The 288,358-nt window shown below is 38.1% G+C and overlaps 1 protein-coding gene and 1 non-coding gene across 2 annotated transcripts; both read left to right on the plus strand.

The window, feature by feature from the left end:
• The first annotated feature begins 3,996 nt into the window (after positions 1-3,996).
• Positions 3,997-170,318, plus strand: ANTXR2 (ANTXR cell adhesion molecule 2). Its single transcript, XM_043906385.1, has 17 exons — positions 3,997-4,806; positions 5,465-5,536; positions 7,645-7,716; positions 26,450-26,531; positions 27,243-27,350; positions 27,479-27,547; positions 28,916-28,996; positions 46,992-47,052; positions 49,157-49,255; positions 51,540-51,609; positions 66,601-66,679; positions 79,657-79,752; positions 96,005-96,049; positions 96,957-97,049; positions 102,099-102,266; positions 102,555-102,635; positions 168,405-170,318. Exons 1-17 carry the CDS (start codon positions 4,655-4,657, stop codon positions 168,441-168,443), a joined length of 1,467 nt encoding a protein of 488 aa, XP_043762320.1. The 5' UTR covers positions 3,997-4,654; the 3' UTR covers positions 168,444-170,318.
• TRNAG-CCC lies at positions 42,837-42,909 on the plus strand. Its single transcript has one exon. It is a non-coding gene; the product is annotated as a tRNA-Gly (tRNA).
• Positions 170,319-288,358: the final 118,040 nt, after the last annotated feature.

Here is a 288,358-nt window from a genome sequence, read left to right on the forward strand (position 1 = left end):
CTGTGGGTGTAAGAGATGGGACATGACCAAAGGCCTAGTGGATACTTTTAATTAGGTGTCAATGTCAAGCTACTCTAAGTGTCCTAAACTGAGTTTAAAATGTCCTTGGATTTATCAGTATGTTTTATAATAAGGTAATAAATTCTAATGTTGAACTAGAACTTCAGTTTGACACAAAGAATAACTTTCAAAGAGTAGGGGCTTGTATGGTTTATGAAGAAAACTACTTCAGCAGAAATGCAGATAATTTGATCAAAGAGAAATATTTTAGATTTATTTATCTAAATCATTCAGTTGAATTGTCCTCCCTCTGCTAAAAATCTGCATTTCTTATCTCATTTTTGATTTAAAATAGAAAGTTAGGGTCTTCCCTGGTGGTCCAGTGCCTAAGACTCTGTGCTCCCAATGCAAAGGGCCTGGGTTCAGCCTCCAGTTGGTGAACTAGATCCCACATGCTCTAAGACCTGAAGAAGCCAAGTAAAAATAATAAAATAAAAAAAATATAAAAGAAAGTTAAACAGTGTACCAGAATGTTTGCAATGGTAAAGAAGTCAGTCTGAAGCTCTACCTGGCTACTGTCCAGCTGACACAAGGCCTGAGTCCTCTCTCCCCAGAGTGGGGGAAGAGAAAGCTTTAGTGTTGTGACCTCTCCTACTTCATGGCTTGTTGAGATTCCTAAGTCTGCCCTCGCTGTCACCTTCCCTCATTATTTCTTGGAAATAGTGTGAGTAACAGCCCTTTTTAGGGACCATCCCTGTGTCTGCCCCAGTTTCAGCACTGAAAGTTGCATGTCCCTGGACACTCTTCAGTCTGGGACAAATCGGGACAGTTGGTTGCCCCAGTAGATTAATGACCTTCCCACTCATTTATATTGGATGAAAATGATTCAATTAATTATTGGCCTGTGCTAGATGAAGCCACATCCCTGCTGAAATGATAAAAATTTCAGAACTGGGCTGGATTAACTACCCAAAAAATCAGCAAGGATTAATCTTTCCTTCTTTATCAGGAAAGAAGAACCAAATGAGAGACATCTAGGAGGGCCTAGGAATTTGGAGGAAGAACAAGTTTTAGTTCCAAAGTACTTTGCTTTAGTTTGTTACTAGCACAAGATGGGTCCTTAAACTAGTTTGTGGAGTCCCAGAAATTGAACAGAAATGGGTCAAGGAACCTGGGGAAAAGAAGCCAATGCATGTGAATTTAAAATGCTTCATCATGAGGACAGAGTACATGAGACACATATTTCCTTACCTTCTGTCATCTTCTAACTTGAAAGCAATGGTTATTGCTTTTTGGCAATCTCCCCCAACCCTGATTTTATTCAGTCATGTACTAATATGATATTCATTGATAAAGGTATATGGTATCTTGGATTCTATCTTGATTAAAATGAAAGTTGAAAATGGAGATCAGTTTTGACCAACAGTAAATAATAAAAACCTTGAATAAAAAGCTTTAACAAGCTGTTAATGTAAGCTTCCTGAAAGTCAGCCTGTTTCACTTCTGCTATGGGAAGTCTAAGAGATGAATGTATCCATTACAACCCCATGGACTGTAGCCCGCCAGGCTCTTCTGTCCATTGAATTCTCCAGGCAAGAATACTGGCCTGGGTTGCTATTCCCTTCTCCAGGGGATCTTCCTGACCCAGGGATTGAACCCGGGTCTCCTGCATTGCAGGCGGATTCTTTACCGTCTGAGCCATGGGACTTCCAGTGTATCCACAACAGGGCCTAAATCTGAAATGAGAGATGGCAGCATATTCCTGGAGGCCTTATGGCTGCAGAAGAATCAGAATTTCAGAAACTTAAGATGAGACCAGGGAGTACAGAATTAGGATGCTGATAATATAACCATCTCTCTCATTGAATGTTTCTTTCCCCTGGAGCTCACTTACTTGAAAACAGTGGAGGATTTCTGTTTCTTCCTAATGAAAGTGTTAAATTATCTTCCACTCAATCAGCCACTTGGCCCATCAGTACCTGCCTTACCCTATCAGGTAAGAAGTGGTAGGTCCAGTGGATGATAGTGGAATTTCCATCTCTAAGTGGCAGATGTTTCCAAACTGGGGATCTACCTGTATTTACCGAAGTTCTTACCCATTCCTCTCTTTATGTTCAGACACTACAGGGATGCTGGTCCAAGGGACCGTTTCATTGTGCCCTGGTACTGCACTAGTCTCCTAGCTGGTTTTCTTGCTTTCATTCTTGCTGTCTCCAAATTCATTGTATCATATCAGCTATACCGATCTATAAAAAACATAGATCATAACAATTTATCCCCTTCCCCACCCCTAGAACTCCTTTAATGGGCTTCAGTCGCACAATATAAAATACTTGACTTCTTTATCACAGTTTATGAAGCACATATACTAGCTAGACCCTGTCTGGCTCTCTTACTTCCTCCCTCTCATAAAACTCCAGTTACACTGTTTTTCTTTCTGTTTCTTGAATGTGCTAAGCTAATACTTCTGGAAAGTTGCAGTCACTGGAAATGTTTCCTTCTCTAGCTCTTGGAATGGCTACCTTCTTTGTTAGTCATTTAGTTGGTCTTTATCAAATGACCATATTTTAAATCTCTGTGAGCTACCTTCTATATGGACATTTATTTATGTATTTCCGTCTGCTTTTCCTCCTCAACCAGACTGCAAGCTTCATGGAAACTGGGGCTTGTCATCTTATTCTGAGCTTTAACTCTAGGCCCTAGAACAGTGCCAGGCATATTGTTGTTTTAAGCGCTAAGTTGTGTCCCACTCTTTTGCAACCCCATGGACTAGAGCCTGCCAGGCTTCTCTGTCCATGGGATTTCCCAGGCAAGAATACTGAAGTGGGTTGCTATTTCCTTCTCCAGGGGTCTTCCCGACGCAGGGACTGAACTGTGTCTCTTGCATGGGCAGGCAGATTCTTTACCTAAAGTAGATCCTAAGGTGATGGATTTCTATCTTCAAACAGCTTGCAAATCTGGTTGTAGTCAAAGACAACGTAAACGAAAAGTTAAATATGCACCAAAACTATTCAAATTGCTGAGACAACATATAATGTAGTACTATATGAACTTTTTATCATAAAGCCTTGACTTAATTCAAATGAAGAGGAGGTGACGCTGAACGTTACTCTCAATCACTGGTGGGATTCTCTGGTGGCTCAGTGGTAAAGAATCTGCCTGCCAATACAGAAAACTCAGGAGAGGAGGGTTCAATCCAGGGTGGGGACGATCCCCTGGAGGAGGAAATGGCAACCAACTCCCAGTATTCTTGCCTGGGAATTCCCATGGACAGAGGAGCCTGAGGAGGTACAGTCCATGGGGTCACAACGAGTCGGACACGACTGAGCGTCTAACATACCGGTCAGATGGTTAGGTTCTACTAGCCAGTTTCCACTGGGGGAAGGCAGGTTGCGGTGGGGGCAGAGAGGAGAGGTTGAGTGCAGAATGGTAAGCAGAGAATCCAAAATGCCTGCAAACTTTTGCTCCTGTGCAAGTTTGGCAAGAGTGACCCAGCTGGCTCCAAGATGAAATTCTTAATATCTGGAGCTTGAGATGAATGTCAGTGGGATGCAATGTTTTGAGATACAACTGTTCACTCCTGAAGAGTTTCCCACCTTTACTCTCCCCAGCCCCCCACACCGATAAGTTTCTAGCTTTAGTGAGATGAAACAATGAAGCAGTTTTATTTAAAAAAAAAAAGAGGAAGTTGCCTCCTTTAGATACCCGAGCAGCAAGTGTGCTTGTGATAATGGGGGTGGGGCAGAGCGAGGGGGCTTGCCCTTTCTCCAAACCGCTAGACCTCAGTCTCCCAACCCCGCCAAGGGCTGCTCTGCACAGCTGCTGCAACAGGCCGAGCCTGCAGGGTACAGGAAGGGGGGTTGTTTAGTTTCTAGAGGACATCTGTTTTTCTAAACTACTTCTCTCCTTTCCAAAAGCTGGCAAGCCTTAGTCATCTCGGCTCGGCACGAACCCACAAGTGTGCGTGTGTGGCTCGGCTCAGGCCCCGCCCTCGGGCGCACACCGCCACCGCGGGGACCCGGCCGGATTGCGGTTCTGGCCTCGGCTGCGAGTGGCTTCTCCGGAGCCGCCCGGCCTCCTCCCCTACAGAGGACCGCCCGGCCGCCGCGCGGTGCCAGAGCTGAGTACGAGGGAGAAAAGTTTGCAGTGCCGGGCGGAGGCGGGGAACCCCGAGCCGAGGGGTCTTCCGCTTTTTAAGTGTGCGCGGCGGCGGCCGTGTCCCGGGAGGCTCTCCCGGAGGACCCGCGCTCCCGAGCGGAGGCTGGAGGCTCGCCCCGAGGCGGCGGAGGAACTTCTGCTGCGAGCAGTCGCCGCGGGCCCCGGTCGTCTGCAGGAACTCTCCGGAATCGGGAGGGGGAGGGCCGGATCGCTCTTCCACGGGGATTCGTCAAGAGTTCCGGCGGCAGCGGCGGCGGCGGCGGCGGAGTCTCCCTTTGTCCTCCTAGGACCTCCCTCCTTCCCCGTCTCCCTCCCTCTGTCAGCCTGTGGGTCCCGCTGACCCAGGCGCCGGCGCCCTAAGGGACTCGCTGTCCCCCCACCTCAGGGTGCGTCCCTGGTCACTCCCACCAGCCTAGTGGAGCCAGCCCCCGAGTGGAGCCGAGCCGAGCCGAGGGGGGCTGCGAGCAGGAGGGAGCCGCCGACCCCCGGCCGCAGGATGGTGGCGGGGCGCTCCCCGGCCCGCTGTCCCGGGCGCTGGCTGGTCCCCGGGCTGTGGCTGCTCGCTCTCAGCGGTCCCGGGGGGCTGCTGAGCGCCCAGGAGCAGCCCTCCTGCCACGGAGCCTTTGATCTCTACTTCGTCTTGGACAAGTGAGTGCGGGAAAAGGGATCCAGGGTCTCCGGGGGAGCGTGGTCCTGGGTGGTGAGCTGTGGTGGGGGGAGGCTGAGATGTCCGTGCGACCTGGGGAGGGGTGAGGGGTAACTCCGGTGATGGGCGCCCTGTTGCTATCTCTGTCCGAAAGGCGAGCGCTTTGGGATCGGTGCGGGCTGCGGGGTGATAGGAGGAGCCCCGAGCTGCTAGGCTCTCTAGGGAGATGGGCAGTCACTGTTGGCCAGTGGTGGGGTTTCTTGGGAAATGGGGAGTGCCGTCACTTGGGGTAACCTTCTGCGACCCTGGGATCCACGTAAGACTCCTTCTGGGTCCCTCAGCCCTCAACGCCTCACGCTGGCTAAAGTTTGCCGGGTTTTATCCTGAGCACAGCGCTTTCATTGTAGCTTGGCAGTCTGCAGTTAACGTACTCAGTGTGGTTTGCGTTTCCTTCTAAGGAAGGCTGTGTTTATTTGAAGAGCTGGCATCTTAACTCCGGACAATTAGCAGGCAGGTGGTCCCTGAAGATGGGTAGACTTCCTAGGTTCTTGTAGCACCTACCTTTCAGCTGCTGATCCTGTTAACTTGGCTTGAAGAAGAGGTCAGGTGACACCCCTGTAAATGTGTTGTTTTTCTGATTTGTTCAATTTTCTTTTTCAGGTCTGGGAGTGTGGCAAATAACTGGATTCAAATTTACAATTTTGTCCAGCAGCTTACAGAGAGATTTGTAAGGTATCTCTCCTACTTTCCTTTTCTAAGCAGGGGACTTTGAGGTGGAGGCAAGTAGACCAAAGGCTAGATAGGGTATCCTTTTTTGGAAACCATTTGCAGGGAAAGCCTTTCCTGAAGTGTTGATTTTTAAGTGCCTCAAGGTCTTATCACACACATGCTGTTATTAGGACAGCCCTTCAGTTGTTGAGGGCTTATTTCATCTGGATCCCAGAAACTTGGCTCAGGCTCTGGGGAAGTATCTTCAGATATGATTCCAAATGTCTTTTCCTTTCTGAGTTTTCATCTGTTTTGAATTTCATTTATGCTTTCTCATAATTTATCACTTTAAAAGTTTATGCTAATAATACCCATAATATATTTTCCATTCCACACAATTCTTAGCATTATTGAGGTCCTCATTAAGAAAAAAAAGTGTTGGTAAACTTCAAATGAGCATGTGTTAATAACCCACTACCAGAAAAGGCACTTGTGTGTGTGTGTGTGTGTGTGTGTGTTTAAAGAAATGACTTGTGTTTACACAATGTGTGGGTGTGTGGCTGGTTTAAAATTTAACTGTTCTATATATGCAATAAGCCTTACTAGGAAAGATTGGTTTGTCTCCTATAAAAAGCATAACTGCTATGATAGCCAGCTTACTCTCTTATTTAGAGGTAACCAGAAATTAGTGGCTTTCTTATTTAAAAGTAACCCTAGGACACTAGGCTTTTGAGGCTTTTTTCCTCCTCCTCTTTTTTTTTTTTTTTCTTTTTAAAGAAGAAAAAAATGCAATGAGGAAATGCAAGTTTATCAAGATAATGGAAAGGACATGAAAAGGAGCTGTATCATTAAATATTGCTTCTTTCAGTCGTGTTAGCCCAAATGTTTTCTTTAAAACAGGCTTGGATGATCAAAACATTTTGAAAGTCATGTTGCAAGTAACTTCAAACAATCTGTAGAGGCCTAGGAAATCCTTGCTTTCAGTTATTGGCAGCAGTAAGCTTATCCCTATAAAAATGTATGCTTGTCCTTGTTCAGTCATCAGTCTCCTGTTTAAGAAGCCAAGTATAACACTCATTTCTGGACAGGGTCTAAGGTAAACTTGTCTAGGAAAGAAAAATAAACAAGGCCTTATATCCTTAAGTGTCAAAGGCAGGAGAGAGAGTTGTTGATAAATTTTCTGATTTAAGCCAAGAGTGGGTAGAGTGTCTCATAGATTTTGATCAAAAGCAGTGGGTCATTTCAGTACCTTTCCAAGAAGTATGTCTCTTATTTGGTCTGGTTTACAGATTGGAATTCTGTAATACACAGTTCTCTGGCACGAGTTTAGTTGTTCAGTTACTAACCCATAATATATTGTAGGAAATGAGTAAAGGGTGACTACTGAAGAGAATGACTTTTCAAATATGTGTAACCCTTGGGCATCATTCTGCTCTTCAGTTTATAGAGCTGAGTGTTACAGCTTAGGGTTCAGATCTTAATTAACGTTGCGTAGTGTCTTTGAAACAGGAATCATTCTGTGAGATCAAGGCTTAGAGCTTAAAAGGTGTAGCTAACTAGGGCAGTTGTTGCCAGTCAGAAGTATTGGTGCTTAAGACTTAGAGAACCGAACATGTCTAATCAAAATGTGATTTGTTCTTCTCTTTCACATTGACCTTGACACTCTTTAAGTAATCCTACCTCAGGATAACTTGTATGAACTCCTCTCATAGTTGTGGTAATTAAATCAAACCAGCTTGTCTCCAGCCCTAAACTTGCTATGATAATCATTCTGAAGGGATTGGCCTCCTTGAAGGAGATGAGGTAGAAGGCCTAAGAAAGAGCTTTCTACAAAAAAAAAAAAAAAATTCCACTGGCCTGGAATTTATCTTTCTAGGTAATTTCTTCCTAAAATGGCCCTGTGGGTCAGAGAGGAGTGCCTGAGTCTTGAGCAGCACTGACTAAATCCAGAATGACTTATGTGATAATGGTAATGTTGAGCAGAGTTCATGTATCTACTTAGGGGTTCCATTTAAAAGAAGCCTGGACCATTCAGTGAGACTGATTTTAAATGAGACTCCCTAGCTATACATCTGTATTATATCAATATTTCTTTTAAAAATGTTTTAACTGCCTCTTTTCTTATTTTGCAGCCCTCAAATGAGATTATCTTTCATTGTGTTTTCTTCTCAAGCCACCATTATTTTGCCATTAACCGGAGACAGGTTAGTGCATTAACACTTTGCTGCAGGCTTTTAGTAGAGATTGATCTTAAAGGAATGATGGATGTTTCCAAGTGGTGATTCAGGCCTCTCAGTGGACTCAAGCAAGTACACAGACAATTTAGTTCTCTTCACTAATAGAGGGAAAAGGAGGTATGAATAATATAAAAGAGCAGCTAATCTGAAAATCAGTATCATTCATATTGCTGTGGAATGTACAATGAGACCCAGATCTCTGCCTTAGTTGTGTTTACTGCCTCCCACCTTTCCCCCTTTCTATTGCTGTAAGTAGTTCTACATCTTTCTTGTTTAGATGTAATATATTAATCAACTAGGAATTTGAAGAACCTTAAGGAGGAGAAAGATATGGATCTATTTGGATAATTTACTAGGTGGAGCAGACATCCTGCATCTTTAGACTTAGTCTGAGGTCCACTGATGCCGAATATGTTTACCTTTATGAAAGAACTTGCTTTTAACTTCATAAATATATGTATTTATAAATTTGAATTTAATTTCATATATATATATAATTTCCCCCAAATCAATGTCATAATATTTTATATGACCATTTTGATGTCATTTGAACTAATCATTGTGGCAAGTTAGAAGTAGTCATTGATGTTAGGTGGCAGCCTGGATGGGAGGGGAGATTGGGGAAGAATGGATACATGTATATGTATGACTGAGTCTCTTTGTTGTGCATCTGAAGCTATCACAACATGGTTAATCAGCTATACTCCATCATAGAATAGAAAGTTAAAAAATTAAGTAGTCACTGACATTTTAAAGAATGGTTCTTTCCATAGTGGGAAGGGAGAGTTTCTACTTCATTTAACACGAAGTACACAAGGTAGTTTTTGATCAATTCTTGAATAAATGAGTGGGTTAGTTTTATTGTGAAACCCAATTTCTCCAAACTGTAGTTTCAGCAAGGAAGACTGTTGTACCTTGTTCTGTGTGATATGTGGATTTCTGAGAAGTTTTGTGTTTATAGTTCCTTTAAATAAAGTATTTTTTTTTTACTTTAAAAATGTCAAGAACACATAATATTTAAAAGAGCTTACAGAGGTAACTTATTTAAAATTCCCAGAATTGATTTGGAAAATCCATCAAACTTCTAATGTATTTGTGCTTTAAGTTTCACTTTTCCTGGAGAGGAAACCTCTCTGTAGGTGGGGAGTCCAGCTTATGACCTCAGTCTCCTCTCTGATACTTCGTTTTGTACTTTCTCATGTGCATCTGGGTCTCATCAAAGGCTGGAGCAACAGTAGTCCCTAACAACCCACATACAACAGCTGTTTATTCCCATTGATATAACAGTCCTTGCCTTCATGAAAAGAATTTTTTCCGTTGCCCAGCTTAATTTCCAAAGAAACAGTGTTTGATTCACCCCAGGTGGCTCAGTGGTAAAGAATCAACGTGCCAATGCAGTAGCTGCATTGATCCTGGATCGGGAAGATCCCCTGGAGGAGGAAATGGCAATCCACTCCTGTATTCTTGCCTGGGAAGTCCCACGGACAGAGGAGCCTGGCGGGCTACAGTCCATGGGGTCGCAAAGAATTGGACACGACTGAGCGACTGAGCATATACATAGCAAAAAGAGAACCATGCTAACATTTGTGGAGTGCATATGTAGAGAAAAGCGTTTAGAATATTGCCAGCCACACAGTAGACTCTCAGTAATTGTTAACTGCATACTTTGTGCTAGGTTCTCTGTTAGGTGCTTTATATGTGAGTTCTCTAGCACTTTGATGAAGTGTAATCACAGGTCAGCAAGATTGGTATTGCATCAGCAGACGTGGAAAGGGTTTAAATTGTGTTAATCTCACTAACACAATTTTTATTATACACTATAGTAATATTAAATTTATATTACTGTACACAATTTCACTAACACCATTTTAACCCAGGAGTTGGTGATGGACAGGGAAGCCTGGCATGCTGCAGTTCATGGGGTCACAAAGAGTCGGACATGACTGAGAAACTGAACTGAACTGAATCTCAGTAAAGATTTTCTGTTACCATTGGTTGAATCTAATAAGGCAGAGGTTGGGATAAAGGGGCTTCTGTTTCCAGAGGCAGCATAATATTGCAGCTGAAAGTTGCTGAACCAATTTCCTAGCCAAATGGTCACAGACAAATGACAACCTCTTTATGCTTCACTTTTTTCCGTCTGTATAATGATGATGATGATGGTCATAATAATAATACCTACCTCATAAGACTGCTGTAAAAATTGAAGTCAGTGAGCGTGGACAATGTAGGACAGAGTCTGGCATATATGTATCTCGAAGAGAGCGTTGTTGTTGTTGTTATTATCTGCAGTTAGGGAGTGTGCATTATTTTAATGATGGGGAGACATTATCCTTATATAAAGGGATTATTGTACTGCTTGAAAGGATTTATAATAGTCCAGGAGAAATTCTAATATAATGCTACTTGCAACTTTTAAAAAAACATAGTTGGCTCTTCTGTCTCTTTTTAAATAGAAATAAGTTCCGTTTTAACAAATTTCCCTGTTTACCAAATTGCATTAGTTTGGGGTAGCAGAATGTACACTAACAAGGCCTAGGTAAGAGTTCCAGTTTTGCTACCTACTGGTTAGAGACTTGGGATAAATCATCTTCTCATTGTGTCAGTATTTGTGTCTATAAACTGCAGGCATAATCTACTGTGTTTTCTTTCTTTCTTTCTTTCTTTTTAAACTGTGCTTTCTTAAGAGATTTGTGGGGATCAAAAATAAGACAATGCATAGAAAAGTATTTTGTATATTACAGAACAGGTTCCAGTAAAGGATTATTTTCTGAACCTAGTTGTTCTTTTACCAATTTTATTTAATTAAATTAGTGACTTTGTGGTCCTCTATATTTGGATATAAGGTCACTTTTCATTCATTTACCCCCTTTTTCTAAAAAAAAAAAAATTGGGGTATTGTTGCTTTAAAATGTTGTGTGTTTCTGCAGTACAACAAAGTGAGTAAGCTGTATGTGTGCATATAACCCTTCCCTCTTGGACCTTCCTTTCCTTGCAACCCCTTCCCCCTCCTCCCTTCCTTCCACCCTCCTCCGGCCCCAGCATCTCACCCCTCTAGGTCACCACAGAGCGCCGAGCTGGGCTCCATATACTATACAGCAGCTATCTGTTTTACACATGCGTGATGTGTTTATGTCAAGCCTAATCTCTCAATTCAACCCACTCTCTCCATGTCCACATGTCCATTTTCTACATCTGCATCTCTATTCCTGCCTTTTAAGTGTGTAGAAACCATTCGCATATTTAGATGCAAGATCACTGAATGAATGTTGCGACAGCTATTGGGGATCCTTGTTTCAAAGTCTAGAAAGGGGAATTCTATGCATGAACTTTCTTGATGTCACACTTAGACGTCTGAGCACATAGAAAAAGCAAAAGTTAAATACATCAGGTTTCACAATTTTGTTTCTATTTCTCATCATTCTTCCGTACTTTGGTAAATATGAGAAGTACCTCTTTCATGTTTCAGAGTGTTGCTAAATATCTTCAGTAGAGAGGAAGCAAGATTAAAAGGCAGTAAGTCCTTACAGTTGGACTGTGTCTTCTGTTAGGGTTTCATCAGGAAGTCTGGTGCTATGTAAATGCATGAACAGAATAATAAAACATGGCAAGAAATGATCAGTTATCCATTTTATATGCTCATGATTCAAAACCATTATTTTTTAAAAATTTATATTTATTTATTGGCTGCATTGGGTTTTCATTACTACATGTGGCCTTTCTCTAGTTGAGGTGAGTGGGGGCTACTCTCTAGTTGCGGTGTGAGGGCGTCTCATTGTAGTGGCTTCTCTCATTGTGGAGCATGGGCTCTAGAGCACATAGGCTTCAGTAGTTGTGACACATGGGCTTGGTTGCCCTGTGGCATGTGGAATCTGCCTGGATCAGGGATCAAACCTCCGTTCCCTGCATTGGCAGGCAGATTCTTAACCACTGGACCACCAGGAAAGTCCTATAAACATTATTATTTTGGATATTTCAATTTGAAACATTCTCTTCTTTTGCCCTCATGATTTTTATTTTATGTTCATTGTTGTTGTTGTTAATATGCTGAGTCCTGTCTGACTCTTTGCGACCCCATGAACTGTAGCATGCCAGGTTCTTCTGTCCTCCACTGTCTCCTGCTCAGATTTGTGTCCTTTGAGTCGGAGATGCTATCTAACCATCTCATCCTCTGCTGTCTGCTTCTCCTTTTGCCTTCCAGTCTTTTCCAATGAATCGTCTCTTTGCATCGTGTGGCCAAAGTGTTGGAGCTTCAGCTTCAGTATCAGTCCTTCCAATGAATATTCGGGGTTGATTTCCTGTAGAATTGACTGGTTTGGTCTTCTTGGAGTCCAAGGGACTCTCAAGAATCTTCTCTTTTATCCTCCATATATCTGGTAATCCCTCCACTCACCTACCCACCATCCTGCTTTGCCTACCCTGTATACCATGTTTTGAGCATTATGTGCTCTGGAGGTAACACAAGGATGAATAATTGTGTGTGTGATAGTGAGGAGTGTACACAAACACATATAACCCAGGGCCGTATTATAGGATCCAGTAAGAGGAAAGTGCTGAGTGTTGATTCAGTATGGAAATATCCAGCCTCTCAGTATTAGAGAATTTGAATCAAGACTCATTTAAAAGGGTATTTTTGCTTATTGTGTTGAATAATTGGTGATCGTGAATTATGCTTAGTTCTGTTCAGTGTAATCTTAATGAGGTAAAAGTGATTTAGTTGGAGACATTTAGTGAACATTTTTATGTGCTAGATACTGTGCAAAATGCTTTCCATTCATTACTTAACTTAACCCTTATATCAACTCCATGTCATAGATACTATTATCTCAACTTTATAAATGAGGAAACCGAAGCTGAGAAAGGAAATGTAGCTTGTCCAAGGACACACAGTTAATCAGTGATGAGGAGTATATTAGCCAGAACGGTCTCTTGAAATGTAGAGGAGATCATGCCACTCTTGCTCTTAAGACAATCTGATGGCTTAGAGTAGAAAGCACGCATTTCCCAGTGGCCTAAAAGCCCTACCTGACTGCTCACCCACTCCTGTCCTAACTCTGTATTCCCCAGTCTGGCCCACTGGCCGCCTTCCCTTCCCTGAACGGGCCTCGCATGTTTCTGTACTAGCCGTTTTGCTCTTTGTCTTCCCTGGCCTCATCCCACGCGTCACCTCCCCCGAGAGGCCTTGCCTTGGCATCAGGTATGACGCAATCCTACCTCACCTTCCCAATAATGTCCCACAGTTCTCTATTTGGTTGTCAGTTTTTGAAATTGTTCTGTTAATTAATCTATTTATTTTATCTCCATAACCCTAATGTAAACTTCATGGGAGCAGAGGGGTCTTCTTTGTCTTGTTTACCTTCACCTCTATATCTTAACACCTATAACAGAGCTTCAAACATAATAGATGCTCAGTAAATATATGTTGAATGAATGATTGGGTTGGTCTGACTGTACAACCTGAGTTATTAACTGCTGTCAAATGTTTTCTCTCCTTGAGAAATAATAAATGATGATTTATATTTGCTAATCTTCTTATTCCTATTGCTATAGATCAGTTGCAAACATTTTCAACTCTCTTTTTGATATGCTTGTCCCCAACTTGAAAAAGTCGTATACTTGTTTGACCTGAGAATAATAATCACTTAAGAAAAAATATTCCATAGGCAAACTTCTAGGAAATTAAAGATAAGTCATTTGATTAAATTTATATAAGAAGTGTAAGTAATATGTACATTTCTATTATTTGAAAGGATTTCTTCTAATTCCTTTAAATCCAAATTAAAAATTTACTTGTGATAGATAGTTTGTAATTTATAAGTTGGTTCATTCATTTTTCAGGGAAATTTGTCAGTATCTGTAAGCATTTAGAAGTCTCCTATCAGCAATTTTACTTTTTAGGACTATGCCCTGCTGAGATAGTAGCATCAGTGTGCAAAGATAGGTATGTGGGAGATTAAACCCTGAAGAATTGTTCATAATGTGAAAATGGTAGTAAATCTAAATGCTCATCAGTTGATGATACTATAATTAAATTAGAGTATATACATAGAATTGGATACTATGCAGTCATTCAAAGAATTGGAAACTATATATATTGCTATGAAAATATGTCTAAGATATACTAGTTGAGAAAAGCAAGTTGCAGAATACTCTGTTAAAGATGATAAACAAAAACAAAAATTTTAATGGTTTTTATGGTATGTGTATATGATAATGAATGCATGGAAAAAAGTCTGGAAGATGAGCAACAAATTGCTAACAACAGTATTGTCTTAGCAATGAGATTCAGGGTGGGGTTCCTTCAGTGAGATTCAAGGTGGGTGTTCCTTCATGTTTATAATTTCTATACATTTAGGTTATTCAATTTTATTTGAATAATGTACTATTTATAAAAAGCAAATGCTTAGGTTTAAAAGAAATATTACTGACTTATGTAGTCAGAGGCAATTCTCTTGGTATCAGAATGGAATTCAGGAGTTAGAAAGTATCAGTTCAGTTCAGTTCAGTTCAGTCACTCTGTCCTGTCCGACTCTTTGCGACCCCATGAATCGCAGCATGCCAGGCCTCCCTGTCCATCACCAACTCCCGGAGTTTACTCAAACTCATGTCCATCAAGTCGGTGATTCCATCCAGCCATCTCCTCCTCTGTCGTCCTCTTCTCCTCCTGCCCCCAATCCCTCCCAGCATCAGGGTCTTTTCCAATGAGTCAGTTCTTCACATGAGGTGGCCAAAGTATTGGAGTTTCAGCTTCAGCATCAGTCCTTCCAATGAATACCCAGGACTGATCTCCTTCAGGATGGACTGGTTGGATCTCCGTGCAGTCCAAGGAACTCTCAAGAGTCTTCTCCAACACCACAGGTCAAAAGCATCAATTTTTCGGCGCTCAGCTTTCTTCACATTAGGAATAGAGCATTATTGCTGTTCAGTCACTCAGTCCAGTCTGACTGTTTGTGAACCCATGGACTGCAGCATACCAGGCTCTTCTGTCCTCCACCATTTCTTGGAGTTTGCTCAAATTCATGTCCATTGAGTTAGTGCTATGCTGTGCTTGGTTGCTCAGTCATGTCCAACTCTTTTTGACCCCATGGACTGTAGCCTGCCAGGCTTCTCTGTCCATGGGGATTTTCCAGGCAAGAATACTGGAGTGGGTTACCGTGCCCTCCTCCAGGGGATCTTCCTAACCCAGGGATTGAACCCAGGTCTCCTGCATTGCAGGCAGATTCTTTATTGGTCTGAGCCACCAGGGAAGCCCAAGAATAGTGGAGTAGGTAGCCTATCCGTTCTCCAGGGGAACTTCCCAACCCAGGAATCAAACTGGGGTTTCCTGCATTGCAGGCAGATTCTTTACCAGCTGAGCTACCAGGGAAGCCCATTGAGTCAGTGATGCTTTCTAACCATCTCATCCTCTGCTGCTGATTCTCCTTTGGCCTGCAGTTTTCCCCAGTGTCATAGTCTTTTCCAGTGAGTTGGCTCTTTGCATCAGGTGGCCAAAGTATTGGAGCTTCAGTTTCAGCAACAGTCCTTCCAATGACTATTCAGGGTTGATTTCCTGAATAGAAATAGAACATATTCAGCTATTAACTTGGGGAGTCCTGAAGTGAAGTGAAATGAAAGTTGCTTAGTCATGTCCAACTCTTTGTGATCCCATGGACTGTACAATCCATGGAATTCTCCAGGCCAGAATACTGGAGTGGGTAGCCTTTCCCTTCTCTAGGATATCTTCCCAACCCAGGGATCGAACCCAGATCTCCCACATTGCAGGTGGATTCTTTACCAGCTGAGTCAGAGGGGAAGCCTGGCGGGGGTTGCGGATCCTGAAGGTTGCTTGTTAAATGTAAACATCAGGACTGGACTTTGGGTCAGAAAAACATAAGTGCTGTATACGAGCTGTGTAACTTTGGACAAGTTATTTCACCTCTTGCTACCCAATTCCCTTGTCTGTTATAAGGAGCTAATCATTCCTACGGTGTAGAAGTGTTGGGGTGATAAAATGTGGGGATGATTAAGTGCACGTAATGCATGAGAAGGCCTGATTAATGACTAGGTGGTAAGGAGGCTGAGGCTGAGATGGGATCTGGGTCTTATCACTGTACCTCCTCATCACCATTATGTGCCCAGATTCTAGCAGAAGTTTGAAGTCAAGTGACTTTGCTTAAAGTGACACAGCCAAGTCAGGGCCAGAGTTCACCCCTGCGTATGGCTCTTGAGCATGAGCACCTACCCATTCTACTGCCTCAGAATCTTTGTTCGCCTTTCTCCAGCTGGTTTCCAGAATTAGCCAGAATTGTCATGATTCAAAGATATATTCATCCTCTAAATTTCTTCTGTTCTCTTACAAACCAGTGACGTGCTGAGAGGAAGTGACTAGTTGTTTTTGTTTAGATTCTAATAGGGAAGTAATTTTTCCTGTTGAGAAAAGTCAGTGCTGGTCACACATTGTGCTAATTCTGAGAGGTCTGAGCATGGCAGCAACTCAGATTCTAGTCGTGGATATGGGAATAGTTGCTTTCAGTGAAGTCCCATGTTTGCTTTATGGGTATGTTCTAGAAAATTAAATGCATTGTTACTCATGTCTGGAAGACAGGCCTGGCACACTCAGGTGGTAAAATGCAGGGGTCATTTTTTTCATGGCCCAGAAAGGTGTTGAATGAGGAAATGGGGTATAAATATACAAGATACAGCAGATAGAGACTTTAGGTGTCATCTGGGTACATCACTTAGATAAGTGTGAACTAAATTAGAGACGAATTTTCACAAACTCAGATTGTATGGGGCATTTTGTAAGCAGATATTTTTGAATCTAGGACCCTGACCTTGGATTCATTGGTCTGGTGTCTGTACCACAGAGACCTTGACATATATTGGCCTTAGAGTGACATGTTAAATAAAGAGTAAGCAAGTTTTAGGGTATGAGTTCCTAAGATAATGTATTAGCAATGTTTGTGTCTGAAAAATCATCTTTCACTCTTTTGAAACCCTTGAAAATTTTTTAAGTTGAGCTAATAGGGAACAATTTTTTTTTTGCAGTTTATTCTTCACACTGTATGCCATATAACAATATATAATGGCATAATTAAATAGATAGCTAGGATGGTCCCGCATTTGAATGAGTGAGCAGATTTCCCCTCCTGTAATTTTTCTAATTTTGTCAGACTGATTATATAATGTTGTGGTTAATTAATGGAAGGAGACAGAAGTAGTAAAGTTTATTGAGCACTTACTATGTATCAGACATTTTGCTAAATGCTTTATTTGTAATTGCTCAGGTAAAGTACAATGCTAAGTGGATTATAAATCATTAGTAATTTTGTATGGACATGAACAACATCTTGAGAAGATTGTTTTGTCTCATATTCTACTCAATCTACTAAGTTTTATTTTCCAAGAGCAATATTTATTTATGTTATGTAACTATTCTTCGGCCACCTGATTCGAAGAGCTGACTCATTTGAAAAGACCCTGATGCTGGGAAAGATTGAGGGTAGGAGGAGAAGGGGATGACAGAGGATGAGATGGTTGGATGGCACCACTGACTTAATGGACATGAGTTCGGGTAAACTCCAGGAGTTGGTGATGGACAGGGAGGCCTGGCGTGCTGCGCTCCATGGGGTCGCAAAGAGTCAGACACAACTGAGCAACTGAACTGAACTGAAATCTTTATAAAGTTTCTGTGTATTCCTACATTTTGTTTGCAGTTTTGTTCATTTCATATCACTGACTGATATTCTCTTGAGAATAAAGTACAGTTCAGTTCAGTTCAGTCACTCAGTCAAGTCTGACTCTTTGCAACCCCATGGACTGCAGAACACCAGGCTTCCCTGTTCATCATCAACTCCCAGAACTTGCTCAAACTCATGTCCATCGAGTCTGTGATGCCATCCAACCATCTCATCCTTTGTTGTCCCCTTCTCCTCCTGCCTTCAATCTTTCCCAACATCATGGTTTTTTCCAATGAGTCAGTTCTTCCCATCAGGTGGCCTAAGTATTGGAGTTTCAGCTTCAGCGTCTGTCCTTCCAATGAATATTCAGGACTGATTTTCTTTAGGATGGACTGGTTGGATCTTCTTGCAGTCCAAGGGACTTTCAATGGTCTTCTCCAACACCACAGTTCAAAAGCATCAATTCTTTGGTGCTCAGCTTTCTTTATAGTCCAACTCTCACATCCATACATGACTACTGGAAAAACCATAGCTTTGACTAGACAGACCTTTGTCAGCAAAGTAATGTCTCTGCTTTTTAATGTGCTGTCTAGGTTTGTCATAACTTTTCCTCCAAGGAGCAAGCGTCTTTTAATTTCATGGCTGCAGTCACCATCTGCAGTGATTTTTTAGCCCAAGAAAATAAAGTCTGTCACTGTTTCCATTGTTTCTCCATCTATTTGCCATGAAGTGATGGGACCAGATGCCATGATCTTAGTTTTCTCTATGTTGAGTTTTAAGTCAGCTTTTTCACTTTCCTCTTTCACTTTGATCAAGAGGCTGTTTAGTTCTTCTTTGCTTTCTGCCATAAGTGTGGTGTATCTGAGGTTATTGATATTTCTCCTGGCAGTCTTGATTCCAGCTTGTGCTTCATCCAGGCCAGCATTTCACATGATGTACTCTACATACAGGTTAAATAAGCAGGGTGACAATATACAGCTTTGATGTACTCCTTTCCCAGTTTGGAACCAGTCTGTTGTTCCATGTCCAATTCTAACTGTTGCTTCCTGACCTGCATACAGATTTCTCAGGAGGCAGGGCAGGTGGTCTGGTATTCCCATCTCTTTAAGAATTTTCCACAGTTTGTTGTGGTTCACACAGTCAAAGGCTTCGGTGTAGTTAATAAAGCAGAAGTAGATGTTTTTTGGAACTCTCTTGCTTTTTCGATAATCCAGCAGATGTTGGCAGTTTGATCTCTGGTTCCTCTGCCTCCATACCTATAACACTTACGCTTATAGAGTTATCTAAACTGGCATTTGGTAGCATAGATGTATGAGACTTTTAGGTTTTGTGATAAATTTCTCTTTTGTGACCTCCAATAAAACACAGAATACATATAATATATATGCATACATGTGTGTGAGTGCACACACTCAGTTGTGTCTGACTCTTTGTGACCCCATGGACTGTAGCGTGGCAGGCTCCTCTGTCCAAGGATTTTTCCAAGTGAGAATACTGGAGTGGGTTGCTGTGTCCTCCTCCAGGGGATCTTCCCAACCCAGGAATTGAACCCTATTCTCTGGCATCTCTTGCATTGACAGGCAGATTTACCACTGAGACAAATATGATTATATATGTAACAGGTATAATGTATGTGTATAGAAGTGTTTTTATATATTTATATATGTATATAAGTAAACACATGTTTATATATTAACTGTATATATTTATATATACACATGTATTTACATATGTGTATATAAGTACTTTTATTTAAATATATAATTTAAAAAATGTGGGCTGGGCCTATGGCTCACTTTAACCAATGGAATGCAACAGATATGAATGAGCATGAAACAGCCTTCAGTAGCAATTTTCTCGCTGCCTTTCCAGTCTTTACTATCCATCTCTTCAAGGTCATTTAGCTTTTACTTTAGTCACAACTTTTTATTTTGATTATCTATTGGTGCATAATAAACTACTCCAAAATTAATGGTGTAAATACAACTGGTCATTTCTGATGATATTGTGCATTGAATGGGCAGTTCTTAGGCTTTGCCTGTCGTCAGCTAGAAAGCTGGAATGGCTAGAAGAGTTGAAATGCCCCCACCCACATGGTTCGAAAGTTCGTGCTGGTGCTGGCTGTGGTCTAGGGGCTCAGCCAGGACTGTTGACCTGAGTCTTCATTCTGCTACACATGACTTCTACTCATGGCTAGGTTAAGTGTCCTACCATGGTGATTTCAGGGTAGTGAAAGTTTTTGTATGGCAGCTAGCTACCAAGGGTACATAAAGGGAAAAGTCCTGTGCCTTATTTAGACTTAGTCCTGGAGCAGGCATGGTGATCATGAAAAACCACCCCAACATTTAGTGGCTTAAGCAGTGATTTTGTTAGCTCTCTCAATTCTGTGACACGTGGCTCAAAAGGAAGCTTTCTCTGCCCCACACTATATTATCTGGTGCTATAATCATAGAGGGTGGTTACTGTTGTGGAGCACAGCTAGTGCTGTTTACTGGAATAATATATTCTCCTCCGTGGGACCTCTGTTTGTGGCCTGGGCTTCTCACAGCATGATCACTGGGTCCAAGAGCAAGTACCATGAGATGAAGGAAGCAGCGTCTCCAGTTCTCTTAAGGGTTGGACGTCTAAGAATATCACTTCTGCCTTGTTCTAGTGCCAGGTAGTAACAGGGCTGGGCCAGATTCAAGGGGATGGGGGATAAATTTCAACTTTTGATGGGCGAATGGGTGGATATAGAGTGGGAAGAAATTGATAGAAGTCATATTTAGAGATTCTGTACCATAGTTTATATGGAAAGTAATAATGAAACTCCAAAGATGCATCTCTTTCAGAAATAAACATGCCAGCTAAGAGAGAAAAACAAAAACCCTTGTGTGTAACCAAAATAGCAAATTAGATTGGTAATTTTGGCATGAATCTTTAGATTCTGCTGTAACCCATAACCCATGTCAGCAAATTTTGAATGATGTGTTATTTACTTTTATTTTTTATTATTAGCCTCTCACTCTCATTCCTCTTATTCTTTTGTATGAATTAAAACTGTTTATTAACCACATTAATACTTTCTTTTTGTATTATCTTAATATTGTCATTATTTCCTTCTTAAGTTAGGTTGGAATAGATGGGCACATTTCCTTTTACTTTCATGACTTTGAATAGTATTTCTCAATTCAAACTCTCAAAGTTTTAAGAATTAATATGTAAGGTAGAAATGTGAGAATTGAAGTTTTATTTGTTAGAAATGATAATTTTCCTAAAATAGTTTAAAATTGTGCTGTGATAGAAGTACATTTTGGGATTGTTGGTATTCACCTATTCAAGAGCAATACTGGACACATGCATATGAGTTGGAGTTTGTATAACTTAATATAAAGTTTAAAAAGTCTATGTGTTTTAGGAGCACTAGTGAAGAGAAGTTCTCAAATAAGGCTCCCAAACTGTGAAAAACAAAGGAGATAATTCCTATTTCCATTACCTTCAATGGTTAAGAGGCAGTACAGTGAATTGATGGGCTTCTTTGGCGGCTCAGACATAAAGCATCTCCCTGCAGTGTGACCTTCCTGAGCAACCAACACTTGGGCTTCCCTCGTGGCTCAGCAGTAAGGAATCCACTGCTGGAGCCATAGGAGACGCAGGTTCGATCCCTAGAAGATCCCCTAGAGGAGGACATGGCAACCCACTCCAGTATGCTTGCCTGGAGAATCCCATGGATAGAGGAGCCTGGTGGGCTGCAGTCCATGGGGTTGCAAAGAGTCGGACACAGCTGAAGTAACTTAGCACGCATGCACAGAAAATTGATATAAACAGTTGGTATTGATTATGGAACACTTAGGTGCCATGCAGTGTACTCACTGTTTACAGGTAATAAGTGAAAGTTGCTCAGTTGTGTCCGTGGAACTCTCCAGGGCAGAATACTGGAGTGGGTAACCTTTCCCTTCCCCAGGGGATCTTCCCAACCCCTGAATCGAACCCAGGTCTCCCGCATTGCAGGTAGATTCTTTACCAGCTGAACCACAGGAGAAGCCCAAGAATACTGGAGTGGGTCGCCTATTCCTACTCCAGTGGATCTTCCCGAACCAGGAGTTGAACCAGGGTGTCTTGCATTGCAGGTGGATTCTTTGCCAACTGAGCTATCAGGGAAGCCCTGAAAATACAAGTAATAGTCCCTTTAATTTTTATAACAACTCTGCTGTATAAGTACTGCCAATGTTCCCATTTTCAGAGGGTAGAAATGCAAGCTCAGAGAGGACACAACTTAGCAAAGTCACAAAATTACTAAGGCTGGTGAGTCTAAGAGCTGGGGATTAAGGTGGCCAGCGCACCATGTTTGACCTCTGGGTCGCGCTCATGGTATGATGCAGGGTGGCATGATGCAAGAACGAGGGCTGGCTGGCGGATGACCCCGCTCAGTTCCTGGCACATGTGATAAAAGAATAATAACTAATGTCTATGTGACACTGACTTTGTACTGAATTCTTTATGTGCATCGACTCCTTTGATTTTTCACAGCCACCCTGTGGAGTTAGTGTTGATGTTACTTTTGCTTAACATGAAACAACGGAAGGATGCGGTGATAGATAACTGGCTGGAGCAGTCTGGACTCCTGTCCGTTGTGCCACCTGTCACCTCACATTCAGCTTGCCACAAATTGTAGGTTTTCTAGAAGAGCAACATGGCAATGTAGGGGAGAAGCTGTAGTGAAGAGGGTTTGTTTTGGGCACTAGCCACTTCCTTTCTCTGATCTTATCTCCTCTAATAGCTCTTCTGTCCAGACCCCACAGCTTTCTGAATGTTCAAAGCTGCCAAATATAATAACATTATATGATAAAGATGATGGGCTTCCCGGTGCCTCAGATGGTAAAGAATCTGCCTGCAGTGCGGGAGACCCAGGTTCGATCCCTGGGTCAGGAAGATCCCCTGGAGAAGGGAATGGCTACCTACCCACTGCAGTGTTCTTGCTTGGAGAATTCCATGGACAGAGGAACCTGGTGGGCTTCAGTCCATGGGGTCACTGAGCGACTAACACTTTCATAAAAGTGATAGTAGTCACCTAATAAATGTCTGTGGAATGAGTGAGTGAAGACTTCATTGGGGCAGCCATTCTTATTTACATTTTATGGATATGGAAGCTGAGCTGCAGGAAATTAAACAATTGCCAGTGCTTACACTAGTTGCAGAACGAAGTTTTAGTTTGTTTCTGATTTACTCCAAACCTGAGCCTTCCCACCTCATTCTATAGCTTTCCATATCATTCGTTCTCACTAAAGCTTCAGCATAAAACTTTCTTTCCTCTACTCCTTTTCCTCCTCCTTTTGGGTCTTTATCAAATTTTTTCAACCCTCAGTTTGCTGAGTGAGCTCTCCTTAGAATCAAGAAGAAAGTAAACTGGGTGAACAAAATCCTACGAACAGAGGAATGACCAGTGTCAATAACCATAGTAGCTACAACTAACTCTACTTTTTTTTTTTTCTTGGCCATGCTGCATGGCCTGTGTGATCTTAGTTTCCTGACCAGGGATTGAACCCATACCCCCTGCATTGGAAGTGTGGAGTCTTAGCCCCTGGACAGCCAGAGAAGTCCCCTAACCCAGTACTTATTATGCGCCATTTAATCCTCACAATGGCCCTGTGGTACAGGTATTTTCCTCTTTGTTTTATAGTTGAGAAAATGAGATTGGGCTTGGAATTAATCCATGGTCTCTCTGGTTATAAGTCATACATCCCAGAAACTGCTTTCTACGTTTTAAAAGATTATTCTAGTTACTTTCAAAACCCCTTCAGTAGAAGAACTGACTAGCAAAATAGGTAAGGAAAAGAGCATTCCAACAACATTCCATGGAATTCTCCAGGCAAGATTACTAGAGTGGGTTGCCATTTCCTTCTCCAGGGTATTTTCCCAACCCAGGGATTGAACCCGGGTCTCCTGCATTGCAGGCAGATTCTTTACCAACTGAGCCACCAGGTAAGCCCTTTCCAACGACATGGAAAGGTTTTTAAATTAGATTGGATCAGAGTTTCATAATTCTTGGCCACACTATAGAACACTCTGGAGAATTTCCAAGAAATACCTTGACCCCAGCACACATCAAGTAAATTATAATTTTTTCCATTAGTGTCCAGAAGATATATATATTTTTAAGCCTTTTAGGTGATCCCAGTGTCCAGCCAGGGTGGAGAATGACATTGCCCCTGTAGATAGGTGAGAGGGTAGACTAGGTAGACTAGGCGTAAATTGTTCTCATATCACCATGTAAGATCACAGCGTTCGCATGTGTGGGTGCTCAGCCAATGTGTGTAGACTGACTGACTGAAACCTGGAAAGAGCTTTGAAATCTGGAAAGTTAAGGCAATGCACAAAGTTCAGGTTAAGTATAGAGATACATTTATAAATGTGTATCTTTAGTCACAAGTAGAAAGGACTTAAAATTATGCCTGAATTGTGTTAGTTGGGCAAGTCAGAATTTTCTGCCAACTATTTAATTATGCCACTATTTATAAAATATATCTTCACCTTAGTTGTGACATCATGCACGCCTTCCACAGTTCCAAATGTTTTGTGGCTGGAGAAAGGCCACTGATGTGGCACAGTGCCTCGCAGTTGTTGCTGTTTCCTTCCCGTCCCTTCTCTTGTCTGCTTATCTTTCCTCTTCCCTTCTTATCTCTTCTTTTCTGTACTCAGCAGAGAAATTTGAAGGATACTAACAGAGCTGAGAGTGTTAATTTTTTAGATTAAAAAATGAGTCAATATGTTTTTGCCTCTGCCACCCCCCACCTCTCTGCCTCACCCCCTCTTTTCAATCAACATAATTATAAAGTCAAGAAGAAAGAGTTGATTATAGATTTTGGTTCCCTGATGCCCAACAACAACAACAAAAAAAACAATAGCAACAGCAATCAAACAGAGGTTTCATATCCCATTTTATTTGTTTAAATTCTGCCTCTTTCCAAAAAGTATTTGAAGTCACACAGAATACAGTAACATTGCAGAAAATTAGTAACATCTGAAAAGAGAAGTTAAGATCTTAGAAAAGAGGAGATAGCAATATGATAACCATATGCGCTTAGCAGAATTTTCTGAATGAGGAAGAGTTTTACCCTGCAGTTCCTGATAGTCAGGGCCAGAAGTAGCTGTAGTTAGCAGAAAAGAGGAAGTGTGTATCGATTACTCAGGGATGGTAAAGAAATTTCTGCCCTGTGAGCTCATAGGGGACTTTGAGTGTCTTGATAGCTGCCGCCTTGGCTACAGAGTCACAACAAACTCCAAAGTAGTTTCGGTATTACTGTTTGTTGTAGCTGAAGACAACGTTAAAGCCAAGCTCAGTGAATCTGATATTGATTTGAGCTGATCTTCATAACATACACATTTTGTCTTCTTTTATTATTAAACATTTTCTCCATTGCTTTCCTTTAGAACACTAAGTCACAGTATAAATGGATGAGTTGTGTTTTGGACCTACTACATGATTTTTTCTCAGTTCACCATTTACTAATAGAGAAAATTTAACTTATTTTTAGTTACTTGGGATCCCTCAAAGGCCCTATCTTGTTTTGATTTCCATTTCCCATTTGGTGACACATTTTTTTTTTTTTCAATTTAAAAACCTTTTTATTTATTTGGTTGTATCAGGTCTTAGTTGTGGTGCATGGGCCTGGTTGCCCCATGGCATGTGGGATCTTAGTTCCCCAGGGATCAGACCAGCATCCCCTGCATTGAAGGTGAACTCTTTATCACTGGGCCACCTGGGAAGTCCCAGTGATACTTGTTAGAGGAGAGGCTGACGGAGTATGTAGTTACTCTGGAAAGTGACAGGCCAGGGCTCATGTATGTTGATGTTGTTGGGTGTGGCCAAGGAACACTTTTGCTCTTATGACTCTGTAGCTGCAAAAGTAATGAGCAGTTCAGAGCAACTTAGAATGTCACAGTGGCTGGTATGGATACAGGCAAGAGTGCTCTGCTTCTTTCAGCGAAATAAGCAAGGCAGAGACCTACCTTCCCACTCTGAATCCCACATTGGGCAAGTTCTTTCTGCTTAGAGTCTTCTGCTAGTGTTGTCTAGTCCTCAGAAGTAATGATTAGAATCTGAACTAAATGGAGAAGGCGATTTTTACCAGGCAAAAGCTGTTTGTGTAAACTTGGATTTCAGTTGTCTTTTTTCATTTCTCTGTTGGCAGCAAACATTAATGCTTGAGGACACGCTGCCACTCATTTCTGGGAAGCACCAAATATTTGGTTTTTATCTGCATTCAGACTGAGTCAGTTTCAAGTTGTTTCTGTAGATATTAAAACATAAATATTTAGATAAAACAAGTTTATAAATTATGTAATTTACTCCATCATCTGTGGAACTATGAATTTTTTTCCTAGGGTAGATTGAAAAATTTATTGAACACTTACTTTGTAAAAGGCATTATAATAAGTAATTAGTGCAAAGTTGGGGGATACATTATAAATAATAGACATGGAGATAGCCCAGTGTAGGCTTCCCGTCTAGTTAAGTGAAAATGTTAAATCAGTGAAATTATTTTAAAGTAGAATATTTTTGAGATACAGAATTGTTCATTGCAGTAAAAGTTGAACATGAATATATTTGGGGCACCTTAGGAAAAAAAGTGTACTGAAGTTAGTTAGGTTCAGAATAGGTAGATTTTAAAACAAGTATTAAAAGAGACAATCAACATGGGTTGGTGGAGGTGACTGAGTTACAAAGAAGTAAGATTAGGATTATACTTTGAAAGTTGTGTTTTCTGGAAACTTCCTGAGATGAACTTGTCTGATAATAATTTTTACTACAATATTAAAATAGAATCCTTAAAATTTAAATAAATTATTTTTATATGTGGGCAAGGCTCTGGTGAATGATTTTATGCTTAAAATACAGACATTATGAAATAGTCCTTAAAATGACAGTATGAGGAGTTATCTGCCTTCAAAACCCAGGGCAAAACTGCCTTAATTGCAAAACTGCCACATTTTTTGAAAAGTGCTTATTGTGATCTTTCCCCATTTTAATTTTGTTTAATTTTATACTGTATTATTTTCAGAGGCAAAATCAGTGAAGGCTTGGACAATTTGAAACGTGTTAGTCCCGTAGGAGAGACATACATCCATGAAGGACTAAAGCTAGTAAGTTCTTTTATACTTATAAGTATGGGAAAGAAGGTTTCCTTACTCTGTAATAAAATAAATTATAACTCCCTAGTAAAACTGGAAGATGCCATTACATATTTACCTTAAAATTTAAAAAAAAATTCTTTTAGTTGTTCTAGGGATAAGACTGATAGAATTTACCATGGTGATAAAAGAAGTTTGGATGACAGTTTGCCTTTTAAGGAATTTTCCATTTTCTCTGTGACTATATTCAGAGAACCACATTTTCTCTGTGGTTATAGTCAGTCAAGGCTAAAAACCTTTATCATTTACACCCAACAGTAATTACTCTATAATGTGAATATATGTATATTTCAAATTAAAGTAGTTAATATAAAATACCCTGTTTTAAAGAAAGAAGAAAGAAAGTGAAGTCGTTCAGTCATGTCTGACTCTTTGCGACCCCATGGTCTGTAGCATACCAGGCTCCTCTGTCCATGGGATTTTCCAGGCAAGAGTACTGGAGTGGGTTGCTATTTCCTTCTCCAAGGGATCCTCCCAACCCAGGGATCCAGCCCAGGTCTCCCACATTGCAGGCAGACGCTTTACTGCCTGAGCCGTCAGGGAAGCCCTACCCTGTTTTAAAAGCCAGTTTGATTTTGCCAGACTTAAAATTCAGCTTGATGGAACATGCTGGTTAAAAGTTAAGATTATCTTGTGAGTTGGACAATTTTTCTTCATTTTCAGGCAAATGAGCAAATTGAGAAAGAAAGAGGCTTAAAAACCTCCAGTATCATAATTGCTCTGACAGATGGTAAGTTGGACGGTCTGGTGCCATCATATGCAGAGAAAGAGGTGAGTATTGAACGGAAACTGCTCTTTACACCCCAGTGTATTTTGCTGTATGTCTCTGTATGTGTAGCCTGATGTGTGAATCATTCACCTGTCTCCCTCTCTCTGTCCCTCTCTCTTTCTCTCAATAGGCAAAGATATCCAGGTCACTTGGGGCTAGAGTTTACTGTGTTGGTGTCCTTGACTTTGAACAAGCTCAAGTAAGTACAGCAGATCTGCAGCCTTGAATCTAAATCACGTAATAGTCTTAAGCAGAGTTGATCAGATTTTTAAATAACGACTTGCATGCATGCTTCCTTGGTGGCTCCATGGTAAAGAATCTGCCAGGAATGTGGGAGACCCAGGTTTGATTCCTGGGTTGGGAAGATCCCCTGAAGAAGAAAATGGCTACCCACTCCAGTATTCTTGCCTGGAGAATCCCATGGACAGAAGAGCCTGGCAAGCCACAGCCCACAGGGTCACAAAGAGTCAGACATGACTGAATGACCAACACTTTCATGCATGCTAAGTTGTTTCAGTTGGGTCTGATTCTTTGTAGCCCTGTGGACTAAAGCCTGCCAGGCTCCTCTGTCCATGGGATTCTCCAGGCAAGAATACTGGAGTGGGTTGCCATGCCCTCCTCCAGGGGATCTTCCTGACCCAAACCTGTGTCTCTTATTATGTCTTCTGCATTGACAGGTGGGTTCTTTACCACTAGTGCCCCCTGAGAAGCAGAGTGTTAGTTACTCGTGGGGTCTGACTCTTTGCAAACCTGTGGACCGTAGCCTGCCAGATTCCTCTATCCATGGAATTCTTCAGGCAAGAATATTGAATTGGGTTGCCATTCTGTTCTCTAGGGGGATCTTCCCAAATCCAGGGATCAAACCTGGGTCCCCTGAATTGCAGCAGAATTCTTTATCATCTGAGCAACCACGGAAACCCAATTAATTGTTGAAGATTTTCTGTAAAAATGGCCCCCTGTCTCGAACTCTGTGTTAGTAATGTCTGATTTTGATAGGTTTCATTACCTAACTAAACTGAAGACAAAACTCTGTTTTTCTTGAACATTAATAAAATAATATGCATGCTCCTCTTTAATCAGCTGACAAGGTTATCATGACAAGTCTTGTTTAGATGTTTTGGTTTGATTGAAAACTTGACTTGTAGGAGCTTAGGATTTGGGAAGTCTGTTGGAAAAATCTTTAAAGAATTTCCTTAAAAAATGTTTTTTTCATGAAGTTTACAGGGTTTATGTATTAAATTTTTTTTTCCCACTCAAAAAATGTTTTTACATTTAAATGTCTGGTTGAGTGTGAGTGAAGTTTCTGTGTCTCATAACATTTACAGCTAGTAGAGCTCTGCGCTGTTTTGAAATTGCAACTTAAGGCCAGTTGTAAAGGGGCTGTGCCTGATCTTAGTTCATTTTGTTGTGATGCGTTTAGAGTACACCAGTTACTCCAGTCAGTTCCTGACAAGGAATTAATCCTCTGGTGTAAGTTTTCAGATGAATGTAACTAACAAGTAAGGAAGAGTATAAAAGGTTGTATGTTTCAGTCACCTCTCAGTGAACTTTTTCTCCTTTTTTAAAGCTCGAAAGAATCGCTGATTCCAAGGAGCAAGTTTTCCCTGTCAAAGGTGGATTTCAAGCTCTTAAAGGAATAATTAATTCTGTGAGTATTTCTTTGGGGGTAGGAAAGGCTCATCATTTTAGACATATTTTAAATTAAAAGACTTTTTAAAATTTATTTTGTTTGGGGATGTAGCTGATTCACAGTATTATGATAGTTTCAGGTGAACACTGAAGGGACTCAGCCATATATATACATGTATCCATTCTCCCTCAATCTCCCCTCTCATCCAGGCTGCCACATAACACTGAGCTGTGTTATACATACAGTAGGTCCTCACTGGTTATCCATTTTAAATATAGCAGTGTATAGATATCAATCCCAACCTTCTTTACCATCCCTTCTCATTCTTTTCTCTGGCAAAAAGTTGTCCCCATAAGTTTCTCTAAATCACAGATCCTCTGAATCTATGAGTCTCTTTCTGTTTTATAAGTTCATTTGTGTGATTTCTTTTTAGATTCCACATATAAGGGACACCTCTTAGATATATTTTAAACTATAGGAAGTAATCTTGTTATCTTGAAGAGAGAATTTAAGAAGGAAATTTGTTGAGTATTTTACCTGCAGGGAAATTCTAGAGATCTGGATTTTGTTTGTAAGTGAGATTTGGAATTAACTCTTACAAATTGAGCACTGTGAGCCTGGGTTTGTGATTTCAAGTTTAAGATTGTCATCACCAGTCTCAGAGCGACCTTTGAGCATGGAGTTCCTCACCGAGTCGCTATCTTGAAAGTTTTATAGGCTTTATAGAAGTACAAAATAAAAATTTGAATTGGAATGTGTGATTGCTTCCTGTTCCAAATATGGGTATTTCTTAGCTTTCAGTCAGGCAACTCGAACCGGTGGCAGAGTATTTGACTGCGGTTGTTGTTCTTTCCATTTTAATGATTAATAGTTTCACTGGAGCTCATAATATTTCTGTTTGGAATTCAGTTGAGCTGTCTCTGGTGATTGTTAGAATCCGGGCCATCCTAAACAGGGGAAGGGGAAGTGGAGTGATGAAATGCAAAGCAAAACTCCTGGGCTTTCACAGCTGAGGTTTATGTTTCGTTTTACTGCCTTTTGCTAGAAGCACTAGGAACAGTTGCTATTAAGTATTTATGATATTTTGGTAAACAACATCCTAAAATGGAAGTGAATAATATATATATTCTCTAAGCCAAAGCTTTTCCTTTAATCTTTGGATATTTATTGAAGGGAAAAAAAAATCTGTTTTTTTTCTGACATTTGGTTTTGGCATTTAAAATTTCTTTTTAAAGATCATGTTTTTTTCAGAAACATAGGGTGAGATTTTTTTTTTTTTAATTTGTTTTTGGTAGCATGTAGGCTTTTTTCCCTCATGATAAATGGGGCTTTTCAGGGAAAACATGCAATTTATTTCTATCACATATACGAATGGCCAGTGGACAGGCCAAACCTAAGTGCAGAATGGAACAGAGTTCCATTTAGGAACTCCATTTAGGAGTTTTACATATGTATTTCGTTTCAGGAAAAAATTTCAATGTAAAATTAGTAAATATTTTTAGAGATGGATTCAAGGTACATATTGCACAACTGTGATTTGTTTTAAAATACAGGATAATGTATTGACAATGCAAAAGGGAGGATAGTTTGACCCTGTAAAAAAAGTGTGCTGTGCTGTGGTTAGTCGCTCAGTCGTGTCTGATTCTTTGTGACCCCATGGACTGTAGCCTGCCAGGCTCCTCTGCCATGGGAATTCTCCAGGCAAGAATACTGGAGTGGGTTGCCATAACCTTCTCCAGGGGATCTTCCCAACTCAGGGATGGAACCCTCATCTCCTGCATTGCAGGCAGATTCTTTACCGTCTGATCCACGAGGGGAGCCCAAGAATATTGGAGTGTGTACCTCCACTCCCTTCTGCAGGGGAACTTCCTGACCCAGGATCGAACTGGTGTCTCCTGCATTGCAGGCGGATTCTTTACCAACTTAGCTACCAGGGAAGCAAGTGAAAAAAAGTGTATTGTATTTTAAATAGAATTTTATTATACTTGGGAATTTTCAGTTATTTTTATAATTATACTGTGAAGGAGAGAAGACCTCTGTGGGTTTAGCCCCTTTGGAATTATTTTCTATCATCAGAGGATTAATTCAAAATTCTCCTGGTGATTAATTGGCATCTGAAAACTCTCTTTTTGTGGGTTATGACTACAGATTTCTCCTTCAGGAAATTTAGTTGTTGATTATTGGGGGAGATAAAGTTGTTGTTATGTAATTATTCAGTTTCATTTTTAAAATTTGTATTAAGGAAACTTTAGAATGGGGTTCTCCAGCCAGGAATACTGGAGTCAGTTGCCATGATTATGTTCTTTGCAGTCAAAGATGAGAAGTTTTATATAGTCAGCAAAAACAAACCTGGATCTGACTGTGGCTCAGATCCTGAGCTCCTTATTGAAAAATTCAGGCTTAAATCAAAGAAGGTAGGGAAAACCTTTAGGCCATTCAGATATGACCTAAATCAAATCCCTATGATTATCTAGTGCAAGTGACAGATAGATTCAAAGGATTACATCTGGTAGATAGAGTGCCTGAAAAGCTATGGACGGAGGTTCATAGCATTGTACAGGAGACTGAGCCAAATCCAAGAGAAAACAAAACAAAGAAATGTAAGAAGGCATTGTGGTTGTCTGGGGAGACTTTACAAATTGCTGAAGAAAGAAGAGAAGTGAAAGGCAAAGGAGAAAGGGAAAGGTATACCTAACTGAATACAGAGTTCCAGAGAATAGAAAGGAGAGATAAGAAGGCCTTCTTGAATGAAAAATGCAAAGAAATAGAGGAAAACAATAGAATGGGAAAGACTAGAGATCTCTTCAAGAGAATTGGAGATATCAAGGGAATATTTCATATAAGGATGGACATGATAAAGGACAGAAATGGTAAGGACCTAACAGAAGCAGAAGAGATTAAGAAGAGATGGCAAGAATACACAGAACTATGTACAAGAAAGGTCTTCAGGACCCAGAAGGTCTCACTCACCTAGAGCCAGACATCCTGGAGTGTGAAGTCAGGTGGGCTTTAGGAAACATTACTATGAACAAAGCTAGTGGAGGTGATGGAATTCTGACTGAGCTATTTCACGTTCTAAAAGATGATGCTGTTAAAATGTGGCACTCAATAGGTCAGCAAATTAGGAAAACTCAGCAGTGGCCACAAGACTGGAAAAGATCAGTTTTTCTTCCAATCCCAAAGAAGGACAATGCCAAAGAATGATCAGATTACCATCCAGTTGTGCTCATTTCACATGTCATCAAGGTGATGCTCAAAATCCCTCAAGCTAGGCTTCAACAGTTTGTGAACCAAGAACTTTCTGATATAAAAGCTGAGTTTAGTAAAGGCAGAGGAACCAGAGATCAAATTGCCAACATTTGTTGGATCATGGAGAAAGCAAGGGAATTCCAGAAAAACATCTGCTTCTGCTTCATTGAGTACACTGAAGCCTTTGACTGTGTGGATTGCAACAAACTGTGGAAAATTCTTAAAGAGATGGGAGTACCAGACAACCTTACCTGTCTTCTGAGAAACCTGTATGCGACTCAAGAAGCAACAGTTAGGAACAGAAATGGAACAAAGGACCGGTTCCAAATTGGGAAAAGAGTATGTCAAGGCTGTATATTGTCACCCTGCTTATTTAACTTATATGCAGAGTCCATTTTGCTTAATGTTGGGCTGGATGAATCACAAGCTGGAATCCAGATTGCTGAGAGAAATATTAACAACCTCAGATATGCAGATGATACCACTCTAGTGGCAGAAAGTAAAGAGCAATTAAAGAGGCTCCTGATGAGGTTGAAAGAGAAGAGTGAAAAAGTTGGCTTGAAACTCAGCGAAGAGTTTCAGAATACTAAGATTGTGACATCTGGTCCCACCGTGTGTGCAGGTGCGTGCGTGCTAAGTTGCTTTAGTCTTGTCTGACTCTTTGTGACCCTGTGGAGTGTAGCCTGCCAGGCTCCTCTGTCCATGGGATTTTCCAGGCAACAATACTGGAGTGGGCTGCCATTTCCTTCTCCAAGAGATCTTCCTGACCCAGGGATCGAACCTGTGCCTCTTAGGTCTTCTGCATTGACAGTTGGGTTCTTTTACAACTAGTACCACCTGGAAAACCCCCTGGTCCCATTGCTTCATGGCAAATAGAAGGGGAAAAAGTGGAAGCAATGACAGGTTTTATTTTCTTGGGTTCTAGAATCACAATGGACAATGACTGCAGCCATGAAATTAGAAGATGCTTGCTCCTTGCATGGAAAGATTTGACAAACCTAGACAGCATATTAAAAAGCAGACATCAATTTGCTGACAAAGGTGCATATGGTTAAAGCTATGGTTTTTCCAGTAATCATGTATGGATGTGAGAGTTGGACCATAAAGAAGGCTGAGCACTGAAGAATTGATGCTTTCAAATAGTGGTGCTAGAGAAGACTCTTGAGAGTCCCTTGGACTGCAAGAAGATCAAACCACTCAGTTCTAAAGGATATCAACCCTGAATATTCATTGGAAAGACTGATGCTGAAGCTGAAGCTCCAGTACTTTGGCCACCTGATGGGAAGAGCCAACTCATTGGAAAATACCGAAAATACTGAGAAAGATCAAAGGCAAAAGGAGAAGAGGATGGCAGAAGATGAGATGGTTAGATAACATCACCAACTCAGTGGACATGAATTTGAGCAAACTCTGGGAGACAGTGGAAGACAGAGGAGCCTGGTGTGTTACAGTCCATCGGGTTGCAAAGAGTCGGACATGACTTAGTAACTGAACAACAACAAAGTTAAAAGACTTAGCTTGAAGTTAGAAAAATTTGGGTTATTTTAGCCACCAATCATGAATGAAGCCTTTTATGTTTCATCTGGAGGGAGCTGATGGGTATAGTTATTATTTCATTATAGTTAAACTTCAGCTATTTAGTCACAAAAGGAGGAGTAAGTGATCCTCAGGGAAGTCAACCTCTGGGGAAACCTTGGTGGTGACTTGGCAGAGGAGGCACGTGGACACAGAGCATTGCAATCAAAATTGCTCACACTAATAGTTGAGATTTTTATCATCATGATGGTAACTTAGGATTTATGCCCATTTTGTAGAAATTTAAAGCAATTCAAGTACTTTTTCTCTCTTCAAGGCAGAGACTGCACCACCTCTGGTGATACACAAAAGCTGTATATCGGCCTCAAATTTGAATTACCCTTTATATTTAGAATATCATCTTATCTTTAAAAATTGTATATGGTATTTAAAACAAATATAGTGTATCTATTTCAGGGGATAGAGCAGAGAGAAGAGAATTTCTGTCTGTTCTTTATGGTTTACCAAACTAATGGATTACACTCTACTGTGGAATGTTTTACACAAAGCTAAGCAGGAGGCATGAGAGATGTGGGTTCAATCCCTGGGTAGGGAAGATCCCTTGGAGGAGGAAATGGCAACCCACTCCAGTATTCTTACCTGAAGAATCCCATGGTCAGAGGAGCCTGGTGGGCTACAGTCCATGGGGTGGCAAGGAGTCAGACATGACTGAGTCACTAACACTAAGCAAATGGAAGAAATCATAAAATTTAAATTTTTTAAATGTTTGGTACACTGAAGGCAGAATATTTGTGAAATGGATTGATAATTTGTTTTTCCTGTAGAATTTATTTAAGTCCATCTGGCCTTATTAATTGTCAGTATATTAATTTCCATGACGTTCATCTTTAAGTGAGAAAAATTGATAACATGAATTTCTTGTGTATTTTGTCCTCCTTCCCCTGCCCACCAAAATTCAGTGACCTAATTGGTCTGGTCCCCTCATTGTGTAAGATATCACCTTTTGTTAACACATAGTTTGTCTGTAATCAACTTCTTAATCAGCAAGGATAGGAGTTTAATTTTGGAGTCTTTCTTCATTATAGTTTTTTTTATTTGTCTATAATTTTTAATGTGAAATTTATATACAGTGTAACAAAACAGTTGCATGAAATGAACTACACAGATCTTTATTATGCATTCAGTGAGTTCTGACAAAGGCATGTACTTATGTTCAAAAACCCAATCAAGATATAGAACATTTCTTTCACCCTAGAAAGTTCCTTCATGGTTTCTCTTAGTCCATCTTTGCCCTCTCCCTCTCCACCCCAGAGGCAGCTGCTGTTCTGATTTTTTTGCAGCAGAGTTTAATTAAACCTGTTGTAGAACTTCATATAAATGAAATCATATAGTGTATATTCTTCTATATAAGGCTCCTTTCACTTAGCAGAGTATTTCTGAGATTCATCTGCCCGTTATTTGTACTTGCAGGTTGTTACTTTTTATTCCATTGTATGACTATAGCACAGTTCTCCTATTGATAGACACCTATTTGGGGGTATTGTGAATAAAGCTGCTGATAACATTCATGTAGAATTCTTCTTGCTTCTGCTTTTATTTTTCTCAGGTAAATACCTAGGAGTGAAGTTTCTGGCCTGCCTATAGGGTAGGCATATGTTTAGTTGTGTAATGTGCACATAAAAAGAATTTTTTTTTTAACATCATTAGTCATCAAGGAAATGTAGTTAAAAGTCATAAGAAGATACCACTACATTCCCACCAAAATGGATAAAATTTAAAAGACTGACAACACAAATGTTGGTGAGGATGTAGAACAACAGGAAGTTTCATGTATTATTGGAGCGACTCCAACAATTTAATCACTCTGGAAAAAGTTCTAATGGTTTCATTATAGTTTTTCTAAAAAGAAGAAACACAGTAGTAGTTATAACTTTTATAACCTCAAAAACAAGGAACTTAAAAGGCCTTTGTTATGAACATATTAACAAATAACAAATTTTCTAAAATTTATTTGATTCAGAAAATCATTTTAATGTTCTATTTTAATTTGGAGGGAAATGTATCATCAAAATTTTTAGATTTCTATCCAGGGAAATGATGTATAACATTTTTTTTTTTTTTGCATAGCATTTTTAATACCATTGGTTTAACCTCCACTCTTAATTAGCATATATGAAGGTTTAGAATTCATTATCTCAAGGTGGTACTAGTGAAAAACTTTTTCTCTTTTTCACCCTTCTTCTCCTAAAACCTAATGTATTCTTTTATTTATTTACTTAGTGATCTCTTTATATTAGGGCATTGTGTTAAGCTTGGAAGAGAGGACACAGACTTAAATAAGACAAATTCTCTGTTCTAAAGGGGCTGGAGAGTGACAATTCAGGTTTTGGATTATGGTGGTGCCCTCCAAGAATTACAAAGTATGAGAATTTGGAAAAGGAAAATTTCAGTGAGTCATCCTGTGTGATAAAAGTAATTCTGTAATGCAGTTTGTGGTAAAATGCCAATATGATTAAAGTTGACAGGAGGGTGGAATAAGTTGGGTTATATAAAGTCATGGGAGGCTTATTATGGTGGGATCTGAACTGCACTCTGACAATTAGAATAGATTAATTAGAAATAAAGAACACAGAACCTCAGAAATAGCTTAGGCTGAGTGGCTGAAGCACGGGAGAGTTTGGCCTGGATTGTGAAGTGATGTGAGGGATAAACATTGATAGGTAGGCTGGGCCCAGATTATGGAGACTGTCCAATGCTTGGATGGTGAATTGGCACTTTTTGTGTGAATAATTGAGGAACCATGGAAAATTCATTTAGAGCCTGAAATTTATAAGAAAGCAGTAGAAATTCAGGTAGGATATTCCTGTGCTAATATATGGGATGATTCGGAAGATGAACAGCTGTATTATAAGTCTCTTGCAGTAGTGCTTGTGAGACGTGGTGTCAGGAAACCCAATATAGTGAAGACAAAATGAGACTAGAAATAGGAAGACCTGAGAACGAGTTCTAGTTCGGCCGGTGTCTACCCATGTGACCTTGTGTGTGCTATAATGTAATCTTTCTCAGTTTTAAAATTCTCATTAGTCAAATGAGGATAATGATATCTATGTCATTGGGTCGTTTTGTGAATTACACGAGATAATGATTAAGAATATCTAACTCAGAAGCGCTTGATTTTAAAACGTGATAGGAAGCTAGGAATGGCAAGAAGCTAGGACCATGTAGGATGGGGTTATTGATCCTTCTCTAGGGCAGATTGTCAGTATTCTAAGTGATCAATGACTTTAGATCTAAAGAGGGGTGATATTAGATGTGCAAGGATCAAATCTAGCAAGGGATCAAAACATCAAGGACTTCTAGATTGTGTAGCTACCCAAAGTCAAGATCTAACTGTGCCTTAGTTCTAAGTTCTCAGGATTCAGGTCTCGGGTTTCCCGGGTGGCGCTATGGGCAAAGAACCTGCCTGCCAGTGCAGGAATTGCAAGAAACATGGGTTTGATCCCTGGGTTGGGAAGATTCCCTGGCGTAGGAGATGGCACCCCATTCCAGGCTTCCCAGGTGGTGCTTCCCAGTGGTAAGGAACTCACCTGTCAGTGCAGGAGAGACAGGAGACTCGGGTTTGATCCCTGGGTTGGGAAGATCTGCTGGAGGAGGGCATGGCAACTCACTCCAGTATTCATGCCTGGAGAATCCCTTGGACTGAGGAGCCTGGTGGGCTATAAGTCCATAGGGTCGCAAAGGGTCAGACATGACTGAAGCAGCTCAGCATAGCCACTGTTCTTGCCTGGGAAATCCCATGGACAGAGGAGCCTAGCAGGCTAAACAGTCCATGGGGTTGCAAAGAATCAGACATGACTCCAGGGAACAGCTGAAAAAGTAGATTCAGAATTCCCGTGGCAAAAGCTATGTAGAACTTCAAGATTCTCCATCCTTGTCGGGGAACTCGGTACTAATTAGTGATTCAGAGTAGAAACCTTACTTTGTCAGGGGGAAACCACACCCCAGTGTATCATAGGTCTTTAGGGCTTATTTTAGGCACTGGGATTCTAGGTCTTTCCCAATCAAACTAGGTCAAGGATGTCAACGGAAGTGCTAATAGATTCACTGTCCTGGTCAGAACTACGTCAGGAACAAGGTGGGGCTGGACCACTAGGTGTAAAACTGTTGGCTCTTTCTGAGCCAGGCTCTGAAGACTCCAGTGAATGTTACCTGGCAATTAGTTGCTGCTGTTAAAATTGTGATGGCAGTGAAACTGGAAATAAAATGGTAAATGTGGGAAGCTTTAAAAAATTAATAGAACCTAGGAGCTCAGTGGATATAGGATGAAAAGGACAGAGGGGGGAGTCAAATACAACTTCCACTCCTGATAATGTGGCTGAGTATCTAGAAGCATTGAAAGTGAAAATTGTTTTCACAGAAGGGCCAGAGTGTTAGAGGACAGAGTGAAATTGGGCCTGGGAGGAAATCCCAGTGGGGAATGTCACTGAGGAAAGTGGAAATCCAGAGAAATGTTCAGGCCAGGAAACTGTAGACTTGAGTCATTCTCCATCCTCTTGATCTTTCTCCTCTCCCACTGCCCGCAGACACAAGGCTTTTATTCTGTTTTCCACTTTAGATTAACTTTAAAATCTTAGAGTGTTACATACTTATTTTTGGTTTCTTGGAAAGGCAATTATAGGACTTTTATTTGAAGATGAAATTCTATTCAAGCCAGGATGGGTCAGACTAGCCTGTGGGTACCACATGCTTTCCAATGCAGTGTTTCGTTATGCAGTGCTGGGGAAGAGAACACTGAACATAGAACAAAACCGTGATTAGTGAGTAATAGGGGAGGAATAAAAAGCAAAATAATCTGGGCAAAACCTCCCTCCCTTTTTTTTTAACCCTCTAAAAACAAGGCCCTGAGATGTTAGTTTGCAGTTGGTTCCACAAATTTTTTTGATACAGTACCTCAGAAAGTATTAAGCAAAAGAGATGAATTAGTTGTGGAGCTGGCTTTATAAATAACACCTGATCCAGAAGAATTAAGAACACTACGTCCTAGGTGATGGCAGCAAATGCTAAAAGTCCCTAAGTACGTAATGGGAAAATAAGAGAGCCTAAACAGGAAGAGCATGGTCACTCAGACATGTAGAAAATTTAAATGAAACTGTAATAGACTGTTTATAAAGGGAAAAAAGTGCAATATACATTTCAAAAGGTAACTTCATTCATAGTGCTGGGAGTGTAAGCTTCATTTGACCTTTGGAGCTAAGTTGTTTTTCTCAGCCATATCTGTTGTTGTTATTATTTTTAAAAAGTATCTAAGAAAGATGTCTAAACTATGTTTGAATGGAATGAGAAAACATTGCAAAGTCATTTTCTCTACAGGAAAATCATTTTCATAGAAGAGGATACCTAATAAATTACTGGAAAAGACTTTAGCTTAAATACTTTTGGCAGGTTCTGCTACAGATGTTGACTGCTTAGTTGTGGGGATCTCTACTTATAAAATCATGGCTGGATGAAAAACCTAAAGTCTGAGCTAACTATGAGGATATCTTCATAGGAAAACAACCTGAACTGGTGCAACTTACTCAAAATTGGAAGTCAGTTTCTAGGACTCCCTTTAAAAAGGGACAGGCTGTAATGTAGGCCCACTGTATGTCAGATTCTCCTGGGCTTCGGTTTATCCAAGAATCATTAGTATTAAATGTAGATGAGGTGTCTCTTTTCATAACATCCTTCACATTAATGATAGAAAGGTTTGGACTGTATTTCCCTCTGCCTCCTTTTTTTTTTTTTACCCAACTCTAATACAGTGTTAGGTAAGTAGACACTGCTCAATTCCCATTTATCAGTGAATGAATAAATAAAATCTATGCTCCTTGAAAATATTTTTATAATATAGTTATGGTGTATTTAAGCATCAGAAAAATCAACTCATCTTTTTTTTTAACCAGAAAATACTTTATTTTGAATTGACTTTTGATTCTACATTACTTTATTTCATCCTTTTGTTTACATTCCACTGTATTAAGACTTTTGGTTACAACTGACAAAAACCAAGTGTATACTAGCTTAAGGGAAAGGAAAAGAAAGTTATTGGCTTATCTAACTCACTGGTAGTCCAGAGGAGGAAATTACCCCAGGTGCAGTTGGATCCAGGGTACCAACCCACTCTTAAGGTCTTCTCCCTTTCTAAGTTTTGCCTATGATTCTGTTTGCCTCTGGAGAAGGCAATGACACCCCACTCCATTACTCTTGCCTGGAAAATCCCATGGACGAAGGAGCCTGGTGGGCTGCAGTCTGTGGGGTCGCTCAGGGTCGGACAAGACTGAGTGACTTCGCTTTCACTTTTCCCTTTCATGCATTGGAGAAGGCAATGGCAACCCACTCCAGTGCTCTTGCCTGGAGAATCCCAGGGACGGGGGAGCCTGGTGGGCTGCGGTCTATGGGGTCACACAGAGTCGGACACGACTGAAGTGAGGCAGCAGCAGCAGCTGTTTGCCTCATTCCATGCTTGCTCTGTTGATCATCAGAGGCAAGTTAATTGCCAAAGGTTTCAGCTTACATGGGCGTCAAGTAGCAAGCCCATTGTCTCAGCATTAGTATATTCTATCCCAGTTAAGGACTCTGGTTGACTCAGCTGGGTCAAGTGCTCATTCTTATAACAAATACATAGTCAACAGACATATTTGGACCAGCCTGAGTAACATGCTCACTGATATGGTGGAAGGTTGGGAACAAGGTGGAGAAAGAGAAGGTACCATGATTGATAGCCTCACCAGAACCACGTGGAGTAAACAATTTTCCCAGGAGGAAGGCAACACTGTTTATAGACATGTAAAGATGAAAAAATGTTAAGGATAGGGAAGAAAAATCAATAGCTACGAGAGTCTACTATATTAAAATATATTCAAAATATTTTAAACATATTCTAATAAGGTACTTCATTTCTTCCTAATTCCAATTAACTAAAAATTACAAATAGAAAGTTCACTTTAAAATATTCATTTAATTTACTGAAATTTTATAATCTTGACATCTTTTGTTCAATGGTCTATTTGTATTTGCATGATACTTTTGCTTAATATTATTCTTTCCTTTTTCATTATTTGGTGGGGATTGTAGTATAAAGAAATCAAATCCACTTTTGATAAATAATTACAACTTTGTGATATTTTGTGAGAAAACGCCAGTGGTGGTATTAGGTTGCATCGCCAAAGTTAAGTGTCAAATGTTTATTTTTTAACGTTAATCTTTTGGGCTACAAAAGAAGATAAACTTTTAGAGGCTCACTTGTTTGTGAAAGTAAATTCGGTTAAGTAGGACATTGAAAAGGGGGATAAAATGGTAAGATTTATGATTAAATGTACCATCAGTGTAAATCCCGTAATTTTAATGCACTTTTAATGTAAAGTCTATTGTTCATCCATTAAGAAAGCACTAAATGATTTTCTGAGTTTGTGCTGTGAACAAAAGAAAAAAAAGGAGAGGCATATAAATTTTTGTTTTGTATCACAATCCAGTTTGGGGCATATTTTTATGTTATAGTGAGAAAGGAAGACCTGCTAATATGATTTGTTATGAAAATTGCAATTATAACAGGAGGAAGAACTTTAAAATGTCATTTCAGTATTTTGTTTCACAATTTGTGATATGGGCATAATTTTACTAACATTATACTCAGAACTGCTCATCTGTTATGTTTGGAGCAGACAAGAGTAGAAGGCAATGATTGTAACTTACATTCTTCCCTAGATTTATTAGAGTAGAAGTTTGTTTAGAATTTATCACTTGTGCTTATATTACTCAAAGGGAGAAAGAATCCATATTTAGAAATGGGTCATGCTGTATTGAGCAACTGGCGTTTTGAAGCTCCAAGCATTAAAAAAAAACAAACACAACCAAACATGTGACTACAAGTTATAATTGTTTTCATTGAATCATTACCTCTTAAAGAAAAATATATTTGGTAGGATGTTTTAAAGCTAGAGAGAAAAAAAAAAATTGCATCTAAATATTAAAAGGTAAAAAGCAAACAAAAAAAGATTGTGAGAAACATCTTTCCATTTGTTTTAGTTGCTTATTTTGTGTACATGTGTAGTTAATTACTAAAGCTTTATTTTTGGGGGAACTTTTTTTGGGAACTAATGTTCTTCAGTTATTTTTCCTTATGAGATTTAAACTTGGAATCCTTCATATTTGGGATGAACGCCTGTTGTGCTTAAAGACTCTCAGTGAGTCAGAAAAAAATAGATTATATATTTCAGACCTTTTTATTATCCTTACTGATACTTTCTGGCATGCTGTATGTCATGCAAATTAACAGTTTCTATTTGTTAAGGATACACTGAGGGTACTCGTAAATTATCTATAATGTTCTGTTGTATGTGATGTTATTTACTCAAAGTCAGTATTAGAAAGTTATTGATAGAATGAATATTTTGAATTTTGAATAACATTGAAAATGTTGGAGATGTTTGGGTAGCATATAGAATTTAAGAGTTTGAAGAAATAATCCAGTTTGGGGGAAAAATCTTTTTATTTAGAACTGACCTTTAAAAAGGATGTCACAGAGGAAACCATTCAATGGGATTTAATGTCATTTTTCTCTTCCACATATCCTATCTAAAATTAACCCTCTTTTTAAAAGAAGGTGCATATCTTAAATTTGTTTCTTTTTTGTATTTGGCTCAGTGCCTTATTAGTGCCATTGGTTACCACAATTTGAACTATACAAATACGTTTTCCTTTCCTTGTGTGTGACCAAAGATGTGATTTGAAAAGCTCTTTAATTTTAAATATGTTTAACTGTCCATTGTTACACACCCTGTTTATTTATCTTATAGTCAAGATGCTTGTTTTTTTACTAGAAAATTTTGCATTTACTCAGTTAATTCAATAAATATTAACTGAGCAGCTGCTGTTTATAACTTTGTGCTATATACTTTTTATATTAGATTGGTTTTAAATCTGAGGTATTATCATTCATTAAAAAAAGTGTTTACCTAGTTTTATGTGCACTGGGCTCTATTCTGTTTTCCAAATATAGTATCCTTACCATCACCATTTAGAAATTGGAGGGACTTCCCTGGTGGTCCAGTGGCTAAGACTCTGAACTCCCAGTCCAGGGGGCCCAGGTTCGATCCCTGGTCAGGGAGCTAGATCCCGCATGCTACAACTGAGACCCAGAGCAGCCAAATAAATAAATAAATAAAATAAAAAAGAAATTGGGAAAAATATAGATTTAAAAAATATGTCTTGATGTACATTAGTTGTAGGAAGTGGGCTTTTGCTTATTTATTTAAACTGGGTGTTTGGTCTTCATCATAAGACAGATGTTGCTCCCAAATTCAGTATAAACTTCCAAGACACTGTAGGTGCTAAGTAATATTTTGACTTTGTCACCTCATCTTAACTAATTCCTTGCTAAATTTTACCTTGGATGCAGCCCAACAACAATTCTCCATTAAATTAATCTCATTTTATCTTCAGTGCCAGAAGAAAAAGGCCAAAGGTCTATTCATTGTATGCATTTTTGGGGGCTATAATATGATTTACACTACTTCCTACATATTCGATATTTGTTATTATAGCCTGTGTTCATTATGTAAACATATTCAGAAACTTACAGATCTCAATCAAAATGTGGTTTCATATGTATCTTGAAATAGCTAAGAAAGAAGAAATCAAGTCTGATGCTTTCTGGTTATTTCTGCTGTAAATATTTCCTAGATTAATACTGTTAATTTATGTAGTTATTATTCAATAATTTTAAAGATCTGACCCTGACACTATAGATAAGCAAGATAAGAAATTGCTTTGTAGCCACTGGGATTCTTGGAAGAGTTGTGTCTCTGAGTTAGCGGTGGTGCTTACATAGCCATAAGTCTTGCCAGTTCTAGCTCCAGTGTACATGTCTGCCCCCTTGTTGCTCTGTATGCAAATCTGGCCTCTAGTGAAATCCTGCAGCCTAAGTACATTGATGCTAGATGCAGAGTCAATTGAAATTAATTTGGAACATGCCTGGAATACCCAGGGTGAAACACCATTCTGGTACTTCATTCAAGTTGAACTTCAGGCAAGGGACAGCACAATGGAATCTACTTTCATCCCCTGCCAAACATCTGTAAGAGGCCAGCTGGCAGTACGGTCAGAGCTGACCCCTAAGGCTACATCCGGTCTTTTGGTTAACCAAAACTAACCCAGAGGGGGGTGTAAATAACCTTATCCTACCCCGCTCCCTTGCGAAATAGAGAAATTCCGTGATACCCATGTTTACAGAGTTCACCGAACTATTGAGAGTATTCTGATGGTCTAAATTGTGCAAATAGCGTATCAAAATTGTATGCAACCAGTTAGAAACAACTGGTTTCTAAATAATTATAGAAAAAATTATAGAAAATAAATAATTATAATTTGTAAGGCTGAATGCTCTTGTTCCCCCTGCAGTTTTATTCCAAACAACTCAGAAGAGGGGGATTACTTGGATTTTCACTTTCTTGTGATCATGTGTTTCTGGCTTTTGACCATACATTTTTACAGTAACTTTACTTATGATTGTGCTGGGTCTTTGTTTCCGCACGAGTGCTTTCGCTAGTTGCAGTGAACAGAGGCACTCTGTTGCAGTGTGTGGGCTTCTCATCGTAGTGGCGTCTCTTGTTGGGGAGCATGATCTCTAGGCGCATGGGCTTCAGTAGTCGCAGAGCTCGGGCTGAGTGGTTGCAGCCTGCAGACTCTAGAGCACAGACTCAGTAGCTGTAGCGTACCGGCTTAGTTGCTCCGCGGCATGTGGACTCTTCCCGGACTAGGGTTCAAACCCCTGTCCCCTGCCTTGAAAAGTCCTATCATACCTTCTAAAGGAGGCGTTCAAAACAAATACATTTTAAATAGGACAGAAAGTTTTGATAATAAGAAAGGACTATGACTATTATTATAGAGATTAAATATATAAAACCATCTTTAGGCATTTCACAGTTTGGGACAATGAACTGAAACATAGACCTTTTACACAAAGTAACAGAATTTAGAATTCTGTATCTTTTGGCCTTTTTTTTTTATTATAGATTTTTTACTGGTTTATAAACACAGGTCTTGCAGACAGTCTTGGGTATACCATCAACTGCTCTGCCCAGACTTCTCCCCACTGGAAGGTCACACTTTTACCTCCAACCCAATCTGTGCCCTGTGGGCTCAACTGTCGGTTAAAAACCTTTAACAACCCTGTGGTTCACACATACAGGAGGGAAAGAAACTGAGAAAAACAGTAACAGAGGAACAGATCTCCCTCAGGAAGACATGTAGGCAGAGACATTATTTTCCACCATTGGCATCTCATTTATGTAAAAACATAAATTCACTTTATTCTGCTTTATCTTAGTCCTTTTATGATTATTGATTTGTGTACTAGACATTTTTAATATTCTTATTAATTAGTATGTTTGGTCTTTATTCTCTAAGCAGTTTTTTTTTGGTTGTACTGTGAATACAAAACAATGTGGTACTCCTGGAAGACTTGCTCAGTATGATATCCCATTTCTATGCTCTAAGAATTTGTGTTCTAGTAGAGGGGGTGATTCAACACTCAAAACATTTTTCTGTAATGCTGATAAAGGTGTGCCTAAAATAACTAGAGTAGTAAAAAGATTGTCAGCTCTAAGATCAGTCACTCTTCTTAATAGGATTTATTTTCAAATAAATTCTTTCAAGAATTGTTGCCAGCTAAAATAGATTTAGGGGGTTTATGCTTTCCTTTGACCTTCCATTTTCGTGGCTCAGTTCTCACTGTTATTTCAGACTGGTCAAACCTGGAGCAATAATGCACCTATTTTGTTAACTGGAAACTTTTTAGCTTCTTACTCTTTTGGCAAAACTTTTGTATTCTGTTCCCTTCAGAGTCTTGTTATCTGAATTATGTCAAACAGTTTAAAGATGTTAGTGATTTGAGATTCTTTCTTTCTAAGAGGGCACATTAACTTTTGACAGTGATCCTCAATTCTTAAATGAACAAAAGTGCTTGCTCTTCAAAGGAATGAGTGTTGATTATTGGAGATAGAATAGCAGACCAAGAGTTGCTGAGGCCCTGACAGTCTTCAGGTGACGCTGGACTCTCTTTGGTCATTTCTGAGTTTAAATGGCTCTCACTCAGAATTTCTCAGTTACAGTATTTTACTCCTCAATCACTATGTGAAAAGTGGATTCACTGGGAAATGACCCTAAAAAGTACAAATGTGCCCTCTTTCAGAGAGGCATATTCAGCAACAAAAATTCCATGATTTGACCAGCTGACTTTTAGATTCTGACAATTTATATTTCTACTGTTATTAAAGAAAGCACGGAAAGCATTTCTATATCCTGCCACAGTCCTTCCTTCCTGTCTTAGTTATGAGTAGGAGACGCTAGAAACTATTGTACATCGTCTGTCCTCAACTTCCAGCAAGAAAGACATGCCTTTCAAAGATCATCTGGAACTTGTCTGCCTTTGCTAATGTAGTGCAGAGCAGTTCTAAAAATAAAGACAGGATTGTTGAGTCCATGAGGAGCAGCTTATTTCATCATTGTTGTTTTTCACTTGGAGCCTGGTGCCTTCTATGGTGGTTTCTGTCTTGCAGAACACGCTAAGAAGAGCTGTTCTGTTCCTGTGCTCTGGGAATGCTGGAGTAGAGAGTCTGTGCTTTTGAGAATAATATTTGGCTCATACAAGGGGCCTGTGTTCTGCAAGTGTAATGTTTGATGCGTGTAAGGAGGATTAGCATCCATGGGAATTGAGGCAGAGAAATTGAATAGAAATGCCAGAGTCAAATAAAGAAGTGTTTATTTATTGATATTATGTTGAATCTTTTAATAGAAAATGTTAAATTAGCATAATTAAATAGGAGGTCTGATTTTGCTATCTTGTTTTTGCTTGATGGGAAAGTCAGCATTGATTTTATGGCTATTGAGAAATTTTAGTTATCTTTTCATACCCAAGGCTCCCAGACTTTGAAGCAACAACTCCTTTTATCTGTGCTTGTCTGTATTTATTCTAATCAAATAAGCATTCCTACAGAATACAGTCTTGAAATATACACTACAAGGTGACACAGAAACTTCATAAGAGCTTGGTAGCTGTATATGTGGCTAACAAATTTTCTCTGCCATTTATTGTAAATGGAGGACCGCAGATTATTAGTAATCTTATGATTCATTTTACATATTATGATTTAGTTACATATCTTGGTCTTCTTTTTTATTTCCTTTTTAGATACTAGCTCAGTCATGCACTGAAATCCTGGAATTGCGGCCCTCAAGTGTCTGTGTGGGGCGTAAGTACTTAGAATTTAAAAATACCTTGTAAGAAATTGTACTTTTTTTCCCAGTTAAAATATATGGTTTGAAACTCATGTTGGAAAGAGAATAGCAAAATTAATTTTTTGGCATCTTTTTCTGCAAGAATTTTTAAATAATTCCTTGAAATATTTCTATTTTAAATTCAAATTTTTAAGATTGGAGTGTTATTTTAAATAATGAACATATTGTGTGACAGGCTTTTAAAATCTTCTGTATATTTAGTTCATGTTTGAGACCTTTCTTATGACAAGTAAAATAAAATAGGAAATTTTCTCTTTTATCTGATTATACAAACAGGCATGTATCTGTAGACTTTGAGCTCCATGTTTTGATGACCTGGCCAAAGTACGTCCCTGCCAGCTCAGGGTGGATGGCAGGAAAGAAGCAGGTGGCTTGATCAGCTGGTGCTAAAAAACAGACTCAGGTTTTAGCACTTTCAAGCCATCCAACCCAAAGAGAGTGGGATTCTCTGTGGCCTATATACTTTCTTGAGGTTTTAACCTGGAGTTCATTTTAACCCAACTTTTCTTTCGAAAGTTAAATATTGGGCCTGGTGGCCTCCCACCTGCTGGACATGGGATGAAGTTCCACATCTTTTAGTGTTCTGTGTTCTTACTTGCTCAGTCATGTCCGACTCTTTGTGAGCCCATGGACTGTAGCCTACCAAGCTCCTCTGTCCATGGGAATTCTCCAGGCAAGAATACTTGAGTGGATAGCCATGCCCTCCTCTAGGGTATCTTCCCAACCCAGGGTTTGAACCCAGGTCTCTTGCATTTCAGGCTGATTCTTTACCAGCTGAGCCACCAGGAAAGCCTAAGAATACTGGAATGGGTAGCCTATCCCTTCTCCAGGGGATCTTCTTGACGTATGAATCAAACCAGGGACGCCTGCATTGCAGGCATCTTTTAGACCCACCCTTCATTAATGGTTATTGAGATGTTTAAGAGGAATAGTGCATTTGAACATTCTAGAGTGGGATGGTGTTCTTTGCATTTGTAATTTGGCCTAATCCTTACAACAACACTATTCAGCAGTTTTATAATCCTGGATTCACAGATGGGGGAACTGAGACAGAAATATATTTAGTGGTTGCTATTAGTAAATGTCCTGTTAGATTCTTGTCTGTCTGACTCCAAAAGCTCATGTTCTTTTTCTGAGTCACATTTTACATTTCACTTGCACTTTATTGTGACTTATAAGAACATTCTTTACATTCAGTAACGCACTGAATGGAGAGTGGCCTGGCAGCATTTTCTTCCACAGTTAATTGTTAGATATGTGTTAGATTATCTTGGGTAGGGGGGTCTCTGAAGAGGATTGACAGTTAATTACTATTAAAAGAGTTGACCTATCTTCTTGCAGCTAAGCAGCAAAGATATAAACATTTAAACTTTTCTTCTAGCATGTTATTTCACTCTCTAACATTTAGTGACTGCTCCTCTTACAGAGTATGAGTCTAATCAAGTTCTTTTACTAATTGGCCACAGATTATTATTAGTCCAAAGTGCCTGACTTTTGGTGAGTTACAAGTCTGTATGCAACAGAAGTTAAAAGTAGGATTAGATATGTGAAGAAGCTATTAAAGAAGAGCTCTGTATGGGGTGTCATAGGTTAAAGAAAATACAACACACGATTGTTCTAAGAACCAGGTGAAATGAGGCATTAACTTCTTCACATTCTCATACCTCAGTGCCTAAGACAAGAGGAAGACAAAGGGTTTTTCTTTCCTACAGATATTTTCCTCAGGATAGAATTTGGGCAAGTTTGTACAGTATCTGTCTGGGATGACTGTTGTGCTTCAATTCTATTAGTCAATTACACTTCAATTCTTTTTGGTTACTATTGGAAAACACTTTGTTCATAAAGTAAAATAATGCATCTCTACCTGGCAGTGAAATACCTCCACTGTATTTCCTTGGAAGATCTAAGAAAACTAGTAAGACCATGTCTTTTGTTATTAGTTGGCTGAATAGTATTAAAAAATTCCTTGTGCCTTGATGCTTTTGACTCAAGTGATGCTTTTTGTTGTGGTTTTTGTAAAGTAGCATTTACATTTTTTATTCTTCCTTTTACTTCTAGAGGAATTTCAAGTTGTTTTGAATGGAAGAGGATTCAACCTGGGGAGTCGGAATGGCAGTGTTCTCTGTACTTACACTGTAAATGAAACATACACAATGAGTATGTCTCCATAATTTCAAAAAATTGCTTTAATATCTGTGCAGTATTTCAGCATGAAGTATTTTTCTCAGCTGAAACCAACAGTGCTATATTTTTTTAATCAGTAAAGAAAGGAAGTGCAATAATAATGCAAGTAGTAATAGTAGTTACTTAATAGTTATTTAATAATGGCAACAGTTGTTCATAACTTGTTAAATGCTGGACCGTATCTGAAGTATCCTCATTATAGAAATTATGGCCTTGTGGCTGAAAGAGTTGTATAACTTGTCTGTGATTACACAACTAATAATGGGCAGAGCTGAGAGTTGAACCCAGTTTTCTTGACTGCACTCTGTATGGACTATACCCACCCGCTGATTTAATTGTCTCTTTCTCCACCTTTGTTTCCTGTCACTCTTGCTTGAAAGTCTACCGATCTTGGACTACTCTACTACTTATTACCTCATTTTATTGTCACTTGCTGTCTTTGTCTAATTTGCAAATAAGTTGTCAGCCAGTTTCCTGAGGACAGACTTCTTGCCTTAAAGATATGTCTCCAGTGTCTCCCTGGTACAGTATTTGTTTATAATTATCATATTTAAGGAATTAAATTTCACTTTCCCTAGCTTGACTTTCAAAAAAGCAGATGAGTGTAACATTTTAATCTTTATTCTGAGAAAAACTTCTCCTCTTTCGATAAATAGATCTTAATATTCTGGGCATTTTGGGTCTCTTTTAAGACTTTTCTCCTTGTTGGTGATTATATTGTCTTCTAAAATTTTATACTGTAAGGCAGATGCTGCAACTCTGTGAACTCTGGTAGAAATATTTTTTGAAAGGATCATGTACAATTTTGTTGTTTATCTGATTGTTATAAACTCTCTGCTTAGCACAGTTTTGTCTGCATGCAAAGTAACTGCTCAATATGTTTGTTGAATTAAAGTATTAAGGGTCTCAGCATGGTAAATGGCATCATTAATTCCTGTCTTTTCTATTAAAATCATCATTTTGGTAAGGAAAGGCAATAATATTTGTAACAAACTCTCTTGTTAGTAGGTTCTACAACTGAAGAGGAAAAATTATTTCCATATTTTTATTTAGTAGTCATCTGTATCTAAGCATTAACTTTACCTAACTTCTTTTGATTATAGGTTGGAGTTTATTATAATAGAAACATACTTTATGTTTAGCTATATAGGATTAAATTTATTAAAATAAGTCTCAAATAAATTGAGTCAGATTGTATTTTCATCATTTGCGTTCTAAGATTATCCAACTGATTATGTAGCTTTTCTGAATATTTATAGTCTAGATCATTTTTCTCATATCTATTAAAATTTCAAGGCAACTTAAGTATTCTATAAAATGTATTTATATGTTATTTGTTGTTGTTTAGTTGCTAAGTCGTGTCTGACTATTTTGACTATAGCCACCAGGCTCCTCTGTCTATGGAATTTTCCAGGCAGAGTACCAAAGTGGGTTCCCATTGCCTTATCCAGAAGATCTTCCGGAGGATCCAGGGGTCAAACCCTCATCCCTCATCTCCTGCATTGGCAGTATTCTTTACTACTGAGCCACCTAGGAAGCCTGTTTATATGTAATAGACCCAATTATTTTATTAAGCTCTATTAAATAAAGAAATTTATTATCCTTTGGATATTTATCTTCTTTATCATTTTAAAATTCTGCTTTTTAAAATATATATCATTTTTTCTTGAATAGTATATTGACAAAGTTGAGGGAGAAATGGTGATAATTTTATAGTATCTACAAACTATATGTGAATGTTATATAAAAAATCATAATTTATGATTTACCAGTACTGTATATCAGAGAAGGCAATGGCAACCCACTCCAGTACTCTTGCCTGGAAAATCCCGTGGACGGGGGAGCCTGGTGGGCTGCAGTCCATGGGGTCGCGAAGAGTCAGTCACAACTGAGCGGCTTCACTTTCACTTTTCACTTTCATGCATTGGAAAAGGAAATGGCAACCCACTCCAGTGTTCTTGCCTGGAGAATCCCAGGGATGGGGGAGCCTGGTGGGCTGCCGTCTGTGGGGTCACACAGAATCGGACACAACTGAAGCGACTTAGCAGCAGCAGTACTGTATGTCAATGAGGCATCTCTATTTTTCATTCTGTGTTTCTTCTCTTCTTTCTTTAGATGAGTATCTTTTTGTTTTTTCATGCTGATGTATCTAATGCCCCACACTTGAACACTGATTGCTGTATCTCTTCATATCATTAATAAAACTGCATGAGATACATGAAGCCCTTTATTAATTCAGTGGCATCTTATTTTCTAGATGTAAAGCCAGTAAGTGTGGAACGGAATTCTATGCTTTGTCCCGCGCCTACCCTGCATGAAGTTGGAGAGTAAGTGCTTCATTAAAACATTTTAAAACTTTTTAGCTACAAATTATAAGGAAATTGTGACACAGTAGGCAGTAGTTGCTTTATCTATTGTTGATACACAGATTGAACATGGGATAGTAAAGCCCAGGCAAATCACTCTGGTCAGTACTTTATACATTTCTTAGTAGATTTGAAATTGGTAAAGTCTGTTTTATCTTGTTTCTTAAATATTGATGAAAAGACTCTATACATATTTATCTGGGTAGATTGGAGAACTGTTGTTAGAGTCTTCAAATAGTAAAGCCATGGCCAGTGTTTTGAATTTTAGTGTATTGAATTTACACACACACACAAATTTCAAAAGTGGGATTTTGACTAATTACTATAGTATTGGAATATTAAGATTGAAGAGCAAAAGGAATGTGGCTCAGTAAGGCACAACTTAGACTCGGAAATATGTGTCCCAGTCCTGTTAAGGTCTATATTCTTATGTTCTTTGGTGTGGCAATAAACCATGATACCTGGATAAACAAAAAGCTATTTAGTTTATAGGAAGGGCTATGATTTTAGTCACCTAAAATACACAGATAGTTTTATCAGTAACTTAATATTTCCATCTGTGACTTTTCCCTCTGCTCTCTTTATTGTGCAGAAAATGACTGTGAATAGTTCACATGTTCTCTTGTTCAACAGTGGTGGATGCAATATATTTAGGATAATGAATAGGATACAGTTCAGAGAGGGAGGATTATATTTTCCTTTGTGGAACCTAAGAAAATTATTTTACCAGTTTGAAGTTGACTTGAGCACTTGAATTATGTGGATGCTTAAATACATAAGATATCTATTGGACATTGGTTCTGGTCAACTGAGTAAACTGGAGTGGTATCAGCTTTCTATTTTAAATTGATTATAGAAGGCTGTATAACTTATAAAAGCAAGACTATCAGAATCTTTTTCTTTCTATCAAAAAGTATTTGTTTTCTTTGTCGAATAATAATTTAGCTTCATTGATAACGTGCTTATACCAAATTAGACTGCTTTGGGATTTAAGGTCAGTCCATTTTACATTGAGCCATCTTTACCCTAAGGGCACAGTGGGGCTCAAAGTCTTTCTGAACAATACTGTCTTGTATCAGTAGTGGTAAATCTATTGACTTAAAGTTTGGTCTTATTTTATTGAATCTATGACTCCATATTGATTCCCCTGATTGTTCCCCCAATCTGCTTTCAGAGCTGTCTTCTCTTTCTTAGTCATTGGCAGCTCCATCCTTTTTGTTGTTCAGGTAAAAAAACAAAACAAAACAAAACAAAACTTTGAGTCATTATTGATCTCTTTCATGTAGGCCGTCAGCAAATCTCAGCTCTGATTTCAAAATATATTCGGAATCCAGTCCTTCCCCACCACCTCTACTGATACATCCTAAACCAAGCCACTGTCAGTTCTTGCTTAGGTTATGAGCCTCTCAGATACTCTTTCTGCTTCTGTCTTTGGCAAAAGTGGTTTTGTTAAAACAGATGAATTTATATCACCCCTTCACTTATCCCTGATAATGAGTTCTGCATTACACTGAAAGTCTGATCACTGCAGTCAGTGTTCTACAAGGTTCTCCAGGATCTGGCCCGTGCTGCATCTCTGACTTTATCCTCTTTTGCCCCTTCTGTTAAGGGCACACTGGCCTCTTTGCTCTTCATTAACCACGTGAGCTTACTCCCACTCCAGCATCTTTTACAGTTGCTATTCTCTCTGCTTAAGAGGCTCCTCCCCTTTTGTCTCACTGTTCAACTTCACGTTTTGTTTATATATCATCTTCTCGGTAAGCCCTTCCCAGTTACCCGATTTAATCACAGAGTCTACTCCCTCCTTTGAGTCTACCACTCTCTATTTCCTTTTCTTGGTTTACTTTTTCTCCAAAGCATTTGTTTGTTTGTTATTGTGTCTACTTCCTGCTAGAATGAATTTGTTTCGTTTCTTGCTGGACTCGATGCTGGACACATAATAGATTCATGAAATATTTGTTACATGTCTCTCAAACATTTTGATTCATTATTTATATATGGACTGAATTAGTGCATTTGGTTACTGGGTATTTCAGGTAGGAGAAGGATGATCAGAATTCTGTTTTGGGGGTCATACCATTTAAGAGAGCAGAAAACTAACTTGGATTTTTCATAGTAATGACTAGAAAGGGAAGACAGCTTACTTTCTTTTCCAAAGGACTTATACAATGCAATATGCCTGTTCTGTCCAACACTGAATTTGTTTTCTGTATAACTTGCCTTGGGGCACAGTCCCCTTTTGAAGAGGCTATACATACTGCCTGAATTTTTTTAGTGATTTGTAGACAGATCCTCTTCTCAGCTTGCTTGTAGGTGAAATATTAACATCAAAAGCCAGACAAGTGATTGCTTCTCATGCCTGATATTTATTACATCTTATATGGTATTTTTAAAAATATATTTTTAAAAAGCACAAGAAATCATCATTTGTTTGGATTTGGATGTTAATATTTCACTTACAAGCTAGCTGAGAATGTTTTGAAAGGAGATCTGTCTAAAATAATTTTCCTCTTTTTTTTAATCAAGTACATGATACCACTGAGGCAAAATTGGAGAAGATTTTGTTTGTTACTGTGTTGGACATTTGGCGACATCATCATGTGTTCCACTAAGTACTTTGCAAGTCATTTGGACCTTTCCTTTGCCTTGCATTTCCTTCAGATACTTTTGTAGGTGATGAGCCCTCTTATGAGATTGGATTAAAATCAACACCACTGAAACAGTTTAGCCTTGTAAGGTGACTGATGCTTACTATGTCTGTCTAATTAGCTTTTGGCTAAGGATTCAAACCCATTAAGTCGCTAGTTAGTCTGTGTTTCAAATAAACACATCTGGCCCAACAATGAATGGAGGTTTTTCCTGTGTGAGGGTGACAGATGTGGTGATGGTTCCCCCTGTTCTCTCACTTAAATAATTAACAACATGCTGGTGAAGTAACCCTAGACAGACAGCCTCAAAGCCAGATGCACAGTCTCAGAGCTGGAGCCACGGACATGTGCCTCATCTCATTAGAGTGCTTGCTCGGTCCCTTTCTTATCTTTATGTTGCCTCCCGAATTACATTTTCTTTGAGGATGATCCCTTTAAAAATCCAGGGCTCATGAATTTTGGTTTGAAAGAGGCTTCATATGAAGATGTTTTCTTGAAGATGGGAATTAAGAATGCAGCAGGGTAGCTAGGACAGAAGTTTGCATTTGGAAATTGATGTCATAGAGAATCCCAGGCACTGTAGCCTGGAGGGCTTACAGTCCATGGGTTCGCAACTGATGTGGCTTAGCACGCATGTACAGCATGTCATGGCGTAACCAAAAGTTAAAGCTGTCTGGGCAGATCTTATCCTGGTATATCATTGCTTAGTATTGCTGGAATGGGTCTTTGGAGTCCTTTCTTTGAGGGGATATCTATGTATTACATTTCTTTATCTGGTGTAGAATTTTACACCAAAATGCACAGATTCTCAGTCATTAAACAGAAAGAATGTACAGGAGGTAGTTCTTTTCTATTTTTTTTTCCATTGGACACAATTTAATTTTTAAAAATGTCCTATGGTTAAACATGTTGTCTTACCTAGAAAGATGTATAGATTGGAAGGTAGTTTCTGTCAGTGGTTTATTTGTACCAAAATGTCTTAAGTAGGAGAGACTCTGTGAAGCCCTGCGGATCCCACCCTTTCGAGGGCAGTTGCCTTTCGAGTGGAATGTGCAGGTGTCACCATTTTCGCGAAATGGGCTTATTTGCTGACCCTTGTTTGGTGAGACATCAACAATAGCACAGCTGCTCTGCACTAGTTGAGATCTCAAACCTGTAATTTGGCAAGAAGAACAGAGCAAATTGGGTAAATATACATAAACACATTGTGAAGAAAGAAAAACAGAACAGAATGAACCAGAGCCTTATCCTACAGCTTGTTTGATAGAGATGATTTAAGGAGGCATATGGTATAGTTAAATGTGCTTTCAAAAACATTGGCCAGAATCTTCTGGCAAATATGAAATAAATATCTCAATCAGATGAAACTGATAGTATTAGTTCTCTTAAAAGGCTGTGTGGAAAGACAGTTGACAGTGTTTTGAGTAAGAGGAGGTGGGACATCAGTGTATCTGGAAAATTTGAAGCAGCTGATACTGAAGGATCATGGAGATGCATGTGTGGCAGACGGGGTTAGAGCCTGACTCAGTGATAGAATCTTCTTTTCCTCAGTGCTGTTATTTTTTCAGTATAATTAATTTTGCCTGGAATAAAATTAATTGCATTTCCCTTCCCTGGTTTGACAAATTCTGCCTTTAGCCTAGCTTCTCACATGAACAGTTTTAGTATATTTGTATGATTAGGTGAATTTCATCTTGTCAGTTTTTTGTTTTTTGAGAGGGAGATTTGACACAATTTTTTTATCAGAAAAATTCTTTAGAAAGCACTCCAAAACTGAGGTGATGAATCGGTCCTCGACAGGTGACATGGCAGATGAGGCTGTCTGGCTGCACTGGATTCCTGCTTCCTCCCTTGCTCAGCGTCCCATCAGAGCAGTGCCATAGCTCCTGGGCCCCTCCTGAGCTCATGGTTGGACCGGGGACCTGAACTGTGTGACCTGTGAGCCTAGGCACCTTGGCCATGGTTGTTCTCAGTATGTGTGCTGAGTCACTTCAGTCGTGTTCAACTCTTTGTGACCCCATGGACTGTAGTCCTCCAGGCTGCTCTGTCCATGGGATTCTCCAGGCAAGAATTCTGAAGGGGGTTGCCATTCCCTTCTCCAGGGGATCTTCCTGACCCAGGGATCAAACCCATATCTCCTGCACTGCAGGAGGAATCTTTACTGGCTGAGCCACCAAGGAAGCCCATGGTTGAGTGCTTCCAAATAACAAGCTGGTTCTGAGCAAAACCATGGCCTGAGATGAACTCCTTATAGTAGGGGACCAGAGGATGGAGCGTGCCCAGAAGCATCCACAGCACTCAGGCCCCATAGCAGACATTCTAGATGTGAATGTGTCCATCAGTGGGTTTCCCTCCAGTTGCCAGGACATTGGACTGCCAGAGACACCATGCTACAGCCTTGATAGCCTCTTGCGCTGGGGTGAATGTCTGTATGGGAACTCAGCTACTCATTCCAGGAGCACTAGGCCACACGGTGGCCAAACGTACATTTTTATACATATACTATTATTGTTTTTTAGTCACTAAGTCATGTCTGACTCTTTTGTGACCCCGTGAACTGTAACCAGCCAGTCTCCTCTGCCCAGGGGATTTCTAAGGCAAGAATACTGGAGTGAGTTCCCATTTCTTTCTCCAAGGGATCTTCCCAACCCAGGGATCGGCCCATGTCTCGTGCATTGGCAGGCAGAGCCACAGGGAAGCCCTGTAAATGTGATAAATTCACCTAATCTGCATTGAATCTTGGTCCTAAATATGATTTTCAGTTCTGGAAATTACCTTTTAAGAGAAACGATAATTAATTCAAATACATCCAGGGGTGGCTAACAGAATGTGGTCAAGTATTAAAATGTTAAATAGGATGCAGTTAAAATACTGAAAAAGACATAATCTAGATGTGGACACCTCAACTTCCTTCAAACTTCAGGCCTGTTGTGTGAAAGATAGATTTGAGTTATTCTGTATTGCTCCAAGAACAAGAGAAAAATGAAAGGTAAAGGGAGGTACATTTCAGCTCAGTATAAGGAAGAGTTCTGTAAAAATTAGAATCATTTAGTGAGTGTTTTGGTAACTAAAAGTGTTCCAGGAGGGACCGCCATGCGATGATACGGAAGATGTGGTAGTTCAGTTGCCAAGTCGTGTCCAACTCTTGCGACCCCATGGACTATAGCCTGCCAGACTCCTCTGCCATGGGATTCTCCAGGCAAGAATGTTGGAGTAAGTTGCCGTTTCCTTCTCCAGGGGATCTTCCTGACCCAGGGATCGAACCCAGGTCTCCTGAATTGCAGGCAGATTCTTTACCAACTAAGCCTCTGGGGAAGTAAATATGTATTTAAATCCTCTTATGTATCTGCTTCTAAATTTTATATTATTAAAATTTTTGCTATTATTAAGACATTTGACATTTTTGGATGAAATACACTAAAAATCGAGCGATCTTTTCTAAGCATCTTTTGAGTACTTTTAAAAAATACACAGTGCAGTTAAAAAGGGGTTATTTTCAGTGTAATACTGAAAACATTTCCAATACAACTTTAGATGTAATATCCAGTACTTCTCTGATATAGCATTTTTTTCTTCTAAAATCTAGCGATCTTCGTGACTGCAGTGTATTTGTTTCAGTTTTATATAAATATATTGAGTATCTCAAAAAGAAATTATTTCATTTAATTATTTTATCCTTTTACCCTTTGAAGAAAATATTCTTAGATGAAACATTAATTTACATCTATATTCATAACTAGAAATTGAATCTTTATTCACAAATATGAAATTTGATTTTCAACTCATTATTTATTGTGCATAAAGCTAACTTTTAAAAAGCTCTACAGAGTATTAAATAGTAGCACTTGGTTTCAAAATATCTTCAGTTGACATAATTTTAATAACTTTTTGAGTAGTTACCAGTTTAATTTTTAGTATGTACAAATTGGAGGTAAATTATTTATTACTTTAAGCAAATGTCTCACAATTTTATTTAATTTTTTCATCTTTTTTAATGGATCATAAAATGGCAGTCTTTTATTGGTTATGCATAAAGTAAGCAGCAAATGAATAGTTTGCAAATAGGTTACTGTGGATTGAAATGTCAACCATATTTCATGGAGTATGAAATTTCTCAGATCAGAGTAACCATAACACGTGGCATTGAGCTGTTCTCCTGTTTTGGAATTTTCATACATCTTTAAACATTGAATAAAAGCACTGTGACCATTAAGACCTTGAATTTTATTTACTTCATTAAATATCCCAATACTATTGAATAATTTCTCATGTGGAAAGAATTTAGTACATTTGAATTTAGTTTTATCGCTATTAACTTGAGAAGCAATTGACATTAAAATGCACTTCCAACCTCTTTCTGTTAAGATGTTTAGGTTTCTTCTATCCTTCTACTTAAAAAAATATTCTGAGGATGGAGCAAAGAGAAAACTAACATTTGTACACAATTCTAAACGATGTAGCACCAATTTGTAGAAAACAAAGTTGAAAGAGTCTTCGGTTCTGAGCCTCACCTTCCCTAAACACCCAGAACTGTCTGTACTGTGGGCCAGTCCTGTCTCAGAAGGTTCTCCCTTATCTTTCCCTACTTCATAGTCCCAACTCCCTGGCTGTTTCTTCTCTGATGTCACCTGTGCTTCCTCTTCTTGTGGTTCCTTGTCAGTTTTCACCATGACTGGATTCCTAGCCCATAAACTCGCCTTCTCTAAGGCTTCCTTTTCTTGATGATGAGCTCCCAATCTCCAAACAAGATCTTTCCCTTAGCTTTAAGCCAATATTCAGATGTCTACTACCCAGATGTCAACTAACTCACTTGTATTTCCCCTAGGCACCTTAAACCTGAAGTTCCCAAATTAAACCCCTGTACTTCCATTTAAACCTATTCCTTTCATGATTCCTATTCAGGATTACCCGCCTTCCTGTGCAAGACAGAAACTCCGAAGTCATCTTTAACTCCTCCTTCTTCCTCACTTCCTGCATCCTATAAATGGCCAAATCCTTTCCATTTTTAATTCCTTAATATCTCTCAGTTTTCATTTTTGCACTACCCCCATGGACACTATTTGACTCAATTCTATTTGGGTTTTTATTTGAAATGCACTAAGAAATTCTTAAAATTTTTTTTTTAAATGAAGATAACATTGGTTTATAATATTATATATGCTTCATGTGCACAATGGTCGGTTTTGACTTCTGTATACACTACAACATGTTTACCACCAGAAGTCTAGTTTCCATTCATTAGCATACAGTTAACCCCATTTACCCATTTCACCTTCCCCCTCTTCTCTGGGAGTCATCAGTCTGTTCTGTCTATCTGTGTGCTTCTTTTTGTTTTGTTTTGTTTGCTTGCTTTTATATTCCACATATGAGTGAAATCATACACACTTGTTTTTCTCCATCTGATGTATTTTCTTAGTACTCTCAAGATCCATCCATGTTGTCATGATAGCAAGATTCTATCTCCTTTAGGCTGAATACCCTTCCATTGTACATGTACGTTGTACATCTTCTTTAGCCATTCATCTCTCAGTGGACACTTAGGTTGCTTCCATATATTGGCGATTCTAAATAATGCTGCAGTAAGCATCCAGGTGCATAAATCTTTTGAGTTAGTGTTTTTGTATTCTTTAGATAAATACCCAGAAGTGGAATAACTGGATTTTATGGTAGTTCCATTCTTAACTTTTTCAAAAACCTCCATACTGTTTTTCAAAGTAGCTACACCAATTTACATTCCTAATAAGAGTGGAATACACCATGACTTTCTTAACTGGTCTTCTACTGTAGAAATTATTACTCTTCCAACTGTTACTCTACAATGTAACACATGTGATATTTGTAAAACACCATTATGACTGGATTATGACAACTTCTACTTTTCTTAGAAGTTAATAAGACTATTCCCAAACATCTACATATAGCATTCTGGGTTCTTCATGAGCCTTCTCCTATTCTCCTTTTCAGCTTCAAACCATATATTCTCACTCTCATATTCTGTGTTGCTGCCATATTGAATGACTTTTTAGTTCCTTGACTATTCTGTGCCTTTCTTACCTTCTAGCTTTTCAAATAGTGCTCCATCTTCTTAGATTCCTTTCTAATCTTCTTTCCTAACTAATTCTTGATCATTCTTTAGGATTCATCATAGAGATGACTTCCTGCAGGAAACCTTTGTTGATGCCCTAATGCAAGGCTGAGTTGGTTGTATTTCCTACACTGTGCTCTAGTGCCTTTCTGCTGGTACCTATTTTAGTTAATATCACATTCTACTGTAATTGTTTTATGTAACTTCCTTTCAGTTACATTGTAATTCTGTGTTTTCTTTGTTTTTGCAGCCCTATTACCAAGCATACCCTTGTTTGACCTATTGTAGGTAATTTATAAATATTAGAGCAATAGACTGATTGAGTGAGTGATTGAATTTATTGGCAGACATTTAGAAACCAATTTGGAGTGTAGTTTTAAGTGTTAAGTTCAAGCACACAGTCAACACAGTGGTAATGTTGGGTTTTGTCAAGATAGCATTTTGTAACAGGAAGGAAATAGCTCTGAAAAATTTCTTTAAATAAACTTGCATGATATTATATTCTAGGCATTTTTTGAACAATTTAGCTTTCTCTATTTTTATATGAAAGTAAGGGGAAGAGAAATTCTTTAAACAAAAAAGTATTGGGCAATTATCTCATTGCTGCAACACATTCTTCAGTATTATCTGTGTTGCTTTTTAACTTGGTATAAAAGTATCTTGATATTCTGAATAATTTTTTTGACAAGTAGTCTGATGTTACAGTAGTTTATAGAGTATCTTCTGTGTTCTAAGCACTGTGTTGGACATTTTGTGGACATTATTTTGTCAAGCTTTTTCCCCCCAAACTCTGAAGTCAGTACAAGTATCCCCATTTTACAGACTGAGGAATGCAAGATTGAGAGTATATTGACTAGGGTTCAAACCTAGAACTCCTGATTCCCCAACATGTGGGCAGACTCTATCCTCTTTTTCAATTTTATTTTATTCTTGGGACAAATAAAGATGAATTCTTGACTCAACTCACTGATATATGGAATTACATAAAAACAATGACTTTAATACATTTCTGTCCATAATAAAGTTTCTGTAACTGAGAAGATGAGTTCTGCTGTTCTAAACATTACTAACCAGCAACAGAGGTTATATAGCAATCAGGATGAGAAATCCATAAATTCTAGCAGAATTACATAAAATGAGACAAAACATGATATGCTTATATTGGAGTCTTGGGGCAAAGAAAGGTCAAGGTATTGAGTCTGGGTTAGAGGATGAGGTGGCTTTATCAATCTGTGTGCCATCAATGAAGGAGCAGAGCTTTGGACAAAGGTATCAACTCATTACGGTGCCATTCAGTTCCGTCTCTCAGTCACATCTGACTCTTTGAGACCTCATGGACTGCAGCACTCCAGGCTTCCCTATCCATCATCAGCTCCTGAAGCTTGCTCAAACTCATGTCCATCGAGTCAATGATGCCATCCAACCATCTCATCCTCTGTTGTCCCCTTCTCCTTCTGCCTTCAATCTTTCCCTGCATCAGGGTCTTTTCCAATGAGTCAGTTCTTCGTATCAGTTCAGTTCAGTTCACGCTCAGTTGTGTCCGACTCTTTGCGACCCCATGAACCACAGCACTCCAGGCCTCCTTGTCTATCACCAACTCCCGGAGTCTACCCAAACCCATGTCCATTGAGTCGGTGATGCCATCCTGCCGTCTCATCCTCTGTCATCCCCTTCTCATCCTGCCCCCAATCCTTCCCAGCATCAGGGTCTTTTCAAATGAGTTCACTCTTCGCATGAGGTGGCCGAAGTATTGGAATTTCAGCCTCAACATCAGTCCTTCCAATGAACACCCAGGACTGATCTCCTTGGGATGGACTGGTTGGATCTCCTTGCAGTCCAAGGGACTCTCAAGAGTCTTCTCCAACACCACAGTTCAAAAGCATCAATTTTTCGGCACTCAGCTTTCTTCACTGTCCAGCTCTCACATCCATATATGACTACTGAAAAAACCATAGCCTTGACTAGATGGACCTTTGTTGGCAAAGTAATGTCTCTGCTTTTAAATATGCTATCTAGGTTGGTCATAACTTTTCTGTGAAGGAGCAAGCGTCTTTTAATTTCATGGCTGCAATCACCATCTGCAGTGATTTTGGAGCCCAAAAAAATAAAGTTTGACACTGTTTCCATTGTTTCCCCATCTATTTGCCATGAAGTGATAGGACTGGATGCCATGATCTTAGGTTTCTCTATGTTGAGCTTTAAGCCAACTTTTTCACTCTCCTCCTTCACTTTCATCAAGAGGCTTTTTAGTTCCTCTTCCCTTTCTGCCATAAGGGTGGTGTCGTCTGCATATCTGAGGTTATTGATATTTCTCCCGGCAATCTTGATTCCAGCTTGTGCTTCTTCCAGCCCAGCGTTTCTCATGATGTACTCTGCATATAAGTTAAATAAGCAGGGTGACAATATACAGCCTTGACGCACTCCTTTTCCTGTTTGGAACCAGTCTGTTGTTCCATGTCCAGTTCTAACTGTTGCTTCCTGACCTGCATACAGTTTTCTCTGTTCGCATCAGGTGGCCAAAATATTGGAGTTTCAGCTTCAGCATCAGTCCTTCCAATGAATATTCAGGACCGATTTCCTTTAGGTTTGACTGGTTTGATCAAACACTGCCATTATCATACCAATAATCTCAAAATATTTTTCTAAAGAAACAACAAAATCTAAAAGCAGAAATAACTTTTAGAGTATGCTTTTCATGCTTGCAACATTTCTGGAAAAACTACCAACAAATATATATCCATATAAAAATATACAGATATATTCACAAATAAGTATTTTATATAGTAACTGTTAGTTGCTCAGTCATGTCTGACTCTGCGACCATATGTACTATAGCCCTGCCAGGCTCCTCTGTCCATGGGATTCTTTAGGTAACAATACTGGAGTGGGTTGCCATTTCCCTCTTCATTATATAGTAAATGCCAATGTAATTAGCCATGAGAAATAACATGAATATTGTAAAAAGTTGGAGGAGTGACACAAAATTTTGCCAGTGAGCAAAAATTAAACATCAGACCCTAAAGCATTTATTGAGGTAATGTGCAATAGAAGTGAAAGCATTTGACTACAGAGTCAAGAGAAGTCCAGTTTGGGGCAGGCTACCTTTTTAACCTTTAAGTTCCTTATTTGGAAAATACAGATAATGGTACAGCCTCCCTCAGAGGATTGTTTTGAGAATTAATTGAGAAGATGAGTTAGTGTGTTGGGTTTGACAGCTTATGGTGAACAATGTCAGATTCATGATCTCCGAGGAAGATTTAGCTTTGGAGCCAGGGACGAGGCTTGATCACTCAGAAGCTTTTGTATAGCAGAGTTTTATTAAAGTATAAAAAGGGACAGAGAAAGCTTCTGACAGAGACGTCAGAAGGGGGATGGGGAGTACCCCCCCTTGCTAGTCTAATGGAGGTCTTACATACTTTTACCAGACCCGCTCCCACATCATACATTTTAAGATAACCAGATTAGTCAGAAGGTCCTTGTAAAAAAGGAGCATGTCCTTGAGCAAGATACATCATTGTTATATAATCCTTAGTACAGAGCTTAAGGAAAAACAACCCTTGAGCCATTAACTCTGGGCTTAAAGAAAAAAACATTTTATGTGACTAAGATGAAAGAATGTAGAAAAAACCCATTTGTCCTTTTCTCTTCCTTGAGAACTCCAGACCCCTTTCTCCTCTCCAAGGGCTTTGGACCCCTTTCTCCTCTTTGAGGGCCCCAGACTCCTTACCAACCTACCTAAGAATTAACTCTCTCAGGTTCATAGTAAGGAATAGGCAAATGCCATCATTATTAATATTGTTGCTAATGGTAATAGTTTGATAGTGCTACTACTTCTTTCAGGAAGTGGAAGGTTATATTGTTTCAACTGAGTCCATGTGTCCAAGGAATCATCAGGTGGATTTCCATGTCTTTGGAGACTTAAGTCAGTTTTATTTCACCAACCACATTATACTAGACTGAGATTTTAGAAATAATGTGCAGTTGTTTTGATTGCCTACAAGAGCTCATCAGCATGCTATGGGAAACTATAGAAAAGAGTGAACTTTGTTGTAAAAAATATCTTCTGTTTTTATTCCATTTGGATAAGCATTAAATGTTTTGAATGTTTCCTTTGTTAATTAGAGAACTGGTTCATGTCTGGTGAGTTCTACCTGCCAGATTATAAACAGTTTATGTCAGTGTCTCCTGATCCCTTCAAAGTTGAATCAATAAGATTGCCTGCAACAGTCATACAGTGTTATGACTCCAATAAATCTTCCCCAAAACCAAAACCATGCCTTCTGTCTCATGTGCTTTCTGGTGCATGCTTTAGAGTGGAGGAATTAAGATCTAGGAAACATTATTTTTGGATTCTACTATGCTTAGTCTTCAAAAAAGCAAAACAAAACAAGGCACTCAATTCTGCAGAATAAGCAAGTAATTTTACTTTCTTAAATAAGCTGCTTCTCGTTCTGTGTTGGAAGTTCATAGAAGTTCAGTCAAGTTGACATAAACACCCTAAGTTGTTGCTTGTTTCTGGATTTAGTTAAACATATTTTTAAAAACAAAATGTTTTGAAGGGAATAATTTACAGGGAATATTTTTAATAGGAGTAATGCTGAATTTTGAAGACAAGTTTATCTAGAAGTTTACTAGTTTTATCTTTCCTGGAGACTCTAGTGCTGTAAAAACTCAAGCTACATATCACATTGAGAGAATAATAAAAAAGAAAAACACAGTAAGAACTTTCATTTCTTCAAGCCTCAGTGATATAATGGAAAGAACTCGAAATTTGTAAGAATCCTGTCTTACCACTTTGGACAAGGTAATTAGCATTTTGGGGCCTAATGTACCTCAGCTATAAAACTGTGAAACTCCTTATTTTAAGAGTTATAAGAATTAAATGAGATAATATCATAAAATGCCCAGGATAGCATCTGGCAGGAACTGAATAATATTTGTCATCGCTGGCATCATTATTGAAAATCTTACCAGTGGCTTGAGATTGCTTCTGCTTTATTCTGTCTGTAACTAATAGTGTTTGACACAAAATTCAAGGCCTAAAGTAGAACTCTAATAAATTTAACAAGATTCTACTAATCCAGAGTAATTAAGGCAAAGTTTCTGGCTATTAATTCTTGGAATTTAGAATATTTTATGAACACTGGGGCATGGTGTGGTATAGAAGCTAGATTAACAAAATGTTGCCTGAACTTTAATGAATGGATAGCTTTGTTTTCTTGGTATATTGATTATTATAGGTAATATACTTTGTAAACTCTTTTGGAAAAGAGCTGTTTCCTTTAAAATCTCCTTGTCACTATTCCCCATTTGATATCTTCTTATGGTGGTTTATTTGCTAAGTCCTGTCTGGCTCTTGCGACCCCATGGACTTTAACCCACCAGGCTTCTTTGTCCGTGGGATTTCTCAGACAGGAATACTGGAGTGGGTTGCCATCTTCCTAAAGCTATGAAAAAAAAAATTACCAACTGATCCCAATTAATGAATTAGTATAATAAAACCTGAATTAATGAAATTTTAATTATTTTTAATTATAATTTGAAATCATATTTTCAAAATGAGAGCTGTATTTTAATTACAGTAGTTCTCAGCAATGGACAGAAATTATTCTCTCTTTTCTCTGCCTTTTTCAGGATATGTTAAAATCTTGGGTATTTGCAACAAATGCCTACAGATATTTAAGTGTATTCTTTTTTTCCATTCAGCTTATCTCTGTCTTTCATTATCACTTTCTCTGTATTTTATCTTTGAACGGTTGGTTATTTTTGTATTCTTAAACAATAATCTTGTAATAATTGTAATATCTACAGACAGGGAAAAGCGAAATGGGATGGAACGATTTTTCTCCTTTTTAAAAAGATTTTTGTGAACCTGAAAAATCTCAGCATTTTTCTGCGTTAATGAATTCTTTTAAATCAACTTTGTATCCAAAAAACAGCATTTTTAAACTATAAGGACAACCATAGGAATTTTTCATGTTTCTATTTACATTAGTGCCTCTTTTAGGAACAATTGAATCACTTAAGGAATTTGCCTCTAGCTACCGAGTAAGGACTGGAACTAAGAAAGAAAAAAGCTAAGATAAACCAACTGATCAGGCACTTGACTTTTAAAGTAGACTTTCTGGTTACTTTTGAATGATTTAAAGAAAGAAAAATCTCCCACAAAGCTCTACTTTTTAATTCATTGTTAATTATTGTTTCTTCATTTTCTTTCAGAACTCTTCATGTTTCAGTGAGTTTTAATGAAGGAAAGTCTGTCATCTCGAGTTCACTAATAGTCACAGCCACAGAATGTGTAAGTCACAGTTTGCATAAAGTTGCCTTTTAAAGATAACTCTATCCGGAAATAATTTATGGTCTTTCAGTGTTGCTGCATACTACAATAAAGTACAAACAGTAACTCTGAAGACCATTGCAAGAAAACACTTGCACTCGTAGATTGTTTTGCATTTTCCTTTAGTTTCATTTTAAAAGGGATTTTAAGAGAGTATACGTTGTGTTTTGATATTTATAAATTTGGAAAGTCATATCAGAATAAGGTAGGAGAATGATTTCCAAATGAAGCTATTTTTTAATTAAAACAAAAACTATAAAGAAAGTAATGTCTTTCTCTTAATGAAGGTTGCATTGTAGAATCTAAGACATTTATCATGTTTTTGAAATTATTAGTGCATCTTAATGAGTGAGCTTATTATTTTGTCCATTTTAATGTTGGTATTTTCTCATGAGTAAGGAATTTGATTTTGAAAGCTTGAAAATATCTTGGCTTGAAACTATATTGAAGCTATAATTTAATTGAGGTGATAGTTTTGTATCATAGATCATAGTGGACCTAAAATGCAATATTTTGATATGTAAAGTCCATTGATAAGACAATGTTTTCCTTAATTTTTTTGGTTTAAGTCTTGATATTAGAGTGTTGAACATGAAAACACAAAGCATTAAAAGGAACTGATCACATAAGACTGTTCGTCTTATGATTGCATTTTCTTTGTAAAAAATAAATAAATCAGAGCAAAAAAAAAAAAAAATTCCTGCCCTTCAAAAGACCAAAATCCCAAACCTAAACATTGTCCCACATCTCATGATTTCATGAGATGGTTTTACATTTTGATCTTTTATTTTGAGAGACGTCCTTCCTCCAGAAAAAAAAAAAAGGCGACTCAATATTATCTGTATAGAGATAGTTTATTTCTTCTTGTAAAAAAACATTGCAGGGAAAACAGCATCCATATGGACTCTTGGATCATTATTGAATTCCCTGGATAACTCTTTTTCAACACTCGTTTTCATTTTTTTTATTTTAAAAATAGCTAGGCCCTCCCCCCCTCAATCCGTGCCTTTTCATCTTCAATTCATGTTGCAATTTGTAGATTTTGTGGATGTTGCAGTTTGTATATTTTCTGGTCCCTCAGGATGTGGTTGAGATTACAAACATTTGTGGTTTATGGTTTCTCAGTGTTCCCTCACTGAAATGGCTTTCTTTCTCCATCCGTCCTATTCTGCACCTCCAGCTGTTTTCTTTTTTTTTTAACCTCTCTTCCACTCAAGTGTGGTTATAGGATCTTTATCTGGATCCTATAACCATACACAGTTTACATGTTCAGGGATGCTGAAGTTATATGACCCATTTGGAATTTATAGGTTGTATGCTTCCTAGAAAGAGGAAGTCTTTCTAGGTCTTGCTTGTTTTCAGGGGAGTCTAAGATCATGGCATCTGGTCCCATCACTTCATGGCAAATAGATGGGGAAACAGTGGAAACAGTGACAGACTTTATTTTTTTGGACTCCCAAATCACTGCAGATGGTGACTGCAGCCATGAAATTAAAAGACACTTGCTCCTTCGAAGAAAAGTTATGAATAACCTAGACAGCATATTAAAAAGCAGAGACATTACTTTGCCAACAAAGGTTCGTCTAGTCAAGGCTATGGTTTTCTAGTAGTCATGTATGGATGTGAGAGTTGGACTCTAAAGAAAGCTGAGCACCAAAGAATTGATGCTTTTGAACTGTGGTGTTGGAGAAGACTCTTGAGAGTCCCTTGGACTGCAAGGAGATCCAACCAGTCCATCCTAAAGGAGATCAGTCCTGAATATTCATTGGAAGGACTGATGCTGAAGGTGAAACTCCAATACTTTGGTGACCTGATGCGAAGAACTGACTCATTGGAAAAGACCCTGATACTGGGAAAGATTGAAGGCTGGAGGAGAAGGGGACGGCAGAAGATGAATGGTTGGATGGCATCACCGACTCAATGGACATGAATTTGAGTAAACTCTGGGAGTTGGTGATGGCCAGGGAGGCCTGGCGTGCTGCAGTCCATGGGATCACAAAGATTCAGACACGACTGAATGACTGAACTGAGCTGAATGTGACTCGAGGTGGTTTAAGAGTAAGGTGATTTCAGGAAATTGGGACATTAGTTGTATCAGAGATGGAGAGAGAGTGTGGGGGCATGTTGTAATATTAAACAAAGGATCTCAGTCATTTCCATGGAGAAGAGATTTGAGCAAAGACTTAAGGAAGGTGAGGGAGTAAGCCTTGAAGACCATGTAAGGGAAGAGTGTTTATACGGAGGGAACAGCCTGAACAGCCTGAACCTGGCTGGCTTAAAGAGGCTTAAAAAGGCAGCCGATGTGCAGGGAAAGGCAGCTAGGGGAGGAGGAGGCTTGAGATGGGTGGAGGAGAGGAGAAGGAGGGGAAAGATCATAGTGGGTTGTATAAGTCATTTAAGGACTTGAGGTTTTCTTCTGAATGAAACAGGGAGCCATTGGAAGGTGACATGGCTGTTGTTGTTCAGTTGTCAAATCTTTCCGACTCTTTTGTGACCCCATGGACTGCAACGTGGCAGGCTGCCCATCCCTCAGCATCTCCTGGAGTTTGTCCAAGTTTATGTCCATTGAATCAGTGATACCGTCCAACCATCTCATCCTCTGTCACCGTCTTCTTCTGTCTTCCATCTTTCCCAGCTCCAGTGAGTCGGCTGTTTGCATCAGGTGGCCAGAGTATTGGAGCTTCAGCTTCAATGTCAGTCCTTCCAAAGAATATTCAGGATTGATTTCCTTTAGGATTGACTGGTTTGGTCTTGCTGTCCAAGGGACTCTCAAGAGTCTTCTCCAGCAGCACAGTTCAAAAACATCAATTCTTCGGCGCTCTGCCTTCTTTATGGTCCAAGTCTCACATCCATACATGCCTACTGGAAAGACCATAGCTTTGTTATATGGACCTTTGTTGTCAAAGTGATGTCTTTGCTTTTTAATACACATAGTTTGTCATAGCTTTCCTTCCAAGAAGTAATCGTCTTCTAATTTCATGGCTGCAGTCACCATCCACAGTAATGACATGGTATGACAGTGTTTTAAAAGGATTATTACCCACCAGGGTTCTTGGCCTCCTTCATCAATAGAAATTGATCAGAGGCCAGACAAGAAATTCATGCAAGGTTTTTTTTGGGGCCCCTGTTGCAGCAGGGGGGAACGAGAACAAACAACAAGTTCCTCTGTTTTTCTGCTTGCTGGGCAGGGAGTTTGTCCCTCTTTTGGGGTGAGGGTAGTGGTGTGTCCAGGGATTGGGCCAATGGGGTGGCTTAGGTGGTGCCCACCCTTAGGTGGTGTTGTATGCAGGGGGCAAGGGCAGTACCCTGCTTTTGTTCTGACTCTTCAGAAGTGGTAGTTTGGTTTTTTTGGTATCTTTGTATCTTTTGTCCAAAATTTGCCCTAACTGTGCATGCACACAGTTTCTCTGTATTTTGTTGTTGGAGGAGAGGCTTAGGTACAAGCATGGCAGCAATGTGCCGCAAATGGCCTTGGGTTCCATGTCTGTCGCAGGGTCATTCTGGTTGCTGTACAAAAACAGACTTGGCAAGATAGGGGCCAAAGTGGAGACCTAGAGACCAATTCTGTGGCTAGTTCAGTAATCTAGAAGTGGAGGGGCGGGGTGGTGTGTGTGGCTTCATTATCTGCTAGGGAGATAGCAGTGGAGATGGTGAGAAGTGGTTAGATTGAACATATTTTAAAGGTGAAGTCTGTGGGATACCTAGACAGATTAGGTGTGGTTGTGAAAGGCAATAAGGACAGTTCCAAGCTTTTTCACTTGAGTAGTTAGAAAGATAAGTTGTCATTGGTAGGGTTGTTTTTGGGAAAAAATGAGGGGATCTCTTTTGGAAATGCTGAGTGAAAGATGTCCATTTATTTTCATCTCAGGGGAAGTATCAGAAAGGCTACCGAACACACAAGTCTGAAGTTCTAGAAAGAGGTCTGGATTGGAGGTGCATGTTTGGGAGCTGTTGTATGGAATGAAAGAGTTAACCAAATTCTACATGATTTTTAATGGAAAAAAAAAAAGAAGCTTTAAGAGGTAGAGCATGAAGGGGGAAGAAAATGAGACAAAAGTTTTTATTTATGGAGAAATCTAGATAAGCTGGGTCTTGAAAGGAGAGCAGATCTTCAGCAAGGAGAGAGAAGTGGGGGAGCATTTTACAGATAAATAGTGAACAAATTGAAGCGGGTAAAGACAAATCAGGGGTATGGAACTAACAGATATAAATCATTATATATTGAATAGATAAGCAACAAGGATTTATTGTACAGCCCAGGGAACTATACCTGTTATCTTATAAAGCCTTTAAAGAAATATTATCTGCAAAAATACTGAATCACTATTGTAAAGCAACTATACTTTAATAAAAAATTAATTAATTAAAGAAATTGAAAGTAGATACATTTGGTTAGAGTAAAAATAGTGGAAGGAAAGCTTGGAAATAGAACATTTAGATCAGATTATCAACAACCTGAAAAAAAAAAAGAACTTAGAGTTCATCCTACAAGTCTGTGGTTCTTCAGCTTTAGTACGCAGAGATGTCACTATTAAAAATGAATGAAGGAAAGAAAATCTGTGTTCATGAGAGCTTGCGCTTAACTCTGTAGAGACAAAGGTTTAGAGAGTTTTTTCTTTTCAGTTGTATTAATATAATTGACATATAGCACTGTATAAGTTTAAGATGTAAAGCATACCTATTTACTTACATAAGTTAAAAAGTTAGTTAAGTCGCTCAGTTGTGTCCGACTCTTTGCGACCCCGTGGACTGTAGCCCACCAGGCTCCTCCCTCCATGGGATTCTCCAGGCAAGAGTACTGGAGTGGGTTGCCATTTCCTTCTCCAATTTACTTACATAATCATGGGATGATTCTTTTTTTCTCATTAGATCTAATCATTATTTTTATTCAAGCTCAAATATGTCTGGTTTTATTGTTGCTAAGTCATGTCTGACTGTAACCCCACAGGCTGCAGCACGCCAGGCTCCCCTGTCCTTCACTCTGTCCCGGAGTTTGCTCATATTCATGTCCATTGAGTCAGTAATGCTGTCTAACCGTCTCATCCTCTGCCGCCCTCTTCTCCTTGTGGATGGTAGTAATATCACCATTTTATCGATATGGAAAGTGAGACTGGGGCTGATGAGAAAGGACCAGTGGACGTGTGCATTACATCTCTATTCCGAATAGAAGAGGACAGTGGGTAATACTATGATATAATAAATACTGAGCATTGTATTTATGTGATACCTAGCATGTTTCAGGCATATTTGGATATGATAATTAGGGAATGTTTTGAAATATTCAGATATTGATAATTAGGTTAGTAATCTTATTCATTCTAGGATGATGTTTTTGGCTCTTCATAGGCATTTGAAAGTCACACCAAATAAAATACCATCGCCTTAGCAGTTGATTAATCCTTGTGGAAATCCCACAAATAAAGAATCCCCTCTGTTCTCCAAGAGCATCTGGGCTCGGTCCTACTAAGGCACTTAAGTCACTGGTCTGTAATTTCCTGTTTACTTCTCTGCCTCTCTCTGCAGGCTGTGGCTTGCTCACCACCTCCCTTTTGGTGTCTGGTGCTTACACAAGGCAGGTGTTCCAAAATTATTTGTTAAAGGAATGAATGACAGTACCTATATATTCGAAGTGGGGATCCTAAGGTTTAGACTTAAGAGATTTAAGCTTAGGGTCTGAGGAGGGCTTAGACTTAGGCTATCTGTTCTCTCTCTCTCTCTCTTTTTAAAATTTTGGCCATGAACATGTAGCATGTGGGATTTTAGTTCTCTGACTAGGGATCAAACCCATGTCCCCTACTTTGGAAGCACAGAGTCTTAACTACGGGACGGCCAGGGAAGCTCTCAGGGAGTCATTCTCTTCATTTGTCTCAGAAGGTCTCCTAAATGTGTCTCTGTTTTTAAAAATGCAGGGAGAGATATTTGTTCTCCCCTCTGGAACCACTGCTCTTCTGATTCAGAATAATATACTAAGAATGTATTTTCTGAACAAGAGTTACGTGTCACTGTGCTAAGCCCTGCACGTGTGCTCAGCACTTTATGATTTAATTCTCACCACTGAAGAGAAGGCTGTTATTATGATGTTAATATTACAGATGAGAAAACTTAGGAACACAGAGAGCCACCTCCAATCTTTACTGCCCATATATGCACAGTAGAAGGTGCTTCCTCTTGTTAAGTGGATCTAACTCTCAGTAGGGTACACACAGCTTGATGCGCAGAATATTAAATGATTTCAGCCTTCACTACCCCCAAGAAAGGGGAGACTGGGAGCCTGGAGACTCTGGAGGTTAAATTATTTGCTCAGTTTCATACTCAAGTAAATGCTAGAATTGAGAATTGAACCCGTCTGTCTGCCCCTGTTGCACAATCTTCCATTCATTAGCAGGTCCTGATCTGATTTATGTAAGATAAACGTTGGCAATTTTTTTTTGTTTGTTTGGTAAAAGGTCAGATAGTAATTATTTTCAGCTTTGGTGGCAATTCAGGTGCACTACTCAACTCTTCCATTAGTGCAAAGGCAGCTATAGATGTATAAACAAATGGGCATGACTGTATTCAACCAACTATGTACACTAACCTTTGAATTTCATGTAATATATTTTTCTTTCATTTTTTCCCGGCTATATAGTAATGTAAAAATTTGTTTTAGCTTGCCAGGTTTCTTATGAAATTGTTGAGTTGATTTGGCCTGTGGGTCATAGTTTGCTCATTCCTGATATGGAATATTTCAAAAGAATCCAGTAAATGAAATCATCACCTATTTTATGACCTATTTTTTTCTTTCCCAAGCTCTGAACTCGTGAAATGAAGTTGTAGAGATCTAGTTCCCCTTTTCTGTTTCTGTTTTATTCTAATGTGGTTGCTGTGATTATTTATTTTCTAGATAGATTGCAACATGCTGTTCACAAAGTTTTGAAATTTTTGAGTGATTCCTCTTTTCTTGTAGTTATTTTGCAAGTACAGTAGTAACTCTGATTTGTTTTTATACTTCTTTAATGACTAGAATTTCACATCTGTTTGGCAGAGTAAAGTTTTTCATTGTACCTTAGAGCTTGCTTTGAATGAAGAAAAGGAAATTAGATGCAGGTAAAGTTAAAAGACTAAATGTGTCCAGGACAACTAGAAAATATATTCCTTTTACCCCAAATCAAGCTCAAGGTTCTGTCCCCAGTTGAAACTAAAAAGTTTTGGCTTCACAGCCTTGACCAACACTTGGGTTAGTTAGTTAGTTGCTCAGTTGTGTTCAGCTCTTTGTGACCCTATAGACTGTAGCCAGCAGGCTCCTCTCTCCATGGAGTTCTCCAGGCAAGAATACTAGAGTGGATTACCATTCACTTCTCCAGGGGGTCTTCCTAACCCAGGGATCAAACCTGGGTCTCCTGCACTGCAAACGGATTTCTTACCATCTGAGCCACCAGGGAAGCCCCAAGGTACTAAGTCTTTAATTCGCCTCCTCAGCTAACTTGTCTTTGTAGATACCTGAAAATGCTACTTGTTTAGAACTATAGTTAGGAAGAATTGATCCAACAGATGGCCACTTGGAAGGTCATCCAACAAATTTGTTAGGTATTAACCCAGCAAATGGCCAGTTCTCTCTGTAATAAAGAGGATTCCTGCTTTCCAGAAATTTGTGTTTCATTAGTTTCTTCAGTTGCTTCAGGTTCCCTCAGATCCTGTTTTCCAGCCAAAGTTGTCTTTTCTTGTCCTTGCAAGAAGCCACTCGTTAGACCCCTGCTTCTTCCGCGCTTTCTCATACTTTCCCAGGAGGTCCTCTGAGAACCCCAGTGCAGGCTAGTTCCTTCTTTGCCTGTTTCTATTCTACCGGCTTTCTGTCCTCCTCACATTTATGGTTGTGTGTTCGAGGGTTGTCCCTCTAACTAACCTGTGGGCTTCAGGAAGACTTGCACAACATAGCTTTGGCAGCTTTTTAACTTTCTGCTGTTTAAACAGCCTTACACCTAAACAGAATTGAGAGGCTTTTAGTTTCTCCCTATGATACAGATCTCTGTGTAATCAGATCTGGTTTCATCTGACTTTGAAGTCTGAACTTTGCAGCACAGCGTCTGCTCAGAGCACTGAAGTCTATGTGTGTTTGACCTTTTTTCTTAATTTGTTTATAAAGTTATCTGAACAATGAAATTATTTCCCTTTCATTGCTAAGGTCTTTCATGTTCTGATAATGGCTCTGGCAAATCAAAACAAAGGAACTGTGGAAGCCTGGATTTGTATCCAGTTAACTGAGCTAATGTCTGGGACCGGGGCATCCAGGGAAGTGTTTATGGCAAGTTCCAGTTGCATTCAATTCTTTGCTTACTGCGACCTGTTCTCCATCATGCTTAACTTAAATATTATAAAGATGAAGTCTATAGGTCTGTGGAAAGTGTATATTTTCATAGTTTTCTTGTATACTAATCTTCAGAATCAGTTGAGATGATAATATTATTATATGAAATGATATTTACATCTGGATGTGCACAGTGTTTTGCGAGTGTTCCTCACAGGGACATTTTTGAAAGAAAATGCAAGAATTTTGACTGCCTGTCATGGCTAGCCCATCTACTTTATATTCTGTCAGTATGATTTTCTGAATTTCCTGCTCATGACACATTTGTAGAAAAAAAAAAAAGAAACACTAACCACTAAACTTGTAGCATATTCACACCCTCTAGTTTCATGTCTTTATTTCTGAACATAGGATTTGAATTCTAAGAAAAGGGGAAAACAAATGTTCGTAGTACCCTTTTGGAATTTGTGAGCAGAGCCAAATGGCGAGCCATTTCCATGGACACGCTGTGGCTTGATCCTCATGCCGGAAAGGTCTGGGGGAAAAGTTGTGTTCACTCCATACATGAACAGTCACAGATTGGGGGTATTTTATGGAAGAGCTTAAAGGTGGGATCATGAATTAAACACATTTGACAACATGTCTCCCGTAAGATATCATAGTTTTCTATGTATTCTGTTGACATTCTTTTCCTGTTATATTCTTGTTTGTCTAGATTTCAGAGCTTAGTGTAATCATTGCATGATTTGTTCATGAATGTTTGGAATTCCGTGTACAAAGATGCACTTTAAGTGCTTTCATAAGTATCCTCATGTGTGCTCTGAATTACTTGCTTAGGTTTTGAGGACAGAGAACTTAGATAATAACCTGAACATTTTCTATAATGTATTTATCTTCTCTCTCTCACTGATACATACACACATACACACACAAATTTCTATCTGCAAGACACTGACTTAGATCTTTAGGCTACATCAATAAATATATGTTCAGTTTGCACTTTATTTTTTTTTTCCATTTATTTTTATTAGTTGGAGGCTAATTACTTTACAATATTGTAGTGGTTTTTGTCATACATTGACATGAATCAGCCATGGATTTACATGTATTCCCCATCCTGATCCCCCATCTCACCTCCCTCTCTACCCGATCCCTCGAAACATGTGTATTATCTAGAATGAAACACATCACCAGCCCAGGTTGGATGCATGGGACAAGTGCTCGGGCCTGGTGCATTGAGTTTGCACTTTAATTCTATCAAATTGTACATCAAGAAGTTGCTAGATGACTGCATGTCTTTTCATTTCTTAAAATGAAAATTAATGTTTTATGGTAAATACCATGTAGTAGCATCTTCAAGTGCCTTAAGAGTGGGCTAATAGTAAATAATAGAGCTTTATGAAGATTGTATGTGTGTGTGAAGTTTCTGTACTTATTTTTGTTGTCTTCTGAAAATAGATTACATGACAAGTCAAAGATTCTAGGTGATATTTTGGTGGTGTCTGTTTTGGTTAATTTGCAACCTAACATCAGTTATATAAATAGCTTGTATGGTTATTCCCTCTTATATCCAGGTGCAAAATTAGAAAGCAAAGGATGGCTTTCATTGTTCATGTATATACTTGATTGTTAATCTTCTCCTAAAATTTCTGAAGTCAGTGCATGTTTTATGGTCTATGTTGCCCTGAGAATTATTTTAAAAGGTTTTTTTAGTGGATTTATTAAAATTGAAATGCAGTTAATAATCAGTGTCTTTGAAAACTGATTTGTTTGGAGATAGTTTCCAAGTCACTGTATGGTAATCTCTTTTTTTTTTTTTTACACTGTGATATACAAACAGATGATACAGGGAAACTATGACTCATATTTCAAGATTTTTCTGATAAGCTATACAAAGAATATTTTGCTAATGCTTCTTAAACTATTACTTTTGCAAACTACCTTCTCTTCTCTTCTTCAATTATTTATAAATAACTATCTACATAAAGAGGCTTCCCTGGTGGCTCAGTGGAAAAGAACCCGTCTAGCAATGCAGGAGACGCAAGTTTAATCCCTAGGTCGGGAATATCCACTGGAGTAGGAAATGGCAACCCATTCCAGTATTCTTTTGCCTGGAAACTTCCATGGACAGAGGAGCCTGGAAGGCTACAGTCCATGGGGTGGCAAAGAATCAGGCCTGACTGAGGGAGTGAGCAGTCAAGCATGTCTACATAAAGATCATTATCTCTTTGTGCATAAGTTATTATGCATTACAATTCAAATTCCATCATAAAATGTTCTAATTAAATACCAGCACCATTGTTACTTCAACATCCAAAAGTCTTCTCTTTTTGATCAATCCTAACATTTCCCCAAATGGATACTGGGGGATCCTAGTTCTGTAGGATATTGATAATGTTATGAGAAAAAAATTGATTTGTTCTGATGTAAGTTGGACTTTTTTTTTTCCTACTACAAAACCATTCAGAGCTTTAAAAATATGTTAATGTGCACAGTGCTTTTCTAAGAGAGATATCCTGGTTATCACTTTGCCACAAAGAATTTCATGCTTTGGGAACAACTGACTTTATTATTGTATAGATTAGAAAACAGAGTCCCCTAAAAATTAAACAGCTTGCTTAAAATTAGACCTCCAGACTAACACTTGTAAGGCAAGGCCATTCTAAGATGAGTATTGGTAGGTTCTTTCAGCTCCAGGCTCTCTCTTTATCAGCTTTTGGGATAAATGTGAGTCTTGCCTTGATTTCTGGGCTTGTACTTCTTATTTGTTTTGAATGACAGAGTGTGTATCTCAGAAAACCTACCTTATGGAGACCCACATTCCCACCCAGACAGAATGTATTGATTTATTTACAGGTTTTTTTTTTTCCCCCTTTCTTGAAGTCTTTTCTTTAAAAATTAAAAACACAAACAGACCATGTTTACTGGGGAATCTCAGAGAGTAAGCATTTGAAAGAGACACTTTGTTCTCTTGGAAAATTGATCTCTGTGCTAAAAATTAAGTAAATACTCTTCTTTGTGTCATAGCTCAGTTGGTAAAGAATTTGCCTGCAATACAGGAGACCCTGGTTCGATTCCTTGGTTGGGAAGATTCTCTGGAGAAGGGGAAGGCTATCCATTTCAGTATTCTTGGGCTTCCCTTGTGGCTCAGCTGGTAAAGAATCTGCCTGCAATGCGGGAGCCCTGGGTTCAATTCCTGGGTTGGAAAGATCCCCTGGAGAAGGGAAAGGCTACCCACTCCAGTATTCTGGCCTGGAGAATGCCAAGGACTGTATTCCATGGAATTCCAGGGGGTTGCAAAGAGTCGGACATGACTGAGCGACTTTCACTTTGTGTTTGTGGCTCTTGGCGTCTCATTTATTTGGAGTTCATTCTCTTAGTAAATAGTTCTACATACTAGGCCTGGAGTATACCTGGATAAGTAGATTGGGAATAGGCCCTGCCTTCCTAGAACTCATAGTGAATATAGAAAAGACAAATAATAATTGTAGTTCATCAGAAATAAATAAGCAAATCAAATAAATAAATTGTGCTAAGTGCTGAAGTTTAAGGTTCAGAGAACCATGCCTTGTAAAGTAAGAAGGGGTATTTTCTAGCCAGAAGGTACGAGGAAGGCTTCCTGAGGAAGTGGCTTCAGCTACGCCCTGTAGGATGAATAGGTAGTTGGTAGATGAAGCAGGTAGAGGCTGAGCCCAGGACAGAGGTGTCAGGGCTGGAGGAGCTCGTCATTAGGAAGCGTAACAACACCAGTGTGGTTTGTGGTTGTGAGCGGGTAGCACATGAACTGCCGTGGGTGATCCTCTGACATCCGAACGCATACCGTTGCATCCTTTCGTTGACACGTGTGTACCACTTGCCAACAAGAACGTTGTTGTTGGTTTGTCACCTGTTTGGTGAGCTTTGGTATTCATCCTGTCCTGCCATTTAAGTGTAAGAAGAAATAATGCTCCATCATCAAAAAGTCTGGGGAAATTCTGCATAAATTCTGCCTAGAGGTAATCTTGCTTGTAACCAGAGTAATCTTTTCCCAGAGACATAAGATAGGGGGCATAGGGACTGTTCATGCGGCTTCCCAAGTGGTGCTAGTGGCAGAGAACCTGCCTGCCAAGGCAAGAGAGGAGAGTGACACGGGTTCGATCCCTGGAGGAGGAAATGGCAACCCACTCCAGTATTCTTGCCTGGAGAACCCCATGGACAGAGGAGCCTGGTGGGCTACAGTCCATTGGGTCGCAAAGAGTTAGACCTGACTGAAGCGACTTAGCAGATACAGCACAGGACCATTCGCACAACTCCAAATTGTGATTTTTTTCCTCTTTTTCTTTAAGGTATAATTTCAAACACTTTGGGAGGGTTTTATACTTATCCTTGCCTATCTTAACATAATATATATAAGGTATAATGTGAGGAAATTTAATACAAATAGATTATATTTAGTATATTATGTAAATATAATAAAATGGGATATAATGTAATTAGTATATAAGTAGTAAGATAATTTATACAATTTAAAGAATGTAAAGGAATATATTAGCAGTCTGGTTTAACATTATGATGCTTCCTATCATTTTTTCTGGTGTTTCCTTAAAAAGTACATGTTTGGGATTTGACTGTCAACTTTGCTGACCGCCTTGCTTTTGTTTTTGGCTTCCTCCAGTCTAGTGGGATTGCAGCCCTCATTGCTATTTTGGTGTTACTGCTGCTCTTGGCTATTGGACTGATGTGGTGGTTTTGGCCCCTTTGCTGCAAAGTGGTAAGTAAGAAGGATTTGCAGTCTTCTTTTTTTTTTTTTTAAACATCAAGGTGTAAAGTACGGCTGAAATATGAATCAGTGCCACATTGCTCAACAACAGCAAAGTTTCAATTAGCAAATTGAATTTTAATAGTTATATATTTTAATCATTGTAAGAAATTCTATTCATGCCTGCTAATAAATGTTTACTGTAAAACTTCTAGGAAGCACTTCAAAATCAGGTTTAGGGGAAGAAGAGAAGAAGAAGGTAGGAATGATGATAGGGATAAAGGGTTTCCCACTCAAGTACAAAAGAATTTCACGTAAATTGAATGATATTTTCTACTGGATTCATTGAGAGGGGTTGATAATCTGTCAGGTTTTGGGTTTGTTTTATTTTGTTTTCATTGCTTATTGAATGTTTCATTATCACTTTGAAAGATACACTATTTCAGGACTTTTTCTGTTTGCCTCTTGGAAAAACATTTTAGAAATAAGTCACATGAAAATGTTAGGGTATCTGTGAAACAGTCACTTTGAAGTTAATGACAGTTGGTTTGAGGTTGTGTCATTTTTCATGCTTGAGTAAAACCTCTGAAAGAACATGGATATACACAAGCTTTCTAGTGCTACTGTAGCAAATTGCCACACATTTGCTGGCTTAAAGCAACACAAATTTATTACCTAACAGTTATGTAATCACAGATCCAACATGGGTCTTGCTGGGCTAAACTAAGCTGAAAAGTATCGACAGTGATACATTCGTCTCTTAATGCTCTAGAGGAGGATCTGCTCCCTTGCTTTTTGCAGCTTGCAGGGGCTCCTTCCATTCTTGTCTAGTAAGCCCCTTCCTCCAGCTTCAGAGCCAGGCATGCTGCATCTCTGTCACCATTCTTCTGTAGTCACATGTCTTTCTGACTCCAAACCCAGCTGGGAAAGGACCTCCAATATCAAGGAACCATGTGATGAGGTTGGACCCACCTTGATGCACACATGCATGCATGCATGCATGCATCATCTCCCATCTCAAGATCCTTCACGCTAATCACATCTGCAAGGTCTCTTTGGTCCTGGAAGACAGCTCATTCACAGTTCCAGGGAATTAGAGTGTGGATATCCTTGTATGTGTGTGTGTGCTCAGTTGCTCAGTTGTATCTGACTCTGTGACCCTATGGACTGTAGCCTTCCAGGCACCTCTGTTAATGGGGTTCTCCAGGCAAACATAGTGGAGTGGGTTGCCATTTCCTTCACCAATGGATCATCCTGTCCCAGGGATCGAACCCCCATCTCTTGCATCTCCTGCTTTGGCAGGTGGACATCTTTATGGGGCCGTTATTCTGCCTGTCACAAGGTGGAACTCTGAGTACATTTCAAGCAATATTACTTGGATTGTTCAGGCGTCATAGAAAAGGTTCTTCTGAAGAAGCACTCCTTCAAAGCATGCCTACTGCCTATTTTGGTATCCTCTTCTTATCAGCACATTATATTGAACTTTATGTTTTGTGGATCACAGTAGTGTTTTACGTAATGTTACTAGACCGACTCTTCCCCTGTCACCCTTGCTGACTGATTTCCTCTCCTTGCAACTTCAGGCAGTGCTTTGTATTACTTCTACATTTATTATTCATTGTACGTCAGTCCACTTTCATGAGGCAACTTTACAATCCTTTATCTCAGAGCAGTTGGCCACGGAGGAGGCACAGAGTTAATTTAGACAGCAGCAGAGACAAGAAGCATCCTGTCTCTTTGCTGAACTAATCAGTTTCCTGCCATAGCAATTTATGCTCAGTTTCCTGTTGTAATCTTCATTATCTTAGATATGGTGATTTTGAGACGAGCTAACTTTCTTGCGTCTCAAATTAAAAAGCAAAAAGGTGCCTTAATGTGATTTGTACTCCTTACTTTTTTAATTTAAAATTCACAGGGGTGGTTTTCATTCTTTTGTTACTTTGCATTTTCATTTACTATTGACCAGAGGGCTCAAAAGTGTCAAAGTGTATGGTTTTTTTAAAAGGACACTAGTGAACACTGAACTGGGCTTCTTTGTGAGGTTGCTGCATGCCCGCTCAGTTGCTAAGTTGTGTCTGACTCTTGTGCAACCCCTTGGACTGTAGCCCACCAGGCTCCTCTGTCCATGGAATTTCCCAGGCAAGAACACTGGAGTGGGTTGCCATTTCCTTCTCCAGAGGATTTTCCTAACCCAGGGTTCAAACCCAAGTCTCTTGCTTGGCAGGCAGTTTTTTTTCACAACACTTGATGTAGTCAAATGAAGTCTTCACTGTCACATGGATGTTATAGAGGGGACTCGATCATCAGGTAGTGAGAATAGATCCATTCCATCCCTGAAACTCTGCAGATTGGGAATCAGGAATTATATTTCTTTATGCAGGGTGCAGACTTTATGCAGGACACCATTAAGGTGTGTTTTTAGGATGTCAGGAGGGCTTCCTATATACAGAAACATCATGAATGCTTACTAATTTCTGCAACTTATTTAATAGAGAGAATCATCCTTATTTTACATTTAGAAATAGAGACTACAGAGCAGTTAGCCTTGAGTATGAACTTGCATTTAGATCTAAAAATAAATGAATTGGGCTTTCCAGGTGGTGCTAGGAGTAAAGAACCCGTGTGCCAATGCAGGAGATATAAGAGATGCTGGCTCGATCCCGGGGTCGGGAAGAAAATGTAGGAAATGGCAACCCACTCCAGTACTCTTGCCTGGAAAATCCTATGGACAGAGGAGCCTGGTGGACTACAGTTCACGGGGCCACAAAGAATCAGACATTACCGAGTGACTGAGCACATAAATGAAGCAGAACAAATGTTCCCTAAAAACACAGATTTAAAAGCAGAGAGAAAGTAGAGGCAAAATTCTGCATTCAGCCCTTAGTAATCTGAGCCAGTACTGGGTTTGGAATTAGGGGTTCAGAAATGACTACCATATGATATGGAAACTCATATTTTAATAGTGAGAATGGAGGTTCGTGATTACACCCAGGAGCAACACATGTCAGGAACACAAAGGAAAGAGGGATTTGCCAGAATTGAGGGATTGTTTCAGGGAAACTGGGTGGAGCTGCCGATTCCAAACTGATTTTGAATATTGAACAAGACTTTGGCAGTTGATGAGGGACATTTCCTATGAAGTGTGTGTGGAATTACAAGTTATTCAGGCGTGCTTTGAGATGTCCCAGGCTGAGGTCTAGCATGCCAGGGAAAGGAGTGGTGGAAGATGGTTTAGGATCTAAGCATGAACCTCCTATGTCTTTGAGGAAGTTTGAACTCACCCTAGGGATGAGGAGAAAATACTGGAAATATTTGATCACTGATCTCCTGAAAGAAGCTTCCCTTGCTGTACATGCTGCTGAGATCTGGTCCCGGTGGGGATTAAGTCTTATCCAGTTGAGTTCCATCAGCTATGGCAATACAAGCCAGTATAGATGGTGCGCCTTAGATATGGCGGTGGGCAGGGGAGGGGCAACATAGGGATGGGGGGAGTGGGGAGTACAAACTATTGGGTATAAGTTAGGCTACAAGGATGTATTACACAACACAAGGAATATGGCCATTGTTTTGTAATAACTGTAAATGGAGTGAAACCATTAACATTTGTATTTAAAAAAAAGATACAGCCTGAGCAAAGTATCTCTAACAAAGTATAGAGAGCCGGAATATAACAAGTAAGCTAAATCAATTAGAGAAAGATGAGGAGGTGATGTGAAAAGGAAGGGTCAAAGGAGACTGTAACCTTATGAAAAACAGGATCTTGAGTATAACAGAAGGTGTACTATGATAGTACAACTGCAGGATATTTATTTATTTGATTATGTTTAGAGAATATATTTCCACAATGTTGGCATTTGAATATGATTAGTTAATTGTTAGCAACGTTCAATTATCAGGGATCATTTTGGACTTTGACCATCAGCTGTTACCAGTAATAATACTTTTTAATAGGAAATGAAATGTATTTATTTCAGCTTAGTGTTACTCACTCAGTTGTGCCTATCTCTTTACAACCCCATGGACTGTAGCCTCTGTCCATGGAATTCTCCAAGCAAGATTACTAGAGTGGGTTGCAATTCCCTTCTCCAGAGGATCTTCCCAACCCAGGGATCGAACCTAGGTTTCCCACATTGCTGGTTTATTCTTTACTGTCTGAGCCACCAGAGAAGTCCTTATTTCAGCTTGGTATTGTGTAAATTCCTTTTGTTTGAGTGTCTTTTAAGTACTGGGGCAAACATTTAGTCTTTCAACTGAAATATGATTAAACAGCTTAAAATGTCTGTTTTCAGGCACATTTAGACTATGTCAGCCATCACCTCCTTGGGAATCGTACGCTTAGGAGCTCTTATCGAGATAGAAATCCTGGAAAGGAAAAAAAAAAACCCTGAACAGAGGCACCCGTATCTGTCACACATTCTTCATTGAATCATTTCATATTTTTAAAAAATATCTTGTGAAATAATTTAACCATTCATTTTTCAGAGATTAACATTTCACAGATATCTAATTAATGACTCAGAGATGACAGTGTTACCTATATCTTAGCCCAGATTTTTTTTTTTCTGCTCCTATAATTGAAAGGCTCTCAGAGTAGGTGCTGTCAGATTTCCACCTGTGGTGTCTCTCTCTGAGGGGAAAGGGTGGTTGGGTGATACATTTCCAGGGATCAGTATGGTTTAGGATAGCCCCTATGGTAAGGTCAATAATGATCCCTAAAGATATCCAGGTCTTACTTCCTGGAAACCGTGATTGTTGTCTTCTATGGCAAAAGAGGTGGCTCGGAGGTTAAAGCGTCAGTGAGACTTTGCAGATATGATTAAATTCAGGATCTTGAAATAGGGAGATCATCCAGAATGACCTAGCTGGCTCTAAATACCATCACTGTGCCCATATGAAAGGGTGACAGAGGAGATAAGACCACGGATGGGGAGAAGGCAGTGTGACCATGGAGGCAGAGACCAAAGTGATGCAGCTTCTAGGCAGGAGCTGGAAGGGGGCAAGGAGCGATAAACTCCTGGAGCCTGCAAAATGAGATGGCTCTGATGACACCCGATTTTAGTTGTTAGACTCAGTATGGACTCCTGGCATCTAGAACTGTAGGAATATAAATTTATATTGTGTTAAGCCACTAAGTTTGTGGTGATTTGTTATTGCAGCATTAAAGATCTAACAGATTCCCTACGTGATTCTGATATTCTCCAGAGTTGGGGATCACTGCTCAGGGGTATTGATTTTGGGGAATTCTTACATAATATGTTTTCGAATCAACTCATTACAAAAACTGTCTATGGAGTGCAAGAAGTTGTAAGATGAGAGATAAGGAAATATTCTTAAAATGTTTGCAGTGATTCTGTGGCAGTGAAAACCTGTGGGCATTCTTTAAAATTAGAATTACCATTCTGTTTTGTTTTGGGTCAACTGTCAAGTAAATATGCGTAATGCTTTATATACTGAGTAGAATTTACTCACTGTTTCAGAGTGACAGGGATTTGTCGAAGAAACAGGTTTCTTATTTTAAGAAGTATCCAGGACATATATGTTATTAGAACCCATTGACAGCAAAGATCCGTGGTCAGCTTTCTTAGGGTGCCTCTTGTTTGATGGTAGAAACCAGTACAATCCCGTTCATATTCAGATATGTACCACTATTTCAAAATTGTGAGAGATAAAGACAAATACCATATGTTTCCACTTATTTGTGCAACCTAGAAAACCAAACAAAGGAACGAATATAACCAAACAGAAGACATGGATACAGAGAACAAACAAGTGGTTGCCAGAGGGGAAGGGGTGAGGGACGGGTGAAATGGGTGAAGGGGATTAAGAGGTCCAGAATACAAGTTGTAAGATAAATTAGTCATGAGGATATAATGTATGGAACAGCCAAAATAGTTGTATTGTTATAACTTTCTATGATATAAAAATATTGAACCACTATTCTATACACGCGAAACTATTGTAAGTCAATTAAACTTTAAGAAATCATGATAGTTCCTAGACCTATTATTATATTTCATTATTTGATGAATTAATAAAGAAGCACATAGTATTTCTGTTTCACAGATCTGGTTTCTTGTTTTTAAAAGTAGATTAGACAGTTACATTTCAATACAATTGGATTCCTTTTAATCCTGTGTATTTCAATTTAGCTTGTTTAGTCTAGGAAGGGGTTCGTTGGTCCCCTATAATCAGATTGCCATAGAGGAACATAGAATAAAAAAGGTTAGAAAAAAACTCCCCAGATAGAATATCTGGCTACCAATGATGCTTTTAACATGAGACTATTTTAAAATGTTAAATCTTTCAATTCATTTAATGAGTATATTCAAGGATAAAAGAAACAGGTGATATCATTAAAGACAGATTAAAATGTTGCAGATTTGTGTCCTCTGTGTGCCTAGGTTTTCCATGGCAAATAGGATCTAAATCAATATCTTTGGAGAACTTTATCTCGTAGTAGTAGTAATAGTAGTAATAATAGTAGAACCCTCATGCAAAGCTGGAATTTTTAGGCGTTATCATTAGTGAACTATAGAGTATGTTGAGTTTGCAAACTATTCCATCAGGGGGGAAGTTCTCATTTTTGTATGAAGTTATTTCTCACAACCTGTTTATGATTCTGTTTCCTACTCATTGAATAACCTCACATCCATCTTTTACAACTGCTTTTCTATAACAAAGATGTCAGCAGCATCCTTCCTTTTCCTTAGATTAAAAAAGGGGAGAAGTTAAAAACAATCATGTATTGAATCATGAGGGAGCTATCAGAAAATACGGCTCTTTACATCACTGTTAAACTCGTAAGATGTGTTGAGTTTATGGCAGGTTTGTTTTACTACCAGCATAGCAGAACTGAGCGTCCTGTAGTTGCATCACTTGGAAGAACTGGGCATTCTGCAAAATTACAGATGTAAGGCTAATGAGGTGGCAAACAAAGACTTTCTGGAGTGTTGTCAATTAGAGTGTGTTATCCAGCTGCAAATAAATATCTGAATATGCTGGGAATGATAAATGTTCACTTTGCTCTAGTGTCCTTGGCCAAAGTTCTCCCTCCACAGGGGAAAACTACAAGCTCATTTTTCCTCAGTACATTTAAGACATTGCATAAAGATCTCATAAATCTTTTTAAAACACCATTTTAAAAAGTTATCTTTTTAAAGCCCAATTTACTTATAAGTAAGCTGGGCTTTCGTGATGAGGATATATCTGACTAGAGCTATATAGAATCATTTTCTTAGCCAGCAACAGCTGTGCTGTTCTTTCTAAATAGTAATAATGCTCCTACATTGCACTTGTTTTTCATTGTTGAGGAGGGCTCTTGGTGCCTTTATTGAGTTACTTTGAGAGCAGCCTGATTTTTTTTTTAAGAATGCACAATAAGACAGAAGGAATTTAAATTTTAATATGCGTTCCTTGTACCATTAATTAAAATGATTTATGTTTGGTTGCCTCTTTGAAATAGAGTGTGATGTTAGTGCTTATTGGTTCTATTGTGATGTTTTCCAACAGAGCATCATTACAAAACAGGGTATCACACTCTTCCCGGTCTTAGTTTATTTACCTTGATGGCAGTACCTTTACTTAACTCCAGGAGAATACACTCTCACGGGGCTTCCCAGGTGGCCCAGTAGTAAAGAATATGCTTGCTGATAGAGAAGACGCAGGTTCGATCCCTGGGTGAGGACGATCCCCTGGAAGAGGAAATGGCAACCCACTCCAGTATTCTTGCCTGGAGAATTCCATGGACAGAGGAGCCTGGCGGGCTACAGTCCATGGGGTTGCAAATCAGTTGGACACAACTGAGCATGCATGCTCCCCAACCCTTCAAAGCACACTCTCACATTGTTCTTCCCAGTCCTCATCAGGCATTTAAAATTTTATTTATTGTCCGGACTTCCCACTATTATTTGTTTATTCAAAGCAGTCTCTTTGAACATTAATGAGTCTGTCAAGGAGGAAAGAAAAGGTAGGCAGATAACCCGACCATATCTTGGTCTGATTGTTGAAAGCAACTCACTTTGTGGGATTTGGAAAAGGATTTCCTAAACACTAATGTCAGAGAACTTTGTATTCATGAGAGGAAAGGCATTGCACTTGTTCTATGATCTTATCAAAAAAGAAAGGGAAGAGTGAAAGGAAATCCCACATATATTTCAAACAAGTTTTCGTACACACTAAGAATGAGTTCTTGAAGTCTGTGGACCCTTAGGTGCTTAGATGACATTGCTGAAATATTGGGCATTTGTTTCTGTCACTGGCAAGAGTCACTTCTGAAATACTACTTGATCTACAGTCGTTACACAGTATCTTTTTTTTAAATCCAAGGCAGTTCACTGTTGACAGTTCTTTTCACTCTTTTCTGAATATCGGAACATATGATTGCATCAAGCTGGCTGCAGGCTCCAGTGCTGACATTTTCTAGCGCAAAGAATGCCCACATCACTCGAACATTTGAAAAGTGTTAATGAGCAGATCAAAAGGACTGTTGCCTGAAGCAGCTAACTTTTTTTTTTTTTTTAATCGGCTCTCCTCCAAACTGAAATCTTCATTCTAGCAGCTAAGTAGATGAGATGTAATCCTTTCTGATGATGATAATAACAAATGAAAAAAAAAAATTGGAGAAGAATCAAACTCTGCATATGGTTCATAAAGTGGTGAAAGTGTTTTCCAGAATCTTCAATATCGAGTTGAAGGATGCTAAGTAGAAAAAATCCTGGCAACTAGGCAATATTATGCCTTTTAAAATCTGCAAATTCTCATAAAATATGGTGCATGCGAATACATCCTTTTCTGAGATGAATGTTCTTGCACTATTTAATACAAGAATGGGATTCTCATGACTGTTATTTTTAATGTATTTGGACTAACAATCAGGTTTCCTTTTCTCCTGCAATTTTACTGAAATGTAGGGACATCAGTGGACACAGACTTTTGCCATTTTTGGCTTTTGGACTGAATGACTTCAGGTTATTTTCACTCTTCTTTGTTCCTTATGAGGCTGTGTGGTACAATGGAGAGACGGAGCATTTAGAAACATCAAACACACACAACATTTATTTCCTGTTCCAACATTTCTAGGGCAATGATGTTCGGCATGTGAATGAAAACGTTACGTCCCTATAAAATGAGGATGATGGCATCTGTCTCATACAGTTACTGTAAATATTGATCTGTATCTGTTTGTCTATCTCTATCTTACCTACCTATTCATATATCTATCTCGTCAGCCATCCATCCCACCAAGTAATGTTCTTCTCAACACATCTTAAACCTTTTCTCCTGTACCGTTTCCCTTGACAATCAAACCTTATTTTAAGAGAATGTCATGTGCCAGAGAAAGTTGAACCCAGAGTTTGGAGGTAGGTGGACCAGTGACCTGGGTTTAAATGCTAATTCTAATGTTTTCTTTATATATCCTTGGACAAATTACTGAATTCAGAGCCTCCCTCTCCTTATATTTAAAATAAGCATAGTAACCACATAGCACTATTACAAAAATGAAAAAAATATAGGGTGTGTGGCATATGCCAGCACCAATAAAATGTGGTTATTGTTAATAGTATTGAGAGCGCACAGATGAGCCTTGGGTCTGTTTCAGTTTCTGAAAGTGCTGTTATTTGTTGTGGTGGTGGTTGTGTCTCTTAATCTACAAGATCAAATTTTTATTTATGCAGAGTTTTAAGGGTTTTTTTTTTTCCCCATTGTTAACAATGTATAAAGTATACTTACCAGGATTTCAAAATCAATTTAAATTTATAATAAGTCATGCATTTAGTCATACATACAATTAATTACCCATTATTGGAAAAACAAACCCTAATGTTCTTTTCTAAAATAAGGTGAATACAAATACATGTAGACATATGGCCTACTTAATTATATAAAGGCATAGAAGCAAAAGACCTATTGGGAAGTATTGTGATACATACTTTGTCTTTATCGTTCTCTTAGAATTTTCATTTTGGAAAGGACCTGTAGTGAATCAAATTTATTTCCCAGATGAAGAAACTTATCATGGTCTTATATTTTCCCATCTGTCTTTGAGTTCATTAGCTCTTGGACTTTATTGGTCAAAAGAGAAATTTGATACTTCATTTTCTTTGGAACTAGCAATATTTTATTTTCATGGAAATCTTTTATCAGTTATCATTTGCATCTTTTTTCTCCATTAAAAAAAAATAAATTTAGAGGTTGGCTATGAGCCTTTGCAAACATTCTCAACTAGTTCCTTCAACTCACTTTCAATCATGTTTTTAGTATCTGTTGTTTTCACAGCACTTTATTAGGCACCGTGATATTTTTAAAGAGGGAGAAATGATATTGCCCCTAAGAAATCAACACTTCTGAGGGGTAGTTGAAAAATTCCAAAATAAACATATAAACCCAAATTGATGAAACATGAATGGTTCAACTGTGTGGTAACGTGTATATTGTTAAAAGTTTAAAAGTTTCTAGATAATGGAATGGAAAGTTGGTAGACTGCTCTGTGAAGGATGGAAGGGACTTAACATGGAAGCGGTCATTTTATTGGGGGTAGCAAAGGGGTCTTCAGTCAACCTGGAGTTAAAGGTACACAAACAGAGATTTTGTAGATAGAGTGTTAGGGCTGAATCGAGGGCCATGCTAAGGCATTTGAACAATGAGGGGGCAAGAGGACTCATGCACTCAAAAAGGACTTTTTGTTTTCCGGGTTGCGGCTTATGATAACAGATAAAGAGTCTCTGATAAAGAAGGTAAAAATGCCTCTCATTATCCTGTTGTGAGGATGTCAGCAGTGGTCATATGAGGATTTTAAATTGAAACTTGATTTGCCCATATCCATGCTAAAACTCGATGCTATGCAGGATAATGAGCGTGACAAATATGACATAAAAAAAGAGGTGTTATGGCGGTGGATGTTCAGTAATTCTCAAGGGGATATAGTGTAAAGAACTATAGGGGCACTAGTGTAAAGAACCTGCCTGCCAATGCAGGAGACATAAGAGATGCGGGTTGCATCCCTGGGTTGGGAAAATCCCCTGGAAGAGGGCATGACAACCCACTGCATTATTTTTCCTGGAGAATCCCATGGACAGAGGAGCCTGGTGGGCTACAGTCCATGGGGTCACAGAGAGTCACAACTGAAGCAAGTGAGCAAGCACATGTACATAATGTAATATAGGATTGGGGATACTCTTTCCGTTCTCAGAAATTCATATACCCGTACAAGATGTACATGTAGTAACCAGAGTTAATTTAAAATGCTCACAAGGAAATGAAAATGAGTACCGTATATTAAACTTAGACTTACTGGAATGAAGGAGGTACCTTAGCCTCTGCCTAGTGAAAGAACTCTAGAGCACTTTAGGATAATTTGCGAAACTGAATGGAAGCATCATGTGTAAGGTTCCTCCAGAAATTCAGTCAATCCTTGATTTCAGTTGTGGTCACTGGAACATTTGATCCATTTTGACTAGAGAAATGATCAATTAAGCTCCTATTGCAATCAATTAAGCTTCTTGAGAGTCCCTGGAACTGCAAGAAGATCAAACCAGTCAGTTCTAAAGGAAATCAACCCTGAATACTCATTATAAGGACTGAAGCTCAAATACTTTGGCCACCTGATGTGAAGAACTGACTCGCTGGAAAAGACCCTGATGCTGGGAAAGATTGAAGGCGAGAGGAGAAGAGGGCAGCAGAGGATGAGATGATTGAATAGCAGCACCGACTCGATGGACATGAATCTAAGCAAACTCTGGGAGATGGTGAATGACAGAGGAGCAGCAGTCCATGGGGTTGCAAAGAGTCAGACACAACTTAGAGACTGAACAGTCAACAACAACAAGCTTAGAAAAATATTGACCTGGCTGCATAGATTAGAATGAAGGATGAGTTAGAGACAGAGAAGCAAGCTGCATGTGTAATTTAGCTACAAGTAAAACATGTAGGGGCTTCCCAAGTGGCTCTGGCGGTAATGGACCTGCCTGCGAATGCAGGAGACATAATGAGACACCGGTTCGATCCCTGTATCGGGAAGATCCTCTGGAGGAGGGCATGGCAATCCACTACAGCATGCTTGCTTGGAGAATCCCATGGACAGAGGAGCCTGGCAGGCTGCCATTCATAGGGTTGCAAACAGTCGGACATGACTAAAGCAACTTTGCACACACACACACACGCAAAGCATGTAGACATTAATGCCAAAATAAAGCTATGGTAATTATAGATCAATCCTAGTTTTCAATATGTTATTAATTAAAATGCATGGAATGAAGGTGAGGACTGCCAGGGGTGCATCTGTTTTTTCTGAGTACCATGCCTTTAATTAATGGCTTGGCCAAACTTAAAATGCTATTTATCAGTTCTAGAATCCACGCTTTGAGATGTTGTACAAATGACTACATGCCAAAGAAACTGACCAAGATCACCCAATATCTCAGATCGTTACATGAAAAATGATTGTGAGGTTTAGCTCTCAGATGATATATGGTTAGTATTCAAAAACAGGAAACCCTCTCTTATGGAATTAAAAATAGTTGTCTGTGTGTGTGTATACATTTCACACTGTAGGATCAGGACTAAAAAGTGGAAACTACGAAGAGGGAGGCTTTGGCTTCATTTAGGGGAAAATTTTTCAAATGATGTGGGTTCCTTGCCAGTGGAATGAATTGCTTAGTGAAGTAGTGAATTTCTCTTTATTGCAGGAATTCAGACATAGCTGGATGACAACTAGGTGGGGATTTTTCAGAATAATGAAGTTCTGGTTGGATGCATTGGGGAAGTTGAAAAATATTGTACTAGATATTTTTAAGGTCCAAAGACTCTCGAGTTCATGATTTTAGGTAGTGATAATGGGAATGGATGTGAGAGTTGGATTATAAAGAAAGCTGAGCACCGAAGAATTAATACTTTTGAACTGTGATGCTGGAGAAGACTCTTGAGAGTCCCTTGGACTTCAAGGAGATCCAACCAGTCCATCCTAAAGGAAATCAGTCCTGAATATTCATTGGAAGGACTGATGCTAAAGCTGAAGCTCCAGTACTTTGGCCACTTGATGCAAAGAACTGACTCACTGGAAAAGACCCTGATGCTGGGAAAGATTGAAGGCAGGAGGAGAAGAGGAGGACAGAGGATGAGATGGTTGGATGGCATCACAGACTCAATGGACATGAGTTTGAGTAGGCTGTGAGAGTTGGTGATGGACAGGGAAGCCTGGCGTGCTGCAGTCCATGATGTTGCAGAGTTGGACACGACTGAGCTGAACTGAATGGGAATGGAATGTAAAGGACCCTTCCTTCTTCCTGTCATCTTCCGCTCCTCCTGCCTTTCCCCTCGCTTCCTTCCTTTCCCTCCCTCCTTCCTTCCTCCTCTCCTCTCTCCTTCCCTCCCTCCCTTTCCTCCTTCCTTCCTTCCTTTCTTCCCTTCTTCCTTCCTCCTTCTCTCTTCCATCTTCTTTTCTTTTTCCTGCCTTACTCCTTTTTCTCTTTTTCTAACTTTCTTTCTTCTCTTCTTTTCTGCTAGACACTTTGCTAAGTTCTGGGAATATAATCAGGAACAAAGCAGGCATAAAATTCATCCTCACAGAAGTTACAGTGTTTTGGAGTAGGATAAAATTATCAGTTGTGATCAATGCTAGGGGAGAACAAACAAGCATCCGTGCATATTAAGGAAATCTGAACTACTTTGAGAAGACTGGAGAATTCATGGTGGGGAAAGGAGAGGAAAAGATAGGAATGTGGGGTGAAAGAGACAGATGCATACATTACATACACACTGCAGAGACTGGAATATTACAAAAAGTCTGTTGGCCATGGTAAATGATTTGGTGAAGTCATTCAGAGGTGAGAATAAATTATAGATTATGAGAAAACTTTAAGGATGCAATTCTCAAGAAAATGGTTTACTTGAAAGAAATAGGGAAGGCAGGAAGAAGAATTGGCTTTTAAATGAAGGTAATTAGGTTGGTTTTGACTCTGTTGAGTGTGAAATATTGACTGATCTGCTTTTCACTTATTTTGGACATGCACGTTGATAATGACCTGCATGCTTCTTTTTTTCGATTTGCCATACTTTTATTCATTTATTTTCTAGATTACTGTTATTTTATTTTTTAATTTTATTATTGAAGTATAAGTGCTTGACAGTGTTGTGCTAGTTTCTGCTGTAAAACAAAGTGAATCCGCTGTTTGTACACATACACCCCCTTTCTCGTGAGCTTCCCGTCCACCCTCCACTCCCATCCCACCCCCCTAGGTCATCACAGAGCAATGAGCTTAGCTCCCTGTGTGGTTTCCCACTAGCTATCTGTTCTCCGCATGCTAGTTATATACGCCAGTGCCACTCTCTGTTCATCCCACTCTCCTTTCCCCTCACCTTGTCCACATATCCATTCTCTACATTTGCATCACCATTCCTGCCCTGCAAATAAGTGGAGTGCTTCCTTTTTATAAAGGAAATGCACCTGTAGCATGATAACCTTTGTCTTATTTTATTCCAGTATTATTTTAAATCTTTATCCTCTCTTGGCATTTATTTCTGGGCTAAATCTCAAAATTCACATATTTCTATCCTTCATTATTACCAAAAAGAATTGTAATTTTATGTTTATTGATAAAATGAACTTGGATAATAAAAGGGTTAAGTAAAAACAACAGCATTTCTTGTAGCATTCAAATGCTATGATGAATTAGTTTGAGATTCAATCAGATTAAATTACTGTCCAGTTATATCCATGTGATTGTGGTTACTGCCTGTTTTTTTTTTTTTTCCTGAGATTTAGATCTAAACCAAAATTAGAATGATGAAAGTAATATACATAAAAAAGATTGAGTCAGTTCTCTAAATATTTTTAAAAGACCTTTCTTTATGGAAAATTTCAAACATATGCAAAGAGAAAGAGTAAAATAACGAATCCTCCGTGTCTTCTTCACACACCTTCAATGATTCTCAATTATGGCTAATCTTATTTCATCTGTAACCCTATTCACTTCCCACCTCTAATTATTTTGGTGAAAATACCAGAATTATATCATTAACCTGGAAGTGATTTGGTATATATCTTTAAAATATAAGCAGTCTGTAAAAAACACATTCAGGGATAGTTAGGGAGTTTGAGATGGACCATGTACGCACTGCTATATTTAAATTGGATAACCAACAAGGACTTACTGTAAGCACATGGAACTCTCCTCAATGTTATGTGGCAGCCTGGATGGGAGAAGAGTTTGGGGGAAAATGGATACATGTATATGCATGATTGAGTCCCTTCACTGTTCACCTGAAACTGTTATAACATTGTTTGTTAACTGGCTATACCCCAATACAAAATAAAAAGTTTAAAAAACAATAAAAACATATTCATGATAATAGGAAGATACCGGTACACTAAAAGAATTCTTTGATGATATTCATTTTCAAAGCTACTCTTTTAAAATTTTAAGCATCTCATAACAGAATTGAAACATTTGACCTTAAATGGAGTGAAGCAGTTATAGTTTCAAAGTTTTCCTTCTTAGTATACAGACTTGGATGTGCACCCGAATTATCAGAAGCCATTGGCACTTGGTCAGTCATTTTCTATCAGGATAGTATGAAAGTCCAGATACCCCAATACCAGTGAAGATCATTTAAAATCAGATTTCAGTTTATATTCCTCTCACATAAAGAATTAATCATATCAGACTTGATGAAATAATCTACTGAGTAATGATTCACAGGAAAGGAATCTTAGCTCAAAGGTTGATTTGTTTCTAGAAAAAAAAAGGTGGGGAAAGAGAGTATATTCATTTCCCTTATCTCATCCAAAGCAAGCTGATTTTTATATCGTCAATTTGAAAAGAATCAGTGAGTCACAGCAGGAAGAGTTTGCTAGTAAATACCCTCTCCATTTGAGGGAACAAGCTGTAATCTAGTGAAAAATGTTTGCATTTTAACATTAGAAGAAACACCTAGTACAAGGTATTTGACAGTTTTCTTGTTATTTGACTGAAAAATGTAGCTATAATGTATCTACATCATAAAGATAAAGTGAGTGAATGTGTTGGTTGGTTGGTTAGCTAGTTAGTTAAAAAAAACTACTAGTAGTTGCTGGTTAGTCAAAAGCTAACTAAAAAAACCTAGTTTAAAAGGGCGATAGGGGCATAAGTATTGAGAAGCTAAGTTGATCAGGGACATCTTTGGCACCACCACAGTATTTTACTAATCTAATTATTTTTGTACATTCTTCTTGTCTCCTCTTGATGCCACTGAAGTTCCTACATTTAATTTTTTTTTTTTTTTGGTACAGGTTATCAAGGATCCTCCTCCACCACCACCTTCTGCACCAAAAGAGGTAAATGAGTGCTTAATAAGTGATGTATTTTTTTTTTTGTATTTAGATATTATGCCCAGATCTAATCAACTATGTTGTTGTTAGGTAACTCTGATATACTGACTTTTGAGTTTATGAAAGTTACTTGTTATTTTTCAAACCTTGTGGTTTCTTTTACATGTTAGAAGATGGGACCTTCATACATTGATAAACATAGACTGGCTGTCAGGAGCAATAGTACATAGAGATTTAATTTACTTTTATACCAATATATGAATAATATGCTGTTACTGACCTTATTTACAAAAAGTTGGAAGATCCAAGCTTGCAGTTTAAAGATATTATTACTTTCTTCAAAATTATTATTACTTTTATATTACTGCTATATGCTGTATTACTATACTATTAATATAGTATATATTAAATATTATATTACTAGTATATAGCATATACTAGTAATATTATGTTAGCAAGAAGAAACATGGCATTGTGCATTTTCAAAGCTTCTGAGCTACCTTTTTAGTACCAATTTTGCAGGGTTCAAATTTACACATATGTTGAGACTTTAAATGATCATTCAAATGTGGTCCTAATTATAATGTTTTATCGTTTTACATATGAAATGATGAATAAATCTGGAAAAAACAAATGAGGTTCATAGTTTAGGAGCAACTTCTGGTAGCCTAGCAAAATAAGGTAGATTCCATGAATTGTGGAATGAAAGGAGCCCTTATATTCTGTAGAACTTCACTTGAAATTTATACATGTAAGCAGAAGTACATACACATGTGCTATGTGTAATTTTTACTATATTTCTTCCATACCAGTGGTATTATTCAGAAAAATATCTAAATGTGAGCAAGTTATGACTTAAGTAACATTATAAGAAATTAATTAAACACTTTTTTAAAACCTTGTACCTGCATAGGAGGAAGAAGAACCTCTGCCTACCAAGAAATGGCCAACCGTGGATGCTTCTTATTATGGTGGTCGAGGTGTTGGAGGAATTAAAAGAATGGAGGTTGGTATATCTTAAAAAAAATAGAAGCTGCTAATCTGGAATATATATTTTTAGAACTATTAAGCCATGGAAACTACTTTTCACAGCTCAATTTCCTAATACCATCCAGTATTTCTTAACATGTGGTATTTTTTTGGGCAGTTTTTTTCCATGGAATAATTCTAGCCATTTCAAAACTGTGCAAGAACTGACTTCATTAGCCAATGGACTGCATTGATAAGACGCATGAATTCTAAAGGGCAAAACAAAATTAGGGATTTTCCTCACTGTTTTGGAAAAAATGATGACAGAGAACATCAGCTTTGAAGAAGCCAACTACTTAAAGTTGCAACAATGCTTGTCTTTGAAAAGAGTCAGTAGTTAAGTACTGTTTGGGGAGAAAAAAATGTTAAAATATTCAGGAGAGTGGATATGACCTTATCACAAATGTAGAGGAAGTACCTTTAAGGCTTTTAAAAAATAGGTTTTAGTTGCCTCTTATGAATAATCATAATTAATATTAAATATCATTTATAGAATGTATTAAATTTTTAGACTGGCAAAAAGTGTGGATTAAAATAGAACTTAAATATTATATCTTAACCATCAAATGAGGTCTTCTTATCACCACAGACATATTTTTCAATGTGATGGAATAATTAATAATATGCAAGCCCTGTCAGCACTGACTCCTTAACAGTGGCAGAGATAAGCCAGCCTCCCACCCAAGGGAGCAGTTGGAGGGATTTTGTCATTGATATCATGACTTTTTTATTAAACACAGATCCTGGCAAAGCATGTATATAAGAAGATGTATGCAGGGGGAAAACGGTTAGACAGGAATTGGCACAACGTGTTAGTAGTTTTCTTTGAATGGAGTGATTTTCAGTTTGTGTTATGTATTTCCCTGCTTGTTCATGACCTATTTGTCAGTGAGCATGTACTAATTTATATCAGAATAATAAGCCTAATTCCATTTTGAAATCCACACATATAAAATACCACGTAACAGTGGGGATCAAATACATTGCATGTGTGCCCCGTTGCTCAGTCGTGTCCAGCTCTTTGCGACCCTGTGGACTGTAGCCCGCCGGGCAGCTCTGTCTATGGGATTCTCCAGGCAAGAGTACTGAAGTCGGTAGCCACTCCCTTCTCCAGGGGATCTTCTCAACCCAGTGATGAAATCCAGGTCTCCTGCATTGCAGGTGGTCCTCATCTGAGCCACCTGGTATATTTGTTCTTATTGAAAACACGAGGAATTGTGGCAGATTTTTGTTACTCCAATATTCTAGTATTCCAGAGATTAGGAGTCTCTTTCTACAGAAAAGAAAAGCATATGCATGAGCTCCTGAATGGGTTCCCAGTTAAAAGGCATATTATTGGAATATGGTCAGGAAAGCCACGGGGCCATGAACGACCTTGAGTAACTCACATTTCAAGTTTTAAGAGTTATTGACTCTTTTATTTAAAATTTAGTTGAATTGAAATTTATTTATTTGTGTTTTAGTTTTGACTTAATTGATATGAAATTACATTGCCCTTCCTTTTTAGCTGAAGAAAATTTCTGAGGACTCATTTACTATTAATAAAGCAGAGTCCATTTTAATCACAGATAATTTTTCTAAAGTTTTTTCTTTAATGTGGACCATTTTTAAAGTCTTTATTAAATTTGTTCAATTTGTTTTACATTTGATTTTTCGAAACAATATTGTTTGTTTCTATTTTACATTTTGGTTTTTTTGGCTGTGAGGCATGTGGGATCTTACCTTCCCAGACCAGGGATCAGATCTGCTCCCACTGCATTGGAAGGCAAAGTCTTAACCAGTGGACCACTGGGGAAGTTCCCTAACCATGGATAATTTTGGCTATATTTTATGGACTAGTCCATCAGTGAGGTGGAACTAAGGATGGGATGATGGAAAAAATGAGCAAGTAAATATAGGCATCACAAAGGGGAAGCACAATATGTAAAAATACACAATAAAAATATACTGAGAATTAAGCACCATTAGACTTTTTTAAGCATGAATTTATTTAAACTTGGAGAGGAAAAATAGAAAACATACCTTGTTTTAAAATCATGCCTATTCAAATCTGGAAAGTATTTTCCTTAAAAAATAAATACCTTAAAGGGAAAGTAAATGGAATTATAGAAATCATGGTACATCTGAATTAAAAAATAAGTCTTTGTAACTAAATGTTATTTTAAGCCAGTATAGGAATTTTAGTAGAAAGTCTTTCTTCCTTCTCCTTTACATTAAATATTTAAACACTGTGGTAATGGCAATTTGCAGAAAGCTAGAGCTGAACTGATGTTAATAACAGCTGTTAGCACAACTGATCACAGTATCTGATGACTTCACATGTGTGTTTCTGGCAGTGCAGCTTGAAACTGTTTTTGTTTCTTTTCTCAGTTCTGAAATTGCTCCTTTATGATACAACCTCTGAATATGCTCAGAAATTATGGGATTTCATTGTTTATCATGAAAACCAAATAGAATTGGAAACATTTAGCTATCAAACTTGCACTTTTTTTAAAATAGTCAAGAGTCAGATATATCAATTTTGTCAAGGCTGCCTTTAGCAACCTGTTCTTGTTATTCTTTTATCCATTTTGGCTATCTCAATGTGGTCAAACTAAAATATTAAAATTTATACATATAAGGGTGTATATATATTTAATTGTTTTTAAGAGTTTAAGGAAAACTCTATATAGTGTTTCCTAGCTTTAGAATTTGAAGCTGAATGAGAATTGATTGTGCTGTTGTTTGTGGTGATGGTGATAATGATGAAACAGCTATGATGAACTAAGAATAATGGATTTATGTAACGCATTTATTTGAGACCTCAGCAACTATAATTGGGGCTTCCCTGGTGGCTCAGAGGTAAAGAATCTGCCTGCCAGTGCAGGAGACATGGGTTCAATCCCTGGCTCGGGCAGACTCCATGGAGAAGGAAACAGCAACCCACTCCAGTATTCTTGCCTGGAAAATCCCATGGACAGAGGAACTTGGCAGGCTATAATCCATGGGTTGCAAAAGAATTGGACGCAATTTAGTGACTAAACAGTAGCAACACCAACTATATATTGGGTTGGCCAAAGCATTCGTTCAGTTTTTTCCATAAGATGTTGTAAAATGGACTTTTCCACCAACCTAGTATCATACATTTAGTTGTTTAATAGTTGAGTCCTTAGAAATGCCATGTTGGGTGAGAACTCATGTTCATCTATCTTCGTGTTCTTTATCTGAGAATGGTGCCAGTGTTACTTAGAGGAAGAATACAATTACCATTACCTCTGTGATATCAACTGTGAATGCTGCACTAGTTAAAATCTAAGTTAAAAATCTATAACTTCTGAATGGTCCTAAATTTTACCTACTTATACTTCTACTCCGAATTACTTCTCTATGTTATGATACTATTTGACTATGTATCTTTTTTTTTCCCCCCCTTGGAATAGAGACTTTATAACTGCAGGAGATGGGTCCTGGTTTTAGAATTTTTTAGTTCAATTTAGATATGTCTAAAGATTTTTAAAGTTTTAATTAATCTGGGTGAAGACACTGATTTGAAAGAGAAGGTCATTTCTCTGGAAAGAAAACCAACTATCTAGCTCTAAAGGTTTAATGGTGTTTAAAACAATTTTAACAACCTCATAAAGAACATTCTAGTACCACTGATCACACTGAAAGATACAGATACATTTTAATAACTCAACAGGGTCCACTTGAAATTGAAAACCTATTCTAAAATTGTAGTTAAAAAAAGGTAAAAACATCTAAGTAAGCCTTATCAAAAAGCTATGAATAGATCTTTCTATGAACAGTAATCATCTGTATTCCTGTCCACTAATTCAGGTCATTAACATGCTTTTAAAAAGCTTATTAATCACTTTTTCTTTGTAGAAATTACTTAACACTGGTGACTCACTGAGTGCCCAGGACAGGCCTTCCTGTTTTTTTTTAGAGCTTCACTTATCTTTGTCTTCTTTGGTAACATCCTTGCTTTTTAGACTTCTCTGCTGCTCTTGGAGGAACAAAGCCTTCCTCCAGGGGCTGCATCCTCTTCACATGTCCACACTTGAAAAAAATTTGGCTCAGATTTAGCCAATTTTCATAGAAAAGTAAAGAAAACATCATTTGACCTTGCAGTTTTTTTTCAGTGTCCAGGGTTTTCAGAGAAAGGAATTCCCTCAAATTTGTGGAAATCTCTGATGTCTCTGAATTCTTCTCTTCAGAGTCTTTTCAGATTTGTCTTCCTTAATGAAAAATGTATATATATGTCAAATAACCATATACATGTGAGCAGAGGAACTGAAGACTGAGAGCTGCTTTACAAAGTGAAGATAAAACACATATAATTATTTTTACTTCCAAAGGCAAAAGTTTAATCATACCTTTGTCCTTAGTCAAACTTGATGGAAACTTTGGAAGGAAAAATTAACTCCTTTTATAAAATATATTTGTAAAATTCGAACCTAGTTGAAACATCTTGTCCACTTCAGACTAACATGTTCAAATCCCTGTCTTGCTACTTACTGTGTGGCTTTGGGCTCATCACTTAAGCTTTCTATATCTTTGTTTCCTCCATGGGAAGCAAAAAACACAGTGTCTACCTCATAGCATTTTTTGTATGGATTAAATGCAGCTTGGCACATGACAATTATTCAATAAATGCTAATTATCATCACGATTACCATCTATTTCAACCATTGTCATCAGTATATAGGGGTGTGTGTTTAGCTAGAAGGAGAACATACCTAGAGAATAGAATTACACATTTCCCTTGTAAAATATAAATTAACTCCTTATTTGAAACAATGGAGAAATGGTTGTATCAAATTTAATTGATGCCAAATTTTTATAAAGGGTCTTTATTTCTAGGATCTTGATATTAAATACATAAGGAGTAGTGAAAAACCTGTTAAATCTCAGAAGAAAGGAATTTGGAGTTAGGTTACCTACTCATCTTTTGACTCTGAGGTGTTGAGCCAAGTACCAACTGAACAAGAGTCTGTTCTCCTGAGCCACTGTATGTCTGATAGCAATATTTCCCTTTGTTTTAAAGGTTCGTTGGGGTGATAAAGGATCTACAGAAGAAGGTGCAAGGCTAGAGAAAGCCAAAAATGCTGTGGTAACCCTTCCTGAAGAACCAGAGGAACCCGTCAGACCCAGACCACCTCGATCCAAACCCACACACCAGCCTCCTCAGACCAAGTGGTACACGCCAATTAAGGTGACTGTTCAAACTTTATGGGATTTAACTGCAATTCCTAAAGTGTAATCCTTTTAGTCTCCCTGAAGGAGGACCAAGGTATATCAAACAGCAGATATTCAAGTGACCTTCTAACAACTGAGTCATTTCTCGGTAACAAGAAACTCCGTTTTTGTTATTTATTCTTTTAGTTAATGAAAGAAATGAGAGTAGAGGAAAAGACTTTATCTTCTTCATTTTAGCTCATTTATCTAGCAAGCAGAGGTGGAGTACATTTCCCAGAGGCTGACAGCTCATGTTTCCTTTTAGGGTCGGCTGGATGCGCTCTGGGCTTTGTTGCGGAGGCAGTATGACCGAGTTTCCTTGATGCGACCTCAGGAAGGAGATGAGGTTTGTACCTGGGATCTGTTGGGAAAAAGCTAGATTATTCTTTTAAGGATGAAATAATTGATGAGATTAATATTTTCAGTGCCAAGCTTTATTTAGTGTTATATGATTCTACCGTGGTGTTTAAACTATCAACACATCTAAATCTTAAGATTTTACTTCTATGAGATGGAGATAATTTTAAAAACATCTGAGTTCAACCATTTAGAAAACCAATTTGAGAAAATATTCCTGGAATATTCCCAACAGATCATTTACCCCTTGCTGTGACCATAGGTAGAGAGAATTAGGTGGTTTGTGAAGCAGGCTCTTTCATTACCAAACCACTGTGGTTAATACAAAGTTCTTGTATTTAATGAAGTTTGTGCCTCTGTTTAAATTAATGCATAATCTAGAGTTCTGCTTCTCAAACAACATATAACAACTCTCTTCTTCAATATGCTAGACTTTCACTTTATAGGTTTTAAAATTGTTTTCATGCATCATCTTAGTTTTCTGTCCCCGGACTTAGACATTAATTTTCAACATTTTAAGTGTTGGGTATAGTGGTAGCACTGAAGATGTACTAGCAAAAACAAGAGAGTGGTTCCAACACTCTTGTCAGCAACCTTCTGTATTCCTTTATGATTAAAGGATTCCTTTATGATTCCTCTCATGACTAAAATTTAGTTTTATGGCCTTTTCTCATTTGTACTAATTTTGACTTAATTCACTAATTTATAGATTATAAATATGCACAAGTAATAGCATCTGGTAATACTGAGGGGTACAGATAATGGCCTTTGCCCTTAAGAAATCTAAACTTTGGGATACACACAAAAATAAAATTTATTCCAGAATATGATCTAAGCCATATGTAGATAAACATCAAGGACTCTTGAGTACATGGAGGAAGAGACATTAACTCTTCCTAGAGGAATCTGGGAATGTTTCATCAAAAACAGAGGCCTGCTATCTTTGAAAATGCATAAGGTTTCATCAGGTGGAGCTAGGTGGAATGAGTATTTCCACAGATGAAGCATCATGAGCAAAATCTCCGAGGTAGCCAAGAACAGTGATAGTGGCTTAAAAAATAGTCTGGGGGTTGGGGATTCAAGCCAGAATGATGAATTGGGAATAGAAGAAATCTTTGAGTTTGGATAAATCGATGCGTTTGTGCTTCTGAAAGATGCATTATAATCATTCTTTCATTAATTCAAACAAATACCTATCTAATGTCTAAAATGTACCAAACACTTTGTTAGATACCAAGTAAATCTAACGTTCTTCTTATAGTGCTAGAATAGTTTACATGTTGCCCCAGCAGGTTAAAGCATCATTTATTTTTCCATGATTGCAGAATAATGCTTTCATTATTTTGACCAAAATTTCCTTTGTTTCTTTTGAGAATTTGCTCATTCTTCAGTCTGATATAATCCTGGAACCTTTATCCTAACTCTTGAGGTTAAGTTGTTTCAAAACTCAGAATCTTTCAGATTTTAAGAATCTGATACAATCCATATATCTGTTTATATACTGTGGAAAGCATCATCTCCTGAGCTCAATGTTGAGACATTCTGCTACAGAAATATTGATTACTACAGGTGGATAATAATAGACCATAAATACTCTCCAGTTAGTTCAGGTCAGTTTTTTCTTCCAAATGTATTTTAGTGACACAGTTAACACAAAACTTTCAGTTTTTAAAGATTTTGTATTTAAAAAATATAGACAAAAGATAGTAAACTTTTATTGTTTCCCAGTTTTTTGTTTACCACTTTTTTCACTCTTCACATATATGTGTGATTTATGATTTTTAAATTTGTTTTTGTTTAAATGCAGGACTTTAAACTTAGTAAATATCAATTGTTGATTCAGTTAATTGATTTGCTTTTCCATCAGATATATATTATGATTCTGTGTGTGTCTGAAATAGTCTGATTTAATCTTTATTCATAATACCTATTCTTGATGGGTTTGCTGCTTCCAGAATTTTGTCAACTGCAAATTTTTGTCACTTAGTTCAAGTTCAGACCTCAGTGGGGTACTCCATGAGCACCTTCCACACAGATTGACACTCCACACCGTTAATTAAAATGAATATGGTAAAGGTAGAAGCCCACCAATAGTATTAACTCAATTTATCATCTTATTCACAAGGATATTTAATAAATTTTATTAGTTTTCTGTATTTAAGGTATAATGTATATTTATGTATGCCCCCATTCAACCAAATCAGTGATGCAAAATTATTTGGTTCTGGAAATCAAGTAATTTTGACATGATTTTTTTCTTACTTCTAATTCTTGCTATGATCTTTTATAATATTTATTATTTTTATAGACTAGGGTTTGATGTCAGACGTATAGTTTACAGCATATAACTTTTTCCCTTTAGACAGCCTGGGAATCTTTGCCCTCCCCTCTTTTTATTTCTCATTTCCCCATTTTTCATGTTTCATAAAGATTATTTAAGAATATGAGTTTCTGTCACCTTTGTATCATCTGCCAGGTCCTCTTTATTTGATAGAGTTAATTCCAATATTAACTTCCCATCCTCCATATGCTAATTTCTTATACTAGTTTATGCATTTCTTATACAATATGCTAATTTTTTTTCTGGCTTCTTCTTCTTCTGAAGTCTTTTAATTGCTCTATTCTTTTCCTCATGAGCATAGTAAATACTGTTATTGATAAGGCCAACTCATGGGACTTTGGTACTTGTGCCCCAAAGACTGTGCATCAAACATAGGACACTTAATCTTAGTAAATGTTTAGTGGGTTTTATTCTTAAAAACTTTACAATGACTGGAATATATCAAATATTATTATTCAAAAATAATATTTAATTATTTCTCTAAATAAAATTGCTTGCATGGTACATGGCGTAATCGGTGCTGATACGCCATCATCCCACCAATTTTATTTTTAAAAAAGATCAAATACTATTTTAAAAACTCCAGTACTTTTCTTTTGCTTTAGAATAGCTTTCATTTGAGAAACTTAATTTACCTAGTAAGAAATTGAGGACCCAGAGGTAGGAGGAGAATAAGTGATACAGAACATATTTGGCACAGCTTATTTTTATGTATGATAGTAAGATGGGATGCTTTGCTTTCGTAATTATCTATGCAGGAGAAGAAGACCATGGCTCACTGTAACCTTCTATTTATTGTGGCTAGTTAGGTAAGCTCTCAAAAATTAAACCGTCTGAACTCCAAGGTTTTTATCAACTTCGTTTATATAGATATGGTTTATCTCATAGGATTACATGGAGTAGAAGAAAATTTACATTTAGAAGATGAAGATGTCCAAGTAGCAATGTCCTCTAGTTTTCTGCCTATTCTTTGTTTTGGATTTCCTAGGCAAGCTGGGGCATAATAACTGAATGAGAAAATTAGTCTTGGAGGTTTTTGGGTTTTTTTTTGACACATTTAGATAGCTAGATTTACCTATGACTAGGCTCCGCCAGCATAAGGAAGGATAAAATTCTAACTTAACTCCCCTGAAACCAATCAGTACTTGATAAAATTAAGTTAAAACACAGATCTCTGACTACTCGGACAACTCATGAAATATTTCTTAAATATGTGTGTACTATATATATAGTATATATAGGTATATATATGTATCAATATTGATTCCCACTAAAAAGATTTGTCTCTGCATATCAAATAGTTCATTGGAATATATGTTATTAGCTGTTCAAGGCCAGTTCTTTTTAAGAAAAACTTAATCTTATCAACAAACAAACTGGTAAATAAATTTTGCAAATAATTTTGTGATTTTTCTGTGCTTGTAAAGGCTTGAGTGTGTTTACTTTTGACTATGCTTCTTGTGACATGTGTGCATAATGGTATAAGAGGTGTGTGTGTGTGTGTTTGTGTGTGTTTAAAGCAATTTGTACATTGCAGAGATTAGGAGGACTTTTGGAAACATTTTCATTTCGTTGGGCATGGATGCAGTTTTGCTGTATATTGTCAAGAAACAAACGAGAAGGCTTTCTCATTTCTCAATTTTAAAGAAAGTAATAGTCACGCTCTTTCTTTGGGGGGTGAAAAAAGACACAACAAAAATGCTTGAGAGAGAATAAAACACCATTGTTTTCAGATTGTGGCTGATGGTTCCAAAATAACACCACCTCCCCTTAGTCAACAGCGCGGTTTTCCAGCCTGAAAACCCATCCTGTCATGGATTTATACATTGTTTACTGCAGATTCTGCCTCTTGAGAGTCTAGTTTCATAAACACATCCGCGTCCGTAGAACCAAACCCGGAGTCACGCACATTTCCCCGGCAAGGGCCGTCACGCTGAATTTCCAGCCAAATGGCTCTCCTGTCATGGCTCGGAGGCCGCAGCGGGCTCAGTGGCAGCATCCGCGGCCGCTCTGAAGCCCTGATCAAGTAACTGAAGTTCAGGCCTCGAGTATCAAAGCGGCTCCGGCTCGGCCCCCGCGCTGCGGCTACCTGTGGGCGCCGCCAGCCCCCGCCAGGCGGCGGGACGGCGGGGCTGCGGGCGGCCCGGGGGCCGGGCTTTGATGGCGGCCGGGGGTCCTCGGAGTCATGAATGTTTCAGCGCGCGGGCGCGAGGTGCGGGCGGCGCGTCCAGGTGTGAGCTCGCAGGTTGTCGCCGACATCTGTTGGCCGCGGCGGCGGCGGCGGCCTCCCCCGGCCCGCAGCGAGCGGCCGGATTGTCAGCGGAGGTAGTTGAGAGCGGCAGGACCGTTTTGGTCTCCCTCTCGCTGCCTGCAGGCCTGAAACACCAAAGGTAGGAGCAGGGGGTGGACACAGCTGCGCTCCCGAACTTGCCTTAGGCGCGAATAAAGAGATCTAATGCAGCTTGACTCCGTGGCGGTGGGGAGACGAGGACGGAGAACCACTTCAGAGACAACTTAACGCGGCAACATCTGCCGCCAAGTTTCCAGGGAGTGACGGGGGACAGCAGGTACCGATCGAAGTCTCCACATAAACAGCCTCCGTGAAGCCGGGGACTCTTTTGAAGGGCCTCCATCAAACGGGCTGGGGTCTGCAGCAGGCGTTTGTTTGGTTTTCAAAGCGGTGTTTTGTTTTTGCCATAACAAGGTAATTTATAAATGATGCATTAGCAGGCGTTCTCTCTCTGTCTTTTTTTTTCCTTTTTCTATTTGAAAAGAGAGTTAGAGAAGCAGCAAAGCAAAGAAGAAAGCGCAGCCCTGGTTAGGGAGCTGTTCCACAAGCCCAGTCAATCTCCAAGGAGCTTCTTGTCTGTCGTCGAGGTTATGTTAACCTTCAGACCGCAGCCCCTCGTTCAGTAAGCAGACAGAAATTGAAACAGGGCCAGAAAAGGATGCTGATGATAGTAACACCCGTGAAGTATGCCCACTATGTCTTTGTTTTTTAAACTTAGGGCTTTTTATTACATGGAGATGAAAGAGAATGAGGTTTTCTTGCCAGATGTGTTTAAATTTTTAGTAAGACAAAATTGAGAAAATTGCACTGACTTTAATTTTCTTCTCATTTATAAAGGCTGCATAGCGATAGTTGGGTATTAAAAATCAAAAGTAAGAATAACATGTTAATAGGAGCGTTTTTTTCCCTTTTAAGACAGTTTCCTCCTCTACTATCTAGATTCAGCCAGAAACAAATCTTAAGGATTTGTAAAATTCGCTGAGAATATTGCAAAAACTTATAATTGTGCGCACACAGTATTGGCACAACAGATTTGTAAAAATATTAGTCTGACAAGTAAAGCTCCCGGGTATGGTAAGGTAATAAGGATTCTATGGTAGTATAAACTGTTATGGTTAATAATATTTAGGCAGCCTCACCTGAGGAACTAGTTGGGCCTCCACGAAGATAAAGGAAAGGAGCTGATCCAAAGTGGCCTTTGGAATGAGGGCAGCCAGGGAGCAATGACCTGAGGAGAAATGCTGGCACTTGGCAAAGTTTTCATTAGTCGGTGGTGAAATAAGCAATATAGGTGCATAGCGAGTTGCCAGTTAAGCTAAGTTTATTTACATGGACAAGACTTCCATTAATTGTGCAGATATTTTCCTTTTTTAAAAATGATTGATGGTAGCTGCTTAAAAAAAAATGTTCATTTTAACAGAACTCAGTGCTAGTCCTCTGATTTTTGAAAAGATCTACAGAAAAACTCTCCCACCAAAACCCAGTCTGAGAACATACGTAGCACGGGTTCATTTAGATGGCACCAGAGAAGCCTGAGACCCTCAGTGGCAGATGATTCGGGCTGGACCTCTGGCTTCCATCTCCAGATCTAGATTGAGGTTCAGTCCTTTCTTTGTCAGTCCTGTTTCTGAATTCTCGCTCTCCAAACTCACGGCCTCACCTCTTCAGTGGCGGCTTTTTCAAGGATTCTTACCCTCCCAAGGATCACTCTGAACGCTCATGCTTACAAAACAGCGCTCTGTGCTATCAAACCACTTCATCTTCAGATTGAAGAGGCATCTGGAAGGCAGCGATTTCGTACCAGGATGCCTTTAAATTCCACATCACATTTGCAAGACGGAAACCACTTGTGGGTGTTTCTGAGCAGATTGAAGCCTTCACTCAGACGATTTGATGTGTAAGATGTCTTCAGTGCTTGGAACTGTGCTGCTAATAACTGCATTCTTAAACTTCATTTTTAGATTCCACGTAAACACTTTGTGTCATATAGCCAAACGTAGATTTTAGGGACTACTTTAGCCTTATTGAGTCAGTCCTACTGAACACAAAATGCCTGCAATGATTTCACTTTTCCCTTTTTATACTTCAAGAGTAGAGAAAAATATCATTTGTAAAAACTCTTAAGTGACTGCTTGCCTTTTGTTTCTATAAGATCTGAAATTTTGTATGGTCCTTTAGGCCAAGTATGATGCAAAAGCACTTGAAAAGAGTACCAGTAGATGTTCCTATCCTTTTTGTTACCACTGTATCTTTCCATTCTTACTATCTTTCTCTCCCCTTTTTTCCAGAAAACAGCCTTAGTAGGCAGATTTCTTTATTTAATCTTTTGGCTGTACTGCATGGCATGCTCAAGGATCTTAGTTCCTCGACTAGGGATTGAACTCTTACCCCATGTACTGGCAGCATTGAGTCTTAACCACTGGACCATCAGGAAAGCCCCAGTTCTTATTACCTCTTGTCATTACATGTCAGGGCATCCTTAAAATGCCTTAAATATCCCACTTAAATTAGCAGAAAGAATTAACTTCGGTTTACACTTATTTGAAAAACAAATTTTTACTAGAATAACTCATGTCGTGAACATGCCATTGTTACAATTTCCAGTCTGATTTATGAGTGTGTGCGTGTGTGTGTATATATATGTGTGTGTATAATGTTTAATATAAATGTATGTGTATATATAATCCTACAGAACATATTTTTTCAGTGTATATGTCTTCGACTAATGTCTGTTTCAGTGGAAAATAACAAGTTCAGAAAATAGAGTGCTTTTTTGATACCATTTTGTAGCTTAAATAAAATTGTTGCTTAATTATGCACATAAGCTGGCGAAAGGGTTGACTCAATTTGATTCCCCAAAGTGAAAAACAGAATATGCAAATTTTAATCATTTAAATTACCAAAAAAGTTTTAATTTTTCAACGAAAGTATAAGTAGAACTTAGATATTTAATTGGCTTTTTACCCCTCTGATCCAAAAATGTATTTAGTGGCCTCATATATATGTTATATATTAATTTGTAAGTTTAGGTAGAGATATTTCTTGGTTAGAATTGATCAGCAACCTTTAGAAAATCACGAGACAAAAATTATTAAATTAATATAAATATCCTCTTCTTGAATTAATGCACTTAGTTTAAAAATAAGTCTCCGTGTTTTTTTATTTTTTGTCACCAGTGAGCTTTGACACATGAAAAGAATACTTTAAAAATATCAGCCTTGTTAACATTGGTTCCATGGCCAAATACATTATTGTATTTGTGGGGAGGCTGTCGATCTCTCCGTCTTACTCCTCCACCATCTTCTTCTGCTCCCCCTCTGGCCAAGTACTTTATTTTCTTAGGCTCATATACAGTTTTGTTGTTAAGCATCTGGAGGACATTAATTAAATCATCCAGTTGGGAGTAGAAATGTCAGCAAAGGTAGAATTTTAACCTTTTTCTGTGTTTTAAGTACTTTTTCTGTAGCCCTTATGTAATTTTAATTACAATAGATTAAATTTATATTTATTTAAATGTCACCTTGCAATTTCTGATAATTTACAGAAATTTATATTATTCTGTATATCTTAAATATTGCTTTCAATTTAGAGCTCAAATGATATAGTGCAGTGAAGGAAAAAAGTACATTTTTTGTAGACAGTTTATTACTTTAACAGAGAGCCTAGTGATGATGACTTTATGTCTACCAGGTCCCCATTATAAGTTCAGTTTAAGGAAACCTTTCTAACTCAGTTAAGAAAATTGGCTTGAGTAGGATGCTTTCATTGTCCCCTTCTTTTAAAAATGAATTTATACTAATACATTGTATAAATGTATACTTTTAAGGAGAAATAAATTACATTTTTGGCTAAATAGCTTTCATTTCTTTTTATAAAACACTATAATTTTTATAATATACATTTATAATCTAAGTAAATCATCTTTAAAATTGCTTCACATTATCTTATTCCCTAATTCCACTCTGAATCAAATCACAGTCTCTAATATATGAGGAATTTGAAACTGTTGTAAACTTTGAGGTAAAAAATAAAAATGATTTACTATTCAGACTCTGCAAAAAGTATGTTTAAGAATGCCAATGGCCATTTGCTTGTTTACCATTTTTATTTATCTGACTTTGGATTAAAAATTAACTCCTTTTATTTCAAACACTTATAAGAAATTTTTTTCTCCTAATGCTTTTCTTTTTTCTTAATGGAATTGGAATAGTTTACAAACTCTTTCCCATTTAAAAATAATTTTGTTCACTGATATACTTCATATTTCTCACACTAGAGAACTCTTTTCACTTAGAAAATATGGGGGGAAAAGGTGGTTCTAATTTTCTAAACCTTAGATTCCCATAATGCTTCTTCAAAAGCAGGTTAGTGTATTGAGAATAATATATATTATATATTTTTTTCATAATCCTGACCAGTATTAAGCACATTTTGGTTTGTAATCATACACACATACATCATATCATATCATATGATATCCTATCTTGATTGACAGTAAATCTGTAAAACATACTTCAATAAAATATTCAAATAGCACATCTATATACAGATTAGAGGTCGATAGTAAAGAATGATTACTCTCCAATTATCTTTGCCTAACACTTTCATTTCTTTCCCTTCTCCTATCACCTAACATTGGTTGATTCCTACAGTTTAACCCTTGATCTTAAGTGTTCTCTCCTCCTGCTTTCTCTAGAGACCATGTAGATTTTCACTGCTTTGCCCTCATCATGATACACACCATTTTAGACAGTTCTGGCCTCCTTCCTCAATTCCTCTTCCTTGTCTCTGAAGACGTGTATGAATTTTCCTCTTAAGTGTTGTATTATTACCACATTCTCTGTGTTTAAGTGGATTAGCATATTCCTTATGTGTGTTTTTCATAAATACTAACTTTATTTCTGTTATTCTAGCTACCCTTCCCCTGCTGCATCTAAGCTGAGGCTGAACAGACCTCATGGTTCACACAATTCAGTAAGCAGAGACAAGACCTTAACTTATTCTGAGTATGATGTCTTATGCCAAAAAATCACAATATTACCCTATAACGTATACAAGGTACTGATTCAATGAACAGAATTATGTGATTTAATGTCCCTTTTAGCTTTATTGTAATTGATTAAGATGAATTCTTGATGGATTTATGTAGTAAACTCTACTGGTTTTGAGAGATACATATTTTGATTTTGTGGAACTTAAAAAGTTTCTTGTAAGCAGGACTAATAATTTTACCTTCATTTTTCCACCCTGAAACTAAGCTACTGAGAAAATTATGACATCAGAGCAATTCTTAAATTTGACAAATATGAATTGTCTCATAATAGTATGACTGAGGATGCTGGTACATAAAAATGCTATTTCTCTGGAGCTAAGGTTTATCATTTGGGGACGATGATTAATTTTTAATTCATAATTAAATCTGTTGAACATGTTCTGAGTTATAAGAGCATGACACAATTATTTCTCCTTAGGTTGAATTCTGAATAGATGAAGGCTTATAATTTTTATTAATTCTCTTTATTGGGATATGTTTATTATTTTCTTGCTTGCAGTTGCATTCTTCTTGTTTTTTTTTAAAACAGATTTACTCTTTGTTTCATATTTGATCCAAGAGAAATTTTCAACGACTGGAATTATTGTAAGATGTATGTTTATCCCAGTGAAATTATACATTATGATGTCAGTCTCTTGCATTATCATCTTCTGTGCAAGCAAACATGCGGCTAATGCTAGCTCTGAGTCCCATTAGTCCAGTTTATAGAAACACTGGCTCTTCTCAACAAAATGACCAGAAAGCTGACAACTGAACTCAGTCCCTACTCTCCAGAAGAAGCATGATGGCTTTATCTGTTCTCTGAATCCAGATTTATGAACTAGTCCTATGCTCTTAACTAGATTAGTTCCTTTTCCATTAACTGCTTAAAGTAGGGCAGCTGTCTGAGCTGTTGGTTGTAAATTTGCTAATGTCTACTTCGTTAATCTCAGGTACAAAAGGCAGCACATAACAGGATCAGAGTTTCAGGACTTGGGGTTTTCACAGCCTGAAATGAGCATGGAAGGGTCAGTGGAGTGGGGAATTGAAGAGATGGGAGGAAGTGTTACATTAGGGAGAAAAGGATGACTTCTGTCATTAATCTTAATTAATTGCCAAGAGTTTTAAATCTGAGTTATTAACACTGAAGTTAAGCCCTTAATATACTGTTCATGCTTTGGCATCAGATGCTCTTTTATAAGATAAAAGGTTTAGGAGGGAGAGAAGAGTGTGTGTGTGTGTGTGTGTATCTTATATAAATATTTTCATTTACATCTTTCAAAGATTTCCCTGGGTTAATATTCAGGCCTTCACCTTTTGACAGCTACTGTAGGGCAGTTAGGAATTATAGACAAGTAACAATAAATCCAAATAAAATTTCTAGGTATAGCAACAGCAGTAAATCTGAATAATATTGCTTTCATGTTTACCAGCATACAAAATACTTCACTGAAGAGGAAATGTCAGATTATGGGCTGAAATAGAAGGAGGAAAGATCATGAGCACAAGTGGGAAAAGAAGCAAATGAAAAAGAAATGAATGAGAAAGAGATTATTCTTCTGAAAAACTTGCAGGCAATAGAATTAGTGTTTATTTAAATATTCAACTACATATTATATGTTTGTATAGTTCCATATTCCCCTATTGCAGCCCTAATCATTTAGAATTAAACAAATTGAACCTTGAAATGACTAAGCAGCCTTTCCTTTAAAATTCTTTTTTTTCTCCCCACTTGGCTGTTCTACTCATGTTTGTCAGGTTTACCCTACTTTGCTGTTAAATCTCCCTTATTATTCCATGATACTTTGCAGTGTGAAATTGCAACTAACTGTATTAATTGTGAGTACTTTGGCTAAGGAGGCTATGGAATAAGGCTTGCAGTACTTCCAGGGAAAATCGCCAGAAAGGAGGTATGGCTTAAAGCTTCTGAATTATGATTTCAGAATTATATTTCAAATTCTCCATGTATTTGGACAAATGAAAAGGTCTATAACGAAAGTATATAATGCACTTAAGTTAATTTTTACATGTATATCTTTCTTCTGATGACTCTGAACTGAATTGCAGTTAGCAGGTTATAGCCAGTGACTTGAATATTGTTGTCCACGAATTTAAAATCCCAAATTAGGTTTTGAGATATATAATGTTTATTCTTTACAGAAGTGTTCTCTTCCCTTTATGCTTAGCTTTAAATATAAATAAGATAAAACATGAAATAGTATTTATCTGGCTACCTATTTTGCACACTAATTATTGGAGAGATAGTGCAAAAATCTGAAGATATCAAGAGTTTAGATTTTAATTTATAGGCAGTGGAGAGCCAGTAAAGTTTTGGAGCTGGCTAGTAATGTGACCGAATGAAATTTGGGACAGGAGTGTAGATAATTTTTTGTGTGTGTGATAATCTAGTATCAATGCTTTTATATTTATGTGTAGTCTTTCATCATGAGTTGCAGAAAGAATCACTTGAAAATTATAATATAGGAGGCCTGATGGATTGTCAAATGACTAAGTGGTTTTTGGATAAAATAACACTTTTTTTCTAATAGACATCCCATCCTTTTTTTTTTTTAATATTACTTAGGTTAATTAGCTAAAAATCTGATATTTCATGGCTTCATGTATTTTTCCTGATTTGTCAGAGGTCTAGAGGTCTTTCTTGCTTCTTAATAATATTTAGATAGATAATTAAAGCTCGGACTAGCAGATCAAATGTACATGAATACTTATATTTATTCATACATGCATGTGGGCATGCATTGGAGGGTGGTTATCCATCTGATGGGGGTGACAGCAGGGCATCACGGTTGTTGAGGGCACTCATAGTTTCAGGAAAGAGGGAACACTTTCTCTTGATGGGAAGGATTTAGGACTCAAGTTCAGCTGATCATTGAGCACTTATTATGTCTTCCCCGGTGGCTCAGTGGTTCAGTGGTAAAGAATCTGCCAATTCAGGAGACAAGGGTGTGATCCCTGAGTCAGGAAGATCCCCTGGAGAAGGAAATGGGACTCACTCCAGTATTCTTGCCTGGGAAATCCCATGGACAGAGGAGCATAGTGGGTTATGGTCCCAATGGTTACGAAAGAGTCAGACATGATTTAGCGACTAAACTACGGCAAATGTCTTAGGTATGTTCAGTTAGGTGTGTTCAGCTGTTAGTGCTTAGAATTAGGTGTCATTTCATTCTCATTTTATAGGTGAAGAACATGAGACTCAGAGAAATTTACTGCATCTGCCAAGGTTACATTGCTGAAAAGTAACAGCCTAGATTCAAACCCAGGTTTTATTTATTTCCAGTTCAGTGAGTGCCCCACTATGCCATAATATCATTGTCCAGTGTTGCTCTTTGTTCTTCTTCCTAGTCAGTCAATAACTCAGTGAACTAGGGCTTTTATACTGGTAGAGAAGTGCTTTTTAAAATTTCCAATTTTGAGTCTGATTCTCTTGGGCCAGAATGATCAATTTTGTATCTGTGTCTGTATCCGTAATTTTTTTTAGCATATAGAGTTGAAATTCAGTCCACTATTGATTGAATCTGTGGATGTGGAAACAGTGGGTAGAACCATTTCAGTTGAAGGACTTGAGCGTCAGTGGATTGTAGAATCCTGAGGGGTTTTGGAGTCAATCCACTTTGGATACTCAGGACAGAGACACTGTGTACTCAGAATGCATCAGTTCAGTCAGTTCAGTTCAGTCGCTCAGTCGTGTCTGACTCTTTGCGACCCCATGGACTGCAGCACGCCAGGCCCCCCTGTCCATCACCAGCTCCCGGGTTTACTCAGACTCATGTTCATCGAGTCAGTGATGCCATCCAGCCATCTCATCCTCTGTCGTCCCCTTCTCCTCCTGCCCCCAATCCCTCCCAGCATCAGGGTCTTTTCTAATAAGTCAACTCTTCGCATGAGGTGGCCAAAGCACTGGAGTTTCAACTTCAGCATCAGTCCTTCCAATGAACACCCAGGACTGATCTCCTTTAGGATGGACTGGTTGGATCTCCTTGCAGTCCAAGGGACTCTCAAGAGTCTTCTCCAACACACATATATATAAATAAGTTAACTTTGCATGCATCTATAAATAAAAGCTGATGTAGAAGTGGCAGTAAATTGTACAGAAATTTCATGAGCTGCATGGAATAAGGAACTTTTGCATCATAAAAGACCTCAGAAGTTACGTAATTCAGCACCTTCTTACACTGCAACTTCTACTGCTACCTCAATTCTGGACTCCAAAGGAAGAGAATGTTCAAAGGCACAAGGGATGAAATAACTTTTATATTCCAGGAATTGCAGGTAGTTTCCTTGGCTGGAGCAACAAACTGGGAGATGGAGAGATAGGTTCAGAGAGGAGGGCAGAGTTACAGCAATTCCTAAAGCTCTTGGTGGCATATTGGAAAGATCACTGCGTTAGGAGTCAGAAGACATTGTCTTGAAAACTGCCACAAATTTCCTCATCTCTCTGGTCCTCAGTTTTCTCATTTGTATTAAAAGAAATAAATGATCACAAAGGTAACTATGAATTCTCAAAATCTTGATTTTTATTTAATTCCAACCAAGCCAGCTCCCCATGAACATGGCACTGTCCTGTCATGCTTACTAGTATAACCCCAGGAGTTTGTGCATTGGCTTTCGGACAGTGGGCTTTGATAATCTTTGAGGAATGAAAAAATTTATGTCGATAGAATGTTTGGTTCATTGTTTACAAAGCTGTTAAATTCATACATTTTTAGTAATTAGACCTTTCATGATATCATCAATAATTAATGCATATAACCATATTACAGGTTACTACAAGAATTAAAAGTGGCATATGTATCTCAATATTCTGAAATACACTTGAATAACTATGTCAATGCTATGATTATAGATCCATAATGGATATTTTACTACTATTATGCTTTAAATAAATTGATAATAACTGCACATGGAAGAAAGTAAAGAGGATACAGATTTAAGAGAGCAGTGTATTTAAATTTTATGAGTTTTCTCTTTCTATAAGACATCTATTTTTTGCTGCTTCTTTCAAAACAAAAAGAGAAGATATTAATGTGTGATCTTGGATTATCTCCTTTGTCATTTTGATATGTGGCAGATTTCTGTCTTGTGTCACAACTACAGAATAATTTAAACACAAAAGTTTGTTTTATTTAATACTATTGTAAGCACTGAAGTACTAATGTGTTCTTGTCATTAAATATATATAGCTACATGGGACTGTTCTCCCATTGGGTCATTCTGAAATTGATTTTCTATCTTGGGCTAACAACAGTGGACAAATGTTAAATGAAAATCAATCACTTTGATTTAAATCAGCTAAATACACTCCTTTTATTAAGTGATCTTTTCCCCTACAGCTAACTAGAAGACAACATTTGTTTTGATCTTTAGCCTTTGAACACGTTTAACATAAAACTCTGAGGACAGTGGTTTGATTGCAATTTTATTCTAATATTAAAATTATCTTATTCTTGATTAGTTAGATAAAAGTAGTTTTAGATATTTATAAATAGAAAATTCTTAATATTACTTAACCACAATTTCTTAGACTTTTATTTTTTTTTCCATTTATTTTTATTAGTTGGAGGCTAATTACTTTACAGTATTGTAGTGGTTTTTGCCATACATTGACATGAATCAGCCATGGATTTACATGTATTCCCCATCCTGATCCCCCCTCCCACCTCCCTCTCCACCCGATCCCTCTGGGTCTTCCCAGTGCACCAGCCCTGAGCAGTTGTCTCATGCATCCAACCTGGACTGGTGATCTGTTTCACCCTTGATAATATACATGAGACCTTTAGTATTTCAAATCTATATCAGAAATATCTCATTATGAATACAACATGGATATAAATAGTAACATGTTATTGTGAAATACTAGGATGTAGCAAGACATGATTTCTCCAATAGTCATGTACAGATGTGAGAGCTGGATCATAAAGAAGGTTGAGTGCTGAAGAATTGATGCTTTTGAACTATGGTGTTGAAGAAGACTCGAGAGTCCCTTTGACTGCAAGGAGATCAAACCAGTCCATCCTAAAGGAAATCAGTCCTGAATAGTCATTGGAAGGACTGATGCTGAAGCTTAAGCTCCAATACTTTGGCCACCTGATGTGAAGACTGACCCACTGGAAAAGACCCTGATGCTGGGAAAGATTGAAGGCAGGAGGAGAAGGGGACGAGAGAGGATAAGATGGTTGGATGGCATCACCAACTCGATAGACATGAGTTTGAGCAAGCTCTGGGAGTTGGTGATGGACAAGGAGGCGTGGCATGCTGTGGTCCATGGGGTCACAAAGAGTTGGACACAACTGAGCTACTGAACTGAACTGACTGAGAAAGACTTGGAAACAGTAATTTTTAATTTCTTATTTGCATCTAGAAAAGATAAATCAGGAAAGACCCCAATGTAACATATGCCTTAGATAACCACATTGATGTTGGGACAGTGTCAGGATCCAAAACTGTGATGGCTGGTATAGAAAGTCAAAACTTGAAGAATATACTTAACTAAAAAATTAAGCTAGTTCTATGGAAGTCAGTGTACATGGCTATCATTTCTAATATCATAATCAGTAATGAAAAAACGGCATAATCTATAGAGCAGCAGCTATGTGCCAGGCAATGTGCTAGTGACTTTGTGTGTGTCACCATAATTCTCAAAGCAACTCACTTTCCTTATCCCCATGCTTATGAATAAGGAAACAGGATCAGAAAGGTCAGGTAAGTTGTTAGCATCACACAGAGGAGTAGTGAGTGAGGGGTGTTGACTTTGTTTGAACTTTAGGTTATAGGAAAAATTAGTGTACCATTTAAATTCTACTTTATGTTTTAAAGTTAATTGGCCAGTTATATAGACAGGCATTCAGTGTTTTAGTTAACAATTTATAGACCCTTGCATTGAACTGATGAAATTAAATTGCAAATATAGAAATGGGAATTACAAATCAACTGTTTAAATAACATAGGAATCACTAGTGACTATTTAGATACAGTATACCCAGCATGTATATATAAAGTATTTCAATCACATTTTTAAAATATTGAGGTCAGAAAATTATGTGTGGATTTATTTGGGGGTACTTGCAGGTATTATGGAGAAGCCAAGAATAAGGAATAATCATAAAACATTTTCTTTTCAAAAACAAGTGAGATATAATTAATGGTAGAAAATATATTGACAGGTTAATCTTAATATTAAACTTTTACAAATCAATGGTTATTTCTAATCTATAAAATCAAACTAAAAAGTAAAGTTCCATCCAGAGATTATGACACAATTCCAAGTTATGTTTTCCAAATGTGCTTCATATCAAAACTCATATTCACTAAAGAAAGGCCATAATTTTTAGTTTAGGATACTGTTGGCACAGTCGTGTAATTTATTGTTTAGAATCCCTCTTAAAATCTTGTTTGCAGAATATTTCATCATCATTTTCGACTTCAGTTAAATATTTATTGAGTCTACTGTTTATTTCCTCGATCATTTTGTCTTGCTTGAGCTCTCATTTTGATCTATGAAGCAAATGATTCCACTTGTCAAATTTATCCCTTGATCTAGCTGCAAATAGCATGCCCCAAATCATCCTACAAGAGCCCACTGAAATGGTTTTTAAAGTGTCTTCTAAGGTACATTAGTGAAAATTGAAGCAAACAGACTGTCAACCATTACTTTTAAGACAGATCCCTAGCATGTAAGTAGCAGGAACTGAAGATTGACATTTGTAGGTTGATAGCTACAGTGTGATGGTGTAAGTGGCCCTTATGTTCCTTCCACTTCACACGGGGAGGCCAGGGTTTCCTTGTCATAAAGCTGTCTTTGATGAGGCATCTAGAAAGACTTTTAAGACATGGCTTGCTGATATTATCATTACAACCGTTGTTGTTTTTTTGCTGAGAAAATACCTTTTTAACAAATTATGAGAAATACTGTTTCCCTTATTTCCCAGATCTCATTCTATGTGCTCTGTCTCATATAAACTACTAATATTAAAATTAATAGTAATGATAATTTCTGTAACTGAAGGCATGAGAACAATGTCCTTATAAACTATGGTTTTTTTTAAAAAGTAATTTTATTTATTTAGTTTTGGCCATGCTGGGTCTTCATTGCTGCTCAGGCTTTTCCCTAGTTGCAGAGGGCAGGGACCGCTCTCTTGGGGTGCACGGGCTTCTCATCGCGGTGACTCTTGTAGAACACAGGCCGAGGGCACGTGGACTTCAGTAGTTGCAGCATGTGGCCCTTCGGTTGTGGCTCGTGGGCTCTAGAGCACAGGCTCAGTAGTTGTGGCTCATGGGTATAGTTGCTCTAGGTAATGTGGGATCTTCCCGGATGTGGGATCGAACCCCTGTCTCCTGCCTTAACAGGCAGATTCTTTCCCACTGAGCCACCAGGGAAGCCCTAGACTATGTTTTAAAGCCTAGTTTATTATATTTATAGTAAACAGTTCTTCTGATGCTTTGTAAACATATACTGATTTGTTTATAAAATCTTTTTTTAGGAATAAGAAATAGGGAAAACAATGGAATAGTTAATGGCATTAATGAAACTATATGGTCTATAAGATTGCTGGTGGATATCTTTGAATTTAAAAATTATTAATGCTAGAATTTTTCTATTTTATGTGTTGGAAAACATGCATTTAAACACGTTTCTCACTTTCAGTTAAAACGCTTTTCAGTAAAATTAGGCTGATAGGAAAATGAACTATAATGTTGTCAATAGACTCTTATCTTAATGAAGAGAAACATTAAAAAAAATTAGTGATAACTTAAAAAATTACTTCTTGTCCCTAACCTTCTAGAAATTTATGATCTATTTGGAGTAGAGGATAAAGTAAAGCCTCAAAAATTATTCAAAAAAAAATTCAAGGCAAAGCAAGCAAAATTCAGTTAAAAACAAATCTAAAAAAATAAAGCCCATTGTACATTCTGGATGGATTCTAATTTCTACTCCAGTTTTCTACTCCAATTTTTGTATGGCCTTGAGATATATGATAGTGATGCTTTTGATAACTACTATATTTGGAGAATTAATATTGCTGCTTTGTTAGTAATATATGCACAAAGATATTACAGATAATCTATGCTATATATTAATGCAGCAAATAAAAGTGTAAAATATATATCAGTTCAGTTCCATTGCTCCAGTTGTGTCCGATTCTTCGCAACCCCATGGACTGTAGCATGCCAGGCTTCCCTGTCCATCATCATCTCCCAGAGCTTGCTCAAACTCATGTCCATCAAGTCGGTGATGCCATCGAACCATCTCATCCTCTGTCGTCCCCTTCTCCTCCTGCCTTCAGTCTTTCCCAGCATCAGGGCGTTTATATTTACACAGTTAGAATTTCACATCAAATGGTAGTTTGACAAAATGAGCTAGAATTAGAATGTAAGAGGCATAAAAATAGTAACTTTTTTCCTGAGCACCTTGTGTTTTTAAGCAGTCTTTGAGCTCCCAAAATATTTGGTACATAGTCTTCAGTAAATTTTTGATCTGTTCTAAGGATCAAGAATACATATATAGAAAATAAAATAATGAGGTATTTAAATATCAGTTCAAGGCAGTAACAAGAGATGTAGCTAATGTGTTGCCTAATTAATTTCCAAATGAATGGTCTAGACTTTAATTGCTATCTTGAGTTATCAGGGAAGAGCACTTCAGATGAGGAGATAAGATGACAGTTTATAGAGGAAGAAAGGTTTGAATTAACCTTGAAGGATTTGTACAGGTAGAGAAGACAAAAAAGTTCACATGTGTTCCAGGACAGGGGCTCAACTGTATGCTTTAGTCACTTCCAAGTTACATGTTGGGAAATAATGGGGGATAAATATATGTCATATCCATTTCTGAGGGTTCCAGTATATTAGATTTACATTTAGCACTCAGTATTCAGCAAGTATTTCATTGTGCTGTTTCTCAAGCTTTTTATTTTTAAATCTTTTAGATTTTTTTTTTTAATGTGGAACATATGAAATCCCATAGAGAGAGGAGCCTGGTGGGCTATAGTCCATGGAGTCTCAAAAAGTTGGACAGGACTGAGCACACATGCGCGTGTGCACACACACACACGTACACACGCACACACATTTTAAGTCTGTACTGAATTTGTTTCAATATTGCTTCTCTTTTATTTTTTAGTTTTTCAACCACAAGGCACAGGGGATCTTAGCTCCCCAACCAGGGACTGAACCCATAACTTTGTCTTAGTCACTGGACTGCCAGGGAAATCCCCTCAAGCTTTTTAAAGTTTTACCCCACCAGACAAAAACGTTTTATTGAATATTGCTTTCTAGTTCTATATTAGGACCTCATGGAAACAGTTTTTTAGAGAGGATTAGCTTCACAACCTAAATGTCCATTGACCGATGAATGGATAAAGAAGATGGGCAATGTGATGAAATACTACTGTCATAAAAAGGAACACGATTGGGTCATTTGTAGAGATGTGGATGGACCTAGAGTCTGTCATACCCAGTGAAGTAAGTCAGAAAGAGAAAAACAAATATTGTGTATTAATACATATATATATATAGGAATCTAGAAAAATGGTGCAGATGAACTTATTTGCAGGGAAGAAATAGAGATGTAGACATAGAGAACAGACGTGTGGATACAGGGGAAGGGGAGGGTGGGACGAATTGGGAAAGTAGGATTGACGTATATACACGAGCACATATAAAATAGATAACTAGTGGGAAGCTTCTGGATAGCACAAGGAGCTCAGCTCCATACCCTCTGATGACCTACAGGGGAGGGGTCGGGGGTGGGAGTGAGAGGGAGTGGAGATATATACATATACACACACACGCGCACACACACACACACACATGATTCACTTCATTGTGTAGCAGAAACTAACACAACATTGTAAAGAAATTCTACTTCAATTTTTTTTTTTTTGAATAGTATTAGGTTCATGACAGTATATTCTTGGATAGATTGAGGGAAAGATCAGGAGGCTGGACTAATGCAGGAACCACCAGGTGAGGGCACCAGTCAGGGCAGGGGACAGTGGGATTCCAATGGAATGGGAAATAGAGTGGAAAATGGGCTCCGAACAGGACTTGATCACTAAGGGGAGCTAGATGTGCGACAAGGAGAATAAAGAAAAGAGGAAGGCCCTGAGGATGGTGCCATGCAATTGAGCTTGAAGAAAAAGTTGGAAATGTCAGTGGAAAGTTAAGAAATACTGGTTTGGGGGGAAAAAAAAAACAGACTGGGCATGAAGATTGGAGAGGCTCCTTAAATAGTTGAAACTGTATTTAAGAGACTGAGGATTGGTTTTCTCCTTTAATATTGGGTATTTTCTTTCTTGTGAATCAAAACTGGCATCTGGTTTAATTTTTAAAAATTAGAATTAGCATCCCAACCTCTCCTTGGTATAGGTTTGTATTTTCCAAATCTTCAGCATTTTTGATAACATGAAATATACAGAAACTGAGGTACTATTGGAATAGTTTACAGTGGAGGGTGGGTCAGCAGAGGGAATGAGAAAAAAAGGGAGAAGAAATGTGGGATTTGGTTTGAAAAATTCTGAAGCAATTAACTTGTTCCAGCTATTTTCAGCAGCTTAGTTCATTTTTATTATTAATTTTTATTGGAGTGTAGTTGCTTTACAATGCTGTGTTACTTTCTGGTCTACTGGCAGGATGAATCAGAGGTACATATGCCCTTTTGGACTTCCCTTTCAGGCCACCACAGTGCATTAAGTAGAGTTCCTTGTGCCTCAGAGTGTGTTATCATTAGTTATCAAGAAATATGTCAATAGATTTGTAGCTACTGGAGATGTAACCCTTTTTCTCTTGAAGCAGCGGGAGTTTCATAAATCAATGAGGAAATAACTGAGAGATGAGAGTCTGCGGGTTCTTGTAAACCAATGTATCTGAAAGTAGTGTTAAAGAATGATGTGAATGATGATGTTGGATGTTTTGAAAGGAATAGTGCAGATAGTAACTTCTGATGTCTTAGAGTAGGGGAAGAGTATGAATGAAGATATAATAATGGAGTTTTTTATTATTTTCTACAACTGTTTCTAAGATTGATGATCCAACAGAGAGTTTGGGGATGATCATTTAGCTTAAAAGAATGTGAAGTGATACTGAATAAAGTAATGAATATTGAGTGGGAATTTTTTAAGAATGGAAGTTTTCTAGTAGTTTTGCAGACTTAGTTGTAATCATGCATATTCATGCTGTTCTAGTCCTTTCCTTATCCTAGAATTTTGAATATAATCATCAGTTTTGTGCCTCATTTTTAAATATCAGACCATAATTCATAAATTATAGGGTTTGTAAAATTGATGTCTTTTCATAAAATCTTGGTAGGAATGATACATGTTCACTCACAGAAAGCAGTTTAGATTTGACCAACTTGTTCAGTGGCTTAGGAGGTAACTAACAATTTATACTGTCTATGTGCCCACTATGTAACATTCATTTTTCACTATAGTCCTCATAAAAAGTAAATTCCCCATTATGCACACACACAGGATATTAAAAACAGATTAAACAGCTGACAAGTGGTAAAGTTTAAACTCAGAGTTTGCTGATACCAAAGCTCTCATGTAAATTACACTGGAGTTAGTGACTTGTAGAGGTATAATCTACCAAGAAGTAAGTTCTTGGGGGTACTAAGGCCCTGAGATTTTATGTGCGTGTCACTGTATATATTATTACTTGTATTTTTTAACCTGCGGTATCGGCTTGTACTTTCCCAGGAAGGACCTCTGTAGAGACAGGGATTATGGCAGTATGGTCACCCACCTGCGACGATGACAGCTGCTGCAGCTGAATCCAGCCCCTGTCATCATTAATGACCTGCATTTGACACTTTATCCCAGCCATCCTTGTTTAGTGTACAATGTATTGCATTAGAATAATTACTACCTGTCATCCTCTATTTAACAGACAGCTCTTAGTCATCGCAGATGTGTAAGTGTCTTGTGATAGTACGCCAGACCCGTCTTAGCTCCTGTGTTCTCGTCTTGTTTGTGGATACCTGTGTCCTCTGTGTTTCCTTTTTTCTCATGATATTTAAATACATTTTATACCTCAATTGAAGTATTTTCATTCTTTCACTCACATGGAAAGGATTCATCTCCCTAGTTTTTAAATACTAGCCAGACATTTATGAAGGGATAATATTTCCTGAACATAAAACATGGCCAAGGGATTTAGAGTGGCTAGTTGTCCTACTAAAAATACTGGAGAGCTAGAGTAGAAGTCAGAGAAAGGGAGGATGATGACCAAATTTAAAGGGTATAGATTATGTCAAGAAGGTATTCTAGTGCCTATATTAAAAACTTTGCTTTAATTTAAAGATCTGAGTTACTTGCAAGGACAGTTTCCTCCCTCTCTTCCTCCCTTTTGTCTTTGCATTTAGTTTGAGAACACACAGGAGATTCACTATCTTACTGAAATGGAAAGGTTTTCCATCATGATTTTACGTCATCAAAATATTATTACATATTTATTTGAATGCATTTAGAAATTCCTTTGTCTCAGAGATTGAAGACTGTTACTTTATTTTTTCAACTTGTATTATCTTTGTTTTGCTTTAGACTCATAGGCATCTGTTTTGGCTTATTTTACTTAGGAGAGTTAATCTAAAATGTGCTTCTGAAGTTTTATATATCTTAATTTGACACTTAAAGAAAGCAAAATGTCATGCCTGAAATTTGGAATAACACATGCTTTGTATTCATTATATGATATGCCCCAGCTTATCGTCAAAAGACCAGGTTCAAATATCAGCTTTTGAATTTACCAACTGATTGGCCCTCAGCAAGTTGTATAATCTCTGAACCTTTTTATTAACAGAACTTTTCAACTGAGGCCTTTTATCTGAATCAGGGAACAGAGAAAATAAGGAATTATTTTCTCATTCTTCCAAGGATGCTACACAACTCACATCAGGCTCGGGTGAGAAGTTAGCTTATCATATACAATAGATGCCTCCAAAGGTATTAATGCATTTACAGAACCCTGGTTGAGAAAGGCTAATGAAAATAAAAAATAAATTGCACTCTACATATTTTCGCCACTACTTTTCTCACTAATTGAGAAAAAAGCTTTGGCTTTGTAAGCTAGAGGTGAATGCAGTCAAGTAGCAATTTATTTTCTTTAATTCCCTGATTACCACTCAGTGAAAAGGAGATTTCTCTGAAGCTAAAATTAATTTCTCAAATATGTAGTTTCTGGATAAAGTATAACTGTATAGCAATAATAAACAGAGAGGACAGGACAGAAATCTGTTTTTAGATGGTCTTATATTTTGATATATTAGTGATATTCAGGTTATATATACATTATATTAAGTTTGGAAAGCAACAGTGTTTAGAGCTTTGTAATATTTACTGATAAGATATTTAAATAATTATTGTGCATGCCTATATACATTTTTGCAGTAAGTTGTATCATCACTCAAAAGTGACCTTGTTAGGTGAGGGGGAAGGCAAGAGAGACATCCAGGGCCTCTTGAGAACAAGTGGAGTGATGCGTATCAGGAGCAGACACTAAAGATTTATTGTCTGTGGCAAAGGAAACACAGATCTCTGCTTGTGCAATAAGTGTTTTTGACATCACCCACAGTAAAAGGTGATTGGAAGCTGTAGGTTAGAAAATGTTCTGCTGGAGCACAAAAATAAATATTTTTAGGTCATTGTTTTTATTATGAGTTTGTCTTGCTATTTAGTCTCTGTGGCACTGAAAACGTGAATGATGGTCATGCTAAACCAATCCTTGTTGTAAATAGGACCTTGCTACCTACATAATCAGATTTACCTAATTGAACCAATATGCTGGAGCAGATTTGGTTATGAGAGGAGGTAGCAATGCAGAGCAGTGTAATTATTATTTTTTCTTCCAAATTCATATTTTGCTTATGAGCACTTTCTTCCCTGTTTATGTATGCTAGTTTAAAGTAAGGCAAATGTGGACAGCCGCAAGTAAAAGAATTAAATCAGAGCATTCTCTAATACAGTATACAAAAAAAATAAAGTCAAAATGGATTAAAAACCTAAATGTAAGACTAAAATCCCTAGAGGAAAACATAGAATACCCTTTGACATAAACTGTAGCAATATTTTTTGGCTCTGACTCCTAAAGCAAAGTAAATGAAAGCAAAAATAAGCAAATGAGACTAATTATACTTAAAAACTTTTGCACAGCAAAGGAGAGCATCGAGAAAATGAAAAGACAATCTACTGAATGAGAGAAAATACTTACAAATTATAGGACCAATAAGGGGTTAATATCTAATATCCAACATATATAAACAATAAACAAACAATTAAAAAAACCAAACAACCCAATTAAAAAATGGACTGAAAAACTGAACAAACATTTTTCCAAAGAGGAAATGCAGATAGCCAACAGGCATATGAAAAGATATCAATGTCACTAATCAACAGGGAAATGCAAATCAAAACCACAATGAAATGTCACTTCACACCTGTCAGAATAGCTGTCATCAAAAAGAACACAAATAACAAATGTTGGTGAGGATGTAGAATAAAGAAACTCTTGTACACTGTTGGTGGGAATGTAAATTGGTGCAGCTATTGTGGAAAACAGTATGAAAATTTCTCAAGAAAACTAAAAGTAGAACTACTGTATGAGCCAGCAATGCCACTCCCAGGGATATATCTGGAAAAAAAAACTAATTTGAAAAGATACACGGACCCCAGTGTTCATATAAGCACTGTTTACAATTTCCAAGATGTGGAAGCAACCTAAATGTTCATTGACAGATGAATGGATAAAAATGTGATGTATATATCCAGTGAAATACTACTCAGCCATAAAAAAGAATGGAATTTTGCACATGCAGCAACATGAAGAGACTTGGAGGGGTATTGTACTAAGTGAAATAAGTCAGAGAATGACAAATACTGTATATCACTTAAATGTGGAACCTAAAAGACAATAGCTAGTGAATATAATAAAAAATTAGCTGACTCACAAAAATAGAGAACAAACTAGTGGTTACAGCGGGGAGATGGAAAGAACAATGTTGGGATAGGAAATTAAGAGGTGCTAACTACTATGTATAAAATAAATAAGGTATAAAGACATATTGTACAACATTTTACAATAACTTAAAGGGACTAAATAACCTTAAAAATTGTGAATCACTATATTTTACACACCTGCAGTATATAATACTATACACTGACTGTATTTCAACAGAAAATTTTTAAATAAAAATAGAATAAAACAAACATGAATAATCTACTTGGCCTGAAATTTGGAGAGAGAACAATTCTAATGGGGAGAACCACTTTACCTTAGGGTGGCCATTCTCTTTAGTCTTAAAATAGCCCCATCTAGCTGAGAAGTAGAGATTACAATTCAGTTATTATTGTTGGTTCCTGTTTGCTTCTGGCAGAATAAGTAGGCATCTCACATATAGAAGAGGCTCATAGCAATTTTGAATATTGTCTCACATGGCGATATAAATCCTTACTTTACTGAGAAAAGAGAAAGCACTGTGCCTTTTTTATTTTATATGATATCTAGATCCTAAGGTTTAGGGATAAGGACTTGAGCTGGCAGGACATAAACTGTCTGGTATAGATCTTCAGATAGTATTAATGTTCTAAAAAAGGAATGCCTTCAGTTAAAAAAACAAAAACGGAGGTCGGTGATGCGTATTACCATTTCACAATCTTAGTTTATTTATTTATTTCTGACTGTGTTGGCTCTTTGTTGCTGCTCAGGGCTTTCTCTAGTTGCTGTGTCTGGGCTCCCTCCCCGCCAAGCATATGCTCTAGGCACGCGAGCTTATTAGTTGCTCCATGGCACGTGGAATCTTCCCAGACAAGGGATCGAACCCACGTCCGCTGCATTGGCATGCGGATTCTTAACCACTGGACCACCAGGGAAGTCCCTCATTTTTTTTTTTTTAAATGATGGACAGTTCACGAGGACTGGATTTCCTCTGACATTTCCATAGTAATAGAATAGGACAACCCACATTCAGTGAACAGCGTGTGCAGAGGCTTTTTAACCTGAAGCTCCAGAAATTTCATGGAATTGGTTGAGGCCGCTGTTGAAACTGCAACACAAAACAAATTCTCTCTTTGTCCAGTCCTGTGTTCTTCACAGAAACAAAGGTTGTTTCTGACAGTGCCGCGCAGTAAACCTTTTGCACACAGATGTTCATCTTAGTCTGTTCACAGGGGCGTATGACTTAACTGACTTAGGATACCTGGGTTCCATTCTTGGTTGTATGGTTTCCTCTGTGCCCTTAGGCACATTCTCGGGCTCTCTAAAGCTCATTTTCCTTTTTAAAAAATATTTAAAACAAAAATTATTTCATAGTAGCACTTACAACCCCTGGTTACTGAAGATTAGATGAGATAGTGAAGCACATAGCCCAGTGACTGAAATCCAGGACGTTCTTAATAAATATTTGCTGTTATATACTTATTATATTTCCAGATTTGGCTGCCTCTGCTTCTCAGTTTCATTCTCACTCTGCATTTTTACCACTTTGTATATTCTGCTCTAGAAGAGCTTACTTTTCCTGCTTTTGGCTTTTAAATTTTTTATTTTAAAAAATTTTAGTGGATATATCTGGGTATATATTTATGTGTAAGAACAAATATGTTAAGATAGGGCCTATTTGTGATGATCAAAATAAATTAGGCTCTAGTTGGTATAATTCAGACCTTTCTGACTGCATGGGGCTCCTTCACTCATTTTCCTTCTACCAGAAGTTTGATGGCTGAGGCTCCTGGAAGAGTGCCAAGTGAGCTCCACAAAAGCAAGTCTGAAGTGGCTGTGATTCAAAGGGATCTAGTGAAAACTGAGTATTTTGATTTCAACTTGTATTGAAAATCTCAGATCAATAGATAGTAGGTTTATTAAGATGAAAAACATCAATACTCCAATATAAAATAAAAATTTGAAAGGAAAATAAAAACAAGTCTTCCCCTACAAAATATGTTCTAAACATTAAAGATATATGTATTAAAAAATTTCTATATAGTTATGGAATTCAGATGGTAAATTTTCTTATGGTAAATGCTATCAAATAATCATATTATATTTTGATTTGCTAAATGGATAAGCAGAAGGACCTAAGCACTTCTTTCTTGGCCTTTTAAAAATTTATAATTCAGTGTATAGTATAAGCTTAGGAAATAGCATATTCTTTTCTGGACGAATCCAAAAAATCTGTCTGTATTACAGCGAACTAGTAACAGCAGTAGTGTGTTAGTCGCTCGGTTGTGTCCTTTTTGCAATCCCATGGGCTGTAGCCCACCAGTCTCCTCCATCACTGTGATTCTCCAGGCAAGAATACTGGAGTGAGTTGCCATTTCTTCTCCAGGGGATCGTCCTGACCCAGGGACTGAACCAAGGTCTCCTGCATTACAGATTCTTTACTATTTGAACCACCAGGGAAGCCCATCAAATCAAGTACTTCTCAAATGCTGAATAAAAGGTTTCTGCATTTCCATAAATGCCCCAGGGTTCTAAAATAAGCAGTATCTTTCTTTATAAAAAGGAAAACATAAAATCGCCTCCTTGGCATTAAGTCATATAAATACCCTGCTTAATTTTGTGAAGACCGTACGAGTTATGACATGTAAAACACTTAGAACATTGCCTGGCATGAAGTCAGTGTTCAGTCAGTGTTAACATGTGTTTAAGCCATTAGTAACAGTAACAGTACATAGGAAATCAGTGCACTTCTTCCAATAAAATGATATAAGATGGATGGTGGTTGACTTACAAATCTGGAAGTTGAAACTGTAATGGGAATTTTGAGGAATATGATTATTCCATATTGAGGTTAACAACTACTACATAAAATAATTGGGGAGTATATTCCTAAAGAAGGGATTTTCATATTGGACTTTTGTACATATTTCTTAACATACCGAGTTTTCTCATTGGGCAAGAAATCTCCACCTGTTTGCTTTCTCATCTTTCCTTTCTGTGGGCAATTCTCTGTAGTGTAAATGTGAAGGGGGAAGAGGGAACCCCACACTCATCACCAAGGTAGCTCTATCATGGACGAGTCTGTCTCCAACGAAGCTGCTTGAAACTAAGCCTAGATTTGAGTTAAATCAAGTCATGTTTGTAAAAACCAGCGTTATCTGTTTGAAAAGCACTTAGGCTTCATTTTATGAAGTTTAAGAATAGAAAATTATAGTGTCACTAGGCAATTTCAAAACAACTCTGTGATTTTAAATGAACTTCTCTGCCTTCCTGATTGCAGGAGTCACTCTGCTGAAACCTCCAGCTCTAGGGCAAAAACCCTGAGCTAGAAGGAAGGAGAATCAGAGGGGCAGGAGACCCTGGCAGCAGGGGTGGACATGCTTAATGTATTTAAAAGATTAATAGGCTATTGAAATTAAAATGGCCAACACAAAGCACGCTGTTCCAAACTCACAAATGTGTGTGTAACAACCGTATGGGCTCCAGCATTAGGCCAGTGGCTTGCTTTTCTGTTGTGACAGGCATAGAGTAGGACTTTTTAATTCTGAAGGCTGAAAGAGATACCTTTTATTTGTCTCACAAATTAGAAATATACACGTAAGTACCAAAACTCATGTTCACATTTTTTTTTTATCTCCCAAGTAGTACAGTACATCATTTTTTTGGTGTGGTGCCAGAATTGGGCGCTGTAAAAATCTGAACGTTTTTCTCCTACTGCAGCAGTTTAAAATGGTCTTGTGATTTAGTGGCTTTTAATGAGTATAACAGTAGTAATTATTCCTATATATAATACAATATATTAACCACCATGAATAACAAAGTAGCAGTCCTTAAAGTAATCTCCTTTTTCAGCATCATTCGCATTTTTCTGTAGGGACTGAGTTGCTTATAGAGAGCTTGGCATGAAAAGGCAGAAACATTTTGGATACATTTAATGAGCTTGAATTCTAGACCTCTCTTCTCTTTCTTGCTTTTCTGTTACTGTTCTGTGGCTCACAGAGATATCCTCTGGAGTGAAATATTTTGTAATTTGTATGAGTAGTGCTACCAGTGGTGGTAGGCTTTGCAAAGCCTCTGGCAGGTTTTAATTAACTTGATTCAAACTCAGAAGTGAATGACACTCTGCCTTCATACTTAGCAAGAGAACTTAGCATTTTGTTCAGTGTTCTTTCCTTCTGCCCATCTCTGTCTAAGTGGACAGCAGTAACGTGTGTTACCAACCTCATGCATGGAATTTTTTTGTGAGGAGTTGAAACAACAAATCCCTAAAACTAAGGGATGGATAAGGCATCATTGATTAGTGAAAACTAGAATAAAATAGTAACCAGATGTCAAAATATAATTTCTTGTTTTCACTGAAAAGCAATGAACTATTCAGAAATATTAGGGCATTTTTGAAACACCAACACAAGGCTAGGCAGCATGGTTGATGTTCAGTACAAATATTTGGCTTAATAGATACTTAATTCCTCAAGTTGTACTTTGTCAGTGATTTTGTGATTTCTTTATTTCTGGTTCAGATAATGAAACAGAAATCTGTTGTTTAAGAATGTCACAATCCAGGCAGTATCTATATCAAGGTAAATATGAGTTGCAAATTAGAATTGGAAAAAAGTGACCAAAATGAATGGCAGAAAAGTCACTTGCAGACAGACAGTTTTCTATGAATTTACTAGAGTGAGATTGTCGATAAAGATATGTCTGAACACATATAATCAGAATTTGGCTGCCTTAGCCTAAAGTTTTATGGATATTGCAAATAATCTTCCAGAGAATTTCATCTGCTTTGCTTTGTGCTATTTTAGATGGTTATATGAGATTGGTTTTCAAGGAATTTAATTGAGCCAAATCTGAATCTTTTGAGCTTTTCCTATTACTGGTAATTGCCTCATTAAGGAATTGAAATGGGCACCTTGTTTTCTTAATACTACTGTTGAGACTATAGTGATTGATTCCTGTTCTTTATCACTGAATTAAAAGCTTAATTAAATTTCTGATGTTTTTAAGTTTATAAAATTAAGGCTCCTTCATTTATTAATTTTTTAAAATAAAGAAAAAAGTCACCAACACACTTTTTCTTCTTTGTAACAAAGATTTAAATGAGAAATGCCTCCAAATGATTGAATGAGTGCATAGTGAAGTTATTCATTACTTGCTGACTTTGTGTCTAGAATTGTGCAAGAGACAGAAAAATAGAAAATAGAAAGGTAGCTCTTATTCTTGTATAGTACTGGGTAGGAATGTGTGTAAGTGCAAAAGCCATTACACGTCAGAGTGCAATAAATAACCAGAGCTTAAAGTGAATTATTTTAAATATTGTGCAATAATTTTTAAATTAATTGCTCTCTGATTATTTCACATGTTAGTTTTTTTTCTTCACTATCTTTTAGTTTTAATATGAGATTTTTATTTCTTTTGCATCATTCTCCAATCCCTGAGACCAATTTGAATACTGTTGAAATATTTCACTATTTCTTTCCATCAGCAGTTATGCTTGAACTTTTATGAGAAAATAAATTTTCGTAAAAGGAAAAGAAGCGTTCATTGAATTAGAAAAATGTGAGAACGTTTTGGCTGTTCGTTTAAGTTTTAGATGTGTGATTACGGGGAAAACTTGTGTGGGACTCATCAAAACAGGATTTTAAGTACATTTGTCCCCCAGTATCCAGTATCCAGAGCATTGGTTCCAGAATACAAAATCTGTGGATGCTCAAGTCTTTTATGTAAAATGGTAGTAGTATTTGCATATAGCCTACACACATCCTCCTGTGTATCTTAAATCATCTCCAGATTCCTTATTATACCTAATACAATGTAAATGCTATCTAAATAGCTGCAAGTGCATGGAAAATTTAAATTCCACTTTTTGGAAATTTCTGGATATTTTTTCCAAATATTTTGTCTGAGGCTGGTTGAATTTGGCAATGCGGAACCCATAGATAGAGAAATTGTAGGTAGGGAAGGTTGATTACAATGCTACCAATTATAGTACTACTCTAGGAAAGAGAAAACTACCATGGTAGTGGTTCTGAAAGAGAATAGCCAAGTTTTGATGACAGAAGACCTAAAAATAGCAGTTGAATAGCACTGTATCATTTAAAAATGTATCTGAATGTTGTTCTGTTGCTCAGTCATGTTCAACTCTTTGTGACCCCATGGACTGCAGCATGCCAGGCTTCCTGTCCTTCACTGTCTCCTGTCCTTCATGAGTTTGCTCAGACTCATGTTCACCAAGTCGATGATGCCATCCAACCATCTTGCCCTCTGTCATTCCCTTCTCCTGCCTTCAATCTTTCCCAGCATTAGGGTCTTTTCCAATGAGTCGGCTCTTCGCATCATGTGCCCAAAGTATTGGAGCTTCAGTCTCAGCATTAGTCCCTCCAATATTTATTCAGAATTGATTTCTTTAAGATTAACTTGTTTGATCTCCATGTAGTCCAAGAGACTCTCTAGAGTCTTCTCCAACACCACAGTTCAAAAGCATCAGTGTTCATCTTCGGTGATCAGCTTTCTTTATGGTCCAACTCTCACATCCATACATGACTACTAGAAAAGCCATAGCTTTGACTAGATGGACCTTTGTTAGCAAAATAATGTCTCTGCTTTTTAATATGCTGTCTATGTTAGTCATAGCTTTTCTTCCAAGGAGCAAGCATCTTTCAATTTCATGGCTGCACTCACCATCTGCAGTGATTTTGGAGACCAAGATTTTGGAGCCCAACAGAGCCCAGTGCTACTGTTTCCATTAGTTTCCCATCTGTTTGCCATGACAAGATGGGACTAGAAGCCATGGTCTTCGTTTTTTGAAAGTTGGGTTTTAAGCCAGCTTTTTCACTCTCTTCTTTGACCTTCATCAAGAGGCTCTTTAGTTCCTGTTTGCTTTCCTCTCTAAGGGTGGTGTCATCTGCACGTCTGAGGTTATTGATATTTCTCCTAGCAATCTTGATTCCAGCTTGTGCTTCATCCAGCCCAGCATTTCTCATAATGTACTCTGCATATAAGTTAAATAAGCAGGATAACAATATACAGGCTTGACGTATTCCTTCCCCAATTTGAAACTAGTCTGTTGCTCCATGTCCAGTTCTAACTGTACCTGAAATGTATCTGAATAGAGATCAATTAAAAATCCAGCAAAAGAATGAGCCTCTGACTAAATAATTAGGTCATTTATTGTATACTTGTTTAAGAGCAATGATTGAAACAGCTTTAAATTCCTTTAAAGAGAAGAATTGTAATGGTTCTGACAATGGTATGATTACTCCCTACCTTTAGGACTATGAATAATATTTTAGTTTTAGAATATATGTCCTGTAATTAGGTTGTGCGTGTGTGTGTGTTGTCACTTCAGTCGTGTTGCACTCTTTGAGACCCCATAGACTGTAGCTGCCAGGCTTCTCTGTTCATGGAATTTTCCAGGCAAGAATACTGGAGTGGGTTGCTATGCCCTCTTCCAGGGGATCTTCCCAACCCAGGAATTGAATCTGCATCTCTTACCTCTCCTGCATTGGCAGGTGGATTCTTTCCCACTGGCACCACCTGGGAAGCCTGTAATCAGGTTGTACATATGTCAAATACTGATAAGTCCCATTTTCTTACAACTTTAGAATGGGATCATAGTTCTTGGTGCTTTTGTTTTTTTCAAAGCAGGCATTTATCATTTAAGAAGATAGATTCTACTAGAAGCTAAGTCATCTCCTACGAGTAGTTTAGTTCAAGTGTCACTCTTGAGCGTGGCTCTACCACAGCTAGACAGCTATAGAAACGTACTGCCTATTAACGCAGTGAATGTGAAATAGTAAGTGTTCCTTCCAAAAACAAGTCGCCAACATACTCATGGGTGGACACAGCATCTTCACTCCAAGTCACCTTAGATGCTGGTCTTTTGATTGAATTGCAGACATCTTGAAATTTCTTCATATTACAATTTCCACAGCCAAGAGAAATCAGACTTCCTTCCCACTTTGTGCCACACATCATAGGCATGTAAGCCTAAGTATCGATGTGGTGTCTTGCTCTTTAGTTTCTACTTTGCTTCCTCATATTCGTGTTTGACCTCACCCTCACCCAAATTACTGTTCCTTGTGCCATTTCCTGCAGTTTTAGATCCTCTTTTTTCCAATCCAGCTCACTTTTGAGCTCTTCTTTTTGTGTTCAGTGTTTTCTCCTGAAATAGTGTGCCTCCCGCATTGTCCCTCCTTGTCACTGCTTCATTTTTATATTTGTGGTCCATGTTGTGTTATCATGAGCTATGTATAATTTCAGCAATGCTGTTTCTAGTTGAGTAAATTATGGCCTGGGGATTCCCTGGGGATTCAGTCAGTGAAGAATGCACCTGCAATGCAGGAGATGTGGTTTGATCCCTGGGTTGGGAAGATCCCTGGAGAGGAAAATGGCAACCCACTCCAGTATTCTTGCCTGGGAAATTCCGTGGACAGAGGAACCTGGCGGGCTACTCTCCATAGGGTCACAAAGAGGTGGACACAACTTAGCCACTAAACCACCAACACCAAGTCATATCTTGTGTAAAGGTGAAAACTGAGGGCAGAACGAGGTGTGGTCACTGAAATCCAGCCCATTTGTGCTGAGAGGTTGGGTTAGCCTGGTGGAGAGGGTGCTTGTTTTGACTGGTAGATGCAGTGCCTTTTTTTCAAAAAAAGGAACATAAAAATTTTAAACTCTCCACACTGGTAGAGGGCATGCATTTTCATCTTAGGAGCATATTACAAACCTGTCTGTCCTTAGCTCTGGCTGACACTGTATAGTTGTTTTCTTAATACAATGTCCACAGTCAGTCCTCTGAAAGCACACAGGATCTCACTCTGATGACTGTGTCTCCTTAGTGAAAGAACTGCTGAATAGGTAGTATTTCTTTGGATTGGAACGTGACTAATGAAGACTTTTTTTTTTTTTGCTCCAATATCTGCTTTGAAGTTTTAAAACAATTCTATGCACCATACTATTTGCCAGTTCCTCTCTGTTAGACAGAAACAGTGGTAGGAACACATGGCATTTATTAGTAATCATCATCTGTCAGGCATTGAACTTCACAGGCATGCCCACAGTTCTCCCACTTAGTGCATGAGGCCATGCTATTGTCCAAAATTTATAAATGAGGAAATTATAGTGGAAAAGACATATTACTCAAAAAAAAATATACATTACTCCAAGTCAAGTGACTCTCACTGCAGACTTGGTTTTCAAAGATAGAAAGAGCCCACATACTCCTTTCATCTTACTCAGAAGCATTGATGGTCATTTACTGATACTCTTTGTTCCAAAAATTCTGTTCTATTGTTTTTTGTACACATTTTTCATATGCCACAATTTGTATCTGAGAGAACATTCAAAATATTAACAGCAACTTAGTTTCTTCCAGTAATTTGATTCAAGATGAGAGTACAGTTTACAGTTAACTTCAGTTTGTGTGTGTGTGTGTGTGTGTGTGTGTGTAATAAGGTGGGGTAAAATACATAAATAACTAAAGTGGTAAGTTATCTTTCAACTCTTCATTATTATAAACCAAGCAGTTACTAACAAAAAACTGTAAAAGTTTTAGGACAGAGAAGAAAGTAGTATCTTATAGAAAAAAAAGTGAAAGTGAAATCTGCTCAGTTGTGTCTGACTCTTTGCGACTCCATGGACTGTAGCCCACCAGGCTCCTCTGTCCATGGGGATTGTCCAGGCAAGAATACAGGAGTGGGAAGCTGTTCCCTTCTCCAGGGGATCTTCCCAACCCAGAGATTGAACCCAGGTCTCTGGTATTGCAAGCATATTCTTTGTCTGAGCCACCAGGGAAGCCCAGAAATCTTCTTATAAGTATCACATGAACCAAAACTATTAAAGACAATATTACTTCAAAATTTTTCTGAACTCTTTTTTAAATATAGATGAAATCATACTATATAAATACTAATTTCCATCCTGCTTTAAATTTATATCATTTTTGGTTTTTACATTGTTACACAGTTTTTATGGTAACATTCACATAACATTTTACCAAGCATTTTCCCATGGTAAATGTAGGCACCCCCTAAGTTTGCATCAGTTCAGTTCAGTTCAGTCGCTTAGTCATGTACAACTCTTTGGAATCCCATGGACCACAGCACGCCAGGCCTCCCTGTCCATCACCAACTCCCAGAGCTTGCTCAAATTCATGTCCATGTCAAATTCATGGCATCGGTGATGCCACCCAACCATCTCATCCTCTGCCGTCCTCTTCTCCTGCCTTCAGTCTTTGCCAGCATCAGGGTCTTTTCAAATGAGTCAGTTCTTTGCATCAGGTGGCCAAAGTATTGGAATTTCAGCTTCAGCATCAATCCTTCCAATGAACACCCAGGACTGATCTCCTTTAGGATGGACTGGTTGCATCTCCTTGCTGTCCAAGGGTCTCTTAAGAGTCTTCTCCAACACCACAGTTTAAAAGCATCAATTCTTTGATACTCAGCTTTCTTTATAGTCCAACTCTCACATCCGTACATGACTCCTGGAAAAACCATAGCTTTGACTAGACAGACCTTTTTTGGCAAAATAATGTCTCTGCTTTTTAATATGCTGTCTAGGTTGGTCATAACTTTTCTTCCAAGGAGTAAGCATCTTTTGACTTCATGGCCACAGTCACCATCTGCAGTGATTTTGGAGCCCCCCAAAATAAAGTCTGTCACTATTTCTATTGTTTCCCCATCTATTTGCCATGAAGTGATGGGACCAGATGCCAAGATCTTAGTTTTCTGAATGTTGAGTTTTAAGCCAACTTTTTCACTTTCCACTTTCACTTTGATCAAGAGGCTCTTTAGTTCTCTTTGCTTTCTGCAATAAGGGTGGTGTCATCCACATATCTGAGGTTATTGATATTTCTCCCAGCAATCTTGATTCCATCTTGTGTTTATCCAGCCCAGCAGGGTGGATATATACAGGGTGACAATAAGCAGGGTGACAATATACAGCCTTGATGTACTCCTTTCACTTTCTGGAACCAGTCTGTTGTTCCATGTCCAGTTCTAACTGTTGCTTCCTGACCTGCATACAGATTTCTCAAGGGGAAGGTCAGGTGGTCTGGTATTCCCATCTCTTTAAGGATTTTCCAGTTTGTTGTGATCCACAAAGTCAAAGGCTTTGGCATAGTCAATAAAGCAGAAGTAGATGTTTTTCTGGAACTCTCTGGCATTTTCAGTGATCCAACAGATGTTGGCAATTTGACCTCTGGTTCCTCTGCCTTTTCTACATCCAGCTTGAACATCTGGAATTTCATGGTTCATGTACTGTTGAAGCCTAGCTTGGAGAAGTTTGAGATTTACTTTATTAGTGTGTGAGATGAGTGCAGTTGTGCAGTAGTTTGAGCATTCTTTGGCATTGCCTTTCTTTGGGATTGGAGTGAAAACTGACGTTTTCCAGTCCTGTGGCCACTGCTGAGTTTTCCAAATTTTCTGGCATATTGAGTGCAGCACTTTCACAGCATTAGCTTTTAGGATTTAAAACAGCTCAACTGGAATTCCATCATCTCCACCAGCTTTGTTTGTAATGGTGCTTCCTTTAGGCCCACTTGACTTTGCATTCCAGGATGTCTGGCACCATTGTGATTATCTGGGTAGTGAAGATCTTTTTTGTACAGTTCTTCCATGTATTCTTGCCACCTGTTCGTAATATCTTCTGCTTCTGTTTAGTCCATACTGTTTCTGTGCTTTATTGAGCCCATCTTTGCATGAAATGTTCCCTTGCTATCTCTAATTTTCTTGAAGAGATCTCTAGTCTTTCCCATTCTGTTGTTTTTCTCTATTTCTTTGCACTGATCACTGAGGAGGCTTTCTTATCTCTCCTTGCTATTCTTTGGAACTCTGCATCCAAATGGGAATATGTTTCCTTTTCTCCTTTGCCTTTCACTTGTCTTCTTTTCACAGCTATTTGTAAGACCTCCTCAGACAACCATTTGGCCTTTTTGCATATCTTTTTCTTGAGGATGGTCTTGATCCCTGTCTCCTGTAAATGTCATGAACCTCCTTCCATAGTTTTTCAGGCACTCTATCAGACCTAATCCCTTAAATCTATTTCTCACTTCCACTGTATAATAGTAAGGGATTTGATTTAGGTTGTACCTGAATGGTGTAGTGATTTTCCTGACTTTCTTCAATTTAAGTCTGAATTTGGCAATAAGGAATTCATGATCTGAGCCACAGTCAGCTCCTGGTCTTGTTTTTGCTGACTCTATAGAGTTTCTCCATCTTTGGCTGCAAAGAATATAGTCGATCTGATTTCAGTATTGACCATCTGGTGATGTCCATGTGTAGAGTCTTCTCTTGTGTTGTTGAAAGAGGGTGTTTGCTATGACCAGTGCATTCTCTTGACAAAACTCTATTAGTCTTTGCCCTGCTTCATTCTGTACTCCAAGGCCAAATTTGCCTGTTACTCCAGGTATTTCCTAACTTCCTGCTTTTACATTCCAGTCCCCTGTAATGAAAAGGACATCTTTTTTGGTTGTTAGTTCTGGAAGGTCTTGTAGGTCGTCATAGAACCATTCAATTTCAGCCTCTTTGGCATTACTGGTCGGGACATAGACTTGGATTACTGTGATATTGAGCGGTTAGCCTTGGAAACGAACAGAGATCATTCTGTCGTTTTTGAGATTGCATCCAAGTACTGCATTTTGGACTCTACTGTTGACTATGATGGCTACTCCATTTCTTCTAGGGGATTCTTGCCCACAGTGGTAGATATAATGGTTATCTGAGTTAGATTCACCCATTCCAGTCCATTTAGTTCATTGATTCCTAAAATGTCAGTGTTCACTCTTGGCATCTCCTGTTTGACCACTTCCAATTTGCCTTGATTCATGGACCTAACATTCTAGGTTCCTATGCAATATTGCTCTTTACAACATAGGACTTTACTTTCATCACCAGTCCCCTTCACAGCTGGATGTTGTTTTTGCTTTGGCTCCGTCTCTTCATTCTTTCTGGAGTTATTTCTACACTGATCTCCAGTAGCATATTGGGCACCTACCAGCCTAGGGAGTTCATCTTTCAGTGTCCATCTTTTTGCCTTTTCATACTGTTCGTGAGTTTGAATACATGATAGTTTTTCATGGTGTGAATGGTAGCATTATAACTAATGCAACAATGATTGGTTTTATTCCAAGCTGTGTATTTTTGAGGAGATAATAAATAGGTTTATAATGAAGAACTAGGAAGGAGTATCTTTTGCTAAGGAAATGCATCATTCCTTTATTAAGAGTTACTGTGCACCATTTCAATCACAAAACAAGGAAATCCTTTCTGCCCTGATGTTGCTCTTCTGGAATATCTCCTTCACTCATCTTCCTGCTTTTCCTAGGCTAGACAATCAGGTGGTGTTTTTCATGAAACAAACAGAACTCTAAGTAGGCAGTGGTGGGATTACTAAACACAGTTAATATTATTATATTAATGTTTTGCTCATATTTAAGACTTATCCAAGTATCAATATTAAAGGCCTAAGTTAATTTACCAAATAATAGATATTTTGTGAGCATTCTAAATTTATAGTATGGTGAGATGACTTGGTTTTTAGAAAAAAAAAAAAAGAGAGAAACTCCTCAAAGTAGCATTATATCAGCAGTTTACAGTAAGTTTGAATGGACATCAGAATACTGTTACTTAACATGCAAGCATATGTTACACGTGAGTGCCTTTATTCACCCCTTTTTTCTTTAATATTCAATCAACAATTTATTACTTTGCACTGAGACAGGTAAATAAGATAGATCAAGGCTCTCTTCTGGTGGAGTTGAGTTCAGGGGACAGACAGAAAATAAAGGTAAAATAACCATGAAGTGTGAAATCCTTTGAAGAATGATTGAGTGAAAGTAGCTAGGGGAGGCATATGTTGGTATGTTAATAGGCATAAGATAATTCCAGGTAGCAAGAGCTATAAAGAAAACACAATGAGGTAAGGAAATAGAGAGTGGCTGGAAAGAGTCTACAGATACTCAGATGGACATGAATTTATGAATGTGTTCAGTTGCAGGAATTAGATGGTCCTCATTTAGTGTTATTTCTAAGGCTATATCACTTATCTAAATACCATCTAAATTAATGCTTTGGTGGCAAATAAAACAAATTAAATATGCTCATTTGCTCAAGAGTCTCTATTGTTGATCTGGGAACAAACAGTGCGCTCTCGCGGTGGCAGCTTTAACCTTGCCAATCACAGACTTCCTGCAAGTGCACTCCGGTTCTTTGGAACCTTTTCTGGGTTGGCGTTGGCATCCTTTTGCTAGATTACATTTATGCATTAGTGCCATCTGCGTCTGCTGCACCTTCTGTGAGTGAGCCCTGGCCAAATGACTGGCATTTATCTGAACGTGGAGAGAGGGAGAGAGAGAGAGAGAGAGGGAGAGAGAGGGAGGAGAGAGAGAAAGAGAGATCCTAGAGCATGTATTTCACTCACCGTTGGCACAAATGCAATTTAGAAAAGGACAAAATATTTGCAGCTGGTGTCCCTCCTGCCTGCAACCCTTATAAAATGAACTATTAATTTGCTTTCTCTTTAAAAAAAGTATATATGTATACACATACATATATATGAAATAGTTATTTACATTCAGCCTGTAATATGCAAATGAGATTAAAACCAAGCATTTAAATAAGGAAATATAACAAAGCACATTTGCAAAATTTTCAAGTTGAGAGAAATTATGTTCAATTCGAATATATGGGCACTTCTTCTATGACAGTGAATATACATACAGTAAGTTTGGTTTTGTTGATTAGAGCTGGTAGGCTTCTTGATTTGAACTCTATTTTGGTAAATGTGTTGAAATTGAGACTTAAGAATATTACCGTCATATGTAGGGAAAGTATGGCTCTGTACTGAACATATAATCAACTGAATTTATTTTGTAGAATCTTTGTGAAATTATGTATATTAAAATATATGGTATGGCAAAATAGATCAGCAACTTTCATACCTAGAGCATACTCTAGAGCTGTAAATGGATAAACGATTCTCCAATCAGTAAAAATAGATTTTGAAGAGTCCCAGCTCTTTACATTATTATCTACTTTTATCTTATACCTGCTTTTAGTGGATTTGATTATCTGGTTTCCATACCTGTGCAAGTTAGAAGCAATATAATAAAATCGGAGTGCAAAAGATACGTATATCACAGTAATGAGAGGTAAGATTTGCAAGAAAGAGAACGAGAAAAGGAATGGACACAACATTCAGACAGACGCTGCAGTCTGGAGTTGTTTAATGTAATAAGAAACTTCATATTCCCCAGAATGCCCTAAGGATCTTGCTGGACTACATCCTAGTATAATTATCAATTTCCATCGTTTCAAAGCTTTGTCTTAGATATAAGAACATGTCAGACAACTGAGGCTAGGAAGATAGAGTGTGAGTGTGTTATTGAGAAGAGTTCCATCCTAAATGAAAGTATGTAAAGTTTGGGGACTTAATGTAGTCGATCCACACCTACCCTTACATACTAGTTTGTATTGTGCAAGTGCTAGACGCCTGAGTTCATTTTATTTGGCTGTAAATAGGTAAGGTCTCTCTCGCATAAGTTCCCTTTATACAGTTTATAATTCTTTTCATAACATTCTTCAGATTTAATTTGTAATGTATTTAATAATTTCTGAATTCTCACTGGATGTAAGTTTCATGTGTGCCAAGCCCTTCAGTCAGACTTTTTGGGACCCTATGATCTGTAGCCCACCATGCCCTTCTCTCTATGGGATTTCCCCGGGCAAGAATACTGGAGTGGATCCCCTCCTCCAGGGGGGATCTTCCTGACCCAAGGATTGAACCGGCATCTCTTAGCTCTCCTGCATTGGCAGGCGGGTTCTTTACCACTAACGCCACCCTGATAGGCATTTTCCTATATTCCCATCCAGTAATGTTTTATCATCTTTAATGTAATTTTAAAATATCTATACATATATACAAAATAAAGAATTTTATTCATTCATAATCAACACCCATGATGATTTATGGGTGTTAGAGGTTGACTCTCCTGGGTCCATATCCTGGAGCTGTTGCTTATTTGTAATGAACTTTTTTGAGTAAAGGGTTTGCTTTCTCCAAGCATCAGTTTTCTCATCTGTAAATTCAAGATATTACTACCCACCACATAGAAGTGTTGGGTAAACAACCCCAGTCCTTACATAACCCTTAGAAAAGCACTTGTTATATATGGACTAAATTGTATAATGGTTGGTCATAATTATCTTTGCTGCTGTTGTCAGAAAACTATTGGTTATATTCCTGAGGAAGATAGTGGGTTATGGCTCAAATTATATTATTAAAAGTGATTGTAACTGGTTTCTCTGACGATTTTGCATATGTTTAACCATGTATCAGTTTGGAAGGATCTTCAGAATCACAGTGGTATTGCCAGGTTAGCACTAGGCGAGAGAAATGCTGTAGTGTTTGCTCTTCTCCTAGGCCCTGGGTCCTGTCTCATTTGGAGAAAATAGCGGTGGCAGCAACATGAAGGACAACTCACAAAAAGTTTATTCTTCCATTATTAGTTAGAATCTCTACATTTTCGTTTTTGGTGGCTGAGTCTATGTGCCCAGTGGTTGTCACCTACGTCCACCAGATGATAGGTAAATAGGGGAGAGGACTCCTATTAGGGCCTACTTGAATGACTGAAGGAATGGAACAGAGGCTGGGGGAAAGCCAGCAGCATTTTTGCCTTTCATTTTCAATTATCATGATAGTTTTTCCACTCTGAATTACTTATTCCCAACTACTGCATACAGTCAAGACTTTATTTGACTCTGTTACTATTTTACTGAGATTAAGACAGTAAATTATATCTAAAATAGGATTTTGAGTTGACTTTTGAAATATCAAATATTTTCTTGGCTATGTGTCTTACAAAATACTTATTAAGCAATAATTATTTTTTCATGCTGTCACTGGTTTTATTACATTAAAGTAAATTGACTATCACGACATAATTATGATTTTTATATAGATAGATAGATAACCACACATGAGTAATATATGGTGGTGGTTTACTTGCTAAGTCATGTCCGACTCTTGCAACCACATGGACTGTAGCCTGCCAGGCTCCTCTATCCATGGGATTCTCCAGGCAAGAATACTACTGAAGTGGGTTGCCATTTCCTTTTCCAGGGGATCTTCCTAACCCAGGAATCAAACCTGGGTCTCCTGCATTGCAGGCAGATTCTTTACCCAATGAGCTATGAGGAAGATGAGTAACATATAAAAGTCTGTTATATCTTTTAGAATAAATATTTTTCTTTAATTATAACAAATCTTCCAAAATATTCCTAACTTAATCATATGAGATATGATTATGGTATATGAGAACTTTTGATTTTTTGGATCTCGAGTTCATCTATCATGAATTAAATTCTACAACTTGACTAATCTGTAAATTATGGTAATAATCTCAATTGACTTTTAAATTCTGTAAATAATAATTCTTTATTGTGGTAAAATATAAGATCATATAAGATTTACAGTTTTAGCCATTTTTAAGTGTCCAGTAGCGTGAAGTGCATCAAGAATGTTGTGCAGCCATTATCACTGTTCATCTTTGGAACTTTTTAGCAAAGCAAACTGAAACTGTGTACCTATTAAACAATAACTCTCTCTGTTTCTTCTCCTCTAGCCCCTGAGGACCATTATTTATTTTTCTTTCTTTTTTAATTTGACTATTCTAGGTACCACATAAAAGTGAAATCATACAATGTTGTTGCTGTCGTTCAGTGTCCAACTCTTTGAAACTAATTGCAGCATGTCAGGCTCCTCTGTCCTCTACTGTCTAGCAGAGTTTGCTCAGAATTCATGTCCACTGTGTCAGTTGATGCTATCTAACCATCTCATCTGCTGCCACCCCCTTCTTTTGCCTTCAATGTTTCACAACATCGGAGTCTTTTCCAATGAGTCGCTCTTCGAATCAGGTGTCCTAAGTATTGGAGCTTAGGCTTCAGCAACAGTCCTTCCAGTGAATATTCAGGGTTGATTTCCTTTCAGATTGACTGGTTTCATCTCCTTGCTGTCCAAGGGACTCTGAAGAGTCTTCTCTGGCACCACAATTTGAAAGCATCAATTCTTTGGTGCTCAGTCTTCTTTATGGTCCAGCTCTCACATCCAAACATGAGTACTTTGTAGGCAAAGTGATGTCTCTGCTTTGTACATTATTCTTTGTATATTTTTCTACTGACTTCTTCATGGGCATCACCTCTGTAATAATGCAGTTAAGTGGATAGATTGAAGTTGTTACACTAGAAGTACTCACTGGTTGCTGCTAATTAATTTATTCACTGGCTGATTTCTAAAGGTGTTATTTTTAATATTGCTTAGTAAGAAATGACCCCAAGTCACACGAAGGGAAGAACTCTCTTGGTTTCATCCTTTTAAAATCTGGGATGAATTCTGTAGAATCTGAACAGTGAGATATTAACCATGGAAATTGTAAGTCCTGTAGGTTAGTATGATTATAGCAAAAGAGATTATATTTTTGTTGTTTCTGAGTCTCAATAACCTGCATGATTTGAAATGACTATAAAGTAATATTTGTGCCTGGATTTCAGATTTGCTTTTTCTTATTTCCATATGCTGTGTCTTAAACATATGTTAAGCTGTATATTTAAATCTAGAAGTACTAAAAAACCCACATAAAAATATGTTTTCTTCATTATCAAAGGCTTCAATGCCATCATCATTTGGGGGAAAAAAAGAGAAACAGTGAATATAATTTAAGTCTCTAAAACAGACTTTTAATAGCACTGAGTGGAAGGAACATCTGGCTTTTTTTTTTTTGCAAGGTGCATTGATGTTGTCAGAAGAGACTGAATAAAAATGCTGATACAATTGTCCAGGTTTGGGTTTTGCCAGTACAAGCATATTTTATTCATTCAGTTTTCTCTACGTCCCAAAGATAGATGTTGACTTTGATGAAAAAATACAATGATATATATTTAGTGTGACCCATCTTCCACATTTAAATCTAAAAATGTGCTGCTGCAGTTGGATTTTTCTCAGGGATGCCATTCAAACCACACGTTACATTGTCATCTCACATAGCCTTTCTATCTGCGGTGATGGGACACTGGGTTAGGACATGACAGCTCGGCACGGCTCTCACTGGCGGTGTACTGATGCCCGACTTCCAGCACTTCTCTTCATTTCAGTCAAAGAGACATTTCCCAGTGGCAAGTTTTTGGAATTGAATTTTCATTGTCATATTTTAAAAGTGTGACGAAAGACTGAATTCAAAGAAAGCAAGCTTTATGAACATTATATATATATATATATATTTTTGCAATTGCAAAAGGCAGTTTCTGGCCTTTTACTTTCATGTTTCTGACTCGGAAGAATGTTCTGAGTGCCAGAACTGCCACAGAATTGATACTTTTCTAATAATATCTTATCAAAGAGAGAACAACTCCAATAATGCAATGTAGATTAAATACTCTTTCATTTTAAATAAGGAGTCACCGAAATTGATCTATCAAGTTATATTTTATTCCTTTTAAGCAGGTTTTCATTCTTTTTAAGCTCAAGTCTTTACTTTTTGATAGAGTTAGTATAGCTCAACTGGTAAAGAATCCGCCTGCAATGCAGGAGACCCCGGTTCAATTCCTGGGTTGGGAAGGTGCCCTGAGTCAGTTCAGTTCAGTCACTCAGTTGTGTCTGACTCTTTGTGACCCCATGGACTGCAGCATGCCAGGCTTCCCTGTCCATCATCAACCCTCAGAGCTTGCTCAAGCTCATGTCCATTGAGTCAGTGATGCCATCCAACCATCTCATCCTTTGTTGTCCCCTTCTCATCCTGCCTTCAGTCTTTCCCAGCATCAGGGTCTTTTCAAATGAGTCAGTTCTTCTCATCAGGTGGCCAAAGTATTGGAGTTTCAGCTTCAGCATCAGTCCTTCTAACTCAGGACTTATTTCCTTTAGGATGGACTGGTTGGATCTCCTTGCAGTCCAAGGTATTCAAGTGTCTTCTCCAACACCACAGTTCAAAAGCATCAATTCTTTGCTACTCAGCTTTCTTTATAGTCCAACTCTCACATTCATACATGCTACTGGAAAAACCATAGCTTTGACTAGGGGGACCTTTGTCAGCAAAGTAGTGTCTTTGCTTTTTAATATGCTGTCTAGGTTGGTCATAGCTTTTCTTCCAAGGAACAAGCATCTTTTAATTTCTTGGCTGCAATCACCATCTGCAGTGATTTTGGAGCCCAAGAATATAAAGTCTGTCACTGTTTCCATTGTTTCCCCATCTGTTTGCCATGAAGTGATAGGACTGGATGCCATGATCTTAGTTTTCTGAATGTTGAGTTTTAAGCCAGCTTTTTCACTCTCCTCTTTCACTTTCACCAAGAGACTCTTTAGTTCTTCACTTTCTGCCATAAGGGTGGTGTCATCTGTGTATCTGAGGTTATTGATATTTCTCCTGGCAATCTTGATTCCAGCTTGTGCTTCATTCAGCTGATATTTCACATGATGTATTCTGCATATAAATTAAATAAGCAGGGTGACAATATACAGCCTTGATGTACTCCTTTCGCTTTCTGGAAGAAGTCTGTTGTTCCATGTCCAGTTCTAATTGTTGCTTCCTGACCTGCATACAGATTTCTCAGGAGGCAGGTCAGGTGGTCTGGTATTCCCGTCTCTTTAAAAATTTTCCAGTTTGTTGTGATCTACACAGTCAAAGGCTTTGGTGTAGTCAATAAAGCAGAAGTAGATGTTTTTCTGGAACTCTTGGCTTTTTCGTGAGAGCAAGATCCATCCAATGGATGTTGGTAATTTGATCTCTGGTTCCTCTGCCTTTTCTAAATCCAGCTTGAACATCTGGAAGTTCACAGTTCACATACTGTTGGAGCCTGGCTTGAAGAATTTTGAGCATTACTTTGCTAGCTTGTGAGATGAGTGCAATTGTGTGGTAGTTTGCACATTCTCTGGCATTGCCTTTCTTTGAGATCGGAATGAAAACTGGAAGAACTTTTCCAGTCCTTCGGCCACTGCTGAGTTCTCCAAATTTGCTGGCATATTGAGTGCAGCACTTTCACAGCATCATCTTTTAGGATTTGAAATAGCTGGAGTTCCATCACCTCCACTAGCTTTGTTCATAGTGATGTTTCCTAAGGCCCACTTGACTTCACATTCCATGATGTCTGGCTTTAGTTGAGTAATCACACCACCTATGGATGAAACTATGGATGGAGGTTCGTGACATTGTTCAGGAGGCAGTGATCAAGACCATCCCCAAGAAAAAGAAATCCTAAAGGGCAAAATGGTTGTCTGAGGAGGACTTACAAATAGCTGAGAAAAGACGAGAAGCTAAAGGCAAAGGGGAAAAGGAAAGGTATACCCATCTGAATGCAGAGTTCCAAAGAATAGCAAGGAGAGATAAGAAAGCCTTCCTCAGTGATCAGTGCAAAGAAATAGAGAAAAACAATAGAATGGGAAAGACTAGAGATCTCATCCAGAAAATTAGAGATACCAAGGGAACATTTCATGCAAAAATGGGGACAATAAAGGAAAGAAATTATATGGACCTAACAGAAGCAGAAGATATTAAGGAGATGGCAAGAATACACAGAAGAACTATACAAAAAAAGATCTTCATGACCCAGAAGATCCCCTGGAGAAGGGATAGGCTACCCACTCTAGTATTCTTGGGCTTTCCTGGTGGCTCAGATGGTAAAGAATCCACCTACAATGTGTCAGACCTGGGTTCGACACCTGAGTTGGGAAGATCTCCTAGACAAAGGCTTGGCAACCTGCTCCAGTATTCTTGCCTGGAGTATCCCCATGAACAATGTAGCCTGGTGTGCTACAGTCCATGGGGTTGCCAACAGTTGGACATGACTGGACAACTAACCACAGCACAGTATATATTAAATATTAAACATTCACATTTGTCAGCAAATGTCATTAATTTTAAGAGAGTTTTGAAAAAAATATGTTTTGGGAAGTCTGCATGAATTATGCTATATTGTTTTCAAATCTCATGATGTTAACAATAGAAAATATAGAATAATTTTTCCTGATGCATTACTTGATCTCTGGAATTTTTATTGACACACATTGAGATATACCCCTTATATTAAGAAGTACCGTGTTTCTTCAAATATTGATTTCTTTGACAGGGAATAGCAGAGTCATAAAGGAAAATAAACACCCACAAAATTGATTAATTGGGCACAGATTTAATATTTCAGTACTTCATGTCATGTTTACATGTGGTTAGGTTACTCGTAATGACCACTTCCTGCTTGTCAGACATGTGTTGTATTTAGATCTAAGTATCATAATGGATTTGGAATATGTACCGTTATCTTCTCTGTCTGTTGGTGATTTCAAGCCTGAAGCAGACCTCACTTCCTACCATCTGTTCTCTATTTAAAATTGATGTCAAGTTCAGTTCCTCCCTGATGCCTACTTGTTTTCCAGCTTAGAATACTTCTATCCTCCAGTTCAGCTCTTTCTCTATTATGCCTAGCACTGGGCTGACATATAGGAAAGGAGACCTCTAAGGATTGCTCTGAATATCCACATCACAAAAAAAGCCAGGAAGACTTTGGCCATGGAACGATGCCACTATTGTTTAATTATAAGTCAGCAAAAATTGAAATGTCGTTTCATAGTTTTGTGTTTGTACATATAGGCAAGTGAACCACTGTCTTTTATTCCTAATCATTGTGTGGTTAAATTGAACTACCTCACTATTTACATGAATATCTATATTAATATCGATTATATGTTTGAGAGAGACAGTAGCTGCATAGATCAAATTTAATATTTCATACTCAGTAGTTATCATTAATTCAGCAAGTATGTTTTAAGCACAGACTATAGGGTGAACACCGTTTTACGCATTTACAAAATGGTAGTAAAAAAACGATCATGAAACTCTTGTGTGTTAGTTGCTCAGTTGTGTCCAACTCTTTGCAACCCCATGGACTGTAACCCACCAGGCTCCTCTGTCCATGGAATTCTCCAGGCAAGAATACTGGAGTGGGTTGCCATTCCCTTTTTCAAGGGATCTTCCTGACCCAGGTATTGAACCCAGGTCTTTTGCATTATGGGTAGATGCTTTACCGTCCAAGCCACCAGGGAAGCCCTCATGAAACTTACAGTCTGGGAAAGAAGATAGAGTTCGAACAAATTTTTTTTTGTTAAAAAATTAGAAGAGTTGTTATACTGCTGAACAAACTTTGCTATCATCTGAAATCTAATTATATCTTTTGTAGTAGAATATGAGTGTTAGACACTCAGTCATGTCCAACTCTCTGCAACCCCATGAACTGTAGCCCACCAGGCCCCTCTGTCCTTGAGATTCTGCAGACAAGAATACTGGAGTGGGTTGCCATTTCCTTCTCCAAGTAGAGTATTAAGCCAATTATATTATTTTTGGTTTAGAAAATCATTTTGGCTTAGAATAACAGAATTTGTTTTTCTGAACTAACTGAAAATTGATTTTTATATCCACATCTGTCTACCTGTATATCTTCCTATTTATTTATCAATATGTGTATCAATATCTTTCTATGTATCCATCCATCCATCTATCCATCCATCCATAAATCATCTAACACTAACACTAGACCCAGTATTTGAGTTGTAGATAGACCTAAACTCCAGTTTCTGGTTTTGGGATTTATGTTGAATGATTACATTTAACAATCAAATGGAAATTAAATAATCAAAGTCAATAACTTAATTATTTGACCCAAATGTACATGTCTTCAGCATTTTTGAGTTCTATGGCTGAAGTATAAATGTCCTTTGTATATAGAGGTAAATTATTACACATGAATAGGTCATTAGTATTCTGAAACAGTATCACAATCATGTTTGTCTACTTATTTGAGTGTATGTATATGCTTATCTTTGTATAAATGTTTAAACTTTGAAAGTCTGTCCTTCTGAGGGAGATTATATCTCTTGAGATGGTTTAATATTACCTCAGTTATTTTAAGAGTTATCTTGTTAGTTGATATGTTATTTAAGCAAGGAATGCCTATATTGATCAAGGGACAAAATTCATGTTTAGTTTCTTTTCATAATGTGAAAACCAAGGGATTCCCATTAATTGTCATTGTATACTCATTGATAAGTGAAGTGACATCTGGGTCACAGTGACATCTATCTTTGCAATATGAGTCCTGCTGGCTGTATCTGAAAGGTCTGTTCAGTCTTGCATCTGCACATAAAAGCAAGGATAGTCTTCACACTGTTATCAGCCTAATTTTCATATCAACGATTTAAGGTGCCGCTTGAAGTTTTGTTCTTCCTGGTATAAATTTAGCAGTAAATGTAATCATTTGGCTGCTGCTCTGGCAGTTTAGAATGTTGAAGTGTATTGTGAATAATTTTAATCTACATTACTTATGTGTTATAAAAAAGTATATATCATTTCATGTCTTAATATTAGTTGGTAATAAATGTTCAAAATGAAATCCTGACTTTGGGGATTTGGATACCATTATTAAATATAAAAATGACTTCAACAGTTGTTCAAAATTGTTTTTCCTAAATGTAATAAAAATATCTAAGGCATAAATTTTTTGGTCCAAAAGTTGAAGATATACATATGTCCTGTGTTCAAATTGAAGTCTGGAATCAGTTCATTAAATATTTGCTGCACTGAAGGGAAAGAGCATAAAAGTGACTAATTTTCCAGCTAAAGCTTTAGGAAGATTTTTGTATAAATTTTTTTCCATTTATCATCTAGAAAGTAATTTATAATTTCCCCTCAAAATGAAGCTTTAAAAACTAAATCTTTTAAGGCATTTTTAATTGGTATTATCCATTAAGTATTGATTTTAAAACTTAAAGTGCAGTCTTTAATATTTGTTTTTCTTTGAAAGATCCTGTTAAATGATTGGAGTTTGTCTCAGATTAGCTGGGAATTTACCTCTCTGACAAATGACTCGAAGAGCTGTGAATACTTTAGAGACAGCTAATGAAACCATTTCCTTCTTCAGGGGGTCTTCCTGATAGGCTGAATTCATCAACACATTTTTAGTTATTAATTTTTTTTAACTGGGACAACATACACTGACTGAAAAGTGAGGATGTAATTCTTAGGATCTAAACTTAGCTAGGAAGAAATCATTGTATTACTAGGATTGTATACATTAACAAAATGTCCCGATAAATGTTTTTCAGTGACAATGGTGTATAAGCATTTGGGGTTTCTCTTTTAATGTGCCAAAATCAGTTTGATAAGACAAATGAATTATCTTGATGCCTAATTTTCTAGGAAAAAATACACAAATTGCATGTAAAATTATTGCTCTGTGATATTAACAACTGGAGGTTAAAATTTTAAGTCTATAAATACTCAGGTGAAAATTAATATTTTCATGCATCATTCTTCCATGAGTGATTTAATTTATTCTGTTTTCCACCTGATTGAAGAGTTGTGATATAACATACTTTTTGTTTGGATTTGTCAGCATTTATATAAATACATAATTCAAACGTGGGTTGAGTTTTCAATTAGCTATTATTTGACATAGTGGTTGGAGTTTGGGTTTTTTATCCTGATATTATTTGTTGAGAGTATGTGGGAAAGAGAGAAAGTGTGTGTGTGTGTGTGTGTGTGTGTGTGTGTTGGTCTTAAGAACTTTGAAAAGGAAATCACTTAACATCTTAGCTCAGTCTATTGTAAAAGAAATGAGGAGGAATACAGGTGTTCAGTCAGTTCACTTCAGTTCATTTGCTCAGTCCTGTCCAACTCTTTGTGACCCCGTGGACTGCAGCACGCCAGGCTTCCCTATCCATCACCAACTCCCAGAGCTTTCTCAAACACCGAGTTGGTGATGCCATCCATCCATTTCATCCTCTGCCATCCTCTTCTCCTCCTGCCTTCAATCTTTCCCAGCATCAGGGTCTTTTCAAATGAGTCAGTTCTTCACATGAGTTGGCCAAAGTATTGGAGTTTCAGCTTCAGCATCAGTCCTTCCAGTGAACACCCAGGACTGATCTCCTTTAGGATGGACTGGTTGCATCTCCTTGCAGTCCCAGGACTCTCAAGAGTCTTCTCCAACACCACAGTTCAAAAGCATCAATTCTTCCGTGCTCAGCTTTCTGTTTGGTCCAACTCTCACATTCATACATGACTACTGGAAAAACCATAGCTTAGACTAGACGGATCTTTGTTGGCAAAGTAATGTCTCTGCTTTTTAATAAGCTGTCGAGGCTGGTCATAACTTTTCTTCCAAGAAGCAAGCACCTTTTAATTTCATGGCTGCAGTCACCATCTGCAGTGATTTTTGAGCCCAAGAAAATAAAGTCTGTCACTGTTTCCGTTGTTTCCCCATCTATTTGCCGTGAAGTGATGGGACCAGTTGCTATGATCTTAGTTTTCTGAATGTTGAGCTTTAAGCCAACTTTTTCACTCTCCTCTTTCACTTTCATAGAGGCTCTTTAGTTTTTCTTCGTTTTCTGCCATGAGTAGTGTCATTTGCACATCTGAGGTTATTGATATTTCTCCTGGCAATCTTGATTCCAGCTTGTGCTTCATCCAGTCCAGCATTTCTTATAATGTACTCTGCATATCAGTTAAATAAGCAGGGTGACAATATACAGGCTTGACATACTCCTTTCCCAGTCTGGAACCATGTCCATATTGGGACATGTTGCTGTTCCATGTCCAGTTTTAACTGTTGCTTCTTGACCTGCATACAGATTTCTCAGGAAGCAGGTCAGGTGGTCTGGTATTCCCATCTTTTTAAGATTTTTCCACAGTTTGTTGTGATCCACACAGTCCCGGGCTTTGGGTGTTAACTTTGTGTAATTAGTAACTTGACTTTTAAAAAGAGAATTTATGACAGTTACTGCTACAGGACTTTATATCATAGGGTCTCTGCCTTCCTCTCTGACCTCCACTTCCTCCCTTCATTGCTCAGTCTGCTCTTGCCGTACTGTCTGTATTACTTTTCTGTGGAAATGCCAGTTACACTTTCCACTTGATTTCTCTACCAGAATTATTCTTCCCCAGGTAGTCATAGTTTCATTGACTTCCTTAGAATCTGTGTGCCATCTGGACATTTCTATAAAGTACAGCTCCTCCGGCACTGGTCTGCGGCACACACGCTTATATATACTGGTACTCTGTAACCATTTATTCCGATTCAAATTCACCTTTTTATGGCATGGATTATTAATAAGTGGTGCTATGCACTTGGTAATGTACCATATCAATTGTTCTACTATTTGTGATGATAAGTTCGATCAGAGAAACCATATTGCAAAAACCTAATGGGTGGATGGCATCACCAACCCAATGGACATTGGTTTGGGTGAACTCCAGGAGTTGGTTGATGGACAGGGAGGCCTGGCGTGCTGCGGTTCATGGGGTCGCAAAGAGTAGGACACAACTGAGCGGCTCAACTGAACTGAACTGAGTTCATGTTGGTTATTATATCTTTTTGACACAGCCCACATTAGTCTTTGGTAAATTTTCTTCAGTTTTGTCAAAATATGTCCCATACTCATCTTTTATATTTTTGTTTCAAAACTGGAATAAATCATTCAATTCCAAGGAGATTTAGATGTTTTTAGTAAATAATATTATTTAGATAAAGCATGTTTGTATATGGGGGTGCTAGTTGTTTTGGGTATTCATTGTTTCTAAGCATTTTCAGCAGGTAGAACTAGAAAACCAATAGTTTTGAGAAAATCATGAGTTTATGGTATATTTTCAATTCTAATTTGGAATTAAAGGCTCTTACTAAATATTTTTTAATTCATACTTGTACCTATTTTCTCTTACATTAAAAACCTCAACCTTCCCAATATTTAAATACTTATCTGCCCTGTGCTATAAAATATATTAGCTACAAATTAATAATAAAGTAGCATTACCAAAATTTAGACTAGTGAATGAAATAAAACATTTTTTGTTAGTCTGTTTATTCTTAAATTATTTTCTGTAGTAGATACACAAAGAAAATACTGTGTTAAGTCTCCTGAAATAGTTGTTTTGTAAATGTGATTATGTATCCAGTTCATTGGTTTCCGTTTATTTTCAGTTCTAGCATCTACTGTATTTTATTTGTATTTGTCCTATCCATTCTTTATTCCCCTGTTTCTCTTTTTCTGACCTCTTTTGGATTAATATAGTATTTTATGTAATATATTAAGATATACCTCTGTGCTATTTTTCAGTGTTTTCTCTGGAGATAACTTTTCTTAATCTACAATCTAATAATTGTATACAAATTTAAAGTAATATATAAACATTACCATGCCCTAACTTTCATTTATTAACTTCTATTTCTATGTTTCTTATTATCATATATTGTACTTCTACAGATGTTATGAATTCAGTAATATGTTATTATTATTTTTGCTTTAAGTAATCAGTAGTGTCATATAATTTTTATTTTTTATATATTTATATTTCACATTTATGCACATATTTACTCCTATTTCTCTTTGTTTCTTCCTGCACATCCAGGCTTCCATCTAGTGTCTTTTCTTTCAGTTTCAAGAAATTCATTTAACACTTGTGGTTGTTGCAGTTTATTGTAGATAAATTATGTCAGGTTTTGCTTGTCTTAAAATGTCTTTATTTTGCTTACCTTCCTGAAGTTGACTTTTTTCCTCCCCATTTAGCATTTGAGAGAATTCTGCTGTCTTATATTTTCCATTGTTTCTGATAAAATGTTAGTTGTTGTGCTTACAAATGTTTTCTCTATATAGACTATCTTTGGCTGGAATGATGAGGGGCAGAGAGTTATACTCTTATGATATTCTTTGGTTTTCATAAGTTTTATTATATATTCTCTGGTAAGGTTTCCTATGTATTTATCCTGCTTGAAGATCACTGAGTTTCCTTGATATGTAGGTTTATGCCTTTCATCAAATCTAGGAAATTCTTAGCCATTATTTTTTTTTCAAATTTTTCTGCCCCATTCCTTCTTTTCTTTTCTGAGACACCAATTACTCATGTGACAGACCATTAGATATTGTCCCAGTGGTCTCAGATTATCTTTAGTTATTTTTTTCCCTTTTTTTTTTCCAATATGAACAATTTATATTCTCTTACCTTCAAGTTCAATGCATTTTTCTTCTGTTATTTTAGCCTACTTTTACATGAATCAAAAACACTCTTTATATCTGTTACTACTTTTTTATTTCTAGTTTTTCCATTTTGCTCTTATTGAGAGTTTGCATATTTCTGATGAATTTAATATTTTTATGCATGCTATCCATCTTTCTCATTAGAAATTTTATTAATAATATTTTATCATATATATTTTAAAGTCCTTGTCTCTTAAGTATAGATTTGCTTATATTAACTGTGTTTTCTGTTGCTTTCAGGTCATATCGTCCTACTTCCTTGTGAATACAATAATTTGCAATTTTATGATGGACACTGTCATTAAAAAATAAAAACTAACCTAGATAATATTTACCTCTGGAAACATGTATACAGTTTCTCTGCCATGTTGCTGATTTAGAGTTGAGCTGGTCTCAGTTTGTTGCCATCTTAGATTTAGTGTACTACTGGCTTCCAGACATTTGAAGGCAGGATCAAGGATTTTCCTTTAGTAGAGCTCTCCTTCCACCCCACCCCCACCCCCATCTCATATCTATCTCTGTCTCTCTCCTTTACCACCCATCTGTGAGCTTCCTAGTTGTTGGGGAGTTCTCTTTGCTCTCCAGCATCCAGGACCACACCTCCCCTATTATCATTTTCTGTGCTTTGAAAGACCCATTTCCATATTGATTCCTTGCTGTACATCCTTTGGTTGGCCATGTTCCCTGTACTGTCAGAAGGCCCCATGAATCCTGGAGGGATCTTTCTCAGTTCTCCTCTTCCAGGTTTCAACAGGCTATTGCCATGTGGATCAAGAATGTTCTGAGTCCCTCAGGGCTGTTTTTCTCATTCCTCTTCCCATTCCCCAAACCTTCAAGGGCTGCTTCCTTTTTCTTAGGGAAGGCCCTGTGTGTCTTTGAAAAGGTAATATTTCACTCCCCTCCTGCTTTTCTCCCTAGCTTTCACTTGATTGCTTTGCTTTCAAGGAAAATGTTATGTACTATGTAGGGGTCTCTCTCAGTTTCCCTGCTATGGCCCCAGCTTTTGGTAGGGTTCTGCCTTTCATTTAGTGAAGGCTCCTTTAGCCTTTGTGCCTTACTATTATGAGGTACGAATTAGATGTTTCATTAACTGCCAGCTGTATGCCTGAATCTCAGAAAAATAAAGACACATAGATATTTGCAAAATAAATGTTACCAGTACATGTAGAGTCACTAAAAGTTTGCAGGTGCCATAACAGAATGAAGAGAAAAAAATTGAAAGGTGACTTCATCAGGCAAAGTTAGTACTTCCCTTCATGACATTAACTGAATCTCTCTATGGTGTGTTGTCTCCACGGTAAATGGAACATATGGTATAGGTTGGGCTTCTGTTAGAACAAAAGTATATGGATTATATTATATTTTGGCTCAGTATATTTCAGTTTTTTTTAAAGCAGGATGACACAGATCCTTACCTATATAATATATATCATAATATATAAATAATATATTCACATATATAATTATGTATACATTTTATACATATACATTTGTGTATATATTGGAGAAGGAAATGGCAACCCACTCCAGTATTCTTGCCTGGAGAATCCCTTGGACAGAGGAGCCTGGCAGGCTACACACTCCATGGGGTTGCAAAGAGTCAGACACGACTGAACAATTAACACTTAACTGTGTGTATATATATCTTTCTCATTATGTGTGTGTACAGCGTATATATGTATATGTTTTATATACATATATAGTATGTATATATATATATATCTGATAGTTGAATGTAGTCTTATTATGCTATTAGTATTAGATATGTAAGCTTCACTAACTTGCCCTTTCACTAAAAAAATGAAATAAACCTCTCAGGAAGTTCTGACATTTAGACAGAGAGAGAGAATACCACCCTTCCCTCCCTCTGTACCTCCTGTGGCTACAGGAAATTTTCACTCAAAGAGCCTATTGTGTTCTCAGGTCCACATTCTTTCCTGACATTTGTGATTTCCTAGACCTCTTCAGTTGTCTTGGGTCTGTTTCTGTGTGCATCTCTGCTTTGTACACAATTTTAAATTTGAGTCACTGTTCACTGTTGCACAAAGCATGAAGGTTTAGTAAAGTCTTTTTTGAAGTGCAGATATAAATAAATCAGCTATCTGTGTTTGAAAAGTCTAAACTAAAGTGCAGTTGTATGCTTCAGCTTGTCAGTGGATATTTATGAGGTGAGCATAATACTGTAACGGTTATAGCAGTGAAATATATCCTGTGCAGAACGCTAGTAAAGGAGCTTGCAGGTGTTAATGCCAGCAGAATTTTAATGCTCAAGAGATGGGAAATGTGGCACTTCCTCTGGTTAATGCTACTCTGGTCACACTAACAATGGATTGGCAAAATCAATTTTCAAATATTGCTACAGAGTTGGGGTCTATGCACTTAACCAACAGTAAATATATTGGTTCCTACTGTTGTCTAGTTTTAATCTCCTGGTTTCATTAGCAAAAGAACAGTAACGGCACTGGACATTTTTATTTGGGGTCTCAACTTTCTACTCCTACTTATTATGTGACCCAAGAGAAGGTATTGCCAACGATGAAATGTCAATGAACTTCTTACTCTAATAGATACTTGGTGTTTCCTGAAAATCACCTAAGTGGAGTTAAGTGATGTACCAGTTTGTAATATATCCTTGGTACATTCTGTTCCTTCTTATACTGAGAGAAACTGAGTAAAGCCTTTGCATAGACCTCAGCTCTAAGAGATGAATTGGCATATAAGTACATTTAAAGTTTATAAAGCATCATATTGTGCTTATTTTTTTCTAGCTATCAAAGAAAATGAAGTTAAGCATCTAGTCTTTAGACCTAGGAGATTTATTTTTGTAGAAGAACTTTTGGAATTGTATGAAATAGTGTAGTTTCAACCTGTTTGCATGTTTAAGCTTCAAATTCATATAGGTTAAGATTAAACTGACATCAGCTATCTCTATGGTACTTCAGTAAGTCCTACCAGAATAAGAAAAGGCAACAAAGAAGGGAATTAGACAAGATTTGATCTTTTGTGTAGGACAGAGATTGAGGTGTAATACATTTGTTGGAGGGTTTTAAAGGGTTTTAGATGAGTGTGGAGTCTTCATAATTAAGAAAGTTGAGAATTAAGAGAGAAATATATTCATTTACAATTACTTATACTTAATCCACTTGTAAAGAAATATTGAGGAAAATGTATAATAAAACTTAAGGATAAAAATAGAGAGATAATCATGGGCCAAAGTTTTAGCTATACCAGAAAATGTACACTAAGAATAGCAATGCTTTAGAACATGATATAAGTCTGAGCTTTTGGAAGTCAAGGCGCAAAGAGAAAGGCTGAGTTATACAGTTGGCATTACATAATGCAAGGGAAACACGTGGACTTACCAGAAATGACAAGCTTTTTCCTACCTAGCTCTGAACTCCAAAAATTGATCCTCGATAGCAACTTTCCAAAATGCAAAATTCTCTATTTATGATCAAACTTTCATATGGGTTCTTGATATGAGCAAATGTTGAAGGGATAATGCTTTAATGTTATCATACATTTATTTAGGAAGGCATTATATTTCTTAAGAGAAGTAAAGACACTAAGTCCAGGTATATTGATAGTTTACTGGTGATCTGGTTTTACATAGGTATGAATAGCTTGAATAATAGTTATCAAAATACAATTTTAGTTTAAGTAAAAACAAAATCTTATATGAATTGTGATTTTAAAGCATAGATAAGAGTACAGCTTCTTGATTTGAATTAGGAGAGCTTGTATTTGTCTGTTTCCTCCATTCTTGTGCACTGTTCCAGCTGAAGTGGCTCTTTTAGAACCCACAGGACATCATGGACTACAGCATGAGAAATCAGACTGACCTAGAGAAATCAATGGCTAGCATTTCACTTAGAACCTCACTTTCAAAGATAGTTTCACCCACAGATCTGGGGAGGAAGGATTCCAAAATTATTATTGATGAGTGCCTAAAGTATACATATTCTATGTTGTTGATTGAGTGGATACACACACACACACACACACACCTTGCTTGTTGATTGAGTGGATACACACACACACACACACACACACACACCCCTTGCTTCTTTGTGCCTCAGTGGTAAAGAATCTGCCTGCCAATGCAGGAGACACAGGAGATATAGATTTGATCCCTGGGTCAGGAAGATCCCCTGGTGGAGGAGATGGCAACCCACTCCAGTGTTCTTGCCTGGAGAACCCCTTAGACAGAGGAGCCTGGCAAACTACAGTCCCCAGGATCACAAAAGAGTTGGACACAACTGCATGACAGAGCACACGTGCCTACATATGCCTTAGATTCTGTGCATTTTATTGGAAAGTTTGATGTCGTATGAAAGTTTTATCTTATATTTTCATTTAAAGGTAATCAACTCCCGTATGCACAGGGTTTGAGGTAGGCTATGTGTACACATGTACACACTCATGAGTGTGAACCCGCACACACATACAAACATTTAAAGAAGTTACATTGCTGATTGTGACCTGGACAAATCCTTGAACAGGGCTTTTATGGAAACTCTTAGTATTGTGTACCATAAAAATGAAAATACTGTGTATTATAAAATGTATTAATTATCATCTTCTGCCATACTCATGCCCTCTTGAGTAGAACCACACTCACATAGGTTCATCAGGATATTGACTGTAAAAGACAACCTTGAGGCAAGTAAATGAGGTGACCTGTGGGAACATGAATGCTGAAGAACTTTGGCATAGATGGTAGATGATGGTGATTCCTGAGAGCAGTCAGTGGGTTCCTGGGCTGATTTTTAGAAACATAAATATAGATCGTTAGAAAGGATCACACTTTTGCTGATTGAATTTACTATTTGAAAACTATTTTTTTAAACTATCAAATGTATAAATATACAGAGAAGATATAAAATAGAATGTAAGAAATCATACAGCTCCACTCCTCATGGTATGTTTGTTGCAGTCTGTCAGTCTTGTCTTTTACTCTTTAGACGTACATTGTTAGTTGCTCAGTTGTGTCTGACTCTTTGTGGCCCCATGGACTATATGAGCCCTCCAGACTCCTGTCCATGGAATTCTCCAGGCAAGAATACTGGAGTTGGTAGCTGTTCCCTTCTCCAGGGGATCTTCCTGACCTGGGTCTCCTGCACTGCAGGCAGATTCTTTACCGTCTGAGCCGCCAGGGAAGCCCACCAGACATATACATTGCATAATAATAAATAGAGTAAGTAAGTAAGTAAGTGTTAGTTGCTCAGTCGTGCCTGACTCTTTGCGACCCCATGGACTGCAGCCCACCAGGCTCCTCTGTCCATGAGACTTTCCAGGCAAGGATACTGGAGTAGGTTGCCATTTCCTTCTCCAGGGGATCTTCCCAACCCAGGAATCAAACCCTGGTCTCCTGCACTGCAGGCAGATTCTTTACTGACTGAGCTACAAGGGAAGCCCAATAAAAAGTATATATATATATATTGGAATTTTTTTCACTTATTATTTCCCTACATCTTTAAATATTTTTAAATTTTTCTATTTTAATGGCTACATATATGATAATGAATAATAATTTAATTTTCCTCTGCTAGAAATAAATATCAATTAACTGTTATATTTTTCGTATTATAAAAACCCAATGGTAAACATTTTGAAATCTTTGTCTAGACACTTTACTGGGCTGAGTTCCCAACATGAAATTACTGAGTCAAGGAATATAAGCTTTTAAAGACTTATTACACATGTGACTTACTATATAATTTTTGCTAATTTATGCTTTCACTAGCAATGCATGAGAGTTCTCTTGTCACAGAAGCTCACTAATTAGGTAATGTGCTCAATATAAAGTTGCATAAAACAGTTTTACGTTCAAAGTGAGGCAGTTTTATTCCTTTTAAGTCATAATTTTTATTAGGTAAATAAAATGTCATACCCAGATCATAATACCATGGTTTCAATTATTAATATATAAATGCCTTTCTAATATTCTACAACTTAAGTTGGTAAATATGCCCATAACAATATTGTTTATAGTTTATTTGCCTTATTGATTGTTTAACATATTAAGAAGGTAAATTGTAACCTCGTCAGTCATTATCTGAATTATCATAGTTTTGAAATTAATGTACTTTAAATGTATTTGGCTATAATCTAAAGTCAGTAGTTATTCTGTTTGTTCTACCTAACCTTAATTTTTTAAAATGTTTAAGTAGTTTTGCTCCTAATCTATGTCATACAAAATGAATAAATTTAATAATTATTTCATTGCATCCAAAGAATTCTATACTCCCAAGGCAAAAGAATAGAATATATTCATAGTTCATTTTTAAATGAATGCAGTCCTAAGGATGCTATTTTAATTCAGTTTCATATTGACTATATGTTATTACTGTTGAAACTTATGAACTAGTGATTTACAAGGCATGGTATGAAATTCAGATTGGTTGTAGTGATTGACTAATTGAATAAATAATATGGTGTTACCTAAATCATCACAACAACAGTGTACTTTGATTTTACCCATTATTTAGATGCATGATTAGAGCATGATTTTAAGTCAGGAAAATTATTTTTAAAATATTCAATAAAAATTTGGAAATATAGAGAAAATTAATGTTTTTTTTCTGCCTGCAATGCAGGAGATCCAGGTTCAATCCCTGGGTCTGGACGATCCCCTGGAGAAGGACAGGGCATGGCAACCCACTCCAGTATTCTTGTCTGGAGAGGAGCTTGGTGGGGTCCATAGGGTCTCAAAGAGTCAGGCACGGCTGAAGCAACTTAGCATGCATGCATAATACAATATTACATGTTATTATATATTATTCTGTAAACACTGTGTCACCTGAATTCAAGCTCCTTTTATTATTTTGTAAAATATAGCATAAATGTAATATCGCATGCATGCTCAATTGCTCAGTTGTGTCCGACTCTGCAGCCCTCGGGATTGTAGCTCCTCTGTCCATGAAATTTTCCAGGCAAGAATACTGGAGTGGGTTGCCATTTCCTACTCCAGAGGACCTTCCTGACCCAGGGATTAAACTCGCATCTCTTGCATCTCTTGCATTGGCAAGTGGATTCTTTACCACTGAGCCACATCTATCTATTTTAACTCTTGCTAGCAGAAACCTTGCGTTCATTTGTTTTAACATATTACAATTTTAGTGGTTTATTTTTGAGAGTCTATAGTTCTTTACCTGGTACTAGTATTAACCTCTATTTAGAGAATAAAATATTAAAATTATGTATCTATGTATATTTCTGTATATTTAGGTTAGTTCAACTGACTTTTTAAAAAATTTTCAGAGCTTGATTGTTTATAATTACAGTGAAATAGGGGGGCTTCCCTGGTGGCTTAGCAGTAAAGAATCTGCCCGCAATGCAGGAGATGCAAGTTCAATCCTTGGGTCAGGAAGATCCCTGGAGGTGGACATGGCAACCCACTCCAGTATGCTTGCCTGGAAAATTCCACAAACAGAGGAGCCTGCCAGGATACAGTCTATAGTCACAAACAGTTGGACACAACTGAGAGACTAAGTGCACACATGCATACTAAGTGAAATAGTCTCAGGAAAAGAATCGCTATTTACTACTAATATTTTCCATTCTGAACCATTCAGTGATGAGTCATTTGCTCAAGCTATTTCATATTGCTTTCCTTGTTACCTTGGTAACAAACCTGTATTGTATAGGCATTGTAAGCATGAGGATATAGCAAACCTAGAAGCCCTGTCATAGCCCATTTCCTGTGAACAAAAATTACTCTGCAGTGTTCTGGCCTAGACTGCTTGCCTTGCCATGTGATATCAATGGCAGCCCAAACATTCTTGACCCTAAACATAATTAGCATGATATTGACAGGTTTTGTAAGCTTAGTATTGAGTAGTATTTGAAGGCCCATAGACTCTTAATTATAGCCACTTGCAACCAGGGTAGTTGCCTTGATTTTAGAATATTCTGGTAAGTGAATGGTAGTAGCTAGCATGAAATAATCCCCTGGGAGTAAGATAACTGATGGAATACTAAACAAAAATTTCCTTTGGCCAACAGTTTCTTTTTTTCTTGATTATTCTTTATCTGTCTTTTCTTTTTAGAACTACTCCATTCTATGTTTTTCCATATTATCTTCTCTCCTTTCCACTGTTGTATTTTTCTCCTTTGTAATCCATTTTTCTCTCTCTCTCAAATTCGTACTTTTTCTGTTTTCCCATTTTCAAGGTCTTCTTCTCCCCAAGTAGAGGTATTCTTTTTTTAATACAACATCCAGTTGTTTCTAAGCAAGTATTTATTACATGTCTGTTCTATGTTAAACATTGTGCAATGATGTCATAGACAGGAGATGGATAGTGACTGGTTTTTAATTGAGAGTTTACTATATGCCAGGTACTATTCTAAGTGCTTTATAGATATATATTAACAGACTTAATAGTCTTTATAAACATTCAATTTTTAATCTCCATTTTATTGATGAAGAAACCATAAGTTGCTCATGATCCCACAGTTAATAAATAGCAGAACTGGGATACATATTCAAGCTTTGGAGCACTCAGATTGGAGCAAGCAATTATGATGCAATGTGGTTTGGCCATTGAAAGTGAAAGTGAAGTCGCTCAGTATGACTCTTTGTGACCCCATGGACTGTAGCCTACCAGGCTCCTCCCTCCATGGGATTCTCCAGGCAAGAATATTGGAGTGGGTTGCCATTTCCTTCTCCAGGGGATCTTCCTGACTCAGGGATCGAACCTGGGCCTCCTGCATTGCAGGCAGACACTTTAACCTCTGAAGGCTTAGACAAAGGAAGTAACTTTTGAACAAGACTCTAAGTTACCAACTTCTGAATTCCTATAAATTAAAACATGATCAGATCTTGATAAAAGTGAAAAACCCTGAGTCCATGATTAGAAGAAGAGGAGGTATTTGGTTGTTTTTATCAATGTGTGTGCTAAAATCCAGGGTATATATGCTATTCACCAGGGTTTTGAGGTACTTAAATCAATAGACTGATGATCAGTGCTTAATCCCAAGGTTGGGAAGAGTTGGAGTAAGGACCTCAGGGTGAAAATCAATAGGGCTTTCTTCATTTTAGTTTCTAGTCTTTAATTAAACCACACCAAATGAAATAGAAAATAACTTGGTCTGGAATAGTTTAGATGTTGACATTATTTTGAAAATTCAAGTGGACTATGAATTTCTCTGTTTAAACTCTCCAGTTGCTTAAAATAAATGAATCAGGGTCACTAAGATTAATCTGGTGTGTAGAGTAGAAATGGTCAGAGAAAGAACCTTACACCTAAATCTAGTTAACTAGTGATGAAATCCAAATAAAAGTAGAAATTCATGTAACTTCTTTTTCAAAATGATATAGAAGAGAGAAACTTTTACATTTTTGGTCCATAATAAATACACAAGAAAAGATGTCATTAATTTTTTTTGTATCTTTGCTCTCTGAATGCTATTCCTTATATATTTCCTTTTCTTTGGTTCTGGAAAACTGCCAGAAAATAATATTTTTAATATACATCATTGTTTTAATATGCACAGTTAAAATCTATTTCTCATTGTATGTATTTATACTGTTTATACTATTGTGGCTCAGAAGGACTGATTTACTGCTTTGCCCAAATATTTATTTTTTATGTCGTTTTCCTTCCTACCCCCCTGGAAAAATTTTTTTCAAAAGGCATATATCATGAAAATAACATTTAAAAATATTTTTCTTGGCACTTGATGCTAAATGTAGCTAATCTGGAGAAAAGCATCTTTTCCCTTAATATTCGTAATGAAAATCTTGTTTGAAGGTTCTAGATAATACAAAAATAGAGTCTAAGTACATGACCTGTGACCATTTCATTATCAAGGAATTTTGATCTCATTCTAAAGTAGTCTTCTCCATGATTTTCTCACACTTCCTTTTGCATAGATACTATCTGTAGATATTAGGCACAAAGCAAGGAATAAAATCAACAATCGTAGTAATAACATTACCTCCAAAATTATTTAGAAGGCAGATAATTTGATGAATATTTGCCTCTTAGGCAGGAACAAATGTAAACTACCTTGCTTTAATATTTCTTATTGATTTCTGAAATTTCCAACTTGTTGTACAGTGATTTTTGAGAGGAAAACAGACCAAAATCTTATTTCCTTTTTAATGTACCACGTACATAGGATGTACACTTGAAATAAATGTATTATTCATATTTAGAGGGAAATGAAAAGACAGTCTAAAATATGAAGTTAGAGAGCAGATATTAAGAGAAATAGGAAAATCTCAATAAGATGATGATCTGAACCCTAAAGTTGAAAGCAGTGTGGTAGCTTTGGACTAAGGAATCTGGATATGATTTAGACTGTACAAGACATCCTCACTGTCAAACCAAGGAGGGGGAAATAGGGGATCTTTTATTACTAACTGGAACTTTATTTTCAACTAATTCTTGGATTATTTATAGTTACATATAAAACAATGTTTCTCTATAAGCTCTATTGAAGTGCTAAGGAACTGGATTGGCAGACTGTCTTTGGAAATGTGGAGTGCAAATAGAGTCACTACGTGTAGAGACCATGTAACAGTGGTGTGCAGTTGTGAGACATGGTCGAGAGTAGTGGACAAGAATGCTAATAAGTCTCTTGTGAAAGTCTATTATAAAATAGAATCACAAAGAAATGGCATCTCTCCCTTTCTCCCTGACTTCTTATCCCCAATCTCTTAAATATACTCCTCATGTATACATTTTTGAAGCACCAATTTTATATCAGCTTTAAAAGTACCAGCTTGAATAAAGGGATACTTTTATTTCATTATAGAAAATGTAGCTTTGTGGCTTTGATATTTTTATTGCTAGGATAGTGATACTGTTCTTTAAATAACAATACCAAAGTTGTATTTCCCATAGTTTATGTTTTTTTCCACTCTAATTCTGTCATGCCATTGTGTAGGTGTACTTGCTATGGTAAAGATCTGAAAACACCATCATGCTTTGACACAGAGGAAAAAAAACTTATGACCATGTTTCATCTTAATGTCAACCGTACCTTGGGTAATTGTTTTATCATAGTAGAAAAACTAGGTGTTCTTGGGCTTTTTAAATAATTATTTCAGTATTTCAATAACTATTTGTTTCTTTCCTAGGGCCGGTGCATAAACTTCTCTCGAGTTCCATCTCAGTAAAAGGAAAACAAGAAGGCCAAGAGGTACGAAGGTGGTACATGTTCACAATGCCGATGAAAAAAAAAGTGCATTTCAGAAGTTTTTGGAAGAGCAGCTTTATTCCTCTCAGTCAGGAAATGTTTTCTCTGCCTTCTGCTTTGCTTCACCAAACATTTTCAAACACTTGTTCTGCTGTCTACATGGGAGTTGATGAAACTCAATGGTAACTCATGATTCAGGACGTTGAAAATAAAGAGGAACATTAATGGACATGCTGTGGTTTATACAAGAAGGTCTGCTTGAATGTGTAAAAGAGGAAAAAGTGAAAACAAAAGTGTGAAGATGATGTCAAAATAGGGAGAAAAAAAACAATTGGTCGAGGTGGATCCTGAATGGAGGAAGGAGTGTTTTACATAGAAACATGGCACTTGTGTGTTTACATGGCAAGATTGTTAGCCAAAGGCAGAGTGCGAAATCTCCCACCAGGCTCAGCAGATAATGGAGTCTATTGCCTTATAGCTATGTCAGATCACGAAAGCCTTCCAAGTCCCCCTACCACAATGTGCCTTCCGGGAAGCTTCTGACTGGAAAATCTTGTCATTCTAACACTGAAAAGTGCACACGCATGACAAAATGTAGACAGGATGCCTCAAGGTATTGGTAGCAAGCAAGATTTTGCCCTTTAGTTTTTGAAGACACCTTCCTTTCATTATGCACTTGGGAAAAGAAGAAAATTAATAGTGCATTATTCCACAGGAAGACAGCCTCTAACCAGAGATCTTGAGTGGAGTTTAATGGACTCATGATTTGAGAACTTGTCCCTGTGATGGGTCGATTTACCCCTCTTGCTATGTTTAGGGCTTAGTAGTGCATAAAGCATTAATATCTGTAAACATATCTAGGAGTTTGTTTTGCTTTTAATTTAAAGGAAGCAGTAACCACAAAGCTTCCGCTCAGGGTTTTTTCTTCCTCCAAGTCTCCAAGGGCTCTTCAGCGTCACAAGCCAGCAACTCTCTTTGCATGAAAATTTCAAAGTTTAATTAATATAATTAAAGGCAACAGCAAGCAGCAGCCTGTGAAGATTTTGCTCATCTTTTTTATGCCTTTTGACATTGAATGACCTATTACTGTATGCGTATTTCTTGGATTTTTGAGGGGCACTCTACCTTGGTTGTGATTCAGTAGAGAAAAAACAAAAAGACCTCCTCTCGTCAAATTATAAATGAAAATATCAGGAGGGTCGACCACCCCGAAACATCGAAAATGTCTGTATTATAATTTTTTTCAAGAAAAACCACCATCATGTCACGTCGACGATGCCAAATTATGTTAGCGTGAGCGGAAAGACTGTGGGGGAGGAAGGAGGCAGCAGCTGAAGGAAAAGCTCAAATGATCTAGTCACTTTCGATACTGTACTTCAGATGCGAAATGGATATTCGACTGGAGACCTGACAAAGTGCGCCTGCTTTGATGTGAACTGGTATAGACAATGACCAGTGGCTGGGTCAGTGGGATGTCTCTCTGCGAGCACAAAGGCTTATCAAATGACACTAAAAATAAGTTCAACAACCATCATGTTGGAAGGGAGAAGGCGAACATTTCATGTTTGGCGGGCATGTGAGTGCACAAGATGGAAACAGCGATTTGGAGCATCCCAGTATAATTACCCCCATTGTGCTCTTAATGGAAATTTCAAAGGACGGGAGTGATTCTGATGGTTGGTGTTCAGATCTGTGGCACTGTTCCAAGAAGCCTTACTCAGACACACGGATTTTTATATATAGATATACGTATATATCCTCTAGCTTGAATCTTTTGCTCAAGTTTATTTATGTCACTGGCTGGCTGGATCCAAAGTCATGTGTCTCCATATTCATAAATAAAATTTTACCTGTGCTTTGGCTCCCATTTTCTTTAAGCCCACATACACTCAAGCCTTGTTTGGTTGAATATTGAATTGTCTTGGCTAGTTGCAGGGACAGAATTGTATCCAGTTCCAAAATGTCTGTTATGTTCACAAATGATAGTGTTGGTAGTAATTATCCATGTGTGCAAGTGTAACTTGGAAACCACATACATCCCCATTGAGTTCTTGTAGACCATTGTTCTACGTTTGCATCTGGGGCAGATGCTGTTTTCTTAATTTGGCCTTTCATTTCTGATCAGTTGTTGTTTAGTCACTAAGTCATGTCCAGCTCTTGCAACCTCATGGACTGTAGTCCATTGGGCGCCCCTGTCTATGGGATCTCCCAGGCCAGAATGCTGGAGTGGGTTGTCATTTTCTTCTCCAGGGGATCTTCCAGACCCAGGGATTGAACCCATGCCTCCTGCGCTGGCAGGTGGATTCACCACTGAACTATCAGGGAAGCCCTTCTGATCAGCGCACACCACCCCTAAATGGTATTGAAGAGCATAAAGGGTACATACAGAAGCTAAGTCTGCTTCTTTGGTAGTTCCTTTGAGTTCGTCTAGTATCATATGGCATTTCTATGACACTTTTATTTTTTATATGAGCAATGTAAGTAGACCTTTGCCCTTAAGTGGCAAAGTAGGTTTCTGTAGATTGTAAGGAAAATGGATTTCCGGTTCTAATATCACTATGAAGAGCTCTCAGTGAAGAGGGAGAGGCAGTGGTCTATATACAGACTACAAACGTATCATTCATGAAGTTCAAAGACATGGAATTTTATTGCACTTGAAGATACAAACTAGATCTAGGCTAATGATTTTCTCTGATTTTGCTAACTAGCAAATTGAGAATAATTTGCTTAAAAAGTGTTGTTTTCTCACAAAAGGACAAAATTGAAAACCTCTGTGCCTTTCAGTTAAGAAAATAAAAGGTTAAAATAAAGCCATTTCTTTAAGTTTAATAGTGTTTTCTATTGAGAAACAGTTCCTGTTTAATTTTCTGGACATAATATCAGTCAAGATCTACTTTCTGTGAATAAGCCAGTTTAAGTCTTTATCCACAATCCATTTGTGTTGCATAAGGTTGCAAAAACAATTAAGTGGGAAATGACTCCTAACTTATGTGTCTACTCTGCCTGGAAAGAAAGTTTTGAAGGCATCTATATATATTTCATAACAATGTCTGTTCTTTATGGATTTGATCCATAAATATTTATCTATCTGAAAACTTTGATACTTGGAATGTTTTCCTTAAAGCATTTGGTGCTCCAAGAAGAAACATTTGGTGCTAAGAGTTACAGCACTGATGTCTTTCCCCAAGTTAATTCTATTTTAAATTTTTATATTTCCTTCCCAATGAGATGCAGAGTAAAATTTGAGACCCTCCATTAAGTGGGGAGCAGCATCTGTCATCTATGGATAATTACTATTTTGGCAAAAATATATAAGGTTTAAACGTTCTACATTTTAAATTGTTAGAAAGGAAATGATTTGCTTATATTTTTCCTGAATTTTATTCTAACCACTTTAAATCATAAATTATTCAATATTTGTTTTTCTAATAAATCCTTACTGGATACAAGATCTGAGTGTCTCTGTGAACTTAACTTTATTATCTAGATATCACTGACCATTGTTTACTGCTCAGAGGCATTTTGTTAGATTATTTTAAAAATTAAAACAGCCTGTACTGTGGCCAAGAAGGTGTCTAAAGTGTTTTTTTTTTAATTGAACTGCTTACATATATTATTTTTCAATTTTAAGAGGGTAAAATATAAATGAGTAACATTTACAAATATTGTAAATATTACAACTTCCTCTATCACAAAGCCTTATGGTTAACTTTTACTAGATTTTGTTCAGCATCACATTACTTTAGGAAGTTTATCACTTCTCTATTGCTACTGGAAAAATGTTAGTATTGCACAGTAGAGAAATACATACATTATTTTAATATGAAAGGAAATACCTGTTCTAAAGTCATCCAGTAACTCTGATTCATCTCTTGGATGTTTACGTAAAGAAACAAGCAGGTGAGACTGGAGCGTGTTGTCTGCAGGTGATGAAGTGAGTGTGGCCACATACTCTAGACTCAGTTAGATTAATATTTTACCAAGTGAATTTCTATGGCTTATTTCAGAGAACACTTCAATTTGGGGATGTTTCTACTCTTACCAGGATCTAATCCAGTCAGTTTGACAAAAGATAGAAAAACTTCTTTCTCATAGTGTAGCAAGCCCTGTGCTGGGGTTTTTTTTTTATGCATTTTATTTTGGGGCTCTTCTGCCAAAAGAAAATGCTGATAAGAAAGTACAGAGTATAATATGCAAATTTATATTAAAATGTGCTTGTTCAGATTGCTTTGCAAGAACTATATTAAGGTAAAGTGTGTGTGTGTGTGTGTGTGTGTGTGTGTGTGTGTGTGCATGAAGCAGGCAAGGAAGAGAGAGACATGGAGAGAGATGGAGGTTGACTCAGACTGCATGCATGCTCAGTTGCTCAGTCGTGTCTGACTCCAGCCCGCCAGGTTTCTCTGTCCATTGGATTTTTCAAGGGAAGAATACTGGAGAGGTTTAACATTTCCTCATCCAGGAGATCTTCCTGATCCAGGGATCAAACCCACATTTCCCATCCTTATTCTTTGCAGGTGGATCCTTTACCACTGAGCCATTGGGGAAGCCCAAATGTGCTACGAATTGTTTTGGCTTAAGAATCAGATGATGGAAGTTCTGGACCTAGATCTAGCCACAAGTAGCTTGATGAAATTGAACAAACTAGCTTCTCAAACACAGAGTGAAAATGGATGACCTGGAAATACCTAAATTTCCTTCCAGCTCTGACATTTTGAATATACATCTTATTTGATGTTTTAGTATTTATATATATCATATTTTAGTGACTGGATTCATTTGTAGAATGTGATAATATTAGCTCTGTAAACTGCCATTTCATTATAAAAAAGGCATTGAACTATATAGTACAAGATCTGATAATTAGCCATGATAGAGTAATTTCTCAGTAAATTTCTTTTAACTATACTTTGTCAAAGATGCAACTGATAATAAACTTTATATCTGCTGAAACCTCTCAAAAGTTGTGTAAAATATTGGAAAATATATCCATGTGTTTCACTTAGACTTTATAGTCTTAGCAAGTGTCTCAAAGGCATATGTAAAGATAAACAGAAATTGTTAGGAGATATTTATGCTACAATTTTAATGATTGAGCTACTTCATACCCTGCAGAAAGTTAAACTCTTCTTTCCTTAGTCAAAATTGGGAAAAAAAATATCTTAATTGATGATAACTATGCTTGTGCATCCCACAACAAGTACTCATTGGAAAACATTTTATTGAGTAATGTGAACACAGCTGAGTATATGTACTGTGTTAAAATTGCTAACCTTTCACAAAGTCATCACTGTCTTATAGTAAAAGAAAACTCGTGGTAAAGAACCAGCTTGCCTAATGCAGGAAATATAAGAGATGAGGGTTTGATTCCTGGAGAAAGGCATGACAATCCACTCCAGTGTTCTTGGCTGGAGAACCCCATGGACAGAGGAGCCTGGCAGGCTATGGTCCATAGGGTCTCTAAGCGTCAGACACGACTGAAGTGACGTAGCACGCATGTACAGACCCTTAACATTGTCTCCTAATTACTGTAAAGTTATTTGTATCTTAGGTGAATTGTGTTTTCAAGATCATAAATGTCACTGGGTAATCCAAAATAAATTGAAAACTTACTGAAATGTGCATTGAAGTAGTTTGGTTAGAAACCTTGAGTTAATTTTCAAGAATGTAGACTATTAAAAAGATATGCATTGCCTTTATGTACTAAAAGGAAAGGCAATTTTAAATAATTTAGATGCAAAACAAAGGATCTGGGAGCTTTCAAAGTCATAGATGATAGAAAAAGGAAGTTGTTACATCATGTGCTAAATTAGAAGCAAATCTAAACCTCTCCGCATGATTTTGTACTCCACCATCTGATTTGTGTAAGTAACTAGGGAAAGAAAAGCTCACATTATGAAAGAAGATTGACTAGTTCGAGCAGATGACACCTGTAAATAGAATTTTTACAAGTTGAAATTCTGATGTGAAATGAAATGATTATCATTATCACACTAAGTTTTCTTCTGCATTCTTTTTTTAACATTCTCTAATTCTAAAAGTCTCTTGTTAATTAAACAGAGCAATGACAGACCTTCATCTTCTTTAAATACTTTGTTTGTGTGAGGCTGTCACATGGGAAGAAAGATTATATTTTAAACAATATGTTCAAGTGTAAAAAATCTTCAATAAATTCTTAATGTTTAAAAAAATGGGAGAAAGTTCCAGGGCTTCAGCAATTAAAGTCTTGGGACTCTTCCGAGGGTGCTGGATATTATAGAAAATTTGAAAAGATTTAGAATAATCTTTATAAAGGTTATCAACATTAAGTGATGACCTGGAATAGTCAATGTACTCTTTCTGATATGAAAAATAGTAGGACACAGCACTAAAAACAAAAGAAAATTATGTTGGCATTGAAAATACTCCGTGTCTCTGTGTTCCTGTCATTCCCAGAAAGCACTAAAATGCTGTATTGGTAGCCATGGTTTTTTTAAAGTTCTAATTCAAAATGATAAAGGCCAACTCATGAGTGATTTCAGAACCATTGAATCTGTTGTACTCCTCAAATTATTTCTTCATAATCATGGATAAAATGGAAGGGATGACTGATTTTTGTTTATTTATTTATGGCTGTGCTGGGTCTTTGTTGCTACACGGGCTTTTCTCTAGTTGTGGCGAGAAGGGGCTACTCTCTAGTTGTGGTGTGAGGGCTTCTCATACAGTTTCTTCTCCTATTGTGGAGCGTGGGCTCTAGAGCACGTGGACTTCAGTAGTTGGGGTACGTGGGCTCATTATTGTAGTGCCCAGGCTTTAGAACACAGGCTCAGTTGTGGTGCTTGGCCTTAGTTGCTTCTCGGCATATAGGATCTTTCTGGACCAGGGACAGAACCTGGGTCTCCTGCATTGGCAGGCAGGTTCTTCACCACTGAGGTACCAGGGAAGCCCCTGACTCTACTTTTAAAACTATTTCCCTCAACCTCTTTAAAAATCAGTCTAATAATTCTCAACCCAAGGTGTGCATATGTTTATAACTTCTAACTTTGAAAAAGACACTTTTAGCATCAATTCGATTGAGAAGAGAAGGCTTATATTAGCTTTCTAATGCTGCTGCAACAAATTACCACAAACGTAGTGGCTTAAAAGAACACAGATTTATTCTCTGACAGGTCTGGAGGTCAGATGTCCAAAATCATATTCACTGAACTGAAAAATTAAGGTTTGATCAGGGTTAGTTCCTTTTGGAGGCTGTTTCCTTGCCCTTTTCAGCTTCGAGTGGCTACCTGTATTCCTTGGCTTGTGGTCCCTTTCATTTTCAAAGTGTATCCCTTCAGCCTCTGCTTCAGTTATCACCTTTTAGCTCTAGCCTCCTTCTTCCTTTTTAAAAGGACTACTGTGATTACATGGGACTCACCTGCATATCCAGATAGCTTTCTCATCTCAAAGTCCTTAACCTCGTCACATCTGCGGAGTTCCTTTTGCCATATAAGGTAACAGTCACGGGTTCCGGGATTGGCCATGGATACCTTGTGCTCTGTGCTTAGTTGCTTGGTCCTGTTCCGCTCCTTCCAACCCCTTGGACTGTAGCCCACCAGGCTCCTCTGTCCATGGAATTCTCCAGGCAAGAACACTGCAGTGGGTAGCCATTCCCATGGACACCTTGGGAGGCTGTTATTCAACATACCATAAAGTTTATAATATTTTTCCTTTTGTAAATATTTTCCTTCTATCTGACACCATAAGAAAATATATAAGTTAACTTTAACTTTGTTTTTTTTTTTTACATTTATTTTTTCAGTCCAGTTCAGTTCATTTGCTCAGTCATGTCCAACTCTTTGCAACCCCATGGACTGCAGCACTCCAGGCCTCCCTGTCCATCACCAACTCCCAGAGTTTACCCAAACTCAGGTCCATTGAGTTGGTGATGCCATCTAACCATCTCATCCTCTGTCGTCCACTTCTCCTCCTGCCCCCAATCCCTCCCAGCATCAGGGTCTTTTCCAATGAGTCAGTTCTTAGAATCAGGTGGCCAAAGTATTGGAGTTTCAGCTTCAGCATCAGTCCTTACAATGAACACCCAGGACTGATCTCCTTTAGGATGGACTAGTTGGATCTTCTTGCTGTCCAAGGGACTCTCAAGAGTCTTCTCCAACACCACAGTTCAAAAGCATCAATTCTGTGCTCAGCTTTCTTTAGAGTCCAACTCTCACATCCATACATGACCACTGGAAAAACCATAGCCTTGACTAGACGGACCTTTGTTGGCAAAGTAATGTCTCTGCTTTTTAATATGCTGTCTAGGTTGGTCATAACTTTTCTTCCAAGGAGTAAGTGTCTTTTAATTTCATGGCTGCAGTCACCATCTGCAGTGGTTTTGGAGCCCCCCAAAATAAAAGTCTGCCACTGTTAACACTGTACCCCCATCTATTTGCCATGAAGTGATGGGACCAGATGCCATGATCTTAGTTTTCTGAATGTTGAGTTTTAAGCCAACTTTTTCACTGTCCTCTTTCACTTTCATCAAGAGGCTCTTTAGTTCTTCTTTGCTTTCTGCCATAATGGTGGTGTCATCTGCGTATCTGAGGTTATTGATATTTCTCTCAACAATCTTTATTCCAGCTTGTGCTTTATCCAGACCAGCGTTTCTCATTATGTACTCTGCATATAAGTTAAATAAGCAGGGTGACAATATAGAGTCTTGATGTATTCCTTTCCTGATTTGGACCCAGTCAGTTGTTCCATGTCCAGTTCTAACTGTTGCTTCCTGACCTTCAAACAGATTTCTCAAGAGGCAGGTCAGGTGGTCTGGTATTCCCATCTCTTGAAGAATTTTCCACAATTTGTGGTGATCCACACAGTCAAATGCTTTGGCAGAGTCAATAAAGCAGTATTCAATATTTTTCTGGAACTCTCTTGCTTTTTGATGATCCAACACATGTTGGCAATTTGACCTCTGGTTCCTCTGCCTTTCCTAAATCCAGCTTGAACATCTGGAAGTTCACCATTTCCGTACTATTGAAGCCTGGCTTGGAGAATTTTGAGCATCACTTTACAACTGTGTGAGATGAGTGAAATTGTGTAGTAGTTTGAGCATTCTTTGGCATTGCCTTTCTTTGGGATTGAATGAAAAATGACCTTTTCCAGTCCTGTGGCCACTGCTGAGCTTTCCAAATTTGCTGTCATATTGAATGCAGCACTTTCACAGCATCATCTTTTAGGATTTAAAATAGCTCAACTGGAATTCCATCACATCCACTAGCTTTGTTCGTAGTGATGCTTTCTAAGGCCCACTTGACTTCACATTCTAGGATGTCTGGCTCTAGGTGAGTGATCACACCATTGTGATTATCTGGGTCATGAAGATCTTTTTTGTACAGTTCTTCTCTGTATTCTTGCCACCTCTTCTTAATATCTTCTGCTTCTGTTAGATCCATATCATTTCCATCCTTTATTGTGCCCATCTTTGCATGAAATGTTCCCTTGCTATCTCTAATTTTCTTTAAGAGATCTCTAGTCTTTCCCATTCTATTGTTCTCCTTGATATCTTTGTACTGATCGCTGAGGAAGGCTTTCTTATCTCTCCTTGCTGTTCTTTGGAACCCTGCATTCAAATGGGAATATCTTTCCTTTTCTCCTTTGCTTTTCACTTCTCTTCTTTTCACAGCTATTTGTAAGGCCTCCTCAGACAGCCATTTTGATTTTTTGCATTTCTTTTCCATGGGGATGGTCTTGATCCCTGTCTCCTCTACAATGTCACGAACCTCCGTCCATACTTCTTCAGGCACTCTGTCTATCAGAGTTTATTTTTTTTACTGGAGTGTAATTCGTTCACAGTGTTGTGTTATTTTCTGCTGCACCATGAAGTGAATCAGCTATATGTACACATAGATCCTCTCCCTCTTGAACTTCCCTCTCACCCGGGCATCATACCCCTCTAGGTCATCACAGAGCCCTGAGCTGAGCTCCCTATGCTAGACAGCAGCTTCTCACTAGCTATCTACTTTGTACATGATGGTATATATATGTCAATCCTACAACTTTCTACATTAGATCTTTGCCTGCCCAAATTATTTAGATCTTGTCATCACATGAGTGGTTTTGTTTTTGGAGGAATTCCATTTGTCCTCATTCTGTGGCTTTGTATTTTACTTGAGATTTCTCTCATAAAAGGAAAAATGCCAGGGGATAAATTCTTGGAAGATTCTTGCCAGATGATAAACTTCACATGAGACTGAGAAGTATATGGGCAGGTTTTTCTTGCCTCCGGAGTATTTACCTGATCTATCTGGCATAAGCCCCAAAGTTAACCTAGATTTAGTTCCTGTAATACTTTTTGCTGTCATACTGAAAATCAGTTTAGAAAGTATTGAAAGATCACTAGAGCTAAAGAACAAAAATATGTTGACATTCTAATGCCAACATGAGCAACAAATGAGGGATAAGCAATATGCAGATTAGTAGGGAATAAGTTAAGGAATAAGTTAGTAAGTTAGGAATAATTAGTAAGGAATAAGTTAAGCCCTCATTCTGGTGGAGAAAAAAAAAACAGCTTAAGTAAATGGGTAACAAGTGGGACAGACGTTTTGAATGTGTGTGAGCTTTGGTCTAGGGTTTCAGGGGAAAATTGAAACAAGCAGAAACTTTGAAGGATGAAGACCCAAAGGGAGGAGGAAAGAAGAATCTTATAGACAGTGGACAAGTGCCCCAGAAGTAATCAAAACTAAGGCTACCTTTGAGGATGGAGAGTTTGGAATTACGAATAGAGAGCCAGGAAGAGTGGGAAAAGATGAGGCAGTATGATTTAGAAAGAAATCAGATTTTCATTTCTCTAATGATGAGCAATGTTGAGCATCTTTTCATGTATTTGTTGGCCATCTGTGTGTCTTCTTTGGAGCGATGTCTATTTAGGTCTTTTGCCCAGTTTTTGATTGGGATGTTTGTTTTTTTAATATTGAGCTGCATGAGCTACTTGTATATCTTGGAGATTATTCCTTTGTCAGTTGCTTCATTTAAAATGCCATATTATACTGGGAACTCTAATTAATGCACTCCGGTGACCTGAATAGGAAGAAAGTCCAAAAGGGAGGGGACGTATGTATATGCACGGCTGATTCTCTTTAATGATTATTCATTCGTTCACAGTAGAAACTTACAACATTGTAAAGCAACTATATGCCAATAAAAATGAACTTAAAACCAAACAAAAAGAAAGAAATCAGAGAGCATAGAGCCATGTTCACTATTTTTGACTGTTATCTTCAGGATGAAAAGAAGCCATTCAACCAAGGTTTGAAGGTCTAAAGCAGGAAAGCAGTTTGTATTCTCAGAGTGACATTTTGAAGCAATCACAGATTACAGAGGAGACCATAAAGGAAAGGATGTACTGCAGATGATTCAGTATCTCATCTCAAATATCACATCATTGTGCACTGTCTAGATGTTACATTTCTAAGTTTATCATTATTCAAAACTCCTTTGAAGTATGGGAACATTTATCTTCTACTACTTCAGTTAAGACATATTCCCCCTTAGTTTTAAGCAGATGCCATGTGTTTAAGGTTAGAACTAGCCATACACACTTCTATTTTTTTCTGTTACTTTTAAAATAAGTACTATTTTGAATAATTTTGTTACAGTTCTTTGCCCTTCCCCTGCACCCCCTGTCTTTCCAGGGTATCTCACTCCTATGCCTAGAGCTCTGGGGTCTGGCCTCTACCCAAGTTTCTCATTGCCAATCCGAATGCTTCAGCCTTACCCTCATATTCAGTTCGGTTCAGTTCAGTTCAGTTGCTCAGTCGTGTCCATCTCTTTGCGACCCCATGGACTGCAGCATGCCAGGCCTCCTTGTCCATCACCAACTCCCAGAGTTTACTCAGACTCATGTCCATTAAGCCAATGATGCCATCCAACCATCTCATCCTCTGTCATCCCCTTTTCCTCCTACCTTCAATCTTTCCCAGCATCAGGTATTGGAGGTATCCAATACTCCAAAGTATTGGAGTTTCAGCTTCAGCATCAGTCCTTCCAATGAATATTCAGGACTGATTTCCTTTAGGATGGACTGGTTGGATCTCCTTGCAGTCCAAGGGACTACCAAGAGTCTTCTCCAACACCACAGTTCAAAGCATCAATTCTTTAGCCCTCAGCTTTCTTATAGTCCAACTCTCACATCCGTACATTACTACTGGAAAAAACATAGCTTTGACTAGCTGGACCTTTGTTGGCAAAGTAATGTCTCTGCTTTTTAATATGCTGTCTAGGTATGATTAGCTAATCAGTACAATCGACCCTCCATATCCACAGGTTCTCATTGGTTGAATCTGCAGATGCGGAAGTGCAGAGATGGAGGGTCAATGACAATACTATGTCATTGTATAAGAAGGAGTTTGGTATCCATGGAAGGTGGAGTGTCCTAGTACCAATTCCCCATGCATACCAAAGGACTGGATTTCACAGGTGGTGCTAATGGTAAAGAACCTGCCTGGCAATGCAGGAGACATAAAAGACGCAAGTTTGATCCCTGGGTCAGGAAGATCCCCTGGAGGAGGGCATGGCAACCCACTTCAGTATTCTTGCCTGGAGAATCCCATGGACAGAGAAGTCTGGTGGGCTACAGTTCATAGGGTCGCAAAGAGTCAGACACGACTGAACGACTTAGCATGGCACATTCCAAAGGACTACTGGGCAACCAGTTTCACAATATCAGTGTATCATGTCCAGAAGAGCTACTGTGATGCGCATTAGAATGCCATGCCTAGTGTTATTCAGAAGATCTGAGGCTTCTGCAGCAACTGAAACCAAAAGAGCCCCGTGTAATAAAATTTATTAAAAGCCCATTCTGAGTGTTGGAGGAAACAGAAGAAAAGAGAAAGTTCCCTACTTTATATTCAAATGAGAAAATAGAAAATAAACAAGGGGACGTCTAGAGAGATGCTCTCAGTTATGTATATACATGTGTATATATATATCATGTGCTGGGAAGAAAATAAAACAGAATGACATAAAAACAGTTTAAAAGATTTATAGTTGAGGTGATCGTTGAAAGTCTCTCTGAGGGGTGAAGATTCCAGGCACAAGACAGAGCACATTCCCAGGTCCTGAGACAGAAATGAGCTTGGTAAGAACAAGGACGAGATGGTTGTATGGCATCACCAACTCAGTGGACGTGAGTGTGAGGAAACTCCGGGAGATAGTGAAAGGCAGGGAAGCCTGATTTGCTGCTGTCCATGGGGTCACAAAGAGTTGGACATGACTTAGCGACTGAGCAACAATAAAGAAAACAAGAAGTTGAATGAAGAAAGGCAGAGGGGCTGAGAGAGAGTGTGTGAGAGAAGAAGATGGGATAGTGGGAGACCATGGCATACAGGGCTTGGAAGGCCATGTAAGGATCTAAGATTATACTCTGTGATGGGAAGCCAGCTCTTGGAGGATTTGAGCATTATAGTGATATGTTCTGCTTTATGCTTTAAAACAAAAAGACTCGAGCTTCTTGATGGAGAGTAAGCTGCAAAAATGGAAGGAGGGAGACCAGTGTGTAGTGGAGGGAGACCAGTGTGTAGTGCAGAGAGCCTCTATTCTTTGATCTGTGTAAGTGTAAGATTGTTCACATATTTTTCAAGGAACACTGCTGAGTAATATTGTTCAGTCGCTGAGTCATGTCTGACTCTTCGCAACCCCATGGACGGCAGCCCATCAGGCTTCCCTGTCCTCCACTATCTCCGGGAGGTTGCTCAAACTTAGGTCCATTGAATCGATATATTCCAAGTCAATCATAAGATTCTTAAAAGAAACACCAGGAAATTAAAAATATCTTGTACTCATTTGCTTAGGTACACGTGTAACTGGAAAAATAAACTGCCTTTCCACTCCTCTTTGTAGAGAACTAAAGAGCATTGTCTAAGAATGTAATTCAATCAGGAGGGGCTCTTGCAAGTTATGCATTCATAGCTTCAGCTCAGTTCTGCCATGTGAAGTGAACCTCAGATCTCAGTTTTGCCATAGAGGCTGGACAAAACTGAATTTCTCTGCCTAAATAAAATATTGGAGGGATTCTCTACTCACCCCATCCACTCCAAATTGAAGGGAAATAAAATAGAGAAAAAAGAAGAGAGAGAGGAGGCTGAGCAACTTTACAGGAGGTGAGAGCATCAATTGAGAAAATGACAGAGGAAATTTTTATGTTTTTAAGAATGCTATTTTAAGAATCCTTGCTATTCCATTTTAAATGGCATTCATTCCAGCAGTGTAAACCCTTCTATCTCATAATTTCAGTTGTCTACTAACTCACATTTTCTGCCGCTTGAGGAAGTTGGCCAAACTCAAGAAAAGCAAAATGATCCCTCAAATTAATATAAAAAATAAGCCTCTGGAAATTTTCAGAAATATTGAGGAGTGGCCATTTCAAAGCTGATGAATGGGTTCAAAGTAATAGTATTAGGTTGGTGCAAAAGTTGCAGTTTTTGCATTGTTGAAATTTGCTTTTGATATTGCAATACATTCTTAAATAAAGTGGTTATGTTATACATCATTTTAATGCACAATTCTCGCTTTATGTTTTTTTGCTAATGGCTTATTGCTTGCTGTGTATTTTATATTTATTTTAGACTAGAGAATTAATGTTAGACAAAAGCAAGTTCCAGCAATTTTCTTTTTCAAGTTCAAAATGGGTCATAAAGCACCAGAGACAACTTGCAACATCAACAACACATTTGGCTCTGGAACGGCTAATGAATGTATAGTGCAGTGGTGGTTCAAGAAGTTTTGCAAAGGGGACAAGAGACTTGAAGACGAGGAACATATTGACTGTTCATCAGAGGTTGACAATGTCCAATAGAGAGCAATCATTGAAGCTGATCCTCTTACAACTACATGAGAAGTTGCTGAAGAACTCATCGTTGACCATTTTATGGTCATTCAGCATTTGAAGCAAATTGGAAAGGTGAAAAGGCTTGATAAGTGTGGATTTTATACAAGTGGTGATGACCAGCTCAGTGGCTGGAAACTGAGAAGAAGTTCCAAAGCACTTGCTGAAGCCAAACTTGCACCAAAAAAATGGTCATGGTCACTGTTTGGTTGTCTGCTGCCAGTCTGATCCACTACAGCTTTCTGAATCCCAGTGAAACCATTACATCTGAGAAGTATGCTGAGCAAATCAATGAGATGCACCGAAAACTTCAATGTCTGCAGCTGGCATTGGTCAACAGAAAGGTGTCAATTCTTTTCCACGACAGTGCCCAACCACACATCGCACAATCAGCACTTCAAAAGTTGAACGAATTGGGTTACAAAGTTTTGCCTATTCTGCCATATTCACCTGACCTCTTGACAACCAACTACAACTTCTTCAAGAATCTCAAAAACTTTTTTGCAGGGAAAACACTTCCACAACCAGCAGAATGCAGAAAATACTTTGCAAGAGTTCATCAAACCCTGAAGCAAAGATTTTTATGCTGCAGGAATAAACAAGCTTATTTCTCATTGGCAAAATGTGTTAATTGCAATGGTTCCTATTTTGATTAATAAAGATGTCTTTGAGCCTAGTTATAATGACTTAAAATTCATGGTCTGAAACCAGAAATATGTTTGTACCAACCTAAATATATAGATCTTAAACAGCAAGATCTCCTCACCTGTTAGGTGTTATCTTCACAGAATAAACAAAAAATCTTTTTAAATAAAGGAGAATGATTTTAATGTTATTAAATCTAGCATCTACTTAAAATATTGTTCAAGTAATAATCTTGAACATGCCATCAATAAAACTGATAAACTCTAAAATGTTAGAAATAAAAGGGATCAGATTTTCCAGCTAGATTTCCCCTAAAATACAACATTATATACAATCAATCTTGAGTATTTAGGAAAAATTATGAAATTCTTCACATTAACTAGGAATAGTGTTCATGTTGCTCATAATTTTTGTTACTTTATGTAGCTATGTACATACGCAAAGACACATAATCCTTTCTAGGGAAAGATGCTAAAAATTACTCATAGTATGACCTCTTAAGTGGCCCACACTCCTAAAGATAGCCCTGATTATTCATGTGAAGCAATATGACATCAGACAATGATTTTTCAGCATGTTTAAAGATAACCAGGCAAATCACCTGAAGACATTAATAATGTGCACTTATTACTGTATAATTTTCCAAAGTACTATGACATGTGTTCTTCATTGTTTTTATTTAATAAATAAAGTACTGGCAGCATACAATATTCAGTGCTAATTGGGCCAAAACTTAGCAAATTAAAGTGTGAAATTGCGGTGTAAGCAACTTGAGTGGAGAGAGAGAGAGACGGCCTTCTCAGGATGCTCAGTAAAAAGCAGTCTTACTGCATGAATCCTGAGTAGCCCATTGGAAAATAAACCCTGATCACATAAAATGAGATTTAATGCTAAATGAGGCCTGTTTTATATGGGCAACCCTAGATAAACTCTGTACCACGGAGAGTATCTCATTTTGCTGCCGCACAATTTCCCATGTACATTAACAGCCTTCCTGAGGGAGCAAAATACTTTTAAATCATTCTATTTGTTGCAAAACATGACTTTAGTCTAAGTCACAGATAAGTGAAGCCACATAAAATTGTAATATCCTCTAAGTATAAACAAAACAAAACAAAATGACATAAAAATGATGAGGTTAAGAAGGTTGAGATGTTTCCTAGGGAAAAAAAAAGGAGGTTTTCATAGGAAATTGCTTTCAGGGCCAGCTGAAGGACATTACGATAGAGATCATTGCTTTAACATAATTTCAGAGGCAGTTAATGTTGAACAAGAAAGGAAAGAAAACCCAACACAGTGAAAGGATAATTAATTCAAAGTCTTAGTTTTAATTTCCAAAGATTGTATGGTGAAGTGACCCTTCACAATGGAAAACTGAACAACTAGATTTATATTTTACATTTTAACTCATAATGAAACTGTTCCAGGTGTTTATTCTGTTTTGATATCCGTGTTTTTCTCTTCACTTTACCCCCCGACCTACACAAAGCAGGTAAAGAACAATGCCGTTTAGGGTGAAACCAGATGTCCGTAACATCCTGATTTTCTGATAGCACCTGGAGAATAGCAGAAATGACATCATGGTGGAGTCCCCAGGAGTAGAGGAGGTTAGTTGCCCTGAGTAGTCAGAAATGTAAAGACTTGCCCCTCCCTAACCCTTGCTAGATCAGTGCAAACCATGTCTGAGGTCAGGAAATAGTTCTGTTGCCAAGAGAAAGGAGCCAAAAACTGATCAAGAAAGTCAGAAACCCAAAAGCAACTGTATCAGGGATGAAAAGCAATGATAAGAACAAAGCCAGAGAGAAGGGAAATTGCACACTCATTAGCATAATTAATGAAGACAGGTAGGTGCCTACTTCATGCTGGCCTCTGTGCTGGGCGATGGGATACTGCAGCAGGAAGGACAAATTGGTCTCAGCAATCTCACTGGCAAGAGGAGACAGGTCTGATCAAAATGATGCAAGTCACGAGTCACATAAAGTGCTGGAAGAGTTTGTAATGGGGAGGGGCTAACCTAGGCTGGAAATGGCAGCCCACTCCACTATTCTTGCCTGGGATGTCACAAGGACAGAGGAGCCTGGCAGGGGCTATAGTCCATAAAGTTGCAAAGAGTCAGACACGACTAAACAGCAACAAACCTAGGCTGAGTCGTTAGGGAAAGCTGTGAAGTTCTTGCAGAGACTGGGAAGATGAGCAGTATTTCCTCCCTCCATCCCTACCCTCCTTCCTTCTCTCTCTCCCTCCCTCCCTTTCTCCCTCCTTTCTTCTTCAGTCCTAATTGCTTAGCAACAAAGCACTGAGCATCAGTCCCTCAGTCATGTCCAGCTCTTTGTGACCCCGTGGACTGTAGCCCGCCAGGCTCCTCTGCCCACGGAATTCTCCAGGACGGAATACTGCAGTGGGTTGCCATTCCTTCTCCAGGGGATCTTCCCGACCCAGGGATTGAACCTAGGCCTCCTGCATTGCAGGTGTATTCTTCACTGTCTGAGCCACCATAAGCAGAACATAAAATAACAGTGTCGCAAATAATAGGCTCTCAGTGAATATTTGTTAATAAGTTAAAAAACGATTATTCAGATTTTTAGCTCCTTTAAGACTGACTGGTCCCCTTTCTCCCATGTCCACCTTATTACAACTAAAAACCCCTGGACCTAACAAACAGCAATAAAAGCAACAACAAAGAAAACATTGGAAGCCTCTGAAAGGTGGAAAGGAGAAGGCAGACTGCTTAGAACATGAAGAAAAACTTGCAGGTGAGCCTCCTGGGTTTCTATATTGCCTTATCACAAAGAGGGTACCTCAGGGAGAGACCCACCATCTTGGCAGACTAACACCCCTATTGAGGCTGATCTTGCTCTTTCTCTTCTCTCTGTAAGTAAAGAGTTATTTCATCCAGCACTGGACTGCATTATATTTCCCTTGGCATCCCCAATACCAAAATGCAATGGGCAGACTGTTTAAAAGTCCTCCAGTAGGACTGGTAGCAGGTGCTCTACTCCACATATATTTTCAATTTTTTCTTATTGTGGTAAAATACACAAAAGATAAAGTTTACCATCTTAAGTATTTTAAAGTATGTAATTCACTGGTGTTAAATACATTCATAATGTTGTGCTACCATCACCACCATCCATCTTCCAAATCACACAGTTAAGCATTTTTTGGAATTGCTGCAACATTCAAGTGGCTTGACTACTTTTAGCATTTTTACAAATTGACTGATGTGCCATTTCCTTCTTTTATTCTGATTGTAGCACAAAGGTTAAGCTTTCCTCTGCAAAAGAGTGTAATTAACATACTTATGAGTGTGAGTGTGTGTGTGTGTGTGTGTGCACGTGCATGTGAATGAGCATTCTTTTAAACTACTTTAACTTGTTCATTCAGGTTCAACCTTAAAAGACCTCAAGGCCATAGTTACAATGAGGTTCACAGTTTAGAGGCTACATTTGTATAGTAATGCATTTCATGCTGTTTCATAATTTGCCTAATCAAATGAAATGAGATCAAGCATTACATTGGAAGGGTCCAACCTTCCCATTCATACAGTTATATTTAGCTAATTACATAAGAAATTACTTTTTTCCCAAGGTTTTGTTTGCATTTTTTAAGCTAGTTAGAGTCAGAATTTAATCAGTAAATTCTATTTCTCTCCTAAAATCGAGTGAGACGATTTCCCTTACTGAGTAAAGCCAAAATAAATGAGAATAATGTATGGGGCTTAATTAGTTAAATCTATAGATATTTGCTGACTACTGTCTACATACCAGGCATTTTGTTGGCCTCTTCTTTACTGCACTGAAAAAGACAGAAACATTATCCCCACCTTTCATGAAGCTTATCTCCCTAATTTTCTGATGCTATTGCAACAAATTACAACTCTCTCGTCTTAAAGCAATACAAACATACTAACATTATCTTACTGTTTGGGGGCGTCAGAAGTCTGACTGCATTCCTAAGGAGAGTGTAGGAGAGAATCCATTTCTTTGAAGTTACAGGACTGAGGTCTCTTTGTTCCTGGCCGGTCGGGCTGATGTCATTCCCAGTTACCATGGGCCTCCCACGTTCCCTGGTTCATGGCTCCCTTCTTCCATCTTCAAAGCCAGCAGTGGCAGGTCAGATTTTTCTCACTTTGCATCTCTTGACCTACTTTTTGCCTTTCTCTTCCACTTTTAATGAATGATTAGACCAAGCCACCTAGATAATCCAAAATAATCTCATTTCAAAGATCTAAATCTTAAATGATATTGATAATTTTTTTGACATGTAGGGTACTATATTCATTAGTCCCGGATATCTGTGGGTGAGGAGAGCACTATTTTTCTTCCCTCAATAATATACACAATGAATTTAAGAATTAGGCCTATGAAAATATTTTCTCAAATATATTTCAAGTAACTGCTTAAACTAAAAAGATCCTGATGCTGGGAACAATTGAAGGCAGGAGGAGATGAAGGCAACAGAGGCTAAGATGCTTGGATGGCATCACCAATTCAATGGACATGAGTTTGAACAAACTCTGGGAGATAGTGAAGGACAGGGAAGCCTGGTGTGCTGCAGTCCATGGAGTCACAAAGAGTCAGAAACGACTGAGCAACTGAAGAGCAACATGCTATGAGAATGGAACTAAATTTAAAATTACACTAATTCTCATGATGGCATTTGAAAATTTCTGTTTTAATTTCAGATAAATACAATTTATTGAAACACATGTGAAAAAAATTCTGTTTTCCTCATCTCAATAGAGATTTCTTTTCTAATAATTTTGAATGGCTGAACATTCTCAGATTCTTTGTCTCTAGTCAATTGGCCACACCCACCATAGAAATTCCTAATTCTAAATTATAGCTTTCAATTTTCCCATTGCACGTCTGAAGGACACTGTTGGAGGATTTTGAGTCAATCACCAATTGGCACTACATATATATGTGTGTGTGTGTGTGTTAGTCACTCAGTCGTGCCCAACTCTTTGCAACCCCAAGGACTGCAGCCCACCAGGCTCCTCTGTCCATGAGATTTTCCAGGCAAGGATCCTGTGGTGAATTGCCATTTCCTTCTGCAATACACACACACACACACACACACACACACAAACACACATATATACACATACATATGTACAAGTTTCCAGTATCATATATGGCTCTACTGCAGTTGAGAATAAATAACTCTTCAGGAAGGCAATTTTAATATCTGACATAAAATCCTTACATGTACACTCTCTAGACTCAGATAGGTTTTATGTTTCCTTAAAATAAATCAGAGGTATGAACAAATATATAGCCATGTGATTGAACATTGCAGAACCATTAATAATAATAAAATATTGGAACCTGCCTCAGTTCAATTCAGTCACTCAGTCATGTCCAACTCTTCGCAACCCCATGTACTGCAGAATGCCTGGCTTCCCTGTCTATCACCAACTCCTGGAGTTTGCTCAAACTCATGTCCATCGAGTCGGTGATGCCATCCAACCATCTCATCCTCTGTCCTCCCCTTCTCCTCCTGCCTTCAATCTTTCCCAGCATCAGGGTCTTTTCCAATGGGTCAGTTCTTCATATCAGGTGGCCAAAGTCTTGGAGTTTCAGCTTCAGCATCAGACCTTCCAATGAATATTCAGGACTGATTTCCTTTAGGATTGACTGGTTTGATCTCCTTGCTGTCCAAGGGACTCTCAAGAGTCTTCTCCAACACCACAGTTCAAAAACATCAATTCTTCAGCACTCAGCTTTCTTTATAGACCAAGGAACCTGCCTAAGTAACAATAATAGCATATTGGTAAAATAAATTCTGGTACATATGATATATTGAAGAATACTTGATCAAATGGAAAATGTACATGCCAACAGATACATATATATATATCTATTTGCTGTGAAACATTAGGTTATAAAATGTAGGTACACTATGATTTTCATCCTAGAAATAGTTAAAATCACAAAATAGAAATAAAGGCACAAAAAGATTAAAAAACATACAATTTAGATATCAATATAGATGTACACAAAAAGGTTGAGTTGAACATGCAAATTCTTGGGGCCCCCTTCAGACCTACTGAAAAAGAAATAGAAATTCTGAAAGTGGGCCCAGCAACCTGTGTTTTAATAAGCCCTCCCAGAGATTTTTGATATATGAAAATATTTGAGAATCAGTTCTTTGCTTTCAGTGGTATTCACACAAGTGTAACAAATCATCAATAAACCAAGGTTTAGAAACTTTTGTATTTGATTAAATTATGCTCATTAAAACAATCAAATGGCTCACTGTCTCCCAAAAAACAATGACATAAATTTGGGGATGAAAATAAAAATAACATAAAAGTAAAACCCACCAAACAATATAAATACTACAAGAACATAAAAAATTACCAAAGAATCCAAAAAATGCATAAAGTTTTGTGAGGAAAACACAGGTGATAATAGAGGAGTAGATATCCACCTGAAGTTAAAGAAATCTGATGTTCTATGACTAGTTAAAATTCTCAAACTTGAAGAAAAGTTAAATGGCTAAATATTTCAGAAATATTTGTTGATTAGTGTGTGATATGAGGTTAATATATAAAAGAGAAAAATGCAAGTCAGTTTTAAGTCATTGGAGAGAATTCTGTATACTTAATGTTCTTGGGTGAACATGAGATATCAAAGATCTGCTAAAATAGAGCTTTATTCAATATCCTGCTGAAGGTTTTAGCATTAAAGCCAGGCTTAGTTGTATGGGAGAAGAACATCTTTATATTCACATGACCTAACTAGTCAATTACTGGACAAGTCCTAACAGCTCTACTCAAAGACAAAATATGAGCCCTAACAATCCATCACTCTTAATATATATATTTGTACAAGTCCCTGAATGACCATTTGTAGTGTAAAGTATAGTAGTCTTGCATGTACTGAAGCATTTAAGGAGACATAGAAGGCAGATTCTATACTCTCGGAGCCGCCAGGGAAGCCCAGTTAAGGAGCAGGGTTGTTGAAGTGGGAGTCAGTGTCGTATCATTCTAGGAGGAAATTTAAAATTCCTTGGATGCCCTTATGGGAAACTTTTGAAAAATTCAAATGATCGATAATTTTGTACATCTCCCCATTATCATTATGTTTTTTTTCTTACTGGTAAATTTAATCCACAGGAGGAAAACCCACTTTTAAATGGTATAAAAAAAAAAATCTATGGAAACAATTGATTTTCACAAAATTTGTCTATTCCAATTATAAGGTAACATAAACAAAATAAGAATCCAACATTATATAGAGTGATTCTTTAAATAGTTGCAGAAACAGAAGAATTTATGAAGAAGTATCTCCTGATATTAAATCAAGGTATGGAACAAAGTTTCTGATACTGTGGCAGTGACTTAAGAAATATCCTCTAGGATGTACTACTGTCGTCTCACAGTCAACAGCATCAGCAACAACGGCAATTAATAATCTCTCATCTTGACCTCTGCATAGCCTGGCATTTCCTATAGCCATCAATTTATCAATTAATCATTATATCTAGAAAACATAATGCAACTTCCTCCTCTCTTTATGTTCCTATTTCTTACTAGAACTAGCTTTTCCTTTCTTTTCTTTGCTATTTGTATTCCTGTCAGTTTAATCTTAAATGGTACTGTTTCACAGATCTCGCTGAGATTATGGAAAATGCCTATGAATCTGCACTGTCCAATGGGGTAGCCACCAGCCACATGTGGCTGTTGAACACTTGAAACATAACTAGAAAGTCTGAGAAAATAAATGTTCAGTTTTACTTATTTTAATTCTAATCTAATTTATCCACAGGCTGTGACTAGTGTCTCTTATATTGGATGAAACAAGCTGAAGGCTTCATAAACTCAGCTCATCCATACATGAGTTTAGTCACTTAAAAATACCTTTTACCACTGAAATGTTGTGAAGTAATTAGCCTCCAACTAATAAAAAAAAAAAAAGAAAAATACCTTTTGGAGAAAACCTCCTGTGTATCCAGGCATAGTGAAGATTCAAATTCCCAAAGGTCTAGAAAAGAAAGTCACTTACACTTACATGTAAACTATATAAATGGAGATTTTAAGTAGAGTTTCAGATATATGCTTTATAACTCAGGAGAGAGATTTTTTTGAAGCCATGGAGATGGAAGAAAATAAAGAAAGTTTGGAGAGTGGAAACAGTAGGGGGCAAAGACAGAACCTCTTCTAGGAAATCTTTTGTAGGGAATACTTGCAGTAGGAAAATACTGATGGAAGTGGAGCCCAAAAATGATTCTAAAAACTAATAGTCAAACTGTGTGAGAATGAAGAAAGAGTGATAGTATTTTGAAAAGGAAGGACTGGCTATAATACGTCACTTTAGGTTATATGCTACTCCTGGAGAGGAAGATTAAGGGAAAGGATGATGACTTTTAATTATCTCTTACATTTTATATTTTATTTCTATTTTCACTAAGATAGAGTTCAAGAAAACACAGCAAAATGTCTATATCTATATATGTTTAATTTGAATGGCAAGTAACAAATGTCTTATATCTTTATATGTGCTTTTATATTTGAACACATACATTTGAAATACTTCTATTAATACAATTCAAAGAAAGTGATTAACTTTGCCAAATCCTACAGAAGGTCAAGGGGAGCAAGGACTGAAAAATGTCCATTGGATTTAGTAATAAAGTGGTTAATAGGGTCCTTGATAAAATAATTTCAGTGAACTAGTGATGGTAGAAGCCAGTTTCCACTGGGATAAGAAGTTAATAGAGAGAGGTTGCAGACTTCCCTGGTGGTCCAGTGGTTAAGACTCTGAGATTCCACTGCAGTGGGCATGGGTTCTATCCCTCATCGGGGAATTAAGATTCCACATGCTACACAGTGTAGTCTATATATGTAGATATATATATCTATCTATATAGTAGATATATATATACACACATATATATGTAGTATATATATATACTATATATATTATATATATATATCTACGATATATAGACTATATATATAGACTACATAGTGTCTACATATATAGACTACATAGTCTATATATATAGACTATATATAGTAGATATATATATACACACATATATATGTAGTATATATACTATATATATTATATATATATATCTACTATATATAGACTACATAGTGTCTACATATATAGACTACATAGTCTATATATATAGACTATATATAGTAGATATATATATATAACTATACATATATACATACATATATATATATATAGAGAGAGAGAGAGAGAATGGCTGGAAAGGTCAGAACTTGGTCTTTGTAGGCTCAAAATTATAGAAGTTATTATACTTTTGTTACTGTTTCCTTCCAAAGCAAGGTAACTCAAATTTATTTATAGATTAAGGGGAAAAAGCAAAGAGGCAAGACTTGTAACACCAGAACAACCCCCCCAAAGAGCAGAACAAGATCCAGAAGGCAGATAGAAGCCTTGTCTTAAAAAGACATGCTTTCTCTTTCTGTGTGTGTGTGTGTGTGACGGGGGAACACAAAGCGAGAGGTAAAATTAGTGGTTGCTGCCATAGCAAGAAAGTGAAGGAGACACTGAGAGACAGATGAGAACGGGTAGTCTGATGAGAGTGATGACATCTGGTAACTGTTTCAGGAATCAGAAACCCACTTGTTAACCAAAGTGCTCCTAGTACCTGGGAGTTACGGTCTGAGTTACACAGGCTGGTTTCTCAGAAGCAAGATGGAGCTGGGATATGAATGTTTATTGAGGATCGCTACCTATGAAAGAGTAGAAATTATTGAATGATTTTTTTTTTGTGGGCCACTAGGTGAATAAGCTGTGGATCATTCATATAGTTAAAATAAGTAAATCAATATAGATCAATCTCAAGAATTTAGCATCGAGTGAAAAAAAAGCAACCAGCCAGAAGTTATCTAGCATATGATGAAATTTATGTCAATTATAAAAACAAAACAGTAATATATTTTATGTCATGGATAAATATAGAGAGTAATAGTATGACAAAACTCCTGGAAATGATATTAAAATAAATCAACTTGGTTACCTCTGGTAGCTGATAAAAGGTGAAGAAATAGGAGGTTACATGTGACTGATGAGTCAAGGCTTGTGATCGATACATAGTAAACACTATGGGTGTTAGCTAATATAATAATAAAACTTGTTGTTGTTCACTTACTCAGTTGCGTCCAACTCCTTGCAACCCCATGGCCTGCAGCACGCCAGGCTTCCCTGTCCTTCACTGTCTCCTGGAGTTTGCTCAAACTCATGTCCATTGAGTTGATGATGTCACCCAACCTTCTCATCCTCTGTTAACATATGTTTATTCTTATTTTTGTACATACTGGTGTCTGTTATATCATTTCTTTTTGTTGTTGCTGTTGTATGTTTGAAAACATTCTTACTAAATGTTTTTTTTTTTAAAAAAAAAAAACATATTTGGAGACCCTTTCCTAATTATAACAGGCCAGTATCCAACATAATATGTGACATTTTTTTCACCTTTTTAATTGTTCTTCACTTTATTGCACTTCATGCAATAAGTTACTGTGCATGTGACTTTAATCTTAACTTTCTGAGGGCTAAACCTATTTGAATTGGTGACCAAATGAAAAAGTCGACTCAGACATACTCTTTGGACACACACGGACATGCACAGGCATATTCACACACATGAGCATTCTCTTAGTGTAACAGAAGCACCAATAACCTCATATAACAGCTAAGGCCAAGTACTTTTGTCTTCTCTCTGTACCTGATGAATTCTTCAAGGGCAGAATGGTGTCCCTTTATGCATGGCCAGCCGTCCCTGGCATATTGTGAGCACTCAACAAGTAAAAATTAATTGAGTCCCTTAATAAGTAAGCATGCATTTACTCACTAAATAATAATGAATGGTAAAATAGCTGAAAAGGATGGCAAAATTTGAAAAAAAAATGTTATAAATGAGCTATACCTATTTAAATCTAATTAAATGTCATTTTTGTGGAAGATGTACTCAGAACTTGAGTCTTAGGAGTTTGTTATAGATACTTATGTCTTAGGTTTTAGGACACTCTTGTTCTTTTAGTCCACCTTGCCATCAATGTCTCAACTGTGTTCACATGATTTATTTAAACCTGTGTTTTGTATGCCTGCGTACATGTGTGTATAAGTACATATTCCTATATATGTATACATAGATATATTTGTACATGCATAAACATGTTTTTTACATCTCAGTCTACATGCCACTGACCATTGAACAGTTGTGAAGCATTGCATTTTTCTTTGAGGGTGTGTATGTGGGAGGAAATCACTCCATCTTCTAATACTACTGACCTTGTGGTGGCTTCCTTGTGCATCGGATCTTTTGTGCCCCATTTCTCAACCATCATTTCAGTGTGTGTGTGTGTGTGTGTGTGTGTGTGTGCGCGCGCGCGCTCAGTTGTGTCCAATTCTTTGCAACCCCCTGGACTATGCCTGGCTCCTCTGTTGATTGGATTTCCCAGCAAGAATACTGGGGTGGGTTGCCATTTCCTCCTCCGGGGGATCTTCCCAACCCAGAAATCAAACCTGTGTCTCCTGCATCACTTGCTTTGGCAGGCAGATTCTTTACCACTGAGCCACCTAGGGAGCTACTTTTCAACTATCATATGTGTTAGCTGCTAATATTATTACTGTCAGATTACTATTTAATCTTATAAACTAATTTGTCATGAGGTATTAGTATCTCAGTGAATTACTTTCTTATCTTAATAAGAACTATTGATACTTTCCTCTGAAAAAGTAAATGACTGCATGAATTCCAGAAATATCTGTAACAGAAGTGCAATTAAACAGGGATCCTTTGGATGCTACTTAAATTATGATGTGTTTACACACTTTTGGTACTGAGTTCACTTTGGATGCTACTTAAATTATGATGTGTTTACATACTTTTGGTACTGAGTTCACATGGCACGTGAGAAATAAATTTGCCCTGTCGTTTGTTTCTAGAATCCAACTTTTTCATTTCCAATCAAGTGGAAATATTGATTTTGCATTGTTACTTTACTTTCATACATACATAGTCTTATTAAAATGTAAACCAAATTCAGGAAATTGTTTGGTAAATAGAGCAACACATTAAAAATCATGTGACAAGCTGTAATTCAAGCTAAGCTGACATGACCACCATCATTTACCAAATTTCCAGTTTATTTTTCACTTGCATGTTTAAGACTCATTTATTTACTCCTTTCCTTTCACTAACTGTAATTGAAATTAAATACTGTTCATCTCATTCAGGATCCAGTATGAGCCTCTTAGAAAAACAAATAAATGTCTGCTCTTTCTCAGTTAATTCCATAGAGCTGCTACCAAGAGTAAATACCACATTCAAAGAAACATATAATTCAGACAAGGCTTTTACTGATGAGAACAATTTTGCTAAAGCATGAAAGCTTTTTTTAAAAGAGGATAATGTAAGAAATAGATGTAATAAAAAGAATGAGCCCTTTAGATGACAATGGGGTGATAATAAGAATTTGATGCTATGCTTATGAGTTATTTTGTTATTTTAGTCTAATGATCAAAAAGGTCCTTTAAAAATCATCTAGGTGGATGGATACATATTATCCAGAGACAATAGTATACGTGGCTGTTTCCTTTTGACTTTAAAATAAAGTTCACAAGTCAGAGAATTTTCTGTGTCATGTTGGGGCATCAAATTATATACTTTTGAAAGGCATGATTTTCATACACAAAATATCTTCCCAATGTGTGCCTATTTTAAAAGAGTTCTCTTACTTGAAATGTAAAAATACAAAAATAAATAAATGCTTCTATTTAACCAGGGAAATTGGTTGAGTCCTCTGAATGGATTAAGGAGTCAACTCTGCCCCTTTAAATCTCACCTTTGTCTCCAATGCCTGAGCTATCACTGAAGATTAAAGACAGGATTCAAAGAGGGCTATTCTTCATATTTTACCTGCTCATTAAATGCCAAGATAGTTTTTTATTCAATTATATATCTGCCAATGAAAATAGTGAACAAAGGCAACATCAAGGCCTTGTTTTCATTTCGATCATTGTTCCCTAGTGAATTACAAGGTTGTGAGCTTTCCTACAACAATTTATATTGACCCAAGCTTCATAAATCTGGTATAGTAGACTGAGTTGCTGAGCTATATGTTGTGATCATGTCTTTCTACCAACAACATTAATCACCTGCTCAAGAGGAAGTAGCAATTCAAGAGTGTGCTGTCTCATGCCCACATCACAGAGGACATCTTAGCAGAAGCTTTAATGTTGCCCTTTCTCCCCAGGGATTTTAATACTCACTCCTGCCTATAGGTTTCCAAGCTCTAACCTATCTTGTACTCTTCATCAGGCAATGTCAAAGTGAGCAAAATATATACAAAGACTTATATACCTGTAAGAAAACTATTTGTAAGTTACAATTTCTAAAGTTGAAGATAATATTAAAAGTAAGCTAGATGCACTTGCCTTTGGCAAAAATCTTCCATGTCTAGAGTCAATGTTGGAAATGCATCTTAGATAAAATGATTTTGATTTAATTTTCTCCTTCAGGAAATACTAAACTGGAAAACAGCCAGCACATCTGTCTCTGAAATGCTCCAGGGCAAAGATACCAATAATAGGTCCAATAGGTTATGCATCTGGCCACCAACATTTTAAGTAGAAAAAGGAGGGCTATGACTAATACACAGGAAATTATGTTATTTGACACTGTACTGTATTAGAGAACAAAACAGAACAAAAAATTAGGCTAGTATGAAAGATATGAAAAAAGATTGTTTTAGGTATCACATATTATAATCCTGCCATTTCTTCCCATTAGTTTAACACATAAAAAGAGTCATCATTCTCTATTTTATTTCACCCAAGAATCACTAAAAGTAGAGTATGGAGAAAAGGAAAGTCTCTTATACTGTTGGTGGGAATGTAAGTTGGTGCAGCCATTATGGAAACCAGTGTGGAGGTTCCTCAGAAAAACCAAAAATAGAATTACCATATGATCCAGCAATCTCACTCCTGGGAATATACTCAGGCAAAACTATAATTCAAAGAGATACATGCATCTCTATGTTCATAGCAACACCATTCACAATAGCCAAAATATGGAAAAAACTATGTCCATCAACAGATAAATGAATAGAGAAGATATACATATATAGGAGATGGTACATAGATACAATGGAATACTACTTAGCCATAGAAAGAACAAAAATAATGCCATTTGCAGCAACAAGGATGCAACTAGAGATTATCATACTAAGTGAAGTAAGTCAAAACGAGAAAGACAAATACCGTACAATATCACTTATATGTGGAATCTAAACTATGGTACAAATGAACCTATCTGCAAAACAGAAACAGACTCACAGACACAGAGAACAGACTTGTGGTTGCCAAGGAAGGGGTAGGGAAGGGAGAGGCATATCCTGGGAGTTTGCAGTTGGTAGATGCAAACTATTACATGTAGAATGGATGAACAGCAAGGTCCTAATGTATAGTACAGGGAGCTATATTTAATATCCTGTGATAAGCCATAATGGAAAAGAAGATAAAAAAACAATGTGTATATGTGTATAAATGAGTCACTTTGGTGTACAGCAGAGATTGGCATGATGTTGTAAATAAACTATATTTGAATAAAAAATTAAATTTTAAAAAAAGAATCACTAGAAGTAAATGAATTACACCCCCTTTTACAATCTTGTAGTTGTTATTAGGTAACTCTTATGGGAGATTGCATTTCCTTTATGTGTAACGTAGCTTATATTCAAGTACTCAATAATTTTAAAAAGTAAGGCACATTTTGTCAAACACTGTTCTCCCTGACACTCCTGGCTAGTTCATAGAACATTGCTTTCTCTCTTTCCTTTATTCTCTTAAAAAAGAAAAGAATACTTCCATAAAGTACATAGTATGCAGGGGACACTTAGTTTTAGTTCTTAAAGCAAATTTTATTGAGAAGAAACACAGAGAAGCATTCTCTACATTTTTGTCTTACCCATGGGGAACATGTGTCCCACTTTCAGAAAAACGTTGTTCCTGTCTTTTGTTCCACCATTTGTGATAATTTGAAGAAAACACATTTAAACAAGAGTTTAATTGTATACAATTTATCTGATTTCTTTCATATTGCTGGCAGTTTTAATTACTGTTGATAATATTGATTTACCAATTATATGGAGCCTGGAGATAGGAAGGTCAATTGAGTTGACTTTTTTAAATACCTAAAGTGGTAATGATTTTCCCCAGCTTTTTGTGCAAAGGGCTAAAGTTTTAATCTCATTTCTGTCACTGACTGGCAGCTTGTAAAACCATGGATTCTCTCAGCTTTATCTGTATGATAAAAATCATTTTTAATACTACAATCTCATGAAGGATATAGAACCAGATTGTTGAAAGATTTGTCCACTGCTTATTAAGTCATTTTTAAACCATCTGTACCTGGACTACATTTTGCTTATAATAAAATTAGAATGAGTCTGTAGGGAATAAAGGCATTTAAAAGAATGTTGGATAATCAAATTCAAAACACTAAAAACAATACTAATACTAATATTATTTTGTACAAGTACAATGCAACATGGTAGTAAAATCATTGTAGCAATAGTATTTTTTATACTGTAAAATAAGCTTACACGTTATGAAAGCACAAAAAAATGTAAAGGATAAAATCCTTCACAATCTTAGAGGATTAATATCATTTTAGAACATTTACTCTCACTTTTTTTTCTATTCACAGAATATTTTGAATGGAATGCAGATTTATAAATTAGGATGTCTGTAGAATCCTAATGTATATTGAAGCAAAAACATTTTTCATGATGAAGAAAATCTTCTTGCACACATGAAAATAATTTATATCACGTGAAAGAATGTTTTAAAAGGTTATTTCAAAGACTGGATCTTTGACAATCTCTCCTCAACTGTGCATGTATGCTAAGTCACTTCAATCATGTCCGGCTCTTTGCAACTCTATGGACTGCAGCCCACCAAGGGTTGAACCCGCGTCTCTTATGTCTTCTGCATTAGCAGGCAGGTTCTTTACCACTAGCAACACCGGGGAAGCCCCTTCTTGAACTATAAGCCTGCTTATTTCACAAAAATAAAATCAAGGTCCTTCAATGCTGAAATAATAGCAGTTTCTAGGAATATCCCCAGATTAATTAAGCAGTAAATGGAAGGATTGAGATTGTGATAGCTATTTTGTTTTTCATGTATAAGACGGTTTTAGATATCTTTTTTTTACAGAGGAGTTACATGAAAATAAATGAAAGTTGTCTCAAGCAATGCCATGGCAATTACCACAATGCCAAGACAATTGAGTTGCTCCATTTTCAAAAAGGTAGGCCAGTTAGAAAGTTCAGAAAGAAAAACATGCTAAAAGACTTGCACCACATACTTCCTGGAAGCTTTTCCAATATCATCCATGTGCTACAGAGTTTTACTTTTTCTACACTTTTACTTTTCCTTACATTTTTCCTACAGTGTGGGCTCCCTTCTCACTCCGGACTCGGGTACCAAACTGTCTCCTACCAACCTTTGGGAAGATTTGGAGTCAGCTTCTCCCCATCATGCTCAAAGCTGAACTGACGCAACTTGCCTAAGCCAGCAACAAAGAGGGAAACCTTCCTCCCTTCAAACTCCATATTCAAGCATCAGCCCTGTCATTGTGCTATGTAAGCATCTCTTTGCACTGCTCCACTTGTATTGCATGATGGCCCCTCTCATTGACCACTATTGTCTCTCATCTAAACATGCTACAATAGCCTCCTAGCTGACCTCCTGCTTACCTTGTTCCTCGCCAATCCACACTGCAGTAAGGAGAGAGGGGGGGTGAAAAGAGAGGCGACTAAGTGAAACTCTGATTTAGACTCATCCTTGATAAAAATCTAAATATTTTCTGAGTCTAAACAATGGAAAGTGGACTCCCATGGTTTGCCGACCTGGTTCTTGCTTTCCTTTCTAGCACCATCTCTCCAAACCTCTTGCTTTAAACTCAGAGTTCCAAACTAACTAAAATATTATTCAATACAATATGCCCCTCTGTTCTTGAATCTCTGCATGTTTCTGCCTTTTCTTGAAAATAATATTCTTACCCTTTGCCTGGCTCATCTCTACTCATCTTTTCATATTCTTCCCTAGATCACTTTCTAAATGTAGCCCTCATTGCCCCAAAAACTTGGCTAGATACCCCCTCCAAGGTGCTTCCAAAGCACTTTGCTTTCGTCTCCAGAGGACCTACCATACTCTATTGAGATTCTTGGCTCCTTGGAAGGTATCATTGCTGTTGTTGAATTGCTAAGGCATGTCTGACTCTTTGCCACCACGTAGACCTTAGCTGGTCAGGCTCCTCTGTCCATGGGATTTCCCAGGCAAGAATACTGGAGTGGGTTGCCATTTCTTTCTCCAAGAGATCTTCCCAACCCAGGGTTGAACCCACGTTTCCTGTGTCTGTTGGCTGTTTTCAGGTTATTTCAAGGATATTTTGCCTCCTAAAGCCACTTGTGAGTTCTTGAGAAGTGCTTTCCAATAGGACTCTCTGCTGTAATGAAAGTTTGAAGTCAGGGAGCCAGCATGGTCAAGTTCTGGTGAGAGTGCTCTTCATGTCTTGCCCATGGCCATCTCCTCACTATATCTTCACATCATTTTTCCTTGGCATGTGTGTGTAATGAGGGCAAGAGAATCTTCTTCTCTTCCTCTTCTTTATAAGGGTACCAGTCCTATCAGATTAGGACTCCACCCTATGACTTCATTTAAATTTACCCCCTCAGAGTCCTATTTAGGACTAGGGATAGGGTTTGGGGGCTTGGGCTATTGATATATTGGGCTTCAATATATCAATCATGGAGATATACAGTACAGTCCATAGCAGGGGAATATTATAAAATAAAGGTAGAAAGAAAAGTGGGCTATATCATGCATTACCTGTTAAGGAATTTAAATTTCTTTAGAGATCAAAGGGAAAGCATATAAAAATGGGGAAACCTTAGGTATTAGCTCAGCTTCTTTCAGCTTCTAGAAAATGTATTCATCCAGGGGACATAAGAGAAACACTAGGACAAATTCTAACATTACAAGGATAAATCAATCATAGCTGACCTCTGAGAACCTCAAAATTAAGGAAGCCCACAGGTAAAAGATAAACTCATGAGTAAGGAGAATCTTTTCAACAAAGGGCTTGGGAACAACTTTGACCCCTGTCTCTCAGCATATACCCCGGTGGCTCAGATGGTAAAGAAACCACCTGCAATGCAGGAGGCCTGGGTTCAATCCCTGAGTTGGAAAGATTCCCTGGAGTAGGAAATGGCAACCCACTCAAGTATTCTTGCCTGGAGAATTCTATGAGCAGGGGAGCCTGGTGGGCTACAATCCTTGGGGTCACAAAGAGTGAGACATGACTGAGTGATTAACACTTTCATTTTCTCACCATATACAAAAATTATTTGGAGATAGATCATAGACCTCAATGTAAAGGCTAAAGTTGCAAAAGGCTTATAGAAGTAAACATTGGGCAATATCTTCATAACCTTGGGGTAGGAAAAGTTTTTAGTCAGGAAAAATATGTATAATATAATGCATAGTTAATAAATTATAATACAATATACTACAATGTGTATTACAGTTCAAGACAATGTAGTATAATTAAAATATAATACAATAATTGAAAACTGTGCTTTATTAAAATTAATAAAAATCTTTGCTTGTAAAAAAATACTGTTAGAAAATGAAAAGGTAAATGCAAACTCAGAGAAAATATTCACAATACAGACATTAATCTGGAAAGAGACTTATGTATCCAGCATATACAAAATGCCTTACACTTGAATATTAAAAAGACAGTTCATTCAAATGGGCAAACAGATACTTCATTTAAAAAAAGATATGTGATATATGAATGATCAATAAGCACATGAGAATATGTTCAACATCATTAGTATTCAAGGAAATGCAACTTAAAACCAAAAAGAGATACCACAGTACACTCTAGCATTGCTAAAACAAAACAAAACAAAATACAGGTGATACCAAATGTTGGTATTAATACGGAGAAAGTCAACTTCCACATTACTAGTGAAATTGTAAAGTGGTATAGGGAACATTTCATGCAAAGATGGGCACAATAAAGGACAGAAATGAAATGGACCTAACAGAAGCAGAAGATATTAAGAAGAGGTGGCAAGAATACACAGAAGAACTAAATAAAAAGATCTTCATGACCCAGATAACCACGATGGTGTAATCACTCACCTAGAGCCAGACATCCTAGAGTCCGAAGTCAAGTGGGCCTTAGGAAGTATCACCATGAACAAAGCTAGCGGAGGTGATGGAATCCCAGTTGAGTTGTTTCAAATCCTAAGAGATGATGCTGTGAAAGTGCTGCACTCAATATGCCAGCAAATTTGGAAAACTCAGCAGTGGCCACAGGACTGGAAAAGGTCAGTTTTCATTCCAATCCGAAAGAAAGGCAATGCCAAGGAATGTTCAAACTATTGCACAATTGCACTCATCTCACACACTAGTAAAGTAATACTCAAAATTCTTCAAGTCAGGCTTCAACAGTACATGAACCATGAACTTCTAGATGTTCAAACTGGATTTAGAAAAGGCAGAGGAATCAGAGATCAAATTGCCCACAACTGTAAGATCCTCAAAAAGGCAAGAGAGTTCCAGAAAAACATCTACTTTTGCTTTATTGACTACACAAAAGGCTTTGACAATGTGGATCACAACAAACTGTGGAAAATTCTTAAAGAGATGGGAATACCAGACCACCTTACCTGCCTCCTGAGAGATCTGTATGCAAGTCAAGAAGCAACAGTTAGAACCAGACATGGAACAACAGACTGGTTCCATATAGGGAAAGGAGTATGTCAAGGTTGCTACCCTACTTATTTAACTTCTATGAAGAGCACATCATGCGAAATGCCAGGCTGGATGAAGCACACGCTGGAATGAAGATTGCCAGGAGAAATACCAATAACCTCAGATACGCAGATGACACCACCTTTATGGCAGAAAGTGAAGAAGAACTAAAGAGCCTCTTGATGAAAGTGAAAGAGGAGAGTGAAAAGCTGGCTTAAAACTCAACATTCAGAAAACAAAGATCATGGCATCCAGTCCCATCACTTCATGGGAAATAGATGGGGAAACAATGGAAACAGTGACAGACTTTATATCTTGGGCTCCAAAATCATTGCAGATGGTGATTGCAGCCATGAAATTAAAAGACGCATGCTCCTTGGAAGGAAAACTATGACCAACCTAGACAGCATATTAGAAAGCAGAGATATTGCTTTGCTGACAAAGGTCCAACTAGTCAAAGCTATGGCTTTTCCAGTAGTCACGTATGGATGTGAATTGGACTATAAAGGAAGCTGAGTGCTGAAGAGTTGATGCTTTTGAACTGAGGTGTTCGAGAAGACTCTTGAGAGTCCCTTGAACTGCAAGGAGATCCAACCAGTCAATCCTAAAGGAAATCAGTCCTGAATATTCATTGGAAGGATTGAAAGGACTGATACTGAAGCTGAAGCTCCAATACTTTGGCCACCTGATGGGAAGAACTGACTCATTGGAAAAGACCCTGATGCTGGGAAAGATTGAAGGCAGGAGGAGAATGGGATGACAGAGGATGAGATGGTTGGATGGCATCACCGACTCAATAGACATGAGTTTGAGCAAGCTTCAGGAGTTAGTGATAGACAGGGAAGCCTGGTGTCCTGCAGTCCATGGGTCACAGAGTTGGACACAAATGAGTGACTGAACTGAACTGAAATGAACAGATAACCATTTAGGAAAAATAGTTTAGTATATCCTGAGATGGTAGAATGGTGTCACCAATTCAATGGACATGAACTTGGGCAAGTTCTGGGAGATGGGGAGGGACAGGGCTGCCTGGCATGCTGCAATCCATGGGATTGCAAAGAGTTGCACACGACTTGGTGACAACTTGAACAGCACCAACAATAGAGTTAATCTTATGCTTACTGTATAACCCTGTAATGCCAGTCCTTGTATTTACCCAAGGTATATGATAACATACATCCAATAAACAGTTGTACATGGTGCCCATGGTAACTTTATTTATAACAACCAATCACTGGAAACAAATGTCCATCAACGGCAACTAAAAAATAGATATCAACTTCTGCTCTATTCTTTTGACGGAAAAACAGAAATAAAAATGATGATACATTCAACATCATGAATGAACCACAAATATTTTATACTGAACAATGCAAAAGAATGCACATAATGTGATTGTATTTATAAGAAGTTCAGGTGCAAGCAAAACTAGTCTATACTGATCAAAACCTAAAAATATGTTTCAGGGAGAAGTATGGGTAGGAGGTCAGTATTGACTGGAAAGGGATCTTTCAAGGGGTAAAGAGAAAAAATTCTTATATATCTTAATTGAGTGATGGTTACACAGGTGTCATTTGTCAAAATTCATCCAACTCTGCTCATGTAAGCTCTGCACATTCTACTATGTGTAAAATACAAAATGTAAACCTTAAAATAAATTTATTAGTAAAATGTGATGAGTAATAAGAGTAGTCATGTATGGATGCGAGAGTTGGACAATAAAGAAAGCTGAGCGCCAAAGAATTGATGCTTTTGAACTGTGGTGTTGGAGAAGACTCTTGAGAGTCCCTTGGACTGCAAGGAGATCCAACCAGTCCATCCTAAAGGAGATCAGTCCTGAGTGTTCATTGGAAGAACTGATGCTGAAGCTGAAACTCCAATACTTTGGCCACTTGATGGGAAGAACTAACTTACTGGAAAAGACCCTGATGCTGGGAAAGATTGAAGGCAGGAGGAGAAGGGGACGACAGAGGATGAGATGGCTGGATGGCATCACCAACTCAATGGACATGAGTTTGGGTAAGCTCCGGGAGTTGGTGATGGACATGGAGGCCTGGCGTGCTGTAGTCCATGGGGTCACAAAGAGTCGGACACATTGAGCAACTGAACTGAACTGATGAATCCTCCCATTAGTAGAATCTATTGTTTTGATCAGGTCCTGAGTTTGAACCCTGGAAGGGTGGAGAATCTGCCACTTTGGAGCTTGTTTCTGTTGTTATTCTGTTGCAGCTTGAAGAGTACTAACCTTTAGGGCCTGGGGCAAGCCCCATCTGTTCAGCCTCATTACTAATAGAAGGGCGTTTCAGCTTTAGTCCCTCTGGGACGGGTGGGGATACAAACATTTTATTCTCTTACTCATTAATTTTAAGTGCATGCAGAAGGCCAGTGGTTGAATACTGGCTTTAAAATCAAAATCAAAATGAGACAAATTAAAATTAATAAGTCCAAGACACGGAATTAAAAGATTTACAGCTTTTCTATAGCGATGTGGGAAGATAAAGATAAACTTTGCACAGACTCAGATAAAAATTTGAATAAGCACTTTCTTTTTAATACCATTTAGCATTCCTTTTAAAGGCCCTTTTACCTTTACTTGTTTCACTGACATGCTTCCCGTTCACCTACTATCTACTCAAATATTCACACCTGCTGTATCTCCAGCTCAGAGCCTAATTTATTCAGCCACAATACTAGCAGTATACCTCTATGATATCATTAAATCTATATAATAACCTATGATGTATGTACTATTATTTTCCCTTATTTACATATGAAAGAAAAGGCACAGAGAAGGTAAGTACCTGGCTTCAAACTACACAGCCTCTCAGACGGCATTTTAACTCAGACAACCTGATAGAGATGGGATGCTTAACCATCTAGGTAAGGCTACGGTTAGATCAGTGGTAAAGAATCTGTTTGCAAAGCAGGAGTAAGTGAATTCAATCCCTGGGTTGGGATAGATTCCCCTGGAGAAGGAAACAGCAACCTACTCCAGTATTCTTGCCTGGAAATTCCTATAGACAGAGGAGCCTGGCGAGCTACAGTCCATGGGGTCACAACTAAACAACATACAAGCTATTGTCACCTCCTCCATGCTCCCCCTTCTTCCAGTATAACTTTGTGTTTTACATACAATATCTAATTTAATCTTCACAATGACTTTCAAATGCAGGACTTAACATCTTCACAGTTTTTAGAAAAGAAAACCAAGAAACATTAAGTTCGAAAGGTTGATTAATTTGCTCAAGTTTGTGTAGCTAGAAGGTGTCGATGACACCTGTATTTGAAACTCTCTGTGCCTTCAGGGCTATGAGTCTTTCCACCTGAGACTAAATTTTAACAGTAAAATTTCTTCCCAGGCCTCTTTGTATTTCGAGAAGTTTCTAATTCACAAACTGTGACTATTAGGGCTTCTGAAGAAGTTATTTAGGAAGACAGTGGATGAAGGCCCGTACATGTGGGACAAAGGCCACTTGTTCCCCTTCTTTTTTTTTTTGATATTTATTTATTTGGCTGCATCACATCTTAGTTGTGGCTCATGGGCTTAGTTGCCCTTTGTCTTGTGGGATCTTAGTTCCCTGACCTGGGATCAAACCCACGGCCCCTGTATTGGATGAAGATCCCTAACCACTGAAACATCAGGGAAGTCTCTCTTTCCCCTTCTTGTAAGGCTGGTGCCGAGCTGAGATGTGAAGCAAAAGCAATGGAGACTTGGGGACCACTTCTGTCTTCTGTGCACACTGGCAGATAGTCAGTGTCTGCTTGGTATACAGGGGTTACTATCCACACTTGGCATCTGACATTTGATTGCCTGGTCACTTCATCACATTACCACTCCAACCATTTGGGATTTTCTCAAGTTAACTCTTCCTTCCATCTGACCTTGACAGTTCAAACAAGGTGCCTCGTTGTGATCAGGCTTCAAGCAAGTATTGTAGAGAAGGGATTTTAAATGTGTCTTTGGAATCCATTTTCATGTATGATTTAATTAATTAGGTTTTACTTACGCTAGTATTAAAATAGTATACGTTCTTTGGCAAATATATATGAAAGGAACACAGAAGTGACCTGGAAGTCCAGATAGAACCAGGCAGTGTGGCATCCATACATATTAAATAAGTATTTTTCAAAATCTTAAAACCTCAGTACTCTTCTAGTCAATTAATATGTTAAATTTCCCTAAACCTTATTTTCCTTATCTTTAAAGTCAAGACATTGAACCTGTTGAATTTTAAGAAATTTTCCTGCAGCACATTTATCCTCTCTCTATTATAATAAGCTATGTCTATATATCTTTATTTATTTTTGATTTATGAGGAAATTTTAGTTTTTAAGTATACATTCCACTCTTTTTGTTAGAGTATAATCGCTTTACAATGTTAGTTTCTGCTGTCCAACAAAGTGAATCAACTATATTTATACAGAGATCCCCTCCCTCTTGGAACTTCCTCCCACCCACCCCAATCCCACCCCTCTAGGTCATCACAGAGCACCGAGTTGAGATCCCTGTGCTATATAACAGCTTCCTACTAGCTATCTGTCTTACATATGGTAACATATCTATGTCAGTCCCAATCTCCCAATTTGTCCCACCTTCCCCTCCCCACCCCCAAGTCCACATGTCCGCTCTCTATGTCTGTGTCTGTATTCCTGCTCTGCAAAAAAATTCATCTGTACCATTTTTTTCTGGATTAAACATATATACGTGTAAGTTATCATTTCATGCATCATCATTATTTCATGTATTCATTTTTTTTCATCTCCCCAAATTTATTGAGAACCTATTAAGTGCCAGGAACTTTGTTGACTCAGGTACAATAAAGATAAATAAGACACAGCGCCTGCCTTCAGAGAGATCTGTGCTTAGAATTGGATAAAACTATACAGAAGGCTAATGAAATTCTCATGGGTAACAAACTTCCCAGAGATGACAGATGACAACTGCTTTTCCTTTCATCACAAAAACATACAAAAGGTCCATTTATTTCATAAGCCAGAAGGCACATGTCATTCTAGCAGCATTTCTACCTTTTATGCAACTTCCTCAGGACCAGAAGGTTTTTCGTTTTCTTTTTTTCTTGTGGTACATAAATGAATAATACAGGAGACAATCACTAGCCAGTTTATACTCCCTGCTGTCCTTCCAAAGCTTCATAGCCCAAAATAAAGGTGCTGCGGAGGTGGAGAACCCACTTTCCATTCTAAGTTTCACACAGTGGGTTTCAGTCAATTAAAATTTCTGTTCCTAAGAAACAGTTGCTTATGGAGGCAAGTAGCACCCACAGTTTTTGGAAATGGTGATCTTGGTCTAGAGGAACTATCTTCCTCCCAAACCTGCTGAGACCCCAGTCAAGGGAGTCTATTCAGTTGCTGTAGGGATGTTGTAAATCTCATGTCATCTCCTTTTCCAGGCATCAATGTCTTATTACCTGGGTTTTGACTCCTCTCAGCGACACAATAAACATCTTGGGGGTGGGGGAACACATGTTTGTCGTTCTTTTTATCCTCATGAATGCATTGGAACTAGGCCATCTGGCTGCCTTTTGGGTAAATCCATTTTATAACAAGATTTTTGTGTGTGTGATTCAGTAATTAAACCCCTTTGGAAAGAGTTCAAGATGGACCTGCCTTATGCTGAATTTTGTTCCATAGCAAACTGTTAGTCACAGGTGCCAGTGAATTTATAAATCAGGATGAAAAATCTCTTGTATATTTCAGAAAATTAGTCATCTCCCCAAGTTTCTTTTGACCTTAGATCCACTCTTCTTTAGAGGTGAGCAAAGTGAGAACGTGCTTAAAATTACCTGAGCCTAGCATTGTTAAGATTGTTACCCACCACCTTTATCATGAGAGTCTCTTGGACAGCAAGGAGATCAAACCAGTCAATCCTAAAGGGAATCAGCCTTGAATATTCTTTGGAAGGACTGATGCTGAAGCTTCAATACTTTGGCCACCTGATGCAAAGAGCTGACTCATTGGAAAAGGCCCTGATGCTGGGAAAGATTGAGGGCAGGAGGAGAAGGGGGCAACAGAGAATGAGATGGTTGGATGGCATCATTGACTTAATGGACAGGAGTTTGAGCAAACTCTGGGAGATAGTAAATGACAGGGAAGCCTGGCAAGCTGCAGTCTGTGGGTTCGCAAAGAGTCAGACACAACTAAGCAACCGAACAACTTTTATCATAAATCTAACCAACTAGGGCTAAAATGTTGAGGTTAAGACCGGAGAGCCTTGATGTTGTTACTCATTGCTAAAGTATAAACATCATCATAGTCTTAACTGTTCACTCATTCACTTAAAAAATGTTGAAAGATACTAGGCTGGAGATCCAGAAATAACTAGAGAAACTCATGAGTACAGCTTTATGATTACAACAAGATTCAGTAGACACCCAGTATTCCTTTTTTACTGTCATTGTTACATGGGGGCTTCAAACATCAAAATATGACTTGACATGATATCATCTTTGGAATGCTTTCTGAGAATAATTTATTTTGAGCAAATTTGCCTTGTCTTAAATTCAAAAAGTATAAATCAATACACAAATGTGGTTCAAAGTCAAGCAATCAGTCATGTTCTCCTAACTGTCATGGCTGCTTGAGGTACTATCTGGACAAGATGTTTAGGGCACACTGTCCCCTCCAGTGAGGATTTCTGTGGGCAACCTCAAGCTGGAGACATTGTCTAGCCTCTACTGCCCTCTGGGTAGAGACATCTGGATACATTCCAGCCCTTACCTGGGGCAACCAGTGGGCAGGTAGGTGGGAGCATTTTTTTTTTTCCCTACAGAAGCATCCTTACCTCAGCTCCTAGCACCTCCAGCCCCTCAGCTCCACTATGGTGATGTGTTGAAGAGGGACCAATGCCAGAAGAAAGGGGGCTGTAGACCACCTCCCACCATTTCCCACCCCAAGGCCACAGGGCAGCTGGGAATAAGACCAGTATACATTGACCTCCATTCCCTGCATGAGGGCAGGGATACAACCCCCTGCTCTGCCCCCCATTGCATGGGGGAGACATAAAGAATTATTTATAAGCAAAAAGAAAAAAGTCAAGGAATCAGTCATGATATCCCAGAAGAGGTAAAATTAAGGCATTTGGAGGTATTTAAAACTGTTTTCTGAGAAGAAGCAATGAAATACAGCAAGACCTTTGTGGGTTGTACCTAGCTGGTGCTGGTGGAGGGGCCCAGTAAACACTCTGCCACTGACCTGTGTGGCCAGAATGATGGAAATCTTAAGGTGATCTTTCCTGATATAGAGATGGAATGTCACTGACTCTGGGCTCTGGGTCTTGTGGGGAGAATTTCCACTTCTCAGCTAGTTGTGCTCCCAATTTCTTTGGCCACGAGTCATTGAAAGAGATATTCAGTTTGAGTTTTCTTCTGGTCACTGATTCATAAGAAAATCCCTTCACAAAACATGATTAATTTTATTGGACTTTAGCTCTTTGGTTTTCTTCTTGCTGTCTCCTCTGTACCTACTTTCTGATTGGTGAGATGAACCATATCTCAACAGGTCTGTGTGTTTTCTTAGCTATAATACGGTTGTAATGTCATTCATATCAGCAGCACTGACTGCTTGTTTGACAAGGAAAGCAACTCTGACATGACAGTTAATTAGGTAACAATTCACTTTTATATGAAGCTAAATTGTTTGAATCTTTTAAATAGATAATGAACTTGGAACCTCTTCTCAGGCATAAGAAGAGCTTGCCTTGGGAGGAGTAGGCTATTTGAGTTCTGGCATTTTTCTGGCTTGGACATAGATATGCTTTCCTTTTTGAGACCCTATGAATGGTTACTGTGGTTCAGCCTCCTTGAGTAGGGACAGAATGTTCCTAAAATTTGCTGGAAATTCACCAGATGGTAACAGATTTCAGAAAACAAGGTGACTTTGACCTTGTGGCTTCTGTGTTGGCCAACATAAACTACACCCCCACGAATGGATAGCTGATGTTTGTAATTAGAGAGGAATACGCTATATGGTTTATGTCTTGACTCTGCAAGGACTAATAGGGTTACTTAATGGATTTGGGGCCCTACACCTATTACATTTTGGTCTCACATTTGGGAAAAGTTTTCATCTTGTTCTCACTGAGGTTCTTAAAGGCTGTTTATACAACTGTAATTCGCTTTGAAACTTCCTGAAAACAAACTTCATCGAAAGATTTTTAGGCATTTTTAGTTCTGGTTTTTTCTAAGATAATTTTCTAAGAGAAAATTATCTAAGTAGAAGCTAAAGACATGCTGCCTTCCAGACATGCTCACAAAGAGGTAAATTAATGCAGGTGCAAAATCCTCTCAAGAGCTCACCGAGTTCAGATAAAATTAAAAATTGTTCAGTCACTCAGTCATGTCCAAATCTTTGCGACCCCATGGACTGCAGCACACCAGGCTTCCCTGTCCATCACCAACTCCCAGAACTTGCTCAAACTCATGTCCATCAAGTCAGTGATGCCATCCAACCATCTCATCTTCTGTTGTCCCCCTCTCCTCCTGCCTTCAATCTTTCCCAGCATCAGGGTCTTTTCAAATGAGTCAGTTCTTCACACCAGGTGGCCAAAGTATTGGAGCTTCGGCTTCAGCATCAGTCCTTGCAATGAATATTCAGGACTGATTTCCTTTAGGATGGACTTGTTTGATCTCCTTGCAGTCCAAGGGACTTTCAGGAGTCTTCTCCAACACCGCAGTTCAAAAGCGTCAATTCTTTGGCACTCAGCTTTCTTTATGGTCCAACTCTCACAACTGTACATGACTACTGGAAAAATCATACCTTTGACTAGACAGACTTTTGTTGGCAAAGTAATGTCCTTGCTTTTTAATATGCTGTCTAATTTAAAATAAATTAAAAATAAAATTAAAATAGTTAATTTTATTAAATTAACTATTAATTTAAATTAAAATAGTTAAAAATAGTTCATTGCAATATTGTGAAATGTATTTTTGTCACACATTCTTGTGAGTACTATGACATAATCATTTCAAAGAATTATCAAACTGATCTTATAATCATAGGGTTTTTGTATGATAGTGGTTTTTTGACTTGTAGGTTTTATTCTTCTTGGCCACAGTGGAAGGCTGTAGGCATAATGATAACTGGATGAACATTGGAAGGGATTAAAAAGTATATTGATGAACTTTACAACTTGCTAGTTGGAAGTCCTCCTTATTAGTGGAGGGGGTAAACTTCAAAGATTCTCCTGCCAAGAGTAAAGTCTTAAAAACCTGTACTTCCCCCAGTGTTAAAGACCTGTGTTTGATGCAATGACTCTGAGCTGATGAAGCCTCAAATGTGCTCAGTTAATATTTGGAACTGCAAACAGAAAATGTGCATCAAGAGGATTACCTGTGCTGGTCAAATTACTGAACAAAGCAATGGGACATATCGCTGTGTAAATAAATTACCCATTTTTTAAGGAGTCAAACCTGTGATTATGAACGAGTAAGAGAATGGTGGGTAGGGTTTTGGGTAAAGGGCCAAACAAACTATTTTTCTCTCCAGTAGAGTTGGCAAAAATTATGCCATTGGTGGAAAAGCCACTATTGCATGAAGAAGCTGGAAGTTTTTGAGGGTTAATAGAATTTTTGGTTTAGAATTTTTGGTTTTATATTCCTTCTGATACATTAAACTATTCACCTTAATTTTATTTGATTTCACCCATGTACAGAGATTTTAATTAAAACAAAAGTATTCACCGATCACACTCATCCCCCATTCCTGTGTTCTACTTCCCAACATGAACCCTTTCAGTTGTTTCTTATGAAATTTCTCCACTTTTGTCCAAATAGCCAAATAATATTGTCATTTCCTAATTTAAAAATTTTAGAAATTATTGTTTTATTTCTTGCTGCAAACCATATTTACACCCACTCCCCCTCTCAGGCAGCTCAAACTATAGACATACAAGTTTCCTTCTTCTATCATTCTAATATAATTGTTCTATTAAGTCAATATTCAGTATTTACATTGCTCTTAATACATAGACATGTCTACTGCTGAGCCATTTGATATAATAAAGTATTTTTCATTCTTTTATACTTTTTGTCATTTCTAGATTAATAATTATCTTTTAGAATTTATTTATAAATTATTAATTCATAAAAACTATGAAATAACTGACTAAACACATAAAATAAGCTATCAGTTAAATTATTTTTTTTGTTCTAGCCTTCTATATTTCTCCTGGCATTTTCAATTTTCTTGTTCCCATCTTGACTACTAGCCACTAGATTTACTGCATTTTGTCCTTTTGTATCTTTGTTCCCACATTACTGCTCCTCTCGTGTTCTGTCTCATGACTCACTCACTCCTTCTGTTAGACTACATCCTCCAGTAGCTTTCTGAGAAAGGTTCCCTGAGATATTGATGTTTTGAAGCATTGCATGTCTGAAAATATTTCTATTTCATTTTTTCAATCATTGGTATTTTTGAATGCTATTTTGTAAATTCTATTTTTTTTTTACAATATTCTATTTTATTTCTCAGTGCTGCTGTTGAGAAATCTGATATTTTCCTGATTACTGATCCTTGTTGTATGACTTGTTTTTGTCTCTCTGAAAGCTTTTAAAATCTTTTCTTTATTCCATTTTTTTTCCTGGTATTCTCACTGAGATATTTCACTTTGAATTCACAAACACATGTCCCCAAGTTCTAGAAAATAAGAAATATACTTGTATTGTTCCTTCAATAATTTCCTCTTTGATTTAAAAAAAAAATTTTTTTAGCACTCCTATGACTTGAACGTGAATCTTATGGATTGATTCTTTTTTCTGTTTTTTTTCCCCATTTGTTTGGCTTTTGGTTCTACTGTCTGGGTCAATTTTTTAGCTTTATTTTACAACATTCCTATTGGTTGTGTATATTTAATTTTTCATATTTTTAAATTCCCAAAACACTTTCCCATTATCTGAATGTTTTATATTTATTTTGCTGTTCTTATTGCATAGCTGTATACTCCGTACTTACTTTTGTATGTTAATTATAAAGTTTTCTTTTTATCTATTTTTTGAACCTCTATCTTTTATGTTAGAGTCTTTTCTCAAATTTCAGGTTTCTCTTTATATTAAAGAGATAACACACACACACCTCTTTCTGGAAATACGAAAGATTAGGTATTCTAAATGTTCATCTTAATTAAACAAATTCTGGATAAAATTTTAATTAAATTCATTTTGGACCTTCACAAATGAGTCTACAAGAGACCAAAGACAAAATGAAGAGGAACCCTTGAAACCAAGACTCACCCAAGCATGCCTTTATCTGAGGGATCCTAAAGAGAGGGAAACAGACTTAACAAGACCACTGGATTGGACAGAAGTCTACAGCGGTCATTCCAGGCTTACCACTCTTTGGATGCACATTTAAAAATATATGTCAGATATTAGTGCATATATGTAGAATCTAGAAAAATGATACAGATGAACCTCTTTGCAAGGCAGGAGAGAGACACAGACACAGAGAACAGATGTGTGGACACAGCGGGTGGATGTGAAGGGGGAAGTAGAATGACCTGGGAGATTAGGATTGACAAAGGTTCGCTATCATGTATAAAGAGATAGGTAGTGGGAACCTGCTATAAAGCGCAGGAAGTTCAGCTCAGGTCTCTGTGATGACCTAGAGGGATGTGACTGGGGGTGGGAGGGGAGGGAGACCCAAGAGGGAGGGGATATGTGTATACATATAGCTGATTCATTTCATTGTACAGCAGAAACTAACACAATATTGGAAAGCAACTATACACAAACAAGACAATATCATTTCTCATTGTCTTAAATATGACTTAATTTTATATAAACGATACCCCCCCCCAATTATAGCATTGTGTACGGATGGAGTGGAGGCTATGGAAGAGGGGCAAACATCATAGAAGTTTTGGTGAGTAGAGTTTCAAAAACTCTAAGTCTATTGAGAGCTAGGAAAAATTTCCTACAGCTTACCAATGGAAACTGAGTAGACTAATATACATTTCTTTTACTTTCCTTCTACTCCAAACTCTTCTTAAGGGTAAACTGAGTCAGATTTTCCATAAGTGATAGCTTCTCTCATTTTCTAACTTGAATATGTCATGTTTTTCATGAATTTTTTCGTTGTACAGTAATAATCATGAGACATTTCTTTATCCAATGTTCTACCAAGTCTCTCTGATGCTTATTCAGACCCTTCTTAGTAATTGGCTATTTCATACTTTCTGATTGGGATGACATGACTAAATCTGGAAGCTTTTCTTTTTCCCATTTGTACCATAGATCCCTATTGAGTTTCTTTTTTACTGTTTTGCTTTGAAACAAAATTTAAAATAGTATTTCAAAAATGGGCCAAGAAAAAAGGAAATTATTCCTCATCCTTTGGGTGTAAAAGCAGAGTAATAATCTGATACTAAGAGTCTTTACAATAGTGTCTAGCTTGAAAGTATTTCAGAAACACAAGTGTTAGAAGAGAGAGAAACATATGTCTCAGCAAGCAGGAGGCAGTACAAGAAAAGGATCTCTATAATGACTTGTCTGCATTTCTGGAAGCTTGAAATACTGCCCAAGCACAACCTTAAAATAGCCACAATAGATAGCAGAGTGTGACTTAATGATCAAATAATAAATTGCAAAGAAAAAAATTAAGCTGCAGGTGTTGTATGGTAAAGCATGAAATGGCACCCTGAACTATGGAGCAGAACTCAATAATTGTAGCACTTCTACAAGATATAAAGATCTCTGGATTGAAATAAAATGCTTTTAAGAAGATAAACATTATATCTTTAAAAAAAATGTTCTTTTAATATGTATTCTGTCTATTATTTCTAGTTGGTGGAGGCTTCCCTGATGGCTCAGCAGGTAAAGAATCCACAGGAGACACAGGTTTGATCCCTGGTTTGAGAAAAATCCTCTGGAGGAAGAAAATGATGACCTATTGCAGTATTCTTTCCTGAAAAATCCCATGGACAGAGGACCCTGGTAGGCTACAGTCCAAAGTCTCCCTAAGAGTCAGACATGACAGTGATTATGCATGCATTAAAAATGGATACTCATTAACTCAGTCAGGCTGAAGGCTGAGTGCTAAAGAACTGATACTTTTGATTTGTGGTGCTAGGGAAGACTCCTGAGAGTCCCTTGGACTACAAGGAGATCAAACCAGTCAATCCGAAAGGATATTAATCCTGAATAGTCATTGGAAGACCTGATGCTAAAACTGAAGGTCCAATACTTTGGCCACCTGATGTGAATAGCTGACTTATTGGAAAAGACCTTGATGCTGAGAAGGATTGAGGGCATGAGGAGAAGGGGGCGACAGAGGATGAGATATTTACATATCATCACTGACTCAGTGGACATGAATTTGAGCAAACCCCTAGAGATCGTGGAGGGCAGAGGAGGAGATTGTGGAGGGCTGTGCTGCAGTCTATGTGATCACAGAGTTGGATACAACTTAGTGACTAAACAACAACAACAACAACATTAATTCAGTCATGCGTCAAGCAAGGCACAACAGATGCAAGGACAGCTCAAGGTTCATAGTCCAGAAGTAGAGATAAATAGCAACTGTACAATTACGCTACAGGGTGATGAGTTCTGTGATGAAGGAGGCAAAGGATGCTGTGTAAGGAGGGCTGCCTAACAGCCTAGAAGACTCTAAGAGGGAGCTGATACCAAGGCTGAGTGAGATTAATTTTGAAGAATGATTGGGAGGGCACTTCTAGGGAATGGAAGAAGCATGTATAACAGCATGAGAGACTTGGGTCAAATAGGTCATTTTGAGTTGAGTACACTGGTATGCAACGTACAAGACTGGGTAGGTAAACTTAGATAAGTGCCATTGTGAGATTTAGAAAGATCAAATTGATGACAGTGTGACATGTAGGTTAAAAGGATTGCAAGTGGAGATAGAGAGCCAAAAGACTACTATAATAAGTAGAGTAAGAACAAATAAGGTTTTAAACCAAGGTAATCACAGTTGATATATGCAGATATCAAGATTTAAGAAATATTTTAAAAAGTAGAATCAACTGAAAATCATGACATAAGGAATATGTCAGGGTAAAGGAGTAGGAGAAGATGTGGGTCAAAGACGATGTGCAGGTCTCTGATATGAACCATGGGTTTGGTCCTGCCATCCCCTACTCCAGTATTCTTGCCTACAAAATTCCACATGCAAAGGAGCCTGGCGGGCTACCATCCATGGGGCCACAAAGAGTCAGACACTCCTTAGCAACTGAGTACAACTCACCCAGATAGGGTAGTCTGGGAAGAGAAACAAATATGGAGGGAAACTGATGGGCTCAGTTTGAGAAGGGCTCTGTTTATAGTTTTTCTTTTAGGCATCCAATTGGAAAGTCCCATAGTTGTTGTTTATGAAGCCTAGAGGTCAGGAGGGAAATCTAGGCTTGAAGAAGTATATTTGAGAGTTATTGTATAATAATAAAATAATAATAATAATAATAATAGCTGATGCTATTATTATGAATGTATAATCCAAGAGGATTGGTTTAAGGACCAGATAGAGAAAGAGGAGATTATAAAAGAGATTGAAAAGCAATAACTGGTGAAGTCCAAGTGTAACCATATGAGACTTGTCTCCCAGAGTCAAAGGACTTCAAAGAAAGAGCCTGGGTTACAGAGGCAATTATTGCAGCACTGTCAAGCAACTTAAGGATTGCAGAGTGGAAAGAGTGATGGTATAAATTATTATTCAACATAGAATAAATTTGAGAATTAAAGAGATTGTGATCCTTGGAAGAAAAGTTATAACCAACCTAGACAGCATATTAAAAATCAGAGGCATTGCTTTGGCAGCAAAGGTCCATCTAGTCAAACCTATGGTTTTTCCAGTAGTCATGTATGGATGTGAGAGTTGGACTATAAAGAAAGCTGAGCGCCGAAGAATTGATGCTTTTGAACTGTGGTGTTGGAGAAGACTTCAGAGTCCCTTGGACTGCAAGGAGATCCAACCAGTCCATCCTAAAGGAAATCAGTCCTGAATATTCATTGGAAGGACTGATGCTGAAGCTGAAACTCCAATAATTTGGCTACCTGATGCGAAGAACTGACTCATTTGAAAAGACCCTAATGCTGGGAAAGATTGAGGGCAGGAGGAGAAGGGGATGACAGAGGATAAGATGGTTGGATGGCGTCACTGACTCAATGGACATGAGTTTGAGTGATCTCCAGGAGTTGGTGATGGACAGGGAGGCCTGGCATGCTGCAGTCCGTGGGGTCACAAAGTGTTGGACACTGCTGAGTGACTGAACTGAACTGAACCGATGGTTGAGTGTATGTATCAACTTGACTGATGCCTAGTGTTTTGGATAAACATTCACGATGTGTCTGTGAAGGTATTTCTAGATGAAATTAGCATTTGAATCACTAGAGTGAGTGAGATTGTTCTCAGCAGGGGGCATCATACAATCAACTGAAGGCCTGAATGCAACAAAAAGGCAGAGGAAAGAAGAATTTGCTCTTTCCCAGGTGGTGCTAGTGGTAAAGAACCCACCTGCCAATGCAGGTTCAGTCTCTAAATCAGCAAGATTCCCTGGAGGAGAACATGGCAACCCACTCCAGTATTCTTGCCTGGAGAATCCCATGGACAGAGGAGCCTGGAGGGCTATAGTTCATAGGGTCACAAAGAGTCGACACGATTGAGCAATTTAGCAGGCACACTCCCTGACTACTTGAGCTGCAACATCAGCCTCTCCCAGCTCTCAGACTGGGACTTGCAACATCGGCATTCTTGGTTCACAGTCTTCAGACTTGGATTGTAATTTGCATCATGAGTTCTCCCTGTTCTCAGGACTCTGGATTTGGACTGAAACTATACGACCAGCTTTCTTCAGTCTCCAAATTACAGATTACAGATCTTCTCAGCCTCTATAATCATACGAACTAAGTCCTTGTGATAATACATTTCATTATCTCTGTCAGCTATCTATCCATCTATCTGTCTGTCCATCATATATCTGAGGCTTTCCAGGTGGCACAGTTGGTAAAGAATTCGCCTACCAATTCAGGAGGTCCAAGAGATACAGTTTCAATCCTTGGGTCAGGAAGACCCCCTGGAAAAAGGAATGGCTACCCACTCCAGTATTCTTGTCTCAAAAATTTCATAGACAGAGGAGCCTAATGAGCTATAGTCCATGGGGTCACAAAAAGTTGGACACTATTCAGCATGCATGCACATCTTCTATCAACACAATCTTTTGGTTCTGTTTCTCTGTGAAAAACTAACTGTTACAATAAGAAAAATATTAACTAGAAGGTTTCCAGGCAAACCAGGATGCACAATTACTCTCCACTTGGAAGAATTATTTCAATGAAGTGATGGGAGTAGAGGCCGCAGAAAGTGAGAGTTAAGAAGTGAGGTCAATGACAGGAAATTAAATTACTTGTGTACAGACAAATTTTTCTTTTTGCAGTAGCTTGTATTTAAATTGGAGAGACTGGATGGGAGTTAGTAGTGAGTAGAAGGTTAAAGGAGAGTGTTTTGCATGGTAGAGGCTTGAACAATCTTGTATGCAAGAGAGGAAATGTCAGTGGAGAAAGAGAGAAGTCAGAGGACTTGCCTTAAGAGAGAATAAATGACTGAACAACTTCTGTCTGGAAGCTGGAGGGGATGGCAGGATTAGCTTCAGAAAAGAGGACAGTCTCTTTCCTGGAGAAATAGAAGAAAGAAAAATAAATAGAAAGCAAATATAGCAAAGTGAGTATGCATGTGAAGTTGGACAAGTTTTCACCTGATTGTGTTTTCTCTGTAGAATTTGAGAGGAGGCTTGTCTGAGAGTGAAAGGTGAAATTATGGGAGAGGGGACTTGTGAAAAGCAGGTAAACTTATAATAGTTATGCTGCATCATAAGATACAAGCTGATAAGGAACACACTACAGGGGCTTCCTTGGTGGTCCAGAGGTTAAAAATCCATCTGTCAGTGCAGGGGACACGGGTTAGATTCCTGGTCCAGGAAGATTCCACATGCTGCCGGGCAACTAAGCCCATGAGCTGCAACTACTGAAGCCTGTGCTCTACAACAAGAGAAGCCAATCACAACAGTGAGAAGCTGGCACACCACAATTAAGACTAGCCCTGCTGGCCACACTAGAGAAAATGCTCACAGTCAATAACTATGCTTCAGAGTTTTCAGAAGCACCTGGCACCTAGTTAGCACTCGATAAATGGCAACCATTGCTGCCACTATTACTTTTAATGGCCTCATTTGTTGGGAAAAAAGATAGCATGACAATAGTTTGAAGCTAGAGCTCTGATTAAAAATTAGGCTTCTAAGGGGGAGTTCCCTGGTGGTCTTGTGGTTAAGAATCTGCCTTCTAATTCAGGGAACATGGGTTTGATCCCTTCTAATTCAGGGACATGGGTCGGGGAGTTAAGATCCCACACGCTGTAGGACAACTAAGCCCATGTGCCACAACTAGAGAAGCCAACACTGCAATGAAGACCCAGCACATAAAAATTTAAAAAATTTAAAAAATTAGGTTTCTAAGCAGAATATTGGTAAGAAATCCTGGAACAGATGTGCCAGGTTTAAGATGAATTAAACCATTAGAAGGGCTTCCCAGGTGGCTCAGATGGTAAAGAATCTGCCTGCAATGCAGAAGACCCAGGTTTGATTCCTGGGTTGGGAAGATCCCCTGTAGAAGGGAATGGCAACCCATTATAGTATTCTTGCCTGGACAGAGGCTTCCATGGACAGAGGAGCCTGATGGGCCACAGTCCATGGAAAGAGAGAATGCCTTCCTTGTACTTTAATAACAACTACTAAATTCCTATCCAGTTACTCTGATCAAGCGCTTTTGGGGATACCATCTTCCTGGGTAAAGCATGGATTCTCTGGGCAGAATGACAAGGATGCTTTTTAACTCAGGGATTAGTGTAGTAATGTCTCTTGTTTCAAATCTACTCTTACCATGCAAGATGGTAAAAATTTGAATGAGGGTGTGACTATAGTTTCTAGTTAGTCTGTGCCTTTCCTAGATTTCCTTTGATTTTGCAAACTCTTGAGTTCCAATGATAACCACTGTCTATAGTACTCACTTTTCCCAGAAATCCTGAGTTATGAAAAATAAATCTTCACACAAAATTATTTTAAGTTATTTAATTCATATTATACATTGGCATGTGGAGAACTGGGATGTGATCTCTATCAGCAAACCCAATTATCTAACCCAAAACTGACATTTTATTTCTTTCCTGGATTTGATTGAGACCTTGTATCTTAGTTGCATCTTGGCTTTCTTGCCTCTATACTTTGACTCTTATTCCTTCTCTATCAGTCCTGGAAACATCTTTGCTGGGGATAAGTAGCTCCTTCCTTCTCTAAAACTCACTCTAATACCCTTAGAATGTACATGATCAATTCCAACTCTTTTACACAGATCCTGGCGCAGCCTACAATTTTCTCATGCTGTAATAATCCTTTTGCTTTTGCTTTCTTGCTATAAAAATCCACAGGCTGCAACATAGCTCCTCTCCATCTCAACAACTTTCCATGCAAGTTGTCAATATTCCACCCTGATTTTTCCAAATAGCAGAGGGGAATGTTTCCTTTCAATGTAGGAAACCACTTTGGTGTCACTAGTTCTCTCATTTCTCCTCCAGTTCACAGCGAACTTTGGACCCTTCTCAAGATTTTGCTCCAATGCAAAGAATGGAGTCCAATGTTCCTGTGATGCTTCCTTTGGTTGTGGCATTTTTCAAGTATTCGGCATGAATATTGTAAATTAAAACATGAGACTTTTTGTTCAACAGAGCCAAAACCATGAGATTTTATTTTTTTTCTACAGAGTCAAAGCCATGAATCTCTGCTCTTGGCTCTTCTGCATCAGCGTGTACCACTGGATACGAAGCTCTCCTAAAAGCCCAGAGAGTGCAGGGGTCTTGACATGATGAGGTGACTGTTGCTATGGTGATTCTGTAGCTGACCAAGTGGTCACTGGTTGGTTTACCCAGCAGGAGCTTTTGCAAAAATTACTTTGATGAGTGTCAAACAAAACTCTTATTTTTGTCACCCCTGGAAGCTGTAGGAAAGATGAATCAATAAATACACATTTTCCTTAATCAATGATGAAGAGCATATGGGATAAAATTTTAAGGAAGGGCTTCGGTGAAGGTAATTACTGGAACTCAGCTGAAATAAATGCTGATATTGTTTTAAGGTTAAAGACTAGAAAGACTGAAGTTAAACTTGGCTTGTTTCTGTTATGTGCTAAGAAGAGAGGTTTGGGGAAGTTGAATCCCTTTATACACAGATAGAACTATATGATCATGAATTTCTGTATGACTAATTAGCTTTAATCCAAAAAGAAATCACTTGATAAAGTAAGAATATAATGCCCAAGACAATTGAGAATCTGACAATTTTTTTCCTGCTATGTTATAGATCTGAAGAGTACTACAACATTCAACAGAATGAGATGAGTATTTTATCTGTTTTTATTTCTGCTGCTCAATTTGTTACTTAGCATCCTCACCATCATAAATGCTAAATAATCTGTGAGGGAATCAGAACCTAAATCAGGCTTACACAACTGTTCTTAAAACTGCTAAACTTGTTTGGACATAGATGCAATCTAGCATGATAGAGTCTTAAATTGTTTTTCCTATTGATTGAAATATAAATTCATACAAACACATACAGGCACACATGTATTCCTAAACTGATGATTAAATCAATATTTGGGTGTGTCAGTATATGTGTATCAGTATACACATAATATCTTGTATATATTACCTCTTCAAAAATGGCTGATGAATGAAGAAAAAATGAATAAATAAACATATTGTTAGGATTTCGGGGCACTGTTTTACCTGAAAACCTAATGTGAATTTTGCATTTTATGATGTATTCATGTCTGTCTTAGAATTATAAGTGTTATGTCTTATGATAACTGTTAAAGAGGAATAAAATATAGCAAAAGATTTTCTTCCTCAAATCTTTGAGTAAGATGGATTTTCCAGAAAGTTGCGTTCAGTTTTTAGCCTACACTTTGGGGTACGACTGGGTACACCAGAGTGTTGCTAATTTCAGTAGTCGTAGAAACACTAGAGCACCTTTTTGAAAATGCCATTGGTGGGCCTCCTTGAAGCCCAATTAAATCTGAATCTCTAGGAAAGATTTTTCTAATCTCACCAGATGAACCTAGTGTGCACCCAGGGATGAGAATTCCTGCTATACCTGGAGACTTAGCCCATTTGAGAAACATGGATGAGGTTATATTAGCTACCATCTACCTATCTTCAGGTCACACTTCTCTTTGAAATTTTTTCCTTCATCACTGGAACCTTAGGACAGCTGTAAACACAATGGCGAACTGATTGTAGGGAAGTGGAAACCTAGTCCTCACGGTAACCTAGGCCAGCCCCCTGGAGATTCTGACAACCAGCCTCCAAGCTATTTATTCGAGAGAGAAACAGAACTACTACCTCTTAATAGTTAGGGCTCTGATTTTTCTTTTCTGAAGGAACTTCCTGTATCCAAAGAAAAATTTTAATTTGACCAAATCCAAATTGGTGATTCCTAGAAGTCTTTAATAATGATCATTTTATCAGTTTGACTTTTAAAACCCCACCAAATTCTCTGACAATATTTTCAGTATTTGCTGAAGGATAACATCCCCCTTGCCTTAATCAGGAGCCAGATTACTCGTAAACCTGGACCATATGCCACTGCAATTTGCTGATGGGCCCAAGCTGTTTTGGTAGATAAAAAATCCAAGGGGATTAAATGGCTCAGTCCTCACTATGAACAGAGCAACGGCGGTGGGCAGCTCCATACTCTCCTTCATTTGCTTCTCTGTCCATTACCTGTAGTCGCTGCACTTAGGACATTTGTAACTCAAAACCCAGAGATCACATGAATGTCCACAAAAATGTATTTCACCAAATAAGGTCTTTCTTTAGACACTTAGACAGAAACCAAGTTTCAGAGACACAAAGATCTTGTAGGGGAGGGAATAGAGGTCATTATGTACCAAAGTAGGAAATACTTCCCCTGTTTTGGCTTTAGGATGGCCCTGGGGGGAAAAACACTCCTAAATTGACGAGAGACATGAATTGTGTCTTTCTCCTTCACTTGGCTCCTGTTTGCTGTCCAGCACAGTTAATGGTGTAATTCTCTGTCATCAATGTTTGAATGACTACAATTTTTCTGTTTATAATAAAATGAAACTCCATGACTCTTGACTTGAAATCAGAATCAGATGGTTGATTAAATTATTAAAATTTAAAATGACCTTTGGGAAAACATAATTTTCTGGAAGATACTTTCCAATTTTCCCTTTCTGTTGCAACTGAAATTTTCCCCAAATAAGAAGGTCAAGGTGACTTATATCTTGTGTTGTGAGATCTGTTTTCTTGATAGAAGCCACTTGTTTTAAATATGGTGTCTTTAAAGATAAAGCAATAAAATAGATTGATTTGAAGTATAGTAATTACTCATATACCTAAGAATGCTTTATGCAAATATAAAACAGTAGGAAAATGCTAGTTATTCAGATTTCTGTGTTATTATTAAATAATCTACATACTGAACAGTTAGTTATGTGTGGACTTTGAAGGGTAGGCACTGGAAGTTTAGAGCTGGAGGTGGTGTAGAACTCATTCAAAGCAATGGAGGAATTTTCTGCATTTTCCTCTGTTCAATTCAAGAATCTTCTCTAAATATCCTTGAAAAATCTTATTTGAACACTCCTTATGATGAGGAGGGCTTCCCTGGTGGCTCAGATGGTAAACAATATGCCTGCAATAGAGGAGACCTGGGTTCGATCCCTGGGTTGGGAAGATCCCCTGGAGGAGGGCATGGCAACCCACTCCAGTATTTTTGCCTGGAGAATCCCATGAGCAGAGGAGCCTGGCAGGCTACCGTCCATAGGGCTGCAAAGGGTCAGACCCGACTGAAATGACTAACAGAGCCTTCTTTTTACTTAATTTGAATCTTACACATTATAGCTGTTGTTAATAGTTCTACCTTTGAGAGCTCAGCAGAATAATATTAATTTTGTCTTTCTCCATGACCGCCCTTCAAATACTTGTCTGACAGACACACTCTATCCTCAGGAATGTGACTGTCATGATGGCAAACTTTATACAAACATTTGCCTTTCACTAATGACCCCCCCCTTCCTAAATACAGGGAGCGATATTACAATAGCATTATCCAGTATTACAACCAGCCAATATCAAGAAATGTGTTCAACACGAATCAGCCACATATTGACAGACTGTCTCTTCTTGGAAGTCAGAAAGGGATCATGCTCTCCTTACTTTCTTTTTTTGTCTAACATTAAAGTACAGCTTATTTAAGAGATCTTGCATCACATTATACAAAGTGACGCCGATCCCTTTCATAGTCCTTGTGGTGAGAATTTTTCTTAATCACACACAAATGAAATAAACAATTACTTCACTAACTTCTTCCATTGTCTCAAGCAAGTTTCTTTTAGTTGACAGTGACACAAACCTAACTCCAACTCCCATTAGAAACAAAGGAATTATTTCCATTACTGTTATTACTGCACAAGCAAGATTCAGGTTTCCAGCCATGTAACCGAGACTTCCTTTTTCTTGACATCTTGCCATCTGGGGGAAAATGCATTGGGTTTTTCTCTCCTCTCAGCATCACCGCCACACTTACACTTCTGGCCCCAGATGTGTGGGTTTATTTCCGACCATGACCAATTCTTCAACACCAGTTGGGTGTCCTACAGTTCAGTTCAGTTCTGACATTATCTTCCTGGAGTTACTGTTAGACCACACTTGTCAAGGGTTCAGTCCCACAAGACTGCCCCCATTTCAGATGCCAGTCACAAGTCCCAGGTTTTTCTGGGACCTGTATTTCTGACTGACTTCTTTCTTCAAGTTCCATCCTAAAAATGCCTTTGGCACCCGTCCCCCCATGGCAGCCCCAGTGACACCAGATGCCAAATGTTTCCCGAAGGACACAGCAGCTGCAGAGTCAGACCATGTTGAAGGGGGGAAATTAACAACAATGAAAGAGGTTATCGTTCATGTTTAAAGGATTTGGGTTACAGAATATGTGCATATTGATACTTAAATTGCACCTTGACTAGTGTACTTTTTTAAACTCTTCCCACAGATTTCTCATATTTGAGATTTTAAGGTAGCTTTCTTATCCTTGAATGCTATATATCAGAGGTAATGTTTTATAAATCCAATAGAAAAAAAATGATTTCTACAATCATCTCCTTGGGTTTGATCATTTGCTACAACAACTCACAAAGCTCAAGGGATCATTTACTTCAAGTTGCTGGGCTTTCATATGACAAAGGATATGATCAAAAGGATAAAGATGAACAGCCAGATGAAGAGGTGCACAGAGTGTGGTCCAGAAAGGACACAAGCACAGACTCTTCCATCCTCGTGGAGCCGGAATGCACTAGCCTCCTGGAATGTGGATGTGTTCACCAATTGTACTATAGAAAATTTTATAGTGGCTTTATTATGTAGACACAATTGATTATTAACTCATTTTCTAGTCCCTCTCCCTCTCTGAAGAATGGGGGAATGGAATTGAAAGTTCCAAACATCTTGGTCTTTCTGGTGACCATCCTCCATCCAAGAGCCCGTGAACAGTCCCCTCCTCCCATTAAAATAAGAGATGCTCTTATGACTTGGGAAATTACAAGGGTTTTAGGAGTTCTGTGTGAGGTCTGTGTGCAGGCTCAGTCATTCAGTCATGTCCCACTCTTTGTGACCCTTTGGATTGTAGCTGGCCAGGTTCTTCCATCCATGGGATTTTACAGGCAAGAATACTGGAGCAGGTTGCCATTTCGTCCCCAGGAAAAGTCAAAGACCAAATGTTAGCAAGAACAAGAAGCAGAGACCAAAACATGTATCGTCATACACAGGGAGAGCGTGAAGACAGCAACCACCTTCCAAAGTCTCTGGGAGAGGATTACAGTGGACTTTTAGATGTGTATTTAACTGGAAGCCTCACTCCTCGGGTTGCAGCAGTGAGGATAATCTTGACAGACCTCTTTCTCAGGAATACTGGGTATTTCAGCTAGCTGCTTCTGTACTTGATGCTGGGGTGTAGCTGCAGTGAGTCCTTGTGAGCCGTTTAAGAGCAGGTTCTCAGTTCAGGATAACCTTACGGGTCTTGTAGACACAGCCTCATTGGCTTTCAAAATTAGATGGCTTGGGAGTCCCCTCTCAGGTGCTGATCTTAAAAGCTGAGTTACCATATTTGGGGTGCAAACCCTTAGTTCCTCAGGAGAAGTACCTGAGTAAGTTACCTCTTGACTGTGGGTTGCTGTGCTGGGGGGCTATGATGAGATTATGTCTCAGTCTCTTCTCACATGTGGGTTTTTTTTCATGATCATCCAATGTGTGGGAGCCGCTCAGACAGTCTGGAGGGTTCTCTCATATGTAGCTGCAGATTTGGTATGCCTATGGGAGGAGCTGAGTTCAAGATCCCTCTATGTGATTTTTTGGTATTGTGAAAGGTGGAAAAATGCTCTTTTTGAAATTGCTATGATTTAACTCTACTGAACTTCATCCATGAAATAGCCTCACAAAATGAAGGCAGGACTTCCCTGGTGGTGGTCCAGTGGTTAAGAATCCACCTGCCAATGCAGGGAATATGGGTTTGATCCCTGGTCCAGGAAGCTCGCACATGCTGCAGGGCAACTAAGCTCATGTGCCACAACTACTGAAGCCAATGAGGCCTAGAGCCCATGCTCCACAACAAGAGAAGCCACTGCAATGAGAAGCCCAAGTACAGTAACTAGAGAGTATGCCCACGCACTGTAAACAGAGAAAGCTTGAGTGTGGTAGAGAAGACCCGGCACAACCAAATTAAATACAATAAATAATTTAAGTGAATACACTTCTGAAATTTGTTGTTGTCGTTCTAGGATCTATTACATCATTAAACCCACACAAAAGATCTCTGTCATGTGGAAAAGATGTAAGGTGGATTTATTTACAGTGATTAGAAAACAAAACAGAATTTATGATGAGGGCTCTGAGTTAGGAGAAATGTCTCAAAGGTGTTAGATTTCAAAGTCCTTTTCATCCAAAGAAAGCTTAGCAATACCAAACTCTATAAAGAAGTATTTATTTAGTTTTGATAGTTAAATTACCATTTGAAAATTCTTAAAATCTTCAAACATCTGAAGTAACTCTTATAAACAGAGTACAAGATGTGGGAAGTGTGAAATCAACAATGTTTTCACTCATTAGAGATGACCTTATATAGTTTCACCACTTACGAGTTATCAGGACATCTGTAACTTGTGAAAATGATTCTCCTATCTCATTCCCAAATATTATGTATTTTCTCTTTATTTTTGAAAACATGTAAATATGCAAATGCACATATTGAGGGATACATTTTTCACATTTACTTAGTTATACCAAGGTGTTAAAATAAGAGTTAAAAAATCCATTTGTTAAGACATCCCAGTGAAGGCATGACTAAACATACCACCAAAATTATGTATGTCCTGCCTCCTTCACAGAAAAGATCACTTTTACCTTCCCAGAGGCATAACAAACTGGCTCATTGGGAAATAGAGAAACATCAATAAGGTCAAGTACATTTTTCACTTGTGTACTAAAGGTACGGTAAAAAGTGAGCATAAATGAAACAAAAAATTTAAAAAGGGAAAAATGGGAACTGGAAGATCAAAAGCATTAAGCAGATAAAGAAATGGAAATCTGTTTCCATACAGCCACTTCCAGAAGATGAGAGGCACTGTTTTCAAGAGACGGGCTGGAAAATCCAGATTGACTTATGGTGTGATTATGCCAGCTGACATCTGTATTGGGTGCATCACACTTGCTGCCTCACACCTTCCTGGGCCACTTTTAATTGCATCCTTTGCTGCAGCGACCAGCGGTGAACAGCCCTCACACGGGACAGGACTTGGTCTTAGCTGCACCTCCATATCCATGTCTCCATGGAGCAGGGTGAGGTGGAAATGATGCCAGCTGATGCCACATTCTGTGGGGCAAGACAGAGCAAGAGAGCATGTGCCAGTGTGTGGAGCAGGGTGGTTTGCAATTTTCAGTAAAACAGCCTATGAAGACCTCACTGGGAAGATGACATAACAACAAAGACCCGAAGGGAGTGAGAGAGTGAGTCTCTCTGGGAAAAGGGCTTTGTGGGAAAGGGAAACAGAATTCTGAAGCTCTGAGGCCACAGCATGGCTGGAAGTTTCCTAAAGAACTCAGGAAGCCAGCATTCCTGGAAGACAGTGAGCCAGAGAGGCAGAGAAGCAGGAGCTGAGGTGGGAGATGATGATGTCAGGACACCAAGAGCTTCCTAGGTCTCCCCAAAGATGACGGCTTGTACTCTGATGGGAGAGGAACTCAATGGAAAGTTTTGAGAGAGGAACCTACATGTCATAGCCGATGTTGAGACTAGACTGGAGACTGTGGGGGTGAATGTGGAAGCATAGACTTTTTTTTTTAGGAAACTATTGGAATCACTTATTTGAGAGATCAGAGCAGCTTTGCAAAAGCTGGGAGCAGTAGATGCGGGAAGATGAGGTGAGATTCTGGATATATTTAGAAGGTAAAACCAGTAGAATTTGCTAACAGGGAAGATGTGAGGCGTGAGGAGAAAAGTGAGATAATTTCAAGGTTTAATTGAAATTCAGGAGGAAAAAGTGGCTATTAACTGAAACTGAGAAGACTTAGACTTGGTTAGCGTGTTTGGGATTGGGGGTACACTAAGCTTGAGATAGTGATTAGACATCCAAATGGAAATATAAATTAAGCACAGGCTGCATATCTGTGTCTGGAATTCAGGAGAGTGCCTGGGATGAGCTGTGAATTGGGGAGTTATCATCATCTAGATCAATGAGCCCCAACATTTTCAGCAGCAGTGACTGGTTTCATGGAAGACATTTTTTTTTCACAGACCTGGGGAGGGGGATGGTTTGGGGATGATTCAAGCACATTACATTTATTGTACACTTTTATTTCTATTGTTATTACAACGACTTCACCTCAGATCATTAGGCATTAGATCTCAGAGGTTGGGGATCCTTTGATCTAGATAGTATTTGAAGCCACAAAACTGGATAAGTCCAGGAGGTAGGGTGTGCAGGGAGAAAAGAGAAGAGACCTACGGATTGAGCTGTGGATCACTCCAATGTGTAGAGGTATGGTGAGCTAAGAAGAAGCTTGCCAAGGACCAGAGAAGGTTTGAGGTAGAGGGTAACAACTTCTAAAGAGAGGACTAGAGTGAAGTCATGGCTGCAAGAGTACTGTGAAGTCAAGGGAAGGATTCCTTTGTTACTATTGGAGAGATGATAGCAGGCATATAAATGAGTTAGAAATGATTTGGTAGAGGGGGAAAATTGGTAACACAAGAGAAAGGAAAGAATTGCTGGAGCCATGGCCTCAACCAAGCAAGAGGTCATGTGGTTTTGTGTACAGAGGACCTTAAACAGGAACACAGGTTGTGCAAAATGACAGCATAACAGGAAGCAGGCAAGAAAGGATACATGGGCACAGATGCCAAGAGGTAGTTAGGTGCAATGACTCAAGTTTTCAAGCTTGTGAGAGTTGTTTTTTCATCACTGCTATTTTCCTGTTAAATGGGAAGCAAGGTCGACAGTTGATGATCAGGAAGAGGTACTGGGTGTAGCATGAGAACCCAGGAGGCTTGAAACAGTCCTCTGGAAGTGTGGGAGTGGGAGTGGATTAGGGAAATGTACTTTGTTTCTGAGCTACATTAGGAGCCCATTTGACAGTGGGGCATGTTCACTCACAGTTGTGTGCCTTTTCCGGTCATGTCTAGCTGGGCAGAGGAGCAGAGCCACAGAGCGCTGAATTTAACCAAGATGGGGTTTCACCAGGTTAATCTGATAAAATGAGAGAGAGGAGGGGACTGAGGGTATACACAAGGGAGGAATTTCACTCTAGCAATGACATTTTAAATTAAAAAAAAAAAGTCAATTTGTATATTTATTTTTGGCTGCACTGGGTATTTGTTGCTGCACGCGGACTTTCTCTAGTTGCGGTGTGCAGGCTTCTCATTGCAGTGGCTTCTCTTGTTGTGGAGCACAGGCTCTAGGCACCTGGGCTTCAGTGGTTGCAGTACATGGGTTAGTTGCCTTGCAGCATGTGGGATCTTCCTGGCCCAGGAATCAGACTGGGGTTCCCTGCATTGCAAGGCAGATTCCTAACCACTGGACCACCAAGAAAGGCCTAGCAATGGTTTTATGCTGTAGCTTTTTGTTTTCTTTCTCATCAGCTTTAACCTTTCTACCAAGGGTATCATCCCTCACTCATCCAGCTTTGGAATTTTTGGAGTCATTTTTGTGTCTTCTGTCCTCTCGGCACACTCCCACCCCTACCAGTGTCACTGTCACAGAAGATGTGTTTAGGAGCTGCTGATGCATAGAAGGGAGATAACATAAGGTGGGGGAAGCAATCTAGTGTCAGAAGCTGGAGGGTCTAGAAATCTGAATTAAAGAATACTATTCTTAATTAAATTCTCCATCCCAGGAGAACCAGGAAAAAGCTGTGTTCCTGGTGAATCTGAAGCTTTTGATGTGTAATCACAGAAAACATTCAATGAAAGACAGAATAATAGGTTGTTGCTGTTCAGTCACTAAGTTGTGTCCAACTCTTTGCGACCCCATGGACTGTAGCACGCCAGGCTTCCCTGTCCTTCACTATCTCCGAGTTTGCTCAGACTTATGTCCAGTGACTCAGTGATGCCACCGAAACATCTCTTCCTCTGTCACCCCCTTCTCCTCTTGCCCCCAATCTTTCCCAGCATCAGGGTCTTTTCCAATGAGTTGCCTCTTTGCATTGGGTGGCCACCGTATCGGAGCTTCAACTTCAGCATCAGTACTGCCCATGAATATTCAGGGTTGATTTCCTCTAGGGTTGACTGGTTTCATCTCCTTGCTATCCAAGGGACTCTGAAGAGTCTTCTCCAGCAATAAGAAAATAAAATCTGTCACTGTTTCCACTTTTTCCCCATCTTTTTGCCATGAAGTAATTGGACTGGATGCCATGATATTCTTTTTTTTTTTTTTTTTTAATTCTGAGTTTTAAGCAAGTGATAGGTAAGAAGTGGATTTATTTAGAGAGAAATACACTCCACAGACAGAGTGTGGGCCATCTCAGAAGGTGAGAGACAGAAATATGGCATCGTTGGTTTTTTTGGCCTGGGTAATTTCATAGGCAAATGAGTGGAAGGATTATTCCAGTTATTTTGGGGAAGGGGAAGGGATTTCCAGGAATTGGGGGAAAGGGAAGGGATTTCCAGGAATTGGGGGAAGGAGAAGGGATTTCCAGGAATTGGGGGAAGGGGAAGGGATTTCCAGGAATTGGGTCTCCACTCTTTTTGAGCTGGCCTCAGAATTGTCATGGTGCTGATGAGTGTGTCATTTAACATGCTAACGTATTACAATGAAAATACATTGAGGCTCAAGGCCCACTGGGAGTCAAATATTCTGCCATCTTGAACCTAGTTGATTCTAAGCAGTTTTTGTCATGTCCTATGGACATATCATTCTTTTAAAGGTTGTGCCCTGCCCACCTCCTTACTCTTCTAGTTGCACCGTCCTTTCTGAGCTAACCTCAGATATCTGAGTTAAAAAGTAACCTGCCTTTGTAAATAACTTTTGTTAGAACACAGACGCATCCATTTTTTTTTTACATGCCGTCTATCTGTTTTTACATTTCATCAGCAGTGCTGAATGACTGCAGCAGAAACTGTATGGCCCGTGAAGCCTGAGCTAGTTACTATCTGGCCCTTGGCAAGGAAAAGTTTGCTAACCTCTAATCTGAAACACAAAGGAGTGTCCTAAGTGGGAGCTTTCAAACTGACCAGTCTTGGCCTTTGTTCTATAACTGAACCTCATAACACATGATGAGAACCTATAGTATTTATAGAGTCATATCTACTCAAAAATCAAATTCCTCAGTGAGATTAGGGGGTCATCCCTACCCCTCATTTCCCATCTCCAGAGATGCTCCTAAGACAAGACAAAATACATGAACTGCACCCAGATTTAAACATTAATTTTGGGATGTTTGCCAGACCAGATGGTTAGAAAAGCTAAATACCATTGATTTATTTCTTACCCTTTATGAGGCAACATTAGAGACAATGGGCCTTATCAGAACAAATGAGAATAAACAACAGAATGCAGATCAGAGGAGAATTAAGAACAAATGCTATTGGATTTTATTGTGCTATAATTAATTTGGTATGTAGAAAAGCACTAATAATTAGCAAATTGTAAACCGCACCAACAGAGCTTTACTTCACAGCAGTTGGGCAAGGATGGACTTTTCTGTTTCATGAATATCATTCCTCCTTGTCTAGTATCGTGACCATAATTTCCAGCACCCTGAGAGTGCTCTCCTGCAAAGGCAGTTAATCATCCATCAAATGCCTTTTGAGCACTCAGCACATAGTAGAGGCTGGGGAAACAGATGAATAAGACCTGATTGCCACCAGCAAAATGTTGCAGTACAGTGGTGATTTGCACCCAGAACTGCAACAATTGTTTTGGCATTGTTTTAGGGTTTTTAGATCACAAATCCTTTGAGATTGTGATCAAAACCGCAAATCGTAATTTTAGGGGGGAAAATGTGCCAAGGCACATATAAGCAGAATTTTGCATGTCATTTCAAGAGATATTTTATTTCCTGAAGGTCATTTATGAAAGCTCATACAGGAGTTTATCCCATTTTTAGAATCTTTGAGGTATATATGGTACAACTGAAAGAGTGAGCTGGAGTGTATGTATGTATGTGTGTACACGTGTGTTTGCATGTGCAAATGTCTTAGTTTCTTTAGGACATTAAGATGGAAAAATATTTTCTAGGTGGGAGGAACAGCTTACGCCAAAGTAATGAGACATGATACAGCAGGGGAATCCAGGAAGTCAAGACAGTTTGGCCTGACATGTTCCTAAGGTGGGAGATAAAGCCTTGGGAGAAGAGCTGAAAAAAGACTAGAGACGGGATCACGCCGGGTTTTGTATATTGTATGGGCAGACCTGTCGCTTTTCCTGAAGGATCGTATGTTATTCAGGGGGACACAACTAAGGGACGTGCTGTTTATCACAGAACACATCGAGAACATATTTGTTTGCCTCTAGCTGGTTGTTTATTGCTGATTTTCTCTCTTCTTGATTTTTTTACTGCTTTCTTTCTTAAAAAAAATTTAAAATATATGCTACAAAGGAAGGATCTTGATACATACTGTATCATAGAATTTAAACTTTGTAGCAATCTTGCTAGACAAGTTTATCTATTTTAACCACAAGAAAACTGAGATCAGAGAGGTAACTAATGTGATCAACCCACACAGCTAAACATGGCAGAACTGGTAACAGAACACCCTTTTTTTTTTTTCTGACTTCAAGTTCTATACTTTTTCCTCTAGACTTACGACATTGCAACAGGTAAATTTTGTGTTGTAGGATAATTGATCATTTCTAGGATAATGCAAAATACTCCCTTAGAGTAAGTTCGGTTATTAATTAAACCCATCATTTTTAATTCAGTATTTAACACAGTAATTTTGGGGGGGGTCAATGATTTTTGAGGAAATAGAACTTATTTCTATTTTTCAGTGACCTTTCACTCTTACATACCCTGACTTTGGTTTTTATTTTGGTTAAGAGGAAGTTGGAGGAAGGCTTGAACTGAACAAGTTGGACAGACTGGTAAAGGCTTGGAAGGGCTAAGACATGGATTACAAAGCCCTGGGCATTCCTCCAAACACAAATTCCAAGCAACAGACAAAATGATTGCACATCAGAAAGAGAATTACACATTAAGAAGTTTTTAAAAAATGTTTTTTACCTTCTTCAGGGGTAGCAAAAATATGTAATGACATAACCACAAAGCAGAGAGGGCAGGAGAAGCTCTTGATACTCAAACAGAATCCTCTCCAGCATCAAATGTGAGTTGACTGCTGTTAGCTTTGATTTTGTTTTTTTTTTTTGATGTAATAGATTATTTCTAGAGGTCTTTCCAGAATTTCAGCCCAATTAACACAGGAACTCCTATTGAGATTTACCAGCCAGTTACAGATTACAGGTTGTGATGTGACAGAAAAATAAGGAAATGACAGGACCTGAGTCCATGTTGGTTGTGGGAAGATTCAGGGAGAGCAGACGGGCGTGGCACTCTGACATTAGATGAGGGCAGTTCCAGGGTGTTCAAAATTCAACAGAGAAAGAAAAGTGATTGAAGATGTGAAAGGGAGGAGGCTTCAATAGATTCATCTGGCTCACTCCATAATTGTGCTGAGGGCCTGCTCTGAATACAGTACAATGAGGTTCCTCACTTGGTGAAATAATTTATAATGAGACACTGAATCACAGTCACAAGAAAGGGGGGAGAAACGGTCAAGGGCACCTCCCAGTGTTGCATAAATGGCAGGGAAGCAGACCTGGGGCAGAACGTGGTGAGCGCAGTTTGTGCGTCCTCACCGGAAGAACAACCTTTAACCCCATCAGCCCGGATCTGGTCAGATCACAGCTCTGTTTATGTGAAAGTTTCTGTGGCCTTTCTGGCAGGCTTTCCCCTCAGCTGGATCCCAAGCACAGTCCCATTTCACAGCCTTGCATCATTTTCTCGGAACCGGGCCAGGTAGAGAGGGAACAGCTGGGGAGGGATGATTGTAAAAAGCCCCAAGGATTCTACAGAGGGTCCAAAAATCCCCTTCACTAAGTAAACGTAAGGAGCCCGAGGGCATTTTCATAAAACACAGCGACAGTGTGAGAAGAGAGACACAAAATGCAAGCTGATTGGCGTGACCACATTGCAGGGCAAAAGACATTTGTCAAGAGGCTAAAAGTTTTTTGTATATTTCTTAGCATTTGAACACAGACATGTTCACAAAAGCCCAGGAACAGATGCTCTTGATTCAACCATAGGACATTAAGTCCCACAGCAAATACATAAACTCCTACTATATTTCATAATTGAAATACATATTTTAAAGACCCTTTCAATTGTTCAATGCCACTGCACACACAATGACTCATTTAAAAAAAGAATGTCACTTTCTAAAATGACTCTTTAGTAGATTGCTAGTGGATCTATAACATGAAATGAAATTATTTTAAGAGGATATCTGTTGTTATCATTTATCCTATCGCTCTCAATAGAAAGCCATTATTACTAAAGCATATCTTGAAGAGATATGATGCCATTTCCCCCTGTATTTTGGTTATTTGAATACATTTCATTGCTGTTTCATGACTTATAAGCTGGGTATCATTGTGGAACTTCGAATTGTTGCTGAGCCTGTGTTATTGCAGCTACAAAAAGGAGAAATCATAAAAATCTACCTGACACAGTTGTTTGAGAATTAAGTAGAATAATATATGTAGTGCTTAGCAAAAAGCTGGGACATAGAAAGTGCTCAGTAAGTGCTGGCAATAATAATTTTATCATCACATCATTACTCATTTAAATTCAGGTTAGTCAGAGAATATACCAATTTTGAAATGATAAATTTTACATTTGAAGATAGCTTATAACTTCTGATTATTATCTAAATGTAATAACACTACTGCCTAATTTGAAAATGTACAAAAAATCCTCCAAATTGGCTTCGTAAGGGAGCCATATATACAGAGAGAGAAGTTTTTAAAATTATTTTTAAATAAAAAAAAAAAATCCAAGTTTAATTTTCAGGCATGATAATGTTTGACTCATGACCAATCTAAAAACTTCAATGATTGAAATTTCTTGACAATAATATTTGCACTAAACATTTGATGTAATCTTTAAATCTAATATGCCAACATAGAGTCTCTGATGTTTTCAGTACAGTTCCGTTCAGTTGCTCAGTTGTGTCCGACTCGCTGCGACCCCATGGACTGCAGCACGCCAGGCTTCCCTGTCCATCATCAACTCCAGGAACTTACTCAAACTCATGTCCATCGAGTCAGTGATGCCATCCAGCCATCTCATCCTCTGTCGTCCCCTTCTCCTCCTGCCTTCAATCTTTCCCAGCATCAGGGTCTTTTACAATGAGTCAATTCTTTGCATCAGGTGGCCAAAGTATTGGGGTTTCAGCTTCAGCATCAGTCCTTCCAATGAATATTTGGGGCTGATTCTCTTTAGGATTGACTGGTTGGATCTCCTTGCAGTCCAAGGGACTCTCAAGAGTCTTCTCCAACACCACAGTTCAAAAGCAACTGTGTTCAATTCTTCAGTGCCCAGCTTTCTTTATAGTCCAACTCTCACATCCATACATGACTACTGGGAAAACCATAGCTTTGTCAGAAAAGTAATGTCTCTGCTTTTTAATATATGCTGTCTAGAGTGGTCATAGCTTTTCTTCCAAGGGGCAAGCATCTTTTAATTTCATGGCTGCAGTCACCATCTGCAGGGATCTTGGAGCCCAAGAAAATAAAGTCTCTCACTGTTTCCATTGTTTCCCCATCTATTTGCCATGAAGTTATGGGACTAGATACCATGATCTTAGTTTTTTGAGTGTCGAGTTTTAAGCCAGCTTTTTCACCCTCCTCTTTCATTTTCACCAAGAGGCTCTTCAGTTCCTCTTTGCTTTCTGCCATAAGGATGGTGTCATCTGTATATCTGAGGCTACTGATATTTCTCCCTGAAATCTTGATTCCAGCTTGTGCTTCATCCAGCCCAGCATTTCACATGATGTACTCTGCATAGAAGTTAAACAAGCAGGGTGGCAATATACAGTTTTGATGTACTCCTTACCCATTTGGAACCAGTCCGTTGTTCCATGTCTTGTTCTAACTGTTGTTTCTTGACCTGCATACAGATTTCTCAGGAAGCAGGTAAGGTGGTCTGGTATTCTCATTTCTTGAAGAACTTTCCACATTTTGTTGTTATCCACACAGTCAAAGGCTTTGGCGTAGTCAATAAAAAAGAAGTCAATATTTTCTGGAACTCTTTTGCTTTTTCGATGATGCAATGGAGGTTGGCAATTTGATCTCTAGTTCCTCTGCCTTTTCTAAATCCAGTTTGAACATCTAGAAGTTCTCAGTTCACATACTGTTGAAGCATGTCTTGGAGAATTTTGAGCATACTTTGCTAGCATGTGAGATGAGTGCAATTGTGCAGTATACTTTGAACGTTCTTTGGCATTGCCTTTCTTTGGGACTGGAATGAAAACTGACCTTTTCCAGTCCTGTGGCCACTGCTGAGTTTTCCAAATTTTCTAGCATATTGAGTGCAGCACTTTAACAATATCATCTTTTAGGATTTGAAATAGCTCAACTAGAATTCCATCACCTCCACTAGCTTTGTTCATAGTGATGCTTCCTAAGGACCACTTGACTTCAGACTCCAGGATGTTTGGCTCTAGGTGGGTGAGGACACCATTGTAGTTATCTGGACCACTAAGATCTTTTTTGTATAGTTCTTCTGTGTATTCTTGCCACTTCTTCTTAATATCTTCTGCTTCTGTTAGGTCCATACTGTTTCTGTCCTTTATTGTGCCCATCTTTGCATGAAATGTTCTCTTGGTGTCTCTAATTTTCTTGAAGAAATCTCTAGTCTTCTCATTCTATTGTTTTTGTCTGTTTCTTTTCATTGATCACTGAGGAAGGCTTTCTAATCTCTCCTTGCTATTCTTTGGAACTCTGCATTCAGATGGGTGTATGCTTCCTTTTCTCCTTTGCCTTTAGCTTCTCTTCTTTTCTCAGCTCTCTGTAAGGCCTCCTCAGACAACTGTTTGCCATTTTGCATTTCTTTTTCTTGGGGATTGTCTTGATCACTGCCTCCTATAAATGTCATGAGCCTCCATCCATAGTTTCAGACACTCTCTCTCAGATCTAATCCCTTGAATCTATTTGTCACTTCCACTTTAATAGTAAGGGATTTGATTTAGGTCATATCTGAATGGTCTAGTGGTTTTCCCTACTTTCTTCAATGTAAGTCTGAGTTTGGCAATAAGGAGTTCAGGATCTGAGCCAGTCAGTTCTTGGTCTTGGTTTTGCTGACTCTGATGTTTTAAAATTTGTTTATTCCAAGAAAACATGAAAACCTTTGTCTACAAATGTGGAATGTTTTTAAAATGTGCCACTCAGGAAAAGCTGGGAACGATGTCTATGAACCTCAAATCCATCCTACTTGCTCTAGTTTAGGGCAGCAGATTCTCCAGCTTTATTGAGAAATGTTTAGCGATGAGCAGAATGTGTTTTGAAATCAGAAAGAGAAGATGTGCTTCTGTGCTCATCTGTCAGAACACAGAGACCTCGCTGCTCTTAAAGGCCAGCCAAGCATTGTCTTTTGATCATTGTGTACACACCCCAGTGACGTGATTGGGAGTGTCAGGTTGAAATCTTTCCAGACTTGGAGGCATCATACCCTGGACTTTTTGGACTTCCATAAGAGAATCCTTTCCAGGCTTAGAATCAGACGTAATAACAATGCAATCGTTCTTTAAAAGTTTCAAATCTAATTTAGTTGAGCTAAGTCCTGACATAACAAAGCTCCCCAGGTTCCTGTGTAGAAATATAATGACTTGATGTGGTTCACACTTCCATCTTTCAGAAGTTCTTCTGTTCCAGCTTACCATGGCCTCAGTTTCTCTAATAGTAATCTGTCTTAGACATTCTCTGAAGGAAGGTTTTAAGACAAAAGTTTCCATGTAAGTACTTGATCCATGGGTGCTGTAAAGCATGAAGCAAGTGATTCTGGAAAGCAAGAAGTGCTGGATGGTTGGACAGAAGGAGGAAAAGGCAACACAGACACTGAGTGGGCCACAGTCAGTTCTGTGGTCCCTTCTGAAGAGTCTTCTGGTGTGTTTCAGAATTAACCAGCTGAATATCAAAAGGAACATCTATTCCTTAGCTTCTACCCCACATTGGTCAAGGGAAGCCTCACTGATCCTCCCCTGCACTTTAGAATGACACATAAGTATTTACAGACATCCCAAGCAGGTGCATTGAAACCAACCAAATTTAAAACAAAAACCCAGGCAGGGATTGAGAGATATTAACACAGGCCTGAGTCAAGTGCTGTCGGGTTGCACTGGTGGGAAGCTGGCGGAGACCTTCAAAGAACAGGCCAACACTGCAATTCTGGAATACAATGTGGAGAAGATTTGAGGTAGAGCCCAAGAGGTATATTTCATTCCCTTTAGACTGCCCCTTTCAAGGTAGTGGCCAAACTTGCAAGGATTTACTGGGCACGTACCCAGAGGAAAACATAATTCAAAAAGACATATGTAGTCCATTGTTCATTGCAGCACTGTATTATAATAGCCAGGACATGGAAGCAACCTAAATGTCCATCAACAGAGGATTGGATAAAGCAGATGTGGTACATATATACAATGCAGCATTACTCAACCACAAAAAAGAATGAAATTGCATTATTTGTAGAAATGTGGATGGACCTAGAGACTGCCATACAGAATGAAGTAAGTCAGAAAGAGAAAACGAAGTATGGGATATGAACACATATATGTGGAATCTAGAAAAGTGGTATAGATGATCTTTTTTTTTTATTCTTTTTTTTTCCAATGACATTTTTTTTATTGGTTGGAGGCTAATTACTTTACAGTATTGTAGTGGGTTTTGTCATATATTGACTTGAATTAGCCATGGATTTACATGTATTCCCCATCCCGATCCCCCCTCCCACCTCCCTCTCTACCCGATCCCTCTGGGTCTTCTCAGTGCACCAGGCCCGAGCACTTGTCTCATGCATCCCACCTGGGCTGGTGATCTGTTTCACCATAGACAGTATACATGTTTTGATGCTGTTCTCTTGAAACATCCCGCCCTCGCCTTCTCCCACAGAGTTCAAAAGTCTGTTCTGTACATTTGTGTCTCTTTTTCTGTTTTGCGTATAGGGTTATCGTTACCATCTTTCTAAATTTCATATATATGTGTTAGTATACTGTAATGGTCTTTATCTTTCTGGCTTACTTCACTCTGTATAATGGGCTCCAGTTTCATCCATCTCATTAGAATTGATTCAAATGAATTCTTTTTAATGGCTGAGTAATATTCCATGGTGTATATGTACCATAGCTTCCTTATCCATTCGTCTGCTGATGGGCATCTAGGTTGCTTCCATGTCCTGGCTATTATAAACAGTGCTGCGATGAACATTGGGGTGCACGTGTCTCTTTCAGATCTGATTTCCTCAGTGTGTATGCCCAGAAGTGGTATTGCTGGGTCATATGGCAGTTCTATTTCCAGTTTTTTAAGAAATATAGATGATCTTATTTGCAAAACAGAAATAGAGAAACAGATGTAAAGGACAAACATATGGACATCAAGACAGGGAGAGGGAGTGAGATGAACTGGGAGATCAAGATTGACATATATACACTATTGATACTATGTATAAAATATATAACTAATGAGAATCTACTGTATAGCTCAAGGACACCTACTCAGTGCTCTGTGTTGACTTAAATGGGAAGGAAATCCAATAAAGAAGAGATATGTATACTCATATAGCTGATTCACTTTGCTGTGTGGCAGAAACTAACACAGTATTGTAGGACAACTATATTCCAATAAAAGTTAATTTTAGAGGATGGGGAATACGTGTAAATCTATGGCTGATTCATATCAATGTATGACAAAAAAATAAATAAATAAAAATTAAAAAAATAAAAAAGAGGATTAGCTGAGCAAGCTGCAGGCTTTACTTCTGCAACTAGTTCTAAAGCCATAATGGGTATCTTCATTCTCCTCTATGATCCATTGTGAATTTCCATTAAATTTGGCAAGACAGTCTAGTCGTCTGCCAGGTGGAGTGACCCTAGACCTTTATCCTCAGGGTTCAGAAAAACAACCACATTTTGGAGGGCTATGTGCCATCCTCTCAAGATTCTATGCCTATTAATACTGTTCTATTCTAAGTCAGCTATTCTACTCAGGCCAAGTGCTTCTGTGTGATGACATGTGTAATAATCTAATGGATTCTGTGAATATGGAACCATTCTTCTATCTCTTTAGCTGTAAAATTGGTCTGTAAACAGATTCTTCTTTTCAAGATGAAGCAGCAAAAGAGGGCAGCTGTGCTGTTCTTAGTCACTCAGTCATATCCAACTCTTTGCAACCCTGTGGACTGTAGCCTACCAGGCTCCTCTGTCCTGGTGGATTCTCCAGACAAGAATACTTAACTGGGTTGCCATTCTCTTCTCCAGGGGATCTTCCTAACCCAGGGATCGAACCCAGGTATCCTGCACTGCAGGCAGATTCTTTACCATCTGAGCCACCAGGGAATATGTTAAATATATGTGCAGCTTTCTATGTAATCTAAATAATGATTTTATGGTGGATGCAACCCACAAGTGTAACAGGATTCCTTTTGCAAATCGTTCAGTGAATCCAAGCTCATGTGCACATGGTGTGATGGTTAATGGTGATCAAAGGTTAGGGATTTTTGTTAAGAGAGCCATCTAGACTGGTGCCTTTTAGTTTCAGGAAGAGCCTGGTTGATGTCACCAAGTATGTGGGCGTTGAAAGAAAAATAGAAATTCCTAGATGTTTGCTACCTTCTCCTCCCCTTCCTTCTCCCTGGAACAGCTGTTTTAGCTTCAGGAAGCTCAAATACTGTGGGCCATTTAGAAAAAGAAATTGAGGGTTGAAACTCTGAGTTTGCAAAGTTCTGTTAAGAACAGTCATGAGTTTAAAAAGCAAAATTTTTATGGATTTCTCACCAGCTGCAAAGTGTTTTATACCAGAAAAAAAAAAAAAAAAAACGGGCAAGAATGCAGTATGGTTCATTTTGCAACTTAGAATAAAGACTACTTGAATTGTGTAAGAGAGAGAGCATGAGCAAAGTGTGTATACAGGCCCTGGGGCAGACACTGCACAGTGGGTCTAGGAAACAAAAGAAGTGAGTCTGTGCTGCTACTGGAGCTCAGACAGTGAGTGCCGTAGTTATTCATCAAGAATCCAAAGCAACAGCTGGTCTACAATGACCATGAAGTAGCCGAAATAGAGGCTATATCATTCTTGATGAGAGAAAGTTTGTGCTAGGTAGTCCATGGATAGCCTCTGTCCCTGACACAGTGACCACGTCATTCATAACTCATTGCATCAGTACCACTGGGCTGAATCAATAAAGTGATTGACACTCATGGGATGGGATGGATCACCTGGTCCAGTTGGTTATTGAATATCCCTTTGGTGGTGAACGCACATCAGTGGGCATTCATGTGGGGCATAAACATTTGGATATTCTAAGGCCACTTCCACGTTCCATCTACTTGCCTCTTCTCCAGATTTCCTCGTGTCTGAACATTGACTGCTGTGCCTTCAGGCACAGGAATCAGTGTATATTCATAACTCAAACCACTATCCCCTCCATACAAGATAAGCAATAAGTGGTACTATTCACAATTTTCAATACAGAGAATTACTTCACCCTGGTTTTGGGGGGCCACCTTTGAGGAAGGCTGCAGGGTGACTAAGTCCACGTCTTGCTAGTCTTGATGTAATACATTAAGATGTATTACATCTTCCCATCTGTGGACTGGACCCAAGTTCTTCCTCCTCTGTCAGTTCAGTTCAGTTCAGTCACTCAGTTATGTCTGACTCTTTGCGACCCCGTGGACTGCAGCACACCAGGCTTCCCTGTCCATCACCAACCCCCAGAGCTTACTCAAACTCATGTCCATTGAATCAGTGATGCCATGCAATGATTTCATTCTTTGTCTTCTCCTTTTCCTCCTGTCTTCAATTTTTCCCAAATCAGGGTCTTTTCAAATGAATCAGTTCTTCGCATCAAGTGGCCAAAGGATTGGAGTTTCAGCTTCAACATCAGTCCTTCCAACGAACACTCAGGACTGATCTCCTTTAGGATGGACTGGTTGGATCTCCTTACAGTCCAAGGGACTCTCAAGAGTCTTCTCCAACACCACAGTTCCAAAAGCATCAACTCTTTAGCACTCAGCTTTCTTTATAGTCCAACTCTCACATCCATACATCACCAATGGAAAAACCATAGCTTTGACTAGATGGATCTTTGTCAGCCAAGCAATGTCTCTGCTTTCTGATGTACTGTCTAGGTTGGTCATAACTTTTCTTCCAAGGAATAAGCATCTTTTAATTTCATGGCTGCAGTAACCATCTGCTGTGATTTTGGAGCCCCCCAAAATAAAGTCTGCCACTGTTTCCCCATCTATTTGCCATGAAGTGATGGGACCAGATGTCATGATCTTAGTTTTCTTAATATTGAGCTTTAAGCCAAATTTTTCACTCTCCTCTTTCATTTGCATCAAGAGGCTCTTTAGTTCTTCACTTTCTGCCATAAGGGTGGTGTCATTTGCAAATCTGAGGTTATTGATATTTCTCCTGGCAACTTTGATTCCAGCTTGTGTTTCATCCAGCCCAGCATTTCTCATGATGTATTCTGCATGAAAGTTAAATAAGCAGGGTGACAATATACAGCTTTGACGTACTCCTTTTCCTATTTGGAACCAGTCTGTTGTTCCATGTCCAGTTCTAACTGTTGCTTACTGACCTGCATACAGATTTCTCAAGAGGCAGGTCAGGTGGTCTGGTATTCCCATCTCTTTCAGAATTTTCCATAGTTTATTGTGATTCACACAGTCAAAGGCTTTAGCATAGTCAATAAAGCAGAAATAGATGTTTTTCTGGAATTCTCTTGCTTTCTCAGTTATCCAGTGGATGTTGGCAATTTGATTTCTGGTTCCTCTGCCTTCTCTAAAACCAGCTTGAACATCTGGAAGTTCATGGTTCACATATTGTTGACGCCTGGCTTGGAGAATTTTGAGCATTACTTTACTAGCGTGTGAGATGAATGCGATTGTGTGGTAGTTTGAGCGTCCTCTGTCAGTTGATCATAATTGTTTCAGGGTGAGTTTCTCAGGATGCCGACTTTGTTAAATGGATTTAAAGAGAGAGAAGGGAGCTGTGACGCCCCCTCTCTCTGCAGTGTCTCCACCAACCCTGCAAGAAGACTGAAGACCAGGAGACTCTTGAGAGTTGTCCTGACTGAGACAAGAGAACCAGGTCTTTAAAAAAAAATTATTTATTTTTGGCTGTGCTGGGTCTTCATTGCTGTGAGGGCTTTTCTCTAGTTGTGGTGAGCGAGGGCTACTCTTCATTGTGGTGAGTGAGCTTCTCATTGCAGTGGCTTCCCTTATTTTGGAGCACGTGTTCTGGGTGCACAGGCTTCAGTAGTTGCAGCTCCCGGGCTCCAAGCATAGTCTCAATAGTTGTGGCACATGGGCTTAGTCACCCTGTGGCACATGGGATCAGGGATGGAACCTCTTTCTCTGGCGTTGGCAGGTGGATTCTTTACCACTGAGCCACCAAGGAAGCCCCGAGAACCAGGTCTTTATATGCTTTTTCAGTGGTCACTGAAAGTAGGTACTCAAGGAAGGGAGTGATCTTAGGAAAAGAAGCTCTGTCCAGCTAAGGAAAACTCCCAAAGGGCTGACAGCTGAGGGCTAGCTGTTACAGTGTGTGACATAATGAATCCTTTATTCCTTAAGGGAGACCTGGGTGGTGAGTATCAACATACACCAGAGCAGTCAACCTCTAGAAGGTGTGATCTAAGGAAAAGGCATTGATACAGGAAAGACAATTTTCAAGGGTGTCTGTTCTTGTAATTTGCTTGTTCTTTCTGAACCTGCTCAAGTCTGAACCCAAGTAAAACACTCTCCCCACTCATACACAGGATAGCTGCTGGGCCTAGTGGACCTTATGGCTTGGTTGGTTATATAATACCCAGCTCATGGTGGGCAGCTCTGGCCCGATCGTCATCTGGTGTCCTAGGGAAGGCTCCAGAACTGGATATTCACATTTTAATTTATAGGAGACAAGCAAGCTAAATCACCATCAGGAAATTTATCACATTCATGAAGACCTTGTCCTTAGGAAACATCCGGCTCTGCTTTCAGTCTCTATGGTTTATTGATGACTATGGCAAGTCCACGGAGCACTGGGTTATTAGAACACTCGGGTACACATTAAAGTTGAAAGTTACCATATGGTGGAGCAAAAAATGACATACACTATATAAGATATAAGATAGCCTTACAAAATATCTTTGATTTGTTCTTTTGGAAACCAATCTCTGAATATAGGCACAATTGAAGTTTCTTTGTTTATAGTGTTTTCATCTCAGGATGTAGTTTCTTATAACCCTTAGGTTACTACAGATCTTGGTATCTTAATATCTAAATATCTTAAGATCTAGTTAATGCCTTTACCTATAATTAAACATCTATGTTTAAAAATATTAATCCTCTAGAAGATATACCAATCTTTTAATTATCTATTTTAATACTTGACACCTGTAAGTGGAAATTCTTAATATCTACATCTGACCAATAGATGCAAATTTTAGGAGAATTTATATATGAATTACATATATATAAATAAGAAGTATATACATATATCCAATATATTATATATACCTGATATATAAATATGAAAACTTAAGAGAAAATTAACCTGAATAGCATGGACTCAAATCTGCAAGAATATGTGGTGATTTTAACAGAAATCCTTTGAACTTCTTCCCATTAAGATGTGGGGTCTAACTACAATATTGTAAAGTAATTAGCCTCCAACTAACAAACATAAATGGAAAAAAAAAACTAAAAAAAGGAATGAGGAAAGAAAAACAGAAAAAAAAAAAAAAAGATTTGGGGTCTAAATTTCCCTCTATTTGAAACTGGACCAGCTTTAGCGATTCTCCTACAATTGGGTAGAATTTAGTAGATGTGCACTCTGTAACTTCAAGTTCAGATCAGAAAAGACTATGATGCTTCCACCTGATTCTCAGAAAACTTGCTCTGAGAGTATTTAGAAACCATGTAGATCTGGTTATGCTGATACCTCAATGCTGGAGAAGATAGAAGTACACACTTTAGTCAAGAGCTAGGCCTCCAGCCTATAATCAGCTCTAAGTGTCAGCATTTGAGAGTCTTCTTTCACAGCCAACCTTTTCAAACATTTTTGACTGAGTCTCCCAGCCAACATCTGAGAGAAACCATATCAGAGACCCTTAGGATGAATGGCTCAGCTAAGCATTCCTCAAATTCCTAATCTATAAAATGAAAAGAAAAGCGAAATTTTGATTTCTTTAGTTTTGAGATTATTTGTTAGACAACAATAATGACTAATTGGGGCTTACCAGGTGGCTCAGTGGTAAAGAATCCACCTGCAAATGCAGGAGATGTGGGTTCAATCCCTAAGTGGAGAAGATCCCCTGGAGTAGGAAATGGCAACCCACTCCAGTGTTCTTGCCTGAAAAATTTCATCGACAGAAGAGCCTGGTGGGTTACAGTCCATGGGGTTGCAAAGAGTCAGACACGACTGAGCATGCACCCAATACTAACCGACTGATATTGTCTGTACTACTCCTCTGCTTTACACATTCAGTTCACTCCTTTAATCTTGACACAAAGGCAAAGTGAGTGTTATTTCATTTTCAAAATGGCGGTGTTGGAAATGGTCACTGAGAAAAGCATGACTGTAGGTTGACCCGCAACCTGCAGTTGCAGGCTCCCCACCCCTTCCCCACCCTCAGCACGCATGTTCTGTCCATCATTCCCTCAATGGGAGCCATTTTCAAGGTTGGACCCTTGAGAGGGCTCTGTGTTTGTAAGATTATCTGGACAGTACACATGGCTGAACCCCAGGAAGACCTCTGTGTAAGTTTCTAAGATTCTGGCATGTGGGTGTGGACATTTACTCTTGCTGTGGCCACACAAGACAAATCTTTCACGTAAGTTCCCTTGCTTCTTAAACTGACCACCTACCAATATAGGTTCCCTTCTTTGGTCCCTCCCTGCCCTCCCTGGACAGGGGACAGTTTCAAATCGCCCCTGAACAACTCTGAAGGTTACAAACTGAGATGACGAAAGTGAGTTTCAAAGAGGTTTACACTCTCCTGATGTCATCCAGCTAAGAAGAGGCAGTGCTGAAAGTCAAACCCAAATCTGCCTAACTGTAAGCTAAAAAATATGATCTAAAGAGTCTTATATTTGTAGAGAAAGGCCTATTCTTTAAGTGGCAGTGGGTGGGGTAGGGGGAGAATGGGGAACATATCTGATATTAATTGAATTAAAAATACCCATATTTAAATAAAACAATTAAAACACTTTCTGGAGTTCAGCATGTGCAAGCTGGAAATGAAAAATTTGGATGAGAGGGCCCTAGTGAAACAAATTTAACTATTACCATATGAACATTGTTGCCTGAATAGTGATGATGCCAAATGGCTGAGCAAAAGGTATTGGAAATAATCTGTAACAACTTTTGTAAAGATGTTTTGGCATAAAAATGAAGAGCAATTTTATTTTGAAATACTGAAAAGCATGAGTGAAATTATAATTAGTATCTGTAAAAAGTGAATAATTATAGTGCTTTGATTTAAATGACCTTTGATGAAATGCTAGTTCTTCAGTAAGCCATTACCCATTTAACCTAACATAAGAAAGGAGAAATCAGGTTTCCTTTTTTTTTTTTGTCTTCCATCCCCTCTATAAGCCTACTGTCAAAACAGAAATATAAACTTTAAACTACTGTATCATATGCCAAGACTGGTTAAGGGACTGTAATTATTCTTGTTCACACACTAAACATATTTTTAATTTGTTCTGATTATGTATGTGGTTTGTAATTTATTTATACCAAATAAAAGCTCTTTTCTATTTCTATATTCTGCTTTGCTTATGTAGTTTTTTACATATTAACTCTGAATACTGGTAAAGAAACTTTCATCAGCGATTACCCCTTCACCTCTCTGATTGCTCTTGTGTCTCCTTCAGAGGTCTTATCCCTGTATGACCATTGATATTCAGGGAATAGGTTGAATGTTTAGGGTACCTTTACTAGGATTTGGTTGTTTAATCCATGGTTCTGGAGTATTCATACGTGGAAGGGTCACCCAGGGAGTATATGATTGACACTATAGATTCCTGGGTCATAGCTCCAGAGATTCTAATGTGAAGGATGCAGAGTGGGGCTTAGAGATCTATACTGATAAGGGGGATTCTACACTGTAGAGATCTACACTGGTAAGATCTTTTGCAGATGGCCTGAGTATCCTATTTGGATAAATGCTGTCCTGACTGCAATGCCAGTAATTTCAGTAACTTCTATCAGATTGTAGGATGCCATTTATTATAATTTACTAAATGTCTCAGGCTTCCCTGGCGACTCAGATGATAAAGAACCTGCCTGCAATCCAGGAGACCCAGATTCGATCCCTGGGTCGAGAAGATCCCCTGGAGAAGGGAATAGGCTACACATTCTAGTAAACTTGCCTGGAGAATCCCATGGAGAGAGGAGCCTAGCGGGCTGTAGTCTGGGCTGGGGTCACAAAGAGTGAGACATGACTAAGTGACTAACATTTTCACTCTTCAAGTGTGTAAACCTCATCCATATAAGGTATATAGGTTCTTAAACATTTCTTTCTAAATTTTTCATACTATAAAAATATTGATCAAAATAAATAAAACCAAATATATATTCAGCAAGGGTTACAGTATACAACAAACTTAGCACAGAATGTATCCTTTATAAAACTGATCCTAAGTATATGTGGTTGTATGTTTTTATTACATAAAATAGAATATATATATAAGTATAAGATATATATTCTATGACATAATTATCTACAAAACAAGTGCTCAGTTGTGTCCAACTCTTTGCAGCCTCGTGGACTGTAGCCTGCCAGGCTCTTCTGTCCATGGGATTTTTCTAGGCAAGAATAGTGGAGTGGGTTGCCATTTCCTTCTCCATGGGGTCTTCTCCACCCAGGGATCGAATCTAGGTCTCTTGCATCAAGATATATATTCTATGACATAATTATCTAGAAAACATAACAGTTATAACTGTACATTAAGAAAAACAATCATTATTTAAGTTAATTTTACTCTCTAGCGTGATTAAAAATTTCACGGCAATTTGCAGATAATAAAAACTATCCAAGCTTGCAAGTTGGCTGTTTATTTATTCATGTGCTTGCCATTGTCTTGAAATATCAAAGGTTGATATAAAACCTATGAATGATCTTACTAAGTGTTCTTAGACTTGATTTATCTTTACTTGTATACTCTTGTTTTTCAGACTATTTACCTCCAGTGTTTCTATGTAGAATTTCTCCTCATAATCTACAAATTGTCATATCTTAAAATTATCACCAGGTGAAATTAAAAATGAAAAGGACAAAGCTGGTAAAATTTCTTTCATCACAATTCATTTTTGTATTAATTTGGCAACAAGCTTATTAAGTAATCTGCACTACCAGACACTCCCTCAGTACTCAGAATATAAAACAATACAAGTTTACTGCTCACTAACAATGCCTACTAAAATAGATAACAGGTTTCTGCATTTCAAAATCTGTGTTTTCCCGAAGTAATCATTTTTGTTTCATATCCCTTCTTTGCTATTAAATTAGTTAGTGTAATATATTAAGAGTAGGGGTTTTGAAGTCTGCATTTGTAAGAACTCTATTCAAATTCTTGCTCACGGATGGATTGTGATATGAAATAAGAATACTTATAGAATAAGGATAATATTTAATTCACAGTGTTTATTTTCAGAGTATTTCAAAATTTCCCAAAAAAGCAAGGTAATGTGGAGGCTCTACCTTCAGTATGACAATGTGGGGGCCTCTGTGAACCTGCTTTCCAGCAAAAATTTTAAAAAATGTAAGCACACATACAACTGTTTAAAGTTTCTGGAAATGGACCTAAGGGCATACAGCAAATGAAGAATATTCATTCAAGAAAATCTACTAAAATTTGGCAAGAGCCATAAGAATCAATCGTATTTGAACCAAGACTCACTCCCTTCTTTGCTCTCCCATCTTAGTGAGATAGAAACTCCACTCCAGACTTGTGTGATCGAGAACACAGGACTCCCTCTCATTCAAGCTCCAAGTTAGAGGGCTGTTCTCTTAGGAGGGGCAGGCCAACAGCATTTCTCATCCTGTTCTGTTGTTCCTGGCTGAACCTACGTTACCAGCAAGTCTGACTGACAGGTGGGGGCTTCTTTCTTCTACTCAACCCCCACTCCTGGGACAGGGGCTCTACCTTGACTAAAGCACCACTGAGCACCATTGAAGCCTGTCGTTTCCCTTGATTGTAAGGTGGAGATTCCATACTGAGAGACGCAAGCTGAGAAGACCTGGGGTTACTGTTTGCTCCCCACCCCCACCTTCCATTCAGCGTTCAGCTCCAAAGCAGTATGTCTTAACATTGTCCTCACATCCAGCTCCAGATGACAGTGTTTTGGCCTATATATCTTTTTCTGGAAGAAGAATCAGGCTGTGTGTTGCACGTGTGCTAAGTTGCTTCAGCCGTGTCCGGCTCTGTGACCCCATGGACTATAGCTGGCCAGGCTCCTCTGTCTATGGGATTCTCCAGGCAAGAATAGTGGAGTGGGTTGCCAAGCCCTCCTCCAGGAGATTTTCCCCACCCAGGGATCAAATCCGTGTCTCTTATGTCTCCTGCACTGGTGGGTGTGTTCTTTACCACTAGTGAGATCTGACTTCATTTGCAAAAAAGTGTGAAAAAATTTAAACCCTGAGGTGTTCTCAAAACCAGCAGTAGTTGCAGCAATAAACATTTGATGAGATTGGTAGATTCATTGGGAATACAGGCAAAACTGTTGGCTAACTTTGCCAGGGAGAACCAGGGAAAGAGACAGCTGCAAAGAGTACTCCTTGGGTCAGAACAAACCTCAAACAGTGATCTTAGGAGCTGTCCCTTCAAAGCAGCTTAAATTTCATTGGCCTGTTAAACAATTCATGCCCAGGACATTGCTGAAAACAATAAAGCAATTAGCCAGCAATTGTTACAGTTTATTTATTTATTTACTTTTCATTTATTTTTATTAGTTGGAGGCTAATTACTTTACAATATTGTAGTGGTTTTTGCCATACATTGACATGAATCAGCCATGGTTTTACATGTGTTCCCCATCCCGATCCCCCCTCCCGCCTCCCTCCCCATCCCATCCCTCTGGGTCATCCCAGTGCACCAGCCCTGAGCACTTGTCTCATGCATCCAACCTGGACTGGTGATCTGTTTCACACTTGATAATATACATGTTTCGATGCTATTATCTCAGATCATGTTGCAGTTTAATAGGTAGGCGAAGGCAGAGAAAGAAACAGTTAAAGAAAGTGCTGCCAAACCACTGTCATCTGAGAATGATCTGGGTTCTCCAAGGCTGTGTGCCTGGACAGCAGCATCAGAGGCTTGACAGAGTCCTGGGTGGGGTGGGGTGGGTGACAGACTTCACATAAACAGCATGGTCAGTAATAGTAACAAGCCCCAGAGGGAAGGTACTGTTGCAGGAAGAAGGACCCCTTTGAGGGCCTAAAACCGGGCTCTTGTCTAACACTCAGAAATGAATTGTCTAAGGAGACACATGTGCTGACAAAGCAGGAGATGTTATTGGGAAAGGGCACCCGAGCGGGAAGCAGGAGAGTAAGGGAACCCAGGAGAACAGCTCTGTCACATGGCTTGCAGTCTCGGGTTTTATGGGGATGGGATTGGTTTCCGGGTGGTCTTTAGCCAAACATTCTGACTCAAGAGTCCTTCCTGGTGGTGCACGCCTTGTTCAGCCAAGATGAATGCCAGAGAGAAGGATTCTGGGAGGTGTTTGGACATGTGCTGTCTCCTTTTGACCTTTCCTGAACTCTTCTAGTTGATGGAGGCTTATTAGTTCCCTGTTCCTTACCAGGACCTCCTGTCATAAAACAACTCATGCAAATGGTTACTATGGTGCCTGGCCAGGGTGGGCGGTTTCAATCAGTGTGCTTCCCCTAACTATAACAGTACCGGAATTGCTTCAGTGTATTATCTATAATGTCATTTCCAACAAATAATTCTGAGACATGCAAACAAACAAGAACATATCACCTATACACTGGAGAAAAAAGCAGACTGTAAGTGACTAGATGTCAGGTTTAATAGATACAGACTCAAAGTAGCATTATAAATATGCTTAAGAAACTAAAAGGAAACTGACTAAAGAGGTAAAGAAAGGCATAATCGCAATGTTGCAACAAATACAAAGTATCAAATAGCTATAAATGATGAAAAAGGAACTACATGGAAATTCTGGAGTTGAAATTTTCAGTGAAAATTTCATTGGAGGGGCTCAACAGCAGACTTGAGAAAGCAGAAGAAATAATTAGCAAAGCTGAAAATAAATTGATAGGGATTGCACAATCTGAAGAGCAGAAAGAAAAAAAAGAATGAAGAAAGCTAGATACTCAAAAGAATATGAGACCTTACTAAGTACATCAATGCACACAAAGTGAATACCAGAAGGAGAGGAGAGATAAGAGCAAAAAAGGTGTGAAGAAATAGCAGCTGAAAATTCACAAAATATATTGGAAAACATTACACATCCATGAAGTTCAGCAAAGTCAAAGAATAAATGCAAAGAGATCCACAGACAGACAAGTCAGAGCAAAAATGGTGAAAGTCAAAGGCAAGGAGAAAAATCTTGAAAGCAGCAAGAAGACTATAACTCATTACTTACGGGAACCCCACTAAAATAAACAGGCAAATTCTCATCAGAAACAGTTGAGGTCAGACATCAGTGAGAGAACGCATCCAATGGGCTGAAAATCATATCTGTCAACCAAGAATCCTAAATGTAGCAAAGTTATTGTTCAAAAATAAAAGTAGGAAAAAGATGTTAAAAGATAAGCTAAAAGTGAAAGAATGCATTAATCACAGATCTATCTTTGAGAAATCTAAAGAAAGTTTTTCAGGCTAAAAGCAAATGATCTTTTTTTTTTTCAAATCCACACAAGAAAACAAAGAACTCTATAAAGGTAATTATGCAGTTGTGGATAATATAATTGTGAAAGAGAGTATAAAAGTGTATTTCTTATCTCTTCTTATCTCTTAACTGATTTAAAAATCAATTGTATAAAGCAAAACAATATATAATAAATTGTTGAACCTATGATATATAGAAATGTAATATATTTGCCATTAACAGCACAAAGGAGGTGAGTGGGAACACAGCTTAGCTGGGCTTAGGAAAATTCCAAATGCTACCTCAAATTCATAGAAACAAAGCAGTACATCCAGAAGCAATAAAGGATGACTATTCATGGTCTTTCCCATAACCTCTCTTTGCTAAATGTGATACTGATTTTATGTGCTCGGTTTTTCACCCTCTCCTGAAATCCTAGGTAGTTCCCCTGCTGGTACTTTTGTGATGCAGGAGGGAAAGAAGAGAAAGAAGATCAAGAGGCAGGAGCCAAGGATCAACAAGGGGTCCCTTTGCTGCATTTCCCAGGGAAGCTGAACCCCAGGAGTTAAGAGAAGTTGTATGTAAGAAAAGAGAAGTTAAAGAAGGATGGCTGTGGAATTTCATCAGGATGTTCAATCAATTTACATAGAAAGGAGAACTAATTTTGACACTACCTTTTGCTTGCTGATCTGTGCTTTGGATAGGAAGCTTTCTGAGCTACACTATTTTTAGGAAAAAAAGTACCTACTACATTCTCTACTACATTTTCTCACATTTGCTTCAAGTTTTCCCTTAGTGATTTTTTTTCCCATCTTATATTTTAGACATTTTACCACTTGGCTCGAATGATATTTTTTATTTTTTACATCAGTAATGGTAACGCTGATGCTGAAGCTGAAACTCCAATACTTTGGCCTCCGAAAAGGAAGAGCTGACTCACTGGAGAAGACTCATGCTGGAAAAGATCGAGGGTAAAAGGAGAAGGGGGTAGCAGAGGATGAGATGGTTGGATGGCTTCACCGGCTCAAAGAACATGAATTAGAGCAAACTCCAGTAGATAGTGGAGGACAGGGGAGCCTGGTGTGCTACAGTTCACGGGGTCACAAAGCGTTGGGCACCACTTAGCAACTGAACAACAACAATGTTAATTAATAATCATCTTTATTATTTCATTAATGATATTAATTGTTAACATTTCCTAGCCAAATAAGAGGCAGTTTGAAATAGAAAGAGTAGTTAAGTGAGACATTGCGTTTTAGTACACTTTCTGTCATAAATACCCTGGTGTTGGATTATCTATTTAAATCCTTTGAGTATCAAGTCTCTAACCTGTTAAATGATGGAGATGAATTGCTCAGGAGTTGCAGGGGTAGACTTCAGTAGGTTTATGAACACCCAGAAACTCTATGTACAATTTTCTCAGTGTATATGTTTAGTTTTTGTTTGGTGGTTTTAATCAGGAAAGAGATTCTATAGTTTTCCAATGACTTCCCAATGATAGAATGATTTCCCAATGATAGAGTGACTTCCTTAGAAAGGTTAAAAAAAGCCCTCTGGACTGTATTTCAAGATCTCTTTATACCTTTAAAATTATGTAATAGCATTAACTAAACATTGCATTTTTTTCAATCTTGAATATTCTAAATTTGTTTACCTGTTGCCATGCAAAATGTGATTGCTTCTCAGTTTATTCAGTGTCTTACTGTCTGTGAAAGGACTGGTTCAAAAATGAAAAACATTTTGTTGGCGTCTCCTGTTATGTATTCCTACATCAGTACTCCTTTGATTCACAAAGGCTGTGTGACTGCTTTTGTATTGGAATCAAAAGAGAGGTGTCACCAGTTCTGCTTGTTGTTTGTTTAAATCTATCTTTTCAGTTGGAGTCTTTTTTTTTTTTTTTACTTTTATTTTTTTATTTTATTCAAGTACAGTTAATTTACAGTGTGTTAATTACTGCTATATAGCAAAGTGACTCAGTTGTATATATATAAAGCCATGAAAGAATGCATGTATATATGTGTGCATACATATGTATATATATGTGTGTGTACATATATACATGCATTCTTTTTAATATTCTTTTCCATTATGGTTTACCATGGGACATTGAATATAGTGCCCTGTGTGATGCAGTAGGACCTTGTTGTTTATCCATTCTATATATGATATTTTTCATCTGCTAATCCCAAACTCCCATTTCATCCCTTCCTCACCACCCCACCCCCACAAGGCAACCACAAGTCTGTTCTCCGTGTCTATGAGTCTGTTTCATAAATAAGTTCATTTGTGTCATATTTTAGATTCCACATACAAGTGATATCATATGGCATTTATCTTTCTCTTTCTGACTTACTTCACTTAGTATGATAATCTCTAGATCCATCTATGTTGCTGCAAATGGCATTAATTAATTCTTTTCTATGGCTGAGTAGTATTCCATTTTATATACACATCCTATCTTCTTTATCTACTCATCTGCGGATGAAAATTTAGGTTGTTTCCATGTCTTAGCTAATGTGAATAGTGTTGCTGCTGGGAAAGGGGGCTCCTTCCAGGGCCTGAGAGGGGGCTCTTGTCTAACACTTAGAAATGGATTGTCGGAGGAGACACATGTGCTGACAAAGCAGGAAAACTGCCATGTAGCCCACAGTCTCAGGTTTTATGGTAATTGGGTTAGTTTCTGGGTTGTCTTTGGCCAATCATTCTGACTCAGCATCCTTCTGGTGGCATGCGCATCTCTCAGCCACTGTGAGGATTTCTGGGAGGTTGGCAAGATGTATTGTCTCTTCCCTCCTGTGGGCTGGCATGCTCCCCGCCTCCTTTCAGCCCCTCCTGAATTCTCCTGGTTAGTTTTTTTTTTTTTTTTCCATTTATTTTTATTAGTTGGAGGCTAATTACTTTACAATATTGTAGTGGTTTTTGTCATACATTGACATGAATCAGCCATGGATTTACATGTATTCCCCATCCCGATCCCCCCTCCCACCTCCTTCTCCACCCGAGTTGGAGTCTTAACAGATCATTCAGTCCAGCCCATTCCTGAATGCTGAAAATAAGGAGCGTGAAGGGAAACTAAGCATTTCACTGATTTAATTGAGACTACACTTCTAGTCCTGAGCAGCCCTGGGGTGAGTATCTTTCCACCACTCTTTCCAGTCTTTTTAGAGCCTTATCTTGCTTTTTATGTTGTTTGTTTTTTGCTTGTTTTTCTTTTTTCCAATCTCTTAGAGCTTTGTTTTACTTTATGCTGAGATTTTACACCTCTATTTTATACTCAGTCATGAACTATACTGTCCTCTTACAAAAGCACAAGACAGTGGGAAATAGTCTCCTGTGATTCAAGCAGTAGTGGGATGAAGCATGAAAAAAAGATTCCTTTAAAAGATATTTGAGGAAGTACAGCTTTGTTTCATTTCTAGTGAAGGGGGCAAAGTAATTTAAATGGATCTTGTTTATTAATTGACACATAGATTGAATTGTACTTAAAAGCACACACTGCAACTTTAATCACAGTTTAATTCTTGCCTTTAAGGTCTTAGCTATTAATAACACTTTTTCTATAGATGATAGTGTGATTCAGTACACAAAATAAGGGAAAGTGGAAAGCCTATTTTATGTGTAATGTTAAACACAGAGAACACACTTATTTTCCTTGATGTTTGTGAGCTAGTCAAAATCATCTCACCTTTATTTGCCCCAGAACAAAGCTAAACAACATTCCTTCAAGAACTGGGGGAATACACTATTTAAATCTTATTTATAGAAAACAGTGGAATATTTTCCAGGTGACTGTTTCTGATAAAAGCAGGTAAAGCTCATTAAAAAAAAAACAAAACAATGAACACACATACGCAACTTTTATATGACCTGCTATGGAAGGATATAGGAAAATTTCATATCCTGGAAAATAGTTAAAGAAGGCATATCGGTCAGGGTCCTGCCAGAAAAAAAAGAAATTATTTGAAGTCCTTCAAACACAAGAAAGTCGATAAAAGGAATTTCTGATACATGAATAGAAGAATAGCTGAACTGGTTTTGATTGGAGTAACCCAGAAATTAGCTATAGCAGGAAGCCCTTACTTCCCCAGTGGAGAGTAAAACAAAGGGAGAGATGATATTACTAGAACCCAGAAACAAGGGCATCTGAAGAAGGTAGAACCACAGCAGTGGCTGCCTAGCAGGAGATGAAGCCATGGATAAAATACAGTACCTGTAAGAATAGTCTCTGGAAACAGGAACACCCCAGCTTCTCCTCTCCCTAAACTTCCATGAGTTTCTCTCAATGCTAAACTTACTGGGAAGCTGAGAGTAGGGAGTCTGGGAAATACAGATTAACATAATGCAGAGCAGAGAGGAGAAAGAGTAGTGAAGGACTCTGATAGCTGACAGGGAGAGGACAAACAACTGGAGAGATAGTCTATTTGCAGAAACAATACCAATTATTCAATTATTATATGGCAGTGTAAGAAAATATGTAACCAGGTGCTTAAAATTAGACAGATGGATACTTTCAGTTTCAGTTCAGTCGCTCAGTCGTGTCCGACTCTTTGCGACCCCATGGACTGCAGCACGCCAGGCCTCCCTGTCCATCACCAACACCTGGAGTCCACCAAACCCATGTCCATCGAGTCGGTGATGCCATCCAACCATCTCATCCTCTGTCGTCCCCTTCTCCTCCTGCCCTCAATCTTTCCCAGCATCAGGGTCTTTTCAAATGAGTCAGCTCTTCGCATCAGGTGACCAAAGTATTGGAGTTTCAGCTTCAACATCAGTCCTTCCAGTGAACACCCAGGACTGATCTCCTTTAGGATGGACTGGTTGGATCTCCTTACAGTCCAAGGGACTCTCAAGAGTCTTTTCCAACACCACAGTTCAAAAGCATCAATTCTTCGGCACTCAGCTTTCTTATATCCATACATGACCATATCCAACTCTCATATCCATACATGACCACACTAGACGGAACTTTGTTGGCAAAGTAATGTCTCTGCTTTTTAATATGCTGTCTAGGTTGGTCATAACTTTCCTTCCAAGAAGTAAGTGTCTTACTTTCATGGCTGCAATCACCATCTGCAGTGATTTTGGAGCCCAGAAAAATAAAGTCAACCACTGATTCCCCATCTATTTGCCCTGAAGTGATGGGACTGGATGCCATGATCTTACTTTTCTGAATGTTGAGCTTTAAGTCCATTTTTTCACTCTCCTCTTTCACTTTCATCAAGAGGCTCTTTAGTTTTTATTCACTTTCTGCCATAAGGGTGGTGTTAATCTGCATATCTGAGGTTATTGATATTTCTCCTGGCAATCTTGACTCCAGTTTGTGCTTCATCCAGCCCAGCATTTCTCATGATGTACTCTGCATATAAGTTAAATAAGCAGGGTGACAATATACAGCCTTGACTTAACTTTTCATTAAATATGAGACTTATCTCTGGTTGGAAGACACATAGAATCAGGAGAAGCTGAGATGAGATGTGACTTGTCCTGTGACAAGATTTGATGTGGAGAAAAAGTAGGGAGTTATAGAGGGAAGATATGTAGTTAAAAAAAAAAAGGCAAAGAATTATCTGGAAGTATAGGTATGAAATGGGGGTGGAGAAGGAAATAGGTGGTGTGCTCAAGTGAGGAGACCAGGAGAATAACTCCTTCCTCCTCTTTCCCTTCCTTTTGTTCTTACTTCCTTTCTCCATTAAATCAATAAGTGTTTATTGAGCACCTTCTATTTGCCTTTTTAAAAACTTTTTATTTTATATTGGAGTATAATCAATTATATTAAATAGACAGCATATTAAAAAGCAGAGACATTACTTTGCTGACAAAGGTCTGTCTAGTCAAGCTATGGTTTTTCCAGTAATCATGTATAGATGTGAGAGTTGGATCATAAAGAAAGCTGAGCACCAAAGAATCGATGCTTTTGAACTGTGGTGTTGGAGAAGACTCTTGAGAGTCCCTTGGACTGCAAGGAGATCCAACCAGTCCATCCTAAAGGAAATCAGTCCTAAATATTCATTGGAAGGACTGATGCTGAAGCTGAAGCTCCAATACTTTGGCCACCTGATGTGAAGAACTGACCTATTGGAAAAGACTCTGCTGCTGGGAAAGGTTGAAGGTGGGAGGAGAAGGGGACAACAGAGGATGAGATGGTTAGATGGCATCACCCACTTGATGGACATGAGTCTGAGCAGGCTCCGGGAGTTGGTGATGGACAGGGAATCCTGATGTGCTGCAGTCCATGGGATCTCAGAAAGTAGGACATGACTAAGTGACTGAACTGAACTGATAGTTAACAATGTTGTGATAGATTCAGGTGGACAGCAAAGGCACTCAGCCATGCATATGAATATGCATACACATATACATATACATACACATATGCATATGCATATGCATATACATATACATATATCCATTCTCCCCCAAACTCCCCTCCCATCTAGGATTCCACATAACATTGAGCAGACTTCCCTGTGCTATATAGTTGAACCTTGTTGATTATCCATTTTAAATATAGAAGTATACATGGCAATCCCAAACTCCCTAACTACCCTGCCTCCTAACTTTTCCCCCTGGTAACCATAAATTCAATCTCTAAGTCTGTGAGTCTGTTTCTATTTTGCAAATAAGTTCATTTGTATTGTTTCTTTTCAGAGTCCACATATAAGGGATGTCATATGATATTTCTCCTTCTCTGTCTAACTTGCTTCACTCACTATGACAATCTAGGTCCATCTGTGTTGCTGTTAATGGCTTTATTTAATTATATTCGCCTAGTGTCCCATCACTCAGTCATGTCCAGCTCTTTGTGACCTCATGTACTGCAGCACGCCAGGCTTCCCTGTCCTCCACCATCTCTGGGAGTTTGCTGAAACTCATGTCTATGGAGTCTGTGATGCCATCCAACCATCTCATCCTCTGTTGTCCCCTTCTCCTTCCTTCAATCTTTCCCAGCATCAGGGTCCTTTCCAAGGAGTCAGCTCTTCTCATCAGGTGAGCAAAGTATTGGAGCTTCGGCTTCAGCATACAATAACCTATAGTAGGCACAAGAGACAGTGAGTAAAAAGGCCTGGCTCTTGCCTTTGCAGAGCTTACAGTTTAATTAAATAAATAATAAATGCATCATTAAACAAAGAAATGTGTCATTTCAAGTTGTGGAAAGGCTATAAAGGAAACAAACATGATGACATTAAACATTAAAATGTTCCATAATAAGAAATAGATCAGATCTTTAGACCCTTTATGCAGGAAGTGTTAAACAATATTTTAGTCATATTTCCTGGTACTATGGAAAATGATTCATTGCAGATTCTTGACCAAGGAAGTGGGTGGCATGGGGGAAAAATGATGTTTTTTGCTTTTTGTGATGGAGTAGACTCAATATACTAGGCTATGACAGCAGGATAAAATATAAATTTAGACTGTGTCAGCAGTTGTGGACAGAAAATAGCTAGGCAAGATATCTCAGTACTTAACGACAACTTTGATTTGGGATTTAAGAAGAAGTCTGTTTGATGAATTTAACTTGGTTGTTGGTGTTAGTCGCTCCAGTTATGTCTGACTCTGTGCGACCCTATGGCCTGTAGCCTGCCAGGCTCCTCTGTTCATGGAATTCTCCAGGCAAGAATATTGGAGTGAGTAGCCATTTCCTTCTCCAGGATATCTTCCTGACCCAGGGATCAAACCCAGGTCTCCTGCATTGCAGGCAGATTTTTTACCATTTGAGCCACTTGGGAGGTCAGAATAATAATGATGTCATTAACATGAAAAGAGATGTTGGGAAAAGAAGTAGATTTACAGGAGGAAAGAACTGTTTTGAACACATAATCTTAAAGATGATGTCCATTAGATAATGATGCAGATTATTCACTTGATGTGAGTGATTTATTTGTAAATAGTTAATAAAGAGAAACTGCAGTGTGGGGATGGTCAGGGTATGCTCATAGAAATTTGGAATTTTGTAATATGTTTTTAAGACAATGACAGAGTGTAAAACCAGCTACATCACCTTTGCTTTTATGCTGTCTTCTAGACTTCCTAGGCTTGAAATAAAGATAATGTACTAATGTATTTGATACAGTATTGCACAGTAAAGTCCACAAAAGCACAACCACTTACAGAGCTGAAAGGAAATAAATAAATAAATAATTTTTAAGAAAGCTTGTGGTGAGAAAAATCAGACTATTTTCTCAGACCAGGCATGATTCTGCCTTGCTCAAACTGCTGTTAGTTTCTGCCTTTTTGGAAATTGGAGGCCCAGAAAAAGTCACATGAAGATAAATTACATCTGTTTCTGACTTGTTTGGTCAATCTCACTTCTGTTAATTATTTGTGTCCTTGGCTAATTAAGTTTGAGATTTAATCTAATCTGTGTGTATCTGGGGAGGGTAGGGAGGTCTATTTTTGTTTATCCACAATCCCAACACAAAAGACTGTAAGTTCAGCAATGAAGATTGTAATACACTATTATTTTCAGCTTGGAAGTTAAGAATAAAAAGTGTGAGCAATACTTCTTTGCTAGAGATTTCTCTATTTCAGTGTTCAAGAAGAGGTTTCATGGCAACTGCTTGAGGATACTGCAGTAAGAATTCAAAGTGAAACTTGAAACTAATATCATATTGTATGTTAACTATACCAAAAAAAAGAATTCAAAGTATGAGGAGGATGAGGATTAGATGAGATTGTGTCTAAGATATCTTCTATCATAAGCTTTATTGTTATAATGATATCAACACAATGAAGTTAATAATAATTTGAGCGCTGTCTTTACTTTAGGGTATAACTCAAACAAGTTGCCACTGGCAAAGTAGAAAGATGAGTCTTATCTGCAGCAAATACTTCCCACATCCTGACCAATGAAATAATGGAAAACAGACTGGGAAAGCACAGAATTCTGAATCATATTACAAAGGAAGCTTTAAAGTTTCCAGGAAAGTTTGGACAACTCTCCTTGGGAGACTCTTGTAAGGTGCACAGAGGCATGAATTAAGTGCTCATGAGAAAGAGGATTTTTAGAAGCCAGAAGAAGATAGATGTTTAAATATGCTTATGCTATTTTATTTGAAACCAAAAAAGGAGACACTGGGATTGTTTGTCATATCTTAACTGTTGCTGAGAAACTAAGAAAGGTATTTCCAAACTAAGATGCCAGCTAACGCTGGAAAACCTTGGGGGCTGCTTGCCAAGACTGTAAACTCCATTTGTCACAGAGCCTGTGTAGTACAGAGCTTCTTCTAAATTTATCGTTTCCATTTGTTTTTGTCATGGGATTATAAACAATGTGAGGTTAGACGCATGAAATTGCTATATGTGTTGCTTCTTTTAGCTCTGTCAGAAGCAGCTTTGTTTAATATCAACTGCACTGTTAAAATCTATAAGGACTCAAATCCACTAGATCATAAAGTTTTAAAAGGTTTAGGGATGGTTACTTTGTTCCTTTCTGTAAGTTCTACATTGCCACCGATGAATGAATGAAAGAAAAGAATGAATAAATTATGGACTAAAAATCACCCTAGAGGTGTTTATTCAATGTTTTGTAAACTGTGCTATTGAGTAGATATGGTAAATAGGGCCATATGAAATTGTTGACATATTATTATTATTGATCTACAGAAGTGGTGATTTCCTGTGGTTCATCTGACTAGTTAGTAGTTCATTTGTCTTTCCTTCTCTACAGTATCATAATCAGGATAAATCAGTTTGTTAGGCCTCTATTAAGGGCCAGATATTCAGATAAGTGTTTTTCCATGTTATCTTATTTAACCCTTAAAGCAACCCTAGTAGGCAGAATTCTAAAATGGCTCTGAGATCTCCACCCCAGTGTACATTTTTGTATATTATCACTGGGACTGTGAACCTTATAGATTTTATGAATATAATTAGATTGTTATGTAGCACCATTGACTTTAAGAAAGTGAGATTATCTGGGTGGGCCAGACCTAATCAGACAACCCCCTTAAACAGTATGGGTGCATAGACGGAACAAAGAGCAAGTCAGAGGTTTGGAGCAAGAGAAAGATTTGATGGGAGGGAGATGTTTCCATTGCTGGCTTTGCAGATGAAGGGACCGGATGTCAGGGAATGTGGCAGCTTCTGATATTGAATGGTTGTCCACTGACAAATGAAAGAATAAAGAAGATGTGGGACATATATATAATGGAATATTACTCAGCCATAAAAAGAAATGAAAGTGGATGGGCTTAGAGTCTATCATACAGAGTGAAGTAAGTCAGAAACAGGAAAGCAAATGTTGTATATCAACACACCTAAGTGGAATCTACAAACATGGTACCGACGAACCTAATTTCAGGGCAGGAATAGAGATACAGCGGTAGAAACTGGGTGTGTGAACATGGGGCAGGGCAAGGGGAAGCTGGGATGAACTGGGAGATTAGGTTTGATATAAATACACTACCACGTGTAAAACAGATAGCTAGTAGGAAGCAGCTTCCAATACAAGGAGCTCAGTTCGGTGGGCTGTGATGACTTAGATGGGTGGGATGGGGGAAGTGGAGGTCCAAGCTGGAGGAGAGGGGGTGGTATATATATATACATATAGCTATTCACTTCACGGTACAGCAGAAACTAACACAACATGATAAAGCAATTATATTCCAATTTAAAAAAAAAAGGTGGTCCTACACCTACAGTAATAGGAAAACAAAAGACTCAGTACAGCAAGATCAAGGACATACATTCTGCCAACAGCTCATGAGCTTTGTGCAGGCTTGGGCTCAGTCACTCGGTCGTGTCTGACTCTGTTGCCCCATGGACTGCAGCCCGCCAGCCTTCTCTGTTCATGGGATTTTCCAGGCAAGATTACTGGAGTGGGTTGCCAGTTCCTCCTTCAGGGGATCTTCTCGACCCAGGGATGGAACTCTCATTTTCTACATCTCCTGCATTGCAGGCAGATTCTTTACTGCTGGAGTCTAAACCCCAGATGAAAACTGTAGGTATAGCTGAAACCTGGGTTTTATCTGGCGAGGCACTGAACAGAAAACCCAATCATGTGTGATCCACAGAAAGTGAAAGTATTTGTGTTGTGTTTAAGTTCATATGTTTGTAGTGTTGGTTTTACAGCAATAGAAAATGAAGGCAAATCGTCTAAACCTTTTCATTTCATGTTACAAAAAAGGAAAGACTTGATAGTAATGCCTAATTTTCTCAAGGACAAACAGAAAATGTTTTAACACAAAGATTTTTGATTATGTGTAATGTGCCCTTACGAAAGAGGTTTGGAAGAAGAAGTGAGAATTAGACTTCTGTCAAGTTCATGGTAAATTCTCCAGAGACGAGAGATCACAAAAAAGTCCTAGGGAAGGTCCCTTATTTGTGACTCTACCATGCTTTTGATATTTCTGGGTGTTTTTATGAGGAAGGTAAAGAGCCTCTGTGAACTCAGTTTGGGTATGATCAAAATGTATTTGGCAAGAAAGAATCACATGGTGTCAGGTGAGCTTTAATATCTTTTAAAAGTTGAAGATGCATTTGTGGTTTGTGGCAACTTGCAGAGTTCATGTGATTCCTCCTTTCTTTCTTGCTGAGAAAACAGCACACCAAGCCCAACATGTGATGAACTATTTTCTTATAAATCACATTATGCCATTTCCTCACATGTTGCTATGTTTTCTGTGGATATCCAGGACTAAGAAAAGCAGCATTTAAAAAGATCACCCAGTTAGCTCCATATCTTATTATGTTAAACATTGTGTGTGCATGGGGTGGGGTGAGGGGGTTTGTGTGACTATTTGATATCATTTTGATTTCTAAAACTGTGGTATGGGATGGTCATATTTCATATAAATCATGTAACTTCAAAAAAGTCCTGAGGAGTTTTTTTGTTACTTATAATCCCAATATACAGAAACTTACTGGTTTTTTTTTTAAATTAGCTTTCTTCTAGACATAGAATATTTATTTGCAGATAAAAGGTAGAACAAAGATTAATAGACTATAATACTATTTTAAAATAAATAAAATAAAATTTTACTTGGGAGAAAAGAAATTAAAGGCATACTGAACTTCAGATAATTGACTTACTAACCCCATGATATGTTAGTTCTAAAAGAACTCTCTGAAGCAGAAATGGGAAAACTTCTTATGTAGAATACCAGTTAGTAAGTATTTTAGGCTGTGAGCCACACACTTTCTCTCACACATATCCTTGTGTGTGTTTATAGGGGAAGGGGGGCATGTTTTACAACCTTTGATGTATTTAAAAACCATTCTTATATCCAGGGCCAAACAAAAACAGGTCATAAGCTAGAACTGGCTCAAGCAAAAATAAAATATTATGACAAACATTAAAAGATTAGAGTGATTTTTTTTAGGTAAATTCTTTTATTAAAGCACAATATACTAAGAAAATACACAAATCATGAGTGCATAGCTCAAAACATTTTCACAAAGTGACCTCATTTGAGGAATAGACTGAATTGGAATAAAGAAAAGAGACATTTATAGCAGCTCAGAAGCCACTCTTCTGCCCTGGCAGCCATGGAGGCGTAACCCAAGTCTGTCCTTCAGAAAAGACTTGCTTTTCAGCTGCCTGCAGTGCCAACAAGCTGACTGCCCTGACCTGCAGCTCTTTCATGTGGCCACTGAGGCTCAGGTCTTCTGGGGCAACCTCAGCCAGTAACCAAATCCAGCGGGGTTGTTACGGCCTGACCACTTCTGGCCAATGTATTGATGAAAGTGAATGTGTTAGTTGCTCAGTCATGCCCAACTCTTTTTGTTAGTCGCTCAGTCATGTCCAACTCTTTTGCAGTCCCACGGACTGTAACCCTCCAGGTTCCTCTGTCCATGGAATTCTCCAGGCTAGGATACTGGAGTGGGTAGCCATTCCTTTTTCCAGGGGATCTTCCTGACCCAAGGATCAAACCTGTGTTTCTTGCATTGCAGGCAGATTCTTTACTGTCTGAGCCAGCAGGGAAACCCCAATGTACTGATAGAACTCCTCTGTTGGACAATCATTTTGTGGAACTTCCCATTGGATTGGCTGAGATTTTCCGTAGCCCGCGTTACACTCTGAGGTTTTTCTTGCTCCATTCTGTTTTCTTGCACAGGTGTCAGAGATTTCTCAATAAGGCTTTCACCCAGTTGTATTTTTCAATTGTTACATGTCAAGAAATCTATTGCTGTCCTAATTTGTCTCAGCACCTGCTTCCTAGAGGACTCGGACTGACATCTATCCCCTTCCATCCTCTCCTCCATGGTATCAAGTATAACCACTACCCCCACTTCTAAACCTTAGGTAGTTCCCTAGATTAAATTGAGCATCAGTTGAATCGTACACTAGATAGTCTTTTGTAACTGGCTTATTTTGTTCAGTATTCTGTTTGTGAGATTCATCTTTCTCATTCTTATGGCTATGCATTGTTCATTCTTGTTTAGTGTTCCATTGTATGAATGCACCATGATTTATTTATCCATCCTACAATAGATGGACATTAGTTGATGGTATTATCATATAGAGAGTTGTCATAAACATGGTTGCATGTGTCGTTTGGTAAACATTTGATTCATACCTTTTGCTTGGGTTTATACCTAGGACTGCATTACTAGGTCATATGGTGCGCATATGCTCAGCTTTAGTCGGTTTCATCAAACAAATTTCCAGTGTTCTTTTATAAATTTACAGTCTCATCAGCAATGGTAGCTCCAACTACTCCATAAAAAAGTCTTTCATATTTTAGCCATCCTAGTGGATGTAAAGATAATTACATTATATTTATAACTTGAATGCTATTGAGAAATAGAAAGCAGTTTGTATGTTTATTGGCCACTTGGATGTTCTCCTTTGTAAAGTGTCTCCAGGTATTTTGCATATTTTCCCTTCTACTGTATTCCATTGTACACATTTTTCATATTGATTTTTTGATATTCTTTATATATTCTGGATAGTAATTATTTGTTTAATATGTACATATATATTTCAAATATATTCTGCTGTTTTTACTCTTTCAATGGTGTCTTTTCATGGAAAGAAGTTTTTAATTACAATGTAGTCTAATTTATTACTTTTTCTTTATGGCTAATACTTTTTGTGTTTATTTGCCTGCCCTAGGAAATAATATCATGGAGATGTTTTCCAAAGTCATCTGCATTGTTTTAACAGTTAGCTTTTGACTATATTTTTTGTGTATTAAATGAGGCTGTGGTCATTATTCACTTTTTAATAAAAACATTCAATTTTCCAGCACATTTATTGAAAAACCATCTTTTCAGCAATGCATTAAATAGACATCCAGATCATAAAAAGAAATGATGCTTTCTCTACTTTCAATTTGGTGTCATTGGTCTGTTTCTTCTTCCTTGTCTTATTATCATATTTTCCTAATTAGTAGAGCTTTGTACTGTATCTTGATATATAGCACTGCAACTTTCAGCTTTGTTCTTCTGCAAGAATGCTTTGGCTACTCTTGGGCCTTTAAATTTCCTTAAATATTTTATCATCATCTTGTCAATTTTCAATCAGTTCAATAAATTAAATCTATGGATCAAATGAATGACAATAGATATTTTTACAATACTGAATCTCCAAACCTTGATCATGGAATAGCTTCACATATATTAAATCTTCTTTAATTCCTCTTACTCTTTTTTTGGCGTGAAGGTCTTCTACACATGTTTTACTGTACCTATTTCTAGATGTCTATTATTCAAATATTTTTTCTGCTTTTATGATGCCCTTCCTGCCTTCCCTTTTCCTACTTGTAGTTGTAAGTTTGTTCTCTATATCTGTAAGTCAGTTTCTGTTTTGTTATAGTCTGTTTTGTTATATTGTTTTATTTTTTTAGATTCCACATATAACTAATAATATAGAGTATTCGCCTTTCTCTGACATTTCAGTTCAGTTCAGTTCAGCCACTCAGTCATGTCTGACTCCTTGCGACCCCATGAACCACAGCACACCAGGCCTCCCTGTCCATCACCAACTCCCGGAGTCCACCCAAACCCATGTCCATCGAGTCGATGATGCCATCCAACCATCTCCTCCTCTGTTGCCCCTTCTCCTCCCATCCTCAATCTTTCCCAGCATCAGGGTCTTTTCCAATGAGTCAGCTCTTTGCATCAGGTGGCCAAAGTATTGGAGTTTCAGTACATTTCACTAGGCATAATGCCCTCCAAGTCCATCAATGTTGTTGCAATTGGCAAAATTTCCTTCTTTTTTTTGCTGAGCAGTATTCTATTGTGCGTGTATGTATACATATAAATATATATATAAACGTACCCACAAGACTTTTATCCATTTATCTGTTGGTGGACTCAAGTTGCTTTCATATCTTGGCTGTTGTAAATAATGCTGCTGTGAAAATTGGGATGCGTTTATCTTTTGAGCTGAATTTTCTCCAGATATACACCAGGAGTGGAATTGCTGGATCACATTGTAGTTCTAATTTTAGTTTTATGAGTTACCTCCATACTGTTTTCCATAGTGGCTGTATCAATTTACATTCCTACCAACAGTGTACCAGAGTTCCCTTTTCTTCACATCCTTGTCAACATTTGTTATTTGTAGACTTTTTGATGATAGCCATTCTGACTGGTGTGAGGTGATATCTCACTGTGGATTTGATTTGCATTTCTCTGATGATTAGCAATGTTGAGCATCTTTTCATGTGCCTATTGGCCATCTGTATGTCTTCTTTGGAAGATTGTTCAGGTCTTCTCCTTTTTAAATCAGGCTACTATTTTTTATATTGAGTTTTAGAAACCACATGTATTTTAATATTACCCCATATGAATATTAAATATAATATGTAATGTTTAATTTTAATATCAAATACTGACATCAGTTGCAAACATTTTTTCCCTTCAGTAAGTTAGATATCATCATTTTGATGATAGTTTTCTTTGCTATGCAGAATACTCTGATATAAATCATACCAATATTTCCTTGGATCTGTCTCTGAGGCAAAGGAAACATAAGCAAAAATAAACAAATGGGACCTAATTAAACTTAATAGCTTTTCTTATTATTATTTTGAATGAAGCTAATTGTTTGTTAAAGAATCATGTGGGGATAAATGGAGGTAGTGAAATAAACCAGTCAGCTTCTTCATGGAATTACTATTGCAAATATACTCAATAAATTTGCTATTTCCTTGCCCAAGGGACAACTTTCTTGTCACTGTTATTGTTGTTGTTAGTGTTTAAGAGGGTTACTGAGGAAGTCTTTAGGTCATAGCTCTCTGTGTTGCTACCAGACAACCACTTTATGCTTTTTCTCCTTGATCCTGTTTTACCCACTAGTGGCTCCCCAGGCGAGCATGATGTTCACACAAATACTTAATCAACACATTTGCTCCTCTAGTTTCACTTCCCTTTACATTCCTTGCCCTCACACAAGGTCTCTAACAGGGTTTCATCCATTTTTTCATGTGATACACACACACCCCTAGTTCTTGTCTCTATCAACAAGAGATATTTGTATAGGTCCCTTGTGATAATGCTTCTGAACTTTAAGAAAATTATTAAAAAAATTGGTCAAATCTCATTTTTCCTCTGCATTTTGGTCCAGATTTTATAGAAATTTGCAAGTGTGTGTTGATTTTCAGATTTTCTGTGTTTTAAATATTTATTATTTTTCATGAATTAAAAAAAGGAATTGGAAAAAAACTTTATTCTGCTATATTTAAGAGTCCAGCCAGTACATTTTGAAGTGCTCAGGTTATATTGCACCTTTTAGGTAAAATAGATACCAAAGATTTGTGATGCTTCCTTTGTGCTTCGGGCGTTTTAGGATTTCTTGAGTCCTGCAACACAAATGTTAACAGCATTTTGAATAAAACTCTCAGCTTAAGTGGTACTTATTAAAGGGAGTAGCGTAGTGCAGAGGCTAATATCATCGTGTGAAGTTACAAAAGCGTAGGCTAAAGTATTAAGTTTACCACACACATGTTGTATAATAGCTGAGAAAATTGCTTAATTTCTGTAAATTTTAATTTCTATTTCTGTATGTTGATGATGAAAATACCCACCTCACAGAGATGTGGTAGGAAGTAAATGAGATAACACAGAGAGAACGATTGTTGCGTAATTGTTGCTAAATAAACTACTGACAAATGTCCGTTGTCAAAGTTACGTTTTTTCCAGTAGTCATGTATGGATGTGAGAGTTGGACCATAAAGAAAGCTAAGCACCAAAGAATTAAAGCTTTTGAACTGTGGTGTTGGAGAAGACTCTTGAGAGTCCCTTGGACTGCAAGGAAATCCAACCAGTCCATCCTAAAGGAAATCAGTCCTGAATATTCATTGGAAGGACTGACGCTGAAGCTGAAGCCTCGATACTTTGGCCACCTGATGCGAAGAACTGACTCATTGGAAAATACCCTGATACTGGGAAAGATTGAGGCAGGAGGAGAAGGGGATGACAGAAGTTGAGATGGTTGGATGGCATCACCAACTCAATGGACAGGAATTTGAGCAAGCTCTGGGAGTTGGTATGGACAGGGAAGCCTGGCGTGCTCCAGTCCATGTGGTCGCAAAGAGTTGGGCATGACTGAGAGACCAAACTGACTGAAACAGTGACAATTACGATTATTATTCTACATAAAGATGTCTGACTAAATCAAATTGTGAAATTGTTATAAAGTTTAATTGCAGAATTCCATTTTTTATAATCCTTGGACAGAGAGAGACATGTAATTCTCCATATACAAGTAAAATCATGTTGCTGGAGAAACAGAAAACTTGTAGGCAATGATTCCTATGTTCTAGGACATTCACATCTGAGGGTTGAGCTTACTGGGAGAAAAGTTTTGCACATGGAAGTGTATGCCAGCTGGTGGCATGTTATCTTTGCCTTGTCTACACCCTGACCTTTCAGCTTTATAACTTCCAAATGTTTATATAATGAGAACTGCCCTTTTAAAATTGACACAGTGATTAAAATTGAAAATGAGAGCCGAGACTGTTCTCTAATAAATAGGCTGGATCTGAGCATACATCTGTCCAGCAAAAATCTTCTAAGCAAGCAGGCATACATTTCTTTGCTTGTATCTAAAAAGTGAAGGTGACATTTATACCGTTCAATAATTTTTCTCTCCATCTGTTTATTCAATGGTGAGATTTAAGTTGGCAAACGCTACATTCACATTGATACTATTCCTAGGCTATCTTTCAAGTATTTAGCTTTTAGAGGGATGCAGCCAGAGTCTTGTTGACACATACATCTCTTATAAATTTCAACTTATAAGAAAACACTCCTTCAAGAAGAGAACTGTAGTCAAAGCAGAACCTACCCTACTCTGTTGGCAGTTCATCTTGCCAATGGATCTCCCAGCTCCATCAGTTTCCCAGATCCTCTAATGGGTTGTTTTAATAACTTTCCAATCATATATATAGCTTTCTTCATACCTGAATAGAGATGTATCGCAATCATGCAAAACCATCTTTCTCAGTGACTAACGGGTGCATTCCCCAAAGCATATTAAGAATATCCACAGTAACTTCAGCTTTATACTTAAAGGAGAATAAACATTCATGAATGAATGAATGGTATTGTGCTCAGTTGTGTCTGACTCTTTGCTACTCTTTGGACTGTAGCCCACCAGGCTCCTTGGTCCACGGGATTTTCCAAGCAAGAATATTGGAGTGGGTTGCCATCTCCTCCTTCGAGAGATCTTCCTGACCCAGGGATTGAACTCGCATCTTCTGTGTCTCCTTCACTGAAGGCAGATTCCTTACCTGCTGAATCATCAGGAAAGCCCATAAAGATTCATAGATAAGATTAAATACAATAGATATTTTTATTCAAATATAATTAAAATCAAGTCACAGATGTCGACTGACAAAGGCATTTTAATTTTTTCTCTTTTTTACCTAGCTTTCCTCTACCTAAATTCTAGTCACAGTGGCCTTCTGATTTCTTGATCAAATTAGATCCATTTAACTCGTTTGTAGGGTCATTATCACTAGCTGATTCCTTTCCTGGGAATACTCCTCCATATTCATTTCTCAATTCAAAAGTCACTCCTTCAATCAACTTTCCTGACCATTACTGTTTAACCTAGAACCTTGTTTTATTTTCTTCAGAGTGCTTAACATTATATAAAGTTATTTTATGTTTTTTTTCCTACGAAGTCATTCTCCCTCCACTAGAGTGTAATCTACATGACAACAGGTGCTTGTGTTTTGCAGTGTTTCCTGTGTGTAGAAAAGGCTTGTAATACAGTAGGTGCTCAATAAGTATTTGTTGAATAGGTGAATGAGTGACTACTATTTGCCAACCAGATTTCAGCTTTCTTCTAAGCTTCACTGAGGTTTGATTCCAACACCTTTTGTTTTAAGCTAGGATCCAAAACTAATCAATTTAAGTCATGGTGACCACATTATATAATATTCCATGATACATTTATATCCCATGATACACACTGTTCAACTTTATTTCTGGTTACAAAAATCATTTTTTTTTCATATTCCTATTGTGAAACAATACAGACCTATTCAATTAATATAGGCTCAGTTGTGTCTGACTCTTTGCGGCCCTATGGACTGTAGCCTGACAGTCTCTTCTGTTCATGGGATTTTCCAGGCAAGAATACTGGAGTGAGTTGCCATTTCCCTCTCCAAGGCACCTTCCCCATCCAGGGATCAAACCTGGGTCTCCTGCAATGCATTATATAAAAAATGACTCCATCCCTTAGCTCTACTCTCTGGAAGCAGCCACTATCAAACTTTTCTTGGGGATTCTTTGAGAAAGCTCTCACCCCCCCTCCAAAAAATATATATATATATATATATATAAAATACACACTACTCTGACTTGTTTTTTATTTTACAATGGATTTTGATTTTAAAACATACAGATCTACTTCATTCTTTCATTAGGTGCAGAGTATCCCATTGGAAAAATCCTGATTGGCATAAGTTTACATGCATTTATGAGACTGTATAGGATATATTTTCAATAAAGGGTTTATTGGGGCAATTTTTCATTTATTTCTGGGCAAGAATTTTACTCTTTTAAAAGATAGCTAATTATTACTTTGTTCTAAAATAACATAAAATAGTTACTTTTTTCCAAGTTTCATAGTAAATCTTCTCTTTGAAAGGAAAAAGTATGAGACAAGTATGTACCTTCTTTCAGTTTCAGAAAAACAAGATGGTATTTTTAACATTGCTTTTGGTTAGTACCTTTAAACCTAGCAAGTGAATATACAGTATATATCTATGTATGCTTTTACTTTGGAAATAGTAGCATGTTTTTACAGTAGAATTGTGAGAGATTAGTTGTTAAGGAAGTGACTGTGTTATTTTATTGAACTTTGAAGATAAACATCTAGAAATGCATCCACCTACTGTTCTATAATAAAACGTTTTTATTTTGAAATAACTTTAAACTTACAGAAAAGTTGCAAATCTAATACAGAGAATTCACACACACCCTCCACTCAGATTTCTGGTGGCTCAGTCAGTAAAGAATCTGCCTGCAATGCAGGAGACCTAGGTTTGATCCCTGGGTCAGGAAGATCCCCCGGAGTGGGGGATGGCAATCCACTCCAGTATTCATGCCTGGAGAATTCCATGGACAGAGGAGCCTGGTGGGCTACAGTCCACGGTGTCTCAACAGAATCAGACACGACAGTGATCTAACCAACACCATCCTTGAAGATGTCAGTGCATTTCAGATTCCCATGATGTTAAACCTTAGTTCAATGATCAAACCAGGAAATTAACATTAGCAAGCTCTTATCAGCTGAACTAAAGACTCATTCAAATATTAGTTTCCCTGTTATACTCCTTTTCACTTTCATAATCCAGTTAAGATCCCACGTTACATATAGTTGCTGCATCCTTCATCTTCTCTAAGCTGTGACAGTTCCTGAGTCTTTCCACATCTATTGTGACTTGGTATTTTTCATCTCATGGTTAGTTATTTTGTAATTCTGATGTTGTCTCATGATTAGAATGAGGTTTTGGCAAGAAAACTGCAGAAGTGATGTATCCTTTTCACTGCAGTATACCAAGGGGAAAATTATTTTTATAATGTATGCATTATAGCTAGTGCTATAAACTTCAATCACATGGCTTATGTGGTGTTTGCTAGGTTTTTCCAATGTAAGTTTACTATGTTCCCTTGGAAATTGATAAATATCTTGGGAGAGATATTTGAGGTTCTGCAAATATCCCATTTCTTCTCAAACTTTCATCCACTGCCTTCTTTATCCATGGGTGGATTTTGCTTGATTCAATTATAACTGTGGTGTTTACCTAATGATAATTCTACATTCCCCTCAGTACTTCTACATTTATCCATAAGTCTTATTGATATAAATAAGTAATTGAGTAAATAAATAAAAGAAGTAGAAACTCTAAAAGAGTTTCTTATGGATATTTATTTTATTCTACAGATTTTAATTAAACACTGTCATTACTTTTTTGCTCCAATTGTTCCAAATTTGGCCGTTGAAAATGTAACAGAATATCATAGACTGGGTGACTTAAGCAACAGAAATCCATTTCTCGCAACTCTGGGGACTAGAAATCCATCAAAGTGTAAGCAGGTTGGGGTTTGCAGACACCCGTCTTCTCACGATATGCCTACTGTTTGTGCATGAACATCCTTTGTGTCCCTCTTTTTATAAGGACCACAGTCCTAGGATCCCACCCTTACAATCTCATTTAACTTTAATTACTTCACTAAAGGGTCTATCTTTAAATGTAGTCAGATCGGGAATTAGAACTTCAAGGTATGAATTCAATACATAATATTTATTTATCTTTAAGTGTCTAGTGGTCAGTTGGCAGCCACCCACAGCCTCTCCTTCTGTACTTGCAATCTGCTTCTGCTGAGGCTACCACGGTGTTTCCTTGATTCCTCATTTTGCCTTTTCTTTCTGTTTCTCTAGTATGAAAAGGGCTACGATGAAGCTTGCACTCGTTCTCTCTCTTAATTCTTACTGCAAGTAGAGTCATGGTTTGAGCTCTTCAGGCCTGGCTGATTATAGGGACACTGCATATGAAAGGTCAGTATTTGTCGATGTCCCTTCAGAAACCTTTTTAATTTGCTATTAATTCCCCTGGATTTGATATCTCTTAGAGAAGGCAATGGCACGCTACTCCAGTACTCTTGCCTGGAAAATCCCATGGACGGAGGAGCCTGGTGGGCTGCAGTTCATGGGGTCGCTAAGAGTCGGACACGACTGAACGACTTCACTTTCATTTTTCACTTTCAAGCATTGGAGAAGGAAATGGCAACCCACTCCAGTATTCTTGCCTGGAGAATCCCAGGGACGGGGGAGCCTGGTGGGCTGCTGTCTATGGGGTAGCACAGAGTCGGACATGACTGAAGCGACTTAGCAGTAGCAGTAGCAGTCATAGTCTAAGATCTACTGTGTAGATCACAACAAACTGCAGAAAATTCTTCAAGAGATGGGAATACCAGACCACCTGATCTGCTTCTTGAGAAATCTGTATACAGGTCAGGAAGCAACAGTTAGAACTGGACATGGAACAACAGACTGGTTCCAAATAGGAAAAGGAGCATGTCAAGGTTGTATATTGTCACCCTGCTTATTTAACATATGCAGAGTACATAATGAGAAATGCTGGGCTGGAAGAAGCACAAGCTGGAATCAAGATTGCCAGGAGAAATATCAGTAACCTCAGATATGCAGATGACACCACCTTTATGGCAGAAAGCAAAGAAGAAATAAGGAGCCTCTTGATGAAAGTGAAAGAGGAGAGTGAAAAAGTTGGCTTAAAGCTCAACATTCAGAAAACTAAGATCATGGCATCTGGTCCCATCACCTCATGGGAAATAGATGGGGAAACAGTGTCAGACTTTATTTTTTTGGGCTCCAAAATCACTGCAGATGGTGACTGCAGCCATGAAATTAAAAGACGCTTACTCCTTGGAAGGAAAGTTATGACCAAGGTAGACAGCATGTTAAAAAGCAGAGACATTACTTTGCTGACAAAGGTCTGTCTAGTCAAAGCTATGGTTTTTTCAGTGGTCATGTATGGATGTGAGAGTTGGACTGTGAAGAAAGCTGAGCACTGAAGAATTGATACTTTTGAACTGTGGTGTTGGAGAAGACTCTTGAGAGTCCCTTGGATTGCAACGAGATCAAACCAGTTCATCCTAAAGGAAATCAGTCCTGAATATTCATTGGAAGGACTGATATTGAAGCTGAAACTCCAATACTTTGGCTACCTGATGTGAAGAACTGATTCATTGGCAAAGACCCTGATGCTGGGAAAGATTGAAGTCGGGAGCAGAAGGAGACAACAGAGGATGAGGCGGTTGGATGGCATCACCGACCCACTGGGCATGAGTAAACTCTGGGAGTTGGTGATGGACAGGGAGGCCTAGCATGCTGCAGTCCATGGGGTCGCAGAGTTGGACACGACTGAGTGACTGAACTGAACTGAGTCATGGTCTATGGTTTCTCTGTGCTTTTCTAATTTTACTGCAGTTGTGTTCCCTCTGTCTTCCATCCTCTATTTTAGTTGGCTTTGAGAAAGTGAGATGGAATGCCTTTCTTTGGCCATTATATTTAATTACAGATAAGCTACTGGGGAATTGGGAGAAAATGGAGAAGGGGGTGGCAACCCACTCCAGTACTCTTGCCTGGAGAATCTCTTGGAGAGAGAGGCCTGATAGGCTACAGTTCAACGGGTCACAAAGAGTGGGACATGACTGTGTTACTAAGCACAACTCTCAGATAAACTAAGATAGTCATTGGTATTATTAGTATTACAGAAGTTCTAAAACGAGAATTGTGACTATTAACGGAGACTATATACTGGTCAATTTTAAGACTTTTCTCAAAATATTTGTCTGTGCTCTTTATAATAACAAATAAAATAAGAGCCACCAACATGTATTGAACTCTTACACCATGCCAGGTATTGTGCTAAGTATTCATAATAAAATCTAATTAACTCTTGTAACCACTCGAAAACAGAGATAAGAGTATTAAATTTTACAAATGAGAACACTTGTTCAAGGCCACACAAGTGAAAAATATGAGAGCTGGACATCAAAAGCTTGTCTATCAACGTAAACTATATATTTTCAACTACTATTTTATAGAGATTATTTTTGGAAGAAAAAAATGCAAAGAAATAAATACAGAAGACACAACAATATCAACAAACATACTTCAATATCTTATAATGCCATTTCATTCACTGAATATTTCTAATAACTTCCCTACAATGTACATTAATTCATAAATGTACTCATCAAATAAAGCAAACACATATATGCCACGGTCATTATTATGGATAATTTTTCACCTACAAAAGCAACATATTGCCTCTGTTCTGAGTAGCCCATTTGTTTCATAGTTAGTTACTTCCTTATACACCAGCTCTACATAGGGAATGAGTCCTGGCACTGGTTACTTTGTACTAATATGGCCAATACAGATTGATGCAGTTTTCTCTCCATGCCCAAATATCTATTAACATGGAGAAAATCTGGATTATCTGTTACTGAATGTGCAAAAATGAGTTCAGCTTTCTGTGCTGGATGATTGAATGCATCCCTGGATCAGCCTATCAAGGTTTAATTGAACTACAAATCCAGTGATAATTGGAATAGAACTTTGGTCCAAAACAGAACACAAATAGTCTAAGCTTTAGTTAATGAACAGAAGCAAATGGAGACTTCTTGCATTCATGGCATCCTTTGATTTTATCAACCACTCAGAAACCATGGCATTGTAATATTTAAAGTGAGCAGTTATATATGAAGTGGTCACTTTGTGCTCATAAATGAGGCTAGAGAAATAAAATATAACAATAGGACATTTTAAAATACCTTCATCTGTGTCTTAGATTCCTCAAGACTATACATTTCTTCCTACAGTATTAATGCAGCATTAGGCGCTGTGCTGTGCTTAGTCACTTAGTCATGTTGACTACAACCCCATGGACTGTAGCCCGCCAGGCTCCTCTGTCCATGGGATTTTCCAGGCAAGAATACTGGGCTGGGTTGCCATGCCCTCCTCCAGGGGATCTTCCCAACCCAGGGATCCCACAATACGAATGGATTCTTTACCGTCTGAGCTACTATGTACCTAACTACAATTAGGTACATAGTAGTTGCTAAACACATGTTTGATTTGCATGTATAAATGGTTAGTCTTTGGAGGAAATAGATTAGTAAATAAGATATAATAGAATCTACTCATCACGAAAGTTATATCTGTCGATAAAAAGATTTGGTCACTGAATAAGAGGATGTTTATCAGTTAGTACAGTAGTTACCATTGTCAACATTTTCAACTGACATTTTGAGTGAGTTCATTGTTTTAAAATTAACAAAACTAGGTAAGCTGCAGGCAAATTCACCTAACATTGTCACCTTGTCAAGGTTTGAGAGCTGTGATGCTTGCTTCTGAAATACTTTTGAAAATTTCATTACTTTAAAAAATGCACATTTACAAATGCCCAAGGAACTATAAAGTTAAAAGTGATTGAGTAAATCACAAAGACAAAATTGTAAAGATGGAGAAGAGATTCGAGGTTGCTAGGGGTTGGACATGAGCTGGAAGAGGGAGAAGGGTGTGACTACAGAAATCTCTTGTAAGATGGTTGTGATGATGGAATCTTGTGGTAGCTGTAAGAATCTGCGCGTGTAATACATGTTTTAGATGGCACTTGTAATAAAATGGTACAGACACATTGTATCAAAATGAATTCTCTGTTTTTCATATTTTTCTATTGCTACATAAGATGTAATCATTCAAAGGGACCGGGGTGGATGGTACACAGAACCTCTTCACTATGTTTGCAACTCTTTGTGAATCTATAATTATTTCAAAGTAAAAAATATAAAAATGATGGGGCTGAGTTAATCTTGACTGAGTATAATAGCTGTGAGTTGTTTTCCCTCACTGCTTCCAAATAAAAGTTTTCTACAATTCTACTCTGAATGATGCTATTTACAAGCTGTACATACTAGAGCTTTTGACAAGCAGTTGCAGGTGGCATATCAATGTACCAGCTGCATCGTAGGCTCTTGTTAAGTGACAAATGCACGGTATTCAACCTGATATTTCTCTTTAGAGGGCAGAATATCTCAAGTGTTTGGTTCCAGACATTGTTGTGACACTTACTGGTTTCTACCTTTATTGCATATATGGTTTATATATATTTCACCAGTTTAATAAAAAATGTGAAATACTGGAGTTGTACTGATTTTATAGGTTTCTCTGTCATGTCAGTTTACTTTGAAGCAATATATCAATATTCTGTTATTTGCTGATTCTTTCTTGTGTTCATATATACATATATTATGCTTAGGTGAGTAGTGTAGATCTTCCTTATAATACATAAGTAATGCTGTGAGACACATAGCTGGAATCTTAGTATATATGTATAAAATTTGCTGAGAAGAATACTAGAATTCTCTTTCCTTGTCATCAATGTTAGGAACCCCTAAAAGGCAAATATACCATCTCATTGTTTTAGTTTGCATTTCCTCAAAAATTAGTGAAATTGAGCATAATATTTACTTCTGTTTGTGTTTCCTAGTTTACGAATTGCCTCTTTGTAGTGATTTGTCCATTGTTTTTCTACATAGATAATATTCTTTCCCCAGTTGTCTTAAGGAGCTGCTTTGTCTACATGGAGCTTGAGTTGTATGTGTTGAAAATAGTCCTCCTAAGTGTATCTTCAATGGGAGGAAGGCGAACACGTTGTATTCAAGAAACTGATAACAAAAGAAAGTAAACAAACAAGCAAACTGGGTGTGGCTGATAGAAAAAGAGTGAAAGGTAGCAGGAGTGAAAAACAGTGAGAAGTATAGAAATATGGAGGCTATGTAAAGGATTTTAGTTTTTATCCTGAAGGAATGAGAAGCCTCTGAAATGTTTTAAGTTAAGTGTGGGTAGGATGAAGTATGGAGATGATGGTGATGTTGTAAATGAGGTTTATTATAAGAATTCTTTAAAAATAATCAATCTAAAACTCTTAGCAAAGAATGGAACACAGTAAATATTTAACAAATATCTGTCGTTCATTGTTAATATGAATATAATGATGACTATTAACATTTCCATCAGAAGGTGACTGAAGTCTGGTGAGGCTAAATGATTATTCCAATGACATGGCTATAAAGAATCACAGATAGAGGTTTCTAGGCTAGATCTCATTCTCATTCTGATATCCAGAGTGTGAGTATGTCTACAGCAAGCAATTCATGAGCTCACAACACAAATCTAGCCAGGAGAGTGATCCTGTTACAGGGTAAACATTAGGAGTATTAACAACAAAAACGCAATCGTGCATTAGGTCACTCTCACGGGAGTCATACCACATGAGTGTGATTAATGTATTGGAGGCCAAAAGACTCAGTTACAATAGCATTTACACAGAAGAGGTCTTGGGAAACAATATTATCCTCATTATAGAGTTAGTCGGCCAGGATTTACAAGTGCCATTTTTTAAAATTAAATAATCTGCAAGCTTCGTGTTCACAAACACGCACATACTCTATGAGCCCTCAATAAATACTATCTGACTGACTGACAGATAAACACCCCCATAAACAGATAAACACTTCTAAGTGAAGTGCAGCCATATATTTAAAGAGGCAGTATCAGATCTACGTGTATAGAGATTAAATATATGAGGAACAGAGTGAAAATGCAATAGTGAAAATCTCTTTCTAAATTGTGAGCTGCTTAAAGAGCAAATGAATAACCCTACAGCAATTATTAAAGTATCCCAGATGAAAGTTCTATAAAATAGCTTTAGTCCACAAATTAGATGCTCTTCACCAATTCTAAACAAATCCATTTTGTAACTTTAAATCTTTACCCCATCTATCAGTTAACTTGCAAATAACACTAACAGTGACCTTGTTAATATGTGTGGTATATCTTGAGAAGGAGATACAATTCAATATAAAGAAATAGGAGAGTTGAAACTGAAGACCAGGAAGTGGGCATTTCATTGGGACTCCCTGGCAGTCCAGTGGTTAAGACTTGGCCTTCCAGTGCAGACAGTTGGGGTTCCATCCCTGGTCAGGGAGCTAGATCCCACAGGCTTAATGGCCAAAAAACCCAAACCCAAAACAATATTGTAACAATATCAATAAAGACTTTAAAAATGTCTACGTTAAAAAAATATTTTAAAAATTCTTTTTTAAAAAAGCAGGCATTTGATTGCATCCTCTCCTCTCAGTTCTCAGTATGCTTAAGTCCTATTAAATATCCTTACCTAAATTAATGAATAAATCCTTAATAATGTAACTGAAATGCAGCAACACAGACTCACAATCTTGATGTAAGTACTTAAGTAGTTTTAATGGTCTTAAGTGAGATTTAATCTTCCTTAATATTTTTGATTTCAATTGGAATAATTTAGTAAACCATTTCTTTGTATGTTTCTTTAAATATGTGTAATACCTGGTACAGAGCTGGGCTTTTAATAAGCAAGACATGTCTTCTTTGCTGATATTAGTTACTGACTGATAGTGAAAATGACAATTTCCCCAGTAACAAAGGTCTATTTAGCTTCAGTCTCTCATGACGATGGGACTGTAGTGAGGAGTTCTGGGTGTGAGAACTGAACTCACAGGATGAGAGAGCTGATGGATCTCTGGAGGACAGGACAAGTCTGGTCGAAAGATGGGTCCTGCTTTCCGGGCTAGCATAGGTTAGGTGCTTGAATTGGTAAGTTATTCTGGCCAGACCCAAAAGAGAAGCTGAAGCCCATGAGCTCACCTTAAGAGGGAGGCTAAAGGATATAAAGAGCAGTAAGTACGAGTGAAGAGAAGACTCTAAATCCTGGAATAAAGGCATGATCCAGCCAATTGGATTAAGGGGCCAAGAAGAGGGTTTTGTTGTGGTGGCCATTTGTTGGTTTTGTTTTAAGAACTTGTACTCCCCATTTCTTCCAGTTATATGGTGTATTGATTTCAGTCATGCCTAAGACTAACTGAATATTTTTCAGCATCCCAGTCACTGCGTCATTTTTTGCAGAGGTTATAAGTTCTTTGTAAGAAGGACTGAAAATATATAGTGACACATTTTAAAGATTGCAAGTAGCACAATTTCTGAATACTGTATTAATAGGGTAATAATGAATACTGTTGATAGTGTAGAAAGTGGCTTATAAAATGCCTGAAATTATGCTCTTCCTATACCTATTTCTTCACTTCCCTCTTTTGCTTGAAAGGGGGCTAAGATGGAGTGGAAGGTACAGGTCTGCAGTGCTAGGCATTCAATTTATCTTCTAAAATGACATCAAATGTTTTCTTCCTAGAGTTTTTAATAATCCTGTAAGAAGCTATTTTTAGGCCAAATTTAACTGAGAGAATGTTTAGAGAACAAAACTAATGAGCCTAATATTAAATATTAAGAGGTAGAATTTGAAACTAAGAATGTTTAAACTTCAGGAAGGCATACCATGTTTCTGGTTGGAAAGACGCTATTATATAGAAGGATGTAAAACAATTCCAATCTATATACACATTAAAAAAAGTTACAGTCAAAACTCCAAGGTAGCTTGTTTTAGCTGATCAAATAATTTTTGAAAATATATGGAAGTATAAGAATGTAAGAATTGACAAGAAATTTTTAAAAAGAAGAATATGATGGAAGAACTTCCCCTATTAGTTAATAAAACATTTTAAAGCTGCAAACAAAACCATATGACAGGAGCATAAGAAAAAGAATAAGTGGATAATGAATGATTTTGGCTGTAAACTCCTACTAAAATTACATGAAGAGTAATTTCCTAAGGACTGAATACCTCTACTTGGAACAACAGACTGGTTCCAAATAGGAAAAGGAGTATGTCAGGGCTGGATATTGTCACCCTGCTTATTTAACTTATATGCAGAGTACATCATGAGAAACGCTGGGCTGGAGGGAGAACAAGCTGGAATCAAGATTGCCGGGAGAAATATCAATAACCTCAGATATGCAGATGACACCACCTTTATGGCAGAAAGTGAAGAGGAACTAAAAAGCCTCTTGATGAAAGTGAAAGAGGAGACTGAAAAAATTGGCCTAAAGCTCAACATTCAGAAAACTAAGATCATGGAATCTGGTCCCATCACTTCATGGGAAATAGATGGGGAGACAGTGGAAACAGTGTCAGACTTTATTTTGGGGGGCTCCAAAATCACTGCAGATGGTGATTGCAGCCATGAAATTAAAAGACGCTTACTCCTTGGAAGGAAAGTTATGACCAAACTAGATAGTATAAAAAGCAGAGACATTACTTTGCCAACAAAGGTCCGTCTGGTCAAGGCTATGGTTTTTCAACTAGTCATGTATGGATGTGAGAGCTGGACTGTGAAGAAAGCTGAGCGCCGAAGAATTGATGCTTTTGAGCTGTGGTGTTGGAGAAGACTCTTGAGAGTCCCTTGGACTGCAAGGAGATCCAACCAGTCCATCCTAAAGGATATCAGTCCTGGTGTTCACTCAAGGGACTGATGTTGAAGCTGAGACTCCAATGCTTTGGCCACCTCATGCGAAGAGTTGACTCATTGGAAAACACCCTGATGCTGGGAGGGATTGGGGGCAGGAGGAGAAGGGGACGACAGAGGATGAGATGGCAGGATGGCATCACTGACTCGATGGACATGAGTTTGAGTAAACTCCGGGAGTTGGTGATGGACAGGGAGGCCTGGCGTGCTGCAATTCATGGGGTCGCAAAGAGTCAGACAGAACTGAGCGACTGAACTGAACTGAACTGATGTAGTTAGAAGGCTTCCCAGGTGGCATTAGTGGAAAAGAACTCACCTGCCAATGCAGGAGACATAAGAGACCCAGCTTAGATCCCTGGGTCAGAAAGATCCCAGATCCCTGATGCTGGGAAAGATTGAAGGCAGGAGGAGAAGGGGGTGACAGAGGATGAGATGGTTGGATGGCATCACTGAGTCCATGGACATGCGTTTGAGCAGGCTCCGGGGGATGGTGAAGGACAGAGAGGCCTGGTATGCCGCAGTCCGCGGGGTGGCAAAGAGTCGGACATGACTGAGTAGCTGAACAGCAACAAATGGACGGGAAAAGGCTGAGTGGTGAACAGGGCACCACAGACAATTTTAATGGCACAAAAAAATTAGAATTTAATTTTATTCCATACTTTTTGTCAAAATACTTTTATGAACTTCCCCACAAGCAATAAACCACATATCATCTTAAAATCTGAATGTGTCAATGACCTTGTTGTTGAAAAGAACAAACACTTTTATGTGACACTTATCTTCTACCCCAATCATCCATCTCAAAATATTGAAGTGAAAGATGTACAAACTTCCTCTACCTAAGAAAAACATTATTTTGAAAGTAATTCCTGTTGATAAATGCTGGTTTTTTTTTTTCTCCCTAACTCTCACTTCTTCTCTCCCTTCCCTCATTTTATCTTTTCTTCTCATTAGTAATTAATGGAAAAAATATTTTCTTTTCCCTGGTTTTCTACTGCTGCTATCTTTAGGAAGATCCTAAAAACATATTTACTTTAGTTTTTCTTCACTGCTGCCTTACATTCTTTGGTATCTTTGGCATAATGGATATGTAATTAACATTATTGGTGAGTAGAAAATAAACGTTATAAGATCAAAAGCCAGTAATAATCTTAAAGAAATTATTCCATGCTCACCATATGCCAGGCATTATGTCAAGGACTTTATGTTTTATCACAGTTTATGAGCTAAATCTTATATAATTACCCTGTTTGCAAAAGAGGAAACTGAGGTTTAGAGAGATTAAGATTACAGGGCTAGTCACAGCTAATGATGAGCGATTCCTGAAGGCAGAGATGTCTGAGTCTAAACTAGAACATATACCCTACCCCACTGCGAGATGGGTCCTGGAAACAAGTCTTGACTCTGTGGGGACACCGTATTTCAAGAATAGTTTCAAACAATTCAAGGCGTTTAGAAATAACTTGACATTGTGCAGTCCAATGATGAGTTAGTATGTGTGCCAAGTCCTGGGAGAGAGAGAGAAGGTCTTCCATCTCTCTGCCTTGTGTTTCTCCTTTCTTTATACTTATATGTAAGATCAAAGGTAAATTAATGAAATATTCAGTGAACAGCCCAGCTTCATAAAGAATATGCCCAGCCCGCTGGTTTAGTAGATTTTTCCAGACAATAAATCTTTTAGCGTATTTACTCTTTTGCTATTTCAGTGGATAAAAGTGACCCTGTTGAAACTCAGCCCTCATCTTCATCTCCTGGTTGTGACCAGGGCAAATATACCTTCAGGTATTGTTCAACAGAAAAGACACATCCAATCTCATTCCAATAGGTATCTGAGCAACCAGCAAAGATATATTTCCTTTAGAAGGAGAGGGAAGAAATGAGCATCAGGTTACTAAAGACATGACATCCTAATTAAAAGAGCCTGAACAGAGCACCAGAGTGGGTATAGACAGAGCCAAAGTGATTGTGAAATCTTGTCACTGAAGATGTCAGTAGCCTAAGAGCAGGTCCTTTAATTAGAATCTTCTTTTATTTTGTCTAAGCTCAAGACACAAAACTCATTGCAGTCACCCTGCCTAGAAACTGGGCTGCTTAGAACAAAAAGACTTGCTCTGGAAAAGAGAAAATCAGGGTCGTAATGGTACAAGCATATAAATATGTATATGGACTATCACTTTCTTGTAACAAATGGTAAAAAGATATGTGGGTGACGGTGAGAGAGGCATGCGGAGGATCTGCTTTATCACCTACCTCTGACTATGTTTCCCAAGCACAGCTCCTCGCCAATCCCAGGCCCCGGGCCGTCATTAGTCCTCGCACATGGAGGCAATGAAGGTGTCTCTTCAAGTAAATCATCGGAGGATTTTTATAATCTCAAATAAAATTTTCTAATATTTTTTTCTAAGTTTTCCAGGTTTAAGGTTTTAATCTTTTATTATTTATTGAGCAGCAGTTTGGAAGAGCATGGTGAGAAACCCGGGATATGTAGTTGGATGCAACATCTGTGCTTGTCCAGTGGTCTATTAAAAACTAATGAGTTCTTTCTTTTTCATATTATCACTGTTCTCTCCTCTGGTGCTTAAAAATTAATGGCATGTGGGTTTATAAACCTTTGGCTGTCGATCAGTAAAATTGTTGATAAATGTATTTTAGAGATTGCATGGGAAAGTCTGCATATAAATTTTCTCTTCAATCTCCAGAAAGACCATAGGCAACTATTTCAACTGAACATATTTTCCAGTGTTTTTTTTTATGATATCAGGATAAAGAAAATTACATGTCAACATAACCAAATAAAATAAATCTATTTCAAACTGCAACTTTGAAACTTAATCAGAAAAGATGTAAATAAGTAAGGTAAATGCTGTGGAATAAAGGTAAATGTTTCTTACTTACTAATGAGGGTCTGATAAAACAAAAAAATCATTGCAAATAATGTCTTCTTGTTAAAATTAATGAGAATAAAATCAATAAGGGGGAAAGGACACTGTTCTGATTTCTTTTTGGCAAGTCTTAAGTCTCTGTATTTATTTCCGGTATTAAGTGGAATTGATTTGCATCTGCCTGTTAAGTCTTAGCTATGGATGTGGTTAGAAATTTATAAAACCTGAAAGGGTCTGACCCTTATCTAATGAGGGAAAAATAGAAAGCAGGCACACTCGAATCAGTTCAAAATGTGAAGTCATAATGACATTGACTATTGAATTATTATCTTGTATTATTTATGCATCTGTAAATCTAACATATATAAGCATAAGATGAGGAAGAAGAAAAGAAGGCAAGAATGAAGGGGAAAAAAGGAAAGGAAGGAAAAAGGAGGAGGGGGAATGATTAATGATGAATGTGTGATGAGGACTGAATCAAATATAAAAAAGCTGTAAGTCCTATGCTGTTTATTTAATGTGATTCTAGCTGTATTTTTTTTTAAATCAGTTTTATTCTTTCAAGATAAGCATCATTCTTCCTTATCTTAGACTCTGATTTTGAAAAAGCTTTACTCTAATTTTGGATTGTGTAT

Source organism: Cervus elaphus, chromosome 6 (genome assembly GCF_910594005.1).
Source record: "Cervus elaphus chromosome 6, mCerEla1.1, whole genome shotgun sequence".
Classification (NCBI taxonomy): domain Eukaryota; kingdom Metazoa; phylum Chordata; class Mammalia; order Artiodactyla; family Cervidae; genus Cervus; species Cervus elaphus.

Excerpts from the sequence above, each read along its gene's own strand:
- ANTXR2 (XM_043906385.1), top strand. The coding sequence starts at position 4,655 with ATGGTGGCGGGGCGCTCCCCGGCCCGCTGTCCCGGGCGCTGGCTGGTC. Across the intron at positions 27,548-28,915 it reads TTGACTTTGAACAAGCTCAA|CTCGAAAGAATCGCTGATTC; the intron begins GTAAGTACAGCA and ends CCTTTTTTAAAG. Across the intron at positions 79,753-96,004 it reads GGCCCCTTTGCTGCAAAGTG|GTTATCAAGGATCCTCCTCC; the intron begins GTAAGTAAGAAG and ends TTTTTGGTACAG.